At 37.9% G+C, this 237,500-nt stretch overlaps 11 protein-coding genes across 23 annotated transcripts in view; 4 read left to right on the top strand and 7 right to left on the bottom strand.

The window, feature by feature from the left end:
* Positions 1 to 25,887: 25,887 nt before the first annotated feature.
* On the bottom strand, positions 25,888 to 31,997 carry gdf6a (growth differentiation factor 6a). Its single transcript, XM_046846313.1, has 2 exons — positions 31,555 to 31,997; positions 25,888 to 28,373 (listed from the first exon to the last, which is right to left on the bottom strand). Exons 1-2 carry the CDS (start codon positions 31,898 to 31,900, stop codon positions 27,478 to 27,480), a joined length of 1,242 nt encoding a protein of 413 aa, XP_046702269.1. The 5' UTR covers positions 31,901 to 31,997; the 3' UTR covers positions 25,888 to 27,477.
* Positions 31,998 to 34,125: 2,128 nt separating this feature from the next.
* On the top strand, positions 34,126 to 43,725 carry sybu (syntabulin (syntaxin-interacting)). Of its 4 annotated transcripts, none has more exons than XM_046847420.1 (8): positions 34,126 to 34,353; positions 37,545 to 37,604; positions 37,774 to 37,945; positions 38,065 to 38,292; positions 40,576 to 40,678; positions 40,919 to 41,068; positions 41,829 to 41,984; positions 42,076 to 43,725. In XM_046847420.1, exons 2-8 carry the CDS (start codon positions 37,581 to 37,583, stop codon positions 43,232 to 43,234), a joined length of 1,992 nt encoding a protein of 663 aa, XP_046703376.1. In that variant the 5' UTR covers positions 34,126 to 34,353; positions 37,545 to 37,580; the 3' UTR covers positions 43,235 to 43,725. The 4 variants fall into 4 exon arrangements, with proteins under 4 accessions (XP_046703376.1, XP_046703374.1, XP_046703377.1 ...); XM_046847418.1 differs by having other exon boundaries at positions 34,126 to 34,503; XM_046847421.1 differs by having other exon boundaries at positions 34,127 to 34,503; positions 38,092 to 38,292.
* A 2,675-nt stretch (positions 43,726 to 46,400) lies between these two features.
* On the bottom strand, positions 46,401 to 53,018 carry ebag9 (estrogen receptor binding site associated antigen 9). Its single transcript, XM_046847423.1, has 7 exons — positions 52,634 to 53,018; positions 52,080 to 52,176; positions 50,189 to 50,267; positions 49,429 to 49,587; positions 49,204 to 49,311; positions 48,023 to 48,114; positions 46,401 to 47,436 (listed from the first exon to the last, which is right to left on the bottom strand). The coding sequence occupies exons 2-7, from the start codon at positions 52,160 to 52,162 to the stop codon at positions 47,319 to 47,321; spliced, it is 639 nt and encodes a 212-aa protein (XP_046703379.1). The 5' UTR covers positions 52,163 to 52,176; positions 52,634 to 53,018; the 3' UTR covers positions 46,401 to 47,318.
* Positions 53,019 to 54,372: 1,354 nt separating this feature from the next.
* Positions 54,373 to 64,043, top strand: zdhhc3a (zinc finger DHHC-type palmitoyltransferase 3a). 2 transcript variants are annotated; one of them, XM_046846286.1, is made up of 7 exons: positions 54,373 to 54,745; positions 56,304 to 56,623; positions 56,700 to 56,824; positions 57,768 to 57,864; positions 58,228 to 58,309; positions 59,979 to 60,109; positions 63,814 to 64,043. In XM_046846286.1, the coding sequence occupies exons 2-7, from the start codon at positions 56,324 to 56,326 to the stop codon at positions 64,024 to 64,026; spliced, it is 948 nt and encodes a 315-aa protein (XP_046702242.1). In that variant the 5' UTR covers positions 54,373 to 54,745; positions 56,304 to 56,323; the 3' UTR covers positions 64,027 to 64,043. The 2 variants fall into 2 exon arrangements, with proteins under 2 accessions (XP_046702242.1, XP_046702243.1); XM_046846287.1 differs by lacking the exon at positions 63,814 to 64,043 and adding an exon at positions 60,905 to 62,394 and having other exon boundaries at positions 54,374 to 54,745.
* A 1,672-nt stretch (positions 64,044 to 65,715) lies between these two features.
* On the bottom strand, positions 65,716 to 69,120 carry tmem42a (transmembrane protein 42a). The gene is made up of 3 exons (XM_046846288.1): positions 68,886 to 69,120; positions 67,079 to 67,225; positions 65,716 to 65,915 (listed from the first exon to the last, which is right to left on the bottom strand). The coding sequence occupies exons 1-3, from the start codon at positions 69,063 to 69,065 to the stop codon at positions 65,775 to 65,777; spliced, it is 468 nt and encodes a 155-aa protein (XP_046702244.1). The 5' UTR covers positions 69,066 to 69,120; the 3' UTR covers positions 65,716 to 65,774.
* A 47-nt stretch (positions 69,121 to 69,167) lies between these two features.
* On the top strand, positions 69,168 to 71,825 carry kiaa1143 (KIAA1143 ortholog). Its single transcript, XM_046846290.1, has 3 exons — positions 69,168 to 69,371; positions 69,446 to 69,590; positions 71,043 to 71,825. Exons 1-3 carry the CDS (start codon positions 69,264 to 69,266, stop codon positions 71,231 to 71,233), a joined length of 444 nt encoding a protein of 147 aa, XP_046702246.1. The 5' UTR covers positions 69,168 to 69,263; the 3' UTR covers positions 71,234 to 71,825.
* Positions 71,826 to 71,903: 78 nt separating this feature from the next.
* On the bottom strand, positions 71,904 to 85,315 carry gpd1l (glycerol-3-phosphate dehydrogenase 1 like). The gene is made up of 8 exons (XM_046846285.1): positions 85,155 to 85,315; positions 84,683 to 84,860; positions 84,367 to 84,507; positions 80,798 to 80,936; positions 77,070 to 77,182; positions 76,372 to 76,608; positions 76,110 to 76,216; positions 71,904 to 73,494 (listed from the first exon to the last, which is right to left on the bottom strand). Exons 1-8 carry the CDS (start codon positions 85,196 to 85,198, stop codon positions 73,398 to 73,400), a joined length of 1,056 nt encoding a protein of 351 aa, XP_046702241.1. The 5' UTR covers positions 85,199 to 85,315; the 3' UTR covers positions 71,904 to 73,397.
* Positions 85,316 to 88,021: 2,706 nt separating this feature from the next.
* Positions 88,022 to 128,628, top strand: osbpl10b (oxysterol binding protein-like 10b). The gene is given in 13 exon segments (XM_046848520.1): positions 88,022 to 88,399; positions 91,221 to 91,396; positions 92,276 to 92,355; positions 94,470 to 94,700; positions 103,299 to 103,518; positions 104,734 to 104,879; positions 117,340 to 117,489; positions 119,389 to 119,689; positions 119,692 to 119,868; positions 124,473 to 124,659; positions 124,810 to 124,992; positions 126,814 to 126,967; positions 127,169 to 128,628. Coding segments are annotated over 13 exon segments (2,268 nt in total). The 5' UTR covers positions 88,022 to 88,184; the 3' UTR covers positions 127,217 to 128,628.
* A 1,182-nt stretch (positions 128,629 to 129,810) lies between these two features.
* On the bottom strand, positions 129,811 to 159,625 carry stt3b (STT3 oligosaccharyltransferase complex catalytic subunit B). The gene is made up of 16 exons (XM_046848519.1): positions 159,089 to 159,625; positions 143,705 to 143,813; positions 142,230 to 142,517; positions 141,384 to 141,449; positions 139,530 to 139,629; positions 137,201 to 137,299; positions 136,916 to 137,062; positions 136,407 to 136,455; positions 135,316 to 135,470; positions 134,300 to 134,511; positions 133,758 to 133,945; positions 133,400 to 133,571; positions 132,188 to 132,361; positions 131,924 to 132,037; positions 131,596 to 131,802; positions 129,811 to 131,468 (listed from the first exon to the last, which is right to left on the bottom strand). Exons 1-16 carry the CDS (start codon positions 159,343 to 159,345, stop codon positions 131,388 to 131,390), a joined length of 2,418 nt encoding a protein of 805 aa, XP_046704475.1. The 5' UTR covers positions 159,346 to 159,625; the 3' UTR covers positions 129,811 to 131,387.
* A 17,944-nt stretch (positions 159,626 to 177,569) lies between these two features.
* On the bottom strand, positions 177,570 to 197,378 carry tgfbr2b (transforming growth factor beta receptor 2b). 3 transcript variants are annotated; one of them, XM_046847177.1, is made up of 8 exons: positions 197,000 to 197,378; positions 192,311 to 192,458; positions 191,954 to 192,144; positions 191,238 to 191,297; positions 185,591 to 186,372; positions 184,413 to 184,554; positions 181,441 to 181,568; positions 177,570 to 178,583 (listed from the first exon to the last, which is right to left on the bottom strand). In XM_046847177.1, the coding sequence occupies exons 1-8, from the start codon at positions 197,076 to 197,078 to the stop codon at positions 178,395 to 178,397; spliced, it is 1,719 nt and encodes a 572-aa protein (XP_046703133.1). In that variant the 5' UTR covers positions 197,079 to 197,378; the 3' UTR covers positions 177,570 to 178,394. The 3 variants fall into 3 exon arrangements, with proteins under 3 accessions (XP_046703133.1, XP_046703132.1, XP_046703134.1); XM_046847176.1 differs by having other exon boundaries at positions 192,311 to 192,461; positions 197,000 to 197,376; XM_046847178.1 differs by lacking the exon at positions 191,238 to 191,297 and having other exon boundaries at positions 192,311 to 192,461; positions 197,000 to 197,375.
* Positions 197,379 to 225,945: 28,567 nt separating this feature from the next.
* The window catches only part of rbms3 (RNA binding motif, single stranded interacting protein), a 183,484-nt gene continuing 171,929 nt past the window's right edge, over positions 225,946 to 237,500 (bottom strand). For 6 of the 7 annotated variants that reach the window (XM_046846545.1, XM_046846546.1, XM_046846547.1 and 3 more), the window contains exons 11-14: positions 235,170 to 235,280; positions 234,989 to 235,078; positions 232,496 to 232,623; positions 225,946 to 229,905 (exon numbers count right to left, since the gene is read on the bottom strand). In XM_046846545.1, the coding sequence (XP_046702501.1) occupies positions 229,902 to 229,905; positions 232,496 to 232,623; positions 234,989 to 235,078; positions 235,170 to 235,280 (333 nt within the window). In that variant the 3' untranslated portion in view covers positions 225,946 to 229,901. Of the gene's footprint in view, positions 229,906 to 232,491; positions 232,624 to 234,988; positions 235,079 to 235,169; positions 235,281 to 237,500 lie in introns of those variants that run through there. The other variant, XM_046846551.1, reaches the window with a different exon arrangement.

Raw genomic sequence — 237,500 nt, 5'->3', positions numbered from 1 at the left:
AAGTCATGTCGGACGCTACATAGCAGCGTTATAAAAAAGTAACTTCACTTAGATGAAGAAGTGACCTGTTACATTTTTTATAACGCTGCTATGTAGCGTCCAACATGACTTATTATTTAAAAGCCCTAATGTTAGCAACTTACAAAGAAAGGTCAAAAAATACTATTCATGTCTGAATCATGTGCTCTTAGAAAAAATAAACAACATTTTCAAAATGAAACTAAAAAAAAGAGTCACTTTATATGAAGGGCACCTTCATAGAGTCGCCATAACATTTGAGTACTGTATAAATAAAACAGTGCTGGAGACTATATCAAGTGACTATTTGTCATATTTTTTCTTAATCTATTTCTTAAAGGTGGATAGATTTTGGAGCCCTTGAAATGAAATGCTGTTGCTCCATTTCCACTGAAAACTATTATAAAGCTTTTAGAGAACTTATTTAAGAAGCCCATGCTTTAACCAAAATGATTCATTTGAATGCCCTCAAAATAAAGTGATATGCAAACATGCATTTATAACATGTGTACTATTCAATGTGTAAATTATAATATTATTCATATGTCCGATAGCTTTCTCAAAGGGTCTTCAATTCACCTTTACTGAAAATAAACTACTGGTAGGGATAATAAATCAGAGCAACCATCTTGATCACACTACTCATAATGCCAAATAAAGGTTGTACACTCTCTCACTTTTCTTTCTTTTCCCAGTCACCTCACAAATCTTTCTGACACTGCAAAGAATTTATGCAGTGCTTATAAATGTATTATGAAAGCCCAAAGTTGGGTTTTCAAGTAAAGTGTAAAAATCTATGGGACTGCACTTTGTTGCTAAGTAAGATGTTTGTTTTGTTATGGTGCTTTTGGCATCAGTAACAAAGACAGACCTCCTCTACAAACAGATTCACTATTGTAATGAACAACCATATCCAGAATTAAAACTGAAAGAAACTGAGATAGGCAGGGGAGATTTCTAATTCTACATTACCTCACGGGCTTTTTGGAAAATGTGTAGAAGGCTCTCTCACAATCTCTCAATCACCTCTACTTTTTTTTTTATTCTCCTCACTATAGCAGGCAGTGAGTGCACAGATTTCAGACAGAGATGACCTACGGAAAAGCTTTTGATAGTCTGTGTTGGCTTACACACTTTCAGAAACACACCACATCACCACCCACTAAACACAGAGAGACCATTTAATTTGAGCGTTCTTAAATGGCGAGCTGGGATCTGGAGCACAGTAATGAGGTATCGCTTCACCTTGACAGAGGGAGTGTGTTGTGTTTTGGGCCGAGCTGGATGACAGAACAGTACTGCTGTTAGTCATGCCTCTCCCAGCCACCACTCCTCATCCACTGAGTGTATTCACAACCACTGCCAACCATTACACAGTTTCTTCCAAACCTCAACAAGAGGGACACGAATGAGGGAAATGGGCAAAATAAGAGGGAGCACAAAAGAAAGAGAGAAAGAAAAAAAAGAAAGAAAGAAAGAAAGAAAGAAAGAAAGAAAGAAAGAAAGAAAGAAAGAACGAAAGAACGAACGAAAGAACGAATGAACGAACGAACGAAAGAACGAAAGAAAGAAAGAAAGAAAGAACGAAAGAAATGATGTGATTGTATATTTTTACACAGCAAACATTTAAGAAAGATAAAAGTATAAATGAGTCTTGCATTAAGTAAACACGCTAAGGGTGGTTTATCCCATGCAGCATTTAGGATTTATTTTATAATTTTAACTCTATTTGGGATGTGCGCTACAGTGATGAAGGTTTTTCAAATGTCAAGACAATGGATGATCAAAAAATAAATACATTATGTCCTATTCATTCTTTAATTGTGGCTTGCATCATACATGTACATTGAACAACCAAAAAATAATAATAATAATTTCACAGTCACAAAACAAAAAATTTCAGTTGTCGCTGTAAGTACAGCATACTTTTCATTCTGAATCTCACTGTCTACTGCACTAAACACATCTGCAGGTATGTAGAAACAAAAGTTAAAAAAATGAATTGTAACAGTCATCTCACAGCTAAAAATGTTTGTGATAGAGGAAAAAGGTGATAACTACACTTGAACAAAAATATCTTTGTCAAGAAAGTGCTACATTAAAAACCTTGTTAGCGAAAGAAAGAAAGAAAGAAAGAAAGAAAGAAAGAAAGAAAGAAAGAAAGAAAGAAAGAAAGAAAGAAAGTAAGTAAGAAAGAAAGAAAGAAAGAAAGAAAGAAAGAAAGAAAGAAAGAAAGAAAGTAAGTAAGAAAGAAAGAAAGAAAGAAAGAAAGAAAGAAAGAAAGAAAGAAAGAAAGAAAGAAAGAAAGAATGGAATAAGCAACGAGGTTTGTTTGTGTCTCCCTCTTGACTACTCACTCAATGAACTCATTCCTGGCATTCCAGTAAAATGCCGCCACAAGCCTCACCATCAGGTCAATCTGACATGATTGACACTATTTGCTACCATTAGGCACTACTATGTAGTTGCCCTCTGACCTCTAGTGAATGTGCTGCTTGAAACGACTTTCAGCAATATGTTTTAATCTCCATGGGAAAATGCTCCTGAATCCAGACTTAGTCTCTCAAATCAATCAGCAATTAGAGATGATAAAGTGACACTTCATTCTTCAAGGTAATAATTCACCCCAGCCCAAAGTATACCATAAACAAAGTCAGATTTCACAAACTCTACCCGAGTAATCTAACAGCAATATTTAGAGCACCAGGCCTGTCTTGCTTCTGTAATATTGAAAGTGGTTGAGATGTGTAAGCTGCATATATATGCAATAAAATATTACTGAATCTAGGGAATTGCTCATTTAATCAAACAGTCAGTAAATTAATATAAAGAAGACAACACTTTTTTAAATGAAAAAGTAAGAAAGTGTATCTAAAGTAATTTTAAATAAGTTTTTGAAAAACTTTGAATATTAAAAGTATGGATTATTAAAAGTGTATCCAATTCTGTTGCCCAATTGTTGCACGTTTTTCTTAAACAGCAGGTGGTGGTGTTTTTATTTCATTTTATAGCACAACAATTTGCCAACCCTAACGTTTTCTAATTAAAAACAAGAAGTACTGTAACCATTTATTGCTGTAGTTTATGGTGTGTAACATCCATTAAACATGTTGGTTCCTATTATCACTTATGCTTTATCAGATACTAACAGTAGCTCCTTCAACATTCGTCTCTCATTTAAAAAAATCTCAAAGCCCTCCACCCAGAAGGCTTTTCCAGCGTTGAATAAAGGTTAAGTAAATTGCTAATAAAAACATTACCATATTACAATTATACACTATTTCAACTGTTACCAGACACACATTAAATTGCTAAAACAAGTGTTTTTAATAAAACCTTACAGATGAATCAACACATCCTGACCAATTTAAACCAAGATTTCAATAGCATTGTGTTAATTTATAAAAGTTATCATAATATTAATAATAATGTTACAAGATTAACAGAATTTAACTCCAGTAGACATGTAAGGATAAAATTGCCAGCTGAAAATTAGTTTGCCTTGTCTTTGTTTCAACATAATAAAGCCCTGTTTAAATAAAATAAAATAAAAAAATAAAAAAAAGTTTGTTCCACACCACCATTATAACAGAAATGTCAAATGCTACATTTAAATTCCACCTCATGATTTGCACCACTCCGTTAAATAACCACAGATATTATAAAAATTATGCAGGGAAGACACAATGTGGTGCAGTTCAAATTTTAAAGTCACATGACCACTTAATATGGTCTGCAACAGTGTAATTCCATTTCTATGAAATATCTTGAATTTAGGTGTTGACACATTATCCATTTTACATAACAATTATCTAAAACAGGGACTTCCAAAGCCAGATCATAGCCACGGTCATAGCTGTTTGTTCCAAAAATTTCATCCAAGTTTCAACTGTTCCAGACGGTGTCTGGGACAAGCTGATCTGGACTGTTAGGTTTTTTTTTTTTTCTTTTTTTTTATTCATTTTAATAATAATTTTACCCTGGACAAACATGTAACAACCAAAAAAAGTTACCTAGCATAAGTTTAGTATATTATGTTTACTAAATCTATAAAATCTATAAAATCTTTATCTTGTTTTCCAATGTCTTTTCTCTCTCTCTCTCTCTCTCTCTCTCTCTCTCTCTCTCTCTCTCTCTCTCTCTCTCTCTCTCTCTCTCTCTTTCTCTCTGTTTTTATTTTCATAGTCAGTTGTTGAAACTGATAGCTGGTATTTGGTAGCTTGCAAGTGACTTGACTTAAAATTTACTTGACTTATAATTGACTTATTGGTTTGTTAATCAATTAAGTTTGACACAAGTAATTTCCTCTGTCAAAGATGACTAGACCCCAATAAAGCTGCTTTCCCCAATTGAGATTCTGATCTCAGGAATTCCCGAAAGATACAAATTACAAACGTGTGTCATTTTTGTCACTGAGCATGGATGCTGTTAAAAGCAGTTTCTGACTGGTTTCTTTTTATATGACTGGTGTGCTATGATAAGAATTTGAACATGCATGCTGGACTGGGGTCAGGGTACAAGCACAGGAACACCTGAGTGAAATTAAGTTTGGTGTATGCTGAACTGTGGCCGCTCCACACTGTGAAACAGGTGTGAAAGAGAGGTTAACAACAGCTCACAACTTCGCCCTGCATCACTTCTTTCTGTTTCAAAACAGAGGAAGGTAAAAAGATGAGGTGGGGGCAGGGTGTACATTGGCGAGAAGAGTGTGTAGATGGTATAGACCACAAAGCCTAAGTCTGAATGTGATTGGAAGTGACTTCTTACAATAAGCAAGAGTTGGAGTCAGGCATGGCCATATATCTTTAAAATAAATAATGTTAATAGAAAACCTTCCTCTACCACATGTAATCAATTTGCTCTTGTCCGTCATTGTGGCCTCAGTACCCTTTTAGCCTCTAAACCACCCCCCAAAACCCTTAAGTGTACAATGCCATGGAAAGGCCAGAACAAAATGGTTTGCTGTAAGTTTTAGGTGCAAGCTAAAGTCTTAAATTTACAGCCATCATATTACTATATACATGTGCTGCATTACTTTTTTGTGCATTTAAATGCTACTTATCATATAGTTGTGCAAGGCACTTTTTTCTCTAAGTGTGATAAGAGTGAAAACAAATTTAAGTGCTAAACATACAGAACTGATAGCAATGTTTCATGTCATGCATAACATGTTTCTTCCTTGAGGTAGTGGTGCATATTTTTGGACAGCGTAAGTGAGCTAATTTAGAGTAGGACTTTTGTATGCTGTGCTTGTACAGTAGCTTCATAATTGTTTAAGCCTATTTTCCTCTAGAGTGAGGAGGGGGGGAGGATATTAAAAGCTCTTTTCCATACTGCAGGGAACATTCCCCCAGTCTGGGGAAAGTGTTAATAAGTGCTCTTAATATGATGGCACTGCATGTCCCTGGTGATGCAAGGCAAACCAAGGGGCCAGACTTCATACAGACGGTTAACACTTTCTAGTAGAAACATTGATTGTGGCTCAGAGTTGGAGAAGGTGTACGAATTGTAAAAAACACACAGCCATCTGCACAGTAGAACATCAATAGATTAAGCGAATCCATGTCTTGTGGTGATGGACAATATTCACTAGCAGCTCTGGGTCATGGAGGAGTTGAGAGTCCCGCGTGAAGGAGCACAGAGTGGGGCAGAGGCCGGTCATGCTGTTCTCCCATCTTCCATCGCCGGTTCTTACTGCCAGATGTCTCTTTGGTTGGGCCTTGCATATGGAAGCACTCCACAAAGCAAACACAAGAAGCCCCAGCACCAGCGGGAACTATCCACTAAGAAATAACAAGAAGAGCTCAACCTAAACTGGCCTGATTCCCGCATCAAAACATACAAGCACATGTACTGGGAGAAAATGCTGGCCACCCTGTTTCCTTTATCTTGCCATACACTCCTTCACACCTGCCACTGGAATGAGCACATGGACACACATCTGTACATCCACCACTAACAGATGAAATGTGTGTCCATTGCTAAAATAAAGTATAGCACCCAATCTTTTACAGAATCTCTCTGATCGCAGATTGTTTCTGCTCTCTTGTGCAGGTCCCCACTCTAAGAAAGGTTTTTTATATTTGAGTGTGTTGCAGAGAAGCATGCTGATCTGTTCCTTTGGGATGTAATAGAGAACTCTCATACCTGTGCTAACATGCCCTTATATTACAGTGTTGATTTATTGTTCCTTCAGTCCTGCCACTGAGCACCATAATGAGAAGATGGGCTTATGAAGAGAGACAAGTGATTCAGAGCAGATCTTCAGCCACCCTAGGTCAAAACCAGACAGAACCCAGATGACCTCTGGCAGCCATTTGTACCTAAGGCCTCAGGGGGATTTTGATTTGGATGGGAAAGAACCACAGCAGTCAGACAAAGACTGTAATACACTAGGATCCAACATGTTTTCTTTAAATACTACACTGCATTGGGGTCTACAGGGACCAGTGTTTTGAACATAGTCTGATCAGCATAGACATGTACATGATGGTATGTGCAAAGATGACCATCCCACCACCCCACAGAATCACAACATGGATTTCATATTCAGTCTCTGTGGTGCTGTAACATTAACAACAGCCACTGTGATGTAATCCAGGCCACCCAGGCTTGATTGGGGTGTATGGTTAAGGGAAGGAGTTCCCAAGGATTGACTGAGTGCTGCATTCTCTAACCAGCACAACCTAAAGACTCCAGCTCAGGAGAGAAGTCATTGAATCTGGATTCAGTCATGTGCAGTTATATGTGTGTGCATGTTTAGTGGTAGCCAGGGTCAGCTGGCTCAGGAGTGTCTGCTGAGCTCACAAACACACTATGGTCCAATGTAAGGTAAGTCCTTCAGTTTAAAATACTAAAGAGTGATAAGCACCTATTGGCAAATTTCGTACCTACAGTATAAATATACTTCATGCACAGGATTAGTGGGGGAAAAAAAGACTGTTAATAATCTGTCACGTTCCGAAACATTTTCAAATCTAAAGAAATCCTTGTGTGAATCCAATTCCTTTATCCTTTTCAATTCACAGTTAAGTCTAAACAAACTTTTGCATGTGGGCTATCGAATTATTGGAAACAGCCAATGTTTTTGCAAGAGCTTTTCTTCAACAATAGAGGATTGCTCACTGCCATCTTTTTCCATGCCTGTTTACATAATTAAGGAGTTTTTAGGGTTATGCCATAACAAAGTCTACTGGCATCAGTGCCAATGCTAATTTAAGCAACTTACATCTGGGATTATGCATTTAAATTCTTTCACCCTGTTGGGCAAATAAGTTTAGATAACTCATGGATTGATGAATGTGTCTATATCCAGTGTGCTGCAGCCACTTCAAGTCCTAGTTTACCACAAACAGCAACAACAACAAAAAAATTATGACATTGCGTCTGTCTCATTTTCACTCAAACTGTCTCTTTTTTTTAATCTAGCTTCATTTCTATTTCCTCCTGGCCAGCTCTTCATCAGCCAATGTATCATATCAGAAGTAAGATAACCTTTTCTCCTCCCACACTCCTCTTCAATGATGAATACAAAACTGGTATGGTCAGTGCTTTCAAATCTTTTCTTTACTTTTTCCCATCAAGCTTGCATGCTTTGGGGCCTAGGTCTGTCTTAAAAGGGTGGGATTGTTAGAGATCATTCTTATCCACACCTACAGAAACTACACACTACTGTTAGATCCTGCCTGAAGTCAATTGGACAAACAATGCTTAACAGGGCTGATCTACAGGTTAACTGGGCAGGTGCAAAGTAAACATCTTTGCTCTTTCATTCTCCACTTTAGATCTGAAAGTGACTGCATACCTTAAACTTACAACACTGTCATGTTACGAGATGTTTAAAAGTCCATGCAAGTTATTAATTCTGCATACAGAAGAGCGTGCTTCATTAGAGAAACAAAAAAAACAAAAGGCAATTCTACATAATATATAAAAGAACACATACAATAACAGGATTTAAGTCATGTTGTTCAATTTTATGTATCCTGTTACTCTTCACTGATGTCCTTGAAAAGGTCTTAGATGTTGTCAACACCTCCAAAATGAAGGCTGAAAAAACTAAAAACACCAACACCTCTCTGGAGAATACACTATATGGCCAAAACTTTGTGGATACATGAATATCACACCCATAGGTGGTCCCTCGCCAAATTGTTAGCACAAAGCACAGAAGAATTTATAGAATGTCATTGTATGCAGCAGCTTGATGATTTCCTTAGTTCAGTCAGGTGCTTAAACCTGTCTCTGTGAAAATGCACCACCATGGATTCACTCCAGAAAACTTTTCTAGAAGAGTGGAGATTATTATAGGAAATCTGGTCAAATCTGGAATGGGATGTACAAAAAGCTTATATCATTGTGATAGTGAGGTAGTCCTATAATGTATACAAACATCATCCTTGAATTATAGTTAAATATAATTAAATACTTACCTTATTAATGCATAAATGTGTAAACAGTATTCATCTGAGATCATTTTATGGCTGCTTTAAATAAACTCATTTGGATTTTTGGCAAATAAAATAACAAAAAACTACTTCTGTGTGTGTGTGTGTGTGTGTGTGTGTGTGTGTGTGTGTGTGTGTGTGTGTGTGTGTGTTTGCCTGCAAGGGACCTGAAGTCTCTTTACATAAAGAGAATGGCGTGTGAAAGCCCCACTCCGATGGCATGTCATTTTGCTGTTCAGTCCACAGTGCCCTCAAATTCACACGAGCCCACAGTCAGGTGGGAGCAGAGATGAAAGGAATAAGACAGCAACAACTCTGAGAGAAAAGAAAAAGAAAAAAATGGAGACCTGAAAAATTGGCTACAGATAATTAAAGGGGAGAGTCCTGTCATGGCGGGGCATTACTGAATTACTGTGATATCCAAGAAATGCTTTAAAGGTCTATAATCTGTGCTTACTAAAATGCTGCATGATCGTGAAGAGAAAGACAAGGCAGAGGAGCATACACTCTTACACTTGTTGAACATTGGCTAAAATGGAAAAGGTGAACATTGTGTAGCTGTGTTGTCCCACAGAGAATATAAAAATATTAAGTAAAAAAGTAGTTTTGGAATGTTATACTAGAAATGCAAGCTCTTGCACAACCTTTTTTTTTTAAGCTTTTTCTTTTTTTAGAGTAAAAACAAGTTATTTTTATATAGTTAACATTTAATAAGAATAGAATCTGATCAGTGAAAAAAACAACAATTTAAGTAAGTATCACTAGACTAGACAAGATTCTATTGTACTAAATAGATTATACTTTGAATTGTAATACAGAATATAGACCTTTTTTATTAAGTACTTGAACTTAATTGCCAAATTAAATTGATCATTCCTCTTTAAATTCTTATCCTGATCACTCTAACATACCATAATCACAAATCTTTAACAATTTATCTTACTTTTTAAGAAAAACAATACAAAGCATTGACACAATATTTGAAGATTTTAAGCAGTCTGTGGGTTTGGTTTTATTTCAATGAAAATGGAAACTTAATTTACTGCAAAACAAATAAATAATAAATTGTTTATGGTTTTGCCAGTTTTAGAGTTAAAACCACCTCTGCAATGCTCCCAGCAACTGAGTATAAACATCAATGAAAGAGTTTTACATTTACTTGCACCAGAAGCTGAATATGTGATTTGGTCTAATTACATCAGATTGAAACTGACACACCCTATATTATTATTGCATTATTTTTGTTTTGGTTAGAGCATGTCTGACCAAAGCACAATCATCTTTAATCGATGTACAATTGGCAAATGGAGCTATGGTGATATCATTTAATATTTACAGTATCTCAAAAAAGTGAGTACACCCCTCACATATAAGCAACCATTTAAGTATATCTTCTAAAGGGACAATACTATAGAAATGAAGCTTGGATATATTTTAGAGTAGTCAATGTGCAGCTTGTATAGCAGTATAGATTTACTGTACTGTTCTACAATTGTAGAACAACAGTCGTGTAACCATGCAAAACCACATGTCCTATTCATCATGTTCATGTTTTTGTCTGCTTGATGGGACCATACAAATTTGTGTATTGTGGGTTAGAGCAGTTAAAATTTGAGAATTTGAACCGTAGCTTTTCACGAAGATAGCCAAGGCTATAAGAGGATTGGTAACACCCTAAAACTTATTTACAGTGCAGTGGCCAGGGTCATACAGAGTTTTTCCAAGATGGGTTCCACTCAGAACAGGCCTTGCAAGGGTCGATCAAAGAATTTGAGTCCTAATGCTGTGCTTCAGGTGCAGAAGCTGACAGACTCATTAAGGCCACCAGCATTGCTTTAGAGGATGCAGAAGCAGAAATCCCTTGTCAGTGCTCAGACCATACGCCGCACACTGCAACAAGTCGGTTTGCATGGCCATCATCCCAGAAGGAAGCCTCTTCTAAAGCTGATTTACAAGAAAACCTGCAAACAGTTTGCTAAAGACAACCTGTTTAAGAGCATGAATTACTGTTGTCTGATAAGACTAAGATCAGCTTGTTTGGTTCAGATGGAGTCCAGCAAGAGTGGTGCCACTATGGTGAGGAGAACCGAATATATTGTGTCTTTACAGTCAAGCATGGTGTTGTAGCATCATGTCTGGGGCTGCATGAGTGCTGCTGGTACTGGGGTTATTTGAGGGAAACATGGATTCCAACATGTACTGAGACATTCTGTAGCAGAACATGATGCCCTCCTTTCAGAAACTGAATTAATAACTAACTAATTTTGCCTATTTCTACAACAGCACATTTTCAAACTTTCCTGATGCGTAATTTTATGCAATACATCCTTGTGTTATTTATTAAATAAAATCCCCAACATTAAGCCAAGAATATTTATATCTTCTTTCAAAGTGCTTTCTAAAATTTAAAATTCTAAACATTTTGTAACACATGAATTATCTACAAAGAGATTAATGTATACTACAGTGTGGTAGTATGAATAGTTTTGATAGAAAATGAATAAATACAATTATTCTTTTTGTTAGGTTTTGCTTAACCAGCAAAGGAAAAGTATCATTTTAATGTGTTAACAAGCAGAAACAGGTCAATTGTAAAGAATATTGCACTCTTACATTTCAATAGCTTTTATTTGGGCAAATTGAATATAAATACAGGATAAATCAGCAATAAATAGCGTCATCATTTTACCAGCCCTGACAAGCTAAATAAGATCTTTTATTATATTTGGCTTTTTAAATTATGTTTTTATATGATTGTTCATAACACTAAGGGTCTGAGACACCAGATTTTGATGTCAGGGCTAATTTAAGATACATGAAAATATTAGTTCATACTTTTAAAAGCGAACTAATGACAAAGATGCACAGCTTCACAGGCTGAACCCTTTGCTCAGTTTCTTCTACTTTAGGCTTCGGTAGTTTTTATAATCTAGCTTTTATAATCTTTATATATTTTATCAACTGTTTGTCAACCTATTGATAAGTTAACTGATTTTTTTTATAAGATGCAGCCAAAAAAATTTATTGGTTGCACTCAAAAACACTATTATTTTATTGTGAGTAAAGGGGAATATTGGCTTCAAAATAATGTGAATTATAAATATGGCATTGTGGCACAACTTTATCACAAAAGTTCACCCATTTTGTTTATAAGGTATAGTTGAAGTATTCTATGTTGCTTCTCTTGGTGCAGGTATTATTTATTTTTAGTTTGTTTGTTTGCCACAAACCTATTAAACAATAATATCATGATTGCATTGCAGTAACAGTCAGGCACACACTACAATGTGAAAAGTGAAAGTATTTTTTTTAATACAGTGTTTATAAAGATCTTTTAGCTGGCTGGATTTTTTTATTACTAAATAGAAATTTGCTAATATTAAATATAAATATAATATATAAAAGTATAAATCCAAAACATACAAAAAATACACACAGTATTTATTCTTCAACCTTAAACACCACATGCTTGCAGAACCATTACTCTATAATAGATGAAGCCATAGTCAATTATGTTTAAATTGTTTATCATAATAAATGTGTAAAAAATAAGTGTAAAATTAAATGTTAAAATGTTAAAATTTTTGTTACATATTTTTATTTGTTTCACCATAACCATGACCTTTGTCTTTATGTTTAAACAAATGAACATTGTGCCTATAATTTTATAATAGATTAAAAAGGCATCAAACAATCCCAAACACTAATCCTTTTCTTCTATCTTTTTATTTGTAGAAGAATGTCTGGTATATTTTGGATTCTACATGATTATGTTTCTTTATTGTAAAGAAGAGCATGTGGGGTTAATTAGAAAGGAACTCTGCAGCTAAGGTCTATGTAAGATTAAAACCTGAGTTGTGGCAGACATTCTCTTTGAGAGGTTGATGACTGTTTCAGGATCGGTCTTATAAAACAGCTTAATAAAAAAAACATCAGTGGCTTTTAAGAGCATGAAACACACTGCTGCATGTAATAAACAGAGTGAATTAGAATCTGTAAATCCTAAAAATCATCCTAAAATATACTTACAAATATTAATTACTGTGTCAGAAACCACCAATTAGTCTGGACGTCATAAATGATGCACTGAGAAACATTTCCACTAAACAACAGGATGAGTAACATATTGAACAGAAGAGCAGACTGCACAGGACTGAGGTTTTGAGTTTAATGGGAGGGGGGTTAAAAAGGGCAACCTTTGTGTTTTAAACCATCGTTTGTATGATTCATGTGATCTTCACCTCAATTAGCACACTCCCCAGTAGCCACATCCGCTATCCATGACGCAAATTTGTCTGGAAGGCTGCTCCGCTTTAAACTTGCTCAGGTTAGACCACCTCCACCACTACCCCCAGTCTCCCCGAACCACTCACTTTCTCAATGATCTCTAAAAACATATACAAACGTGACACTGAGACTTAGATATACTCCAGGGCTGCATTCTGGAGAGGGAAATCAGCACCAGTCACAGGATGTGACCAAAAGCTCTTGCTCCTTTCTCTCGCAGATCAATCAAATGTCCCCAAACCAAATTCTGTGTGTGTGTGTGTGTGTGTGTGTGTGTGTGTGTGTGTGTGTGTGTGTGTGTGTGTGGCTCCTGATGAGGGAGGTGATGCAGGCTGACAGGCCGAAGGCCCCCTGTAGGCCCACCACACACACATACATGTATACATGAAAACACAAGCACACACAGACACACACTGTAGTACTTGGTTATGCAGGGGAGGATGCAGGGCTGTAAGCGAATCTGGCAGGCAGGTAAAGAATGAGTCTGCGGCAGGAGTCCAGCGCCATGGTGCTCCGTTTACACTTTCAACTCCACTGGGCTTATCTCACAGATTTGCCTGGATAAGAGAATTATGAAACCAGCCTTGGCATCTAAAGCTTCCTGGGGGGTCAATGGCGTGATGAGAGACAGCTATGAGGAGGCAGCTACTCAAGCCTGGAGTCCCGCTCTCTCTGGCAAGGAGCTCCACTCCCCTCTCCCCTACAGCCTTATCTAACTGTAATCTGCATCTTAGAGAGCGGAGAAAGCCGGCCAGCCAGGAGAGAGCTGTGGAGGGGCTGATAGCCTCGCTTCCGTGCACTCCTTCCTGAACCCTCCTGGTTTTAGTGACCCTTGCCCAAGGTCAAAGAGCGGAACTTTCCTTGATCTAACAGAAGGAGAAGAAAGGGTGCCTCACTGAAGACTTTGTCTGTTGGGGAATATTGTAGAACAAATAAACCTAATGTGCACCCACCACGCACACTCACACACACACACACACACACACACACACACACACACACACATACATACATACATACACACACATAACAGGGAGCCTGCACCACTTTGTGTATGATTCATCCCTATGTTCTGCTACTGACATTCATTGACATGCCCCATGCTTGGGCTATAATTATGCTATGAAGATGAAACAGGAATACATCTCGACCTATGAAACATATCTTCCTCCTCCTTCATTCCTACACTCAGTGGCTCCACTTAACATGAAAAGTGTGTCATGAAGACCCCAGCCCAGGTTCCCTCACAGCACCGACAGCACCCACACAACCCCACACCAAGCCCCGTTCCCCAACCCCCAGCCCCTCATACACCCGCCAGGACCATGTTAATTTAATCCAACAACACTTCCTATAGCAGCCTGTTAATGTCAGAGTGGATTTCCTCAGTGCTCTTACTGACCCAGAAAAGAGCACCACCCCAGCACTTTGCCAGGAACCTTCCCTGGTTTAGTGTTTCCCAACAAATGGTGAATATGCTTCAAAACCAATAAACATAGCCTTGATATGTATTGGCCTGTTATACAAGTATTTCTTCTGTTCTCAGTCACCCCCTTCTGCATGAGCACCCAAAACTACCCACAGGTATTTGCAATGCTAATGGGGAAGTTAGATCAAAGACGTGCTGTGTTACAATATAGGGCTGAAAATTATGGAGCATGGCTGGGAGGAAACGGGGAATATGGCTTGATTAGAAGACGCTGAAATATCTAACCTTTGACAAATACCTTACGTTTAAATATTTCTCTCCAGATTTAACTGAGGTGTGTGGTGTGTGGTGTGTGGTGTGTGGTGTGTGTGTGTGTGTGTGTGTGTGTGTGTGTGTGTGTGTGTGTATATGTGTGTGTGTGTGTGTACCACAAGGATATCAGAATGGCACGACTAATATTTGTATGCAGTAATGTAATATATCACTTGTTTTAAAAAAATTTATTTCTTGGTCCATCCTCTAATTTAACTGTGTGTTTAAACATGAATAATACAATGAAATCATGTTAAAATAAAAAATTAAAAATAAATGTTTGTTTTTTCCATTGGTAATTAGTTTGATTTGTTACAATATTGCTTCATTGGGTGTTTGGTTAAATGGTAGTTTAAAAATGAAACTGCTGATTTAGCAATTATATTTTTATCCAGAATATTATAACAGAAAAAAATGTATAAATTTATATATGTATACATGAATAATGTAAAAAGAATAAAGTCTTTGGATGGTCCTTTAAAAAAAAAAAAACACAGGCTTGACCCACAGATTTTCACAATAATGATGATAATAAAAATAGTAATAATAATAATAATAATAATAATAATAATAATAATAATAATAATAATAATAATAATATTAATAATATTAAAAATAAACATATAAAATTTTATTTACTAGATACCTATAGTCTGAAAAGAGATTGGCTCATGATCATTTAAGAGATAATAAATTGAAGTCTAAATATAGTTTTAGTTTCAGGCTGTTATTTTCACACACTCCTTTCTCATTGTCAGACACGGGGTTGGCAGCTGAACTTAAACTGGTGTGTGGGAACCCTTTGCTTGTTCCACAGAGTGGGTTTATGGCCACACATACCAATTTCCTCTCTTTGACCACACATTGTTCTCTGCTAATTTTTTTGCCACTGCAGCCAAAGCAGTTGCTTATCAATACTCTTTCAGGTCCCTCATCCATCAGACAGTAAAGGTTTTTTTGACTTTTCTCTACGACAGTTGTTTCCTTGAGGTCAGTCTGGGGCTTGTGGCCCAATCGAAGTTCCTTCTTTTCCTGCTCCTTGGTTGGAGGCCAATGAAAACATTCCTGTTATGTGAAACCCATCTTATGTGAAAGGTATAGAACACAGAATGTGAACTGGATTTTTTTATGGAATAGGGTAATTGAAAATTCTTTGTAAAAACCATCATCATTTGGGTCAGAGAAAGAGTGCTGAACAAACAAATAAAATCTATTCAACAAACCAAAATGGATATGCTGGCAGTGTCCTCTGGGGGTCAGTGGGGATAAAGGCATGGAACTAGAGCTCAGTAGGTCTCTAAACACATAAGACTCTACTGCACACAAACACACACACACACAGACACACACACACACACACACACACATTCCTGAGAGCTGAATCTGGACTACGTCATAAGCAGAAGAAGGCACTTCCACCATCATTCCATCTCATCATCAGGCTCTTTAATCTTTCACTGAGTGACAACCTGCTGTCAACAAGACAATCCACAAGCCAGTGAAGACTTTTTTTTATTTTCAAATAATTACCTACTGTTTTTAAATGACCTAATGTTTTAAATAATTACCTACTGTTTTAGGGTAACCATGTCAGCACTGACCACATCATTAGTAGTATGTAAAGAATGTAGACACCTAGACAACCTACATACTTTATTTCTCTGTCTATTCTTCGTGAGTGTGTGTGTGTGTGTGTGTGTGTGTGTGTGTGTGTGTGTGTGTGTGTGTGTGTGTGTGTTTCAAACAGCTACACAGTTACACAAATACCGATGTCACCTATGTGTGTTAGCGCAGTCTTTAATTGTACAGTGTTCTGAAGCCGAAGCAGCCAGATGTTTCTGATGTTTTCTGAACAAATTCCAGTGGGCCCTCTTCTTGTAACCATCATGTTGTGTTTTAGAGCAAAGGTAAAGTATATCTTTTTAGGATCATGTTATAATACCTAAATCTCACTGAGAGAAAATGGTTTAGAAAAAAAAAGAAAACTGAGTAGATGTAAATCTTGCAGTGGAGTTCCAGGGAAGGAAAGTCTTATGCGGAGGAACAAGAAGCACATGTAGTTCGCAAGCTACCAGGAAATTGGTATAGTCTCGTATGATTTTATAGGGACCTTGGGCATGCCCTTCAGATTAATTAGGATGTGGAGCACGGAGGTATTTTTTACAGGAAACTAAGTATGGAACCCCTGCCGTCAGCCTCAGGGCAAGAACATGAAGGACTGTAAGTAGAGTTTTTTTTGATGGGGAGAAGCATAATGCAGGTCATATGCACACACACTCACACACACACACACACACACACACACACACACACACACACACACACTAACACATTCACAACTGTGGAACGCACAAATTTATAGGGTATGCAAAGCATCTATTTTAATGAAGTGGTCAGTGTTTATACAGGTATATTTCCTAATTTCTAATATATGCAACTTGAAAGTCAAGACTGAGAAAGAAAACACAATTGCCAAACATGACTGACTGATAGTTATTTTTTGCTTTCTTACCTCATGGTTAAGCTCACTGTAGTGTTAACAAGAGCAGTACATGAAATAAAAAGAAACTTATGAATCTAGTAACACTCACGCAAGGCAGCATAAGGCAGTTTGCAAAGTCTGCAAGAAAATATCACCAGCATGCACAGTGTCAGTAAAAAGCAAGGAGAGAGATGTGTTGGTCCTGTCAAGTTCACAAATTCACAGGTAAAATGGGCCAGGGTTTTTAACATGCTCTTTTTTTATTTATGTTTTTTGACTTGGCACACAGGTTTTAGAGCTTGTAGGTTCTTGGAAAAATACCCTCCTGCACTGGAGAAACACCATGTCCAGCAACATGATGGCATTAAACCAAATTGCATATATTATTATTGTTGTCTTATTATTTACTGTATACTGCATACACTACCACTGAACAAAGGTTCCATTTTTACTGAATGTATACATTGACCTGTGTAGGATCATTTGTCCACCCATTAAAATACACTGCAAAAAAAAACAAATGTTCACACATAATTCTGTCTGCAAACAGTGTAAACATATTGCACCATTATGACCAAGAGTACAGGCATGTCACCGGCTGCAAGACATAAACACTCGAGCCATTTTAAGTGGCCAGGACACAGTAAGAGGATAGTGTTGCTGCTGTGAATGCACACTCATAAAATCGACATGTCTCTAAATCCACACTTTTATTGGCATGATCCTGTGCTTTTAAAAGCCTTTGTTTGTCTGTTTTATGATTGTTATTTTAAAAGTTTTAAAAGTAAGCACGCCATTCTCCAAAGGTTTTTTTGTACACACATAGAACTTCATAAAAATTAAGCTTTATATACCTGGTGAGTATAGAGCTAATAAAATAAATAAATAAATAAAAATAAGTTTTGGTTAAAGAACAATAGCAATCCTGTTGGATCCCCATTTGGACCATCAAACCACAATACCACAATACTAGGCTGTTCTTTATAATTAGTCAAGAAATCATAATGTCTGATAAATACTTAAATACGGTGTAAAAATTAATGGAGAAAGTTATAGCTCCAAAATATTCTACCCTTGACTGTATTCAAGGAAGAAGGCAAATATTTTATTTGATTAAATTAAATCTACAGCAGATGATAAATTATACAATTTCAGTAGCACTCAAAAAAAGAAACACTTATAGTACCTTATATAGGTACACTTTATTCAAGAATTAGCTCAATGAACTGTCTGTTGTATATATATATGGGTTCTATGGGTAGCCTGGCAGTGACTGGCACTTTGGCAAGTCATACACACCAGCTGCCTGTTGATGGAGCCAGAGGGAATTCATGTTTCACCTGTCTAGCTGGCATCCTTTAGCAGTCTAGGCAAAAATGAGCACATTACAATCTCGATTCTAGACCAAACATTTGGACGTTATATATCGAATAATACAGACTTGGTGTAGTCTATTATATAATGTATGCCCATAGTCCATAGTCTCCCATAATTATATTCAGGACAATTGTACAGCACACATGACTTTGGTGTTCCCTTTTTGGGTTTCTTTAATTATTTTTCTCACACTCTCTGCTTCACGAGCATCCTTCTCACCCTCCCCACTGCCACCCCGTTAATGAGATATGCCTGTCAGGGGGCATCCTGCTGGTTAGGCCCAGCGTATTGCCTTGGAGCAAGATGAGGAGGAGTAGCCATCCCTGATCAGCCTGGTTGGAACTCTGGAATGCCCCCTCCTCATACCAAACCCACCAGGAGCCCTGAAGCCTGCGCCATAATCCCAGGGCCTGTGGGAACTCTCGCCAAGTCACTTCAATGAGTCAGAGCAAGAAAAGTTCAACCTCTCCAACATCCATCCTTTCCAACCTCATTATGATCAGTCTCTCTTCATGTAGGAAATCCCTCCTCCCAGACCTGCCTCTGTCCCACACATCAAGGAAAAAAATGCTCAGGAATCTTAGAAGCTATTAGATCCAAACCTTTTGTAGAAGTAGGTATCAAGCTTTTATAAGAAAGATAAGGAAACTCCAGTCTCCGCCTTATCACCTGATCACCTCTATGTTTGATTTGTGTGTGATCAGATTTTCTTATATCTTTAAAATGTCATGTTCAATAAAGTAGAGAGCCCTCCAGTGCAAGCTCAGGCTGAGTCTAAGTAGCAGGCTGTTGCACCACAATAGACATTTCTAAAGACTTCTTTAACAATACACATGGGCATTTAAACATCCCAATGTTACAAAACATTACCCATTAATATAGGCTCGTTTAAGGCTTTTAATAAGAATAGTGAAAAGATTCACTGCTGTTCTGGTATTTTAATGATTTTATTTATCTTTTACTTCTTTGTTTGTATTGGTTTGTTTTAATTTTTTCTACTTTATTTAATCAGTTGAGCTTAAATGTTTTTCCCCCTCAAGAGCCTTTTATTAGCCTCTGCTGTTCTGTAAGGACACAGTATACTCCACAGATCTCCGCGACTGAATGTCCATTTTGTTAAATACAAGACATGAAAATGGATGCTCATGTACCCCTAAGAAATCAAAACATTGATTTAATATTAAATATAATTGATCAGTAGGCATCAAATGTGTGCAGCTATGGAATTATATCTTAATTGATATTATAACTGAAGCAATTACTATATAGATATAGAAATACAAATATGCATATATACAAAAATATATATATATATATATATATATATATATATATATATATATATATATATATATATATATATATATATATATATATATATATATATATATATATATATATATATATATATATATATATATATATATATATATATATATATATATATATATATATATATATATATATACGTATATAGTCTTCACTTTTTAAACAACCATAAATGGCTGCTTTTCGTTTAGTTAAAAACAATATGAAAGCCTTTTCCATGTTCTTCTCAAATTATTCAAGTGACTTCTGTCTACATACATATTTAGGCACATTATTATTTGGCGTTGTTGCTTAGTCAAACCTGAACTTATATATGTAGACATATGTAGACGTGCAATTTACAATGTATGTAAATTAAACCTTTCCTTGCAATTCTAAAAGGTGCATTATAAGCTGTATGATTTCACTGGGACTTGCATTCCAATCATCTTTTCTAATGTAGACAAAGAACTCATTTGCAAAGGCAGGCTGGTTATGGAGTACATTGCCTATCCTCCTTCTGCTGCCCTGTCTCCTGTTGTCCACAGACCCCAGCCTGTCCTCGTCTGTTTATCATGGAATCTTGTAAATAGAATCAAACATGAAAGGAAGAGTGCTCATGAGAGCCCTTTAGGATTGGGTGGAAATGTGACAGTTCTGGAAACATTTAGCCTGTCATAGTTCCCTGCACTCTTCAAAGAGGAGCTGAAGGAATGAATTAATGTTGCTTCTGTACTAAACATCCTTCCCTTCCCTGACTCCCCCACCACACACACACACACACACACACACACACACAAACTCCTCTTAGGTCATGTTGCAGATTATGATCAATAAAATCATATGCATGTGTGTGAGTACATTCATGTGTGTGTTGTCTAAATGGAAGTGGGTACATATACACACCAACAGTCTCATTTATAGTTATAGACTTTACTGAGTTACTTTAGTGCGTGGCATAGCGAGGTGTACAATTGTTTGCCATTGGCCAGTAAGAGAAAATATTTGTGTGGTCTCTTTCTTTCAGATGCATTTCCAGACACTATCCCTCTTTCTAGTGACCTGGGAACTGATGTTCAGTGAGCCACAGGATCAACTAGAATGTGCATCTTCCACTATGCTTTAATGAACCTAAAGGTCAAGAGGGGTAATTTACAGCTAAACATTGGGATGGACCCACACACACACACACACACACACACACACACACACACACACACACTCACGCACACACACCCACATTCACCTACAAACGCACCCCTTAATAGACATGGACACTTACCCACAAACCTTCTCACAAAGAGAGGAATGCTGTTTGCTCACTTCATTCATCCATGTAAAAGCACTATCGGAGCAGCAGAGCAGACAGTCCCTCTGTTCCACAGCATGTCCAGCCATCACCACACACACACACAGACACACAGACACACACACACACACACACACACACACACACACACACACACACCTAACCATCACAAAGAGCGATGGCACTTTCCTTTTCACAATGCACACCCCTAAAAACTCTCTAGCACCATACACACATTACACACACACACCTCACTTGCCACCTTTGTATCACATGAAAGGCATATGGTTACTGCCATTTGATTCCATAGCTGAAAGTGCTTTTCACTTAACAGCAGTTCAGAAAGAGGTCATACTTCTGCAAACAGAAATATTGGACCAGAGGAGCTTAGTGTCTGGTGCGTAACGTGATGTGAGAGACAGGAAAACAAGAGAAAAGCAAAGATCAGATAAAGTACTAAATATCTGCCCAAACAGATACAAGAATGCATCACAACTGAAGAACCAAAGGATAAACTGATTAAACTTGCCACAGTGCATCATTTAAAGGATTAAATAAAAGTATTCGGGATAAATGTCAACAATGTAGTAATGTACACAATCATTCCAGAGTCCTGCTTCAGTTTAAATTACTTTAACCATGCACAAATCAACTCAAACACATTTTTGACCACTTTGAAGAAAATATCAGAACTGTCTGCCCCGTTTTTATTGGAAACACAAGGAGCATGTGTTCAGGTCACAAAGCCCTGGTCGAACAGAGCTATCTAGTCTTGCCAGGCCCCATTGTGTGTGTGTGGTAAATGATTAATGTCAACTGTTCCTCCTCTGACCTTGCTGGTTAAATGACTCATACCTGACAACTCACAATGATTAGCTTTTAGAAAGAACTGTTATCTGTTATCAACCCAGGGACACTCTTAGCACACACTAGCATGCTGGGTATGCAAATTAGCTAAGGAGCAATCCACTATGTAACTTGAACCTAATTGCAATGCTTATTTTCAATAATCAATGTCAGAATAAATGTACAAACAAACATACAAATAAATAAAAAGGCCATTCTTACTATTACAAGATGGATACAAAAAATGGGGAACATTGTGATGGTTCTCCAAAAGGTAAAAGTGTCAAATTTACATTTCAAGCTAATGGTTTTCTCAAAACATCGAGTCTAAAGTTTTTATTACTGGATAAGAAACATTCTGTATCTGTTAAGGAAAAAAGCTATGAATATACCTGAAGAAAGATTTTCAATGGACACACCAGCAAAATAAATCTGAATTCTCTGTTATGTTCTTGATGCTATTTAAAAGTGTATTGATCGTAAATACTTCATATTTAATAAGTAAGAAGAGTGTATGCACTTAGATTATGCCAAAGAGATCTCCAATTATAAAGCAACAGCGGCATATCTAGTATGCAGCCCCATCCATGCTAGCACAGGGCATCATCTATAGTAGTTTTTTTAGCATTAATATATTTAGTCAGACGCAAGCAACTCTAACATCTGTTATTACCAGATATTATTATGTTTCAGAATACCATTAGAAATTTTTGGAAAAAAAAGTTATAATGATGAGCAGTGCAGTACTCACTACTTTCCTCAAAAATACATGCAATATGACTAGCTCCCAGACAGAAGCCTACAAAAACACATCCAGTTAAACTCATGTGTTTGTTGTTTGTATGTTAGCGTGTGGGGGAAGGGCGTGAATGCGTGTGGAAATGCTTTCTTGAATGGAATCATTGAGTTACACCATAAATCTGTCCCTCATCAGGAAGACAAAATGAAAAGCCACCCCCAGCCCCCGTCATAAAACATCTGCAACAGCTCCATCCGCCACTAAGGCGTAATGGGGTAATTACGGTGAGGAGGGCTGGGACTGCGCCAAAGCCCACATGCCCCTCTTTTGTACATCTCCCAGTATATGTACCATTGCTACCCAGCACCGCATTACTGCAGAGTTGTAAAACTGCAAACATAGTCAGTCGCACTCTGGAAAACCCGACCCAACTCTTCATGAAAACAATGTCACCTCACACAAACATGAACCTTTGCCCTGGGAGCAGCCTCCAACTTAATGCCAGGCCAGTTCATCTGATCTGAGAGTGCATAATTAATGTCTGATCTTTATTAGGAGGCCATAGCCTCAGCTCGGCATTCTCCACACCTTGTAATCAAGCATAATTGAGGTTAATCGTATTGCGCTCAGCTGAAACGCAAGACAGGTAAGCTGCAGTGCTTCATGACTAATGGATGGTGCAAGCTTATAGGGCTGTGACCTTTTGAGACACCCCAGGCACCATTTTTAAGTGAAAGCTGTGCCTTTACAGAGCCCTATAGGTGTCTGTCAAGACAAGCCACCAATCAACACCTGCGATCAGGACCTCAGCCCACCCCACTCCTGTGCTCTTGGAGGGTCTGTTTCTCACTAGCTCCCAGCTTCAGCCCCGTGTTTGTTTTTCTCAGTGGATTATTTTACAAGACAACTTCAAATGTACCATTGTTCCTTCTGGCACAAGCTTGTTTTTGAAATATAGCAGTCCTGGAGGTGCCCGTCATACTCTCTAAGGGGAAGAAAACGCAGAAAGATGGTGAAGTTGTATTGAAAGTGACTGTTCAGTTGGAGGACCAGATGGAGAGGTCATGTCCCTGCCCTGTCCCTAAACAGCACCATTGTCCGAGCCACTGTGCAAATTTACCCCTCTCTTAGCACACACTTTAACTTACCCTCAGACAAGACACCACTTAACAACAGTAACGAATCTCAAGCCATTGTTCTTAAGTGCTAAACTGAACGCTGCTTCCAGAAAACAAATTTGACCAACCCTTAAGAAGATGTCCAGATAAACAAACTATCTCACTGGACAGGTGTGAGGCATAGCCAATGCATTCGCATTTTAAACAGGTACTTAGTCTTTATCACAACAATCCCTAGTAATTATTTTTCTTTTCTCTGACATCAGCAAAAAAGTCTGAATCTTTCCATCCAAGCTTATTCAGATTTAAAGGCCATGATAGTGATAACGAGGTAAAAGAAACTGCTTGTGCTTTCAAAAAGGCCTCCAGAGTGCACGGAGTAATATGATTAACAGGTAAACTAAAGCCCAGCAGATTTATCCTTTCAATAAAGCCTAGGCTAGCTTGGGGCAATAGCCAGGAGCCTCCTGCTTGCTTCTGTGGAGAAAGGAGAAGGCCGGCAGATGCCCCATTAGATGAATATCCCGTTTGTCTTTTGTTATCCTTGCACCGCTCCATCCTGTGTTTTTCTCTAATGAGCAGCTGCCAAGTGCATTTCCGTGAACATCACTATCCTTGCTGGAACAGAAGGTTCATGTAAAAATAAACTGTGTACATATGTGTTAAAATTTCTTAAATATTTTAAAGACCTAACCCTCCAAGCCTGATTGTAATTATAAAAAGTTTTACTTATGACTTGTGCTTCGGCTTCACAGAGTTCAAACCGTCATCTGGCCTGATAGCCTACCACACAGATGGGTTATGTCAAAAACATTCTTTGAATCTGAACTGGAAATGATCTGTCCCTCTGCCAGGCATCTGGTTGTAACTTTTCAAGACACAACATTTAAATAAACAGCAATGTCTTTAGACATTCCCGGCCAGAGGGAGACTAGGGATGTGCCATCTCCTCATAAATGCACAGAACTCCAGAATGCACTAAGAAACTGAAAATGATAAACTTCGCTGTCTATTTTCCTAAACACTCTTGAGATATCCAGCATTCCTGTCTCAGTGCACTCTTCAGCAAACACAGACACTATTCATTATTTCTTAATCAAATCTGGAGTAAAGACAATGAAATTCCGGTATACAGTGTTTTCTGTTCTGGAAATAGAAATGTAAACACGAGTTTTGCGAGAAAACATATGCGTGTTTAAATTGAGATTTTGGGACAATCCTTCTCAGCTTGTCTGATAAAACCACTTTATACATCAGAACAAAATATTTTTTAAACAATATATATAAAATACGATTTGAAGCTTGAATGAATCAATATCTAGGTCTTAATTTTTTATAGCATTTCTGAACTGAGTACTAATTAGTTATTTATTCTGGCATGTGTAGATTTACTGGTGATGAGTTTTGGCATGAACCCATTTACCACTCATGATGCCTTTACCATCCTTATTATAATGGGGTATTTCCGTCACAACTGTCAGTTTCCGAGGATATTGTAAAACCTTCATTTAGCAGGTTTTTTCTTGAATCACCAAACATGTGTAAGGTGACATGATACTGTACTGGTGTGTGGACAACATATGCCATTTCAAAGCAATTTCTAATTGCTTCCAGGCCAAGGCCAGTCACCTATATGGAAGCAATCCCTGCTTTTAAATCTTTTCATCTGAAGATTGGGAAACATTACAGTGTTAAGAAAACTTGACCTGTGGATGGTTAATTCATTGAAAAACAGCCTGTTGATCGTACATGCTGCCTCATAGTGCTGACAGCTGCTGGATTTCTCTCACATGGCCATATGCTGTGAGGTCACTGCACAAGGTGCAGAATGGTTTACAACAAAAAAAAGATTTAATTATCTGAACTGCCTGGATTGACTACTGGATGTTGTAATGACAATTCAGTAGATAACATGTTGCCCATAAAATTAAATTTTATATTAAAAAAATAATTTATAAATAAAACAAATAACAAAGTGGAGAGAAAATTGTATATAAATGTGTATAAAATCACTGTATATCAGGTATAATGTCACAAAATGTAGTATTCAAAATAACAGATCATGTAATATTTGTGTATATTGAACACTTTTATATGTAAAAAGAATAGAAGACAGTGTACACAATATACGGTGATCATAGATATGTACTATTCAGAAATAAAGGTAAAAAGTATTCACTTTTTGTGTTTTGATGAGCCACTAGTGACACAAAGATAACTTCTTTTCCGTTTTATTAGTACAGTAATAGTGTAGTAATCTCCATTGATATATTGTATATAGAACTGAAAAAGAAAATCTCTTACACTCTAACTGAATGCACCTCAAAACTTCAACTCTATGTCATAATGAGGTAGACATCGATATTGGTATTTCCACCCTCAGCAAGTACTGAATACAATTTTAAATTATTAATTTGTATCACTGTAAGAAATACGAGATTATCATGAAACTGTACATCACAAATAATAAAAAATAATTATAGAATAGAAATTATAACGATTTGAGTGCATTTTTAAAAAATGTACATTTACAAAAACAGAAAGCGTGGCTGGTCATTTCTCCACTCCTTGCCCCCTTTTCTTTTTTTTTTTAACTGTACACATATTTACAGCTCAAAATAAGGAAGAACAGTGCATTCGAAGCTAATGTGCATTTAAATAAAATCTTGCTCGAGTCTCTTTTCCCTCAGCAGTGGGTCAGGCGCGGGGAAAAGGCTCCGGACAGTCCGCTTCTGTCAAGTGCATTTCGGGAATACGCGAGCGCTGGGATCCTTTCTAATTTCTTTCATTTTTTTATTTCTTTCTCTGAGATGTCTTTTTGCAGGTCCACCCTTTTGCTGTCTCCTGTGTCCAACATGAGATTGTTTTGTGGACTTTATAGCAGGTAACCCCATTCGGTAAAATGTCCAGGCACTTCGAATTTGTTTTACCTAAATTTGCCCAAGTGGATTTTTTTTTTTAATTTTTTTGTAAAAAAAAAAAAAAAAAAAGTTGTCTTAGCTCATGCATGGTCTTTTACATTAACTCTCCATCTCTCTCTCTCTCTCTCTCTCTCTCTCTCTCTTTCTCTCTTTCTCACTCTCTCTCTCTCTCTTCCTCTCTTTCCCAAAGAAGTTGAGTACATGGCGATTTCAGGTTTAATATTTGGCAAATTTACACTCAGCACCGGATCTAATCAGGTCAAGTCGGTGTAATAATAACGCATGCGCACACCGTGTTCGAAAGCAGGACGCGTTCGAAAAACGACCACGTGACGCGCACCGGACCGCAGTGAAGCACAGTGAGCTCAGACACACCGTTTTACTGGCTGCGTTTGAACAGGTGCCCAACACCCCATTCCTTTCAGTCCGCATAGATAATGGTGTAACAAAATCCCCAGTGAATCCTGTCCAGACGGTTATGCACAAAACCTGGCTTTTGTTACCTTAGGCTACTTGCCGGAGACACGAGAAAATCCTAGTTTAAGCTTTTTTTTAACGCGTTTCGATAAGTGGCTGATGGAAACTGCTTAGGCACTGTGCAAGCACGAGTATGTTGATCTAATGTAAATAGGGATGCGTCTCATTATTTAAAATAAATCCTTGCAGAAAAAAGGGGTCGGTGCCATAGTGATGATAGTTTGGAGTTCACGTAAAAAAATAAGATAAGCATGATCAGACTACAGGTTATGGCAAGAAATGACAGTGAACGCCTTTATATTTTTGTTGTTGTTTGCAAGAGCCTTTAACTCTATGCTGGACACGGATTCGAGTTCGGATGGCCTCGACTTCAAGTGTGTTTAAGCGTAAATTCCCGTCGTGCATCGCTACCTGCAGCCGCACTGCTCCACCACCATGTCCTCGTACTGTTTATAAACGACGTTATTGCCGGAGTCTATGTACAGTATGCTGATGGGGCTTAGTTTGGTGGGCACGCAGCAGCTGGGCGGCGTGCTGTTCGGGTCCATAGAGTTCATGAGGGTTTGGATGATGGCGTGGTTTGTAGGCTCCAGGTGCGACCTAAGCGGGAAGTCGCACATGCCCTCACAGTGGTACGCTTCGTAGTCCAGGGGCGCGATTATCCAGTCGTCCCAGCCGAGCTCCTTGAAGTTCACGTGTAGCGCCTTGCGGCTACACCTCGACTTCGACTTCTTGCCGTGTCTCTTGCCGTGGCGGCTGCTCAGCGCGGTTCTCCGCCTCCGACGCGCTTTAAATTGCATCCCGGTGTCCTGCTCGGAGCCGCGAGATCCTCGAGCCGACTTGATTTTTCCACGCATCTCGTTGAAAAGGTTCTCTCTCTTTCGGGAGCGCGCATACACCACCAGGATGGCCTTCTCACGCTGCGCACGGCCGCCCCTGTCAAAGCCTAGTGACCTCAAGTCCTTTTCAGCATCGGACTGACTCACTGTGACCTTGAGCTCCACACACAGCTGACTCGAGTGAGTTGGAGACAGTCTGCTTTTAAACATATCCCACACGTCCAAAACCTCCCAGGCCGGGTTTCGTGCGTCGCGCAGTCCCACGGAGACGCTGGAGCCCAGAGACCTGTCCGAAGCGCAGGACACCAGCTCTATGTTGTAGAGACCTGACGGAGAGGACATCGCGTCCTCTGGGGGTTTACGGAGGATCCTTAGTTCTGCTCCCACCAGCTCCTCTTTGTCCGAGAGAGTGGAGACATCAAACACATATTTCTGTTTTCGCAAAGGGGAATGCGAGAGTTCGTCTGCAAGATAGAAAAAAAATAAGAAGAAATTGAAGTCAGCTTTTGAAAAAAGAATAAAAAAAAAGAACACGTTTTGTTAATAAAAAAAACAAACTCAAAACGATATATTATTATATATTGTTATTGTTATTGTTATTAATATCACTACTTCTACTATTGTTATTATTATTATTATTATTATTATTATTATTATTATTATCTTGACTGTGGGTCGCCTTGTTATATATTCTGTTATATTATGTTATAGCTGTTTTTCATTAAAATCACTAATGTGTGTGTCAAGTTAAATCTGCTGAAAACAGTTTATCAGCTGATTATTATAGGCGTAAATAACAAAATAATAAAAATAAAACATTTATGCACCTTTACAAATAAACATGGACCGATATTTACTGCCAAATTCTACCGGTTTCGTTTTGTATATTGTGATGCTTAAAAGGGAGCTGTACCATTTCGACCATCTGGTAAAAAAAAAAAAAAAAAAAAAAAAACGAAATGTGTGCAGATTAACTAAGAAATGAATCCAAAATGTCACATTGACCTGTTATGCTTTAACTGGAGACATTTCTTGAATGCGCTGATGGAGAGACTGCGCAAAGCTGCAAGAAAAATGGCCCAGTGGAGTCGGGATTGTAGCCGAACAACACACACACACTTCATGCTCTCTCTCTCTCTCTCTCTCTCTCTCTCTCTCTCTCTCTCTCTCTCTCTCCGGAGGTCTGTCGGAGGCCTAGTCGCACATAACCACGTCGAGCAATGGCATGAAATTCGTGTGATCGTTTTGACGAAAGAAAGATCAGTTCAGACTAACCTGGGAAATCTTAACAACGCGCAAAAAACAATATAACCACATTCCATACTGATGTACAGCTCAACCAGACCCATTGCGTTTAATCACAATACATTATAATTCATGTTTTTGGTCAAATGATAAAAAACACTATGCGTGCTCAAGTTTGTTCTTAATGTAAATAAAAGAAACTCCTGCTTTTTTCCCCATCCATTCTCCCCGTCTATGTGCGCGCGCGCGTGTGTCTTTCTGCACAAGTTGCATCATTAAAGCAGAAGAAAACGGTATGTTTATCTCTGTTGCTATGCGCGTATGGCTTGCATTAACTTTTAAGACTTGAAATAAATCGAATACAAAGTCAACAAATAATTAACAGTTCTGCACCCCCAGTCCCCCCCTTACAGACTTCAATGCTTATATTTCATGCTCTCTGCCAACGATAACATTTTCGGTGCAAAAATGCGTTGCTTGATTATTCTGACTGTAAAAGTTATTGCACTCGTGTTTGCAGAGTTGCACAGGCAATACACGCCTTGAACTGGGAACTGAGGACCGCCAGAACAGCTTTTAGAAGATTTTAAAAAACTGATAACCGAGCTTTAGACAAACAATTCCTCTACTGTCCAACTTACATCCGTGCGCATTTTTGTCCAGATATAATTTGGAGAGAGAGAGAAAGAGAATGAGCGAGCGAACGAGAGAGAGAGAGCGAGAGAGAGAGAGAGAGAGAGAGAGAGAGAGAGAGAGAGAGAGCATCTGCGTTTTAATGAGTTACTTCAAGTGCCAAAAGTAATTTTCATACATTTCATCCGATTGTTTTTGTTCTTGCAACTATAACGATGTAAACTATCTGGGAAATATCTGTTTTGTTCTGTTTTTAAATCGATGTCGTTTTATATATATATATATATATATATATATATATATATATATATATATATATATATATATATATATATAAAATTGTGTTCCTTGTAATATTTAAACGCTCCCCTGTGTGAAAATAATTGGTCACACCAAGTACTGAATAAGGTGCACCGAGCACAGCATAGTTTAATTTATTCCTGTGCCATCTAAAACAATTTATTCTGCTTTTTTTTAAACTTTCCCATTTGTAGACACTACATTTTAACTTCCCCATTTGTATGCATTACACAGTCCACTAGTATCTCACTGAATGAAGTATGTTTTAATATGCAACAGAAACCTTGTCAAAATATGTATTTATGGCGTCTGTCTTGTGTCCGAAAAGAAAGGCATGCAGTGGTCACATCACCACGCTTTAAAAACCTTTTCTGTAGTTGTCTGAAAATAGCTAACATGCAAGCAGAAGGTATAAACTGGACCAAAAAAAGCTTTCATTGAATTTCAAATCAAAATTACAGAACAATATGTGTTTAGAATGGGATTTAACTTAAAATAATATTAAATAACGTGTGTCAGCCTATAATAATTAATCAGCCTAACTACTATTTTGCACAGTAGCGATAACTGCTTTAACAAATCCATTGCCATGAATAAATATTTCTAGAAAATAGGACAATTGATCTCATTTAATTAGGACATTCATATACGTGTGTAGAAGTGCTGCTTTCTAGTGTACTTTACGCAATTTTAATTAATTGAACATATAGATAAACGGAAATAAAGTATATTTTCACTGGATAGTTTTGCAGTCCTCCTGAAAAGCTGTTAAAAAGAAAACGTATTATGTTTATACAAGTTCATTTTCGTTAATTGAGGTTATAATAAAGACCTACAGTCCATCTGAGCACTGATAATCCAACACTGGATTTTGCAGTTACTCTCCAGTGTAATGCGAAATTAGATGAAAACAGGGGTTTTGATCGCTTGCACGCTAAAATGTAAGAGGAATGATTTATTGCCTTAATTTAGAAAAACGTCCCAAGTAGGACTTTATTGGCGTGGTATTTTGGCGTCAAAGTAAACCCGGTTTAAATAGAACTATACGCCCCAAAAATATGAGGCGGAGTTACAATTAGGTCTAAATTGTTCCCTAAAGTAAAAAGTTCATGCTAGTGATAAAAATTTGTTAAAATGAAATTAAAGGTTTATAAACTTGATCACATTTTATTTAACGTTCATTGGCATGTTTGTGTTTTTAGTCGTTTATTTTCCAGTCTTCCTGGGTTTTTTTTTGTTGTTGTTGTTTGTTTGTTTTTTGGGGGTTTCTTTTTTTTTTTGACAAAACGTCAGTCCAGTCTTGCAACTATGAAAAAGACATCCAAATTGAAGCAAAATGTTGTGCGCAAAAGGACGAAACTCTTTAACCTGGAAATGCGCAAAAGAAGCGCCTTCTCCCATTAGAGCGCAATCAGAATGTTGAACGCACCAGAGTTCCGTGTGAATGCATAAAATAATTAGACAAACCTTTTCCCCTGTCTACAAAACTCGTAATGGTATTTGCAGACTTGGACGAGCGGAAAAAGCTCGCGTTAAGCCCCAGCTTTTCAGCGGCAGAGTAAGTCCTGTATATGGAGAGCATGTAATCGTGTGGCACAACCGAGTTCTTAAAATCATCTCGTCCACTTAGACCGGGAGAGGACGCAAAAACATCTTTAAGAAATTTGGGTGACCTTTGTCCATCATGTGGGCTTCTAGACCCCCTGTTCCTTTTCGGCCCCGACGAAGGCACGATCGCGGCTGAACGGGTGCACGGTAAACTCCACAGGAAAACCAAGAGCACGTACAGCGCTAGGTTTCGAAAGGCGTCCATAGCGGCGGCGTCCCAAATGTGCGCCGAAGCCTTCTCCACAGTGAAGCCGGCGTTTGGTGCGCGTTAACTCGCAGGCGGTGTGTGCTCAAGAACAGCAAGTGACGCGCGCTCGCTTTGCGCTCTGCCTACGCACCGACGAAGAGGTCGCCGGAGCCGCTGGGACACGCCCACCCGCCGCGCGTCCACACAATTATCGGAGAAGCCTCTGCCCACTTCTGTCCATCTCCACACTGGGACTGGGAGAGAAACGCGCACGAAGGAGGGGGAGCCGCAAAGCCTCGGGGCGACGTTGGGCCGAAATTACGAGCGGACTAACATAACTGACAGGGGTTAACATGTCGACACAAAACATTCACAGATCTGTTGCACCGGCTACAGCTCAGCTTAAAGACGCTGCCATGCATAAAGCTTTATGCAAATCTTTGTGCGCGTGTTACTTCAAACTGCAAACAACCCATTTCTGGTCTTTAAAAAAATAATAATAGTAATCGCAACCTGCAATTTTGTTGTCATTAATAATCCTCAAATTGCTATACTGCGTCTATATGTGTCTGTGTCTATATGTGTCTGTGTCTATAGGTGTCTGTGTCTATAGGTGTCTGTGTCTATAGGTGTCCAGCCTAAGCTTTTAACATATAAAATGATAAATAGTCTATTAGCAATACACCTCACATTGATGCCACACTGTGTATGGGCAGCTGAACAGTTTCCCTGAAAAGCCATTTACACTGTTGCGTTTTCTGGAGCTGTACTGCCCCCTATCCGTTATCTACTGACAGAATGAAGAAATCTGAAATATGCCGAAAGAATGCATTTGCAAAACTATTTAAACAGGGACTTCATGCTGTAATTTTGTAATTATGCAATGCAATTTACTACTGGTTTAACTATGAAGTATCATGTTGCAAAAAAGCTGTAAAGAGACAAGAAAACAGTAACACAAACAACAACAACAACAACAACAACAATAATAATAATAATAATAATAATAATAATAATAATAATAATAATAATATTGTATGCATTTATCCATTAGTTAGAAACCTTCTTCAGCATCAGGAAATTTCATATTAAACAAAGGCCGGTCAACAGACAAGCACAAGAATCAAGATGACTTGAGTACTCATAATGCAGAATCTATAAATATGTTTAAACATCTACATATATATATATATATATATATATATATATATATATATATATATATATATATATATATATATATATATATATATATATATAGGCAGGAGAGGTAATAATAATAATAATTTTCAGTATGTGACTTTATATATTATATATTATAATAGACATGACATATAATAGATAATTTACATAATACAGCATCCATTTAAAATAGATTTTCTAAGATGGCTGGCATTCATATGTGCACAAATTTTTTTTTACTAATATACTGTGCTGTTTGAAAGAGGTTATGCCTCTCTACCGCTAGAGGGTAGTGTTTACCTTTGGGGGTTTTTACCCTACACATAAATGCTCTTTGATACATGATTATAAATTAAAAAAAAAGCAACAATACATGACAGATGAATATCTAATAGCATTTTATTGGATCCACTTGATTTATAGATTGAGCTATCTGCCATACCTAGTCATTTCGTACTTGAATATCAAAACAACAATAATGATCATAGAATGCACATTGTGTCAGCCCGTTTTGGGAGTACCAGGAGATGAAAAGTAATTAAAATCTACTACTTTCTGTTGCTCAGGAGATAGACCCGAGCTTAACACGTCCAAATCTGTGACAGCAGCTCAGCGCCTTATATCCATGGCGGCTTTTCTCAGCTCTCTTACTTCAGCACCATGGAGAGCTGACAAACAGCAGCACCGAGTGTTTCTGATCATCCTGAATTCATCCTCACTGCAGATACCTTCTCCTGATCTACCTCCACATACCTCACAATCCATCCACCTTTCCAAAGGCCTAAAGGCTTATTGAGTCGCACATGTCTGGTGTATTAACGCAAATCAACGGAATCTAAAGCTTTTTACATCATATATAAGAAACGAAAATGAATAGATCTGGGAAATCTTGGTAATTGTGGTCAGCTTGTTGATTGATGTAATACACAATATGAGGGATAAAATAAAGATCATATGAAGTGACGTGGGTAAACCGGACTACTCTTCCTAATGACGTCATGCGCACTGAAGAAGTAGGCAAGCACATGGTGTTATGTAACATTTCTGCACATTCTGACATAGCCTGCTCCATCAGCTTACTCCATAGTTGTAGCTAAAGGTTTGTGAAATCTGCTACTGGGGAGTAGAAAGAGAAGGGTTAACACCGGTCTTGTTGCATAACACACTCCGACATTGGTATTTATATCAGACTGACGTAGCTGGGAATCTGGTCTTTTCCTGGGGATTTTGCCCATCCATAACGAAAGTCTTCATCTCGTGAAACGAAAGCGTGTGAGGAACAGCACAAGGTGGGATCATAGGACGCTTGACACACGCATATACACAAACATATACAGTATATACGCATGCACGCATGCGCCCACATATACTTTCATTTGTTTTCTGGGCTGTGTATCATCACTGTGAAACCTCGCTAAGGAGAAGACACCTCTCAGAAGGCAAGTGAATTTTACCTACTGCGCCACAGCACATAGACATAGTGAACATAGAGCTCTGTGCTTTCCATTACTGCGCAAGTTCTCATAGTCCTAGATTTAAGCCTAATATAGACTATGTAAATAAAAAGTTTATTTTATTTAACCTAATTTTGACTAAAAATGTTGAAAAGTCTTTAAAGATATATATAAACATAAGCTATAATAATATCAAAGCATAGTAAATAATGTTACTGTCGCGTTGTCCTAATTGTGTAACATTTGAGCATCATATATACATGTTCAATATGGTGCATTCTCAGAATTTATATTGCCAAACTGTGGCTTTCCTTGTTGCTGAGGTGGGATCGTCAGTATTTAGGTTTTTTTCCACCTTTAATATAAATCCTTCTCTTGAAACATCAATATTTTTGTAACATTTTTTTGAAGGTTACAAAAATATTGATGTTCCAAGAGAAAGATTTATATTAAAGGTGAAAAAAAAACTTACATACTATTAAAGATACACTCCTCCTTGAAAGGTGTATGCAGTGTACTTCCAAAGTATACTGCATACACCTTTTAAGGAGGGGTGTATCTTTAAGCTCATTCTGTTCATTTTAATGATTCAGCATCTTCAAAACATTAGAAAATGTACTTCCTATATCTGCATGAAAAACAACACCAGAAACAGTGTCTGTAAAAAGTATTTTTGTTAAACTAGATTGTTCTAGTTTATTGGAGAGTTACTCATCCACTGCACATGACCCATATCCTATCTTATATGATCTAAAAATAACTGTAATCAAGCATAAATCATCTGGGTCTACTCTATTGTAAGTGCAAAGTGTAAGACACAGCCAATGCTTCTAAGTTGGCTAAGTTGGCTTAGGTCACTAATGAATTAGTTTTAAAAAAAAAACAATACCCAAAGTGGCATAGACAACAATTACTAAAAGCAAATGATAAACACCAGGTGAGGCTACACAGAAGATTCAGTGAATAAAAAACCCAAGGACCTCTATTTAAGAAGACAGGTAAATTGTTGGAATACTGTATATCAATTCACAGAAATCTTGACAAAGATCCACCTGAGATCCCCCCAATTAGTACTTCACAGAGAGAGAGAGAGAAAGAGAGAGAGCAAGATAAAGAAAAGATATTATCTGATTTAATAACTGAACCATGTGTAAAAGCATGTAAAGGTTTGGTGAAGTGATAATCCTCTTTTGCAATGACATCATTTCCAATGAAGTACACAAAACTGACATGACCAGCTAATTTAGCCTATTGTAATATTTGAAAAAATAAATAAATTATATATTCTATCTACAGTTTTCTAGGGTTTGAAAAGTATATTCAAATATTTGGTCATCAGTCCCTGTCAAGAACTATGTTATTTAGCATTAAATCTTTTGACATTTAGTGTATTTATTTTAAGCCATGAATCATAAACACACCCAGAGTAAGCATTGCTACTTAAAGACTGGCAATATGCAATATTTCCAAAACTGATCTACTTGATAACAAACAAGTTTGATGATGATGGCCACACAAGAATCATGAAATGATAAAGAAACAGAACATTTTAGCTTGAAATAAGCAGTTATCAGAAGCTATCACACAGGCTGAGCTGGGACAGACTTGTAGATCATTTGTTTTGACAGTTGTTTTTCAGCTTCTTTACAGCGAGGTTGATCGCTTTAATGTTGCTTTACTAACTGCATTTCTATCTTCTACCAACATATACCAAACTTTTTTCAGATGATCTACAAGCCCAAGCAGCTTGACCTGTGTTTATCCAGATGGTAGTTTGCCAGGTTCAACTTTTTTTATTTGTTTGTATTCAATAGTGTAATGACAAATGTGGGGCTGTACAGATATCTTTAAAAAAGATTTTTGATTATTAACGTCCTAGTATCAACAAATACTTTAACAATCTGTTCAAGACTGTAAATAGATGCATATTATTAATGTTTTTCCTTAGTGGTTGAATTGAGTTATGGCAGAAGTTAGACATTCATGTGATTTATTCATTTTTACCAAATGAATCACTAGAAAAGGTTTAGAAATTGGGTACTTTAGCACCAACACATTATCATTTAGTCTGTCAGGCTTTGTGAATCTTAGCTGTCTGACACAGGCCAATATTATAATAGGTTGTAATAAGTCCATTTGCTTGCTACATAATTCCAAAAATAAATCATAGACAGAAGTAGTCAGCAGTTCTGGAATAGAAATGATTTATTAGTTTTGAAAGGACTTATTCCTTTCCTGCCATAAAGTCCTTCCATTCCTTCCTGAAGTCTTGCCATATCCCATCAGATTGGCTACCCAGTCTCCTCATATTGCAGTGGACCGTGCGTGCGTGCGCGCGCGCGTGTGTGTGTGTGTGTGTGTGTGTGTGTTCTTGCAAGTTGCAGTGAACTGGTTACTGTGCTTCAATTTCAGTCTGTTTTATTTCTGTGTTTGTATATTTTAGTGTTTCGGTGTTAGTGTAAACATTTCAACCCCAGTTTTGTCAAACAAATATGTTGTGACCCACGTAAAAAGGACGCTTAATTAATATGAATTAGCTTATATATATATATATACACACACACACACAACTATTTGTATTTACTTCGTGAGCATGTTCGAAGTGAAATACAGAAGGAGAAAATGAAAGCTTTCTGTGCTTTACTCCAACCAGGTTTCACAATAAAAGTCATGCAGGCAAATCCTGTTCAACACCATTTTGTTAAGCAATTTAATGTCCAAACACGTTATAATTTAATTTTATCTTACCAAATAGCACATACCACAGTAGCTTTCAAAGTTATGCTGTGAATAATTTGGACAAAATGTTTTCAGTATTAAATATAAAGTCTACCAAACAGTAGTGTGTAGTATGCAGATTCTCAAGGCTCTACATATGTATTCGTACATATACACAATCTGCTGGTGTAGATATGAATATTTACAATATAAAATTATCCATATAAAGCAATAATAAATGTTAAATAATAATCAACAATTGATTTTTAAAAAGAAGCCAATGAGAAACAATCTTTTTTCCCCCTTAGAGGACTAGACCCGACCCGTTTTTTGACTCAAGAAGGATGGGGCCATTTCAGGAATATAAGGTATTTGCTTTCTTTCTACCCACAAACATGATTTTTCTGTCAAACCTGAAATTAGATTTAGATTGCAGAAACTGATCATTATAACCACAGACAACTGGTTGATTGCTATTGCTCAATTGTCAGTTATAATTTACATACTTATTATCAGTAATAATTTACTTACATTAAGGTGAAGAAGTCATTTGGAAAGGACAGCACACGCAGTCGCATCCCCCGTCTCATGGTTCAGCCTTTCTGTGCTAAGGATTCGCAGATTTCCAAGTTTCCATTGTCTGAGGATGAAAGCAATGATGTCAGCAGAAATCAGAACAGAACCATCAGTCCTAACAGCTTCTCATCAGGTATGTCGCATATATCCTAAAGACAGACACTGCTGCATGTAGAATTGTTGATAAGCCCCAAGGTCTAAACACTGACTAGTTGGATTAGGAGAAGCATTATGCATTCACTTTGCTTGCAGTGTTGAAATTTGTTCCTGTGGCTTCAGATGACACCGGATGTCCGAGCAGTCAGTGTCCATCTCCAGCTAAAATCAGATCTGCATCAGACAACAGCTCTCTGGGGTCACCCATTCTAGTGAAAAGCAAGACCAAGGTCAAGAGGGTCAGAGTCAATGTGGTGGCCGAGAGTAATGATATTACACGGAAGCACAACAGGGAGCAGCACCAATCCTCTATTCGGCACAGAGGTGAGTGAATATTTGCCAAGATTCATCTTACAGCTTTTATAAAGGAAACATGGAGTCTTGGGCAAGTGCATAATAGTGTAGTTTGGAGACAACAACTTTCAAGCACATAAATGTTTATACCTAATCCTAAATAACTAAGTTAAAAGTTAGACTTTATGCAATCACCTGCCAATTTAATAGGATTACTTGTGCCAAATGACGAAAAATCTGATGATGTTTTCAAAACTTAAAAGTACATTCATCTTAGCATAGAATCAGAATGATTTATACTATTATGGCTATCAAATGTACTATTTATTTTCAGGTTTCAAGTTTTATTACGGTCCAAATTCTGGACTGCACTATTACTGACTCAGTCAAACAATATAATAATGACCTTGGAATTATTGTTATCATGGATCAGGCAGTTTTTGTGAAGCAGCTGCACTATGATGTAATGTAAGCTGTTCAAAAAATTTTTTTAGGATAAATGATGCAGGAACTCCTTACGGATTTTTATCTACTAAACACATTAGCTGTTCTAGCACAATGTCTTACTGAAAAAAAGATGATTTATGTGAGTCAAAGGTCATCTATTGGTACCATTTCATGGATTCATAAGTCTCATAGATATATATGTATAGTTTGCTGTGTAATTCAGGGTGAGTAATGCTTGATAGTCATCTCTGCTTTAAAGCACATGATTAAAAACGTCACATTAAAAAGCCTCTCTAAAAATCTTTTTAGTGCTTCCAGGATTAAACCACTTTTGTCACTTCCAGATGGTGAAGGCTAATGTATCTGTTCCAAAAACGATTAATACTTCAGTTTGTGGCTTGTTGGCTAAATCTTAAACCAAACTTTAACAGAGTTTTGTAAAGTGTTTTGTTCTTTATAATCAGCTCACTTGTGCATTTCCAAACCTCTGCTCACATCCTTTGAATCTCCAAGTCAAAACTGAAATTCAAAATTACAAGGTATATTTAAACTGATTATCTATACAAACTTATTTAAGCTATTTTCTTCTCTTTCTTCCTGCACAGTGTATACATGACATATTGTAATAAAGCTTTTCTGGAACAACAGGACTTTAGTTTAACTTTAAGAGGTTAGTTAGTTTAATTAAATATTTGAACACTTTGTTGAAGACAAGTGAAGATCCTGAAGCAGGGAGCCACATCGGATGTGACATCAGTCTATCACAGGGCTTCTTGCACACATAATCACATGTTCACTTAAGTGCAGTGTGACATAGAACCCTGTTAACCCATTCGGCTGTATTGGAAGGTAGGAAGAAACCAGTGAAGCCCAGAGGAAACCCAAACAGACACAAAGATCAATTGAAATTGATGCACAGATACCAACAAAAACAATCCCACAAACATCCTAATGTATTTTTAAGTTGCTAAAAGGTTTTCTATTAGTCCTAGGTCAGACTCACGTGGACAATTACTGTGTCAATAAAACCAATACAACATAATTCCCATTATTATTATTATTAAAACCATTACAATTTGTTCAAGGAAGGAACCTGGGCTGTAAGATTTATTTATTAATAAAATATTTTTTTTTAATTACTTTTATTACTCTGATCTTATTAATTGTTTGGTTTTTATATCTAATCTGATTATCCCCTACTATCAAGTTTACCTATCTTTAAAAATGCTACTGCTGTTATTTAGAAGTTGTCTTGAGAAGACAGAAAGCTTTATTTTATTTCCAGGAATGCCAAACCACTATGAGGCAGGTGTCGTTTGCTTGATTGTTTATGCTCAGAGTGATTGCTGATTGGTTGGTCAGCTAGGCCACAGCTGTCCAATCAGTAAAATTAGAAGTCGTTAACTTCCCTATTGGTTCTGAAGTGACTAACAAAATCAAAATCACCACCGGCACTGAAAGACTGTTAGGTTTAACACTTTGTTTTGTTCTGTTTTCTCACAAGTTTTACATTCACAGTGTGATGGTATTATCAAAAGGAAAGAGGTGTTTTTCAGGTAAATGTTTATGTATTTATGTATGTTGCAAGAACAGGATGTTATGGTCTATCAGCTTACACCTACATGCTATTTGTTTTTTTTAAATGCCATGTTACTAAATCATGTCAATCTTGCTGGTGTTTTATTTTTGTCTAGTGTATTTGATCTGATTATTCTTACTTTTATTGAGTTTTTGTAGGGCATAATTGTGTATTGAGTACAAATTATAGGTGAGTAATAATGGAGGAGATGCAGGAGATTCTGTAGCTACAATGATCAAACCATGTTTGTGTGGTTCACTGAAACGTGTAGAACATTTGTTTTGCAGGCAGTGAGGTTGACTTCAGCTCCTCCAGCAGTACTGGAAGCTTAAAGAACCGTGGAATTATGGCCAACAACTCCACAGGGAAAAAGGGTTGCCTTTCACACAGGTAAAATATTGCACCTCCAGATTTGATCAACATTCACCTGTAAATCATATTACAAAAATTCATTTATAAATGCTTTTTTTTTATCTGCTTAAATAAATTGTTGGGCTCATGCTACAGCATTTGAGGATTTATTTTTTATAGTGTCTTATTTTGTTAATATTTTTACATTTCCCATATCTTTCCTCTTATAGCTGTAATAGCTAGTAATTGTTGACCATCATCTTGTCGTCTGTTTTCTAGTCGTGTCCCGCACATCCGAAGCCAGCCTGTGTTTAAGCCTCCAGGAAGCCCTACTGCACCACGTGATTCAGACCTTTATGCCCCTTACAGAACCCCACCCAAAAAAAACCCTTCATCATGCACCAGCAGAAGTTCTAGCCCTATTGTCAGGTAAGACAATGGTATAGGCAGAAATCTGATTACAGTGACAAAGTAATGATTATTTTGTTCAGTGTGTCTATCAGACAATTGCAGAATCTTCCTGCACCCTATGTAAAGGACTTGCTTAGTACAATCAGTCATGTTTGGGTTCAGATGAACTTCAAAATGATTCACTAAATTGTTTATCACATCGCCCACATGGTTACAGACTGCGGAGGTTTATTCAAAGCCATTTTGTGGTAGAGCCTGGCAGCCTGAATAGCTAATGCAGCCAGTTGTGTGCTTCAAATGCTTTTGTGTTGTGGTTCTTTTTATTATATTTTGATGTTAAAATTTTCAGATTGTTGCATTGAATGTCTTAACAATAGATAGCAAATGGAAGATCATTAATGTATGTACTGTATGGCATTATATGCATATCTGGTTTGTTGATAGTGTGAGTGGAATGCTGCAGTATGTGGCTCATTCTCTCTGGTGTGTTATTTATAACCGAGATGCAGAGGCTGCTTCAAAGCACTGTTAGCTTGTGCTTGAGTCTCTGCTCACAGGTCTGTGCTTTACTGATTCATCCCTTACTATAGTGCTTCACTTTGATAACAGAAGTATAAGGCTACAATGACAACAGATTTTTTTCCATAGGAAATATACCATAATTTTGGGTGTGATGAAATTAATAGATCAGTTGAATTATTTGTGAATCAGATTCTATGTACCATTTGTATAATTATTGATTCATGCTAGGTATCTGTATTCTATCTATCTATTATAGAAGAACCACTCCAGGGAGCTACCATTCATGCGGTGACAATCATGGCATCAGGCCTCCTAATCCAGAGCAATACCTGACCCCTCTACAACAAAAAGAGGTGACAATCCGTCACCTAAGAACCAAGCTCAGGGATTTTGAGCAAACTGTTTCTGGACGGTAAGCCAAAGTGATTTATCTTTTGCATACTGTCTTCAGGTAAGACCCGCTCATTAAAGCAGCATAAACGTGTATATTTCCTGTCTATCAGGGAATCTGAAATTCAGGATTTGAAGAACCAGCTGAGCCGGATGCGTGAGGACTGGATTGAGGAAGAGTGTCACCGTGTGGAAGCACAGCTGGCTCTCAAGGAGGCACGCAAGGAGATAAAACAGCTACGGCAAGTAGTCGAGACCATGAAAGACAGTCTAATGGAAAAGGATAAAGGCATTCAGAAGTACTTCATTGACATTAACATCCAGAATAGGAAGCTGGAATCCTTGCTGCATAGCATGGAACTGGCGCAAAGCGGTGCCACCCTGCATGATGAACCCACTCTGGACTTTATATGTGATTCTCCAGAAAAGCTGTCTGAAAAGAAGCAGATAAAAAAGCTGCAGGCTGAGGATTATGCGCAGGAAGAGATGACTGACAGTGGGCTGCTTGTTAATGAGGAAATGGCCAACCAGATGGACATGCTTGAGCAGGTTCTCATGTCTACAGCTGTAGATTGCAGCCAAAATGGTAGTGCCAAATACATGAACCCGCCAGGACTGTCCACTCTGACACAGAGTGCTGCTGAGGACTCTATGAAGAGCTCAAAAGATCAAATCCACAGTCAAACCACTGCTGATGAGCAACATGTGTCTGGTGAGAAAGCAGTCCAAACAGATGAGAGCTTCTATAACCCTGATTTTCAAGCTCTGTTTTTCCATCTGCTTAAGCTTCAAAATTCTGGCCTGTCTTCAAATGTTCTCCAAATGTTCTTCAAAACACAGGAATCCCACCTACCCCAAGAAGAGAAACTGATCAAAACCAAATTATCTCAAGCCCAAAATCCCAACCTGATTGAGGGGATAAACCACATTCCCTACAATCGTTCACTTTCTGCATTGCTAATTCCACAGGACCCTGGTGGTTCTGAAACTGAAGTGGATCCAGGGTTCATAGAAGAGCTAGACTTTGGCATGAAGGATACCTGTGGCAGCAGTACAAGTACAGCTGTGGTGGGGAAAAACCATTGGAGCAACACCTACTTCGTTGATTTGGTTGCTGTAGCAGCACCTGTTCTTCCTACAGTGGCCTGGCTGTGCTCTCAGCACAATGAAATTGATGGGGCACCAGTGTACAGCATTGCAGCTTTAATCCGTGGGTGTTGCATTATGGGATTGCACTCTCTTCGCCTTGTCACGTATGGGCCACATGTGTAATGGTCTATCACCTTTAGGCACAGTTAACTATAGCACTTAATAGCTTTAAATAAGTTTTGTTTTGTGTGTGTATATCTATACTGCTACTTTTTTTTTTTCCCTCTGTCACTTTGCACTGTGAATAATTGTATGACAAATTAACTTGAATTAATTTATTTGTTTCTTTTTTTTGTCACAAGTTGTATTGCTTATTGCCCTGATGTGATCACCTGGGTAGGTGGTCATTCTATTGTGCTGTACGTTGCCAGCTAGTCTGTTTCTTGTGTGTTGACTGTTGTCAATAATGTTCTTTGGAAGACAGGAGCAGCCTCAAAGCTTTGTTCAGTATTTTGTTTTTGTGAATTTTTGCCTTCAGTGGAGCATGTGACCTTGCTGACTCTAAACAGTCAATGCTACAGTACATATGACCCTTTTGTGCCTGAGCAATGTGCAATATTTATTTGTATTAGACATGTTAAATATATATTTATTATTAAAGCATGATTAGCCTATTTGTTTGTACTTTTTTTTTGTTTTTTTTCTTTTTCTTCCCAGATAATGTTTTGATCTGGAATGGGAAGGGATTTAAAGCAATGCATGTAATGAGGAAATATGAAATATTTGAAAACCCCTTAGTTCTTCTGTTAATAAAAATAGTTTGGATGAGCAAAGAAGCCAACTTCAAATCTATAAAACTAGAAACCATATAGGTTGTCTGTTATTCAGACTCCCTCATCTGTTCTATTATCACTTGTTTAATATGACTGCACACAAAAGCCTCTTAATGTTTAAAGGCTTTTAAAGTAAAAGGAGGTTCACTCGGGCAGAGCTGACGGCAGAAGCACATTGTTTTAATCTTGGTCCTGTTAACTCCTACACATGCAGAGACAAAGCAAACATTTTACATAATGAAGCATGATTTAAGCTCCTCTTTTCATAGATTTTTGGATGTAATCTTTCAATATGAGGGGCTCACTTAGTTGAGGGATGATGTAAGATGCCAGATGGGGCACCACTGTTGTGTAACCTGGCTCTCATCTCCAGTGAGCACTAAAAAGTAAGCTAGAAAATTGAGAACTGACGCTCTGACTTATCTGCAATCAGTCCACTCAGACTAAGAATGCTGAATAGATGTGACAAATATTTATCAATATAAATAGTCTGACAACAGTAAAACTGGGCAAGCAGAGCTCCATGGAAGTATGTACTCATACTTAAAAAAAAAAAAGTCCTAAAATGTATGCACAGGTGGGAGAAAATGGTGCGTTTATCATAAAATGCTCCCATAATTGTGGTAGTTTGAAGAGACAGGGGGCATGGTGGTGCAGCAGTGTTTCTGCCTCACAGTTCTACTGTACCAGGTTTGATCCTTAGCTCGAGTTCCTCTCTGTATGGTACTCCCGTTCATATCCTCTCATTGGCAGGTAGATTGGTTAGAGCGGTCCCTTTATTTGTGTGGCATGGTGACGATGAGGGACTTCCCATCCAGGGTGGATTCCTCCATTATAGTCATTATTCCCAGGATAGACGATTTTACTGCCACCGATTGGGCCACAAATGTCCCCTGCAAAATCAGGGTTTGAACATAGTTTTTCTGGAATATATATATACTAAATATCATAAATCATTTTAAATGTTTTTACTTCCTAAACTTTTTTTTGCAGTGGTCACATATTGATAAACAGCCTGTTTAATAAATGTATACTGTAATTCTCATTGTCAAATGAATTATTTACTACATGTTGAATCCAAAAGAAATCAATATATAGCAGTCGCTTTTAGACAAACAGCACATTGCTGTGACTTGGGGAATCATAATAGAATATTTGGACCTTGCAAAACAAGAAAGGCATTTCTGAACTGAAATACAATCATTTTCAAAACTTTTACCACCATGAAGAGTTTTTCAGGCCATTACATCAATGTGTTAAACATGGTTAAAAACAATAAGAAAAGAATGATCCGAGGGGCTGCATATAACTCGTAGCAGCAGGAACTGTAAAGACATCCTCTATTTGAAAGTACTTGTACAAATTGTTCTTGATTACATAATAGTCCTGTACCTGCAATAACATTTTTCTCTTCAATTCAAACGAGGTTCAAAAATTATACCATGAATCGACACGTTCACCATCCTTTCTTCTTGCATGAAAGGAACCGTTTGAATATTAAAGTGGGTCAGGATGTATGAGCTTCAGTGGGCCGAGGGCGCTGCAGAAACAGATGGGAGATTACGACATCATTCTCAGCCCTGAAATATTCCACTAGTAGGAACATGATGACCTCGAATAGGCTCTGAAATTGGTCGTGTTAAATCATTTAGCAGAGCAATTCTCATGCGGTGTTGAGGACATTAAAGCCTAGCGCACAGTCAGGATTTAGGATATTTACACGAAGCCTGTTTGGGTATAGACTCTACGTGCCGATCTGATTGTGTAGAAATGCAGCTCTACATCTGCACAAACATCTTGTATATTGCACCATTTAGGCCTCAAGTACACCTTCTCTAGGCTCCAATAAACACATCTTTTTCTTTTCTTTTTTCATATAAATCCAAACAGTTTATTACAGGGAAAGAATGAATGTGTGCACAGAATGGAAACATTGTTTGTAAAATGACAGACTCATGTTTCATTCGTTGCCTAGGCCTGATTTCTCAAATGTACTGCAGAGCTGCCCCTTTGAACATTGTCTCCAGAATGTAATCATGATTGTTGTGCTGTAAATCTTTGGAGAAACTTTCATGTCTGCTGAGATGCAACTTAAAAGGATAGCTTGGGGGAAAATCTAATTAGCATACATTTTCAACATACCTCAGCCAAAACATTTGGTGTCCAAATTTTGCTTCTTTACTTTTGTTACTTGGAGTTCTGTGCAAATGAAGCCAGCATGAAAAGAAAGCCTAAGCTCACCAATTAGAATCAGACTAAAGTCACTGAGCACTTAACTGGAACAACATTGATAGGCTATATTTAACCATCTGCATCTAAATAGCACAATAATGCACAAGTGTAGTTGGTTTCTTTTCTGTACATAAATTGAATTACATGATTTTTAATTGAAAATGGCTGCCACTAGTTTTTAGTTATGCAATGCACGTTTGTTGCATGATAATTTATGGTGATATGTTCCTAATGTTTGTTCCAATTCAAAAATAAATAAATAAAAAAAACACTCATCTTGGACATTTTAAATTATTTACCCCTGAAACAATTTTTTTTAATAAAATAAGCATTATAAATGACCTGCACCTAAAACCATTCATGACAATAATTCTTTTCCCATCCACAAAACCATCTCCTATCACCTTACAGTAGTTACCAATAATCATTGTAGAAATAATGGAGGGAAAAAAAATACACTTGGGTACAGTTTTATACAGAAGAGTGCTACATATGGCATGTGTTGAATAGAAGCTGTACCCAGTGCATTATATGCTACTGCAATGATTGTTGTAAAATTTAAGATGAATAAAGACGGAAGAGAAGCTTAGGATGACAGTCCAAGATTGGCAAAAGAAAAACTGCCATGTTTCCATGGCAACCAACATTTTACCACCCACACTACATTAAATATTGGCTTCAGTCATGCACTCCATTACACACACACACACACATTCAAAAACAGGTCGCTTTCCAAGCACAATGTATTTTCAGGGATGTTCTTCAAACTACTTTTTGTCACATTCAGGTGACCACCTTCTGTGAGTGTTGGCCCTTTAAAAACTGCCATTTTCTGCAATGTCTCAATCCCAAAATATGTTTTCCACAAATAATTAAAAAAGGATGAGAAAGTTATTCCTCATTCACATTACAGTCCTTTCTTTTATATATAAATACAGACATGCTAAAGTTCCACGTTCTTCTGTGTGTGTACTATTAGCAATGTCCCAACTATAAGTGATCTCAATAAAAGGGTACAATTAATTCTATACAAAGAATAAAAGGAAAAAACTCGAGAAATCAGTAAAACTCGAGAAAAATCAATAGGATTTCACATATGATGGTTGAAAATTGGGCATGTTGAACTGAGAATAAAAATGATGAAAGATGTTGGTGGACAATAATTTGGGGTTCTTTTTCATGTCCAGTGCTGCCTAAAAATGTTAGGAAAGCTTCACTGCAATCTTCTGCTCCTTCTTCATCATTCTCTGTGCCTCCTTCTCAATTTTCTTTCTCTGCTGTTCCATGGCACGTTTCTCCCGCTCTGCTAACTTCTGCTGTCTGAAATCCACAAGCAGATCAATGATTAGTTCAAGCACCAAATATTCAGTGAACTGAAATTATTTACTGAAATTCTTAAGCCTTAATTCTTTACATTTTACTCCACTGCCAAATAAACTTTAATACTGAGAAGTGGGGAAAAATCAGTAAAATAAGAAGAGTTAGAAAAAGTCAAAAAGCTAGAGAAAAGAAGAGCTTCTTGAAGACCCGACTGTATATTATTGCCATCTAGTGGACAAATGATCTAAATGTACATTGTGTTCACTATACTGTCAGTGAAGTGAAACGGAACCCTGTAGCTATATGTATTATTGTAATTGTAATAAATAAGTTCTATTATTAATTTTAACAGAAGGGAAATAAATAGAAACTAGTGAGAGCTATAACGCAAGTATAAACAGACGCATCTTGCAGATGTTCCACAACACTGTGTATGTAAAGTCTGTGATTAAAAATTCTTCAAGAAATTAAAAAAAAAAAATTGTTGGCAAACCACTGTGGAATCAAAGGAATAAAAATTTTTTTTTTGTCATGCAGTTTTACAAAAATGTGTGTTTCTTACGTAAAGATTCAGATTTTGTAATACCTTAACACTTCTTCTGCCTCCCACGAAGCATCAGACTCATCCTCCCAGGCATTCGGGTCCTCCTGCCAGGTTTCCAAGTCTCCCAGCTCTGCCTGTAAGCCACATATAGAAGTTTCTCAGCAAAGCAAGCACCAGAATACACTACAGGGCAAAGGTTTGTAGACACCTGACCATAAACTACACGTGCACTTTTTGAACATCCCATTTCATATTCAGTCCCCATCTGCTGTTATAATAACCGACACTTCTAAGAGGTTGTAGCTTGAAACTGTAGTCTTGAATCAGTGTAGCAGACTTTTGACATGAACTACAGTCCAAATCCAAATCCTCAAAGCTCCTGTTCTTACTCCAGAATTTCATGGATCCCCAGGCAGTTGATCAGAAGATGCAAGTTGCTCTGGATAAGGGTGTCTGCCAAATGCCATAGAAGTAAATGGAATATGTGCCACTAGATTTTGGAGCGTGCTTGTTAAGATTTGTGGTCATTCAGCCACAAGGGTGTTAGTAAGGACAGGCACTGATGTAGGGTGAGGAGGCCCGAAGTGCAGTCAGCATTGGTGTTCAGTAGGTTTGAGGTCTGTGCTCTATAGCAGGCCACTCAAGATCTTCCACTCCAACCCATATAAACTAGATCTTAATGGAAAGCACTATTGTACACAGGCGCATTGCCATGCTGGAACAGGTTTGTGTCTCCTAGTTAAAGTAAAGAAAAAATTGGATGCTATTACATCCAAAAACATCTTGTACAATTATGTGCCTCCAACTTTGTGCTTAACAGTTTGGGGAAGAATAACATGTGGCTGGAAAAGTTAGGTGTCCCAATATTTTTGGTCCATAGTGTTTGAACAGTAAACCTACAGTTTATACCTGGTTCATATCATTACACATTTCTCTGATTCACCACGTGTAGTCGAGTCGGAAGAAGGTCACATATTTGAAAGGCGTGGTAGAGCACAGAATAAATTTGTATAAATTAGGGCATCAAGTTCATACTTTGTTTGCATATTGCAAACATATTTTGCTTCAGATTTACAGATTAATCAAAAAAAAGGTGTCCATCTGTGTTAATGCACTACTGCGGAGTACATCAGATCAATTACACTATAAGGAGAATTATCCAGACCGCATGCTTTACTTTCTACACTAAATAATAATAAAAAAATAATAATAATACATCTCACCGAAGGCTGGATAAATGACATATCCTGAGTAACAGCCAGTCTGCTGGAGAAGCCCAGTGTTGAATCAGGGAGAGAGAAATTCACAGGCTCCCTTTTCTTCAAGACAATCTGGTAAGAGATGAAGATTTAGGAAGAATTGTGTTACTTGCAAACTCTCTTCACTATTCTGTAGACAATAAAACGATAAGATAATTAACATAACAATTCAAACAAGGATAAACCAACTTTTTGTGTTTTCCTGATAGTAGGAGTCATGTCTTTAAAATAATCTGGCTCTTCATCCTCAATCTGGTTCTGCTGGGATGGAACAGCTCCATTACCTCCCTCGATCTTTATACTCGTGGGAGCCTCTTCATCCCATGAACTCCACTCCTCTATCTCTGGCTATATAAGAACATCATATGTTAGATACAGTATAAATAAAATAGCAAATATGCCTACAGAGATGAATGCATTCAATGAACGATGATTAAATGAAAGTAGTCCAACTACACATATACTCAATCAATTTAAAGAGATTTGAATCATCTACTTGTGAATTTGCTTCAGTAGTGTATATAAATGTGGTTGGTGCATTTCCGTCCATGCTACTGTGTGCGCGTGTATTTCATATGCACATAACGTGGACCGCGTGTACGTGAAATGTGTAATGATGTAGCACAAACCATGGTAGAAAAATGTTCTTCCTCAGGTTGATTGCAATACATTTTTTTTTTTCCACCACAGGGGGAAAAATCCCAAAATCACATAGCCTGCAGCTTTAACTTTATTATATGATCTTGAAGGCAAGCACCATGAAATTAAACATTTTTTTTGCTATCCATTTTCCTATTTAAGACACATAACTCTATTAATATTATTTAAATACTGCTTTTCAAGGTTATGGAAATGTGATTTTAACCTTTATTTTAAACAGACTAAGAAAAAAGCTGGAAAAAAAAAAAAAAAAAAAAACACGATTAAGCTAAATCGAACATACACTTACTTCTTTGGGTACAGAGGAAAAATCAACCGTAGTAGGGAGAGTGATCTGATCTCCACTTCGTTTGCGTGATCTTACAGTTCTATGAACAAGAACAGAACAACATTAATACAGAGTCATGATAGGGTTAAGAAGTGTATTAGGACATGTTTGGCTACTTTTAACCAAATGACAATCAGAATTTCTGTTGTTATGACTACACCATATAGTTCAAAGCAATTGCATATCTTATAATGTTAATAGCTCTTAAACACAATATACGGTTTACAGTTTTTACAAGTTTAAAGTGAATTTATGCTTTTGCACATTTATTTGCATTTCTTAATTAAAAGTACTAATAGTTTAAAAAAAAAAAAAAAAGTACAATAAATCTAATATTGATTACAACACGCACCGGGACGCCCGCATCATTTACATAGAAAGCAGCATTTACATTGGAAAACATGTAAGCACATGGTTCATTTTACCAAGGAAGTCAATATTAGTGAAGAGCACCGTATATAATTTTCTTATGGAAACTATCTATGCACCTAAAAATAATACTTAAAACAATATGAAACAAAAGTGACATTTTATTGCCTTGTTTGTATCATCAACAACACATTATCTATTTTTTATATCACCCAGATGAGGATGGGCTCCTGTTTGAGTCTGGTTCCTCTCAAGGTTTCTTCCTCATACCATCTAAGGGAATTTTTACTTGCCACAGTTGCCCCAGACGTGCTCATCGGGAATTAATACACATAATTCACTTATATTAAACATTTTTCTTCTATAATCCTTACGGTTTGTAAAGCGGCTTTGAGACGATGTCCATTGTGAAAAGCGCTATAGAAATAAACTTTAAATAGTGGCCGCACCTAAAATACAATACACTTTGCAAGAGCTGTTCTCACCCTCTCCTTCACCCAGACTTATGTCTAGATATTACTTTTCCTCACCTAGCCAGTGTTTACCACCAGAAATTAACTAAACATGCTGAAGTTTCTATTGAAGAAGATTAATCATGTAATTTGTGTTGTAGGAAGGTGATGTTCTTCTTCCTAATATTACATTTCTTTTTTTTAAAGTCCAGTTTGCAGTACGCTTTGTTTTAACTGCAATCATTCTACGTGAAATACGACCAGATCGCTGCCATTTCACGTCTACTGTTTATTAGTATGGCAGTGTACACCTCACGTCTCAAAGCATCACCCAATTGATACTGTAGCATTTTTTTGAGTGCACCCGACTTATACCCGATACCAGCATCGGTCTACTTGCATCCCCAAGTCCTTAATAATAACTTCAAACCAAGATGAGCTCTTAAGACTTTAGATACATTATATGACCAAAGGTTAACCAACACCTAGCCATCACATTTATGTACTGTTGATACCCCCTTCCAGCTTTCATGGTATAATTCCCTCCAGTATTCTTTGAAGGCCTTTTACTGGATTTGGAGCAGAACTGTCAGGATTTGCCCGTTCATCTACAAGAGCAATAGTGCGGTTAGAGAAAGCCTGGGGTGAAGTCAATGTTTATCCCAAAGGTGTTCATTGGGATGTGATCAGGACTGTTTTCAAAACACTAGAGTTTGTCCACACTAATGTTCTTTGCGGGCCGTGTCTTTACAGACCTCATTTTGTGCACAGCAGCTCTGATATGCTTGGTTTGAGTCTCTTACTTCCAGGGAACAGTTTAGTTTTTAGTTTCATTTAGTGTGTGCCAAACTGTGTAATAACGGCCAAATAATAGCCATAAAGAACACAAATTAGGTTCAAAAATACATACATTATATTATACACTCGATGTTGGAGGGAAATAGGGCCCAAAAGAGGGATATCAAAGCTGTGATAAAACAAAAGTATCTTTAGAATCATGATAAGAAAGAAGCAGCTGGTATAGGACTCACCTGCATATGAGCCTTTTAAAGAATGACAGGATAGATGCTAGGCATGTGCAGATCTTAAACAGGCGAAACTGAGTCACGGCCATGGTGATCCAAGTGTCTAAAACACGTGCAAAAAAGAAACAAGGGTGCAGATCAGCGAATTCATTCAACCCTGAACAAAAAAAACACATGCTCTGAAGCCTGGGCGACCTTCTAACTACATCTCTTCAGCTCACTTAATCTCCATGCCCATACAAAATCCAATCAGTGAGAATCATAATAATGATTAACATGATCCTGAACCATGTCTCTGCTTGTGGCCTTGCATCCAAACAAGACAGGTTGTGGAAAGACTGCAACCTAGCACAATTAGCAACTTAGCCTAGCCGCCAAGCTAGGCTAATGTTGCACTAAAGCCTCATTATACACGTTTGGGAAAAAGGAAAAAACAGTGCTAACGCATTTCATACACGTGACATCTTAACATATGCTCGGAAATATTAAAGCTGCTAATCTATCACCATCAGAGTAACGTCCCTGTCTAACGTGTAGCTTAGCAAGCGTGCTGTACTCACCAGGCAGATACCCGAGGAACTCTCAGTGAATGCATAGCATTAGTTAGCTAACGAGGTGCAGAAACAGAGCCCAACGACAGACAAAACGTCTAAATAAAGTACATTAAATTGAAATTATTTTCCATTTAACAAGTAACAGGAAGCAGCTCCGACTCTAGCTGTCAGTCAGGGCGGTTTGCTCAGAGGGCCACTGTGTCCGACTGGCACTGAGCACTAAAAACATTATTACAGTGTAGCTTTATTCTCGCTTCTCTCTCTCTCTCACTCACACACACACACACACAAAGCATCCACCTTAACGTTCACATTCACCAATCTTCAGGCAGTCTACCCTAACCGGAAATATCAAAAAGACCAGCCAATTCAAGTTCCGGTGAACGTGAGTGGCAGATCAGCTGGACGCACCAATGCGCATGCGCGCCACGATGTACCATGGCAAAGGAAAATTCCACCCAGAACCACTATCACATTCAATATGTTTGTTTTGAATTGTTTGTTTTACTCTTTAGTGATTATGCTGCTGATATGTTCATTATTGTTAGTTGGAATTTACATTTATGGCATTTGGTAGACTTAGTGCTTTTCCACACACCATGAAGTTATGGGAAAGATTAGTGGAAGCCAGGCTGAGAAGAGGTGACCATCTGTAAGCAACAGTATAGTTTCATGCTGAGGAAGAGCACCACAGATGCATTATTTGCTTTGGGAATGTTGATGGAGAAGTATAGAGAAGGTCAGAAGGAGTTGCATTGTGTGTTTGTGGATTTAGAGAACGCGTACGACAGGGTGCTGAGAGAGGAGTTGTGGTATTGTATGAGGAAGTCAGGCGTGTCAGAGAAGTATGTGAGGGTGGTGCAGGACATGTATGAAGACAGTGTGACAGCAGTGAAGTGTGCAGTAGGAACAGACTGGCTCAAGGTGGAGGCTGGACTGCATCAAGTGTCGGATCTGAGCCCTTTCCTGTTTGCAGTGGTGATGAACACGTTGAAGGACGAGGTCAGACAGGAGTCTCCCTGGACTATGATGTTTGCGGATGATATTGTGATTTGTGGTGAGAGTAGGGAGCAGGTTAAGAAGAGCCTGGAGAGGTGGAGGTACGCGCTAGAGAGAAGGGGAATGAAAGTCAGTAGGAGTAAGACAGAGTACATGTGTGTGAATGAGAGGGAGGGCAGTGGAGTGGTGCAGGTGCAGAAAGAAGAGGTGGAGAAGGTGGATGAGTTTAGGTACCTGGGGTCAACAGTGCAAAGTAATGGAGAGTGTGTTATAGAAGTAAAGAAAAGAGTGCAGGCAGGGTGGAGTGGGTGGAGAAGAGTGGCAGGAGTGATTTGTGATAGAAGGGTATCTGCATAAGTGAAAGGGAAAGTTTATAGGACTGTGGTGAGACCTGCGATGTTGTATGGTTTAGAGACAGTGGCATTGAGTAAAAGACAGGAGGTGGAGCTGGAGGTAGCAGAGCTGAAGATGTTGAGGTTTTCGTTGGGAGTGACGAGGATGGACAGGTTTAATAGAGGAACAGCACATGTAGGACGTTTTAAAGACAAGGTGAGGGAGGTGAGATTGAGATGGTTTGGACATGTGCAGAGGAGGGACATGGGGTATATCGGTAGGAGAATGCTGAGGATGGAGCCACCAGGAAGGAGGAAAAGAGGAAGGCCAAAGAGGAGGTTTATGGATGTGGTGAGGGAAGACATACCTGCATATTGGTTTTGAAAGAGGCAGATGTAGAGGGCAAGGAGGTATGGAGACGGATGATCCACTGTGGCGACCCCAAATAGGAGAAGCCGAAAGAGCAAGAAGAGTGTAGGCTGTGCGAAAGGGGGCATGGCCTGCCCGATCATGAGTGGGTGGGCGTGGCCTGTTAGTTCTCGTCTGAGCAAGAAGTCCCTTCGAAGGGGCGTGGCCTGTTCGAGTTTCTGCCTGTCAATCAGCGAAGGGAGGCGTGGACTCACAGAAAAATGCAGCTTTCACAACAAGCCTCTGGGTCGTATTCGGCACAATTGGATTTCCCTTACTATTAGGAACCGAGGAACGGAGCGGCTGCTGTATGTCCTGTTCATATTTCCGTTTTATACCCGGATGAAGTAAAACGCGTGGAGCATTTTGAGCGGTAATGTAAGTAAGCCGTGTGAAGCGGCTTTCGGCCCAGGTAGCGCAGACCTCCTTGTAGCTTTAACGCGTTACACTATATCTCGAAACCGTGTGCCTTAGAGGTAGCGCTCTAATGTGGTCTTTTTTAAAAACAGTTTCTTCGTCCAGGTGTATATCTGATTGCTCAATCCTTAGCACGACTTGACTTACCAGAATTACTCTGTGACCTGGCAAAACCTGATTAGCTTCACTTGCATCTGATGTCAGTGGTTCTATTAAATATACATTTGAAGGGTAGGGTTACTAGCAGTACTTTTATGATCGGGTTAGTGTGACACACTGAGACACAGAGTGAGGACGACGAGCACAAGGCTAGGCGAGAGATGGAGTATTAGCCTAGCACATTTTATACTAAGCAGTATATGCGGGTTTGCCCCAAGCAAGGGTAAATATGATCGCAGTTGCTTCGTGTACTCAGACAATAGCACAAGATACATGTATTAAAGCTTTGACTCAAGGTATTTCTGACTGTGTTTTTTATTATATTAATGTACAGTATTAATCTATATATCTTAGTCTATAGTCTTTTGTGTTGCCCACTGATATGATCATGTATGTTTCATTCTCTCTTTTTAACAATGTTACAACTTGCTGGTGCACCTAAGTGTGTGTGTGTGTGTGTCTGTCTGTCTGTCTGTCTATCTAGATAGATAGATAGATAGATAGATAGATAGATAGATAGATAGATAGATGGATGGATCTCATGTACATAAAAACAGTATTTTATTAGTTTTGACCTCTTTAATGCACCTTAATGTGCAGTCCTTAGATTCCCACCTTTATTCATACAAATATTATAATATTTATTGTAAAAGTGTATCATAGAGGTTTTTTTTTCTTTATACATTTGAATATTTTGTGATATTTTCATTTAAACTAGCTTTAATAATCTTCTTCTAGTATTAATATTCTTCTGTCTTGTTGCTTCTACTTTGTCGTATGTCTGTGAACTGGCTGTTGTAACATATTACAGATTCTCTGTGGGAAATTATCTATCTATCCAGCTATTGAGATATCAATTGATCCATCATCTTATTTGGTCATTTTAGCCACATTTACTTTTACGGTAATCACAGATAAGTCTCTCAGGGGAGTCCCGGAAATGTGGAGTCTAGCACAATGGATTTTTCTGCTCCAACACCTGATTCAGCTCTTTTGTAAATAACCAGGTGTATAACTGGAAGATAAAGGAGTTATCTTTAAATCGTGAGGGCCGTTGGGCAAACATGCTCTGGAAACATGTAGAAATCTTGTTAAACCTCCATCTGTTTTATATCCTGTTTTTTTTTTTTTTTTGGAAAGTGGTATCTGCTGATCCTGGTGCCTGTGGCACTGTGACATCCATGACCTTAAGGATAACATATCAGCTTCTATTCAAATCTGCTTGTTTTGCATACAAACTATTTACAGGCAGTTAGAATCCAAAGCAACCATATATCAGTCAAATCTGTCCAACCAATGAGAAATTATTTCTGGAGCAACTACACATTAATGATTTCTTTCTTGTTGTGCCCCTCTTTAGCATGAAGCCTTTGTGATAGGATGAGAAGCCCAGTGCCTCGGTTCCGGGACGTCGAGAAGCAGGCAGGCAGCTTGCAACCTGTGCAGTGTGTTCCTCCCTGTCATGACAGACAGAGCACCATGTGGTTTGTTCGAGATGCCTGTGGCATTGTCTGTGGCGTTATCACATGGCTGCTTGTTCTCTTTGCGGACTTTGTCGTACTGTTTGTCATGCTGGTTCCATCCAAGAACCTCACCTACAGCTTGATGAACGGTGCAGTTTTTAACAGTCTCGCCTTTCTGGCTTTGGCATCGCACTTCAGGGCCATGTGCACAGATCCGGTAAGTTCGTGTTCACTCAAAACTAATGCTGAAAGGCGTATGAACAGTTGCATTTTAAGTCATGTATGTTTTTCAGGGTGCTGTACCAAAAGGAAATGCCACAAAAGAATACATAGAAAGCTTGCAGCTGAAGCCAGGTCAGGTAGTATACAAATGTCCCAAATGCTGCAGCATCAAGCCTGACCGAGCTCATCACTGCAGGTATGTAGTATGATTTTTTTATTTATTTTTTATGATTAAGATTTTAATGATTTGCAATGAGGTATATCACATATGCTGGCCATGTGTACTGGAACCACATAATTGTGTGCAGATTTAGGTCTATGAAGGTTTAGATCACCGAAAAAACACGGGCGAAACAGTTTGTTGTGATGACGCAAACAGAAACCGCGGCCTGCACGTGCTTGTCGGTGTGGACGTATTTCAGTATATCTGAGAAAGACCCACGGATAGCGGTTTGCAAAACATGTAATGCCAAAATTTCAAGAGGGGGTGCGTCTGCAAAGACTTTCTCCATGTCGGGTTTCATTTATCACCTGAAATCCAAACATTCCGATCGCTATGCTGAATATGAGAGGAACGCGGCACAGAAAAGCAAAACCCCTCCGAGCATGCGCACTCCGTCTGTGGCGGACGTTTTTGAAAAGGCAGGAAGTTTCGCAGTGATATTGTTGTATTGTTGTATCTTTAAGCAGTTGCACTTGTTCTGAATGCACTTTGTTTTTATGAAAGAACATATTTAATTTTACAACCTTTCAGCAGGCCAGAGGGCCTGTACATTATTATTTAATGTATACATGAGTGCATTGAAGTTAAACATTTAAGTTTGAATTAATATATTTTATCCTGTGCATTGTTGCAATGTGCTATAAATAAATATTTTCATAATTTGTAATTGATTTATTCTTTGAAACAAAAATTGAAATGATTTTAGGTCACAGTCATAGCCATAAATGCAATGGTAATAATAATTGGCATAATTTCATTCGGTTTTTCGGTTTTCGGTTTCAGCCAAGAATTTTCATTTCGGTGCATCCCTATCTTTTTGTATTGTTATAAATAAATAAATCTTGACAAAATGCTTTCATGGGAATCGACTATTTATTTATTTTTTCTCTTTCGTTTACTTGTTTCTTTTCATCAGTGTCTGCAAGCGGTGCATTCGAAAGATGGACCACCACTGCCCGTGGGTCAACAACTGTGTTGGTGAAAATAACCAGAAGTACTTTGTGCTCTTCACGGTATGTAACACACTTGAGTGTGAGTTAAGATTTCATTAATAATAGTATCTTCTGTACTGGGTTTTTGTTTGTCTTTGTGCGTAACAGGAAAATCTGATTTTGCCTGCAGTTATAAATTGCCCAATTTGTCAAGAAAATTCTGGATTGTAGAATTTGCATGCCACAACATGCAACATGCAACATGCAAAAAGTATAGAATGGACAGTCATTCTAATTTTAAGGCATAACAGTTGTATTATTAGCAAAGGTTATATATGTTTAAGGCATAAGTTCTTGCAGGTTTATCTGGAAAATATGTATGTATATAAGTTTAGGTTTAATAGAAGCTCAACAGGACTGTAATCCTGTTTCTTTGCATTTCAGATGTACATTGCACTCATCTCATTGCATGCCCTGGTCATGGTGGTTCTCCATTTTTTGTACTGCTTTGAAGATGATTGGACAAGTAAGTAAAAGCATTTACAATTATATTTCACAAGGTGAAAAAAACACATTTAACTGTTAAGATCTTGTGTTCGATTTTATTTAGAATTATTTACATATAAAATGTTTTATGTATTTATGTGAACTGATGTCACACAGTGTGAACAGAATTTATTTCTGGTGTTGAAATGAATGAAATTGTATACTTATTAATAGGTGAATGCATTTGAATGGGTAATAAAACGATTAAACCTAATTCAAAGTTGATTGTTGATAGAGAAAGTATTATCTGGCTTACTGTTTTGTTATTAAATGAAGGATCAGTACTAGTTTAATGAAACTAGATTTCTTTTTTTCTGTAACAAGCAATGTGTACATAGTTGTCCATATGGATAAATCTGATATTTCATTTATAAACCAGTAGCATTCTTTTAAAACTGAGTCCATGCCAAATATTTGTGAAGTGGTACCTATCTATCCTCTGCTAAACTGCTTTAAGACAATGTCCATTGTGAAAAGCACTATAGAAATAAACTTAAACAATACATTTGTTAGTGTTCCACTAGTCGCGTTTACATGGAGCATTGCAATCAGTTTAAAAGTCCAATCCGAATTGAAAATGCTCCATACAAACACCTCAATTGGAATAAAAATGGCCAAACCGAATGAAACTGTGATGGTTTTAGAGGGGTGTGGTAAACCCAATAAACAAAATAAAAAGTCTGCTATGTAAACACTTTAAACCTTTTTTTACCGTGCTCTTGTGAACTTGCTGCAACACGATATTCCGCACAGCTTCCGAGTTTGTATAAAACAACCGCGACACGCATAATAACGGGGATTGGATTTCTGACGGTCTCTTCTTCTGGGGCTATAAATCCCTCTACCAGTCCACACAAACGTGTGAATGACCGGCGACTTATTCAAACGTTTAGTTTCCATTCCAGGTCACTAAATTCTAACACTAAAACCCGCACCCACCAGTCCTTACTATGGACCTTCATCCACACGCTTCTGCTTTTCAGAGGAGGGAAGGGGTAGTATTTTAGATGCTCCTTAGAGATGCAGAGCCACCAAAATTCTCAACTTCAGCAGCAGTGTGCCTACAAATCCATGCTGTTGTTTGATCAAGATCAACACTTTTACATAAGAAATAATGGAATGTTGACAGGAATACAGGCTAATGTGTGTCATTCTGATTGAATGCGCAGGCACATGTAAACACTACAACGGATTAGATATTAAATAGCATCTCATGTAAACAGTCTGATTTGAATCTGAATGACAAAAAAGTGTACATGTAAACGTGGCTGCTGTTTCTTCATTAGCAATGTAAAATATACATGCTTAAGATGGAAGTCTTTCATTTATTTATTGTATGTATCTAATTAACTATTGTTAACCTGCCAGTGATGTTTTATTTAATGTTGCTGTATTAAAAAAATACAGCAACATACAGCAACAAAAATACAGCAACAAAAATACAGCAACAGTTAAATATCAATATCAGTTTCTCCCAATGTATAATAGTGACTGATCTCTGCACTATTAATAGCCGATAAATGCCATTGGAGAGACCGTTTCTTGAAAGATGCACTAATATCGTGTCTTTAAATACAAGCAGTGTGTAGTCTTTCCTGCTCTTTACCCTACTGTGTGTTAAGCACCCACCCTTTCCCCTCCAACCCCAGAATGCAGTACCTTCTCACCTCCAGCAACAGTCATCCTCCTCATCCTCCTGTGTTTTGAGGGCCTCCTCTTTCTCATCTTCACCTCTGTGATGTTTGGCACCCAAGTCCATTCCATCTGTTCGGATGAGACGGTGAGTGACCTGAAGCCTTTCCCTCTGCCATCTTTCCATCTTTGCTCTAGAAAATGTCTGTACAAGCGCTTTTCAGGTTCTGTGGTGACTCTACAATGATTAAAAGTCAGAAATACCCCTTGAACAGTATTTAGAAAACCTCAGACATAAATAACTGTGCACTCCTGACCCAGAATAGATCAGACGTAACACCATTCCCCACTAACATTATAACTGGTTATCCTTTGGCCTAAATAGATTTTCTTTGACACTGCCTTTATGTTCACTCATAGTAATACTTCAAACATTACATTGGAATAGTTATAGTGGGTGAAATTATTAGCACAGTCCCATTTCATTCCTTCCTTTAGGCATCTTAAAGTGCACTTTGGCTCAGTTTCAGTGCAGTCAGCAAAAAAAAAAAAAAAAAGAAGTCTCTGAATTTCCTATTATTATATTTTGCATGGAGGAAAATCTTTATTAATGGGTGAATTTTAAATATCAACACATTTATCATGTAAACCAGATAATAAATCAAATAATTATATATGTTGAATTTGAACATACTTTGATTTGTTTCTGGTACATCTTTTTGTGTTGCTCTGCTTACTAACCCCCATTTGCCTCTTTTCTTATAAAACTGACCTCTTTGAATATTACTACTTTCATTTTCTCAGGTCAAACTACATTATAGCTTAGAAACTTTTGTTGTTTTTTCTTTTCTTTTTTTTTAAGAATTTTTTTTAAAACATGGTTCTTCTGGCAGTTAGAGGAAATCAGTCGCATACACTCTGAAGTTTTGTCTCTTGTTTTTAGGGTATAGAGCAGTTGAAAAAGGAAGAGAGAAGATGGGCTAAAAAAACTAAATGGATGAACATGAAGGCGGTATTTGGACACCCCTTCTCAATAGCATGGTTTAGTCCATTTTCTACACCTGACCATGGGAAAGCTGACCCCTACCAGTACGTGGTCTGAGTTCAGGAAGAATAGACCCCTCCCCCCCCCCCTTCCCTATCCAGCTTTACGGTAGAGACTGGAGTGGACCTGTTTAACTCCAAAAACCGCTCGCCAGCATCTGTGATTGTAATCCTGACTTGAACAATGTGTCTTGCATTAAATTTACCAGTGGGACTATTTTATTGCTGTAATGAAACTTATATGTAAAACAATTATCCCATATCTTATATCCTTGCATCCATTCTATATTTTCAGAGAAGGTGCAGTTCAGAAGCTTAGCTCATTTTACACCAGATGGAGTAGCCACTTAGGCTCGGTTGCAGTCCTGCTAGCATGGCGTTAATCACTGAAGCCTTTGACTGCACAATGAATCTTTTGTGAATATGCTTGGGCTTTGCGCCACCTCTTTTAGGTGCACTCTGAAAGCCAACTTGCCTCTTCTATTGAGAAGACCACAACGCAGTTAGATCCAACCTATCTAAAATCTCATCAGTGTTCTCTAGGCCAGATGTTTTGAATCACATGCAGATTGGTTGATTCATTTTCTAAACATTATCTGATCTGGTTGGTGTACAGTAGATTAATGATTCACAGCCACAAAATGAAACTGATTGGTATTTAAGCAGTAAATGTCCAAAGGTCTGATTCTACTGCTGCTTATGATAATAAACATAATCTAGTACAGTATAGTGAAAAAGGTGGGATAAACACAATGACACATAATAGTGTTAAGTAGAATGTGTAGCCTGGTTTAATTGAAGTTCGACGCATTACTACTGAAGTTCTACTAAAGATGCGGCTGTCACATGACTTATGAAACAAGCTTGAAAGCGTATTACTTTTTAAGATGTGCTTGTGTTCTGCCAATTGTGTTACATCTGGTGTAAAATGGGCTTTAAAACTGTTGCACAATTAACTTTATGTACATGTACAGTATATTCTTATTCACTTGTTTATATAAATTATGAGTTTGGGAACAAGGGAGAGGATTCATTCTGTAACAATTAATTTCTGTAACACTCCAGCCAAACATCTTTTTAGGTCTTGATTATTGATTAACTCTTTTTTTTTTTTTTTTTTTAAATTAATAACATTGTTCGTTGTTGTTCTGTTTTTATAAATGGTCCAAGTGGAGCCTGTTCTGAACCTTTCTGTCCTTTTCATTCCCTGTCAGGAAATGAGTGTTAAATGTAGTTAGGAAAAATGGACAGCATATCATGCTAACTATTGTTACTACTAAATAATGAGTAAAGATATAATTACACAAAGAAGATAATGTATGACAAAGTCTTATAAATCAAGCAACTGTCCTTGTTGGAGGAGCATATTAAATAAACACGTTTCCTGTGGATCAGTGCAAGATCATTTTAATTGTAAAGTCTATAAATAATAATATATCATAGCACTACCATACGTCTGGTAAAGGAAGTTGGCTCATTGTGACTCGTTTGAATTTTTATTTTAAATCTGTAAATATACATTCTTTTTTATTATTTATGATTTTTTTTTAACCTGTTAAATATTTTATACAAGTAATCAATTTCTTTTTTTCATTAATACTCATTAACAAAAAAAAAAAAGCCTTATCTTAAATGTCATACTGGATATATTTATGGTTACTGGATATAATTAGTTGATTTGGTTGAAGTTTTGAAGGTGCAGTTTGTCATTTTTAAAAAGTGTTTCATACCATTTTTCATGTTTCTGCCTTTTTTTTTTAATAAGCATTTTATCAGCCTGGAAATGTGCTCCGCTTTATTTAGAGAAAACAGACTGGGAGAAATGTGTTTTGGGGGAAGAGAAAATCTTATGAATGTTCTTACCGACATTACACTTACACTCTCAGGCAGCAGAGGGCGCTGAACATTACAATCTCCTCATATGGGACATACACCTATCTTTCCTAAACCTATAAACCCTTAAACTTAATTTTCTGTTTCAGGTGCTGGTGTTTTAGTGGTTCCTTGGTCAGTTTTCTGAATCTGTACAAAATGGTGGTGCTTTTTTTTTTTTCCCTTCTTCTTAGGATTGAGCATAAATGAACAAAATAATTAAGCATGACAGGCTATATGAATGGCAATCACTGGGACTTTTGGAGAGTTTTCAAGAATAAAATGGATAAAAAAAACCTAAAAAGAAATCCTTGTTTGTGTTCTGTACTTTTTTATATCTTAATGTCCAAACTACCTGTATTGTTCTCTTGTTTACTTGCTCTTCTTTACTCTCTTCTGTCTCAATATTTTCAGTATCTAGTTCTTTTCTTCTGTAGATGTTTGACTTCTCTAGATGTCTGTGATTCTCTGTTTTAAAAGCTGAAAGTTATTTTAAAACAATGATGTCATTCTGATTGGTCTGAATCGGAGGTAAGCCTTGATTCCCCCACTGGCTAATGTGCCAGGTAAATCTGAAAATGGATTTAGTGCCTGAATGCATGCAGATGCTGTATATAGGCAGGTAGATTTTCTTTTTCTTTGCAGTGTATGTTCTCGATTGTCGAAAGCATGTTGCATGCACACTTTTTTCCCCCCTCTTTTTTTTTATTCATCCACATACGACATTTTACATTTGTAGGAATTAGTTCTGCATTCTCTTCATTGCCAAAATGCACAGCTATAATTTGTCCCACATCCCACTTCATCCGGCCCACTGTGCTTTATTTTACAGTGCATTCACAGGATGTTCAGTTGGTGGATGTTTTCTAGTTGTGCATGCACTTTAAAATAAGCTCATGTCTAAATATTGTGTTCTCTATTTTTTTTTTTGTTTAGGGTATTGAGCGACTAAAAGGAGAGACTCCAACATGGGAGAAAACTACATGCTGGGAAGCCATGAAATTAGCATTTGGTGATCCTTTCTCTCTGGCCTGGTTCAGTCCCTTCTCAGACCTTTCCTGTAGGACAAATGACTCAGCCAGCATTCCTGAAGCCCCACAAGGGGAAATAATAGCAGAGGATGTCATTGAAATCCCCTTACAACATTAAAGACTTGCTGAACGGTGCATGCTGGGCCTCTAATGCAGAAGAATAGGATTTTCAGACTGGTATTAGCTGGAAACTGTGGACCTATTTTTTTTCCCACTGTTTATTCGATATATAACTTTATTGAGCTCATTATGCTTCAATATATAAAGCCATGTAGAGACTACATAAAGAGCTTATCTGATAGTATTGATAAAGCATCCAGTGTGAACTACAAGCAGGAATCGATTTATATTCCTAAATGGATTTTATTTCACTTCCAACGATGTCTGAAATGAAGGACGTTTCAAACGAGTATTTGGAACTTGCATGCTCAGCTAAAAAAAACTTGTAGCGTTTAACATTTTTAAAAATCTTTTTCTTGCCAAGTGCCTTAAAATGTAGAATTAACCAGAGTTTCCAGTAATATTAGAACACTTAACATCTATTTCTCAGTGGATTTTATGATCTCAGGCATACTGTCAGAAATAAGACATGGATGATGTATAACAGGTATATTTGGATAAGAAATACATATTTCTGTTACTATGTTTCTGTAACTTAAACACTATGATGACTATTTGTGGAACCGACCTGACCATACTATACTAAAAGGTTAGATTCTAAAAGATTAAAATGTAATAATCATGCTTTTTTTCACAACTAAATGTAAATTGTATTATTTTGAAACATTTATATTTTGTTTAAATTAATGTGAATAAAAAGAAGACACACTTTAATAATAAAAAAAAAAAAAGTTTACTTCTAATGAATGTGCTCTGCACCACACATGCAAAATATTGATTCAAAAATCACTTTACACAAAAAGGGTGGTTCTGTGAGCTATACTATAGGGACAAAAGTATTGGGACACCTGGCTTTTGTATCCATATGTCGTGGTTACAAAACTTAGTTACTTGCCTTAGGATGCAGTAGGATTACATTAATTTCCTTGAACCAGGAGACCTAAACCTGTTCCAGCATGAAATTGCCCGTTTACAAAAGATGAATGAATGAGCACAAATCTTCACTAGCACACTCGAAAATCCAGTGGAACATCGTCCCAGAAGAAGGCAGTTTTTTATAACAGCAAAACGAGACTAAATGTGGAATAGGATGTCCAAAATGTAGATAGGAACCACGAACTGGTGTCCAGGATAGACATACAGAGAACAGGGATTATGGTCATAACCTGATGCTCCCTTTAAGCATTCGCACCAGTATCTCCTTGTGTGAAGTGGTGCCAGACAAGCCTATTCTGAAGACTGACCATCAAAACAGTCCAGACCAGTTCCATGACCTAGACTATAGGCATCCCGGGGTCTGCAGTCATATACAAGTTTGTGCAACCTCGCAAAATAGAAGGTCTAGTACGCACCCTTTTAACGGAACAATACACATTGATTAAGCATATTATTAGGAACATGTACATTCATGCAATCCATGTGGAGGCAGTACTATAAATAAGATTATGCACATATAGGTCAGGTAATTTTCCATCTGAATTGGGTAATAATGTGGTTTTAGTAATTCTGAACAGCAACATTAACCCGGATCTCAAATACATGTCACATCTTGTGGAATCCATGCAATCAAGAACTGAAAAAAAGCAAAAGGGGCCCTACCCTGTATATTCTTCCTAATACAGTGTTAGGTGAGTGTAGCCGTGAGGTCATAAAACGCTACAAACCGCAATAAAAATGCAAGGAAAAATGTGACTTAATAATTTAGTAATGATTTTTTGAATCTTCAAACACAACACCACTGAAAGATCAGTCTTCCTTTTTCACATCTATTTGTTTGCCATGAAGAGATGATCCATGCAAGATGAAAAGCCCCAACAATGTTAGTGAGATGCCAACCCACCATAATAGTGCATGGCTTTCTCCAAAGATCATTTGTCCAAGGAATGCCTGAAAAAAGTAAACAAAAAAGACAAATGATGCATCATATATCAAACATATATATTTATATAAGGGGTGTAACGGTACACGTATTTGTGCGCGTGTGTGTATATGTATATGTATATATATATATATATATATATATATATATATATATATATATATATATATATATCCCCCAAATTCTTGAATGGGCTTCGTGTCACCTTTTTCTACCACATTTTTTCCTTTCATCAAACTTTCCATTGATGTGCTTGGATACAGCACTTTGTGAGCAGCAGCTTCTTTAGCGATGACCTTTTGTGTCTCACCCTCCATGTGCAGGGTGTCAATTATCGTCTTCTGGAAAACTGTCAAGTCAGCAGTCTTCCCCTATGATTTTGTAGCCTGAACCAGACTGAGACACCATTTAAAGGCTTAGGAAACCTTTGCAGGTGTTTGGATTTAATAAACAGATTAGAGTGTGACACCACGAGTCTCCAATATTTAACTTTTTCACAATTTTCTGAGATACAAAATTTTGGGTTTTCATTAACTGTAAATCATAATCATCAAAATTAAAGAAATAAACACTTGAAATATATCAGTCTGTGTGTGATAAATCTTTATAATATACAAGTTTCACTTTTTGTATTGAATTACTAAAATAAATCAACAATAAATAAAAAATTTTAATAATATTCTCATTTATTGAGATGCTTGTGTGTGTGTGTGTGTGTGTGTGTGTGTGTGTGTGTGTGTGTGTATATATATATATATATATATATATATATATATATATATATATATATATATATATATATATATATATATATATATATATATATATTCTTTTTAATAATATACCAAGTCTGACTACATTAATGCTGGGAAGTTGCAAAACTATTAATTTAGTCAAAGCAGCAGCAGCTATAACAATCAGTTAAAAAAAATGATTTATATTAATGCACTCATCGTAATATTATGATTTATAAGACATTTTCTTATAACTTGTTGAGAGGGTCTTCAGTGTTAGTGCTTTGTTTAGGTATATAATATAATCAGAATATCCCTCTGTTTAACACTGAGCTGCATTACACCACCCTGCACACGCCATCAAGTAATAAACCTTATAAAATTAAAATGCACCAACAACAATTATGTTTATTGCAGTTTGTGGTGCTGAGCCTCACCGAGGAGATGAAATTAGAGGCAGTAGTGGTTACGGTAGCCCGTGCTGAAGAGGAGGAATGTCGCAGAGCCTTGGCAAAGAAGGTCCACATCACTGCATTAGAGCTGAACACCAAGAGACCACACACCAGTCTCAGAGGGATGTGGACCTGTGGATAACAATAACATACTAAGACAGTGGATAACATACAATAACAGTCCAGACAAGGAGCTGGAATTTCCATGACCTAGACTATAGGCATTTCAATATCTGTGCAGTCCAATACAAGCCTGTGCAACCTCGCAATACAGAGGAAATCCAGCACATCCCATATTAATGGAACAGTTCACACTCACTAGGCACATAAGTAGAAACACTTACATGTACATTCACGCAATCCATGTGGAGGCCGTATTATGCACATATAGGAATTGATAAAATAAAATTGCTTGCAGTGATTCTTGCAACATCAACATCTACTTGAATCTCAAATGTATGTCAACATCTTGTGGAATCCATGCCTTCATCAAAAACTGTGAGCAGTAAGAGGCCCTATGTAGTATTAGTATGGTATTCTTCTTGTATTTTCGACTGCTCCCGTTCACCATAATGGATCATCTGTCTCTATATCACTCTCTCACCTCCAAAAGGTCCTACCTGCACAGACCCTCTAAAAAACTCATTTCTAATCCTGTCCATCCTCATCACTCCCTGCAGCATCTTCAACTTTACCACCTCCAGTTCCACCTCCTGTATTTTTGTCATTTCCACATAGTATTAGTATTAAAGTGTTCCTATTGAAGGGAGAGATGAGTGTAGCTGTGAGGTCAGCGATCCCTGTATACCACAATAGAAATGCTTTGGGTAAATGTGTTTTTGTTTTTCTTATTTAGAAATGATCTTTTCAATCATCAGATCTAACATTACTGAAAGATCACTCATCCTTTTCCACATATGGGTAATATCCTTTTTGCTTGTATTATGTCATATAATAGCTAGGTATGTGTATATGCATGTGTATCTATATATACACACACCTTACCTACTGTACATCCTGTGTACTGTATCTATATATCGTACATACTGTCCATCCTGCCTAATATTTCACATATACATATATTGAATGTACTCGATTATTCAATTTTTTTTCAATGCTATAGCCTTAAAACATTTTACTTGTTGTACCTTTACAACAGTGTCTGCACATTTCTCACTGCTATAGCCTTTATAATTATTCACTGTACATATGTTCACATATATATTACATGCTTTACATATACATGTTTATCTGCACTTGTCAACTTGCACAATTGCTACTATTTGCAAATCTGGAAGATGCTAATCTGCATTTCGTCGCTGTGTACTATGCAATGACAAAGTTGTATCTCTCTATGCTCAGTAGCTCCTAGTGTTATAACCATAAAGACTGTATAAGACTGTAGAAAGAACATTACTTATAAACACACACTCCAGTGCTCATGTTAGTTCTCTCTCTCCAGTGTTCTGTATTGGTAAAAGATTTATGATCAAACTCTTGATGTCACCCAAATGAGGATGGGTTCCTCTTTTGAGTCTGGTCCCTCTCAAGGTTTCCTCCTCAGATCATCTGAGGAAGTTTTTCCTTGCCACAGTTGCCATGGCTGCTCATCAGGGATAAATACACACTATTCACCTTGGCTGTTGATTTTTGTAAAGCTTCTTTGAGACAATGTCTGTTGTGAAAAGCGCTATAGAAATAAACTTGATTTGACTCTATCTACCTATCCATCCATTGCAGATGATGTGTTCCATGTTATGCAATGCAACTGATAAAAAAGTGGTATTTTCACCCATTCACAAGCTGCAGTGTCCAGAGCAGGGCTGAAAGTGTTCTCCTGAGCGCTCCACCTTCTCACAGCAGTGTCGCACAGCTCTTTAAGGTAAGAGCCACCCAGAGACAACTTTGCAGATGAGGACGCGACAGCACCAAACATCCCAGCTAACAACGCGTACATCAACCCGGTCAGCATAACTGCACATCGTTATTATTTTACCCTCCTAATAACACTACAACACTTAGTAATACTTCACCCAAAAACACTGAAGAAGCAAACAAGCGGAAGCACGACATCACTTCCGGATCGGTCGCGTGTTGATGACGCCATGAGCCTCCGCGTTTCTCCGCTTGTTTTGTAACTAACCGGAACGTTCATCACGATCCTAGAACAATGAGCAAGAAAGGAAACGTGTCGTGGGTAAAACCGAGCGAGCCGTCGTTCCTGCGCAAATTCAAGAATGATATTGGCTACAAAGAAGGACCAACGGTTGAAACAAAGGTAGCCATTATGTCCTGTATTATTTACACAGGAATGTTTTGCTATACCTTCATATATGACCTGTTTGTAATCAGAGACAGGAACTGCCCCAGTGTGATGGGGACAGCGGTGACAGTGACCAAGAGGACGAAATGCCCCAAGTGGTGGTGTTAAAAAAGGGGGACCTCACCGCTGAAGAGGCTCTGCAACTCAAGAAAGGCGTAAATGACTCCAATAAAGGTACAGCATCTGTCATGTAGAGATGATTAACGATTGGAATGCAGTGCTTCACCTGTACTAGTTTAGTCGACCTTCTACCTTCTACTAGCAGTATTACTAGTACCTTTCACGGGCAAGTACATACTCAAAAAATCACCTGATTGGATCACAGATATTTGCATATGTTATAGTAATAGGAAATATTTTCAGAAGACATTTATTGTAAATATTAATGATACCTTCCAGAAACTATGGCTATGGACACACCTGGGACGGTTCGGTTCAGTGAATGTCCAAATGAATCCGAAAAAAGATTATATTTTTCCTCTATGTTTTGGTCTTCCGTCCTCATTGACGTGGTCGACAGATATAATTATACTTTTTAAATACATTCTTGCTCAAGTTGATACAATCACTTATTTTGAGTCAAGTGACACATTTTTGCCAGAAACCAGAGACTTTATAATGTGTATAAATTGTATAACCGCATCATGAACCAAGTCCTTACTTAGTCCTTAAAAAACTCCCTGCTTTTCCTTTACATTGGAAATGATTCAGACCAAAGCTTGTTGCATCTCTTGTAAAGAAATGTAAGCATTTTCAAATTTAAGTTTTGGACAAGTCATTTTTGGTCAATTTGAGAAAGTTTGAAAATCAGGTTTTCAGATCTCAAAATAGAGGCGATGTTTAGGTAGCCTTACAGAAGGGAACTTTTTGCTTGATTGAGATGAGATGGTTTGGACATGTGCAGAGGAGGGACATGGAGTATATCGGTAGGAGAATGCTGAGGATGGAGCCACCAGGAAGGAGGAAAAGAGGAAGACCAAAGAGGAGGTTTATGGATGTGGTGAGGGAAGACACGCAGATAGTTGGTTTGAAAGATGCAGATGAAGAGGACAGGGGGGTATGGAGACGAATGATCTGCTGTGGCGACCTCTAATGGGAGAAGCCGAAAGAAGAAGAAGCAGCAAGGACTCTCTCCAAAAAGACTTTCCCCGGACAGATTATGTCCCAGACTCTTTTAATTTCAGTATATAATCTCACTTTTATATTTTAGACCTGTACCTTAGAACTACTGCTGAACAGACTGTCTTTATAGTGTAAAGCAGAGGAGGAAAGGATTTATATTCCTGTTATCTTGTGTAAGGAACACAAGGATGAGTTTCAGTTTAAATCCGAAAGTTTTTTCTTGCAATTGGCTTTCCCACTAGGGATCTAAAATCTGTTTCTGGATTTCCATAAAACTGCTTTGTGATAGTGTCTGTTGTTAAAGGTGCCAGTTAACAGAACTGAATTGAGATGAAGGTTTGGTCTGAGCCCATTAGATCTGCCTGTTCAACATACAAACCCAGAACCTTTGTGTGTTCAGTTCAGGATTTAAGTGTGTACACAAACCACTGAAATTTTATATCTACAACAGGTGACCTAAAATCGATGATAACATTAATGCAATACTTATATTTTTTGTCCCAGATGAGCAGCCTCCTGCTGATGGAAAAATCCTATTTAAGAAGCCAGCGAAACGTTCCTCAGACAAATTTGAAGGCATCACCGCTAGCTCCAACAGCAAGAAGAAGAAAGAAAATGAGGATAAAAAGGAGTCTGGAGTGAAGGTGAAAAACAGTAGCCTCTTGTCTTTTGATGATGAAGAGGAGGAAGACTGAGGCATGACCTTCTTAAGCAACTGAACTGGATATTAGAACCCCACACACAGAGGTTTAGAGTTTTTTTTTTTTTGTAATAATTTGAAATGTTTTCATGTAAGAAATGTTTTAATGGTCATGTTTGAACGATTCTGACATCTGCAGGAACATTTCAATATTAATGAGTAAAAATACCTTCTGTCCTACACGTCACAACAGCAATATTTACAGTTTAAGTAGAAAATATTTTCCTGCTCTTATTTAAAGCCCAATGTACCATGTCTTTTCCTACCCAGATGTTTTGCACACTTTGTGGAAATGACATTAGGCAGCTATGTATTATAGCATTGTTTAAAACCATCCGTTTAAAGCAAAGTGTGAAACGTAATATTTGTTGGGTATCAGCTGAAGTTACTGTATTTTTTTTTTTGTAGTAGATAAATGATTCTGCTAAAAGCAGAATGTGTGTCCATACGTCTAAGCTTCTATAAAGGAGCTTTTTTAATAAATAAATGTAATTTTTTTTTTCTCAAGGATTGAGATTCGGGAATATAACTCTTCATTATGGTTTATATACAGTAAATGTAAAAACAAATAAAAAATAATGATTTCACATGAACGTGCTCATTTTATTGAATTGTTTTGAAAACCAAAGGCTACATAGTAAAGACTTAACTAGATGAGGCTGTGACATGATGCACATTTTTTATTTTGCCAATATTAATTCAGTTCACTTTTCAACCTTCAAAAACAAATGGCACTTTACAGAAGATTGGATTTTTGTAGTGAAAACATCAGCATGTTGGTCGGAGACGCGTAAATCAGACTGTTTACAGAATCAGCACCAAAATTACGAGTGAAACACGTGTCTACACCCAGACTGCAATATTACTTAAGTTTGAATGAGAAGGTGTGTCTGAAATGAATATCAGAGATGAGACTAACAGGGACTATGATAATTCATCTGTGAATATCTTAGAGACAAAACAGAAAGCATTCAGAATGAAGGGCTTCTCATGTGAATTCTAAAACTGATTCATGCTGTATTTCAGTCCAAAGTGGAGTTGGTCAATTAGTATTAATTAGTAAAACCTGCATACCAAAAAAAATCAACCATTTGAATTAGATGCTACAAATGACCAGATCTCTCTCTAACGCTTGATTAGTGCACCAGTGATTTTATATCACACTGCAGTTCATTTTGTTTGTGATTATCAAGGATTTGCACTGCTAAATTCCCTTATTTCCTAAAAATATATGAAGTAGACCACAAAGTATAAGTACAACAAAAATTATAAAGAAACAAAAGACACAAAATGATCTCAATAATAAACCCAAACTAAAAAGAAATAAACAGAAGTGCTTTTTTTTTTTTTTTTTTTGGTAGTCTATTCTCACTGCAGGGTAGACATAGTAAGGTGATAGAAACAATTGTAAAAATGTTTTTGAAAAAGCTTAAAAACTTATTAGGTAAGAGGTATAAGTGGTTCCAGGAAAATCAACTCTATTTAATTTTTGCCCAGCAGGAAAAATGCATCTGGTAAACAATAAATGGTCCCTGGGGTTGCATGTTTGTGTAGAAGGTCTTCGCCAAGTGAGCAGCGTATTCATCAAATGATCTTCTGGAGAAAAAAATCTGCCATACTCACTGACTCTGACCAGCAACAGGACTACTGAATAAAAACCTCATTCCGCTGGTTTAATTCGATGGTTTATAAAGTTTAAAAACACGATACACATCGGTTTTTGTTAGTGGCGAGATAAAAAGAGAAATACACAAGATGGCCCTGGCTATACATTTCTGCAGTAGTCGAGCCCGCCACAAGGGGGCAGTCAATAACAAATGAGATGTCGAAAAGAACACTAACATGAGTAGATATCAATTATGGCTTCATATTCCAAAAGATATCTCTCGATGTGTCATGTACTTAATGTGATTAGTAAGAACATCTTGCAGCTATATGATCTGTTAGACCCTGAGAATCCCCAACCTAACAATTAAAGTCTAGACGTGTTAAAGTAAAAAAAAAGAAAAGAAAAAACACCTAAAGGCTACTTGGAAAAACCTCAAAATGTAAATGTGCGTATACTGAGAAAGAATCATAAAGGCAGGACATATCTTTGAATAAAAGGCAGAGGTGCTGGTGGATGTGTTGATTTCGAAGGCCACCACAAATGCAGATTCTCACATGTGCTCAGGGTGAGACTGCAGGCAGGAGATCATCTCCTGAACTGGCTTGCCCTCGAAGCAGATCTTATACACAGCCGTGAACAAGGGGAACCTAGGAACACAAGGCAGATTTCATTTTTTTTAATTTTTTTTTTATCAATCACTGATTTAATGTAATATGTAAGAAATTAAATAGTTCACAGCATGTAGTTATAGTAAAATAATTAACATCAAGGTGAGCCCATGTGGCTGCTCCTAATACCAGCATATATATAAGGATGAGGTGCACAAAGATTCTCTTATAAAGGGCCAAAGTTAATACTGCATTACACTAGATTGTACCATATTAAAATTTATATTAAAATTAAATTTTGCCAATGTTCCCCTCATTTATGATTCCGTTATATTTAACAAACCAATAAATAATATTCTGTCATTTGCATAACTAATGCAATTTTCATTATTATTATTATTATTATTATTATTATTATTATTATACAAGTATTGTAGTTCAGTGAAACCTATAATACAATGAAAACAGAAACAATCCAAAGCATGTGAGCATTTTATATTAAACGCAACAATAAAAACTGTACCTGTAAGTTATTGCAAAGCGGAGCTTGTGTGGTATGGGAGTACCACAGTGATGCACGTGAAAAGAAAACACACTGGTGTCACGGATGAAGGCGAAACATCAGCACGGAAATCAAAAACTGTATAATCCTCATCTTGTGAAAATTGTTTAGTTTAACGAAGTGCTATTGTGTAAAATTTGTAACTTCCGGACAGTTGCACTGGATCTGTTCTTTCGTGACTCAGGTTGCACAATCACCTCGCTCGTGAGATGGATTCAATTAAAATGATGCGAACAAACACTAAATCTAAAAGCAGCAAATAACAGCAGCAGTGAACGATACATTTTCAGTGACTGTTTTGGTTTTTAGCGAATGATGATGCATTTGTACACCAATGCATATTTTTTTCTATTTTTAATCAAGCCTGTTAGCTTACTGCGTTTCTCCCTTCCATTCTCTTTTTATAGCATTGTAAAAACAAGCATTGCTGTAAAAATGTTTTATATATTCAATTTATGCATATATAATTAAATTATTATACTTAATGTCTGTGTATTTAATTAAACAACAATTGTCAAAACAACGATTTATTATATTTTAGATAGATTCTCTCAATGCATGGCTGTAAACTTGCCATCTGCTAAATACAATACAAATTGTTGATTTAAACAAATTTCTTCACCTTGCATACTCAAATGACTTTGTCTTTTTTGTTTTATTTTACAGAAAGAAAAAACCCAGTATTAATGAATTTGTTTAAAGGAGAAATCCCTGCATGCACTTAACAAGCAGCTACTATATGCTTTAAAATGTTGAAATTAAATATGGTTAAACTCGCTGTTTTTTTTGCATTTGTTAAGTACGCTTTTATACATAAATACACTGAATTAGGGTTTTATATAGGTATAATAAGCAAAACATCTAATAAACTTTTAAAAATCTGATTATTTGATTAATAGTAGAGTCACACTGAAGGCATCAAGGGCTATTTGACCAAGAAGGAGAGTGATGGGGTGCTGCGCCAGATGACCTGGCCTCCACAGTCACCGGACCTGAACCCAATCGAGATGGTTTAGGGGTGAGCTGGACCGCAGAGTGAAGGCAAAAGGGCCAACAAGTGCCAAGCATCTCTCGGGGAACTCCTTCAAGACTGTTGGAAGACCATTTCAGGTGACTACCTCTTGAAGCTCATCAAGAGAATGCCAAGAGTGTGCAAAGCAGTAATCAAAGCAAAAGGTGGCTACTTTGAAGAACCTAGAATATGACATTTTTCAGTTGTTTCACACTTTTTTGTTATGTATATAATCCCATATATAATTCCACGTGTTAATTCATAGTTTTGATGCCTTCAGTGTGAATCTACAATTTTCATAGTCATGAAAATAAAGAAAACTCTGAATGAGAAGGTGTGTCCAAACTTTTGGTCTGTACTGTATGTATGTATGTATGTATGTATGTATATATATATATATATATATATATATATATATATATATATATATATATATATATATATATATATATATATATATATATATATATATATATATATATATATAGAGAGAGAGAGAGAGAGAGAGAGAGAGAGAGAGAGAGAGAGAGAGAGAGAGAGAGAGAGAGAGAGAGAACAATCGTCCGATTAATTGGTTATCAAAATAATCATTTGTTCTGTACACTGTTTTTGCAGCATAAGTTAATGTTGTTATGTTAGATGCCAAGTAAGAAATGGAGATCTGTGTCAAAAGCATTTTTATAACTTTTCCCCCACTTCCCATATATAGCATGCCGGGTCAAGGTGAAGGTCACTATGGGCCAACTGTGGCCCCTGGGCCCTAGTTTGAGCATCTCTGGGATATAGAGATTTTTTTTTCTTTTTAAAAAAATTGTATTTAATAATTTGTTACACACCAACATGCCTTGCTTTTTAGCCATTTTTAAATTTGTACATTTCTACATGTACATCAATTATAATACGAGCACCGCCCCCCCAGAAAAATCTGTAACCAAAAGCTTTTACAGTGGAGACCAAAAATGGTACATAAAGCTCAATTTACAAGTGGTTGAATACAGCTCCAACAGTAATGCTGATTGCAAGTCATGTCAAGTGGCTTCAGCACTGGTTCAGAAAACAAAAACAGAATGAAGCACTCACTTTTCCACCAGGCCCTTCTGCTTGAGAATGTTGTTAACTTCAGCAGATGTTAATGGCCCTTGAAGCTTTTGGCCATTCAGCATTTCTTTCTCAAGTTCCTGAATGGTCTAGGACAAAAAAAAAACATTCATAATCTGCTTATCCTGAAGATTCCTTAAATCTAAATAACTGAAGTAAAGTTGATCAGTGGTGTATGTTTAACATTTTAACGCGAGTAAAAGCTCTCCCATGCTGGAATACTGGGGATCGTACTGCTACAGACCTTGCCTGTCGTGACATAGGCTTCTGCCACACGCCGGTTGCGGCCGCCGTAGCAGGTGGTGATGAGGTCGGCAACTCCACAGCTTTCCAAAAAGGTAGCGGAGGACACGGAGCCGTCTTTGCTGAAGAGCTTGGCGAAGGCGATCATCTCCATCAGCCCCAGCCTGATCACTGCAGCTTTGGTGTTGTCTCCACACTGCAGCCCATCACAGAAACCTGCACCCACGGCCACAATGTTCTAGAAAGCAGAGGCAAATATTCATAATAAATTAATTAATTAATAAATAGTAACAATAATAAATAATTTAAATGCATAGTAAATAAAGGATATACGACAAAATAAATACAAATAAACAACACACAAAGTGTAAATCTATGCGTCTATGAGTTAAAATAGTTGAATGCTTAACCTGATATGAAAACAGAAAGACACCGACATTACAGAAACTAATTTGTTGTTTCGGTCAGTAACTTGATCAGACACGGCTCGTGGTTAACCGTGAACTCACTCAACTTTACATTAGAAGCATTTTTACTAATACAAATAATCCTGATTACGCGTAGACGAGTTGTTGCTGTGTTACATGGGGCGGTTTAATATGCGCAGCATGTGTGAGTCACACTTCAGCTGCAGCTCATATGCCCTCCCTAGATAGAAACGCTTTTCCTGGGAAAGCAGCCAACATGAGTGATATTTACTTTGAGGGCTCCGCACAGCTCCACGGTGTCTGCATCATCCACAACAGTGATGCGGAAGTTGGGCGTCTGCAGAAGCTCCTTAAAAAGCTGTCCGTTCGCTAAGACTTTACTTCCTGTGAAGTGAAGAATAAACAACAGCACTGCTTAGTTATTTCAAACATGAAAGCTGCCAGTCTTTCAGTATTAACCAAAAGGTGAGTCTTTATATACTGTTTGAATGAAAGCAAATACAAGAGCTGACTTGAGGTCAATTAAAATGGGATTAAAGCATCTGGTTTAGAAATTAGTCATAATACTACAGGCATTTACATGTAGTGTGATTATTATAGTGGTATTATTCTGTAGAGAATCCATTCTCAAGGGTGGATTCAGGAAATGGATTCATTTTTAACTACAGTTTATAGCTAAATAGCACACACAAATGCAATTCTCTGTTCGGTGTTTTAGGTCGCCTGACACTCAACAATTCCTGACAACACAAACAGTGACGGAGTTGGAAAAGATGCTAAAAACAAAGTTGTGAATTTACACAGATTCAACATGCATGAGGCATTGTAGTATAATTGTGCAGAAGCTGTGCATTTCTGCTCTCTCTTACTGCTACACTCTGGCCAAACTCCTTTAGGTTTATAGAACTAGGATTAGAGGTTTACTTACTTCTTTCGGCTTCTCCCATCCGCATGTTTGATTTGGCACATGTTTTTATGCTGGATGCCCTTCCTAACGCAACCCTCCCCATTTATCCGGGATTGGGACCAGCACTAAGGCTTATGCAACCCTAATGGCTGGGGTTGGTTCCCTGACCTGGGATCGAACCCAGGCCGCAGCGGTGAGAGCGCCGCATCCTAACCACTAGACCACCAGGGAACCTTAGGGGTTTACTTATTTAATAACTTTAATTATTTATTTAAGAGGTTTGATGAACACTTACATGCTCTCCCCATTTTTTAATAAAAAAATAAATTAAAAAGGTGCAATACCACTTTGTACAGAAAAGAAAAGGAAACCTGTACTTTTCTGTGCAACAATACTCTTTATTTTTCTTTACAAGATGTGCAATAACTTTATTCTTTTTTATTCATTTCTTTTAATTTCTATATTACTTAGCTGTTTTCTTTTTTAATGTGCAACTGGAAGCTTCGATTACCAAAACAAATTCCTTGTAAGTGCAAACATACTTAAAGCAAGAAAGCTCTTTCTGATCTGATTAAATGTAAACTACAAACTGCAGCATGAAGCATAAAACATTCCAAAATGATTTATACACAATGCGAGCCATTTTTAAAAATGATAAATGAAAGGGTTAAACGAAAAGCATACTCCTAGTAATCATAAGTCATACACTTTACATTAGAAAAAAAGCACAAGATAATTCAATGCCGCCTTAATGGAAAGTGGAGGGCCATTACACTGCCGCCACAATCTGCCAAGAAATAAACAAATACACTTAAAAAAAGACATCCAGTTGAAAGTTACTTTTAATATTGAGAAATGCCTGTGAGACAAGGTCATTCCTGTTAGAATTAGCTAAAGGTGGATGTTAGTGGCACCGGGGCTGGTGCAGTACTTATCCAAGAGGATGATCATGGGGTGTAAGAAGACAAAACACCAACTTCACTACAGTACCATTGAGAAGTAGGCACTGGCCCTGCTGTTGGCCTTACAGCATTTTGAAGTGTATCTCGATGACAGTTCGGCTCCAGGTCATTTTTCTACGCATCCCATTCCGTTAGTCTTCCTACATCAAATGCGCAATACTAATCAGAGAGTGATGCGTTGGACCCTGATTGTGCAAGGTTTTGATCTGGGTATCACCCATAAGAAAGGTGCACTCAATATTGTTGCGGACACTCTTTCATGTAGCTGAATGTTATTACGTTATTGGTTTTTTTTTTATTATGTGAACTAATGTGGTAGGTTCACGTGTGTGTGTGTGTGTGTGTGTGTGTGTGTGTGTGTGTGTGTGTGTGTGTGTGTGTGTGTGTGTGTGTGTGTGTGTGTGCGCGCGTGCAGGTGCCATCCCGAGACTCCAGTCCAGGTCTTCCCTGCATTCTAGTGAACTAAAGCCACACCCTCTTTCCTTCAGCAGGAACTACCTATATAGTCAAGGGGAAGCTGGGATTCAGGAGCTCGATTAGCCGACGATCTCTTTGATCGTTATTTTGTCCCAAGTTTTCGTGATTTCCTGCACTGATCTACGCCTGTTCTGACTCTGAGTTTGCCTTGTCCCGTTTTGACCATATTTACCTCACTGTATTACATCTGTAAAATATATGTACATATTTGCTGTTTTGTTCACCGGTAGCAAGGGTGTGGCTGCCATTTCTGTTGGGTATGTGTTTGTTCCCTGTTTTTGGTAAGGAAGTAAGGGAAGTGTTTTGTATTTCTTTTGGGTTTTGTGTGTAGGTCATTAGTGTTTGTTAAAAGAGTGTTTTTGTTTATTATTTTGGCCTTGGTCCACCCTTAAGTCTATCCCGGTGTTGTACTGTACATACTACAATATACCTTCCATTTTACGACACCCCGGTGTTTGCGTTTCCATTTCCCATCACACTTTTACCAAATACACTTCCATCCACCCATTATATATACCACCCTGTGCCTTTAATCACGCTGTGTGCCCCAACCGTAGACTGGGACGTAACACTAAACACATTACATGCAGCTGTAAACAGATCCTGTCGAAAACTTACTGATGTTGGCAAAGCACTGACACTGGAGCCTCCTTGTATACATTTTAAACAAAACACCTTTTTAAGAGCATTTATTATTAGTCTTAGATTATGTTGAGTTGTCACGATAGAAACAGTATCATATTAGAGCATACATAGGTGCATTAACATAAATATGGGATTTAGTCTGCAGCCTAAAATAATGTCCAGACAACAAATTACACCTTCTAACCAATATGAATAATAATAATAAAAAAAGAAAATTCTAATTATGATTGCATTGCTTATATACAACCATATTGAGATATATATATTAAGATACTTAAGAATATTGTAATCGATACCCTAGAAAGATAATAACAGAATTTACATATTTCACAATTAAATTCTGTGCAAAAAATATAAAACATATAAATAAGTAATATAAGGAAATTTTTGTGTATTGTGTATTGTCCTGCACTGTCTTGTGTTGTCTTTTGCACTGTTTGCAGTGCACACATGCACTTTATGTGACAAGGATCTCCTACTTAGTTCTTGGCCCTGTGTTTTTTTCTGTTCTGTGACTGTTGTTTTATGTTGTTTTATGTAGCACCTGGGTTCTGGAGGAACGTTGTTTAATTTCACTGTGTACTGCATCAGCTATATATGGTTGAAATGACAATAAAAGCTTCTTGACTTGACTTGACTTGAATACGGAACATCAGCGGCAGAAACTCTATGACTATTATTTTGCAGACGTGTGCAACTGCTTGCGCAATATAGGCAATATGTGAAAAACCAGGCTGAGAAAGTGGGTGTTGTACAGACAAGTCCAAGCTCTAGTCCAAGTTCCACTGTTATATTACCCAATATCACCCACAAGTAAAAGCCTTCTGCTGAGCTCACATAATCCAGAAAAGATATTCTATAATCCCCTGATAAAAATACCAACTTAATTCTGCCTTTTGCAGTCAATAATGAGGTCACTGCCAAGGTTATAGCTAAAAAGCTAATCATGAAAATAAGTTGTCCGGAAGCCCGAAAACTCATTGCCAAGTAATTAAGTGTTTCTCTCACCGATAGTGGTTTCGCAGAACTTCTCAGCCGCCACCTCGTTAGCGATGTTGGCCCCCATCAGGACACTGACATCAATACCCATCTTCTCACGTATAATATCAGAGATGAGTTTCAGCCCTTCAGGTCCCTCATCAATACCCTAAAGATGGAATGGATAGATAAAGTTATCCAGATGTGCATTGTGCAAATCTCAAACATCTGTTACATTGGAAGCATTACGCCATGAAGTGCAGCTGTTCAAAAAGAAAAAAACATCTAGAAGAGCTTTTTGCACAATGACTCACGAAATGAGGAGTAGAATAACAAAAAAATTGGATTTCAATATGCATATGAGGAATGTGTGATGTTTTTTTAAATGATTAAAGTAATTCAAAAAGAAGTAAAGCCATGGAGGCAGAAATCTAATAAAAATGACTGTTATGGGCAAAAAGCATTGCAAAAACTGTGTGACTGTGTTGTAATGCGATAGAGAGAGAGAGAGAAATTCTGGTGAGAGCCAAGGAAGTGGAACCATAAAATAGAACAGAAATCAAAGAGAGAGAGAGAACCTGGAACTCAAAAAAATCAAAAAAAGCCCTACATATACATACATACACACACTCCACCCACACCATTCTTTAGCTCATATTCTCTATCACACAGAGAGATGGAAGTGAAGAGAACTCAGGGAACGTTTCAACTTAAAGTTTGTGTACTTGGTTTTTTTTCATTTGAAATTCAGCTGAACTGACATAAATACGATTTTCTACCTTGATATGACAGAGATCTGATTTTTTTGTTTTGGGACTGTGTGGAGACAAACATTTGTATGTAGTTCTTGAACTTATACATATGCAAAAAAAAATAGTCATGCAACATGAATGAGAAGATTCGATTTCATATTTGAAACATGTCCCCACATATAATTGTCAGTTATAATCCAGTGTTGACAGGATGTCAGAATTTATGATTTAGTGGATAACTGATTAATAATGACGAAAAAAAAAATTCTACAAAAACCTAGTCGTGTTTGAAACAATTGTAGAAGTAATAGATGTTGCATGTCCATGTTCATATTAAGACATTACTAAGGCAGATATGGGCGATTTGTAGTTATGAATGTGAAATGATTAGCTTCCAGCTATAGCCAGTAAAGCCAATTCTCTATTTTCTTCATTGTTTATTTCATTTTTAATTTAATGATGATTACACAGCAGTATTTGTGAAACATGCATTGTTTTGATAATTCGATGTATCCTGTCAATTTCCTGTTGTAATCCCACTTCATCTCTGCCTCCTCTGTAGCTTCCTGTATTCTCTCATTTCCTCCTGACCCTGACCCCTTTTCCTCTCTACCCTTGGACTCTGCCACTGATGCTTTCCTCTCCTCTCTTTCCTCAACCATGCATCTTCTCTGCCCCTGACTACTAAACCCAAGAAAACTTCTTGTCCCACCCCCTGGCTGTCAGAAGTGTTGTGCAGCAATCAACAAGAACTTAGATCAGTGGAGGGGAAGTGGAAAAATCACAACTCGATGCATCTCGCCTCTTACTGTGTACTCCTGAACAAATTCTCTTCAGACATGCCTTTTGCTAAGACTGCCTTCTACAAGGAAAAGCTTGAGGCCTCTGCACAAGATCCTTATAAGCTCCACAGCATCTTCTCTTCTCAACTTAACCCCCCTGTCCACCTGTTTCATCCTCCCTTACTGCCGAAGACTTTTTTCGACTCATATGATTAGAAGATTAAGGAAATCTGACATACCTTCACTTTCTCCCTGACTATGCCTAAACTATACAGCCAGGAATCCCCTATTTCTTCACTGTTACATTTCTCTAACATAGCAGAAGAAGAGGTGCTGCATTCATCCGATCTTGCAATCCCAACACCTGCCTGCTATCCCTTCAAATATGGTCCAGACCATCTCACAAGACCCCCTGCCTTTTATCACCGCAGTCATGAATGGGTCCTTAGCATCTGGCCATGTTCCAACTACCTTTCAGAGAGCGAGGGTTATTCCCATATTGAAGAAACCTGCTCTGAATTCATCGGGCATCAACAACTACAGACCGGTATCACTTCAATCCTTTCTTTCTAAAACTTTGGAACACACTGTTTTTAACCAACTGTCTGTCTCTCTCTCACAGAACAATCTCCAAGATCCCAACCAGTCTGGCTTTAAAGCAACACATTCCACACAGACAGCCTTTTTGACTGTCACTGAGAAACTACATGCCGCTAGATCAGCCGAGCTGTCATCTGTCCTCATCCTCTAGACCTGTCAGCAGCATTTGACACAGTCAACCATAGACAACCCTCAGAAACCTTGGTATCTTGCTTCCTACACTGGTGTCCCACAAGGCTCAGTACTTGGTCCTCTCCGTTTCTTTCTCTATACTCACTCTCTTGGTGAAGTCATATGCTCACAGGGTTTTCTTACCACTGCTATGCGGATGACAACTCATCTTCTCCTTCCCTCCCTATCAGGGCTTCTGTTCAGAAGGTGGACATATCTTCGTGGATGAGTGCTTATCAACTGAAACTCAACCCCAGCAAAACTGAACTGCTGATCATCCCAGGTGATTCATCTCCATGTCATGATCTCAGAATAGCTCTACACAACTCTTTGCTCTTCTCGTCAGCCACCACTTGTAACCTTTAGGTAACCATGAACAATCAACTGCCCTTTTCCTCACATGTTGCTAATGTGACTCGCTTCTGTCTGTTTATTCTCTACAACATCAGAAGGATTCAAGCATTTCTACCCACACAGGCTTCTCTGGTGCTTTTTTTTTAGTTTCTTGTCATTTCAAGACTGGACTACTGCAACTCTCTGCTGGCAGGTCTTCCTCTGAACGCTATTCGTCCACTGCAAATGATTTAAAACACAGCTGCACGACTTGAGCTCAACCTGCCAAAGTTCTCCCACGTTACCCCACTGCTGCGCTTCCTCCAATGGCTTCCGGTAGCTGCACGCATTAGATTCAGAACACTGATGCTTGCCTACAAGGCAAAAAATGGACCAGCACCATCCTACTTCAGAGACCTCATCACTCCTCGCACTGCACCACATTGCCTGAGATCCTTTAGTACTGCTCAACTGGTCTCACCTTCTCTCAGGGTTAGAGGTAAGTATATTCCAAGGCTCTTCTCTGTTCTGGCACTGAGGTGGTGGAATAAACATCCCCTAGATGTCTGAACAGTGGAATCACTGGCTGTCTTCAAGCCACTGTTGAAGACCTACCTCTTCCTGAAACACTTAAACTAGCACTTTTCTCTGTCTTTTTTTTTTACCCAGAGTTGTAGACTGATGTTATCTTAAGTTTGTAATTTAGCATTTTTTGTATGTCGCTCTGGACAAGAGCATCATCAAAATTTGACAGTTCAAAGAAATATATTGTTTATCTAGCTGGTCTATTACAGAAATATCATTGATCTAAAAGAGCAGAGTTGATCTTATAGCTTGTTTTATAGAGTCTATATTACAGTTTTTAGATTTCAAGGAGAGAAGCCGCACATCTAAATAAACAAAATAGAGAATAACTGTAGATCTCTATTGTCTATTGCATATATAATAATATGCACTTTACCTTGATTAAAGTAATTCCACGAGCCGATTTGGAAACACAGCCGGCCATCACATCACACAGCTTTCGGATAAACTGGTGCGGGACCACAAACACCAGCAAGTCCGCTCCTTCTGCGGCATCCCGTAACTCAGGCACTGCAATCTGCAATCACGAAGAAGGTTTGCTTCTTAACACTAACACTGCAAGCTCTTATCCTATTACAACACACATGCATCAGCAATGCCCAGCTTTAACAGTGCATTGTATGAGAGAGAGAAAAAATGGAGTGAGGGCTGAAAAAAATAACACTTCAAATCATATATCAAACATTTCTTACCACATTTTCTGGAAGTTGGTAACCTGGGAGGTATTTGACATTCTCATGATCGTTGTTGATGATATCAGTAAGCTTCCTTCCATTTACATTCTCCTCATAAACCCACATCTTGACACTGGTGGCAAAACGCTGAAGTTTCTGTGCATTGTGGCCAATGATCCTGGCAATAGCAGAGCCCCTGAGTGCAGGAAAAAAACAAGAGGTTTTATTGTGATCACGGGCATGAAGGCGATTTGGGCAGGTGTTCAGCATAACATTGAATTTGTGACTGCTTTTTTTCCACAGAATTTATCAGATTATTATGCAATAAGTGACCTTAATTTTGCTTTTTGTATTTAGTCAAATTAACGTTGAATTAGTTATGCAAATCAGTTTTCGATTAGCCTTTAAACTCTTTGAGGATTTGGAATTAGTGGTAACAGAAAGACCTCCAGCTGCAGCATAGCGATGAGCTAAACAGGGTTTCACTCACCAGTTTCCTGAGCCCACGATACACACTTTCAGTGGTGAAGTCATGGCAAATAGCTTTCACCAAGCACAAATCTGAAAATATGGCGGAAACTCCTAAAGGCAGGTACCGGTTATAGTTGTTCGAAGAGAAGCCTAAGGGAGTGAACGTGTTCGTCTACTATTGATTGCGTCATTGAGCGTGACGACGAACAAACGCGGATGGGATTTGTAGTTCTTTGGCATAGTTCTTTTTCGTGCAAAAGTTTAATTGAATGGTGTCAGAATTCTGTCAAGAGTCTAGTCAAGTCAAGTTTATTTCTATAGCGCTTTTTACAAGAGACATTGTATTAAAGCAGCTTTACAGAAATTAAGAGTTAAGGTGAACAATGTGTATTTATCCCTGATAAGCAGCCATGGTGACTGTGGCAAGGAAAAACTCCCTTAGATGTTATGAGGAAGAAACCTCTAGAGGAACCAGACTCATAAGGGAAACCCGTCCTCATTTGGGTGACATCAAGAGTGTGATTATAGTCTTGAAACAATATAGAACACTGGAGTGAGAACTAACATGAGTACTGGAATGTAAGATTATGGGTAATGAGTCTTATGATTATAAGTCAAGATTCAAGTCAAGAGTCAATGGCTTTCTTTAAAACAAGAAAATGAAAAGAAAAAACTAAATTTCTATGTATAACAGAAGAGTTTCTCTAGTTTATCTTACAACTCTAACTCCAAAACAGACAGACAGACAGACAGACAGACAGACAGATAGATAGATAGATAGATAGATAGATAGATAGATAGATAGATAGATAGATAGATAGATAGATAGATAGATGCTTGGATGGACAGACAGACAGACAGACAGACAGACATAATCATAATAGAATGTTGTGGTCTGTATAATACAGAGCTATTCTACACACTCTGCCAACACCATTGAGGTACTAAACCACTAAGTTTTTGTGCCTTGGGCCAATGGTCCTGTGGAGACATGGAATGCAGGACTAGATTAAATTGAAATCATTTTTATTATTCCCAGTTTACTCTTGTGTTCATCTGAATGAGAAGATTATTGTAGATGTTAAGCACTATGGTAAATTTATGATTGCATTTCTCTATTAAAAAAAAAAAATAAAACAATAATTTGAACTCCACAGAGTCAGCAAGGAACCTTTTATTGTTTTTGAAACAAATAAATATTTCTTACATCCTGTTTTTATTTTGTCATATATCATATCATATATCATATCATATCATATCATATATAATATTATATCATATCATATCATATCATATCATATATCATATTATATCATATCATATCATAACATATCATATATCATGTATAATACAGCTCTATTCCAAAAACTCAGCCAACACCAGTGAGGTATCGAACCCGTTGTCTGTTCCTTTGTGTTAATGTTAATGTTTTTTCCTGTTCACAACACATTCGATTCAACTATCATCTAATCAACAGCCTTCCCTTTCTCAGTGTGTTGAAGCAGGAAAACACTCAAATGTGCAGTTTGGGGAGCACAAACATCTAGATAATATGTGTGTTTTTTGTGATTAAGGATGTGGACTAAACCTGAATGATTTAAAAATAACGTCATATTAACCCCAAGTCCAGCATTGGGGTTCTGCAGCCAAAATGGAGATAACAAGGAAGTAAATGAGGAGCTATTACAAGTTAAAACATATAAGAAAGTTTGATTTGGGCAAATGTAAGGAGAACTGGTAATAGAGTAACAAATTATTCACAACATAAGAGGAAATACATTTAGTGTCCTAGCAAAGTATTGGTCTAGCACAAGCTGCCAGAACCAGCTTTAATGTGTTTTTGCATGGATTCAATGACTCTCTTGAGTTGTACCTAAGGAATGGACAGAAATCATGGAAAAAAAGAGACCATCAGGTGGTATTTTGATGATTGTGCTTGTAGCTAACCCTATTTAATACACTGGTCCAAAAATAATATTTTACTGGGTTAAAGTCTTCTGTTGTGACAGTGAAGATCATAGCATACAGTTATGTGATATACACTATGTAGGTAATCTTTGTAGAAACCTGACCAAATGATTTGTGGTTTCTGAACATCCCATTCCACATTTCACCCCCCATTTCCATTATAATAACCTCCATATTCTGGGAATATTTTCCACTAGATTTTGTATTTTTTTGTAAGTCAGGTACTGATGTAGGGTGAGGAGACCTGGGGTGCAGTCAGCATTCACATTCATCCCAAAGGTTTCCAATATGACTGAGGTCAGAGCTCTATAGCAGGCCATTGAAGATCTACTTTAATCCAAGTTCACTTGGTGCATAGCAGAATTGTCAGAAATGCTGAGCAGAAATGCTGTTACAGGTTTGGGTCTCAGAGTTCAAATGAAGGGAAAATGTAATGTCCAAGGACATCCTATACAACTGTGTTCCCCTAAGTTTGTGGTAACATTTTGGGAGACAACCACGATACGGCTGGAAAATTCAGCTCCCCATATTGTCCATGCAGTGCACATCATTCCTCAAATCATTCGTGCCCTGTGGATAGAAGCATTCCCAGTGACTCCAGGTTAGAAATGTTTCATTACATCATACACATTATCATTCAGAACTTACACAATAACTTTAAATAGGAGGTTATAAGATAAGAATACACACGGCTTTATGTACACTAGGAGCTTCTTTCCCTTCCCAGATTATAATAACGAGAGCCAATGCAATCTTTACACAACTGTTCAGAATAGATGAATGTGCCACGCGTCTCCTGGCTGTATAGAAAACCCAAACGCCCTGGTTTAGTGGTCTACTCCTGTTGAAATGAGGGAGGGAGGGAGAGAGAGAGAAGGAAGGAAGGAAGGAAGGAAGGAGAGAGCACACACACACACACACACACGGTCCACCGAGTGAGCTGCTCCGGAGTGCACGGTGCAGCTCTGTCGAGAGTCGGACGCAGAGATCCTTCACTCGACACCGCGGTCATGTTCCTCTGCGCTTTTCTCTAACACTTCCGCCGGCCGGCTGGCTGCTGCTGTGTGCGGGTGTGTGCGGGATGGAGAAGTGCGGTGCGGCTCGCTGTGACAGCGCCGGTAAGCGCAGTGTGTCGGTGGAGCGCGGCCGGAGACCAGCAGCGAGCGGAGCGCAAGCGCGGCCCGGAGCTCCAATCCCGAACCAGGCGTGCAGCGGGAAAGCGGAGCAAAACCTCCGGAGAGGACTGGAAGGAGTCCTCAACAAATACACTAATCTACTGCAAGGATGGCAGCACAGGTAAATGCTCAGACTGATGAGGCCAGCATCACACTTTCATTTGAACATCATTTCATCAAAACCATGGTACACTATGGTGCTAAACAGTTCTCTCCCTGGTTACACAGTAAACAGTTTTAAATGGCCTTAATCACTTCTCCTGATCCTGCCTGAACTTTCTAAATATTAAGTAAGATCCTTGCTTTTAGTAGAACTGCTTTCGCTAGATTGGGTTTCATGATGTGTGGTTGTAGTTTGTAAATAAAAATCTAATTATCTATAACAATAAATAATTCACTAATAAGAGCTGGTACAAAATCTTTAGTAGATGTTCTGACAATTTTCTTTTTACATTTATGGCATATGCCCCAATTTAGAGCAATTTATAATGGAGCAGTTGAGGGTTTAGTGCTGTGCTCAAGGGCCCAGCAGTGACAGCTTGGTGGTATTGGGACTTGAACTTGTGACCTTCACGATCCAGAGTCCAATGCCTTAACCACTAATCTACAACCACCACTCACAATCCAAACAATCCTGGCTAGTGTTCCTCATTCTGGAAATACTTACCATGAGGTGGGAGCCTTAATGGGCACACATATATGTTCAAGCTAATGGAGATCCAACTTCTCTTCTAAATTCACCTACTGGTTTGTTTTTGAGCTGTGGAAGGAAATCTAAGAACCCTGAAAAACTCGCAAGTGGATATGGAGAACATTCATAACTCCACACAGTCGGTAAGAAGCTCAGGAGTGAAACAAGTACCCTGTAGCTTAGAAATGTTGGCCGTGTTGGTCACCTGGAATCGTTAATGCTTTAGAGCAAAATAATGCATTTTAGTCATTTGGTCTATGATTTGATTTCATTCAATTCCTTTTAAATTAAGCCATGTGGAAAGATATAAATGCAAACCCCACCCTTAAACCTAGCTTAACCTTTGTATGACATTATAAACATGAGTTGTGTAAAAGGTAATCTTTATTGCAAATAATCATTATACTGCATGAGATTATGTCTGTATCATGCAAAATCATTCCTCATCCTGAGCCCAAACCACTGATGTATCGACCTGTTGTCTAACTTATGCTACCGGTGCAATCACTCTAACAATAAAGCACACCAAACCAGTCTAGCTGACTTGTGTCATTACAATAAGAGGGCACTAATTATTAAGATATTGTTATTATTAAGTTAATTGGTACTTTAGTGTTCAAGCCAACCCACGCCAACACAATATGTTCGCACATATTCATGACTGCTTCGACAGACTGCATGCCCACTGATTTCACACATCTATCAATAGGCATTCGTGACTGCAAACTGTTGTGCTTCAGTACTGCAGAGACTTCCTGCAAGGAATATATTAGACAGAGCATTTCATATTTTAGCATACATATGCTATATTTCCTTGTATATGAATCAGTGCCTTAATGGATTAAAATATATTTACAGATTAAATTTTTTTTGGTTGTCTTAAGAAATGTCGCGTTTATTAGTGTCATAACAGTTCATCAATTGTAGTAGGTGTGTATCCTAAGGCAAACTGTGTAAGCAGTACAAGCCTCCAGTCCCTCAATCATTTGTTGTGTTGTGTAAGGTGAGAATTTCATGGTTGTGGGTACTGCATGAGAAAAATACAGCATAGTCCTAATTACCCTCCTTTCATCTGGGAGAGACTGTGACTCATCTGTTGAGAGGAAATCCCCCATCTCACTGCTGCCTCGCCTTGCAATCGATGGGGAAAGCAGCCAGCTATATAATGAGCCCAAAGATAAGGGAGTTATATGTTGACTCTCAGGCATGCCACACTTTGAGCTGCATGCCAGGTAGAGTTTACTTAAAGATGTGCGTGCGTAACACAGACCACTATGAGGCAAAATGAGTTTGACTGCAAAGTGCTAAAGTGCCAAATGGAAGGAATCGTTAGAGCTAAACCGAAGGATTTGTATGGTTACTATTCAGTATTGCAATCGATTCAGACAAGCACGGCCATTCACTCATAAAGCCAATGTTTTCAACAGATTTGTCCCTGCCATCTTCTCAGACATGTCTGATGTATGTGCATGTGTCATGATGAAACGACAATGACATGCCATTAAACTATGGGTTTCTCCACAATGTATCTATGAAATATTTTTTACAGTACTGTTTATTTAAGATTGAACACTTTGACTGTGGTCATTATCTAATAATATTCTCAACTTATTATGTATTGATTTTGTCTTTAAGAGCATTACACAGTAACTATTAGGGACTTCAGTGACACTTTCTATATGTACTCTCAACGTTTAAAGGTGCAGTTTGGGATTTTGAATCACATATTGGTAGACCTAGAAAAATCATTAAGCTTTAACAGTTTTACAGACCTCAGTAAAACATGTTAAACAAAATATTGCAATGTAGTGCTTTCATGCTTCTTTTGGGATATTGCTGGCTCAGAATGAGCTTCGTGCATTCAAGCCTCCATGTTTGTCCTTTGTTAGCATCACATTAGTCAGCTAGTTGTGATGCATATTTTCCTATATATTATGTAATCAGTTTTCTACATTTAACTAGCTGTTGAAAGATCTAAAGCAGATACTTGTTTATACAGCATTTAAAGTAAGAGGTATTACAACTTTATTTACTGTCGAAACACTGTGGATCTCAGTGGAGCTGAGGGGGCGTTTTTCCTGGTTGGAGTTTTTAAATTGTGAGTCACCTCCAGTCAAATGCAGCATATCATACAAACTTACAGGACTTTACACTTGCTTGTTTGGATTTTATTTTTCCTACAACTCTATTGCACTTGGATTTGACTTATTACAAACATACAAATAACTACATCTCTTTATTCTCTGTGCAGGTATTTTGTTCTGGACCCTGAGCTTGGTCAGCTGCAGTACTTTCTAAATGAGCAAAGTAAGACCCAAAAACCACGAGGCGCCTTGCCTCTGATTGGCTCATCTGTGGCTCCCAGTGATGAGTTTCCATTCATGTTCACAGTTTTTGCGGTTAATGGAGAGCTGTTTAAACTGAGAGGTAAAAGACTGAACTCCATGTTCTTTTGAAGCTTCTGAGAGCTCTGCTCTGTCTTTATCACACTCTTTCCTCTTGGCTCTTGTCATATTCACTTTCCTATGCTCCTTTCCTGCTGTCACTCATTCTCTTTCTTCTCTGCTCATTTCCTTTGAGACTTATCTGTCTGCCATCTTCTAAGCAGCGTATCCTTTTATGTTGGTTTTTACCCATGGCAGACCTCTGTCTTCCCACTGGAACCCATTCTCCTTTATATTTCTCTCATTTGCATGTTTCTGTTGTGTGTCTACTCAAAAAATAGTTAGATAGTCTTTCCGGTTCCTGAATATGTTTTGGCAGATTTGTTCTCATAATTGCACTTATTCGCACAGACTGCATATATAGAGGAAATAATAACATGGTTGCATAACAAAACGAAAAATAGCCATTATCTGTAGTGTGATAGTGTGATATGAAGTCCTCACGGCAGGGGCCACTCGGTACTGTTTTGCTGTCACAATCTCCAGGTGCTACTTTCTCATTTCACACGTTTCTGCTCAGACCGCAGGCTACAGCTAACCTTCAAATTGAGTTTTAGTATTTTGTGTAAGTGTTAACATCTCACTGTCACCATGTAGCTGGAAAAGCTTTTTTTGTAACTGTGTTCTAATGATATACGATATTGTAGTTTGTGTTTAACAATTGGTTCTGTGTGTACAGTTCAGTAGATATAGAATGGCAGTATGGGATATAATGGTGTTTGTGTTGTTTACATTAAACTTGTGGTGTACTTGATATTTTGTATCATGAGAATAAATCGATATTTTGTTTGCCGTATTTGATTGCTTAGTTCTGTATATATGTACATTATGCATAACATGTTCGTGCTTTGTATCTGTACAGCTTGTGATGTGTATGAGCGGCAGCAGTGGATGACCCAGCTTCAGCTCTGTGCCCGTCGTCATTCAGAGGGCAGCACCAAGGTAACATAGTTAATTCCAGCAAATTTACTCTCTCTCACTCTCTCTCTCTCTCTCTCTCTCTCTCTCTCTCTCTCTCTCTCTCTCTCTTTCACTTTCACTCTCTCTCTCACTCTTTCTCTCTGGCTCTCACAGTCACTCTTGTCCTTCTCTGACCCCTTTGTTTCCCTTTTCCTCTAATCTCTGTTACACTTTGGCAAGCTGCCCCAATGGTCTTGTGATTTAAAGCTCAGTCTCACATTTTCACTTTCTTGAAACTGAAATATTTTGTTGCATTTTGGCAGAAAATGCTGGTATGACATTCTGATGCTGTTTGTTTAAATAAATGTAGGAATCTGGCAACCTTTTTTCTAAATGGAAAATGGTAATAATTTTTTCTCTTCTCCTATGAAGCATGTATCCCATTATAATCATTAGAATAATTATTCTATAAATATTCCATTATAAATCACCTCTATACAGTACATTGGGCAACATTATACTATTTACGTATATTATATGCTGTATAAAAATCATTTGACTTAATATGATTTCAGAATTTAAATTGGATCCATGTATGCACTCAGAATGCACCTTTGTTTGGTACATTTCAAGTTTTTTGCTGCTTCTAAAAAAAAAACCCTATCAAAATTCTATGGTTCAGATGAATGAAACATTCTTCACTTTCTTAACTACTTAACTACTTAACTTACTAGTTACTGAACAGTTTATAGTAGTTACTGAATTATATACTTTAAGATAAACAAATCAGTATTAATCTGATGCTTTCAAAAGTCAAGCACAAAAAAACAAGAAAATGATAACACGGTACATAACACACAATCTTTCAGGAGTGCTAAACACTTTCAGCTCAGCAAACATTGACTTTATTTTTTAACTTGTGTCCAGTTAAACATTAATCATTCACTCTGGTTTTGCCCGAATATTTAGTAACACATTATAAATCAACAAGGCCTCACCAGACAGTGATTCTGAAAATACATGCTTTTAGATCTAAAGCTTGTTTAGATGCTAAAACAAATAGATTCATGGTTAATACAGAATCTGAATTGTGCATCCACAAAAAAAGGAATCCAGTACAAAACCTATTCATGCAACCTCACAAAAAATAATATATACCCACATACCCTTACAGGCACATTATTACACTATACTCTCTGAAAAGTGTATACACATCCCTGCTGAGGTGTATGAGGTGTTAGATTATCGAAGCACTGTGGGGTGGCATTCAAGGCCCTGTGTGTGTGTGTGTGTGTGTGTGTGTGTGTGTGTGTGTGTGTGTGTGTGTGTGTGTGTGTATGTGTGTGTGTGTCCTGTTCGCGGCTGAAATATAAGCCTGCTCCTGTAATGCACTGCCTATTAGACTGAGACATTTTTGCTCTGTCAGGTCTTATTAGAGCAGCCACGCTGGCTAAGAAGCTGCCTGGGCTTTTTAGTGAATCTTTATTCATGCTCATTTTGTAGTTTATCTTTTAAGCATCCTAACTGGTTTAGAAATAGATAAACTTTATAGGGAAATCTCCTGATTCTTTCTGGAACAATGTGCAGGAAAATCTGTGCATATTGTTAGAATAAGATTAGACGTGTTTTAGTCGGTTTAGCAGACTAATATCTTGATTTTGATGTGTTTATATTGGAATTAGCAGATGAGATAAATGAGGTAAAAAAAACAACAAAAAAAAAACAATGCCATTGTTTACACTGCATGGTTGTCTGCAGACAGACTTTCTGTTCCTCTGTGCATGCTTAAGAGGTTTCAGAGATGGAACTGTGCCATCTTTGCTTTTCTCAATGCTCCCTGGGGAGTGAAATACATTCCAGCACATTCTCTCTGTTCTCTCTCGCTCTCTCTTCTCATATTCCTAGTTCATCCGTTCCCTCCCTCTCCATACTACTCCCTCCACCTCTTTGCACTCTTGCTCCCTCCCATCCTCCCTCATTCCCTTCCTCCCTCCCTATTTTGCGGGTGAGGCTGCAGTAGTGGGCAGAAGATGCCCTCGTGTGTTACAGGGCAGCGGGGTGGCTGTCGAGGGCATCTGCGCATCTCTGATAGGAGACGGGGCTCGGCTGCCTGTGTCCCATCTCACTCCTGCTGCTGCTGCTGCTATGTTTTTCAGGGCTGCTCTTTATCCTCGGTCTCCTCCTCTTCCACGGGCAGCCGGACCCGCAGCTGCTCCCTACTCCCTCATCCCGCTCCATCCTGCTCCTCCACTGCCACCCAGAGGCAAAACCTCCCGCATGGGCACGGGACCCCGAGCTCCATCATCACCATCACCCACCACAAATCACCCACGAGTGGCCATCGGGCCTGCAGCCACAATCCTGCCCGTCTGCACCACGTCAAAGAGGTAGGGTCTGCAAACTACAATGCTAGGCGAGACATATAACCCAAAACCAGTTCTTTCTTTTTTTCTTTTTTCTTTGCATTTTTTTAATGTATGGAATTGGTTTTTTTTTTTTCTCAATAGATGTCAAAATATATTTACAATAGATATACATATTATAAACAAGAATCTTGTGAGAATTTGATAGTTGACATAAAAGTTATCGAAACTGAAAAACGGATTACATTTTTTTGTCCTTGTCTCATTTACTCATCTCTTAAATAAACCCATGTGCATGTACACCTGCTATCAGGAGGATCCCCAAGCCTGTGAAATGATTTTATATCTATTTCCATAATTTTTTTTTTACTATTGGTAACAGAAAAAAAAATATATATATTTTTTTTATAAACTCAAAAGAGTACTGCTATTTATCCAGGACACAACACTGAACTAAACATGTGAATTAAAACCGTATAAGACATATTTCTGGTGCTATTATAGATTGCATGTTGTAAGGTGATAAGTGTTTTCGTAGATCCTTCTTAAGATTTTTGCAAGTGCAGTTTGCAATGCGCAGTGTGCATTAGTCACATTCCCTATGGAACTCTTCAATCTTGGCCGGTCTGTGACTGATGCGTCAGCATCTAAAAGTGGTTGTTCAGCAGAAAGCCGGTGTCATCTCATTGTTTTGACGTGGTTGCAGCAATACTTCAGTGTTAGCGTTTTGTTTTTATGAAAGTAGGACCTTGGGCTATGTGTTACACTTATGTCTCTTAACTGAGGCTATAATCAAATTATAGTGCATGTTATGTGGACAAATAAATTTTTATGGTTTCACAGTGTCTTAAAGTTTATCTTCCATTGTTCTTTGAACAATTTACCAACACTGAAATTACAAACATTTTTTAAAAACTAATGAGAAATAGTACCTGTAATGTATCCTGGAATTGTTTGATACATTCTAGTACTTGAAAATATGTCCATTAATAAGTAGTTCAACTTTCATACAAACCACACAGTCTTATTGGTATTACTGACAGGAATAGAGCAACACAATTTTACCCAGTTCTCATGTTCACAAGAATGTTAGTGGAATTTTTGGCTAATCCCATTGAACCTTGTCCTAGTAGACTTTCCACTGCACTGTCGTGTAGGATTACTAACTACCAACCCAGGCTATTTCTCAGTCATATTGTATATATACAGTAGTGTGCAATTTCAGTTTTTTTTTTTATGTGTTAGTTTCTTTTAGTACAGGCTCTTCTCGTTTCACATACTTAGCTTGGTCGATATCTGGTACTATTTTCTGACTCATTGTACAGTCAAAGTTGTGCTTATTGTAATTACAGAACACTTCACTTAACATGAGACAGCATTATTGGAAATTAACAGCATATTTGTATATAATGATCTTCCCCATGTCGGTGTAATGAGTGCCATTACTGCACTGTAACACTTGTGTTCCTCACAAAACTGGAGTACATTGGACATTTGTTCCATTAGATATATAACAAAAAATCTTTCAAAATTGTTGGTGTGAAACTATTTAAAATAAACAACAGTAATCTTTTATAGGCTAGAAATAAAGGAATTGTACTAACATTCTGAGTATTTTTAAAACCATTTTATTCAGTCAGATTACATTTAACACATGACTCAACAGAGCTCCCAAAGCAATTTGTACAACATGCGGCAAAGTGCTGACATTTAGACATTTTTTTAGGACCTTTTAATCTCTGTTAAAATTCTAGTTGTTAGATGTGTAAAATCTCAGATTTCAGCCTCTATGTGCTGCCATGTCAATCTAATCTGCCCAGGGGCTTCAGTATCAGTAGTGCTGGCCGATATATCTTAGACGATATTAGCAATGGATCTGTTTTTTTAACCAATCAGATTTCAGATTTTAACCAGTTAGCATTTTTCTGTCCTCTGATTGGTTGGTGAGAGGGAAACTGTTACAGCCGAGTTCGACTGGCAAAACACGTCTGTAGCGCTCTGCACACATTAATACATCTGAGTTAGACTTTTTACGCCCACAATGGCTGACGGAGGATGAGAAATTGATTTGGTCTTGGACATTCTTAAAAATGTATTTTGAAGAAAAGCTGGACATCGTGATGAAAGGTCGGCCCTAGATATCTTGTCTCTTGCCTAGGGAAAGAGTTTGTTCACCACTTCCAGACTAGTGAATACGAGCCGTACCACTGGCTTACAGCCTCTGAGGAGCGGTGCAAATTATGAGTTTGTATCTCTGGTGAGTAGGTTGTATTTTATTTTATTTTTTTATGTTTTTGTCATGTTATTAGACAAATATTGATTCTGAACTGCTCCAGATGATGTTGGTGCACAGTTGCAATTGTAGTGTAGAGGTTTGGAGATTGCTTTAGTAAAATGGTATTAACCTTCCATATGTGAAATTACTCTCTCTCTTTAATTCCACGTGTTGTTATATTGTGTTTTTGTATAGTATTGATGGTTTTTATAACTGCAGTGTGATTAAGTCTGGTAAGTCCCCACTGAAGGCCCAGATACCAAATGCACGGCCTGCCACTGAAAATGCAGAATGATTTTTGTGCTGTTTTGTCAACATATGGAATTAGTGCTGAGGCAGAATTACCGTAATTTCCGGACTATAAAGCGCACCCATATATAAGCCGCAAATATTTTTATTTTGAACATAAATAAGCTGCAGGTGTCTACACTGAAACTAATTAACTTTACACAGGCTTCAACGAAAGACACGTTACACATGGTGTAACGGTTGAAATATGTTGCGCTTCCTTTAGGAGCATAGCGGTATTTTGGGAATAGCCTGACACTGCATTTTTCCGCTATTACTGCATGTGTGCAAGACGAGGATTATATCCTTATTATTTTCTGATGCTCATTTCTAAGTTTCTTTGACTAACCTGTAACGCTGTTGTCAAGAATAATAAAAAAGCACGAGTTTTGGAAACCTGTCTGTGCTTATATGATTTCTGTTGCAACTGGAGTTAGTGAGCTCTCCCTTAACCCAGACTCAACACGTTACAACGGCTTGTATCTAAACAGTAGCCTACCAAGTAAGTCATTGTTCACTGTCTTCCTCCTTCCTTTCACAACTATTTCTCTCGAGAGTTTATCTTTTGGCATCGTCGTGCGTTTAAAAAAAAAGTTTTTTCTCCTGAAGCCGTGCAGCTCAGAACACAGGTGAAGTGCGTTTTTTTCGTTTCCGTTCGGAAATTTCATTGGTCTAATGTTATGGGGTTCAGTTTTTTGGCTTGAAGTTTGTGAAACCGGGAAATACCCAGGAAAAATTCATAAATAAGCCACTTCGTTGTTTAAGCCACGTGGTTCAAAACGTGGGAAAAAGTAGCGGCTTATAGTCCGAAAAATACGGTATAACTGGGCACAATAAAAACAAAACTCTAACTTATGAATCATTTATGTGGTGTCTGAAAGCATACGCATGAGTGTGAAATAAAAAAAAAACTATCAGCACAGTTATGGTTTGGGAATATTTGGTTGGACCTGGTTTTGGTCCAGTTGTCTGCTTATGCAGAAGGGTTACTAGAAATGAATTCAAAGTCATTCTGCTGGTGATTTATGATTACATATTTTGACATATAGTGCTTTCCTCCAGGACGGCAATATCGCCATGCACAGGGCACAAGGGTTCACTGAAAAGTTCCCTTATTGCTATCTTCAGCAACTGGAAAGTGAGCAGACTCCGCATTTGCCTAATTTTGTGACAATTCAGTGTCCCTACCACTACATATAGCAGATTTGCATGCTTCTTAAGAAGACATACATACAGTGCAGCTGAATATATACTGTATTTGTATATCTGTACAAAATAATGGTGCTATATTGATAACAAGGTCATCATTGTTTTTATTCTTTAAATTAATTCATTACTTTGTTTAGCCATTTGATTGGCTACCAGATGGTATGGTTAGAACCATAAGTAACCTTGAGTTGCAGATTGCAGCTGCACATTAGAGTGGCCTTTTATTGTGGCCAGCCTGAGGCACACCTGTGCAATAATCATGCTGTCTAATCAGCATCTTGATATGCCACACCTGTGAGGTGGATGGATTATCTCAGCAAAGAAGAAGTGCTCACTAACACAGATTTAGACAGATTTTTGAACAATATTTGAGAGAAATAGGCCTTTTGTGACAAAAAGTCTTCGATCTTTGAGTTAAGCTCATGAAAAATGGGGGCAAAACAAAAGTGTTGCATTTATAATTTTGTTCAGTATATATATATATATATATATATATATATATATATATATATATATATATATATATACACAAGAGAAAATAGCAGGTCTCTTAAAATAAGTAATTTGTTTAATTTTTTAGAAAAAAATATTTTTTTTATTGCTGAAACTGCATATAAGAGTATCTGTAAAAACTAAACCCATTTAGTGCATTTAATTGCCATATTGCTTAAATAAAAATATCAAAATAAATGTCAAATTACTCTTAAAAAAAAAAGGTAAACACTGTACAGTGTGTTCTTTGACTTGAATCTTCTTCTCACCCCTTGCTGTTTTTCATTCTGCAGCATCTTTAGTGTTACCTGTCCAGAGCGCTCCAGAGTTTAGCGGGTGGTAATAATGGTCCATGGGGAAACACAATGCTCCGTGTGTATTTAAATGAACTATGGATGATTTTTCATATTCGAATTACTCGAGTTACTATAGTTATGTATGCCTGAGCATAGGGATATCAGCCAATACAGATATCGTCTAGTGAGGCGTAGAACGAATAGGAATAGGAAGATATAATAGAAACTATCCTTTTAGGCTAAGGTGCTGTTTACTAACTACTCACCAGCCTGTTATTTTAATTATTTTCAGTGGAACTGTTAAATGTATTTAATTTTACTGCCTTTTAGTATTATTGTATGGCAAGATTAGTCCATGGTAGTTTACATTGTACTTTAAATAATTAAATGACAACATTTTGAATGGCACCGTCGCTTTTACAGTTCTTTTATCCCTCCCAAAAAATAATAACTGCATACTCCAATGCCTTAGCTGTGCTTACTAAGGCTCAGTATCTTAAAATAACAGAAATGCATAATAAATCTGTATGATTCCAAACACTCAGAAAAAAGCAGTGTAAATATGATGATTCACTCTGCAGTCAGTAAGTAACTGTATGTGTTATTTATGCTTTAATGTGTTTGAACCTTCTGTGTTAATCTTTGCCTGAAAATCGCTTAATGTCTTAATGTCAGTGAAGCAGGCAATTGCTTGGATGCAATTAGGCACAAGAGCTGATTGCTACATGAATCGTCTAAATAGATGTGAAATGTTTTAAATTGACATTCTACAGATTAAAGCTGGACGATGGATTGTGCTACAGAGCAGTGCAATGAAAACTGTAGCCGTGTGTAATTACTGACTGCACAGTCTGTGCCGTGTTCACACTGCAGCCTTTATAGAGAGTGATAAGTGCCTTCCTGAGCTACCTAAATGAGTTACACTTGGCAGCCAGGGGCAAAGATCAAATGAATAAGTAAAAGAGACATCTTATGGTTGCTGGAGATATAACAGATTCTTATTTCCCATTAGACTTGACCTTTTTCAGCTGCCTTCATCTTAATGCTTAATTTCAGCACAGAAATTGGGTGGGAACAGAGGTCTAGACATAGCATAGAGTTATTTTTCTATTAAGCTTGTAAAATGCACTTCGTTGTATCTCTATTGTACTGTATATGTTGTTTTGTTGCATTGGATTTCTCATTTTCACTATGTTATCAAGTCACAAATGATTTGTGTGTTATTTTTGGATTTTCTCTCAAACATTTTTTGCTTTGCAGAACAAATATGCAGTTTTTTTCAAACATTCTGAGCCAGTGCCACAGAAAGAGATGTAAAAGAGAACAATCCTCTTACCTGTGAATGTGTGTGTGTGTGTGTGTGTGTGTGTGTGTGTGTGTGTGTGTGTGTGTGTGTGTGTGTGTGTGTAAGAGAGAGAGAGAAAGAGACTACAACCCTGTTCATAAGGCTAGAGGTGTCTTATTACAGCCACTGCCATGGACTTTTCAAAGAGAGATTTAGAACAGAGGAAAAAAATGGATTGAGAGAAAGAGCACATTGAGATGAAGGGAATAGGGGAGAGCATGTCGGAATGAAAAGAGAGTGGTTTTCTGTGTGCTCTGTCTACATTTTGTCCACTTATGTGACCATAAAGCCAGTAAGAGCAGAATTATAGCACACCATAAGCAATTTTGCTGGCTGCAGACTGAGCCGAGCTGAACTCCGAATACAGACACATTTTCCCCAATCACATCAGACGCGAATGAGAATGACTGTTAGTTACAAACATGCAACCCTTGGAAATGATTATGCTTTCCGTAGCGCTGGTCATAACTTCTGAAACCTCAGACAAAAAAGAAATTGGATCACAGAGACAAAGCGAGAATATTAAAATGTATCAATTTTTAATGTGAGATGAATTATGAAATTCAAGTCACACCATGCACAGCACAGCAAAATCTCTCCTTGTTATTATAGTTCCTGAACAAAGTGACAAAATTCCATATATGCAGATGGGTTAAAGCTTTAGATCAGACCTTTTAGTTGTCTGTGTTTTCATATGGTACTTTAATATGGTGGATTTAAGGTATAGTGAGTGGTTTATGGTAGAGGTAGATATCTGAATTTATATTTTCTTCAGTCATATTTACAACCTTAAACACATTTACATACAACATTTATAATGGAATAATATGCTGAAGCAAAAGGGAGCGTTTTAATTTCAGTGGATTTGAAAGACAGCATCCTTTACAATTACTGGAATGCCAGAATAGATCAGATTTTCAGCTTTTATTTTCTGATTTTTACATTTAAATCAGAAAATAAAAGCTGAAAATCTGATCTATTCTGACATTCCAGTAATTGTAAAGGATGCTGTCTTTCAAATCTACTGGGGAAAAAAAATTAATAAATAAAAAAAATAAGATGGGGACTGTGTTGGGGCATGTAGGGACACTATAAAGACTGTGTTGGGGCATTTAAGTACAGGATAGGAATGGGGTTGGGGCATGCAATTGGGGATTGACTGTGATGCAATAAGGACTGTACTAGGGATGCAGGGATATAATAAGGACTGTGTTATGGCATGGGGTAGGATGAGAACAGTGTTGGGGCATGCAGTGATCGGATGGAGATTTTGCTGGGGCAAATGGAATGGATAGGTCTGACTTGGTAGGAGACAGAGTTGGGGTTCTTACATCATGCTGTTGCATAAGGTGTCAGTAGCAGATGTTTATAGGAATAGTCTCTAATATTTTTGTTACTAAACTTCATTCTTGCTTTGTAATAATATAAGAACAGAGAGAAGGGAGAAAGTAAGAAGAAGAAAAAAATGACAGAGAGACAACGATGCTGTTTGTAGTTGTGTGAGCTCATAAAAGAATGTGACAGAGAAATACAGAGGGAGCAAATGCGTGGGTGTGTTTGTGTGAGTTCTTTCCTCTTTGAGCAGCCCACAGTAATGAGTCACCACCTTGCTCCTCTTTAGCTGTGTGTCCCATTTGTAATAGAGCAACCTCATATCCACAGCAAATCAAATAACCAGGCATCATTATACAAAGTGTGACAAGCTTTAAAATAGATGACAAGTGCACAAGCCAACTCCTGCCAAAATCACACCACCCACATTACATTTCGGATCCTCGGTAAAATCCTCAGCTCTGTAGATGTAAGCGAGCCTGCGTTATATTCACATATAGGGCATGAGGCACTGTCATTTAATCCTCCTGACTTGCCTGTAACTGAAACGTGTGCCACAGGTTGAACTAAGCCGCTCTTACTGTGAGAATATGGGGATTGGCTTTAAATCAAATTTGTTTCACTCATTATGGGATTCTACATGTTTCTCATCAAACTACAGAGGCATGGTGTGTAATAAAACATCTTCAGATTTAATGAATGTGTTGTAATGTGTCTGTTATTTAAATCTGTCTTGGTAATGTACAATTAATGTTTTCAGGATAAACAAGCACTTGAAAGCCATTGCATAAGGATGCAAGCACTCTAATTGATGAATATATAAGGTCTACACGATTACGACTCGCTACCATTTTCCTGCAGACAAAGGAAATAGTAAAATAGCAGCAACAATCATCTAATAATCGTTAACTATTAGTGATTAACGGATGTAAATAAGGCAATGTAAAGTAATTCTGTACATTCTGTGTTTTCATCATTAACACGTTTTTTAAAAAAGTAAGTGTATTTATTTCACTATTGAGGGTAAATGAAATATAAAATTAATGAAAGTGTGGAAATCTGACACAGACGCTGCATTGGTTCATGTTTGGGAACGGAATAAATCTGGTACTTGGTAGACAAGAGCAAATTAGAATGATCTCATTTATAAAACTGAGCAGTTGAAAGTTAATGGGCATTGCTTATGGGTCAAGCAGTGGCTATATGGCATTTCTGGTTCTGGGATTTTAACTCACAACCTTCCACTTACAGGTCTAACACACAAGCAAAAAATATTTGTACAATATCACTTATAGCTTGATTTTTGAACATCGGAGCATAGATTATAGACATGGCACCGTTGTGTGATTTCTTTCAATTATCTAAAATTATGGTCTGCTACACAGGTCATGTCTCAGGCTGAGGGCCAGCAGAAGAACCTGCTGCACTCCATTGAGTCTCTGCCGAGTCGTGGACCTCTTTCCTCACTCGATCCAGACCTGCTGCTCCTCAAGGCTACATCTGCAGCCACACTAAGCTGTCTAGGAGAGTGCCTAAGCATCCTTCAGCACAATGTCACCCAGGCAGCCCGCAACATTTCCACACAAACACCAGGACTAAACACAGGTTTGGACACAGAGGCATATATTATATGAAAGTCAATGATGACAGACGTGGTAAATCTACAATTAAATACTAAAATACTAAAAATATTAGAGGACAGAACTGTGCTCTAAAAAATACTGGAATTGATGTTATTCACATTTAGAGCATATTATCAGCATCAAAATGAGCAATTATGTTTAAAATTAAAGTCATTTATACGTCACAGAGTTTAAAGATTAAAAGTAAATTAAAGCTTGTCATTTTTTGGATAAAAGAAATGCTAAGATTTGCTTTATATTTTATATGTTCTTAGAAAATGATTAAAGTATGGCCAAATGCACCCACCACCTCTTTATCTCTTTACTTCTACCCAAGAGCCTTCACGTATTTGGATACTCCAGGCCATATTTAGTTTTTTAGAGTTCTCTAAATGTTTTATGCTCCACAATCATTTAGTTGCACTTACATTTGTATTTACAGCATTTTGCAAATGCCCTTATCTAGAGCAACTTAAAACTGGGCAGTTGAGGGTTAAGATTCATGCTGTTGAGTCTAGCATCGTACCGGTGATCAGATTTTATCTTGTGACCTTCCGATCCAGATTCCCGTGCCTTAACACTCTAAAGTAGTTGTGGGCCATAATGCAAACTGCCTTAACACAAAGTGTGCAGCAGGTACATTTCAATGATAAGTATTAGTTCTTATTTTTATTGTCTGTTATTTTATTTAGGAATTAAAAAATAAATGGCTATACATATAAATTGATTTGTAGATAGATATAGTGTACTCAAATTCAGATTCATAAAAAACTATCCTAGCTTTTGCAATATAAAAATTGCCTTTGGTCAATTCCTGCCTACCAATTTCTACCAATTCCAGGGACAGATGGGGACTAATTGGCAATTTAATGGCGTTAATTCTTATTCTCGGAAGCAACAACGAATTCTGCTTTTTGAAGATTAGGTAATTTTGATCAAAGATTAATTTGAGAACTAAAAAGTGACAATTCACTGGTCCTTATAAAACGAAAAAAGAAATTAGAGATGGACGTGCAAATTATTTCTCTGATTTTCACTTCCAGCTCTCACATTCCTGTTCTGATGACTATTGCTTTGGTTGCAAAAAATGTGTGCAAAGTTGTCTGTTTTGTTTGCATGTTTGTGTGCGTGTGTGCGTGTGTGTGTGTGTGTGTGTGTGTGTGTGTGTGTGTGTGTGTGTGTGTGTGTGTGTGTGTAGACACTAATTCAGGCTGGTCGGGGCCAAAACTTGCAGCAGATGAGCTAGTGGAGAATGGATCAGTGATGGGCCTTTCCACCTCCACCATTAACAAAGCATCCCCATCTCAAGCACACAGGAGCAAGGAGGTGCACCAAGGTTTTGAGGTATACGTACACACAAACACATCGCTGTCAATAGTAAGGCTACTAGACCATGTTGAGTATTTGTTCTTGTGGCTGGGTATAAAAAGTCAAAGCTGTCTGAAATGACGCACTTCCCGTGGTTCTGTGTGTTTCCTGCCGGAGTCGCTGGCACAGGAAGCGCTAATTGGATGCGCTCTAGTTTTCTGACAGGTAACTGAGGATCTGCAACCCTTCCCCCTGTCTAAAAGGGGATGAGTCACCCTGCTCTTTTTGGGAACCTTTGCTCTTCCTACATCTCTGTCATCTGCCTGCCTGCTTCTGCAACTAGGCCACAATTACTGGCGCTACATGATGTGTGTACATATGTGAGCATGGTTGTGCCTGAAGGGATAGAATTGATGTTGTGCTGCTTTATGTGTCATTAAATACAATCCCTGTAAAGATGAATAGCATTCAGAGCATGTTTTAATGGAACGCATCCGGGATTGCAGTCAAAACCAGAGCTGTGATATAGTATAATACATTAAATACCATTCATATCATCACCAGCATTGCAATAGTGTAAAATTATTAATCTGTTGAATTAAATCTAGAAAATTTCAGGACAAAATTGAACTGGTTACTACAATCATCCCTGTGATTGTGAAATGTGTGAGAGGATATATAACCGGTTACATGCTGTGCTTATAGTGGAGCAAGCGGCCGTTCCTGGCACTCAGCCTACGCAGACAGTGAAATATGCTGATAGGCCTCAGCACTTAGAGCTACTGAAATGAGAAACATCAATTCAGACTGTCCTGCTTCAAGCCCAACTGGAGTGTGTAGCTGATCGTGGCTGTTGAGGCCAGACACACCATTTTTTTAAAGCTCAAGATCATTCAGCCAGTTTAGATTAACAGGCCAGAAAATCACTTATGGTGTTCTGCCATCATAAACAATGACTGTACAGGTTGAATCATTTTCAGTCTGTATTTTCCTCAAACACTAATGTAATGCAAACATGGATGGATTAATAATATTAGAAATAAGGTGTTGTTCTCCTTTGTTTTCTTAATAAATATTAAAAATACTTTGTCAGTATTTAATAATATATATTACATTTAAGTACTGTCAATAAACTAATGCTGGAGTTACATATATAATTATAATTCAGTTATAGCTCTAATACAGTGCTGAGCTGAGATTTTCCTGGTCTGCAGATTTCCAGAGCGGTCATAGTCTGTACAATCAGTTAGTGTGAAAGGCACAGACTTTCATTTTGCCTGTCCTGTTAATCAACCCAACTCTCTGGACATAATCTGATCTATCTGGACTAGTAATCTGATAATCTGGACTATCTTGTTGCTAAATTTACTTGTCTGCTTTTGTTTCTGTAATGTTGCATGAGTGTGTGCAGTTCGTATGATATATAGCGGACCAGTACAGTAGACACTAATGACGCTTTTATGGAGGCGTTTCCACTTTTCCAGGTTTACTATAGTGATTGGACATTACAGTGATATTATGTAATATCATGTATAAGGCATCACAAACACAGCATTAGCCAGACTTGCTTGCTATGTGAAATGCTCTGGTGCTGTGAAACTATTGTATATAAAGAAATTAACATAGATAACAAGTGAAAGGAACTTAGAAAAAGGTAATGCCACATCCATACAGTTCAGTGACTCCAACATTGATGAATTCTACAAATACATTTTTAACATTGTAATGTTAATTAATTATCGACTAGATACTTGTGCAGAATCTAAAAAACTGAGGAAAAAATTAGGAGGAAGAAAGTCATCAGGAAACATTAATGGATCACATATTTGCTAGCAGGAGTAGCAGTGTATTTTAGGTGTAAAATGAATGAAGCAAATTGATTGGCTGTGTTTGAGTGCAAAAAGTGCAAATTGTATACATACAATTTTTGTATAAAATGTTACTTTCATACAAAAACATTCCTTTTTGATACAAGGAATTATCAGGAGGGCACAGGCAATTAGGCTGGTGCTTTGTGCCAGTGATTTTTCTCTCTTGAATGAGAAACTAGTAAACCATGGTGTAAAACAGCAGTGCAGTCAGAGGCTCTATAAATCTTAGGGAGGCTTTCTGTTTTATCACTGATGGCACTGTGCCAAAATGGCACACGGGGGTGTGTGTGTGTGTGTGTGTGTGTGTGTGTGTGTGTGTGTGTGTGTGTGTGAAAGCCTCTGTAAGATGGTGCACACTGTATAAGTTTTAATGCTAATCATAGCCAGTAAGCATTTTCATTCATCATGCTGGTTTATGTGCCTGTGTGTTTTAAGCAATAACCCGATGAGGGGGCTAGAGAGTACTAAAATGTAAACCTGTGATATTTCGTGGGGTTTAATAAAGCTGCAGACAGCTTCGATAAGAAATTCAAAAACAGATGGTAATAGGGAAGTATAGTTAGAGTCATCTGTGCCCATTAGCATGCAAATTAGTATTGTAACAAACCACATTTTAATTGTGATTGTGAGAATCCTGACCATTTCTGAGCTTCCAGTTATATTTTCCTGGAGTTTTATTTACAGTGCTTTAGTATTTTTTGTTAAATAAATGCAGAATGGACCCCTAGGTTATTTTAATCATTATGTAAAGCAATGTTATTACAAGATGCATTTTTTTTTCTGTGCCATCCTAGCATACATTAGCCACTCCTTAGAGAGGGTTGTGATAGCAACAGGCTAAGTGGGTCAGGGCAGACTTCTCTGTTCCAAGCCACAGATTTCACCTTCTTGAGGGTGATGCCCAGAATTTCAAGCCCATTTTTTATTTTAACCTTGTTAAAGCCACCTAAATCTGAGGCATCTCTGTTAAGAATTTCATTCATTTCTTATGAATAAGATTCCAGGGAGGATCTTTTTTCTCACCTATAGTAATGGTATCCCAGTGATTAGGATAAAAATATAGCCTCAGACTTGAAGTTGGTGGTTCTTAGAAGTAGGGGGGTTCATTCCAGAGGGCTAGTTTGGATAGTGCCCCCAAAAACATCATCTGCAAATAAACAGTGATGTTATATCAACCCCCACATCCATTCTCAGGTGTTTATAAGATATGCATCTTTTTTGAGGGAAATCTCAGTACTGTGTTGGATAGTTCTGAAACATCAACCAAAGTGATTTAATGTTTTCCAGAGAGCAAATACCCTTTCACGACTTATGCACTATTTTTCCTTGTCCCCCCTACAACATTTACTTGTTTTTTTCTGGTCTGTTTTGGAACAGGACCACAGTTCTGTATGTTCTCACTGTGTATATGACAGCCTACTCATAAGGTGTGTCAGGGACAAAGCAGAAGTGGAAAGGAGTCAGACATTAAGGAGAAACTCAACAATGTGTTTATGATTCAAACCCATACGTGTGTTTTTGGATGGACAACAAACTACCTTAAGTGAAATGTTTTTCATGAATGAGTCAGCTACTTGAACTGGTTCTCTCTAGTGTATAAAATAATCCAAAATGAAGACAGATGCAGTTATTTAAAATTCATTAGTATTCAGTATTCACTCGAAAGTGCAGGGCTGACCGAAATCCATTATCTTGGCAACGATTAAGAGCATGTTTTAGCAAGAATATAAAGAAATGTGCTTGATTCCACATGCATAGCTGAAACTGCATGACAATATTATGTACTGATACTAGTTATGAGCCATGTTGTAAAGTGTATTACATAAGTCAATTGTTATCCCGATAAAGATTTTTTTTAATTCAATATATTTGTAATAAATATATAGTAATCTTCTGTTTATCGCAGTGTTTACGTTCCAAAACTACCCGCGATAAACGAAAAACCACGATAAACGGACACCACAACAAAAATGCTACTTTATGTATACAGTACTGACATTTGACTTCATTTTATAATGAATAACTTTATTTTTATTAATAAATTTCATTATTTTAACATAAAACTCCATGAAAACAATTCCCTATAAGTTTTTTGGTCTATCGTGTTATCCGCGACTAATTAGTTATGTGGCAAATGCAATTCCGCGATAAACTGTGGGTGCAAGTATACTGTTATTTAATATTTTAACATGGCACATTTCTTTTATATTGCAGAAATGCAGTGGGTAGTGTTTGCTCTTTCACAGCTTCAATATTACTGCCATAAGCTTGAACCTAGATTTCTCTCTGTGCACACATGGGGTTTTCTCCACATTCTCTGGTTTCAAATAAGAAAAGAAAAGAATGAAAGAAAGAATGAACGAAATCTGTTATTGTGTTTATAATTACAAATATCACCTTGATGTATATACATTTATTGATAAACATTTGACCATCAAACCTATATGTGGGTCTTTCACATACTGTTGGCAACATAAAAGTTAACACAATTGTATTGAAGCAGTCAGATTTTCCTTTACTGGAACCAAAATGTCCAAATATGTCCTTAGCTGATTTTGGCAGTATGCACTAAATGAAGTTTACGATGTTCAACAAGCAAATATGGGTGTACTGGTCAGGTATACACAAACCTTTAGCCATATAGTTTATAACAATGCACATAATCTTATTATAAATATATAACATATATCAAATTCTATTATTTTACTTAATAAGGAAAGGTGTATACATGGTGGTTGTGAAAAAAATGGCAGCCATCACTTTTTGCTAAACTGACTCACTAAAATTAGCAGTACTCCCAATTATCCTGTCAGTGTCAGTTCTCAGTTAGTATAATGTGACAGACAGATGAATGTTCTCTACAAATTCTTTATTAAATATTAGGTGTGCTACATGTTTGAAAATTAAATATACAGTCAGCTCTCAATTTACAAACTTACGAGATACGGCCACCTCAAAAAAAAAACCCAGAGAAAATCCAAATAAATTCAAGAAAACTTGCCCAATCCTCCAGCACCTCTTCACCACCACCGAGCCCCTGTCTGACCTCTTCCCTTAACCTCACACTACAGTCTTACTCCTTCAGTTTCCACCATCTTATTCTTCTTTCAGTCCTCACTCTCCTCCTCTTCTTCTTCACCTCCAAAACCATCCTACAGACCACCATCCGATGCTGTCTAGCTACACTGTCCCCTGCCAACACCTTACAGTCTCCAATCTCCTTCAGGTTGCATCTCCTACTTAGAACATAGTCCACCTGTGTGCACCTTCCCCCACTCTTATACGTCACCCTAAGATCCTCCTTCGTCTTAAAATACGTGTTCACCACTGCCATTTTCATCCTTTTTAGCATTAAAATCTTCCCCAATCACCAATCGTTTATTCCTAGGTACACTCGCCACCACTTCAGAAATTTTCCTTCTCCTCCATCTCACAACCCATTTGTGGAACATAGGCACATTTGACATTTATCATCACCCCTTCCACTTCCAGCTTCATGTTCCTCACTCTATCAGAAACTCTCTTCACCTCCACTACACTCTTACTGTACTCTTCCTTCAGAATCACCCCTACACCATTTCTCTTTCCATCCACACAATGATAGAACAGTTTAAACCCCCCTTCAGTGTTCCTGACCTTACTCCCTTTCCACTTGGTCTCCTGAACAAACAACATATCTACCTTTCTCCTCTCCATCATATCAGCTACCTCTCTCCCTTTACCAGTCATAGTACCAACATTTGAAGTACCCACTCTAACCTCCACTCTCCTACACCTCTCAATTTCCCGCTGTCTCTGTAGACCTCTTCCTTATCTCCTTCTGCTTCTTCGGCCAACAGTAGCCCAAATTCCACCGGTACCCTGTTGGCTAACAATACCTGTTCTCTATGCTGGATGCTCTTCCTAACGCAACCTAAGCGGGCACTGGCTTGTGCAACCCTAATGGCTGGGTTATATTATATAGAGAACATGCTGGACAAATGAAAGTGTTCTTTCAGAGCAGCAATCATCTGTGATTTGATGTGACCAATAGCACAACAGATCTGGATCAACTGACATACATTATATATTCACACAACAGTTACACATTCATAATCCTTAAAATCTGCACAACAATAGCTTTAAAAAAAAAAACATCTCAGATTGACAGATTGTCCATAGTCCTACAGTGCAATCGAATTATGACCGGAGTTTATTGTTTCATCCCTATTCATTAATAACCATTAGGTGATAAAAGATAAGTCTAAGGATGTCTGGATTTGCCAAGAAAGCTTTAATGCCAGGCAATTAAGACTGAAGGAGAAATAGTGGAAAGCATCAACACTCCCAACAGTGTGGGTGTGGACTAGTCTGGTGTAATTCATTTCAATTAAATTGTATTACTACAGACCTTTTAACAATAGACATTGTCAGAAGGGTGCATACTGTCTAACTATATTCCACTGATCATTAATTTATTGTGGTTTTAATAATCACTGCTCTGTCTCACTGCTGCTTTATTAGGATGTAAGCACAGGTCAGGTGAAAAAAATCTTCTGACAAGCACACTTATACACACACACTCATTGTTGGCTCATTTTTTTGAGTTTTTTTCTTCACACTGTAACCATAACAACGCTCATTCCATTACTAGCCAGTATAAGCTATCTATCTAGCCTACCTTGTTTTCTAAAACACTGAAGCAGAGCCCAGGTATCGTTTTTGTAGTGATGGTAGAAATCACAAGGCACCATTATCAAAGGTACTATATTTATGATTGAGTTATCAGTCTGTTAATTACAGAAATTCAATAACTAAAACAATCCCTCTGTAAATAATGTCTAAAAATTGTAATACATTCTGTTGGTTGAAAGTTCAGGTTTAAAAAGTAGTCTCAGTGTCTATAGCTATACACGAGTAATTAAGTTGCAACTGGATGTTATGCAAATGATTGTATAATATGTTTGAGTAATGCTTGCTGGCGGTTTTACTGGTTAATCGTCGAGTCTGAGGGATGCAATGTTGTTCTACAGAAGACAATATAAATGCTCATTTTGTGCCAGAATCACTTCAATCTTTAACTTGTTTTATTACTCCTCTCCCTCTCTTTCTCACACACAAAGCTCATAAAGAGATGTATCACATGCTGAATAGCTTGAGGCAGATTAAAATCAGACCATGTCATGGGACAACAGGGGGTCAACACACACACACACAAACACACACACACACACACAGACACCTGACATTTACTTCACTCTCAGACACACAGAATCCACATGTACATTAGTCCTCAGCTCTGGAGGTTACTTTATATTATACATTTATAAATTGTATTTGTAATTTCTGCTGTATAAATAGAATAGATTTTTTTTTTAAATGACCTTCTTTAGCAATATGCTGACCTACTTAACTTTGGACAGCATGTGCATTCAATTCAATTTATATAATGATTGACATGGCTTTTGTTTTCGTAGCTTTTGTAGCTCTGCTTCAGTCAGAACCTTATAATGAATACAGCCAGACAGGAAGCCATAATAATTTTAAGGAATATAAAAAGGTAAAAGCCTAAATAAAGAGAAATATAAATAGAAGGTGAGCATCACATTACAACTATTGCTGATTGTTCCCGATCTGAATAACATGCTGTGTGTGAGACACAGTGCTGTGGCAGACGTATTAGTGATCTGTGGCTAGGACACAGACTAATGGAAAAGGTATGGCAATAGATTTTAATTGTCCCTGGCTATAATTAGAACTTGGCAAAGCTAATGGAGATAAAACAAGCAACAATAATGCTCACAGATAAACAGCACCGAGCACTCACATCATCATGCCATCGACACTAAGCACTTGTGGGGCTTTTTTTGTTTCTGTTTTTTGCCATAGCTTTATTTAAATAATATCACAAAGTAGCTCTACAGAAATCTGGATGTAGCCCAGTTAAAAAAAATTCTCGCTGAAACAGTTTGAGGAAGTAACCATCACATCTAAACTGTCATGCCCTGAAGGTGGGATTATAAATGATTTGCAGTATACAGTTGGATAAGAGTAAAAATGAACAGTAATAAGTGATATTAGATTACCGAAAGCCCCAGTGTGTTTGCCCCAGCTGACCCGATGAAAATGTTGTACTAAATAAGGTTGATAAATGGGAAGATTTAGTGTGCTGGTTAGGACTTCCTCCAAAAGAATAATGTAAGAATTCCCAGATTATTAAAAATAAAGCATTGCAATATAGTTAATTGAAAGGAATATAAAAATGGGAAACAAATTATAAGCTATAGCCTTTTTACTTAGGCTTTGTTGTTATCCTCTCTCTCTCTCTCTCTCTCTCTCTCTCTCTCTCTCTCTCTCTCTCTCTCTCTTTTGCTGCTTTATTTTGTGTATAAGTAAGAGAAATGTGCTTACATCCATCTGAATGTCAGACATACTCTACTTATGTTACTTGCCATACCTCAAACAAACCATTATTATCTCTTAAATGTAAAATCTATGCATTTTACTGAATATGTCATGGGACATGTGAACTTTTTGCTCATTTCAAATAAGCTCATTTTAAGCAACACATAAAAGACTAGTCTAATAATGAACACCAATATATTATTTCTTGTTCACTGATATCGTAAATGCAGAACCACTTAACAAGGTAGAGATAGAGAATGCTGGTCTGGGTATGTAGCTTGAACCTGATTAAATGAATAAAGCAATGTGGAAAGGTGAAGTAGAGGTTATGTGTGAGTGTGTGCAGAATTAAAGAAGGTGCATGAATACATGCAGGAGACAGACGGCAGCTTACGACAGCAATGGGCTTGTAAGCACTTGCCATACATTTGCTTTAGGGTCAAGAAGAATTGCCTGTACATACATATACTGTGGATGCAAATGGAATGCTGTGTGTGTAAATCATGTGTATGTGTGAGGAAAATGGGAGGAGCTTAAAGGATTTAAAGCATCCATGTAATTTCAGGAAGAAGTCATTTCTCTCTCTGTCTATCTTTCTCTCTCTCTCTCTCTCTCTCTCTCTCTCTCTCTCTCTCTCTCTCTTTTGCTGCTTTATTTTGTGTATAAGTAAGAGAAATGTGCTTACATCCATCTGAATGTCAGACATACTCTACTTATGTTACTTGCCATACCTCAAACAAACCATTATCATCTCTTAAATGTAAAATCTATGCATTTTACTGAATATGTCATGGGACATGTGAACTTTTTGCTCATTTCAAATAAGCTAATTTTAAGCAACACATAAAAGACTAGTCTAATAATGAACACCAATATATTATTTCTTGTTCACTGATATCGTAAATGCAGAACCACTTAACAAGGTAGAGATAGAGAATGCTGGTCTGGGTATGTAGCTTGAACCTGATTAAATGAATAAAGCAATGTGGAAAGGTGAAGTAGAGGTTATGTGTGAGTGTGTGCAGAATTAAAGAAGGTGCATGAATACATGCAGGAGACAGACGGCAGCTTACGACAGCAATGGGCTTGTAAGCACTTGCCATACATTTGCTTTAGGGTCAAGAAGAATTGCCTGTACATACATATACTGTGAATGCAAATGGAATGCTGTGTGTGTAAATGATGTGTATGTGTGAGGAAAATGGGAGGAGCTTAAAGGATTTAAAGCATCCATGTAATTTCAGGAAGAAGTCATTTCTCTCTCTGTCTATCTTTCTCTCTCTCTCTCTCAGTGTGCATATGTCTCTCTGACTTTGTCATGTAGCTAAACAGAGGCAAGGAAGTCCAGCTAGATTTATAGAAACCCGCCTATGGCAAGTCTGGGCAACTACAGCAGCAGTAACAGTCGGATCAGTGTTAGTTGGTGTACGTGTGTGTGTGTGTGTGTTTGTGTGTGTGTGTGTGTGCGCGCACACGAGTGTAAGTGCAAATGTATGGGTGGGCAGACTGGGAGGGGGCAATACCGCTGCTAGAACAGCTACTCAGACAGAGAAAAGTAGCAGAGTCAGAGAACAAGAAAGGCAGAAGGAAAGGAGAGAAAAAGGGAAGTTGTTTGAAGAAGGTTTGAAGAAGAGCAGCTATGGGACAATTTGATCCACTGTGAGATGAAGGACCAGAAGCACATAATAAAACTGACCCAGATATGAATGTAAGTTGGAAGAGTTTTTTTGTTGTGATGAATGTGTAGTAGATCACTTGCACACTGATTGTTACAAAGATCGGTAATGTAACTGTAAATGTGGTTAATGTTTAATATTCTAGTACCTGTTCTAGCAAAACTGTTTTTTTTTTGTGTGTGTGTTGTAGAGTGATCATTAAAAGGGCAAACGTTTAATATATATTCATACAAAACGGCTTATTGTTTTCCCCTTTAACATTGTTGCTATATACTGTAAATTTAAGATATAAATCCTACCATGTGTCAGTGTAAGAAATTAGTACTACTTAATTAAAAAACAATTTTATTCAAGTGCATGTGACTGACTTCATGAGATTAAATATGATTTGATTTGCTATTTGTGAGTAGAATCACATTTCCTTGTGTAAAAACTTTTCTATTGTGTTCTTAAACTGTGAGCTTTTTGGATGCTTGAGTGCCACACAATGTTCAAGGTGATTTGATTGAGCATTGCCTCACCTTGTCAGAGCATGGCGGCTATAAAAAGGAGAAGGAAAAGAGCAACATGCTTCTTTAATGAAATATTTAGTTGAAATAGCACTGCTGCTCTGAGCTCAGAGCCAGACTTCCCTATTCTTGTCATCGAGTTCGGCTCACTTCTCCTGAACTCACGATTCGCAAAAAAACACCATCATTAGAGACAGAAGGATGAGGAAAGCAGATCAAATAAACATATAAGCATAAAGTTAGTCAGTTTTTCCAGTTTATAGGCCATTCACGGAATCCACTGTTGCCGGAAGCATGCTGCTTCTTTTCAGTTCACATCTGGTGCCTGAGAGATGCTCATTTGTTCATAAAAGTATAGAAAGTAATCCTCAGAGACACAAAGAGGTGATATTTCTGATATATATGTGAACCATATTGGTGTTTGATGGCAAAACTTTTAATTCCTTTTCCTCTGTGCTTAGGGGAATGCACTTGTGGGCTATGTTATATTATGCATTAGCAGCTATGTAGGGCTTACGCATGAGTGGTTACAGCAGAGACCACACACACATAAGCCAGGCCAGTTCAGCTAAGAGAACTTTAAGACTGAACACTCTATGCCAAGCTTTAAGTATTGTGGGGAATATTCAGAGCTAGTACATGTGGAGTCTTAGGTCACTGAAAATGGCCCCCACCAGTCTCATGTCATGTCCAAACCACAAAATTATATCTTGTTTTAAAACATCCATATAATCAGTATTGAGTTCAGACATGGTCATATAGCCAGAACACCACAGTACACACAACTGTGGTGTGTGTATATATATATATATATATATATATATATATATATATATATATATATATATATATATATATATACACAAACCAAATGTTCAACACAGGTATATGCATTAATATTATATTGCACATATGTATAGTTTATCACTATATTTTATTGGGATTTATAGTAACATTATGTTTAATTAATTTTAAGAGACAGCTAGATGAATAGAATCCTACATAAAAAACACTAAATATGCCTTCACAGATACATAAGCATGCCAGCAAGCAACAAGTTAAGCATCTAATTAGTCTAGTAAAGTCTATAATGCACAAAAACAGTTTCATTCCAGCTTTTTAGGTTTAGCTCACAAGTTAGTCTACATAGGAAAAGATTGATGTACATTTTAAAATGAATTACTGGAATGGTGTTCAGTATTTAGTTGGGTAAGTAATGCTTTTTTTATATCTAGGCTACAAACTAGCATAAGATTGGCCAGCTGTCATAAAACTGAGTATTTTTTTATGATAACATTAGTAATACAAAATTAGTATAGACGTTTTGTGGGCTGTTCTGTTTTTTCTGAAAGAATTTTTTTTTTATCTAACGGTTTTGAAATGTGTGATCATGATAATGATGAATAATGATGAACTACATTGTACTACCTACTAAATCAGAGATGCCCAAGGAACAGGGCCTGTGGTAACTTTTGATTTGTATATGAGAGAAGGAAAAAAGGAAAACAAATGCCTTTTGGAAAACATTTAAAAAAAATAAGGACCAGATTTCTGTCATTCATTAGTCCACTGAATATCTGTATTAGTCACTGAACTCTACTGTACAGTAAACTGTTTTACTACTATAAGCACTATATGTTTTACTGAATTTATTTGTTTTTTAAATATTAAATCATAAATGAGAGGAACCATGGCAATCTTTACCTTAAATATAATTATAAATTATAAATGTTTGGTATAATGCAACATTTATTTTTAGTCCATGGACTGCTATCAAGTTTGATTTTTGGCCCTTCAGAGGAAAATGTTTGGTCACCTCTGTACTAAACCCTTCAGCTGCAATCAAAGTGAGCATTTATGGCAAACGTTAGATTTTGAATTTAAATATCTGTGACTCAAAACCTCCCTGAAATCACACTTTGCTTTAAAAGATCACATGTAAAACTTTTTGATAGAATTGATGATCTCATGCATTTCAACTACTATATTTATCTCTACCTAAATACATTTTTGTATCACAATCAGTGGGAGTCAGTAACCAGTTTTTGTGTTTCAGCAGCATTCCAGTGCAAATGCAGTGGACCCCACTGAGGAGAACACAGACACTGAGGACAATGAGGAAGAGGACCTGGGGGTGTTGGATGACCAAAGGAGCATCATCCTCCACCTGCTCTCCCAGCTTAAACTGGGCATGGACCTCACACGGGTATGTATACACACAGACACACACAGAGGCACTCCTTAGGTTGACTCACTGCTTGCACAAAAATCAGTCATAAATTTGCTACAACAGTGACTACAAAACTCTGACTGTTAACTCAGTTCAGTTTAGTTTAGAGATGCTTTACTGGTTTGGGATTTGTAAATTACATTATTGCCAAAGAAAATAGTTCAGTTAGTTATACAAATAACATACATGGATGTAAAGGCGATCTTTCTGTGACATCTGTCACCCCATTGATCGCTTGGGTCGATGCGGCTTTCCCTTCTGTGTGATTTCCTTCTTCTACGTGTTAATAAATTATCTAGAACAAACAAAAAGCCAACCAACTTTTGAAAGGAATTCAAAATAACAGTGTATACGAAGAATATTAGTTGCACAAAAAATAAAATAATATATACATAATATGTAAGGAAAAAGCAAACAGGAAACAATTAAAATATGCTAGTCGGTAATTTTTAATAACAGCATGTCCCAAATATTTTCTTCCTCTTGTACCACACCACACAGTTTTAGCCATTTTTGTTCTCCAACATAAGTCCAAAAAATAAAAATAAAAAATGCAGCTAAACACTTTTTGGAGACTCTTTATAAATGTTTAATAATCGTCTTACAGAGAAAGAAAATCATCTTATCAATTATACTTAAATCCATTGATGTGGAACATCCACCATACAAATCCTAATAGTGTATTAAAACAAGTGCATTGATAAAAAGCTGGGAATAATGTCAGAGCCGAGCTGTTTTGTAAACCTGAGTGTATCCTGTAGTGATCAGACACAAATGTAAGCATGATGTGGCATATCATTTGCTCATTCTAAAATGAATCTTTGTTCCCCTTACAATAATCGTGACTTCTCAGACCGTGATGAATGATGGCCATGATGAATTTGACAGAGGAAATGAAAGTCTATTGATTAAAAAGCTTGTTGTACATAGTACTTCAAAAGAAGAGCAAGTTGCAGCCCATTCTGCCTGTATATTTCCTGCAGGGCTTGGCTGAGGTTAAAAGCATTCAGCAGGGATCGATGCAGGTCTCTGGGAATCACGGATGAGTAAAGATAACGATGTGTGTTAGAGATTGTTAGGCCTGGGGCAAAAGGACAGCACATTGATCCATTGCGGGTCAGATTGAACGTCACACGCGGAATCACACGTTTATTAATATGTCTCAGCAGAGTGGATTGGGCCTCATTGATGTGTGTGTGTGTGTGTGTGTGTGTATGTGTGACATAGTGTGACACAGAAATAGGACAAATTAGAAATGGGTAGCGGTTGCGCTTGTGAATATGCTCAGTACTCTGCTATAAAATTCAGGGTTCTGGTAAGATCAAAACATTTTTGTTCAGTATAGTTTAAGAATTGTGCAGTCTTGTGAGAACCCATCTAATCTTTCTCTATTTGAATTCTCCTCCTGCAGTCCAGAAGAATATGTAAAACACTTTTTTTCAACTTTCAAACAAAAGCACTTTTATTCTTGCTATGTATTCTAGGGAATTAGTAACACGTAGTAAGGAAAAAACATAAGTTCATAAGGACATAAGTGATGACTGCTGGGCCCCTTAACCATACCTGCTCACTTCTGCTGTCTACCAAATGCCTTAAATGTAAATGTTAAATTGTAGATGTAAATGTAAATTTAGTCCCTGATGAGTCATCTCTTTTAGACTAACACAGAAATGCTTTCTGAATGAGAATATCTTCTAGAAAAGCTTTATCCTGGGTGGTATCAAATAGTAGTATTAAATAACAGGGTAATTAGTGTGTTTTTAACTGTATTTCCATGTATTTCCATGTACCGCAACTGTATTTGCTGTTGTCTCTGGTGGCTTACACTGGAGTAGTAAAAAAACATTAGAGACCACTCTTTTATCTCTCTCCTAGGTAGTGCTACCTACCTTTATCCTGGAGAAACGCTCTCTGCTGGAGATGTACGCTAACTTCATGGCCCATCCTGATATGTTCCTGGCCATCACAGCTGGAGCAACACCAGAAGAGCGCATTGTGCGATTCGTGGAATATTACCTAACTGCCTTTCATGAAGGACGCAAAGGTGCTGTGGCTAAAAAGCCCTATAACCCCATATTAGGAGAGAGCTTTCTGTGCAGCTGGGATGTCCCACACGAAAAAGTACGGCCCCTTAGGACCAACACTTCCGGTCCTGCGCCTTCAGCCACACCCCTCAACTCGACGGTTCCTCTCACTGCTATCAGCTGCACTTTGTGGCTGAGCAGGTCTCACACCACCCGCCAGTCTCAGGGTTTTACTGCGAGTGCAAGGAACGGGGAATGTGTGTCAACGCCCATGTCTGGACGAAGAGCAAGTTCATGGGCATGTCTGTGGGTGTGTCCATGGTTGGAGAGGGTAAGTTAAATTATGTGTGTTTAACAGATTGGATTTCACATAAATTAGGACTCTTAAAACAGTTAGGAAGTTGAGAAATTAAATCATGTGATCTTTTGGTTGTATTCTGAAACTAAGTGGATCCACAGTAATTTTCCTGCAATTGCTATGTAAGATGTCTCCGGAAAGTCATCAGTGCGGTGTCTTATGACTGTTATAACTTTATAATATTACCATCATAATCTGCTCAGGAACGAACAATGCAACTGTCCAATTGATGTATAATTTTTAGACAACACGTGCATAGAGTTTTAGTAAGAAATCTTTCCTCAGGCTGAGTAATAATAAAGTCATGGTTTGATGGTCCAGTTTATAGCAGCATGGTGTCAGAGTTTAACTGTAAGCTACATTCAGTTCAGCTGACAAAATGATGAAGAGGGGGGTGTATATGAAGCATGAACACTGCTGTCTGGACTGCTTCTCTGAATGTAGGAACTACCCACTCTAGACTCTAGCTGAGTTCAATAGAGGCTTTTAAATCACTCTTTGTCTGAATCCATTCAACCTTTGTGATGGTATTGATGAGCCTCCAAGCATTTTAGATAGTTCATGCCATCGCTCTTGGTAGATACTTGTTAAAATCGTTTTTCAACACATTTTTCAACCTCCTGTTCTGTAATGAAGAAAGAGATAGGAAAGACACCTCCTACATTCATCTTCAGTAATCCTTATGTCCTGGGCAGGCGAATCCTATCTAAAGATCCCTGGATGTGAAGTGAGAACACACCCTGGATGGTGTGCCAGTGCATTCACAGAGCATTATGTACATACAGTACATGCATTCACACCCAGATCAAATGAAGCATAGCCAATCTGCATGAACCTGCAGAAAACCAATGGTTAACAGAGAACATGAATTGAACTAGGAACCCTGGATATGTAAACAGCAGTGTTACCCACTGTGCCTAAATGTTACCTTATTGATATTTTCTTGCACAGAAACCAAACATATCACATCAGATGGTATAGTTTTTAGGAATTTCTATTGATTGTAGTGTGTTAAACATCCTTCGAAGGGTCTTTTCAATACAACTGGGATCTTTACAAATGTGTGGCTTTATAGCAAGCTGCTCCATATCATCTTTACAGAAGCTGTCTGGTGAATGGACAAGCCTCAGAACATGTGATGGCTAAGCTAGAGAAAGAAAGCACAGACTTTCCTTTCTATGTCTGCCTCACTTTTTTTTGTCCAGCTCCCATTTTATTTTCTCCCATACCAAAAATAACAAATGTCTATGAAACATGATCCCCACATACAAAGCAGAGCAGCTCTTCCGTCTTTCTATCAGCATGTTTCTAGCAAAAGCAAACTAGCAGCAGCCGCCAGGTGAAGTGGATAAAGTCCCTGCCTCGGCAAGCCAGCCTCAGCCTATTAGTGATTCACTCTGATTAGGCCAGCATTAATTACCTACAAGACAAATGGAACTAATTCTCCTTTAGAAGAGCAAGGTGGGTAATTAGAGGCAGAGACCTGATAGGGATTAATGAGGATTTTTAAATGCTGTGTAATGATACCACACACTTATCACAACACACAGAAAGTAGACTATAATGTGTTTCTTTTTCCCCCAAGTTTTCATTTTGTTTTATACAAACGTGCATATGAAATGATTATTGCCCCCAGAAAAAAATTAATACACATTACACAAAATAACGAAACATTTTCCACTCAAATATTCATCAAAAATAATGGTATTGTAATGTACAAAATGATTGGCATGCCTAAGCTGCATTTTCTTTCATATAAATGCAAAGAAATAAATGCAAACAAGAGAGAGAGATCTCTGTCTCAGCAGAGTTCGGGTAATAATACAAATTTCACATTTGAAACTTTCTTCTTCAAATGTGATATACTGCCCTATGATACAGTGTGAGCAGCATTTTAAATAGCTGAGGTTGGCTTGGAGTAGGCATTTCCTATCTTCTCCAATTGGTAATAGTCATAGGATGGAAAGACTTGGCTTGTGGGTGGGAATTGGTCACGACTAGAATAAGAAAATAGGGAGAAAATAAATAAAAATGTTAGAAATGAGGAATACAGTGCAGAAGATGGTTCACATTTGGTTGTTTTTCGTAAATAGGTTTCAAAATCAACTGAACAACAACAGGCTTCTGTTGTAGTTTCAACCTTTTAGTCCAGCAGAACATAATTTTACTTGATGGTACAAAGGACCAGCAAAGGACAGCTAAGGTAATATATGGAGATAGATCATCAATACTTTGGGCTGTTTTGTTGCTGGTGGTTCATGGACTCTTGTGAAGATTGATAACACTGCAAAGTACCAAGATATTTCATTCCAAGACCTGATCTCCTCTGCTAGGAGGTTTTAACTTGACCATAGATAGAGGTTTGAGCAAGCTGATGAAATGGGTAAAGAAACACATGATCAATGTTTGGGATGAATCATGTAACAGTTTTCACTATCCTCTCCAAAGCGTCCTGCTACACACACATGCTGAGCTTGTGGTTCTCTTTCACACTCTTCTGGAGGCAGAATGAAAGTGCTGACCTCAGCAGCATCCTATGTCACATGGCAGACCCGTGCGCCCCAGCGGAGCTGAGGTACAGGGGCACAGAGCCATGCTCTAGCCCTCTTCCGCCTTCCTCTCCTGGGAAAACAGATGTGTTTGTGTCGGCCCTGGCCCAATGCCTGCAACAGAACATGCCACAAGACAGCTGAGTGTTATATAAGAGCTGGAGAGGGCCAGTCCTGTGAGGATGCACACGTTGTGCAGCCAGCATTGTGCACATGTAAACTAGGGGAGGAAGAGATTTTGTCAGAAAGATTTATATGGGGTTTTTTTGGTTGTTAAATTAAACTTTTCTCCATCATCCACTCTGTATACTGTACCAATGCCTGAGGAAGATCTCTCATATAATGGTGATTCCAATAGAGCTTATTGGTCACTAAATGCAACAGTCTTATAAACAGGTCCTGATGTAGGTTGATTTTGGGACAGTAAAATATGACTACTACATGCCATTAAGAATAGGGTCGTAAATATTTTACTTTGTGATGGCGTAGCTTGACTCCACTGATTAGTTATTAATTGTAGAATAGAAGAGTGAAAAGGCCAGGAAAAGGTTGAGAATACGCCAACATTTCCGAAGAGGTATTAAGGTTTCATTGCACATTTCAAATTGACCTTACAAATTTTTTTGTATTATAATAGCAAGGAAAGATGCAGCTATTTATCCCAACTTTACTTATTCGCTGGTTTTACTACATATACGATTGTCTTAGTTGAATTTACTGTATATAGTATTATATGTATAATATATATGTATATAACAATGTTCTAGAAATATTGTACTGTACATTTCTAAACGATACGAATACTATCTGTAATGTGTTTCAGTTACCACAGACAACATTTTCAATAAGATACCAGACCGTTTAACGCTGTGCACAGTATGTGCACTACAAGATCGCTGCAGAAGTGCTCAAAGGTTAATTAACTTGGCTCTTTTAGCCCATTTACTGCAAAAGCTCTAATAGGATTTTTACACAGCTTTTGTATAAGGAAGCACTCGCTTCCTCTCTGTAAATGTCCTTTTACCATTTAGATTGAGGGTCATAAAAGCTTCCTTTGGTTCTCTAATGCCTATGAGGATATTACATTTTTTTTTACATGCAACGGTGCAATACAAAAACAAGGCATCCATCAGAAAGGTGTAGCAGCACCTGTTGTTGTTAGCTATATGTGCTGTTAGGACAACATGATCGAGTCACTGCTACAGCTGGGAAGGCTTGGTGTATTTGTGTCCTAGTTTTAACTTTGTTGTGCCAATATCAAAGTATTTCTGTATAGCTATTAAATAATCCCTAAAGAAATAATGCTAAAACTTGATGTGAAATGCAGATAAATGGTACATACAGATCAGGCATAACATTATGACCACTGACAGGTGAATAGAGTAACACTGATTATCTCTTCATTATGGCAGCTGTTAGTGGGTGGGATATATTCGGCAGCATGTGAACATTTTTCCTCAAAGTTGATGTTAGAACCAGGAAAAATGGCAAGCGTAAGCATATGAGTGAGCTTGACAAGAGACAAATTGTGATGGCTGGACGACTGGGTCAGAGCATCTCCAAATCTGCAGCTCTTGTAGGATGTTCCTGGTCTGCTCAATGGCTCATTGAAGCATGCGGGGGTCTGATCTAACAGACGAGAAACTATAGCTTAAATTGCTGAAGAAGTTGTTAATGCTTGATGGGTCAGGACTGTTTTGGCAGCAATGTTGTGCTTGATCGGTATATATAGTATTAAAAGTCTACTGGATAGTTTTGCATTTCAGTATTTTGTTCAGTATGGAGAGATCAGAAAATTAGCAGTCTCTTACTACACTGCCGGTTTAATCAGGTGTATAGATTTTTCTAGATATAAATAACCCTTCCCCTTTCTGCCCCTACCTTAGTGTTACATGATTTGCGATGTCATAACCTACTAATATAAAGTATTAAACCTGCCAGGAAACATCTGTTTTTGTGAAATGTAAAAATTAGGATTTGCTAGTTGATAATGACCAAAAATATTTTCTGTTTTTGGGTGTGTGCCAGGGGTGCTGCACCTTTTGGAGCATGAAGAACAGTATGTGTTCACACTTCCCTGTGCCTACGCTCGTTCCATTCTCACCGTGCCATGGGTGGAGCTCGGAGGAAAAGTGTCCATCTGCTGTGCCAAGACTGGCTACTCTGCCACGGTCACATTTCACACCAAACCTTTCTATGGGGGGAAAGTGCACAGGTGAGCATGTGGCTCAGGCAGTAAAAGTCTTTGAATACTCTTGAATTTTAAATTTACAGATTTGTATTTCAGTCAGTGAGAGCATCATGTAAAATAGAAGCCAAATTTTCTTTTGCATGAAATATCAGGCTGTATTACTTCCTCTGACAGGGTGACGGCTGAGGTCAAGCACAATCCCACCAGCACTATTGTGTGTAAGGCTCAAGGCGAATGGAACGGTACTCTGGAGTTTACATATAGTAGTGGAGAAACCAAAGTGATTGACACATCGAAACTGCCAGTCATTAAGAAGAAAATCCGCTCGGTGGAAAAGCAAGGCCAGTATGAGTCCCGGTAAGTAAGAACTTTTTCAATGTACAATATATGGACATGAAGTATTGGAACACCTGACTTTCCCAAACTGTTATTGCAAAGTTGAAGGCACACATTTGTTTAGGACGTCTTTGGATAAATTTTCTATTCACTTGAACTAGGAAACCCAAACCTGTTCCACCATGACAATGCCCCTGTGCACAAAACAAAATCCATAAAGATATGTTTTTTTTTTTACATGGAGTTGAAGTAGACGATCTCCTGCTATAGAGCTCTGACCTCAACTCTACTGAACGTTTTTGGGATAAATTGAAACATTGACTGCACCCCAGGCCTCCTCACATCACATACATCAGTACCTGACTTTACTAAGACCCTTGTGTCTGAATGAGCACAAATCTCCACAAGTACATTCCAGAATCCACAGGAACATCTTTCCAGAAGAGTGGAGGGAATTATTAAAGAGCAATTTCGGACTTTTTGCGATGCTCAAAAAGCACATGCCATACTTAGGACCAGGTGTCCACAAACTTTTGGAAATATAATCTATGTTTGTTGCCATTTAAAAAAAATCCCACCATATTTCACAACACTGTGTTTACACCGACTATACAGTTTTGATATTTTGTGAGATTTGTCTAAAAGCACACAAGGAAAATGACGGGATGTAGCAGGAAATGGATACGTGATCCTGAAGGGTTTGTGTAATGTAAAAGTATTTTAACTAAGAACACTGTTTTTCTGCCATCCTCAATATATCTCTTATGCAACATGGCTCCTCTCAAGCTATTCTGTCTCTCTGAACCACTTTCTTAATAAGTGTAATGCTGCATATTGCAGAGAGGGAGCCAGATCCATGCCTGATCAAGCATCAGAGTACCATAACGCTATCAGACTGGCATTAGCATTGCAGCCTAATGTAATCAAAAAGGGGATAGAGATGCACTAAGCTGGTTTGCGCAGGGAGACGGGCATTCAAGGCAGCCTGATTTCCATTTTACACACACACAATCATTGCTACAGCACACAGCACTGGGACATGTGCAGAATATAACCGCACTGGTTAGGAACAATGACATTTTTTAGTCATTCGGCTTTTCGCAATTCATTTAACAGATAACTATATAAATTAAGCCTGTGATTATAATTTTGCATCATTTCAACAATGAAAATGTTTATTTTGGAAATGAATTCAAACTGTTACTACACAGAGGTGGTACTACACAGTTATTACAACAAATCATTTGTTTATATTCTGGGAAACAAACCCATCGAATCGTACCACATCTCGGTCTAGGTGTAGGTAACAGTTGTGAGAGTAGTCGTGACTGTAATTGAAATTATTTAAAATCGCTTTCGATAATGCATTCATTCTAATACATTTTCATTTCAATTATAATAACGTCTTTGAGTTGTTAGAACAGTAAAAATGTAACATGACGAGCTGCATTTGTTTGTCTTTTTAACCATATGAGAAAAACTAAATTGATACTAGACAAGGAATAGCTTCGTACGGTAGCTGCTTGAATGTAACGAATAAGAAGAACTCACTTCAAGGATGATCTTTAGCATCAAATATAACTATAAATGGTTAAAAAAAACACATGGTCATTGTTAGAAATCAGGTGTTCTAAGAGAACAAACACTGGAACATACAGGAGCAGGTAGGAATTGATTTAAATAAAATAAATAAACATTTGATATCATTTGTTACATGGTCACTGTAATATTTTAATAGGATTTACACTGTCCTTAATCTATCCAAAAATCTTACTATAAACACTAAAAGTGCAAACTTTAAACGTGTTTGGTGCCGATTCTTTTTTTTTTTTTGACTGACAGACGTTTGTGGCAGCACGTGACTGCAGCGCTCAAGGCCGGAGACATCGACGCAGCCACGGAGCACAAACACCAGCTGGAGGAGAGACAGCGCAGTGAGGAGAAGCAACGAGCGGCCGCCAACACCGCCTGGAAACCCAAGTACTTCATCAAAGAGGTGAGACGTCCGTGTAGAAATCGAGAAGATGCTCATAAGCGATTTTTGTATTCTACTGTTGACTTGGCCAGCTGTCTAAATCAGAACAGACTCTCATTTAGCCTGCTTATTACAAATAAAACCATATCAGTGAGACGGGACCACATATATGCAGCATAATGAAAATGAAGGTTTTATGATGTTTAACGTGTGTATGTGCAGGGAGAAGGCTGGGTCTATCACAATCCTCTGTGGAAGACTAACTGTTGAAGTGAGAGAGTGCCATGAGCTAGCCGTCTGTCACAGAGCCCAGCCCACAGATGGGCGGGGCCACACAGGGAGAGTGCTGGCCAGCCAATGGAACCAGAGGAAGCGAAACTTCACAGGAGCACGAAAGAGCCTGAGCATTTCCTCTGAGTGATAAAGGTGCCAAAAAACTAATATTCCAACTTCAAAAGCAGAGCAACCCACTGCAGCAGCTCCCTAAAGAGCTGTCCTACTGATTCTGAGATGGACACACTCGAGAACATGATTCTTTCCAGCTCTGGGACAGGAGTCATGGAGGTCAAGAAAATTTTGAAATGTATCAATCCATCTATGCTTCCTGAGAAGTCAGCACTCACCAGTTTCCTTAAACAAAACACCCTGGATACCACGAACAGATGATGACATCCGTGCTTGGAGTGTCGTGCCTGATCGAGCACTTCAAGTCAGAATGTGATCAGATGCAGCAAAACTGGGCAGAATCCTATTTTTAGACCCACGGCTGCTTCCAGTGAATATACGCTTGTCTGAAATCACTGAGCATAGCACTGATGTAAGCAGTCATGAAAGTTGCTCTATTAGATCTTTTTGCATAAATATTCCGGTTACACAGTCTGAATAGAAGATGAATCTTGTAGCTTTTGAAGTAGCTGCTCATAGCCATCCAGTAGGTCTAAATAAATGAGGTTCCAGATGGAATTCACTTTACTGTGAGACATTTATAGTACTAACCCCCTCCCATAAAGATTCTCATGAGACATTTCTTTCAGCCGAGCCAAGAAAATGACAGCACTTATAATACTTGTAAATCAAGCATCCAACAGTTTGAGTGGTTTATGTACTTAGTCTTGATGGTGGCTTTGATGATCTAAGGAGAAACGTCTTTTAAAACCATTTTTATTGTTGCTTTGTGTAGCAAATTGCATCTTAGTTCAAAAATTTTAAAATATCATGCACAAGAAAGATTGTTTAGAAATATTTGTTCAGTTTGCTGGTACAATTGGACCATGTTATTAGATATTAGCTTGTGAATTAATTGTACTATGATCTGGTTTTGTACATACTTTTGCAGTAATCATGAGATTGGTATTCAGAATCAAAGCTGCACTTTATATGCTCTCTACCACAACACTTTATTTCTCACTCAATTTACAGTCAAATGTGTACAAAAAATGTTTTTTAACTACATTTTGTTTTGTAGTTCCACCGTTAGCATTTACTACAAATCCCAGACTGAAGATCTCTTCAAAAGCCTGTGAGGTTTCACTCCACCCACTGATTGTATTTTCTCTCTTTATAATTTGATTCCAGATGTGTTTTGAAAGCTGGCTTGGGATACACGTGACTCTCTTACGAGCCTTATAGGAATGGAGTATTTTTTGCACGTTTGTTTGAATAAATAAATAAAATAAAACTAACGTTTGGGTCATATGATTAGAATAGATGTGTGAGATGTGGTCAGTGCTCCATGTGTATGTGAAGAGTGTTAGGTGAAGTGATGTACAGCACCGTAATGTATTCTGAGCTTAGACCAAACACTTTTTTTCCACCAATGTAGGAACTATGCAACATGTTCATTTCACCATATACAGGTAAGGAGGAGGAGGATTTCTTTCTACAGTACAGTAGAATGAGTGCTCAAGTAAACATTAGCAGATACCATTTAAAAAAAAAATTGGAGACTAAACACAAAATGGGTAACTGGAATATAAATTGTATATTCATAATGGTTATGATTGTGTGTCAGTGACATTTGAATAAAAATATAGTTTGTGGAATTTCTATGTACCTGTTAAAGCAGAGTTCAACAGCTGATTTAAATGTCAGCGAGGAGTCCATTTGGGATTCACTCAGTTAATAGTTTAATACACACACACACACACACCTCATTGTAAAAAAAAAAAAAAAAAAAAAAAGATCAGAATTATGTTACAAATAAAATAGCAACTTTTAAACCCATGTGAGTCTGATGCATTATTTATATCCTGGGGTTGTTCTGGCATGTACAGAGGCCATGAATTATAATTTTGTTCTATATATCTATCTATATCTATCTATATCTATATCTATCTATATAAAATGCCTGGCCTCCGCAGATATGTCCTTAACATTGTCCTAATTTCAGTTATCTAAACATGCAGATCATGAATATGGATGATCCGCTGTGGCGACCCCTAATGGGAGAAGGGAAAGAAAGTTTTATAGCCTAGTTAAGGTTGCCATGATGGCGGATTTATTCTTGTGCTGCCACCTAGAGGCCACAAGACATTCAGACAACAAAAATTCACCTTTTCATTGAGTTATTTCCTTTTGACACACTTTCCAAAGAAAGAACAAGACACCGATGATAAACTAATATTGAACACAAAACCGAAATAAAGTTCACAGGCTTGCATGTATTCTTTGTGTTGTGCAGTGCAAAGTTTATCATGAACTACTGCTGTCAGCATGGAGCCTTTATAATAATATTCACCAGTTCACCATAAATCCACTTTTTTCTTTTTTATAAAATGCTGTGTAGCATTAAATAGCGATGCAGATCAAAGCAGTGGATAAGAGATAAGATGTAAAAATAAATAATAAATAAGCACAAACAGTCATTGGGGATAAGGCAGTACCTTTTATATACTCCTTTAATTTCAAAGGCATCACTGATTCTGACAATCGCATCCTGTTTCAAAATTCTTATCAAACTCTGACAACTCGTGGAAAAAAATCCCAACTCAAACACACAGAGGTCCGCATCTTGTGACGAGATACTGCCCTCTTCCGTTTTGTTCTTATAAATAAATAGCTCTTGAGTCTATGAATTAATCATGAAATAGATATGTTGTTAAGCAGATGGCTGTTAAATTGAGTCAGCGTTTTATTTTCACCCGAAAGAACTAAAACTGCCCTCCTGTTAACTCGCACACAAAAGAAAGTAGAGGCAGTGCGCAGAGGAGAGAGAAAACCAAGAAAAACATGGAGCAAGAGAACGAATCAAGATTCAGAAATATGGAGGACCATCAAGATGGCTGTCTGCCAGGAGCAAAAGACAGAAACGTAAATGAGGGGGGGATGCAAATGTGTCACCCGGAATAGAAACGTTATCACTAAGAATACACACTCGTCACCTGCATGCTACTCAGTAGTGGATCCACTTTTAAGGTGAACTAAGCCAAAAGTGCACAAGCTAATTATGCAGCATTGTATAATAAAAAATAAAAAACACCCCTACAACTAATACAAGTGTCACTTCTTCCTGGCTTTAAGCACAGGCAAAGTGATAGTCATTAAAAAAAAGAGAAGCAAATTCCTACAAGGCCCAACACTGCAGAACAGCCTTTATTCAACAGTCTATCTACAGTATTCACTTCCTTGGGGCACGGCTGTATCCAAACCGCACCTCAAAACAAGAGCAAAATTAAACCGATATTTCAATTGGACAATAAAGAAAATTCTATAACCAAAAAAAAAAAAAAAAATCACCATAATAGTTAAGCACATTAGTAATGACTCCGTCCTCTGCAAGCCCTGTTGTGCTGAGATGCACACATTCAGGTGACAAGGAACTCAATGCATTCTGAGAACTACACCGGAGTGTTGTGTCTGTAATAAGTGAAAGACTGCATGTGAACCTGGCCCTCTCACACTGTACACTAACCCTATATGTATATCCCTACCCCCTCACACTCCAGAGCTTTTAATTATTTCAACTGTTTATCAAAAAGTAACAAGTTAACATAGGCTCTGAAAAACAAAACAGAAAAAAAAACTGGATCTTTGGTGCTATTGCTCCAAGGTTCACTCAGCTTACCACTTCATCTTATTTTATATTACTGTAGTCGTGGATTTGATAGAATTGTACCACAAACAGAAGGTTGCCATCTTGATGGACTTGACGGCTCACCTGCCTTACAAACACATTCAAGTACAAAAAAAAAAAAAATCAGAATCATTAGATTAAAATAGAGATCCCTGTCCACGCCCTCTCTTTCAACTCCCTCAGTCAGATCACAGCCTCCGGTCGTCATGGCAATCACGGGGGTCAAAGCCTCCAATCAAATATTTTCAGGTGGTCAGATGCCAGACGACTGGTTTGTTTTTCTTCTTGATTGGTGGATTACTGGTTGCATTTGTCATTGTCTATTTTGCCTTGTTTGCCATTTTTTTTTTACCATTTTTCGTTCAACAACTAAACTGATTTTTTATTCAGTTTCTTGCCTTTTTTCAGGATCAGTTTATTTTTTATGTATCCTCTCTTCCTCTTGACAGTCTAAAAAAAGAAAGAAAGAGAAAGGGTCACACCCAACACACACACACAAAATACTAAGGTATAATTTTTCCTCATAACAAAAATATTTCTCCTGATAAAATAAAGTAGTACTCATGGGATATTGTACCTTTTTTGAGGTGTACTTCTGTTTGGCGGCGACGTTGCGGAGCTTGTGGTCCAGAGCCTGCCGGTTCTCCTGTTTCTTCACTCTGTAGATTCGCACCAGCCAGTGCTCAGAAGTAAACGCCTCCTCGAGATGTTTCAGACGAATGTCCTTGTTGCCAATCTCAGCATTCCGTGTCCGGTCAAACCCTGGTGGTGTGCGGAAGTCCAGCTACACACAAGAGCAGAGAGAAAAAAATTCAATATGCGGACTTGAGTGAAAGATGGCTGGCTGGGGAAAAAAATCCAGAAAATCTCATTTGGTTTGATAAATGACAGGAAGAACTGCATACCTGCATCTCTCCAAAGCGGTAGTAGGACATCTTGTACATGAGGCAGTTAAGCAGAGTTGGAGAGCCAGCCTTATCTACTCGAAACTCTCCCTGAGGGGTGAAGTAGTCACTCTCCTGAAAAGCAAACCCACCGTCAGATTAAACTTTAAACCGACCATGACATGAAACAGTGGTAATGGTAACACACTCATGACTTATCACTCATGAATACATAGTAATGCAAGTTAAACTAACAACCCTGTCATGGTTACCATGGAAACATACCCTGATGTCTTTAGGGTGCTCCCCTTCTGCAATGCGCACCATCCATAGAAACTTGTTAATGTCGTCTCCCGAGTAGCCGATCACACCGCCGAAAATGATAAGGACATAATCGACATCCAAGGATTTCATAATCTCATATGCAGCACTCTCATTAGAGGACATGGCCTTGCCCACCTGCAAAGTAAAAAAAAAAAACATTGTCATGAACATTGGTGACCACAAGATGGCAGTAATAGCGTGCATTTAATCAGTGTGCAGCCACAGCACGGAATCAATGGTGGTAGGTCGGGTGTTCAAGTGAAAACAAATGAAACTGGAAATTGGTCACGTGAAGAGATGTAGACATGGATAACAGTGCTCATTGAATAGTCATCTGCCTTCCGGTAATACAAGGTTTCGAGACTAACGGTGCTTAAATGGTGCTATTCTGACCATGTGCATTACCACATCCACGATTTGATCATGGACAGCAAGTATCAACAAACAGCAAACATGTAATTCTGCATAAAACTGGGCAAATTGCAGCAGATGCTCGACACGCAATACAGCGATCGCTGTATTGTTGCGTAAATCTAGATAAATAAAGCACTTTCTTGTAAACAGGGCTAGTCTTGAAACCTTTTTGATACTACCTCTTACAAGAGCTTGTCCACTGCAGTTTTAACAAGACAATAGCAGTAGGATTTTTAACTAAATTAATAACTACAACCAGATAATGAGACCAAATAATTATCAATAATAAGCAAATATCAGACAATTTAGCAGACTGATGACAGATATTTAAAAGCAGATACTTATTTGCTAAAAGAAATGACTTCGACTTTTCTCAGCCATGATTATCTTGTTCATCCCAGCTGATAAAATACATTTAATAAAACATTTTAGCGCAACAAAAGCACTCGCACTCCACTGCTCATGTGCATCTGCAATCGTGTATCACTTTCAAGTGCAATAAAATGTTTTAGAAAAATCACTAGAATGCACTAGTACAGTAAGACCGAATGCCTAAATCTTAAAGAATGCTTTCCTCTATGTTTAACTGTATTAGCAGTACTCCCTGCTTTATCCATTTTATTTATTTAAATTTTTATTTAACATGTGCTCTATTTGGTACAACATTAAAATGAATTAAATGAAGCTTAGAAATGATTATCGAAAGTGAAGTGTATGCATGTTCATCTCCTAATGGAGTGGGGATGAATCTCTTCTCACCAGTGCTATGTGACTGTTGTTCCAAGTGTTGTTGTCCACCAGTGTCGTTCGGTTAGCCATGCCCGCTATCTGATAGCCGTAGTCCCACCATGACATGACTCGTGCGTGCTCGTCTGTGTTCTGCCTAAGCCAATAATACGCCTCGCGGAAATCGTCCAGAATGTTCCTTGACCTGTTTGAATAGCACAAAAAAAAAAAAAAGGTGCATCAAGACCACCTCCCAACTGTGCATGCCACAACCAGCCTACGTTTTTGTTCAGACTGAGAAAATGATAAACCCACGAGTTCTTCCAGGACAAAAAGCCATAGCTCTTTAGGGTGTGATGAGTAACATGAGGCTAGGTTGGTGTGCTCTCACCCGTCATGGTTGTAAGAAGCAAGTACCACACTGGGACTGGAGTAGGCGTTGCTGGTAACCCATGTGCAGTGCACAGCAAACATCATCAGCAGCATGAGCATCAGCATGGTGACTATGCTCTTGATGTTGGGCCCCAGGCCCTCCTCCTGGCGGTCCTGCTCAGATACGTGTTTCCGCACCTTTCCTGCCTGCCAAGATGCACACACCCACACCAAATTACATTTGGGAAAACAGAATCGCACCTAAAAACAAGATGCTGCCAATAGTCTGATAACCAGCAAAAACAATAAAGTTACGATCGTGTCAGAGACTAATTACACTTTTAATGCAGACAAATATATTATGTATATTTAATATTTTACATTTAGGTGCCCGTTATATATTGTTGCACCAACAGTCCAATAAAAAAATACCTGAGACCTCTAGGCTTTAAATCTTTGCTAATAAAAGCTGACAAAATAATCATGACTTGGCTGTCAAACAAAAAATAAACACCTGGAAGGTGAATTGATGCTGATGATGTAAAGCAGGTCCCCTCTTACCTTGTCATAGAGATTGCCAGAGTTCCTCTTGTCATCTTCGTCACTGCTGTCCTCTGCTGGTGGGTTCTCCTTTTTCGTGTCGTCTCCGAGGTAGTGTTCGAACACGCTGGAGAAAGCGATGGCGGACAGCATGCACACCACTGGAGTCAAGGTCAGCATGAGTCGCACCATAACGCCCGCAAAGTACACGGCGCTGATAGCGTAAAGAGCCACTGGAGGGCAGCAAAGGGAACAGTGTGAGATAACCTTTTTCAACCTTACTGATGAAGCATGTGTTTTTTATATATATATATTTGAAGCACATATATATACACATATATATACACACACATATATATATATACATATAAAAAACACACATACACTCTATATATATATATATATATATATATATATATATATATATATATAAAAAAATCATAGCAGATTGTGATGCCTCACTTACACACACACGGAAAGTTAAATCTAGCTTTGCACAGCAGCAATTAGGTATGCAGCACAGTGCTATTTAATTATTCACCAAAACCCCTCCCTACCTCACAATTTGTTCTATGGATGGTTTTAATGCAGTTTATATGACTATAAACTCCATTAAAACCTTGTACATTTAAACAAGAGTCTTTTAACAGACTCTATGAAAACAAAATAACTGCACAAACTGTTCCCTGACTTAATACGACTGGAACGGATTGGATACCGTCTTTAACCGTCTTGCAACAGATATAATATACTCTCGGCTCGAAACAAGAGGCTGATGAAACAGATTTTATTACTTTCCACATTGAGCTGTCTCTGCTGAGGCAAAAGTCTGCAAGTAAAGTGAGTGAATAAAACTAACAAAACAGGCTGGATCATCTGGCAGTCAAAGCTACACAAACACCACATTAGTGTTCTTCATTGTCTCTTTAGAACACTTAATCTACCTGCAGAGACAGATTGCAGGAGATTTAGCACTCTTTTTACACCGGTTATTCGAGCAGAGCTGCTAAGTTAGATTTTTGCCAGTGAGGGCTCACCGAACACACGCTCATCGTTAATGTTCTTGATGCAGAACCAAAGCCCTGCTGGGAAGGTGCACACCAGGATGTGAAGGTCAAAGAAGAAGGAGACCCAGGTGGTGGGTTGGTGCTCTGATACCGAAGCTATGATTGGGATGTGGATCTTGGCGTACCTGAAATGCACACAATAAGGAAAAGCATATGGTGTGAATTGTGTGTGATATAATGCACAACATTCTTTTAAAGCCCCCCTTTGTTGACTTGAAATGTTTCCTTAACCTTGAGTAGTAATTTGCAACAATGAATTCATGGTGCAAATACATATGGGAAGGAGCTCTTTGAAGAACAAAGTTGCTTCCTTAACCACAGGGCTAGCATTTCAACATCAAACTAGTGTAATGTATCAAAGACTCAGAGTTTAGATCCCTAGGGAGTTGAGTGGAAACTTGGCTAAATGAGCCAACTAATTCACTAAGTTAAACAGTGTCTGGAAATCTTTGTACTTTTTCTTTTGCCTTCTCCAGCAGTGCTCTCTCTCTCTGGTTTATATTAAAGCAGAGGTGTAACCAGCAGACCTAGTAATGCTGTCCTTGCTTTAGACAAGCTTCTTTCTGATCATTATCTCCTGACACAAGCTCTCTCTACCTCTTCTGCTCTTTCCTGCATCAGAGAAAGCCAATTCTGCACAGTCAGGATTTTACAGAGCTACCCCAGTTCACCTCAACCTCTCAGTGCCTGCTGCATAAGGATGTTAAACACACAGAAATGACAGCTAATACATTTCTGAAGACAAATGTTCAGCTACACTCAACCTTTAGTCATACAAGTAATTATTCAGTCACTGCATATTACATTTATTTAACCGATAATTATCTTATTTTCAAGATTGCACAGTGGATCACAGCATTTTGTGGTATACTGGCAAAGGAAGTGTGCATGCAGAGTTTAACACTAAATCTGAATGTGCTGTAAATCCACCCAGGGAGCCTGCATGTCATCCTGTGGAATATAAACCTAAATGAAAATAGTCAAACCCTCCTTCTGATATTTATGGGTAAAAGAAAGCAGCTGCATAACCTCACATGCATGTGAAAACAGAATCCACTTACCCAGTGTCCCACAGTGAATAAAAGCGGCCACTCCAAGGTGCAATGTAGCCTGAAAACACAGACAACGGGAACATAAAACAGTCGCAATCGACAAACAGAATAGCTCAACCTCTTTAGTGGTTCCTCAGAGGCAGAGTAGCTTGGATAGCTTTTAGCAGACTAATACATCCGACTATGCCCAATGCAGTTTCGAGTCATTTCCACTGGGAGGCTGTATTCGGTGTAAACGCAACACCGAAAATAACAAGAATTTGCCCTAATGAGATCTTGTAAGCTTGTCGCAGACATTGGTGTGAATGGTGTAAAGGGCTGTTGTGACTCGGGAAGTGAAGTAAATGACCCTCATAAGGCACATACATGCAATACAAAAAAAATAATAAAAGGGTAGAATGACAAACTGAGAAATCTTTCTGTTCAGAGATGAAGAGTGAGTACTCTGATGCAAGTGTGTGCAGCAGGGGAGGAGTGAACAGAGTAGACATATGCTGCGTTATATTTTGCAGTCTCACCCGTGTAGGTCAAATAAATGACTGTGAGGAAAACGACTCCAGCGGCCAACGAGACTCCAAGAAAGAAAAGGGTCTGAAACTCCTGCCTAGTCAGTCTGTCCTTGAGATACTGCAAGAAGGCATATGCCTGCAGGAGGGCAAAGACACCTGCAGAGAAACGCACCCACACAGACTCAGCATGGTTCTAGAAGCTACTAGTTACAGACATCGACTAATCAGTTCAGGTCTCTATTCTGTTGTATCTTGTTCAGTAATAGAAATTTGGATAACTAGAATTATTCTTACCTGCTGCAGCCATGTGCTCACTCGTCCTTATAGGCTGGAAGCCTACAAACGGGACTTGCATGGACAGCACCAAGCCCACTATATAAAATGTGCTGTAAGCTGGGGGGGGAGAGCATTAACTAAGTCAATACAATACAATCAGAATATAAATGCACACACACACACACACACACACACACACACACACACACAAGTGCAAATGTAGAAGAACGTGCGTGACAACTGTGTGGCAAGCTGGAGAAGCAATGCTATTCATCTTATTCCAATTTTATGCTTGATCTGTATTTTAGTGCAGAATGGCAGAAGGAAGCAGCAGTGAGTAGAGCTAATGAGGAGGAATCAGACAGGCCCTGTACTGGGAGGCTGGGCCTTTAGCACTGAATCATCTACAAACTGGGCTGCCATGGTACTACCAGTGCCAGAACTTTGCAATAGTGATAGAAAAGTATATGCTCTCTATCAGAATCTCTCTCTCTTTTTTCCTTTTTGCAAAAGCACATCACATTTACATTGCTGTTCACTCAGATGACAATAAGCCTTGCTCGTTTTCATATTGTAGACCAAGCATGTGAAAATGTGTAGCATGTTACATAACAGTCTCCACAGTTTAATCATGAGCCACAAAGTATTATGCAGTATGAACAGATCAAACAGGTAAATACGATATAATTAAGATGTGTGATCTATGTGCAAGCAAAAAAGAAAAGTTATGAAAGTAATGTTCAGTTCTCAGGGAGAAAACACATTTTAGGTGTCCATTAGACACTGAACTTGTAGAGTTATGAAGGTTTGAGGCCAACAGGCATCTCCACAGTTCATGTCCAAGGTATACTTATATATTAATTAATTCAATATTTAGATCAATGAAGTTACTGAGCAACTCAAGAACCATAAAGATGCATTAGGACTGTAATTAATATAAACTGTCTACTACAATGGGTTAAGACTGCAATTAGCATGAACAGTTCTGCATTTAAGGGCCCATCACTGACAGCACATGTCAACAAGGAAAGAACTGTAATGAAAGGACATTCAGTATCACCCAGATGAGTTCTAGGATGTGGATGTGTTCCCTTCTAAGTCTGGTTCCTCTCAAGGTTTCTTCCTTATACCATCTCAAACTGTTTTTCCTTGCCACTGTCGCCTCTGGCTCACTCAGTAGAAACGCTAACAAATAAATTAATATTTTACAACCTATTTCTCTCTGCAATGCTGCTTTTAAAACAATTTCCATTGTAACAACGCTATAAAAAAAACAAGACATTTAAATTATCCACCTCTATTCAGAACGGTTTTAATATGTATAACAATCACAGCTTAAAAAAAAAAAAGAGTCAGATTTTCATGTCAAATGACAAAATGTCAATTCAAATGAGATGTCTCAATCCCCAGTGTCTCTTGGTCTGATATCCAATATTAGCTTTGAGAACCATTATTCAGGGGCAGCTACTGGCGGCAAAGTGTTATGATAAGCACTTTGGAATATCAGCCCAGATCTCAGAGCCACCGAGATGTTACTTAATCCAAATTGGTCTAATTTATTAGCAAGCTAAACAGAAGTGCCGTGTAACCGAAACTCCATGGGGAGCCAGATGCAGCACCTGTTCTTTGGCACTTGGGAAGAAGAGTATTGCAGAACAGTGTTGGATGAGGCTAATGTTCAGCATCCATCACTAAACCCATTTCTGACTGCAGCAGCTGGGCCACTACTCCAGAGAGCCCTGAGTGGAGAGATAATGAAAGTCCTAACAGAATTATCAGGAGACAGTGGCGCTATCCTGAACCTCCATAAGAGCAGCACTGCAGGGCCCACACACTTTCTTTAAAACAAGGCAATCAATCAAAACAAAAACACTAAAATAATGGTTTGCTTCTCCTACGCCTCTGCTGTTACTGAATGTAACAATGCAACTTCATAACAGGAGCCCTAATTTAAGCAGTTACGAGCCGTTGTGTTGGAAGTTGAAGGAAGATGTCAATATAATTGGCTATGAGAGACGGGAGTGGGTGGAAAAAAATGTGCTAAAAAAGAGTCCAGTTACATTCTGTTCTTCCTGCAAGACAGCTTAAAAAAATAAAAAATAAACACTCAGTAGAGCAGCACAGTAAAGCAGCATGAAGCTTTGTGCTCCATATTCACGAGACTATGTGTGAACGTGGTGGTGAGAAAAAAAAAATATATATAGATAAGAGTGAGAAAAACACGGGCATTTTCACTACAGGAAAATTAGACTGAAGATCCTCAGTGCTGGTGTGAGGTATGTGTAGGTGGTGGTTTTTCTCAAAAGGGTAACACACACATGTACACACACTCGGAGCGCTGACTCACCAATATAAAGCCTCCTGCTGTAACGCTGCATGAGCAGCAGCGCAAACACATGAAGAGGGATCAGGTTGATGATGAAAACATATCCTCCCCAAGCAGACACCTGTAACACACACACATCAGCAATCTTATTTATGGCATTTGGCAGACCCCCTTATTCAGAGCAACTTACAATTGAGCAGGGGAGGGTTAGGGCCTTGTCCAAGGGCCCAACAGTGGCAGCTTAGTAGTGGTGAGATTTGAACCAATGATCTAATGCCTTAACCACTGAGCTACCACCTCCTTCTACCACCACATCTCCACAAAGCACTCAATCCTTCAGCCACAGGAAACATGGTCTAGATTAGACAGTGCTCTAAATATGTGGCCTGTTGGTTAGTGGTTTTACAAGTGTAGCAGCTTCTGGGGCGTAATAAAAGGATGATTGCTCTCTTTATAGAAAGCCTAAATTCTATATCCAAGAACTAGATATTGATGTAGAGAGAAAAACACTGGACCCCCTTTGGTTCAGTAACTAACATGTAAGATCACAGAATGACTTGTGCCAGCAAGTAATGTGACCATAAAAGTAGCACGCAGCGAATCATGTGAGAATATTTATTATGTCTGTGTTAATCAAATGTATGCTAAACAAGAAATAAAATTAAAACAGTAGGCTGCAATGTGTGTTAAACTAATGTATTGAGGGGTGGCACATCACTGGAAACATCAGTACAATCCAATTTAAGAACAATCTCCTTTTGAAGCGTTGTAAAAATAAATTATTCAGGCTACTGGAAATAAAGCGATAACATCAAACATTATAAAATTAGCGCAACAGCAGCCTCCAGGCAGCACCAGCGCTCAAGAGAAAACACATACCAGGGGATAGTGGCTAATAATACTGGTGTAGTATTTTACACTGCCAAATTGACGATGCATTTCTTTATTGTGTACAGTGACGTGAGTCATGTAAGGGCGTCGATCACTGCAGCAACAGGAGCATGTTTGATACATGATAACTTAAGAGTGAAACGCATGCTTTCCTATAAGACAATGCTTGCATTGTAAGCAAAGTTGTAGGTATAGTTTACTTTATTCTCTAGTGGTGAATATTAATAAAGATTAAATGTCACCTAAATGTCTCCAAACATATTAGGAAAGAAGATGGATTAGAATGGATCACATGACCAAATTTCCTCACTGCAAAACAGTGACCTCGTAGTGTTAATATCAGCTTTTCCTTTTTTATTGGAAATGTTACAATTTTAGTTCTGGGAATTTCTTCTACAGACACTTCAAATGTTTCTAAAGACACAGATCCAGGCAAGATGTAGAAACTTCACGAAAAACTATACATGAAACATCAAAGCCAGTAAGAGACTCGTAGGTGGATACACAGAGTACAAGCAAGAGCAGTACATGTACATGCACAGGAAAGTGTGCTTAAAATAATGCTATTGTCTTAATAATAATAATCATAATCAATAATTAAAATAATACATTAAAAAACAAACAAAGTTGGGACAATACTTCTGGTTTAAGTAAGGCAACAAATTCAACATTGTGCCTTTGCTAGCTCTTGTTATTCTGGAATAAACATGCTTAAGCTGCACAATGTCATTATTAATGAGCACTGCTTTTCTCCAAAGCAGAGTCTCGAAAGGGTTAAATAATGGCTCAAATTAATTAACGCCTGATGAATTGTGGTTTTTTTATTTTATTTACATATTTCTGTAAGCAGATCACCATGCACATGTGTCAGATACTGTAGCTCTTACATGCACCTGGTCCTGTGTATGCACACACTATTAAGGTATAATTAAATGTAAAAACATTACAGGACAACACTCAGGGAGAACATCAGAGCAACATTACCATATAGAAGTAGGAGAGGCAACAGCCAATGGTCCAGAAGACTGAGCCGGTCTTCACAGACTTCACCTGAAAGACAGAAAGCCCAGCTTAAGTATAACCACATAGATATGATACTTATTGATGCTGATATTGATCTAGGCAGATCCTGGGATGTTTGACAGATTACACTACTCGCCAAGGTAACAGCTGTTAGACTACATAAGTGCTTATTATTCATTCGAGCACTCAGTGGGATGATCCACAATCAGCGTGTAAATGATTGAAAATTCTCTTCAGTAGTGCAAATACTCCCTTTTGGTACGGAAGACTTCATACTAAACATGCTGTATGAATTCCTTCCATCAGTGATGAGCTAATTGCTATGACCAAAGTAATAAATATCATTTACTTCAGCATTGAGAAACGGAAAAGGCGTAGAGCATGTTGCTAAGAGACCAATTAGGGAAACAGAAACAGTGCATTTAAGCTTCAATAGGAATTCATTAAAATTCGAGCAATATCGTATTCTGCTTCTACTAGTTTTGGGTTTCTCCACACCATGTGGATGTCCTTTTTATAAACAGAACTTCCAACGTAGATTTTTCTGAGATCTATCTTTAACACCTGGTGCCTTTAGGAAAGAATGTACTGACTGGAAAAATCAAGGAAATGCATTTTTGTCTTGGATATAGTTATTAAACTTTTTTTTAAAAGGTCAAATATGTTCAGCGGGAAAAAAAATTTCTCTCATCAATTTAAGGACCAAAGAGAATTTCCATTTTGACAGACAGGAAAAACTGAGTGATACAGAACAGACTGCAGTCAGCCTGAGTGCCAGGAATGAGCAGTGTTTGTTTCGTAGCTCACCCAAAGGTAGTAAGTAAACTGCAGAGCAAAGATGGCGATGCCCTCGTTGTCAAAAGATCCTGCTACAGAGCGAGAGATATAACCAGGTACTATGGCGATGAAACAGGCGGCCAGCAGCCCAGCTCCCTGGTTCCACAGCTCTCTCGTCAGCAGGAAGGTGGAGATAGCAGTCAGGCCACTGAAGATTGGAGCCAAGAACACACACACATCACGGATGTGCACGGTCACATTGAGCAGGTTTAGGAGATAGTGGATCAGACCTGCAGTCATCATCAGACCTGGGTACACCTGGAGGAACACACATGGAGAATCAGTATTCAGACGACAATTGATATCGAACACAGTATTATGTGGCAACATTTGATATTTAATAAAGTAAAGGAGGAAGCATTTTCTTTTTGGCATGGTTTTCACAAATATAAAATTAAAACCATCCAGAGTGACAAGACTATTAATGTGCACATGCAGGCCAAACAAAACTAGCCCTCACAGAGCTTAAAAATAAATAAATAAAACACTAGTGTGGCCTTTTGATGTGAAATCCCTAATGATTATTTTTATACGTCACTATAATCTTCCGGGAAAAAAATATATCTCCGTCAGACATTTTTAACGCTTCCTTGGCGCTTTTCATTATGACTTTTTGAACTGAAACATTTCCTTAAAACAAATTTGTTTCTGCTCACTAAAAGCACTCATTCAGGGCCATTTAAAATGAAATCACAGCTCAGCTTGCTGATCATGTTTCTCCTGTTTGTCCTCTGCAGATTAACTTCAACTGTGTTCCAGTGATGCACATCCCCTATGGTCATTGGATACAGGGAATAATACAGGAAGGAGGGTGGAGGGTTGTGTTACTCTGTGCAAATGCTGCAAAATCAACTATTGTCAGCTTTTATATTTCTGCTCAGCACTAGTATATCTAGGAGATAAAAGTTAGTTCCAGTGTTCTAGGGAGAGCAGTTAAAAAGTGAAAGGTGATCTAAGATTTTCTACATTTCCTACATGTTTAGACTATAAATTTTGTTAAAACCTCATACTATTGAACAAAGTTAAACAAAAAATTAAATTAAAAAAATGGAAAAGATGCATTTTTAATCGGTGTCTCCAGCCCTTCTTTTCTTCTCCCTAAGCCCACAGGGCCTGCTCTAATTGAGAGGCTGTATAGTATCTGCTCTAAATGGCCACTGCTGCATCTTGGGAGCCTCTACAGCTCTTGCATCAAACGGTCACGCTGTGAAAACACTCGCCGAAGAGAACTACTATAGCCTGCTTACAAGTTTACACTCCTTATGTCCTGCATGTAAACATTGTGAAGGTCAGGTTAAAGTCAAAGATATGGGCATCCTAAGGGAGGTCTAAATATGCATAATGAACAATGTGTGTGTCAGAAAGAGAGAGAGCGCAAGAGAACACACAAGAAAGAGAAAATTAGCACTGGTTTTGTTTTAAAATTTTAATTAGTGCATCCTTACCGTGCCTCCCACGATTCTGCCAAGTGGATACCATGCCCTCTCATCAAACCAGTTGAGAAATTCATAAAACCCATTAGTACTGAGGTGATGAGTTGACCTGTAGTTGAACCTATAGGTGTAGAGAGAAAAAAATGTGAGGAAAAAATGTATGGGGAATGTAAACGATGAGACAAAGCCTAACTGTTAGAATAAAATTATTTCTATAAAATGTAGATACGCCAGTGCAAAGCCTCAATTCATACCCGAGAACAATATGAGAACACTACGCATTTGCATTTTTCTGCATTTGGAACACAGAAATCAAAACGCCACACTTGCCAAGCTCCGGTTCTTTCCGTCTGCGATCAATTTGAACCAAATCCATGCAGAGCCTCAAAAAGAAGGGAATAGAATAACAACAAAGCACTTTGTGGAAATGGAGGATGACTGTGCATGAGCCCAAATACTGACCTCTAACCTTCAAGAAATGAGGGCTAAGCTTCGAGTTTATATTAGCTACCTTTCTTGATTATCTCGTTCAACTTCCACGTAGACAGAGACAAGGAAACTAGACTAAACAAAATCAAATACATGAAGTGCTCACTTGTGGTTGCAAGAAACAACTTGACACCTTTATCACAAGCGAGTATATGAGCTCACACCAGCATTGAAACAGTAACTTAAGCAGTTTTACTCAAAATAAATACGTTCCAGATCTATTCAACTGTACACAGAATCAAACGGAAAGAACCATCTGCTGTTGTTTCTCCCCAACACACACACAAAACACTTGTGTTTCACCTCTTTCGGGCAATGAATGATCAGGGGAAAAGTCTATTTTCCCCTTGTTAAGTAGACAGATTGCTAATAAGTGCCCCTTTTTTGACCCTGAACTCTACGCCACCTCCACGTGTCAACTACCTTCTAGCCACCTTGACTTGTGCAAGATATTTAAAATCTCTCTCCAGCTGCATTACAGAACCAAGTGAATTGGAATCAGATTTGTGCTGGCAATCTGCCTACTCTCGCTACAGCCTGGTTAAAGGGCTGCATGATTAATCTTATAGCTGTATGAGCTTTGCATAAACTCTCAATGCAATTATAATATTTTATTTATATAGAAGTCAATTTCATCAGACAGAACAGAAATACATGGCCGAATCCAATTGCGCATTTTATAAGGTGTAAATCACATTTTACATCTACATGTTATAGTTACAGTTATCTCAAGCCTACAAATAATAAATAAAAAGTCTTTTTGGATTATTTGCTTGTGTTAAAAACAAGAAAACAAACAAGAAAAAAGCCCATAAAATAAAAAACAACATTGAAGAGGTTTTATTCTGCCCTTTACAGGTAGTTGTTGCTTGGATGAGAGAGAAACACCAGCATTATTGGCATCGCTTATAGGACACACAAAAACAGAAATAACATTCATTTTCACATTTCAACACCTCCAGCTTGTCACATTATTACTTTTGCCATCCTTGTGATATTCAACAGTTTTATTACACATCAAGGTTTTTGACAATACTGTGTAGTCTTTATATGTAGTCATTAATTAGCTATTAGCAGAGAGTGATTTGACTTAACGCACTAGTGGCAAAGGAAGCAGGACCGGTATTGTCTGTAGTGCAGTGGATGAAAATCTCGTTAGATAAAAATCAAGGCCAACAAGTTAAACAAGACTGTAATTCAAACTGCAATACATAAGACAGGAAATTACTGGAGATCCCTAAATGGGTTTGTCCTCTCAAATGCACTGCTGTCTGTGCAAGTTCCCTCTTTGGCTTGTTTTTTTTTTCCTCCCTCAATTAGACTTTCCCCAAAAACACTATATTGACAAATGTATGTGGACACTTGCATTTTCCAGCCATGTGTGGCTCTTCATTAAACGGTAACCACAAAATGGATGTACACAATGGTACAGTGGTCCCCCAGAACTCCAGAGTTTGGAAAATCCGGGAATTTTGGACACACCCCTCCCTATTGTACCTTAGTGAATTCATCTCATCTGTCATGAACATTCGGTCCTCACTGCGGATTCCCCCCAATGTTAAGATAATCCACAACTCGCTGTTAGTTAGGTTCCAATTGAGAACCCTCACATTTTCCGAACCACGAAATATCGGGGGTTGACTGTATAGGATGTCTTTGGATGTAGTAACTTAATATTTTCCCTCCAGAGATCCAAACCTTTTCCAACATGACGATGCCAGTCCCATGAAAACATGGTTGCCCTTAACCCTACTAAACACCTTTGGGATAAACTGGAATGCTGGCTAAACCCCAGGCCTCCTCATATTACATCAGTACCTGACTTTGCTAAAGCATTTCTAGATGAAGAAGCACAAATCTAAAAAAGTGATTATTACAACAGCAAACGAGGACAAAATGTGGAATGGGATGTTCACATACAAATCTTGTGCTCTGGGTGTCCACAAACTTTTGTCCATTATCTATAATAATGCAATAAGCAATAAGTGGGTTAGAGTAGAGTAGACTACATCTGTGTCTAGAAAGTACACCTACACCTTGGCCTACTGCTTTTAGAACATGATAAAATTCAACAATATTTAATAAATTTTTTATGTACACTTAATTGGCTTTGGTTGCTAAGCGACATAAGACACAGATTGGGATGTGCTTATGTTTCCTTTGAGCATGGCTCAGCCAATCAGATTTTAGAACTGAGAATAACTATTTAATACTTCCCTTTTAGAGATTCTTCACTTAAGATAAATATTGATTTAAAGAATTGCAATTTGCACGCTCATGCTACTGCAAACCAATAAAAAGCGAACAATCCATCACCATTCCATCAGAAATGTTGAATGCTTTATAGATGAGGCAGTAAGAGTGTTTCATTAGTCACAAGTGATCTATAATGTGATAAAGATCATCTGACATCGTTTAATCTGTCTCTGGCTGCACCAAATCGCTCATAAAAGTTACTTAGGTCAACACTTTGAGGAGATACCATCTAGACATGATTGACAGAAACAGCAGCATAATCATGTACAACTTGTACACAATAAGTGTGCATACAGTTTAACAATATGACCTATTCATATGCATAAACTACAGGAGGAGAATGGAGCCGAGGTGGAGGAGCTGTACCTTTCGCTCTTTAGGATAAATTCTGGTTTTACTAGAACACAAAATCAGATAAAGTATTTTGATGAAATTGCGGTTTTGCTGTAGCGATGGCAACTGAAAGAAAGAGGAAGTTCTTCATTTACAGCCAGTCATCAGATTAATGACTACCCATCAGATAAGACAACCCATTCACAGAAGAAAATGGCGGTGTTCGGGTGGTGAGCTGACAGTGCCTTCTAAGAGGTCTGTGAGGGAGAGTAGCAGGAGGACTATTTATCATAAAACACTCAACACACATACACACACCCAGGCAGTCTGACAGTCATGGCCGCTTCGTTCCAGTTCCCCAGACACTTTACTTGCAATCCTCCATTAATAGAAGTGGAGAGTTGGGATTTTCTTCTTTAACCTCTCTGCCAGACGATCCATTCAGTGCTTCTTCCATCTTTTAACTCTGCTCAGGTTTTTTTATTTTTTTTTATATAAAACTCAATTTCACACTGGACGGATATACATAAGGCAGCGAAAGGGGCCAGTTCGGCTGGAGAAGAGTTTATTAATGTAGTGCGCAGAATGGATGAAGGCAGAGCTGTGTGCTAAATTAAGGATGGAGCTCTGGTGCAAAATGCCGCTCTAACCTCTTTTTAGAGAATCGCTGGATTTTGGCGGCCATGGAAACATGCTGCAGTAATTCGCTGATTTACTAAAGGTAATATTGACTCAGAAGGTTACATACAGAAAAATTAAATAATCTGGTCATTATCCATCTTAAAAAAACTGGTGGTGAATTTGACGAGCTATCCTCCCATTCCTTTCTCATAAATAAAGAACAGATACTATGTTCAATGAGACAGGGGCATAAAACCAAAGACCCACATGTAGCTCAATAGAGATGCACAAATGATTCATTAGCTATCACACCGGCTGGGCGCTCCAGTGTTTCTGGTTGCCTGAAAACCTAATTAATGAAAGAATGAACTTAAATTCACTAGTTTTTGTAGTCACAGTCATTGCCCTCTCCTGATGAGAAGCCTAGTGTAGATTATGTGGACGTCATGACAAAATTAAGCATGTCGTAACCTAAAAAACTATTCTTTCCTCTCCTAAAGTGTTTTACTCAATATATTCGTGCACAACTGAGAGGTTATATGCTAGCAGATGCACTATATGGCAGTTTTTATTCAACTTGGTTTCGGCAGTGTTTCCACATACTGTTGAATTCACTTTATTTATTTATATATTATTGTATATTATATTAGGGTATTGCAAATCTGTTTAAAAAACAGTGCATGTTATTAAAGCTTTTACGAGGTAAATAACTAATGGCAAGAAAAAAATAGGTCTAGTGTGTGTGAAAAAAACAAGCTCTGGTGCATGAAGAAAATGTTCGTATACTCAAGTAAAACCTTTTCTCATCTAATGCTTCTGGTCTCTCAAACGCTTTAAATTTATTGGCCAACTAATTTTTCTGGAAATTAGTTGTGCCTGCCACTGTGACAAACATTTGTGTTTATGTAATACCAATATAAGTAAATGCAGGGTATCTGTAAACACAGCATTTCCCCGGATATTCTTTATTCAATTCTACAATAAAACAATCACTTTCACCATTTGCAGTGATGCTTTATTTTAAAAAAATTTTATTAATACAAAATGTATTCGTTTGCTCAAAAATCAATCACAAAAACACTCTGCTCTGATGGTAATATACATTAAAATGTGTTACATGGCAAATATTATGAGACCATTTCTCCTTAGAGAATTTTACCAGACCCTTCCAATGTTCAAGGTTCACACTGGTGGTCTCGTCAGGTCTTTTCGTCAGTTCTTTTTGAGTAAAAGATCAAAGGTAAATAAATAAATAAATAATGGACAAATTCACAGACTTTTTCTCCTTCTATATTTACCGGTGGAGGGCACAGAAGATAATAAACAACCTTATTTATATTATTAAATCAGTGAAGAACTGTGCATCAAGGAGCGTTGCACCAATATGAAGTACATTATGCAAACACGTTATGCAAAGGGAGTATTTTCTCTTTTTGTCGTAAGAGACAACTTCCTGACAGTTACATTAACAGACCAAAAACACCTATTTATCTGGCAAGCAACTATAAATAAAAACTAGCAGCCCAAACACATCTGCTTGTCCTAAGTTTGCAATTTAACTCATTTTACTTCGGTATTCCACATGCCTTCTGTCTTATTTCAACTTGGATGAGGGATCTCTGATGTCTGACTAAATTCAGTGAACTTATAATCTACAAACTTTTACTCATGGCTGAAATTTAAGCGATATTTATCCAGAATAGTGTCTTCTATGTTTAAGGGAAAAAGGATCAATCATTACTAAACTTGCAGAACAGCAGCCAACACGCAATCCAATAGAAAAGCCAAAAAACTAAATCCGCTCCAGGTCTCGGCTGAATGAAGCAGAACTCATCACTCTAATAAATCATCACCCTCAAGACCCAAGTCTGTTTCCAAAATAGAGAAATTATATTTTTTTTTTCTACAACCAAAGTGTCAAACCAATTACGAGTACTTCTTTACCTTTTTGACCGACTCTGTTACAAAAGATTATTATTTAGGCATGAAGCACATCTAATTCAGAAAATGACTGTGAAGGCGTGTAGTCACAATTCATTTATCAGCACTTTAACAGGAACTGGAGCATGTCAAGAGATAATACCCCTCAAATCGTTTTTCGAAAGAACATCGAAAGCTGGAAAGTTTAGCGAGAAAAGCTATGTTACTATTTTCCAATCGTGCCGGCCAATAGAATTGCGGTTGTGCAGTTGATTTAATGTGCACTTTGGCTGCAGAAATTGCATTAGTTTCTGACGTGCCAAATGTTTTGACAACGACTCTACGAACACATGCAGCCAAGTCAGCTCATAATCATGGTAATGACAAAAACCTTTGATAAGCTGTGAAATACAGCACAACCAACTGATTTTAATCCTCTAAAGCAATTACTGTACTTGACTTAATGCATAAAATGAGCACTCATTGCAGGAGTGTGAAGTGTTGCGTTCGAATTGTATGTGGTGAAAATGCCAGGAACAAAACAAACAAACAAACAAAAAAAAGAAAACCCCAGCCTCAAAGTGAATAACAGATACACATGGCTGAAATGTGTGAAAAGGACTTAAAAGCTATTTGGTTCTTTAGAAATAATAATAGAAAATATATATTTTATTTGAATATTTTATATTTGAATATTATATTTTATATTTGAATATATGAATAAATGACCCTGCTTGAAGTCTTGGTGTCCTGGCACTTATAACAAAATAGGCAATAAACTGATAAGTCTAATCTGAAAAGATGTGTTACATAATTCTGATAAGACTTTTACTGTTCTTACAGAAGTGTGCAAGTGTTTAGACTGCTCCACTTTTCCTACCTCTCCCCTTTATTACAAAACAAGGTGTTAAATTGGGAAGGGAAAACATTTTACACCAAAAGACAACATACATGTCCTGAACAGGGGAACCCCATTATTCCAAAGCAGCACTGATTAAAGTTTTCAGTAAAACACCTTTAATCTTCTGTCCCTGAAGGGAGGAAGGTAATCAGTGCTGTCATGCCTCATGTCCTTGGTGTTAATTTCCTAGAAAGCCACCATAAAATAAGTGATTAGCTTTAGGAAACAATCTTAACAGATTTCCTGATGGGTACAAAAAAAAGCCTGTCCTTTAGCAAGAGCACATCGATATAAAGAATGACTTGAAACACTCTTCACTGGCTGAAAGGAGAACAATGTGCTTTGAATGTGGAGGAGTGATACCAAGTAAACACACTGTAATTAAACACACTCAATTTCTCTACACGAATTAAAAAAGGCGACGTCGGTGACTAATAATGTGTCAAACAGAGTAAACAGAGCTTATCTAAATGAGGCAAGGAGTGCAGGCAAAAAGAAATTTCAGTAAAGCTATTAGCAAACTTTTTTTTACACAAACTTTCAATAAATGTGGCTTGAGAGAAAACGTTTCGGGTCAATACAACCCAGAGGTAGTTTTCAATAAAACGCACGCATCATGGCATGTGTAAAGGTTGTCATGTATAATTAAACGACTTTTGATTCTGATGGAGCTGAAGACGAGTAAATTATTTATTTAGTATAAATATGCATAAATACACAAAGAACTATTCTAGGTTGAACCAAAGACAGTCCGGGAAAATACAAATTTTGAGGCTTCTGTAGTTTATTAAGACGACAATGTTTATAGAACGTACAAATCCAGGGCCAAAAAGTATGGACATAAGCCCCAAAAGTTCTAATTGGCAAAATATTACCATAATTTCCGGATTATTAAGCGCACCCAAATATAAGCCACACCCACTGAATTTTACAAAGATTTTTATTTTGACATAAATAAGCCTACACTGAAACTAATGAACTTTACACAGGCTTTAACAAAAGACAGTGCCTGTAACACGGCTTGTATCTCAACAGTAGCCTACCAAGAAAGTCATTGGTCACTGTCTTCTGTTGTCCTTTCACAACAAACCCAGGAAAAATCCATAAATTAGCCGCTTCATTGTTTAAGCTGTGGGGTTCAACGCGTGGGGAAAAAAGTAGAGGCTTATAGTCCTGAAAATACGGTAGGTATTTAAATGGTCAAATAACTGTTTAGAGAAATAGCAACAATTAAACATATACTAAAGATATCTTCCCTGGATCAATCAACCAATGTTCTAGTAATAAATCAAATAACGACAAATCTTTCAAGAAAAGAAACAAAAGATTTTTGTAAGGAGATGTACAAACATGCCAGTTTCTTTTGCATTTTAAATTCACATCTATAATTTGAATCATGATTTTACCTTTGCATACAATAAGACAATAAATACATTTCCCTGTTTCGAGCTTTTCCTCGAACACTTCACTGCAGCAATAAACAAAGCAAAACTTGGCACAGGAGCTCTCAGGAGTACATTCTTGCTCATTTTTTCAGACCAATAATTTGTTGTTAAGACCATTAAAAGACTAACATTTTGCCTTTTGAGGCCTGGCCCATATTTTATGCCCAGACATTTAGAGCTAAAAGACTGGGCTACACAGTGTTTTGCTTGCTTTTTTATAGGAAAAGAATGTGCACACACACAAGACTTCATTTCATCCTGTGCAGCCTGTCACTCTGATTTGATTAACAGAAGTCTATACTGATTAAAAAATCTTTTCAGCAAGCAGAAGGCAGCTCGCTGCTCCACCGGTTTCTCTCTGCTTCACAGAAAACAAATGCCAGAATCTACAGCTCAGTGCAGTTTTTCATACAGCAGGTGTCCCAGGCATGATGTTCAGAGTTACAACAAGCGAGGGTCTATCCACAAACTTTGTAGGCAAAATGACTTACCACAAACATAAAATATGACCAGTTCAACATGTAGGCAAATTCTCAAAAGTGATGTGGATGGAAAGAGTGGTAGAGTGACAGAATTTAGACAAATTGACTGAATGAGATACTCGCACAAGAATTTCCTGTCTTCTGGTTTGTAAATGGAAAAAGAAAGCCAAACATTATAAATTGACTGTAGAATGAAAAAACAAACCTGGGTTAAGGTTAGCAGCTAATAATTACCCAGGGCATAGCTTTGTTTTACAGATCTGCACTCGATCACATGCAAGCCAGCGTTGTTACAAAGATGAACCACACCACACTATCATTATTATATAAAAGTTTGCTGGCAGTTATTATTTACTAGCTTAGTTATTAAATACTAGCCAAAGCAGCCACGCTATTCAAATCATGACCTCAAAATTTCATCCATTAAATCCCAACCCTGCTTTCATTCTGACCGCCAAAATATATAACAAAGTCATGCATTGTCAGCGAGGGTTAAGGAGACGCAGCAACAGTAGGCAAATTGATGTAGGCAAAGTGTCCACTAACGGCCTGAAGTAGGCAGGGCACATGGGGGGGGGGAAGCTATTTTATAATGCAAATGTAAAGCAATATGGGGAAGAGACGATTTAAATGCCATAAAATCATATTTTTATAATCTACCACATATATACTACAGAGGAATGGTTTTGATTGATGTGTGAACATGTCTAAAAAAGTTTAAATAGTAAGCTCTAAAACTAAACACCTGGACTTGATTTAGAGGAGCCAAAAATCTAATGCAGCTGTGTAAACCTCCATATGTACATGTGTATTCATCTGCAGGTAGATCATTCGAGCCAGCTCACATTCTTAGACATAACAGAAGTGCTAACTACACCGGGCAGAAACCTAGTCTATAATCAATGACGCTAACAATTTTTAATATCTGTCTATTTCACAACACAATAAACAGTTACCAACATGGAAAAAGCAATCAGAACGCAATCTATATAACAAACTGTGAAAAAGCCTGTTAATCGCAGGAGCCTCCTTCATAATGAAATTAAAAAGAACATGCATACACATGACAAAAACACGCAAATTTAATGATGACCTTCAATAGCATTATAATCAAACAATGTTTGATTGTAATGTTAATTATGCTATAAGAAATTAAAAAACAGCTGCCAATGGAGATCTTAATTCTATGAAGTATGGTAGCCTGAGCCATTAAAAACCTTGACTAATATTACACAGAGACTGACATGAGTGAGAGGTTTGAGGAGGATTAGAGCAGGACGCTCGCTATTCCAAATGTCATCTGCTTCTCGCAAGCGCAGGTTTTATGACAGTTTAACATTTATTTGACATCCTTTCAGAATGGAACAACCCAAGGTAAAAAGATATAAAAATAAAACATCAATCTGGTCATCCACACAAAAGGAGAAGAGAATAGTGATAAGCTTTGCATTAGAGATAAGAGGCACTCTAAACATCTGCAGCATGGCTCATGCAGAGTCTCTCTAGAAGACATGAAAGGGCAAAGCAACATTTTAATGAGGTATTACACCAGATGGATCAATCCTGAATAAAACCAAAAACCGTAAATAAAAACCGTGGCTTTAATTTTAAGTTTTGAAAGAATGAAAAAAAGAATGGATATGATCCACAAACACGGACAGAGAACACTACAGGAACGATGAGTAGAAAAGCAGAACAGGAAGTGCAAACAGAACACAAAGATGAAGGCGTAAGGTCAAATCATTGATGGTTAAAAACACAAAACAAAAACAAACAAACAAAAAAAAACACGTTCCAATGTTCTGTACCCACTTTAGACCTTGAACCAATTTTCTCACTTGTGTTGGCTAATCAATTAAAACACTGACGGAGAATGTTGCCATGGCATTTCAATAAGGTACAAACAACCTCACCCAGAGCCAGACACGGTGCTGAGGTTAACCGACCTGTCACGATGAGAGGAAAAACAACTCCAGTGCAAAGGCAGCAAAGAAAAAGCAAGGCTGAAAATCTTTAGCTACCACCATAAACAGGTGCATGTTGCATGACAATTTACAATACAGAAATGTTAATTGATAAAGTGCCATATTCGAGAAGGCACAATTATGATAAATAAATAGCTCAGCTACACAATAGCGGCTAAAAAGCTGCGATTTAGATCTTAAATCAGAGACGTCTGCCTTTTTAATTCATCAAAAACCTTTAGAAACAGCTCAGTGCAGCAAGGAACCATTCTAGAAAAAAAACATTTGCAACTTCCTGAAGTGCTGTAACACCTGCTATAATTAGTCACAATTTTGAATCCTGACAATGCCACAATCATCGTCTATGGCCAGGGCTCAAGAGATCAAATATATCATTATTCAGTGGGTGGGAGGGAAGGATTACTGTCTCCTCCTGTCAATCACAGTGCTATTAGCCAATTATGGGTGTCCATGAGCTCAAGGATGCAAAAGATGATTATGTAGCATCAGCAGCAATTCAAAAACATGCCTTTCGTTGGCTGGGTAGGTATTCAGCAAAACAAAATTAGGTGGGAAAGGAAAAAAGTTCTCAGTCATCAGTTTCTGGCAAATATACAAATGAGTTTAGACAGCAGGACAGACTAAAGGTCTAAAGCCAGCTTGAACCCCCATGAGCAGTTTAAACTAAAAAAGCTTAAGTTCAGAAATTCATTTCATTGATACCGGCAGCTACGCAAGCAGATTTGTTTAACAATTTCATTATAATAGCAAAATAAACCCTGGAAACTGTTATGAATCACATATTAAATATGAATATGCGACTTGTTCAGGGTGGATTTTATTCTTTAATGTCTGCACATACCCCACAGCTTACTTAAATCAATACGAGTTCAGTACCTTTGAACTAATGTAAAACTGTGCAGTCTAATTTCAATTAAATACTAAATCACTGACCCTGTAAAATGGAACATTGAGAAAAACCATGTAGTGACTACTTAAAAACCTCCAATTTACCTTTGAAGAGTCTATCAGTAGCATTATTACTTTCTTCCAGGAATGTTAATTGGATATCATGCAGAAGAATGAAGAGCATTTTAGGATCTGGGCATCAGTAATGCATAAATGCATCACTTAATTTATGATGCTGGTTTTAATATAATACAGTGTGCATCACTATCAATGACTGGCATATGGAGCGGCAATGCAGTCGGCTCTCCACGTGTAAATCACATTCTTTCGAATCACAGCTATTGCAAAGGGACATTTAACAGTAGAGGTCGACGATGTGGGTTTTCCTCTTGCCGATATTTAGAAATCGAGTCGACGACTTAAGCATCGTTTTTAGTTTTTAGCTCTGGTCGGAGCGCAACAGCTGCTTTTCAGTGATTCTGCATGTCGAATCAGCGGTGGATCTGAGAACGGGCGCTGAGAAAGAGAACTCCGATTGGCTATTTAGCTTAGCAAATGTGCACACGAGAGAAAAAAAAAAACGACATACTTATTGTAATGGTCTTTGCAAATTAGCAGACATAAAAAGAAAAGCTGCACGAGCCTGATAGCAAATAATTAAGGCAGATGTAAATGCAGTTTGCTTTAGATATCTACAGTTCTAGCTCTTCCAGTTTCCCTGTTTGGATGCTGAACACAGACTACTGCCACCTGCTGGAATGGGAGAGTTATCTCACACAAAACACACATGCACAGTTTGGTGCGTCAGATAAGCCTGCCTAATATTAGGCATAATTTGCAGCACAATCAGCCGATGCCAATACATTTTTAAAAAGCCAAAAATCGTCTTGATTAATGTGCCAGCCAATCAATCGGTCAACCTCTTTTTAACAGCATGCATGTGCTGGGACTAGTGTACCACCCACTTCCCAACACTCCAGCACTTTGCTCATTACCTCACTTCCTGCATCATTAGGGCTACCTCTTTAACTATTGAAGTGCTGCAAGGAAGAAAATAAAAACCAGCAGCTACACTCGAACACTACAGTGTGACATCATCTGACTTCTTCAAACCGCAGCCTGCCATTTCCCACAACCCACTGTTTAAATGGGTCAACATGTTTTTCCCTAAAAACCAGCTCAGTGACAGAAGTCTAGCCAACGATTCACAGCAGATTAAAGCCTTAACGTTGGTTCATCCCGTTCTAGCAAAAGTAGAATGCTTTGAATCACACTATATTACTGTGCAAATACAAGAGGTGCCTCCTGTGAGTAACAGCTGCACTCTTTCTATTTGCCTTGAGACATTAGAGATCTTTTTCTTTTTTCTTTCCGCTTCTAATCATTTTGAGTAACTACTAAAACACAAGTAGATCTGAGAATGTACAAGCTAATGAATTCCACACACCCCTAAAATGTGTGTTGTGTAAAACCATCCTAATAAATGACTTCCTCTCCAAATTGAACAAAGTCAGCTTCTGTGAAAGTCAAGTCACACATCGCTGATGTTCACCACAGTGCAGGGATTACATTAATAAGAAACAGCAGCGTGTCAGTCATTTACCTGAGGTCAGGTCCAATTGAAGCAATTTCTGGAGATCATTAGCAAATGCAAGCAGAGAAAATACGTAATACTCCACTTTGCCCTTTGCATGTGTTACATTTTAATTAATAAATAAATAAATAAATAAATAAGGACAAAGCAAACAAGCATTGTCTGTAATAAGCCATGGAAAATGGATTATACCCTCCCAAAACTGGGAATTGAGTAGAAATGGGAACAGCATGATGCTTCTTAATAAGACAGTGTTTTAGATGAATTTATTTTGTGCATGTGCAGAGTCACAAAAGTGCAGTACATGTGTAGCAAAAGCCTTTAAAGTCTGTACAAAGAGAAAAATAATTACAAAATAAACATGTTTAAAACCTTATAAATCAGTCTGCCTAAATTCCAATAAACAGGAAATTGCATGTTTAATGCAAAATACATTGCTAGAAGGACTTTCAGGAAGCCATATACCTGAAAACTGGAATTTGACTGTCAAATAAGATAAGACTCAACATTTAGCATTACCACAAGGAATACTTCCCTATTACCTTTAACTTCAACAGGGAAATCTCCCTCTATTAATCTATTCCGATATTACGGGACAAAACTGAGCGACGGAAATCAGGCTGTCCGGCCCTGAAAATAAATCTACGAAAGGTATTTCTTCAGTTTGTCATAAAACAAGGAAGTGATTAACTTTGAAGCGGCACTCACTGCTATACTACAGAGATGTACAGCCCGCTAGCACAGCCAAGTGTGAAAATTAAGTCACGGTGGCTAATAAAATCCTTGGTACTATAAATTCCACCATCATCACAAATCAGTTTTGCTAACTTAAGAGATTTGTCACTTATTTGCAAACTCAACACCACAGACATGTTGACCAAACTTAACATTTTGATAATCTAGCAAGATAATTCTCTCTCCAGAAGACATATAGTCTATTCTTTCAACAAATAAAAAAAAAAATTCAACTCTTCTTCAGGATAATCAGCCTTCTAAATGCAACATGCATCATACGATAATCATAACGCCGGTGCGATTAATATAACATTCAGTCAAAGATGTCCTGGGGAGGACTGGGACCTGCACATAAACTTAACTCTAGTAATCTATGAGACACCAAAACCAAAATACGCAAACATCCAGACTAACACAAAGAGGTGCGACTCCACCTCCTGGACCATCAGTTCTGCAGGAAAGGGTGCTTTGACATTCCAACCATACATTAGACCAGGGTCACCAACCTTTTTTAAACTGAGAGCTACTTCTTGGGTACCATTAATGTGAAGGGCTACCAGTTTAATACACACAGTTTTCAGTTTGATCTGAAATAACAAATTTGCTCAATTGACCTTTTATTATATGTTATTATCATTAATGAATGATACATCTATGTGAAGACACTGATCATGTTAATGATTTCTCATAATAAGTATTAACAATGATTTAACAAAGTAGGAAACAGCTATTTTTAGAAAAGGCCCACGGGCTACTCATGTGGTCCTTGCGGGCTACCTGGTGGCTGGTGACCCCTGCATTAGACAATTTCCCATTAATAGAGTTGCCACCCCTAGAGCAGTATAAACAAGTTACAATATTTCCACCAGCAGATGACTCTTTTACAGTCTTACACATGAAGGCTGCAAAATTGATACCAACTGCATTAATGCATCACTTTTTGTTTTTACAGAATCCTGTTTATAAACCAAATATCACAAAACCTTTCATTTTTTCATTCACTCATTTTACTGAGAGCAGTATGTCATCTAAAACAATTTATTTTTATTTGTATAGCACTTTTAACAATGGACATTGTCTAAAAGCAAACATTACTCTCCACTGCTGTAATACATGCACTAATACTCCTGCTTTCTTGGAGTTCCCCAGCTACATTCCCTATAGACACAAATTGGACCAGATTTCTCCAAAACCACGTTCAATGCAGACATTTATAATTTGGCCAACATTTTTCTGTCACTTATTCAATTAATTTGCGTGAACTAAATAATTGACTATACATTGTCCTTTTCGAAAAGCAAGAGACGTGAACTTGAGAGCAACAGTCCCAATATTTCCTTCCGGTTATTTCCGGGTTTCTCTTGCAGCAGAATATATATATGAATGTTTCACAAATAATTTCACAATTAGAAGACGTATCAATAATGTGTTTCCTTTCTTGGATAAATATATACAGCAGAGAATCTCTCTGAAACCTCCAGCTTTATGGTGTTTAGAGGTGTATCTAGTGTCTATGGTGTATTGCGTGCAGAAGCTGATTGCTCTGTGTCATGGGGGAGACTCTAGCTTTCATGCTGCACTCAAATAGGATTAGCTTCGGGAACTCAATGTGCAAAACAGCGATGCAAAGCTATAATGCGTTTACGACGCGCAAAAAAAAAATATTTTTGCGTTAATCCGAGATGACGGCTGTATTATTTTGCTAAGAAAGCTAGCCATGTAGCTGAGTAGGCTAAGCTTTACTCACCAAGGGTCAAACTCGTGGATGATGCTCTCGAATCGAATGACGGCGAAGAGGCGAGAGCTGAAGCCCGCTAGCCAGGCCAGAAAAAGAATGGTGAATGACAAGAGAGACTGCCAGCCCGCAGGTTGCGTGAGCCCGCCGGACAGGCCTCCGCTTCCGCACGCCGCCGGTGTGCTGGCTCGCCCGTTCCCCGACAGAGAGCCGCTGGAGTTCGGACTCGCTTTGTGCTTGCAGTCGGAGGCGGCGCGGTGCTCCGCCATGTTCTGCCGCGGTGTGTCGGTCACTCAGAGCTTCCTCACAGACCACACTCACACACCGCACCGGCTAAAGGCCAGACGCTGCTCTTATTTTATATGTATATTGTTGTTTTTTAATCTCTCTAGGCGGACCCACGCGGCATGTATTTCTGCTAAGATTTAGGTTGAAGTCGATGCTAGCGTGTGAGCGGCATGCTAGCCGGCTCGTATCGCTCGGCACGCGAGATTGAGCGGGGTAGAGAGGGGGCGGGACGAGGCGCCGCATCAGGAAGAACCCTCGGCCTCTCACAACTAGACAGGTAACGCTATGGAGGTCACGTGCTAGGCGCTACGAGCCAATCATCTCCAAGCACGAGGAAGATAGACAGTGAGATTGACCAATAGGGAAAAGGCGTGTGCTCCGTATTGCTGTCAAACACGCCAGGCAAGTCAGAACTGTTTCAACCTACATCAAGTACAACCAATCGGCACAAAAGCAGCCGAACAGCCGCGGATCTGAAAACCAATTAAATGAAATAATTTAGCTGGACAGGGCGGGAGAAGTGTGTTTACGTATCCCGAGACAGATTTTAAATATTCCATTTATTTAAATCAAAATGTTTAGTTTAATGTTTAAGAGGCGCACATGAATCTAATGGGTCTAATTGTGAGTCAACTTGACAACAAAAAAATTGCTAAATTTCTGATTATATAGAAATTTACATATTTTCACATACAGACATTGTTTTAATGGAAAAACAAAGCTCAAGAGCATATAATGTTTTAAAACGCACAATACACACTACATCTATACACATAGATAGGGCTGAAGGTATGGACAATATGTGGATTATAACAGTAATGTAGGTACAATGAACAGGAATAACTTTATGGCCTTTTTTTGCTGTCAAAACAGTCCTGTCCCGTCAAGCATGAACAGCATTAACTTTTTCAGCAATTTGAGCTACAGGAGCTCGTCTGTTGGATCGGACTACACGGGCCAGCCTTCGCTCCCCATGTGCATCAATGAGCCTTGGCTGCCCATGACCCTGTCACCTGTTTACCACTGCTTCAGCAAATTATCTTTTAAAAATCCAAGTTACAAAAACAGCCTTCTTTTATCATAGAAATATTTCTAAGCTAAGAAATATGTTGTCTATATCCGATGCAGAGAAGCTCGTCCGTGCGTTTATGACCTCCAGAATAGACTACTGTAATGCATTACTAGGTGGATGTCCTGCATCATCAATAAACAAGCTTCAGTTAGTTCAGAATGCGGCAGCAAGAGTTCTTACAAGGTCAAGAAAATATGATCACATAACCCCAATAGACTACAAACTACTGCTACTCACTTATAAAGCACTAAATGGTTTGGCTCCCATGTATCTCTCCAGTCTTCTAACACGCTACAATCCGTCATGCTCCCTGAGATCTCAAAACTCTGGGCTTCTAGTAGTTCCTAGAATAGCAAAGTCCACTAAAGGTGGTAGAGCGTTTTCACATTTAGCTCCTAAACTCTGGAATAGTCTTCCTGACAGTGTTCGGGGCTCAGACACACTCACCCAGTTTAAGTGCAGATTAAAAACATATCTTTTTAGCAAAGCCTACACATAACACATCTCACATCATAACCTTGTGCTCCAGAACATCTGATCACATGCACATTATCAACTTGTGCTGTTAATATCATGAACAGCAGCTACGTTAATTTCTCTCCACTGCTTCTCTTTCTCTCCCCATCCCGAGGCTTCCTGAGGTTTGGCCAGCTCCAGTCACGTCCCACCTCATGAAGATTATAGACTTTAAAGAAGTAGATGCAGAACTCGCAAACATCCTGCACCATCTAGAGACGTGCCAGTGCCAATTGGATCCCACTGCATGTGTGGAGTTTGACATTGGACCTCCTGGAGTGTTTAAAGGCTCTGGCATGGAGAAGCAGTTGCTGGATCTGTGATGATCACAAATGTTGAGCTCAGTAGCTCCTACTTTTATACCAAAGACTGCAGAAAGTTTACTTATATTCTTATGCTCCAGTGCTCATGTTAGTTCTCACTCTCCAGTGTTCTGTATTGTTGAAAGATTTATGATCACACTCTTGATGTCACCCAAATGAGGATGGGTTTCCCTTTTGTGTCTGGTTCCTCTCAAGGTTTCTTCCTCATAACATCTAAGGGAGTTTTTCCTTGCCACAGTCGCCATGGCTGCTCATCAGGGATAAATACACACCATTCACCTTAACTGTTGATTTCTGTAAAGCTGCTTTGAGACAATGTCTGTTGTGAAAAGCGCTATAGAAATAAACTTGACTTGACTTGCTTCCACCTTAAACCTCAATTTGGCCCTTGTCAAATTTACACAAATACTTTCGCTTTTTCTGCTTCTAAGACATCAACTTTGAGGAAAAATGTTTTTATCTGCTGCCTAATATATCAGGAGATAATCCATGTTATTCACTTCACTGGTCATAATGTTGAAATGTCATAATGTTATGCTTGCGCAGTGTTTATCTGCAGGTATACGTTTGATTTATTTCAGATCTTAGAGACAATTCAGAAATCACAGCTATCATTTCAAAAGCTAAGAATGTGCCTTAACTGTAAGATAGATAGATAGATAGATAGATAGATAGATAGATAGATAGATAGATAGATAGATAGATAGATAGATAGATAGATAGATAGATAGATAGATAGATAGATACTTTCATCCCAATGGGAAATGGTTCAGGTGAATGATTCAGCGATTAAACCCACTGGTGCCCACCACTCCACAATATAACCCTTCTCACCCACTTCCACAATCACTTGATTATTCCGACACAGGCGTTCCCTCTCCAACCCACAGTACTTCAGCTACACTCATTTAAGGCCAATTCACACAAACATGCTTTTTGGGTAATTACAAACAACAAATGAAAAAATGGCTTTGACTTTGGTAATTATTAATGCATTGATTCTTGCACGGATTAATTTACTTTTCTATTTTTATATGTCAGATATGGCAATGCCTATCTTAACCCTGTCTGCTCTACGAAGGCCCCTGTTCTCCGACCTCAGCTTCCTAACTAGCTGGTATGTGAAAATAAATAATTTTTACGCAGCTGTAATGTATATGTGACAGATCAGGCTTTTACTTCTTAAATAAGTGCAGAAAACGATCACCATCAATCATTAGCTGGTTTATGTGCACATCACGAGAGCAGCACTTTACCATGTGGTATGCATACCCTCCTGCACTAAATTGTCTTTTTACTGCCTTAAAAATACCCTAAGTGTCGATGAAGCACAATAAAGTTGCTGTAAGAACACTACTTGCTGTAAAGCTTAACTGGTAGACAACACTGCAGTGGAGCCAGTGGGAAACCTGCTGCTGTCACTGCTTTTAATTAATATACCCCCCGGTACGATGTTACCCATAGTGACTGACTGAGGCGTAATCATTAGGATGTACATTAAAAATGATCTCCAAAAACCTGGACTTGAGTAATAACCTTTTGTGGCATAGATAGATAGATAGATAGATAGATAGATAGATAGATAGATAGATAGATAGATAGATAGATAGATAGATAGATAGATAGATAGATAGATAGCATTTTTTAAATTTATATTTGGCCTATAACTGACATTATTTACTACAGCAGGCACAGTTTAGTGGAAAGGCATCTCTTTTGTCTCAATCTGGTGGATTCTGTGAAACTGATGCTCTGAGACATAATTCTAAAACACATGTTTGGGGGAAATGAATTACAAACTTGAGTGTTGTGTTTACTGCTACAATAATTTAATCCATTCGGTTAAAAAGCTAGCAACTTAAAAAAAATTATTTGGGTTATACAGTGGAACCCAGTTATGTCGCCGGCCTAGGGGACGCCAAAAAGCGTCTAGATAACCGATGATCAGATAAACGAAAACCAATATGGCGGCAATATATTAACGTGCTTGAAATTCCTTTATGTACATGGTGTGCGTTATTAAATGAGTGTGCATGCACGTGTTTTTTTTTTTTTTTTTTTTTTACACAACAGCGTTGCCGCGATTTGTTTGATTGGTCATGCGGATCGAGATAACCTGTAATGCGGATAAGTTGGGGGGCCGTTGAGAGAATGCGGAGTCCGAAAAGAAGGGTACGTAGCGGGATACGTATACGCGATTACACAGACCGCCATGAACTAACACATACGATCATGCACAAACAATAACGGACCACGAGTGTGTGGAGGTGAGGGGCTTAAATAGAAGATGGGATGAGTGAGTGAATGAGAGTCAGGTGTGTGTGATCAGCATGACTGCGACGAGCTCGCTCACACGGGAGAAGAAGCAGGGTGCTTCGGGGAATGCCGCCGGGGATTCCTGACATAACCGACGTTAAGTGGCAAATTTGCACCCTTTGTGCTCGAGATATTAGGGTTCGGCGACATAAAAAAATTCGACATAACCGATTAAAAATGCTAAGACAAAGCAAGAATTTGGCGGTTCCACTTCAAAAACGTAGACTTAATAGGGTTGGCGAGTTAACCAAGGTCGAGATAAGTGGGTTCGACTGTATTTATATATTCAATTCAATTCATTTTTATTTGTATAGCACTTTTAACAATGAACATTGTCTCTAAATATTAACAAGATCTTTATAAGTGTAAGTTTGTCCCTGATGAGCAAGCCAGTGGCGACTGTGGCAAGGAATATATATATATATATATATATATATATATATATATATATATATAAAACTTCTTTTAGATATAATATGAGCACTGTTCATGTTTGTGCTGCATGATGACACCCAGCATCACAGGATATTTTATATATATATATATATATATATATATATATATATATATATATATATATATATATATATACACATACATCCTGTGATGTTGGTGTCATCATAACTTCCTTTAGATATAATATGAACACTGTTCATGTTTGTGCTGCATGATGACACCCAGCATCACAGGATATATATATATATATATATATATACATACACACATACATCCTGTGATGCTGGGTGTCATCATGCATATACACACATACATCCTGTGATGCTGGGTGTCATCATGCAGCACAAACATGAACAGTGTTCATATTATATCTAAAGGAAGTTATTACTTAAGATAAGATTTTTCTTGCTTTCATTACTTTCTCACACCTCTTCTGCATCTTATATGTCATGGTTCCCATGTTTTGATCGGTGTCTCAAAGTATCTCTAGCTGATAACCACTAAAATGAACAGAATGAACACATTAACTATTCCTGCTATTTTGTTCTGCACAAAACCCTAGTTTAAAAATCATGAGCCCAGTTCCTGACTGTATTTTTTATCTAAGCCTTCTTGTTTTAGTTGATCCTAATTATGCATATACTTCACTTGTGACAGAGCATTTGGTTTAATCATTATTCAGAGTGTTTGATTAATTGTTGTATAGCTTGTTAGTAAAAACTGGATGTCTTACTATTGGACCTGGAATTTTCAACTTGTTATGGACGACCTAATTCTATCCCCCCTCACAGCTAATCCTTTTTTCTTCAGTCAGCTGCATGCAGACATGGAAGCCTGTACTGTAGGAGGTTGTTTCATCACAGAGGCCTACAGTCTCAGCCTGTGAGCACTTCACATTACTTTCATAACTGAACATTAATGAAGCTTGCACAGCAGGCTTTGTCTAGATCATTCAGCCAAGATGTTATTTTGTTTATTAGGCCATAGATTTTTCTGGCTTAGTGTGCGAATGGACGTCTGATTCAATTAGCTGAATATGGTAGGAAACGTTACACTATGCAGTAACTTGTTCGTTCAGGTAAACTAGGAAAAATATGTTACAAAATTATACTACACATAAACCAAGACAGTTTCTTCATTTATTGTATTTATTATAAGGCTGTAAACCAAGAACACAGAGTCCTAGACCCAGCACGCCACCACTGAAGAGCACAGAATATTGACATATTTGTGATATTTTTCTACAGTAAATATTGCTTTCATCAAAAATGCTGCAGTAAAAATTCAAACAATTAGAATAAGCAGGTGGAAGACAGCATTATAATATACCTGCTAATGGAAGATTTGCAGCTCTGTATCTATAATGTGAGAGACTATCCTAGCTGTAGGTGTGTAATTGAATAGTGCAGTAAAATGTTGGTGTCACTTGAATGACAAAAATATGTATTATATTCAAAGTCATTTCATCAAGCTCTTGTTATGTTGCACTGCAGGCATTGGTGCCCTGGTGGTTAATATTATGAACTTGAGATTTGCAAAACTGTGGCTTTAAACTCCTGAAAGACTGCAGAGTGTCTGCTGGGTCATTTCCTCTGGCAAAGCTGTTTTGTGACAATGTTTACAGTTAACAATGTCTGCTATAAGAATAAAATTGAATTGAGCACAATGCTTTACCCTGAACTGCTCAGCTCAACACATCGATCATATCTTGATTACATCTTTTCATGCATCTTCCAAAGCAATATATATACTCTATATACACTAAGCTGATAAGTCAGCATTGCCAATACCAATGGAATCTGTTTTTTATTTTGAAGCCTGCTTTAATGGAACAAAGGTTTTGGCTTGTTACTTTATAAACACACGCTTTGCAAATGCAAATATTCAGCATGTGCATTTGACAGTTTCCTTCTTTTCAGCAACAACTCCATCTTGTGGAAAATGCATTGTGTGTATGTGTTTAAGAGCAAGAGAGACTAAGTGTGTGAGCATGTTATTAGCATGTGTTAGCTTAGTGTTTGAGGTGCTGGCTTACTGATCAAAGGTCATTGTTCAAGCCCCAGTATTGCTGCCACTCTCGGGTCCTTGAGCAAGGCCCTTAAACCTCTGTGCTCCAGGTGCATCGTATCATGGCTGACCCTGTTCTCTGACCCCAGCTTCCACGCAAGCTGGGAAATATGAAGATTTATGAGACATTTAATTCTGTCCTTTTTTTTTTTTTGGAAATTCACAAACTCTGCCAGTTTTGAAAGCTTGCTCCTGAGCTCTGCTGAGAGGTATAACTATGAACGAACTGTTTGAGCTGATAGAAGAAACTGTGCTAATGAAGTGGTTTAGAAATACTCCTACACAACCTGGATGCCACACATGGGAATTTCAAAGATTACGTGAGATTTAGTTCACTGAAATATATGCATTTATTTGTATATTACCCACACAGGCCCAGCAGGAATAAGAGCAGAGAGAAGCGTTAACATTAGGTGCTCATATTTGAAGTTCATAGAAATCCTCATTTCTAACAACACAATTGGACACAATTGGCTTGGATTTCTGCCTTTATTTAACTAGTTTATGTCATTGAATACATACGTTTTTCTGTTTCATGCTGTGGTATATTATAGTCAATCGCAGACATTTCAGAATCTGAACATGTCATACATGGTAATTGTCAATTAGATGTCATGTCCCCACATTCTTGTAGTTCAATTCTGTAGGTGAATATTTGACAAGCATATATGCCTATTAAACTGGCTTGGTATCATCACTTTCCTAATGGAGAAAGTTTGGGCTTTTGTCCATACTCACACTGGTCTTTTTTTTGCATCCGATCAGGTATAACATCATGTTCACCATTGCTTCAAAGCTAAACATCGATACAGACGAGAGAAGGAATAACTTAAAACCTAAAGCTTTTCTTAAAAAATTATTATACAATATCCCAGGCAGTGGTGACTATTGTTGATTATTTCTCCAATTCTGTCAGACAAAAGGTGCTCACCATGTACTGACCATGATGCATATTAATTAAGTTAACTATAATAATATAATTCTATTATATGTCATGTTCTGTATGTCAGCAAATTGGATTAGCTAAGGAATCTTACTCATTGACAGCCTAGTTTGGTTACTCTTATTGATGATGACAACATTATTATCATCATTTTTCTCTCTCTCAGGGGAGAATGAATTACCGCTGAACTGAGTGGAGGTTGCAAAAATAAAATAAAAATAGAGGTAATTCCTTCTCTCAGTTTATGAGAGAAACATATAGAGAAACCAGAATAAAGAATAAAGCAGCAACATTTTTAAAGAACATTTTGAATATAATATGTTTTATTGTTACTAATACCACTGCTATGTGAAATAAATAAAAAAGCGTTTTGCTATAAATAACCTAAGTTTAAAACAAAAAAGAAAGAAAAGTCAATAAATAACTGTCAGAAATATTTTCCTTTGTGACTAGTGGTGCACATTTTCATGCTGAGTACAACTAACAAAGCAATCTTATGACCGTGATCTCATGAGGGTTGCTGCATCTGCCCTTTGGCCATTATCTTTAACTTAAGTGACCTAGGTGTCCTTAGACACCTAATCCATTTAAAAAATCCATTTAGTTGTCAAACCATATTTACTTACTGTTTCCATAACACCAATACTATTCTTTATTCACCTAAAAACGCTAAACTGGGGAAAGAATGATTTGAATTCACCACAGAGTACATGGCATGCAGTAGCACAACACTAAGCTGGTTGAGTTCCATGTTGCTTTGCAAATGTCTCAAGGTGTCACTTCTTGTAGTGCTGCCCAGGAGGTGGTCACAGCACACAACCAAGGTCATTTATTGGCCTGCATCTGAGCATTCCTGGGGTCCCTCTGCCATTAGACACAGGTGACCCTGTATGGCGCTCCTCAAAGAATACAAATCACTGGTCAGTGTCCATATATGTGACACTCAGTGGATACAGCGTTAGCCTAAACACATTGTCATCTGAAAAATCTAATAGAATGGTAGGCTTGTTAATATGCAGTAACAAAAATGCAGCTACAGTTTGCTATGTTTTAAATCTGTGCTAAATGAGAATACATTCATTCTCATTAATTCAACTGAAGTGTTGATCAGCAGAAAAGTCTCTGTCAGAGCAACTGACAACTGGTTTGAATGCTTGCACAAAGTGCTTTTCTCTATTTATAGATCATCATTTTTTCACATTTACATTTATGGCATTTGGCAGACATTTTTCATTTTTTCTGCCTGTAGAAAGAAAGAAATAATAATTCATTAATGCAACTTTATTTATAATAAAACACATGCATTTATACAACTGACGGTAGCAGTTGACAGTAAAAGGCCTTGCTCAAGGGCCCAGAAGTGGACGCTTGGTCTAACATTGCATCCACTGAGCTACCACTTGCCTACAATGGACATTTTACATAGATGTATCAGACATTCTGTGTCTATAGCAAGAAATTGGCCAAAAAACATCATCTTATTGGTGTCTGCTCAAAGTTTGCTTATTAATAATTCATTAATCTAGCATTCAACTCCATTTACAATTTTAATAAACCACACAGATTCCTTCCCTTTTTTAATCTGGATCTCCTCAAGATCTCCTCACATTATCTTAGGGAGTTTTTTTTTTTTGCCCTGTCACCTCTGATTTGTTCATTAGGGATGAATTTATAAGAATAAATATATAACCCTAAATCTATTAATTTCTTCAAGGATGTCCATTGTTAAAAGAATAAAAAAAAAACAAATATTAGATTGAACTGAATTCCTGCCCACAAATTCAAGAGGGTGACATATGCAGCAATGCATGAGAAAAATGTGAATCAACAGAAATCCTCTGGCTAAGTGGTGCATTAGTCTTTTTGTATTGTAAAAGTAGCAATAGCGAAATAAGGCCTATTAAAAATAAATAAATAAAATGATTAATGCCGCATATTTTAAGCATCTTTGAATTCACATTCTCACATCCTGACAAATAGGGGAGCTACTAACATGAGGTGTCTCTGATAACATTGTGTAAATTTGTGCTTAGCGGGGAAATCAGAAAATAGTAACACTCCTCTAAAAGGAATTACTCTGGCCCTGTATGGAATGTAGGGAAATAGATCTAATGCTTTAAAGGTTAAAAAACCATATGTGTGGCAGCTCTCATGAGTTCTTGACCTTGTGTTTCAGCAGCTTCTTAAAATGTACAGTCCTATTAGTATTAAATATTACGTGAATACCTGAGAGACACTGTGTCTGTTCAGGGAGCTCTTACTTTCTTGGTGAGTGTTACAGAAGGAACTACTCTACTTGGGCTTTTTATTCCTGTTGTGCAAATTGCAAACGTCTGTGAGAGATACAATCTCTGGCTATATGTATCTCTCATGCTGTTTAGACATGTCAGGTTGGTAGAGTTCTGAAGTCAAAGATGCTCCATCACCTGCTGCATGGTATAAATAGACACTTTAGCTCCTTTTTTTAATGAATGCTAGTTCAGCTGAGATGATTATTTCTGTATAAAACGTATTGCTATAATTTATGTATGTCATTTTTTTTTTCCAGAGCCAATTCTGTTGCTTAGAAGCCTTCCAGGAAGCTGAAGGCTGTTTTGAAATGCAGTGCAGCCTTGATCCAAGACAAATCAGTACTTTATATGATTCTATAAAATGTACCTACTATACCTTAATAAGTGATTTAATTTTGACATGTCTGATCTAGTTTTCATTAAGAATGACAAAGTAATCATTTCAGATATGCATCATAATTTTCTCCTGAAAGATTGGATCCATATTATAATCAGATTTCAGACATGCACTTTTTTGACAGGCACATTTTTCTCTGTGCTACTTTATGGCATTGGAAGAAAATAAATGTATGATATTATGTGCCAAGTCATTAAACAGGTAACAAATATAATCCTAATGAGGGCTACAGAAAACAAGTCAATTTTTTAATCATGTCAAATTGTGAGATGCTCAAAAATTCCCATCCCTAATCAACACAAGAGGGTAATGTTATTCTTTAATCATGTCCACTGGCAGTTAGTCATTGTGACTGGACTATAATCATGAATTTTCTATTTTTATTATATGGTCGGACAGTGACCTTCTAGATAATCTTGATGTACTACTAACAGACACTGATTATCGGGTTAAAAACTTTCAAAGATATTGTAAAGTCATTTTCAATTGGCAACTCACATTTTCACTATATCTTTTTTCTCACAGGATGTCTCATGATTTTCTTGCAGCGTGTTATCTGTTTTGTGCGTAGTAAAGCAGAAAGTGAACCTGTATTGTGCAGCTGCAGCTCTGATGCTTTCAGGCTTTAGTTGATCTGCAGTTGGCATGCAGGCCTTGAATGCGAGAGTGGACAAAACCTTAACTGATGCCAAGTGAGTATGCTTTATTATTAGACAATATAGAAAATTTCAAAGCTTGGCTCAAAATAAAACATTTAAATAGCTACATGATTCCACTACTAAGGCATGTTTTAATGCTTATGACATTAATAGATGGAATATGAAGTAAGTTCCCTCAGGAACTTCAACAACGTTAACAACGCATTGGGAACGGCTCTGCATGACCAGAAGGCTATAAAAGCACCTGCCATAGAGATGGTGCTAGCTTCTGTTTGTTCAGTAAGCGCTCTGTGTGTGTCTTTTTTTGTTACAAGTAAGTACCTGTAAAAAGTTGGTAAAAATATATATATAAAAAATAATAAAAAATGGGAAAGCAAGCTAAAGGCAAGCAGTCTTTCAGACTGTGTGTTCTTCCTGGCCCCCACTTTATCACAGATGGGTATACACACAGCCTATGTGTTGCTTGTCTGGGAGTGGAGCATGCTCGGTTGGCGCTCGAGGGAAACAACTGCTCACATCGTGGACGTATGTCTCTGTGTACGGTTTGCTCCCATATAGCAATCTTCAAAGAGGGCACTCTAGTTGCTCGTCGAGGGTCTGGCTTTGCTTCTGCTGTGGTGAAACAGTAGCTTACATCATGGGGTTTGCAGATCGACCTGGCAGAGGGATTCGAGACAGGCTTGTCCTTTTTTCATTTCTCATCTGCCAGATCTAACACCTTCTCACAGGGTTTGGAAGCTCGCTCAGACTGACCTGCTGAGGGAGATAGACGAGGGCAAAGAAAGTAGACACAATGACGTTGTAGCGCTGCATTGTGCCACGGACTTGGTTCTCAAGGCCAACAAGGAGACCGCTAGGGCCATATGCCGGTCCATGGCAACGCTGGTGGCAGCGGAGAGGCACCTCTGGTTGACCCTGTCTGATCTCTCTGACAGAGACCAGACAGAGACTCTGACACATTCCTTGGAAGATTCCCCCCAGAAGGGATTTCTGTCTCAGGCAGGGGGCGCTTTGTTCACCAACACCCGAGCTGCAGAGGTTGTGGCTTTGGCTTCTAAGGGGGCACAGCTCTTAGCCACTGGTCTTTCACCTGAGGTCATAGAGACCTACTCTAATCCAGTGCTCCCTCCACAAGGAGGTTGTATGCCCAGTTAAACACAGCTAATTGTCCGGTTCAGTTGTTCCAGTGCTGGAATTTCTTTAAGAACAGTTCACCAAAGGGTTGTCTCCTTTTAACCTAAAGGTTTACGTGTCCGCTATTGAGGCTTATCATGCTCTGCATACAAAGCAGTCGCTAGGGAAAAACCCACTAGTGACATGTTGCCTCTGTGGTACCCTGAGGCTGAGGCCTCAGGTGTGACACAGAGTGCCTTTGTGGGACCTGGCCTTAGTCTTGGAGGCCCTGTCTAAGCATTGCTTCGAACGCCTGCTGAGGTGCCCTTGCGATTTTTAACAGTCTGTTTTTCTACTGGCCATCTTATCTATAAAGAGAGTTGGGGACCTTCACACCCTTTCCGTGAGCCCCTCCTGTCTGGAGTTCACTCCAGGCATAGCCAGTGCCTTCCTCTACCCCAGACCAGGGAATGTCCCCAAGGTGCCCTTGTCTGTTCCTTGTCCAGTTGTGCTCCAGGCATTCTACTCTTCTCCTTTTCAGGCCCCCGACCAGGAGAAGCTTAACCGGGTGATACGTCCACAGAACTGCCGTGTGGAGAAAGTCGGACCAGGTGTGTATCTGCTATGGTCCATATAAGATGGGTCTTCCTGCAGATTAGTAGACACTAAGCAGGTTAATTGTGGATGCTATCCTCTCCCCTTATGAGTCCTCTGGACTCTCTGCTCCTTTTGGGGTCAGAGCTCACTCAACCCAAAGTGTTGTGGCTTCAAAAGTCTTTTCCTCTGGAGTCTCTCTATTAGACATTTGCAACGCTGTGGGCTGGTCTACCCCTCTTACCTTTGTCAGGTCCTATATCCTTGACATTAGTTCCACTCCTGGCCCCTCTGTCCTTTGACCTAGCTGTGCCAATCCACACTAGGCAGGGATTGGTCAGTCTGGCGGTATTGTACTCTTGTTCCCAAAGCATTGTTGACGCAGCTCATGTTTCTGAAGGGGAACGTCTCTAGTTTACTTATGTAATGCTGCATCTTATTGTCACAATCCATAAATCCCTGCGAGTGCTTCCTTCACTTTTGAAGCTAAAGTGCTTTTATAGCTTCCTGGTTGTGATGTCACCCTGCTGGTGACGTTGTGCTTTTCTGTTGGACTAATTACACGATAAAGGGTACATATGTAAGCTAGAGACATTCCTTTTCCAAGCTTTAGGATAGCATAGGGGATGTGTCGCTAATGTTTTTTGGTATACCAATAACAATATTGTTAAAAAGAAAAAGGCCTTTTATTAAAATACTACAGCAAATTAAATGATGTTTAAAAATGACACATTATTGCTCAGAAGATTTAGCTCTAGTGTCTAATTGTTTGCTGAAAAAGACTACATTTTACATGAATTACAAAGAACAGAGCCTGAGCTGGTAATGCTACTGAGCATTAGGTAGAAATACATCCTGGGTGGGGCAATTTGGAGTAGATAATTAGATAATCCACCATGGTTTTGGGAGTTGGGAGGACACCAGATAACCTGTAGAAAACATACATGGACACACGTGAAACTCTGCACTGATTCCATATATATTTTGTAATAAAAAAAGCTCACTGACTTCTGGATAGTTTGAAAGAATGGACACAATATTGTGATTGAGAATCTGTTATGGGTACTTTTTTTGTTAACAGCTAATAAGCAGACAAACATAGGCTTAAAAAAGAGGACACATTAATTAATTAACTAATTTTCTCAAGAAGCGTATACGGAAAACTTATTTTACAACCTTTTTCCTGGCACTGCCTAAGTGACTGCGCCATCTAGTGGTCTAAGGCTATTTGACCACCAATTATTTACATGCTTCCTTTTTCCTGAATATGTTTAGCTAAAGAAATCAATATGGACAGAATTTTAGACAGGAATATTTGTCTATTTCTGATTGTATAAATATTTGCTTCTGGAACATCTTTCCCAGTGTGCTGAACATGCCAGGAGATAAATATAATGGTGGTAAGAGGGAAAAAACATGCTTTGGTGTTCATACATAAGAAATACACTTTATAGACAAAAGTATTTGAAGACCTGACTTTTCTAGCCATATGTGGTTCAAACTGTTACCACAATGTTGGCGGCACACAGTTGTAATGTATGTCTTTGGATGTAGTAGCACTAAATATTCCTTTCACTTATTGTAGGAGACCCAAACGTTTTCGAGCATAACAATGCCCATGTACACAAAGCCAGCTGCATGAAGATGTAGTTTAAATAGGTTTCGAGAGAAAGATATTGAGTGGTCTGCTATAGAGCTCTGACCTCAACCTAATTGAATACCTTATGAATGAATTGGAACACTGACTGCACCCCAGGCCTCTTCATCCTACATATGCACCTGACTTTACTAACAACCATGTGGCTGAATTAGCACAAAAATCTAAATCTAAAACCTAGTATATATATGAAATGTTATTAATTTTTTTGCACACTGTCTAAGCTTTATGTAATGATGATTGACATTTGAAGTTGTCATTGAGCCAAATCTGCTTCTGGTCTGGGCAGACGGTTGAAATGAATCATGTAAAAAAAAAACCAAAAAAAAAAACCCCACAATTGGCTCTTCAATCCAACTCATCTTACTGATGAGGTCAGGGTACTTTAATTGTCCTTCATGATTAAGCTTCTATTTTTCAAATGAAATGCTGCTGACAGGCTAACCTTCTACTGTGGAAACTGTCCTTATTTACTGCTTCACTAAATGTACTTTGCTTGAGTATACCAAAGAGAAAACTCTAAATATATTAGCTCATTTTCTAAATAAAAAATATGTTCTTCTAAAATGTTTATAGAAATTACAAATATGTATCAAGGATATATTTTGTATATCTTGGCAAACAAATATGAAGGTCATATCACACGATTACCTTTAGTTAAAATGAGAAATTTGATATAATTTGTTGTATTATAGTACAAGAGAGAGCGAAAGACACACACACACACACACACACACACACACACACACACACACACACACACATACATACATACATACATAAATACATACATATTTATATATATTTATATAGTGTGGTTGTTCCCCAATCTGTTGTCACAAATGTGGAAGTACACATCTTTATAAAATGTCTTTGTGTTTTGTAGCATAACAATTTACCTCCACTGTAACCAAAATGGGTAAATCCTGCTTCAATCCTGCCAAACCTACACACAGTATAAGAAATATGATTTATGGGTAAGGGTTAGTTTTTCAAAGATGGTATGATGGAAGAATTCAGACATCCTGCAGAGAGCTCTGACATCAACCGCAATGAACAAATGTGCTCTCACATCGTTCCTAATCTCTGATCGTTTGATTATTTGAACACTGTTTGCCCCTAGGTGGCGCTGTTGATCGGAATGCGTATTTAAAACCACATCTCCGTTATGTTTGCCTTGAGAAACCAAAAACAATAAAGGTGAGTTCTCCATCATCAGCCTAAATGTTTGTGCACCCTGATCTGGATAAGATCCACAGAAACCTATGGACACTGCATTTACAGGTTCTACATTCAGACAGACAGACAGACAGACAGACACACACACACACACACACACACACACACACACACACACACACACACACACACACACACACACTATGGAAGTGAACTCTTGGAATAAAGCACTAAAATCAAGCATGCAGATTTCAGCTGCATACTATTTTAAAAATATACAATTGCCTCCAATTTCTAATTTGCTGCTGCTTACATTCAACCACATGTTCTATCATCAGTATATGAGAGCATTTACATTAACAGGAGACAGTTTTAAATCTCGATGAAGCTTATTCATGTTTTTATAATGTAAAAAAAGAACAGGATGTTATTCATGTATATTCCACAATTATAAAATGCTTAAATGCATACACTTTATGAGCAAAAGTATTGGGATACCTGACTTTTCCAGCCATATGGGTTGGAGCCACAAAGTTGGAGGCACACAATTGTAATAAGATGTCTTTGGAAGCAGTAGCATAACATTTTCCCTTCACTTGAACTAGGAGACCCAAACCTGTTCCAGCATGGCAATGCCCCTGTGCACAAAGCCAACTCAATGAAAATATGTTTGACATTGGTTGTAGTGGAGGATCTTGAGTGGCCTGCTATAGAGCTCTGGCCTTAACTGTGATGCTGACTGCACCCCAGGCCTTCTCACCTTACAGTACTGGACGTGACTTGATGCCCTCATGGCTGAATGAGGACAAATCTCAACAAGTACACTCAAAAATATAGTGGAAGATCTTTCCAAAAGAGTGGCGGTTTTTTAACAGCAAATTATTAAACATTTTATGGTCAGGTTCCCACAAATCTTTGTCTGTATAGTGTAGGTGTTGTACTTCAAAAAAACATATTGTGTGCTAATTTTCAAATAATCTGTGGTATAAGATCAGTAAAATACAGGGCATAATGTAATAGGAAAACTAAAAATTTTGGAATTGTAGCAGCAGCTCTGCTTCACACTTCCCTAAAGCCGCTCACCCTTTGTGTTTTATTTTTAACTTAATGAGTTTATTTGCAAAAAAATAGCTCTAACTGAATAATTTATGAATTTTAAATGAGGAGTTTTTAAAATGTTTTTCTTTCTTGATAAACCTTTAAGCTTATTCTTTTGTATGTTTCCCTGGCAATTATGGTGAAGTGAAATGTGCAATGCTTTTGTGCTCTCCACCCAACACAGAAATGCAGAAATGAAGTGCTTTGCTCTGGTCAACCGAGTCCACTTTATACCAGCAACAAGCTGAAATGCCAAGACTTTACTCTATGAAGGCTATTCTGAGATTGTGTCCACAAAAAGCTATTTCAAGATACACGTTTACTCATGGTTATTGCTCCAGACAAAACTCTAGTGGTTTCGATCTAAAATAATAGAGGCACAATGGGGACTGAGTGAAGAAAATACAGAGAGAGAGAGAGAGAGAGAGAGAGAGAGAGAGAGAGAGAGAGAGCACAGGCAGGAGGAGAGTGGAAGAAACTCGATTTGTAGCTACTCTAAAGTCAGACAGGATCTGTCTGTGGGACACAGTGTTCAGTCTGCTGTTCTGTTTATGGTAACGTCTGTTCAGCAAAGATCAGCCTAACTGCTGCTGTGTGTGAGCTGAAAGTTCTCGCCAAACACGCTTACGCCTCAAGAGACTCAGTGTAAAGAAGAGCTTATTAAGCTCAATTACATGGCCATTCGCCTGCTGCTCCTCTCTGCCCCTCACTTAGCACACTTGCAGTTCTGCCTTTGTAGGACCATGCTGCATGCCTCCAGACTCCTCAAGCCAAACGTTTCTCATCATTACACAAGGCATGCTGGTAGGGTTTATTACCCATGATGATTCATTTGAAAAAAAAAAAGAATAATAAATCTGTTTAAAAAGCACAAAGTTAGTGTGAAATGAGAGTCTGTTTCCCAGAACTGAGATAGTGTGAAGATGCACTGACAACAACACAGTAAATGATCAGTTAAGCAACTGACTACTGAGAAAGTAATGTTGTCTAAGACATATTTGGAAAACTCATCACTGTGTCCAGTAACAGGGAGCAGTGTCACAAATAATAAATATGCCAATCATCTTTTTATAAGAGGTGGGAAATGAAGTTGGAGAGTGAAATCTAACCTTTCTCATTTAACCTTTATTTATTCACCTCATATGAATGAATAAAGATAAAAAAAAGCAGAACTTCAACATCTTAACTATCGAGCTACAGCTCCCCCATACCCCATACTCAATACCCCATTTTCTACCTTTAGTATTTAACGTTTACTGTGAAAATTGTGTAATTGTGCATTGTGTACCTTTAAAAATATTAAATAATAGTACATAGTGGGTCCTTTGGGACCTTTAATTAGCTTTACGTATAAAGATATGAAGTTTCACTACCTGTATTTCTCGTCAAATTCCTGTCCATCTGCTAATGGTGTATATTTTAGTCAAAGACACAAGGAAGGTAAAACAAACAAATAACTTGAAATGCAAATATTTTAACATGAAATGCAACCAAATCTTGCAGAAATGAAGACCAGCACAATAATTAGAATAAACGTTGTAAACAAATTTATTTAATCATAAACAATTTACAATATATTGCTTATAAAAAAGACAAAAAAGGCACATGTAGCTGTTTTCCTGACTATTTATAAAGCTACACCTTTATTAAAATACTTTGGTGGCAGAATAGAATCCTATTCCCCCTTTATCCTTTGCCTTTCCTTAACTGTAATTTGATTTATTCATTCAATACTATATTTACACTGTGCACTGTTATTTGGCAAATGAGTACAAATAAAACAAATCTTTGTTAAAAACGATGCCAAACACACAACATTCATTTATGCACATGGATTTAAAAATGCTTACACACACACACACACACACACACACACACACACACACACACACACACACACACACACACACACACACACACAGTGCTGAATCAAACTGTACATGTTATAGAATCTCTTAGGAATACCTGTTTAGGTAATGTTTGAAGTGAGTTGTGAGGAGTGAAGCACCAGGCACATCCTCTTGCCATAAAGCCACCAGTGCTTCTTTACTGTTTACATATGCATAGAAAATCTGATAAAGTGCATTAACTCTTTGGTTATGAGGCACATCTAAAGCTTAAAGCTGTTCAATATCCCTGTGGCCTGTGCCCCAAGGCCTCTGAGACACACCCGCACACACAAGCACACACAGTTTATAGCATACTGAATGTATTCCAGTTTCCATTGTTTGGAGGGAGCTGTCCTGCTTTGATGATCACTCGATGTGACTACAGACATCATTCTCCCAGTCCAGAGTGACATTAAATGGCCTCTCTATATATATATATTTCACTCTCTCTCCCACTCTTTCACTTATCATCACTGACGCTCACAGAGCAGTCCTCTGGAATTTTCTCCTCAGAGCTGCTACGGGTGGACAGCTTATCCAGATCATCGTTAATCTCCCTGAAGCGCTCGGCCACACATTGCGCCGTGAGTCGAGCCTCAGGGTCCTGGTCCCAGCATTCATTGATACTGGCGCACACCAAAGCCACACCCTGTAGGACAGTAAAGTCGTGTTATTGGATTTGAGTGGAGACAGAAGGCCAACAGTTTACTCAATGTTCAATATTCGCATCAGGCCATTTAAACACAAACAGACTACTGCACCCAAATATTAAACCAAATACAGCTGAATTATTCATAAATATTCATAAATATAACAAATAACTCAGCTGTGGTTACTGCATATGAATCATACAGTCTTACATGTGTGTGTGTATTTTAGCTCGCGTTATCTCGCCCTCGGTTACCTCGACAACCCTATTAAGTCGACGTTTTTAAAGTGGAACCGCTAAATTCTCGCTTTTTCTAAGCATTTTTTATCGGTTATGTCGAGGGGGGAAAAATTTGCCATTTAATGTCGGTTATCTCGGTGCAGCCGCAGAAGAACTCGCGTAAGTGGCGGAAAAATCAAGTCTTACAGATGCTACAGGTGTTGTATTGTATACTGGTGAATCTCTGCTGTTAGTTAGTGCACATATGCCTTTTGTTGTTAAATGTTATGCGATGAACGGGAGGCGAAAGCCACGCTTGACGGCGCGGAACGTGCGATGACCATCCGGCAGGATCGGGGGGAATCCCCGATGCGCTTTGGGAAGAAAAGCGCAGCCGTTGAGAGAGTGCCGGTGGGAAGGCACGTACGGAGACGCATGCGATAACAACGACCGCCGTGAACCAACATATACCAACAATAACGGACAGTGAGAGTGTGAAAGTTTAAATAGGAGCTGGTGATGATGATAAACGAGCACCAAATATGCGCGATTGAAGCCGGGAGCTTCAGAGAAAGAGGCCGAGAAAGCACCTGACACGCTGAAGGGGGCCGAAGGGGGCGTGGCAGGTGGATTCCTGACAGTTATACATGTACTGTATGTATTTTTATAGCATGCCTTCATCAAACAAATCGCGGCAACGCTGTTGTGTAAAAAACCCTTCAAAAACACGTGCATGCACATTCTCATTTATTAACGCACATCATGTACATAAAGAAATTTCAAGCACGTTAATATATTGCCGCCATTTTGATTTTCGTTTATCTCGATCCTCGGTTACCTCGATGCTTTTTGGCGACCCCCTAGGACATCGACATAACCGGGTTCCACTGTATATATATATATATATATATATATATATATATATATATATATATATATATATATATATATAAATAAAATAAATGAACTGTCTTATAACTAATGAACAAAACATTTGTTGAAAAAAAAAAATATTGGATGCTTCTTAATGCATCTACTTTATTTTCTAATAACAATACATCCTGAGAGTGTTGCATTTCTCTTATAACCAAAGCTTTTGGTAAACAGGTACAATGATTCATGTATTACTGAATGATACATTATGTGTTTTATTCATTTGTAGTTATATGCAATTTTGTGAAATGTCTGCAAAACTTAGTTATTTGTTCATTTTTAATGTTAGTTATCACTTAAAGCAAACAAAAACAAAACACCAGCAACAACAAAAAAAGCCCAATAAATCAGACATCACAAAGCCCAAAGTTCTAAAGACTTTTCCACAGAGGAAAACTAACTATTAAAAACACTAATAGGTTTATTATTAGTATTACATTATGTACCTATAATCCTGTTATGGAGCTGCTACTCTAGGAATGATGTGGTATTAGAACAAGTGCACTCATCTTACAATATTTTTCTAATGCGAATACAAGCAAAATTAATCTTTCGAATTAAAAGTGGGACTATTGCCAGGGCTCCTTTTGACCATTCAGGTTTAAGAACACAACAGTGCTGTGTTATAAAGCGATACAAATTTTACTGCCATCACTGACACGAAAAGTTAGTCAATATAAATGCCATTCTAACACATAAACTCAGGAGGAGACGGAAAACTAATTTGTTGTAAACCCTGTCAGCCAGATGGGTCTCCCTCCCACTGAGATATTGACATGAACGTCAAGATGGATGTCTCTGTGAATATTGTGCTTCACTGCACATGCTCCTTCTTTTTAAGATGGAATCGGGAGAGCTGAAATGAATGCATACTGTATGGGCATGCATTACCATATGCCTTGATAGTGTACGCTATATGGTCAAAGGTTTGTGGACATATAGGGGCCTTTTCTCACACTGTTCCCACAAAGTTGGGAGCACACAATAGTCTTTGTATGTTGTAGCCTAAAAATATCCCTGATAATGTGCCTAAACTAAGCAAAATTTATCAAGACATGGTTTGCCAAGGCTGTTGCAGGAGAACAATGGAACACTGACTGTACTTCTGACCTCCTCAGTCAACATCAGTGCTGTGGAAAGCTTTCTCAGAAGAGTGGTAATTATATTAGTAAGAACTACATCTGAAACAAGATATTCAGTAAGCACATATGGATGTGATGGTCAGGTGTCCTATTAGCAAGAGAATCCTAAAAATATAGAATTGCCACAACTTATTGTGGATGCGAATTTTTAATAGAATTCAAAATATGAATAGTATTATATAGTATAATTATTATATCTTCTATAAAGCATGTGCTGTTGTTTCATACAGCTTTTATGCAATTACCAAATGACACAGTGGTTATGTAAAGATTAGCTACTATTAACACTATTAACCATAAACTTTAATACTATTATAGAAAATAGCTGGTTTATACTAGTCCTTGGATTTGGTTGGATTAATGAGTGTAAGTCTAACAAGACTATACAAATAAAAGTATGACTTCTTATGTTGCAGCAATTCCTACTAATGACTGGTTGTGATCTGCCTCTTTCTGTCTTTATTTAAATTTTAAATTTTTTTTATAGAAAAATCTACTTTTGTTTCTTTCCAGTAGCCATCAATAAATATCACTTTAGCTGTAACAAGTGCTTGTTGTCTTACTGGGTGCTTCGTCCAGCTGCTAGGGATCTCAGGTCGGCCCCTATCCCGAAGCACGTTGTCTTTCATGCTCTCCACACAGGGGTGCTCTCGCACTTTAGAGCCAAATGGAGGTTCATAATCTTTTACCTCTGAAACACACACACACACACACACACACACACGCACGCACGCACGCACACAAAGGAACACAATTAATCACTCAGAGTATAACTTTCTACAGGAAAAAGAGCATTTTCAGAGATTGTAAGTGTTCTCTGGGGCTCTAAACGTCGACGTGAGAAACGCTGAGGTTTGGGGAAACAGTATTGTCGGAAAACTCACCTTTGGAAATATTTGTTTGGCACAACCTCTTTACACTGGGCGAGCAAACAAATGCAAAACAACGTTGGAGTGATCAGCTTACCCAGCAGAGTGCCAACAATAATGAGAAGTTATGATGCTGTGTTGTTTGTTTTCCTTATGAGAACAAATTGGAGGAAATATGGGATAATGACTGGACTGTGCCAGAGAGAACATGAACAACAGTATTCCAGTAATTTTCCAAACCCTGTGAAAAGGAGCTCATAGCAGCTGGGCCATAACTCATAACAGCTTTGGCTTTATAACTCTCACCCATCTAAACACACACACTCAAGACTGGAAAAATATATGACAACAAAAAAAAAGGGCTATAATAGAACAGTGGTAAGGTTTGCCGTTACAATGCTAACCAAAATCTATTCCCACAAAAAAAGGTAGATGAATAAGTTTACTTTGCTATTTTTTCTTTTAAAGCGTGAATGTGTTATGTGGTTCTTCCCCACTAAACAGGCCCACAGGAAGAGGCTAGACCAGCATGAAGTCTGGGACAGGAAGTACAGGGATGTGATTGGGCCCCCGCAGTGTAGCTGACTCCACAAGCGCACACATCCTGTTTTTGACAAGTGGACTTCCCCTGTTTAAATTCTAAAACAAAGCATTCGTACCGCATTAACTACTATTCCTGCTGTCCGCGTTAGGCTCTTGGCTGCGAACTCGAGAAGGTGAAATGGCAGACATCATACAAGCCACACATTAACCTGCCTTGTGTTCACTGTGTTGGAGTGATTTAGAAGTCTTACACCTAAAAGGCATCAGAGCAGCGCACAAAGAGAGGAAATTGAACCTCAGTTCTCGCTCTGCTGTATGTCTGTTCTGGGGGTTGTGGCCTGTACAACGCAAGTGTGCTCACTATGTGAGGAATGCAGCGGTTTTGGTAACAGATGTCCCGTGCACCAAGACATCTCTCTCCAGGCCGGGCTGAACGCCTCTAACCCAGCTTTCCAGGAAAACACTTTTCAACAACCTTTTCCTTTTCAGATCTGTCTGTCTCATACTGTAACTCAACAGTCCTACCTGTTTAGGCATCTAAATTTTAAATAATGTTTAAATCATTCGAAGAGACAGATCAGATAGACCAAAGTACAATTCTTTACCTAATTAACAGAGTATTAAAGAACAGCAACAATGCTGTATGATTACGGTGCACTGTCTAAGCCTTAAAGAATTCTGGGTGAAAGCTGTGAATATGTATGCATGTTACAGAGAACAACAAGCCTGTAGTGAATATGACACCTGTAGTGACAACTGGTCTTGCCATATGGAGTTCTGTCACTTGCCACACAGCTGCTACGCTGCTATGCCCTGAACTGCTCTATCGCAGTGGGTAGGAGTGGAAGTGATATTTAGGCTGGCTGCCTCTCAGCTCGCCGCTCTACTCTACGCTGTCCCAGCCAGGGCCGCACCCCAAGCTAATTTAGGACACGCTAACAACAACACAGTGTGCCAGAGCACAACAAGGCAGTTTTATGACTTCTTCAGGGTATCTTCAACTGTATTGGATTCCGGTGGTCCAAGACTGAAAAACAGACAGGATATATCCGAACAATTCCTGCTACATCGGTGCAGCGAGCTTGGCAGGAATGTGACATTCAGTTTCTCTAGTCTGTTGGAAAATGTCTCAAGTTCTGCAGATAAGCCTGTAGGAGCCTTTCAATCACTGAGGGGGCATGCTGGGGCATGTGGGTAACACAAATCCCATGCTTTGATGGTATGCTTGACACCACACATACACATACAGAACAGTGTGCACAAGGCTCATTAAAATAGATATCACCAACTGGCGATACACACAGAATCAGTATAGCTATGAATTGCATCACACACATCACTTTTCAGACATAATTTATGCATTGGCCGCTTGTTTATAAAAGCTTATTAACCCCAGTGCTACTCATAGTAGAACGTAGGCTTACAGATAGAGTCTAGAAATGAAAATCTCGATAAGGTTTAAGGCATTAAATGTGACTCTATCATACATTTATCTTGCTAATCTACTTGTAAACCTAATTTGGTGCATAAAGAATACATACTATGCATTCCAGCTGAGAACAGTGGGTTAGATATAAAACAGAATGTTTTTTAATAAAATTCTTAGATCACATTACAATGCACATAGACACTGACCCCTTCAGAAACCTCCCAGCATTTATTTCCACCTGCTCAACAAAGGTCTGACATTCTACACATTCCTAACACTCCAGCAGGTCAGTTAACAGTATTGCTTCTATGTTCTACTTTAGAGTTATACTGAGAGGCTTCCAAATAACAGGAAGCAGCAAATCGGTCAAAACCGCGCACGGGCCACTTTGGGATTTCTATGCACTGCTCTGGGACAATAGCCTGGCCGCACTCGCAAAACAAAATGCCACAGACTAATGGGAGACATAGCTGGCTTATTTTTATCCAATCCCTCCTTAGGGGGCAACCACTGTCTCCATAGAAATAGAACTCTGTTACTTTAAGGGGTTAGAAATACTGACACAAGACAGGTCTCTTTTTTCTTCACAAAGTACCACGAATAGAACAGACACAAAGAAGTTCTATGTGTTTGCAAGTGTCTTGCTACTCTGTTATTTGGCTGGTTGGGGGTGCGGTGCTATGAATGATCTCACCTCCAATGGCGTTACACCTGGAAGTGATCTCCCACAGCACCAAAGCCATGGAGTAGACATCAGTCTGTTTAAAGGACTCGATGTTCTCCAGATTTATTCTGGACTCCAGCACTTCTGGCGCCATGTACCTCGCTGTTCCGACCTGCAAATGAGGAGACAATACAGAGTCACGGCTCATTACATTGCTTTTTCTCCCTAGTCTAAACTCTGCATTAGTCTTGATCTTCATCTTGGACTTCAAGAGTTATCGCAAGGCGACTCTGCATTATCTGATCACCAAACAAGTACTCTTTGAATTTAGAACAAAGATATTAACCACCAAAACAGTGAGACGAGTTTGTAATGTATAATGTATAATCAATACATCACATAATACAGATATTCAAACTACAGATTAAAAAAAAAAGAAAAAGAAAATAAATGTAACATTTATTTTTTGCTAAAAAAAAAAAAAAAAATGTTAAATAAGCAGTTATATGATTACAAAATCTTCACAGGAAGTGACTTGTTTACTCATTCACCCAACAACTTGGTACGTTGCATTTTCAGCCTGTGAATCATAAATCAAGGCAAACAAAAAGAACAAAGGTCACACACAAATCGAAGTGTGAAGATGCCTGAGGGGGTTTCCCTCTGCATGTTCAAACATATCCCTACTCTAACTCCTACAAAAGTGTGAGATTTTGCATTTGCTATATACCACGCTATAACACCATCAGAGGTAGAAAGAGGAAATAAAAACAGATTTATATCTACATATATCTTCTAGTAACTTAAGGGTTCATTCCAGTAGCATCTTGTAGATGTCCTGAAACTAAATTGTAGTTTATTTACCTATTAACCTGTAAGTAGTAAGTAATAATGTAAGTAGTAGTTGATCATCTCTTTTGGTGGGCATGTGTTCACTGAATATTACAAGACCTATCATAACAAAGGTAATGAATGGGAAGTTATCAGTTTAAAGCTAATTGAAATTTAATTTGCCTGAACTTGTAATTTTCTGTAATCTGTAATCTCATTTTTAAAATTTTATATAAAATATTTTTTTATACTTGAATGTTTTGAGAGAGGTGTATTACATTCAGCTATTTGGTTTTTCATGAGTTTTCAAAATCTGACCTTTTTTTATGTAAATGTCTTTCTCCTGGTCTCTGAGTCAAACACATAGAATTAATTACCTGTCCACTGTTGGCCAAGTCATCCACAGACAAGGAATTATCCAGTCGTAAAGCCAGGCCGAAGTCACACAGGCAACATGTGAGGTCATTCTTTACTAGGATATTGGAGCTCTTGATGTCTCGGTGGACGATGGGCACTTTGGGCCTTCCGCAGGGTGTGCGTTCACTATGTAGATGAGCAATTCCCCATGCCAGTGACCCGCCAAGCCTCCGCAGGTCCTCCCAGCTTATCAGGTGGCGAGTGAGGTAGTCTTGAAGATTCCCACGAGGATGGTAGGCTGTGATTAACCAGAACTGCCTCTCGACCTTCCTTTCTTCAGCGGTGAGGAAGTGCAGCACATTCTCATGCTTCAGGTCAATGTCAGAGAAGACGTCTTTCTCGTTCTTCCAGGAAGCATACTCTTCACACGGGAAGATCTTCACAGCAACTGTTTCGAACTGCTGAGATGAGCTCTGCCTAAGCTTGGCCCGGTAGACCTCTGCAAAACGACCCTTGCCCACCTGCATGTCCAGCTCAATGGGTAGTGGTTCTGTGTTATGGTTGAGACTATTGGCGTGCGTGGAGCTGCTGTCTGACCGATCGTCATCTATCATGATGGCGCAGGCATCGCTGCAGTCTAGTGGACCTTTGCGTTTTGAAGGCTTTTTGGTCTCCCATTCGCTGAGCTTGCGACGCCTGTAGATGCGGTACCAGTAGAAAGAAGCCACAACTAACACAGCCAGAACCAGCAAAGGCAGCAGGCTGACCAAGATTACTAAAACCACCTCATGGTCTGTGGTGCCTGGACGGGGAAAATATGGAGACAACTTAAGATCAGTCAACTTTGGCAGATAAGATTTGAAACCTGTAAAACTTCTATATTTTAACACATCTACAATTTTAGTCTACACCTATTGCATGGTCTTAAATGAACTTAAGGCTTGTAATTGCTGCTACTTAGATGCCCCTCGGGATAACGGATGTTCACAAAGATGCTAAATTTCACATTTGGTTTGTGTTTCTGAGAGACGCATGACGAAAAGGGCTATACAGTGAGACTCTGTCTACAACCTTCAAGGAAATTTTCACTGCCGCTCAGCCTTCCTGCCAACGTGAGGTTTGGCAAATTCTCTCGAAACATTACAGGTTGAGTCTAGAGACTGGCACAGACTAGTGGCAGCTATAAGGGGCAAAGAGTGGGGTAAAAAAAGCTCAGCCTGTCTACATTTTTCCATCATACACACATTACACACCACCATCACTAAAGTACAGACATAAAACCTTCAAAAATAGATACCCAAATCTGGAACATTTTACGTGACAATAAAAGAAAGAGCAGCCTGGAAAGAATTCCAAAACAAAGAAAAGTTAAAATAGATTTATATATTATACTTGTATTCTTTCTGGAAAGACTTGTGCATTTTTTGCACACAGGGGCAAAAACATACCCCCCAGAAAACAGAAAATAACTCCCTGCTGTGGTGAGCACTGAGATTATTTACCATTCTCCGACCATTTAATTAAACACATCTCTGTGTTTGTGTATGAGCATGCATGCGTGTGTGTGTGTGTGTGTGTGTGTGTGTGTGTACGAAGCTACTTAGAACAGTCATTTCAAGCTTACGTTCTCTAAAGCCCCTGACTCACAGGTTAGTCAAATAGATCCTAATTGCTTCAACATTTCAGTGAATCACACAACATAGCAACACAGTCAGGATACAATGTGACACCATGAAAACTCTTATTAAAATCTAAACAATATGGCATGATTGGATGTGAAAGCTTAACGAAGGTTTTGGAAAATTTTCACTTCCACACCCTTTAGACAAATATCTAGCTTCCAAGTGAGTGCACTTAATCCTGCAAATTCCACATGGATTAATGGCCTCTGGTGAAACATTTTCATATCAAAATATCATTGTTTTTATTTGCCAGATGTGCAATTTAATAAAATCTACACTGTCCTGTTTGGATAGAAAATGTGCTGGTTCTTCTAGGTGGGGATTAGTAATATGCATAGTAAAGTGTTAGGGTCACTGTTATTTGTTTGTTATGGTTACAACTCCATTTCACAGTATGACTAGTGCCATAAAAGCGTTTATCACTCTTTTTGCCAGCACTCTTTCTCTCTCTCTCTCTCTCTCTCTCTCTCCTGGGCCGACAGTGAGTCATACCTGTCTTTAGAGCATCTGCTCTGGATTCCATAGTGTGGGGGGGAAGAAAGAAAAATCGTCCCAGACTAGACCTGTCAGACAGACAGCTTTTCTTCTCCTTTTTATATGCTCTCAAAAAATAACCAGTGATAAAAGATCAACTGAGGGTGAGCAACACCTGTACCCTACATCAAAATCAGTCTTGGAAATTAGTAAATCATAAGAATGACACACACTGCGTTCCTTCTCTTTTCTCTGAAAAGTCTACACCTCCAGAGGTCCCTGTTGGGAAAGCAGTAGAGAGACATATTCTAGGTGCTTATGAAGGGATGCCCTTTTACAAGAGTCTCATGTGTGTCTCGAAATAATTTCACTACTAAAATTAAACGATATGCACACACCAACAATGTAAAAATGACTGCCGTCAAATGTATTTCCCATCAGCAGCCTGTCAGTGTTGCCACATACACTAACAAGCTGCAAAAACTTTGTGTGAAACTTGTCATGTGAGAAGCTCTGACTATAAAAGGGAGATGCTTCCAACAGCCATAAATCAGGACAGCTGCTGCCGTCTACAGTACATTTGTCACTCTATGTACTGAGCCAATCACGTTTACAACTTCAACAACAGGAAAAAAAAAGTGTGCAAATGTGCTGCATGACCAACATACGCTCTCTGAAAAGCTTTAGAAGCTGCTTATTAGAAATGTCTGCACTTTTGGTGGAAAGCTAATCCAATAGCAGCTATTACTATTAAAGATGGTAAAAGCAGAAGTAGAGATGTGTGGTTTGCTTAGTGATAACCAGGTGTATTCAGTTCAGAGCCAGATATGGTTTATTTTGTCAAAAAAAAATGTTATTATGCAGTTTAAATGAGTGCATAAAAATCTTCAATTGTCCTCTAAGTCCTCTAAACTGTCTTCTCGTGAATGACATTTGCCACTCAGCTACTGACAGCTTCAAAAGTTTTGATGACGCACAAACACAGACCTCATCTCAGTTTCGGTTTATGTCATGATGTTTTATGTTCAGCGAAAATTATGAGAAAAAATAACTTTGGCTCTTTTCCTACAAGTAAACATGAACTTCCTGCAGCACGTGGTCACGAAGAGTAGGACTCCTTCTCAGAATCTGCCTTTTTACATTTCATGCATAGCACACCCCAGAAGTACAGTGTAAAGTCTCTGAGTAAAGTATAACACATTCTAAACTTTATATCAGGGCTGTCTTTACTTATCTTTACAAATCTTATGTTTGTGTACCATAAAGAAATTACTACAACACATGGCGCACACAACACTTCGGATCTGCTAACACGAAAGCGTATTAAGTCAGAGCATGCCCAGTACATTCAGCTGTTTTGCTATGTGGTTGTGTTGTCTCTGTTTTGAGTTAAAGAGACAGGAAACCACACGTCTGGGATCCTCTGCTGCCTGCCTCGCCACATAACCGGAGCCAACAATACAGTCTGTCTTGCACAGGCTAAACACTGCTAACTATCGTGCAGTTGCTAAAAACTGTTACAACTGTCTACAGGTCTCCTATATGTAACCTGAGCTAAATTGTAATTATATAATTATTACTGTAGATATTCATGTATGTTTATATACTTGCCTACACTCTACCTAAACTGTAATTACCAGCCTACCACAATTTAACCTGCATTCTAGATTTTAAAAATCCAAATTGGAAACACATCTAACATGAAATATTCCAATTTTCTGCCTGATAAGCTGTGGCTTGGCCTTTATTTGCATTTGGCATGTGATAGGCTGTGTTTTTCTTTTGATGACAGAACAATATTTGCCTGTTACATATTCAGTGCAAAATTGTTATTGAAGACAAATTTAGGGTGACTTCAAAAGTGGTAGATTTGAACTTAGGAGCTTATTTTTTATAAAACTTACGTACTATAGATATCTATATAATCATTATACTCTACATGATCTTTATAACAATAAATCTTAAGAAAATAATAAAGGTATCTCTTGCCCAAACTGTTCCAAAGTAGTTTAAACAACATAGTCTTCTTCTTCTTCTTTAGGGCTCACCACAGCTGATCATCTGTCTCCATACACAACCCCCGTCCTGTACATCTGCCTCTTTCACCCCAACCACCCGCATGTCTTCCCTCACCACATCCATAAACCTTCTCTTTGGCCTTCCTCATTTCCTCCTTCCTGGTGGCTCCACCCTATTACTATTCCATAGTAATAATGGAATAAATAAATCTAGTGGTGGTTTCCACGAGCAATCAGACCCGAATGCGAATTTTAAATCTATACTTACTATTCTTTAACACTGGGCATGAGGAGGTAAAAAACCCTAGAAGATATGCCATTCCAGCACAGCACAGTGTAGCGCAGCATACACACACACACACACACACACACACACACACACACACACACACACACAAATTCTTAAACTAATTCACACCATGGGGTAGTTTATCTTCACCAGTCCACCTACTGGCATATTTTCAGGAGGCTGTTGGAAACCCGGGAATATGTACATGAACGTAAAGACAACATAAAGAAGCAGCACACAGAAAGATCTTATCTACTAAAGGCACAATACCTGGAAAATAAAAAATACTACACAACAAAGTTGGTCCCAACAACTGCCAATAGGCTTCTACTGTATTATACAGTATGTGAGATTCACAAAACAGGTCCGTTTGTTGTTTTCACAGTACTGAGAAATGTTTCAAAAGTTTTCATCTGTGGTAATACACATACACATACATTACAAAAGTTGTATGCAGCAATTATGGTGGAGTTTCCCCATCAAATATGCTGCAGGTTAGCACTAATTATGCAGTGTATACGGCTACTCTCAGGTAAAAAGCAAAACATATTTAAGTAGGAATGCCTGCGTGACTTTAGCATCAGCACTGTCAGTTGCAGAAGCAAAAGTACAGTACAGAAAAAAAGTGCAAATACAGTCAAGCACATTTGCACTCCTACGGCTCTGTCATTCAGAAACACACCTTCTTAACACACACTGCTACAAGCCATGCTGCAGCAGAGCTTTAACACTGCGAAGTTTGACTTTAAAATCTCTCTAACCCAACTACCCACACACAATCCTACAAGCACATGCATACTGTACCCCACCACTTTCTGTCCTCATGCTTGAAAGCGCATTCAGACAAGATAATTAGCTGAGCATTTCTAAACATTCAACGGCCCTAAGCGACAAATAGGACCTATAGGGAGCCCCTAGCCACATCACTCATATTATTATTTTATTTGCAGGAATGCGAAGGATTAACAATTTATTAAACTAAATAAAGGGAAAACAGTTTAATAAACAATAAAATAAAAGCGACTGAACACCAACTGAACTTGAACATGCACATTTGTATTCAAGGAGAAAGAAAAAAGAAAAACAATTATAACAAAACAATCTGCAATAAAATACTTGCTATTTAGCTAACTTAATTTAGACAAGACTTGGGAAAAAGGGGGAAATCTAGTCATGTAAAGTCGAGTCGAGCTTAAAAATGTACCTGCATCACTTTCGGTTGGGTTTAATGCTGACGAGTCCCAGAAATATTTCCTTTTAGCACCTGAAAAATGACCATTAGATCATTAGGCTGCTTAGCATGGAAAGGTGTGAAGTTTAAATAATTTCGTCTTTCCTTGCAATCGTCTGGGTTACTACAGGCCTGAAATGGACTAGAGATCTTTGATGTCTCAATCACCTGAATGGTGATAAATAGTCAACAGACTGTTGTCATAGGTAGTATTAACATGCTAAAAACTTATCCAATAGCTAGAAACGAGATGCTATTCACTAGCATGTTACCATTTTAGTTTTTTTGCTGGAGAAACTGGCAAAATGTTTTAATAAGCATTAAGTTGTTACTGCCAAGTACTTACTGTGGGTCTGTTTCTTAGTTTAGGCATTTTTCTGGTATGCATTTTTCCAGCCCAGTGAGATATGAATGAGATTCTATGAGATTTTCTGATATTAACTACATTACCTAATACCTAATTTAGTGACATAAATCAAAGTTTATATTCATTTTCTTCCACACGCTCCTGACTGCCAACCCATTCCCTGCAACTACCTGATAAACCTTCTTGCCAAATGAGAGTAATTTGAAAATCATAGGAACCCATGGTGTTCAGGAGCCATAAAGCAAACAGTTATCCTGCTAATAGCAAGAAATAGTTCTGGCACTGAAAAAAGAAAGGATAAAAGAATGTAGCTGAAACTCACTGTGAGGAAAAAACAGGTTCTCATTGCACTCATCCTCATCACAAGAACAGATGTAGAGCAGACCATTGACTGTCTTTTGCTCCTTCATCTCACATATGGTGCTGTTGTAGTCCTTCAGAAACACGCCATACAGAGGTTGTGTTGGAGCGTGACACACTGTCTCGATTGTGTTGTTCTCATCGTTCTTTCTCCTGAAACACCGGACCGGACATTCAACATTTACAGGGGTTATTAAACGAAGAGTGTGCATGCATAATATACCTGATAAGGACATTTTTAAATAGCACTAATGTTAAACGATGTGAAATGAAGGTTTTGTCCTTCTTAAAAAAAAAGAAAAATAAAGCAATGACATACCAGATTGCCACACAGACTTCATCGGTGTGTTCACAAATTGAGGTAATGCTGCAGTTGATTTTGCATGTACCAGTGCCAGTACAGGTGGATGGTTGCACATCACAGAATTTACACAGGCTGTTTATCTTAACTCTACCAGGGACCACCCCTTCTAAAACACAACAGACAAGCACACAAGTTCCACAATTAAAAACTTTTTAATTGAATTCGATTACCAAAGCAATAACAATAATACAGACTATTATTCTGACACTTGATATTAATGTTTTTCTTTTTAATACATGAGCAATAAGCATAATCCAACAATAATAATAAGATGAAGGAAACATTCTGAAAAAGTACTAAGTGAATGACTTAGTAGTTGTAGTAAGTAATAACATGAACAGAAATCATCGCCAGAAATTTAATTAAATGTTATACTTCACTTTATCTTAGAAACCTGTTGTGGATTATTTTCTTGTAACAGCATAATCTGTTATTTTATTTATTGCCGAATGTCTGAAGCCTCAATTTTCTCTTATTATGATGTCTTTCCAGTTATGCAAGACAGCCAGTCCACATATTTTGCTCTGTTCCAGTTCTCACCATATTTAAGCCAGGTAATTACAACCCTACAGCCCTTTATTACCTACCTAAAGTTTGTTTTGGTCCGGAACAGTATGAGATTTTGACCTGGTGGTCTCTGAGCATTGGATTAGTGAAGTCTATATTATTACATTGCATTTATAATACCTCTTTCCTGTCTTTAAAAGGGGCATACCAGTAGATTGGAGGATGGGGAGTGTGTAAAGGTGCATTATGGTGTGTCAGCATGATCGGTATGATCTTGCATGATGATCTCCTGGGCCATCACCTCCTTTTGACATGTATAGACCTGTACTCCATGCTGATAGTTTCCTCAGACACTAACCCAAAAATGCTTAGGACAATTTTCCTTGGCGCTAACGTTATTATGCTGGATTACTTAAAAATAAGTGTTGCCACAAATACACCACTTATACTGATTTTGAATCAGGTGTGGAGAAAAATGTGTTTTATTGTGTGCTAAAACTGTGTGTGAATGGTTTCTTTGTCATAAATAAATGTGATGCATAGTCAGACTTAGCCAAGACAACACCGGTAGATGAAAACCTCATGGCTGTTTGTTTGAGTGTGTGTGTGTATGTGTGGACTCAAATTTGTGTGTGGGGGCATATAAGGCATTAAACAGTGTAATGTAGCCCTCTTGACCAGCTGTTGGTTTGTGAAAATAAGCATGCCTCCCATGATAAAAGCCTTCCTCTCCCCAGATAAAAGTTTCCTCGCTCCTGATTGGCTGAAAAAGGCAAGCACTTGGGCCAAAACATCATAGGAAATCAGGTCTTATGTATGTAATAGGATATATAAGCACTGCAACCAGTGAACAGCTGGTAAAACTCACGAACATCCAAATGCAACAAAAAGCTATTAAAGAAGCCACTGAACTATAACTTTGACCCTTTATTGATATAAACTGCCATTTAACACATATGCTAAGAGCCAGCACAATCGAGTAGTGAGTGGTGTTTAAAGGAATATTTCAGGGTTTATCACCTGAATCTGTGTCACAGCCGTGGTTATGACAAACTTCCAGGAATTTTTATACTCACAAAATAATGGAAACACATTTATAATGGAAGTCTAAAGGCAGTTGTTGAAATATTTCAAATATGCAACTAAATAAGGTGACCTTATACCTACAACCATTATGATCTACCAGTAAAGGCAAATTGAGAGTATTAACTATCAAATATGATATAAAATTTTTATAATTTTTATTTTTATGTTTTATAAAAAATATGGGTACCACACAAAAATGTTATTGGTTGCCCCAACAACTGTCATCTATTATAAGTGAGATTTGAGTAAACAGGCTGTTCGTGATTTTCTCAATGCTGGGAAATGTTTTGAAATACTTATCTGTCATGATCACACACACATTACAGATGTGGTAGATAGAGATTATATTCAAAACACAGGCGTATTCCTTGAAAAATTGAAAAAACACTTCAATACAACATTGCAACAGTCATGGAGTGTCTAAACTATTCTCAGACAAAACACAAAATATAAGCCAGAGCTATTCCACACTCAAAACTCCTTCCAGATGCACTTTTTGTGAGCCAGACAGTGGAATACAAAATGTTCTTAACTGGTATTGTCTGTAAATCCTATTGTAATATCTAAACACTCATATCATTAAGCAAATATGTTTTTTTAAATAAGGCTCTTAAACAAAAGTGTACTCTCTGTGTGACCTTTCCTGTCTTAGATTTTCTCCACCCCTCACCAGTAAAGGATGAACCAGGTGACCTGGATGAGGAAGGAAGAACAGACAAGGTGGAAATGTGTCTTCCTTTGCACAGCTAAAATAACAAACTTTGCATTAAAAAAAACGTACTTCCACTGTGGAGAGTTATCAGTGGATTGCAATAAAAACATTTCTCTACATGCGTCATGGGTGGAGTGCATCTGGTTTGAATTTGATATTACAGTGCCAAAACATGCAGCGAAGACAACAGGCTGACTCTGCTGATCAGCTGGGCAAATGTTCCGGGTTAGTGAAGCAGGCCAACAGTGGATTGTGTCCATAATGAGGAAAGGAAGACTAATATGGTCAAATCAGATCTAGCCACTTAGAGGTTATGTGACCCCTCTTCTCCTCCCTAAATAGCTGTTTCTCAGCTCTTCACTCAGAGGCCCAGAGAGGCAAGAGTAAACATGGGCTCAGACTAACACCCCTTCCTGCTTCACTGCATGGGCGTTACAGTTTTCTGAAGGCCTACAAAAGGTCTCTTTCAGATGACAAGCATTGCTCTGCTGCCTGCACTGAAGAGCCTTTCACTGGAGAGTCCATCCTTTTAGTCGCCTTAAAGGAGATACTGAAGACCTCAAGTCTCCTTTATGTGTTTGAAATGCGCAATGGTTCAGGTACAGTGTAGGTCTTCAAACAGGAATTTGTTTGTGGCGTAGCCAAAAAACACAGAAAGGGTTGGTTTCTATATTTTGTGTCCAGGTCTGAAGCTTGACATTGAGCTGGTGGCGTTTTTAATTTTCAATCAGCTCAGGCAACAGAAACACTGGTACAGTTTATCTCAGAGTAACATGTGATTATCCACATCATGGTAGTGGAGTCAAAGTTACATTCAGACAGACAGGCAGACGAGCACCCAGACAGGCAGGCAGACAGACAAGTAGACAGACAGACACGTGATAACAACCAACAGTTACAGCAATCACATGCACACACAGAATCAGATAAAAAATACTTTAAGGGGCCTTAGTAAACATGGAGGAGGGTCCAAAGTAAGGATATAAACGCCCTTGTGTTGGACTCTAACGAACGATAGTGTGTAAACAACAAGTACAGAAAGTAGACAGGGAACAGATAGGGAAAGGATATGCCACTAAGAATGTCCACATACTATAATTAATAACTAAGACAAATAAAGATATAGTAATTCAACAAAACGGATCTCTTTCACTATAGGCCATAGAGGAACCATTAGCTTTGTCTCTCACAGACAGCGTGCACTTCTAGAAGAGAGCTGAGGCAGGGAGGGACTCATTAGATGTAATTAGTACCTAACTCACCTATAATCATAGGATAAAAAGTTCAACTGAATGCCAAGGCTGAGGAGAATAAACAACCGGCATACACTATTCGATAAAAGATAGGAGGTTTGGATGCAATTGAAATCGTGCCTCCCCAAGATCACACTGCTGCGAAAGTGAACTCACAGAATAGCAAAGAAAAGATCTGCAGTCATTATTAGTCATGAAAGATTCATAACCTGCTGGTTGCAGTAGTTTTGGCAAACTTGTTATGACTTGACCTTACAGATGTATATATGCAATATGAGTGAAACAGTTTTACTTTAGGTGGGTTTTTTTTTTGTTTTGTTTAATGCATCGTTGAACGCATGCCCTTTTTCTTTCTTTTTAATATTTTGTGGTGTAATAATTGATCGGTTTAATTGTGCTTGCACTGTGCAATGCAGTTTCTACATTTCTAAAGCCCAAGCGTAATAAATCAGAAACTAGATAGTAAACAATGGCAAATGATTAAGCTTATTTAAAAATAATATAGTATAATATTCTATGAGCTAAACTGTGGGGCTGTTCCTTGGATCAAAGGTAGGAGGTTGATCATTTTGGAACAGAAATAAAGGTAGCAAAGCAGTATGTATATTTGCATATATATATGCTTTGTATCAGTAGCATGGACAATGTGTTTGGAAAACATTAAAAAACCTATGAGGCCACACTAAACGGGGCTGATCGGAATGTGTTGTGACGTGAAGACACGCGATTGTGAAAAAGTCCAGTGCACTTCAGATGTGAAAACACATCTCACATCAGCCACTTCACAAAACTTTTCACCAACTCTATACCGCTCTCTCAAAGCAGAACTATGAGCGGTAGAGAATTAATAATAAACCTCAGACGTCAGAGGACAGGTATCCGCTCTGCAGCGATGACGTCATTCGAACCCGGCACCTGTAGAAATGTTCTTGCGTAACTTTTTCTACACTCACAGGGAAATAGTACACTGAGAGCAAAGCCGATAAGACCTGTTGAAAACAGCTGCTGTCAGTGGTGTTGAGCGGTGCTCCTCTGTGTTGGTACTGGTGTCCCAAATCTACTAGAAGTTCATAAGCACAGACTTACCGACTGCGTTCCTCTCGAGCGCGAGCGTACACATGAAGACCGCGAGCCAACATAGTACGGAAAAGCCAGCGTACTCCATTAATACACTTCTGTCTGTCCGTGTCTCACATTCATGAAGTCCAAAGTGTCCCCGAGCTGGAAAGAAGCGGCTGCTGGCTGTAGCTCCAGCTGCGTGACTCCGGAGATGAACGAGCTCTATCTTTTTTTCCTTTCTCCAGCGTGGTGTGTGTGTGTCTCTTTCTACGCGTCTGTGTGTGTGTGTGAGTCTCTCTGTACGCGTCTCTGTGTGCGTGTGTGTGCGTGCGTGCGTGCGTGTGTGTGTGTGTGAAGTGTGAGTGAACGCTGAAGCGCGTTGACTCACTGGATTCTGCTCGCTTTGCTCTGAAACAGGAAATCTTTCAGTAAGGGCAGGACTTTTCCTCCTCCAGCTCCCTCCCGCTACAGAACGCACTTTTTTTTCTGTCCCGGTCTGTAATTATACGCCTAAAAGTCTAATTTAGGGTAGACCACTTAAAATGACACGTTGACAATATCACACACACACACAAACGCGCGCGCGTTTTTATTATTATCATTGTTATTATTTTGTATACCCGAAGAGATGATTAGAGATAAAGTCTGTTGCACTCGAACCCGTGCTCTGACATTTACATTTATGATTATAGGCTGCTATTTGTGAAGTCACTTTCATTACAGTTCAGTTCCTTCATGTTAGTTTTGCTCCTGTGCAAAAAACAAGCATGCAAACAAACAACATAAATGATCTAAGTTGACACAGGCAGGATAGGGAATAATACATAGTCATAACAAGGAATACCTTGTATATTCCTATTATACACAAAGGTAATATTAACACCTTGGTTAAAATGTTTGATGTAAAATGAACAGAGGTGACAAAAGTACACACATCCTTCACTTCAGTAGAAGAACAGATATTTATGTTTTAAAAGTTGAAGTACTGACTTTACTTTTGTAAAGTTTGGGTTTTGACATGTACTTAAGTAAAAAGTAGCCATTACTACCATTATTACTACATGTTTTAGTGCATATTAATATTAGGGTTGTCAATCGATAAAAAATATTTAATCGCGATTAATAGCATGATTGTCGCGAGTTAACTCATCGAAACTTAATCGTACAATTTTTAGATGTTAAGAAAATAAATGCCGTTTAACACAAAAATTATTTGCGTTAACACTTTATTGACAAGTTAATTTTGACAACCCTAATTAATATATTCATACAAAACGAATTAAAAAAATCTTTGTCCAGGATGAACATCCACCATATAGAAGGCAAACAGAGAGAAGATGATGATGATCAGGTGATCAGGAATGTCTCTGTACTCAGTCATATTTACATTACTGACTCCCTCTGTCTCACCCACATTACCCCCAAACTTCTTGTTACCTTCTGCCCTGCTCATTGTTATCTTCATAAACTAGTCTATGTTTGTGGTGTGTGTGAAAGCCGTGCAATGGAAAGAAATATGTTGATGGTCTAAAAACAGCACGCAGTGAGAAGAAAAAATATATACATTTCACCAAACAGATTAAAACTAAAGTAACAAGCCTGTTTTGAAAATGTAAGAAGTAGAAAGTACAGATATTTGTGTAAAAATTTAGTGAGTAAAAGTAAAAAGTTGTCCGAAAAATAAATTGTAAAGTACAGATACCAGAAAAATCTACTTAAGTACAGTACTTTGTTAATTCCCACTTCTGAAAATAAACACAAAAAAACACTGGTCAATGAGCCCAAAAAGTATACTATATGGCCACTATATAATGGGACACCTGACTTTTCCAGTCATATGTGGTTCTTCCCCAAACTAATACCACAACCTTGCAGGCACACAATTGTATAGGGTGTCTCTGTAGCATTAACATTTCACTTGAAGTAGTAGGCCTAACCCAGCATGACAATGCCCCTGTGCACAAAGCCAGCTCCATGAAGTTACGGTTTACATGAATTGGAGTGGAAGATCTTGAGTGGCCTGCTATAGAGCTCTGAGCTCAACCCTGCTGAACATCTTTAGGATGAATTGGAGCACTGACTGCACCCTAGGCCTCCTCACCTCACCTACATCAATACATGTCTTTTCTAAAACCCTTTGTCGAGGTTATTATAACATGTTGATGTTCAAAAAGTGCATACAAATCACATGGTCAGGTGTAAAAACTTTTTGATGAATGCTAGTTTTACATTTTCATTTTCCTATTATAACATACACAAGAATGCACTAGGAAAAAGTCTATTAATAGTGACCTATTGGTACAACTGGAAGTACTGTCCAAGCTGTGTTGTTATATTAAAATAATGCATTAATTAGATGTGAGAACTGTGCTGTGATATCAATTCCTTAATCACTGATTTATTTTAGAACTTCATTATGTATTCTGACATGGTGTACACATCACAAATTGTTATATAACCCGCCATTTTATTTGAATCATCTCATACAGTATGTTATGTAATAATTATAAAAGGCTACTGTACTTGCAAAGTCTAAAACTGGCCATATGAAGTCATATGAATTGAGATCAAGTAGATAGAGATGAAATAGAGTGAGAGAGAACTTGTTTTGTGCAGTAGACTATAATACCACATACAATATGAAAGTCATGAAATTAGCACATATAGCTTAATATAGCTTACATGCATGTACAATAACACAGTGGTTATTTCTGAACCTTATTTTATATATAAAAGAACCTTGTTTTATGTACAAGAAGAGCGTGTACGTACGTATGTATGCAAAGGATACTGTCCTGCCACTTCTTGCTCTTTTGGAAGGAAGAGACACAACATGAGGTTCGATAACTTTAAGAACCAGACAGGTCTGGACATGCACACACCTGGCAAGTTGCCACTTAGCCATCCTCACACACCCACTTGCTGAACATGGAGAGGAGAGAAGAGAAAGGAGTCACACAGTCTGTCTCCAGCACTAAACACACAGCCATGAGCACCTGATGTAGAGACAGGCAGAAATCACACTTCAAAGGACGGCGCATATGGCTGTGTCCTAAACCCGCAAGCCAAACCTGCCGAGATCTTGTGATAATCGATTGTTGTTTGTGCATGATCATGTTGAAACATTTTCTGGCCTTATATAACTGTACTAGAGCACACACATATCACTAGGGTTTAGACATCTTGTTGGTCTACTCCTACGTCTTTTCAGCTACACTGTGGATTGAAGTACCAGACTAAAACACACCCTCACTCCTTCAATCACCCAGACTGCACAACTTACTCTCACTTAAAATTACGCCAAGGGCACGTTTGAGTCATATGCATATCATTAGATCTGAGCACCCATGCAGAACAAGCAGCACAGGTTATGAAAGCTCTGATGAATCATTTCAAGAGCATCTGAAGGTTGCAACTTCACAGAAAGGGGCTTCACAGAAAAAGAGAGAAAGAGCAAATAGATTCTTCTTCTTTTGGCAAGAGAAGAGACAGCTGTGAAAGAGACAATTCAAACCCCAGAAATAAAAAGTACAATTTCTCAAGCTAAATACTGGGAATTTAGACATGTCACTCCAGCAGATGAGTTACTGTTGAACCGAAGGAGTTTTATCATCAATCATCAAATGCCCTTAGGATGTCCCACCCTATGATAAAACCTTCTTAATAGTTGATCATTGAAACACATATCACAACAACACAAAGATAGACATTAAACACAACATATTTATCAAGCTAGTCAATATATGTTGTGAAAAGCACAGGCCAATATACTATTCCTGTGGTTACATTATTCATCTTTTGCATTAAAGCGTTCTTAGGAGTCCAAAGTTTGTTCAGGTCTATACTTGGCACTTAGAGGCAGAGTAGAGGGGTTGGGTTTCTGTTGGCACGCTTTGCTTTGACAGAGGTGCTGTGTCTAACACCTCCAACGTCATTTGATCTGAGCCACGTGGAAAGCGGCAGTGAGCAGAATGCTTCATACTGTATGTATGTGCCGCAGGTCAGAACCATAAACCAAGGGGAAGGATCTTTGCTTTGCTGATAAAGTTTTCACTTGTATAAGACAAAATGTACATTTCAATTGAACACTGATATATAATGGTGTCAAACCAATTCAGAACAAGGATGCAAAAACACTTTCAGTTCTTTTGTAGCGTGCAGATGAATAGATATACTGTATAGATTGAAAATGAAAGGGTCTACCTTGCAACCATTGCTATTATTCAGCACAGCAGTGGCACTGCCATCGTTATGGTGCTATGGCTGTGACGCAGATATGAGTATATTAAGAACAGCCGTGTTCCTGGAAATTTTAAACATCCCAATGTCACTGCTGAGTTTAGACTGTTGACAGTGGTGAACTGGTTGGACGTTGACCACTGATGAAAGACTAGAGGATCATGAACATACACTGTGCATGGAAAAGATGAGCTACAGCCTCTTTGTATACATATGAGATGGCCCACCAAGGTAGGTGTGTTGAATAAAGTAGCCAGTAATAATATACACTGCTTAAAAATCCCAGCAAAAGCATCTGTACTTGTATTACATTACACTATTTTTCAGATTTTTACAGAATTCTCCTGAGCGTTGTGTATCTCTTGATCTTAGACACAAGAATTACACAAGTAGTGATATGGTCAAGCTAATAGTCAATCTGAGTGACTCTATTTGCGAATATTTTAATCCGGGGTATATGTGTTGCATCACAGCCCTGCAAAGAAAGTCATTCATATACACATGCAGACTACAGCTTCTATAAAGTGTGCATAGTTTCGTTTTTTAAGGCGTAAGCTTTCTAATGATGTCAATAATTGATCGATATTGTGCGAACATTCCTAGAAGAGAAAATAGCAGCAAGTATGGCTAAAGAGATAATGGTATTCACATTTTAAATTTGTCACCAACCTCTTCACTATAATCTTTTTGTATATTCAAAGTACATTACGGAAGAATATCCATCATATAAACCATTATAAATCAAGAATCGACTTTGATCAGCATGAAATGAATAGAAGCTGTGTAAGAGAAATGTAAATAAAAATGCCTCACAAAACCCAGGCTACATTATATAAAGATATTTTACACACGAGAACTCTAGATGATGGATATTGGGAAGTGGAGCATGTTTTATTGCAGGGCAAGTGGCTAGGGTACAGAGTTGAAGGCTGTGCAAAATAGACTGTAACCCTGTAAAGGAACTCATGGATGTCTACTAGAGTGCTAGCAGGAATGAGAACAGCTGCTCACCCACGGTCTGCTGAGCAAAAAAAAAAAAGCACCGCACTACAAATCATATCAGCTACACAAACAGCACACAACTTTAACATTGTTTGTCTTTTGAGGACCATTAACATGATTATTAATGTAGATAATGAATGTAATGCATACAACTAAATCTGCCCTGTTTTTTAAATATACAGGCTGTAGTTTTGCCTCACAGGGACCAGCCAAATATCTATATACAAGCTCAGGCATTTATCTGGATTTCACAATTTTTAAACACTCAGGTTAGTACAAGTCACGATGCTAACATGCTGACTGCATTCAGAGTTTATAAACAGGATATCAGTCATCAACATTCACTTAAGATTTAGTTAATAACATTTCACAGAACCTTGATAACGCTCCGTTTTGTTCCTAGACATGTGAGGGGCCATATATTCTGAACATATATATATATATTTAAACATGTTATTTCTTATTTATTTAACAAAAAGTAGAATACAATAAAATAAACTGGCTGTTAACTTGTTAAAGAGCTGATCATTCACAGTTCTTCATTACAGAGCATATAATTCTGTAGCTACTATGAGTTAGTAAGTGTGAGAGAGAAAAATAAGTACTGTAGAACAAGATAAAGCTCTCTTCTACAAGACAGTAGCAAATTAACACTAATCTCACATGTTTTTGATGTTTCCACTAGTGCGTCAAACTCTACTCCAAGTACCCATAAAAGGTAATAGTACCCGTCCTGCCCAGGTGCCATGTGAGATTTGCCAGAAACTATTGCCAGCTACATATATGTGCCAAGTGCAATTGTGTAGTGTGGCCGTCTTGATAGGTGCAAAGTAGGCAGCAAAATGAGCACAAAAATGCTGAAGTTTCTTGAGGTTACTTTATCTTTTTATTTCTCAGGGCATGCACCAAACAGTGGAACAGAATTCCAACAACATGGCTCCAAATAGTAGAGGAAAAACAAAGCACAAAGCATAACAAAAATAGGAGAAAACTTACACAAATGATTAGCACTTTACATCATGGCAAACGAAGCATTGGTTACTAGTTCAACAAACTCCCAGTTTTTTCACTCCCTCTTGGTCAAACCAAACCAAACCAAAAAAAGATCTAGTCACACTGGAATATGCACCTTTCTATGTGACTAAAAAAGGTGAAAAGAGAGACAATAAGTAACATTATCTTACAATAAATTACGTTACATACAGTCACTATGTCACAAATTGTCTCAGAAATTGTTTTTGGGTGAAGGCTCAGTAATTACAGAGAAGTTTGTTCCACTTTTTCCACATTTGTTGATAACACTTTGTCTGGGTGCATACTGTATATTGAAATCAATAGTAGAAAATATATGCCTTAATTATATATTATTTCTATACAATACAATTCAATTCATTTTTATTTTTATATCCCTTTTATATCGCTTTACATAGATAAACAGATATAAAGTTGTATAATTTTTTTTTTTATAAGTTAGTGCCTATAAGTTTGTTACTTATAATTAAAAAGAGATGCTATGAGGAAGAAACTTTGAGGGAATCCATTCTCATCCTCAACCTTTTGGCATTCTTTATACCTTTAATTATACTGTATTTTACCAGTGTTTTATACTGTGTCTTCCTTTGGTCACTATTAAACTCCAGATAAATCTGTATTGTTGTGCGATTGGAAACTGACAAAAACATTTGCCATTTTAGGGCCATGGATTAAAATACTAACAATTTACATAAGACATAACTAACTTCCTTATTTGAATAAATGACTAGTTCACCAGGGTGCTTAAAAAAACTGGTAACTTTATAGGAAAGGCTTTTGCAGAGAGTTTGATGCCAAAAGGCAGAAATCGATGAGTCAATACATGCCTCTAAAGAGGCTGTGTCAAATTTGTTTTGATCCCTTTCTTGACGGAGACTCATGTCTTTAGTCATTTATATTCTGTTCTCTTCTGCACATCCACAGACATACACATGGCCATCATGTACACATGGATATACACAGACTCATATACTCATGCATATATTAGCAAATTGCACTGAATGAATTGATTTATTAGGCATTAACTTCCAAATCTTTACTCTAAACTCTTTTCAGAAGCCAGAAATGAGTGCCCTCAACCATTTTAGGGATAGAGTTTTGTTTGAATTCACTTCTTCAGATTGTTGCACCACTCATAAATCATCTTGCATGAGGTTAGCCTATTCAGCTAGTCAATCACTATTCTTATTTATGATGCTGGGTGGCCCAATTGCATGGTTTTCACTCAGCAAATGAAATGACTGTGATGAAACTGCCGAAATGTTTTGAGTCAATAATTAAATGGGAAATGCCAGTGTAGAGAGATCTTTATCTGTGCTGACAGGGAGACAGAGTGTGAAGGGAGAAAGGAAGGAACACAAGGAGTCAGGAGGAAAAGCAAAATCTGGAATATGTCACAAACATGTGTTTCTTAAGACATATCCCTGCCTCTGCATACTTCATTCACTCACAGTCTAATTCAGCTTAGGCAGGACCTAGAGAATGGGGAAAACAAGCCAAGGAAAAAGGTGTGTTTATAAATTCTCTCTGCTTTTTCAAACTTTACACACTGTCTCTGCTTGTGTGAACTGAGTTGAGTGTGGAAACACATTTGTAAATAGTATACAGATTGTGGAGGAGGCTCTAATGCTGACCCACAATATTGCAGGTTGAAATGTCTGTTAAAAGACTTTCTAACTTCTGGAACTAGAGTACATACGTAGAATGGAAGAGGGAGAAACTAGAGAACCTGAAGGAACGCCTCGTGGATATGGTGAAAACATATGGGGAGAATCTTTGCACAGACAGTAACCTGAACTCTGAATTGAATCCAGGACGCTGGATCTGTAAAGCAGCAACTAAATCATTTCAATTTAATTAAGCTTTTATTTAGTCAGTAGAGCCCAGTTTGCCTCATTTAAACTTAAAATGAGACATTAAATAGGAAATAAAGCTCTGCACTGTTATAAGGGAAAAAGAACATAATGCAGTGCTTATTATTATTATTATCTTGTAGCAGTTTGCCACCATTTACATTTTTTTTTACATTTACAATTTACATTTATAAATGTAAATATCTTTTAATTATCTACAATTATATTTAATGTTGTAGAGAGTTATTTGAGTTATTTCCTGTTATCACCTACATTGTTAGAAACCTTCCTGTTATAACTTACAGTTTCCTCACCAGCATCTTTTTTCTTCCACAATTAAACGCACAACTTATGATGTTTCAGAGATAAGGATGTTCAAAATGAACACAAACTCAAGTTGACTAAAGTTTTACTAAATGCAAGGAATATGATGGAAATAAGGAGATAAAAATATGGAGATACAAATAAATAAATAAATAAATAAATAAATAAATAAATAGTGCATCCAGTTTAACAAAATTGAGACAGTTTCAAAAAGTAGTCATACACATCTAGACTACTTGTAGATATAAAAATTCTGTTAGATCGTCACAGCTGCATGAACCATAAGCTGTTTTATGGTGAGAGACAGATAGCTGTTGTCAGCATTCACATACTGTAGGTGGAGTGAGAGTGAAAATCCAGCCAAGTGCCATGCCTTCACAGCTGCATATTTAATCATTGGTTAAGGCTATTGATAGAAGAGTAACTCCCAGAACACGTGTAGAGTTTGGCAGGAAGGTACATGTGGCAGTTAGAATCTGTACACAGGGTTATAGCCTGAGGGTTATAGCATGAGATACCAGTAACACCAGATTAGTGCACAAGGATAGAATTAATCTTAATTTTTTAATGACAAAGTTTCTTTCTGAAATGAAAGAATAAATCCTTTGATGATTCTTTTGTAGTGGTGTTAACTTATTTTCTTTTGCTTAAATTTTCATGAGCTTGTTGCAATAGTATGTTATTTTGAGACTTATAAATTATCACTGAATGCGTCTGTCAGTGTTTAAGCTTGTTGGAATCTTACCATTATGGTTTATAGCAGATATTTTGTGATTTAAATATGTGGTCACTATCTTAGACACGTATTTTTTGTTTTCATCTTGATAGCTGATATGTACTGGCATTGGTATATAAAACACAAAACACTTATTTAAATAGATACAGATAAGAGCATCTGCCAATCATGGAAATGTAAATGGTTTCATTACATATTCATATTTAATGTAATTCTTATTCACTTAGTGTACACAGGAAAATGAGAACAGCAAGCAATTACGCACAACGTGTGCGTTATAATAAAATAACAACACTAAAAACTAATTTGATTCCCTCACCAGCTTGCCCTTGGTGAAAAACGAGTCGCACTGCTAATTTGTTTTTTGAACTGAACATTTTTTTGCTGCACTTCCTGCATGAGAACGAAATGTATATTACAGTAGGCTGTATTACACATGGTTAAGGGTATAGGGGTTTTAGAGAACCCCATTCCCTAGTGGTTTGTAGCATTACTGGAATAGAGCTGTATGAGTGTAACCCCATAGCCTGAGAGGAAACCCTGATAAGGCGGGGAGGATGCGGCTGCTTGGGTAAGGGATCTGGCAGAGTTTGAATATCCATAATGAGGAGCAGGTCTGTCATTAGAGGATGAAAGCAGAGGACTAAAACCAGAAAGAGGATGATTACAGGGACTGTGCACAACGGTTTGCGATACAAGACCCTTGCTGCAAGCAAGTTCAGGATTCAGTGTTTATGGTTGAAAATAAGAGCTTATAAAATGTGGTTGGAATCATGTACATAGTTTACAAAGTCTCCTCCAATGTTCTGTACATCAACAAAATGACTGAGACAAAAGAGGCATTTTACTTCAAGATCAAAAAAATGAAATCTTCAGGAAATCTGCCAAAGCACTCAGAGACAGCAGGACTGCACAGCCTACATGAGCTACAACGCAATTTAGACTGTCATTCAAAGAAAACTGGCATCAACACCCTCAGCTTCTCTGCCGCCTCTGGAACAGAGCAGTTTCATCTCTCTGAGGTACACCGGTCAACAAATTTAGGTTGTAACTAAGACATAGTGTGGGACAGGAAATCTCACTAGGAAAGTCAGGATCCAATAACCTCAGGCCCAAATATACAGTGCTGGCCCTCTTGCTGTCAGCTATTACACCATAATGATTTATTGCTGCTGAGGCCTCGGTCAGTGGTCTTATCTTCTGTACAGGAGGGAGGAGGAACTCTAATCTCTACCCAGGATGAATAACAGCTGATAAGATTTTATGCTTGTGTGTAGCACATACACACACATACACAAACTAATGACATCTGTACTGTAAATGCCTGAGGGAGCTCTCAGTAACTAGATCAAGTAACGTATGCCTGAAATACTAGATCCTCCACGTTATGTACCAAGCTTTATGGAATGGCAAAAGTAATATGTGGTGATATGTATTTTGTCATTGCAGACTGAAAAACAAACTTATGAGCAGACACAGGCATGTAGAAATTACAAAGACACAACATACCTTAAATCATAGAGATAAAAATTTGTTGTAACTCTGACTTCAATAACTTTTTCAGGCAGAAAATTATTTCCAGGTGTGCGGCAGCTACAATACGCTGCAAAATTCATCCTAACTCGTCAGAATGAGAATCAGTTTAACCACTCTCAATAGCACGTAATGATGCTTGTTACAATGTGAAGCTGGGAACCACAACCCTGCGTGTTGATGCTGTCATCTCAAAGTGACCATACAATTCCCAGGGGGGCTGTGAAACACAATAATCTTACTCCTGCATGCAGTGACTAAGTGAGCAGCATACACACACACTGTCCAGGGTGGACAGGAAGTCCACCATTTTGCTTGCCAGTTGAAGGCAAGGCTATTGCGGCAGTTGTTGATGTCATTATCCCTAGGGAAAGGCGTAAATAGGACTTCACAAATAAGTGGAGAATGACTCACGAATGTTTAGAAAAACAGAGATTCTGTGGTTCATTACCACTAGCTTGTAATGAGGGATAGAAACTGCCATACAACTTAATCTAACCCTTATCTTATATTTGGTAATGAATTTCCCAACCAATTGTCAGTGTGTTTTGTTTGTATAAATACTACTTTAGCTTCTTATAAGTCTCTAAGGAAGTTGAAAAATTCCAGCCCTCCATATTAGATGTTTTCTCCTTCACAATTATAGATCAAGGGCTGTAGTGTCAATGTTCATTTGTTTCTGCATCACATGATATCGCTAATTTGTTTTGTATGTAATACTTTGTCCTGTATGTGATAACACCCCTATATCCATGGTGGTTTAAATGGAGAATCTAGCATGTGTTACAACTGCTTTGAGCAGCATGAAATAGACCCTAAGACATGTAAGTTTGAGGATCTTTCAAATTATGTTCCTGTCTCTGACACATATATATCACATGTCCCGTCTTTCTTTTGCAGCCTAAACATTAGACCATCATGTCTGGCCTGCTCTCTTTACTTCCTTTTTCAATAACATTCAGACAACCATAAAGCAGTTTTAAATAGTCAGAAACTGAACACCATCACAAGCTGGCAGCATGTCTAATGCCGATCGAGGCGAAAAAGCAAATATGTGTTCCACACAGCTGTCTAAACCTGGTCAAACCCTACGTTTTAACAGCTGTAAACAATGGAATCAAGGCCTTTCCGCATGCTATGTTATACTGGACCATAGGGAGGAGGGTTTAGCTCAACACTGTCAGCATATTGACATTACACTTTTCCAGGGTGACATGCCCAGGCAAGGCACACAGCCAATGCAAACATTCTCCTCACACTGAATCACTGTTTCCAATCACACCGTTTTTTAGTGCTGCTTCCTAAGAACAGCTAAAGGCTAAGAATTTAGTTAAACATAATTAGGGAAGTCTCTACATGAAATGAAGTATGGATTGAGCATATTTTCTTACCAGCACAGTGTTTTTTGTCTCATCTTTAGATTCATTGCAAATTTAGTTCTTGAAATGCTTCTTGTAATTAATGAAGCTTAAGGATTTCTGTTTTCAATATATGCAAAATAAGTGGAGCACAGGTGTAGATCTGCAAATGAGGTGTCAAGAAATCTGCAGAGAATGTATGGTTCTCTGTCAATGCTGTATTCTGAAACCACAAAAAGATTTTCAAGAAAGAAATCCATCATTTGATAAACACAGTGATGGAGGAGAAATTGTTGAATGATTTATCTGAACTGCTTGGCATGAAATAAATCATACAACTAGTGTAATTGTTATTCAGAACATTCACTTTGGGATTTCATGTTACTGCAGTATGACAAAACAAAAATGTCTCATGGACAGAACAATCAATAAAATGTGCATGGCTTAAATAATGGGCCAACTGATTAAATACGAAGGGTATGTTTAACTTAACTACTTATATCTCAGTGTGGGAAAGGATATAGTAGAGTTAATGTCAGCATTACACACACACACACACACACACACACACACACACACACACACACACACACACACACAATTTTATAGCCAATCGCTGTACAGTCATCAGTAGTAGTTTGTACAACTGTTGCCATAGGTACTTTCATCAGTGGGTGGCACAACTAGTGTTCCACATCAGATCTGTAGACGGTTCATGCACGCTGTACTGTGTACACTCTTATTGTTAGTTGCTGATTTCACTCACCAAGACTTAGTCACTTATTTTACTGCTTTGTCACTACAAACTTCAACTCCAAAATCAATCATACAAATACAGAAACTAGAGCCTTTTTATAGGTGAACTGTGCCTATACCAGACAAACACATGCAAACAAGTAAACTAAAAACATGTGAGTAAAATGCAGATGACAAATGTAAATGACATTTCCTGCCCAATCCCTATTATATTTCAGCTAGACGCTTAATGCCAAAGAGAAATTACCTGAAATGAATCAACCCTCATCATTTTGTATATATTTTTTAACGTTACTCCTCCTGGATTTTTTTGTGTGCAAATTTCCACCCTCCATCTACTGTATCTGTCCCTTATTACAAATACACTGAGTCAGACACCCCATTTTTTCCATTTGCTGTGCATGGCATCACAAAGCAGCTGAACACATTTAGATAAAAGCACTAATGCTATATCTTGCATATATGTGTTCACAGAAGCGCACAAATGGTTAGTTTCTCTTTGATTCAACTCAGATTTGACTTTGTGATTTGAATACATCAAAGTTAGGTGAAACTATATTGCACCACTTTTTATTTTTGTGCAAATAATCTGAAACTATACACCTATTTCCTTATATCTTATGCAGCATTGCAGGATTGCTAATGATCCAGTTATACAAGTAGAAATCTTTTTCATGGAGCACCAGCCATGTTAGATGTTCTCTAACCCTAAACTGTTTTAGCTCACCCGCATCCACAAACCACAGAAAAAATGATTGGGCGGAGGGGTATACATCTTATAGACTACAACGCCATGTTTATTACCATCTGTTTATAAAATCCATGTCTTGTGAACACCCTAGCCCCATCCTTTTACAAAAGGGACAATGAGGAATCTGAGAACATTTTTATCTTAGCAATGGGTCTTTTAAATGCAGCTGTTGAAGTAATAAAAACAAGACATAAAAGACATATGTTTAAGTACTCAAAAGCATGAAAAACAAAGGAAAACACGCCTTCGGACGGATATAAGGCCTGAAAGCAGGGGCAAAGGAAGAGAGAAAGAGGAAAGAAAATTTGCAAAAAATAGATGAGCGGAGCAAGAAAGATAGATAATGTGAAGAGGGGATGAGTGAGTGAAGGATCTGTGAGAAGTATATAATATTTTGAGGGACACCTGCAATCAACCCAGTGATGCTTTGTGATGCATATTGGACTGAATAAGAAGTATTAATCTATGCCTGTCTGTTTATCTCATACACAAGTTCAAGATTCAATATTTATTTCCTCATCTGAACACACCAAGAAAACAAATAGCATGATGCATGCTTGTAGAAATGAATAAGACCGTGCACTTTTTTCCTGCTGGACAGCTCAATTTATATAGGCACTAAAAGCTGAAAAACCCATTAAGTGCAACCGCAAATCTCCAATCCATGTGAAAGCAAGGGAGGTGAAAGAGCTCAGACTTCAGCAAGGAGGAAGTGGCTGAGATGTTGTCTGAGCTATAGGTTATATACTGCAGGACCGTTAGCTTGGCATCTGCAGGCCAAGTGTTTGAACAGCTGGACCACAGCCTGCAAGATCCAGACAGCGTTGAACTCGCCTAAACAAACTTCAAAAACAGTGGAATAACTCATAAGAAAGTCATATTTCTAAAATACAGCAGTATTGTCTAAGCATTATGGATGAATGGATGTTCGACAGTTTGTTCTGGCATAATTGAAGACAGACCTGCAATCCTCATGCAATCTAAGCAGGTTTAATCAGTCATGTGACACTATTTTCCAAAACTTGTCGATTGTGAAATAAGACCACATAAGTCTCAGTTCCTGTGTGTATGTATGCAGCTAGCACTGATAGATGGGGACTGTCTGGACCAATTTGAATACATTGATCATTAAAAGGCAGTTTCTATTCCTTTCTTTTTTGTAGTCTGTTTGTAAAACAAACCATCTTAATTTCTTTTATGAAACATGCTACATCCCAGTACACATGGATTGTGTCTGTGGAGCACCACATGAGTAATCCTAAAGTGTGTTTTATGCAGTGTGTTTCTCAGTGACCCCAGTCCACCCATACTGACTCTACATCAGCACTCTGGTATGCAGCCTGCGTAACCACCTCCTCTCTCTCCCTCGCTTCACATGTTCATCTTTCCACCAGACCTTTTTAAATTAGTTCATTCCACTTCCTGATTTTATTGTTCTGCAGAGTGTGTCTGCTGCACCTTGAATGTTGTCTGTCTGAAGGTGACTTGGGGTTAAGTGGTTTTATGTCTTAGTCATTTGCCGCAAATTGTCTTAAAAATTTGTAACCCATGATTTAAGTGAGACAGAAAAATCACACAAACGGGACAGAGACACAAAAACAAGGCGAAAAGCTTGGACATTAACTGTAGATGTACGGAGAATTCAGTAAGTCACGGATATAAAAAACGTTATTTTTCATGATTGTTCATGTAGCCCAATAAAAGAAATTGAACATGAGAATGCATTGCAAGATTTAACCCTTGAGTGAATTTAATTTCATGAAACAATGACTTGATCAAACCCCCCATTTAATTGAGGACAAATCTGTTTTATTCTGCTTTTGACACTCTTTAATGGTCAGAAGGCTCATGGGACTTGCCAAAAGAATAAATCTGCTAATTGATTTATTTTCCTACTTTTTTTTTTCTAACAGCTGCTCTCCAGTATACATGCTGACAAATAAAGATAGATTGGGCCATAGATGCATGAAGGCATGTTATCTGTGTGTTCTCTATTTGTGCAGGAGTAGATAAGTGAGTGTGTTCATTGAGGAAAAAGAGGTGTTGTCTGATGACTCTCCACTGTTCTGATTTGGGAGGACAGTGTGCACACACGTGCACACACGCACACACACACACACACACACACACACACACACACACACACCTCCAGGTATCACTACAACCCTGATGGAGAACAGATGTGTTCTGGAGACAGACTTGGCGTACAGTAAGTATGTGCTAATTAAGCAGGCCCCAACTTTTCTCCTGAAATACTGAGATTTTCCCAGCAACACTAGCTAATTGATAATGTGCTATACTAATTGGCCAGGCTAAGCTAATAACAAGTCTAAGGATATAAAAGGCTAAACAGGGAGAGCAAAACAGGCTAAAGTCAAAGCAAACATCAAGGCCAAAGGCAAGACAGTTAACAAAGGTAACTAAGATAGAACAATAAGATAAATGCTAGATCACATATGTGAATGGGTAAACAGCTAAGCTAACAGTAAACAGAAAGACAGAGACCATTCACGCTACATGATGCAAGACTAACACAACTATAATAAAGAACAAACACATGGAAATGTGTAAGACTTCACAAACTGAGACTGAGAGATGTGGGTAAAGATACAGTCCTGAAAATGAGCCGTGAAACAAGCTGCAGGTGTTAGTAATCAGAGAAGGTATTTGTTTTCAGGAATGGCTTTATCTTGATCAGAATTGTGGCAGATCTCAGGAACAGTGGGTATGAATTAGAAATACACCCTGGTGCAGGGCATCATGGTTAACTCACACACTCATTTACATGTATTGGCAATTCATAGTTCACTTATCAGTTAAGCTATAGCAAACTTTGCAACCACTGGTATAAAACAGACACATTAGCAGACTCATGGCTGGGGAACTTTCCAGATGGTCCTAATTGAGTTGTATTGAATTTGAAAAGTTCAGAGCTTTAAAAAAAATAAAAATAAATCAGCACACTCTGTATCATTTGAGTCCAATAATCATTGACACAACAAAGCAAAAAAAAAAAAAAAAAATACATAAACAGCAGGGAACTGCTTTTCCCATGGGAAAGCTCTGAAATTATGTGTTATGACAAGGTTAAGGCAGGTTCAGTTTTAGCTAATGTTTTTAATAATTGGTAATGTATGTAAGGTTCAGAATGATTAGATTGGTGGAGGTAAATGGATTTGTAATTCAGTACCACTGACTTATTTGGTCTGGTATGGTACACTTATCATGATATAATCTGTCAGGTTAGCTTTAGTGAGTCCAACTCAAACGACATGCCATTGTATTAGTGACATAAGACACATAAGTCTCAGTCTAAGACTCAAGTACCACCTCACTTGCAGACTGAGGCCTGTTTTATATTGAAGGCTCCTGCTGATGTTTAGCATATCAGTGGGTTTAAGTTACCATTCCATTTAATTAGCTCATTACTGCCTTGCCCAAACACTTCCCTCCCCCTTCACTACTACAGAAGAAATATGCTGCCAGGTCCAGTGGAATGTTCCAATACACCCACACACAGACACACAATCTCACACGTACATGCACAGCTGCTGTGACCCACAATGAGTTAAAACACAATGCAGAGTGCAGGTTGACCTGCATTTGCTCTGAGACAACAAACTCATGCAACAAACTCTCATGCTCTCTACAGCAGTCACAGTCAGCCTTCCCAACACTGCCTTGACTGGGAAGTCCACATTCCTTTAGCCTGTCCAGGGAATAGACACAAGGGCCCACAAGACCCAATCTGTTATTGCCCAACTGGACCCCATCCTTTATTATAAAGGCATGATCTTCTTTTTTTTTTTCCTGAGTGGGAGTCAGTGGAATGCCCCTTTCTACTGCTGTGTCAATATAGAGCCCTACGCCTACTCAAAACCGCACATGCACACACACACAGCCACTATTTATCCCCTGGAACCATAGTAACCGCTCGAATCGTCTGAGCTGCCGTTAAGCTCACCATATCTGGAGAGAGAACATGGAAATAGAAATGAGCGTGCGTTCCACATTCCAGCTCTAGGGAAATATCATAAGCAAAAAAGAAAGGAAACAGCAGGAAAGAGGGACAAGGGGAAAGAAAAGGATGTCAGTACCTGGCAAAGTTTAATGTGTCTGATGAAAGATACCAATGAACCTAATAGACCTCAAAATAGAATTTAAGGCCACAGGCTGTACCGTAAAGACTAAGCACCAAACCTACAAGCATTTGAAAGGGAGTCGAAATAAATGTTGAGCAATAGAAATTCCAGTTGTGTTGTTTGACATACTGGAGATATATTGACATTCACCTTAACATTTTTATTAAATTCTATTTATCTAGTTAGGAAATATTTAATATAGAATGGTGGAAGCCTATTGACAGTTTGTTCATGTGACTGATATTAGCCTGATATCTCAAGAACTAGTGGTTGAATATTTGTAGGTTTTATTGCATACATATTATTATAAACTAAACTAAATTCAGATAACAGCGAAAGGTCAAGATGTAAAAGGACAAGGTTGTTGGCTGTTGAGGCATTGTTTCTAAAAACAATGTGAACAATGTACCTAAAGACAATGTGAAAAGCATAATGAATACACTCCATCTAAAATATTACTAGCAGAAATGCTAAAAAAATCTCTGAGTGTCCAAGCCATGCAAAATGATATAGAACAGAGTTCTGCCCACATGTGAGACATATGGAAAATGAACAGAAACATATTGACCTCAAGTCTGTTTTCCTCATAATTTACTGCATGCCAGAGCATGTACATGTCTGAAAACAGCACATCAGCTACACTGAGTTAGTTCAAGCTCGCAATTCTGTCGGTCACCATGGAAACCTGCCTGCAGATTCCAGAATTTCTGGGTCTTCAGGTAACTATAGGGAGAACTTTGTCCAGATGGCGTACTGCTTGTTTGGAGCTGCCAGTATCTCCCAATTGCTTGCTGGCATGCCACACAGAATGATTGGGCCTTGAGAAATTATTGCTAGTTTTTAGAGCCAGCTTCTGAAACCTCTTCACAGCTCTAGTAGTCTGAGCGCTCTCTTAAAGCAGTTTGGCCACAACCCCCTTGGCTTTTTTCACTATAAAGGCTGCACAATTTGAAGAACTTGATAGATGGGTAAAACAGATGTGTTGAATTTTAACATATTATAAGGCATGACTACATGACTAGACTATTGTAATATTTTAGGTACAAGATAAATTCAGCCTCTATTCAGTAAATGGGACAAAATCTGTTTTTATTTCATTCAAAAGATTTTTTCAATCATTTCGCCAAAGTCCATATAGCTTTATGTCATTAAGTCTTTAATGGTTTAAACTCTAAATCCTGAAACACTGATATGAAGGGATGAATAAGATTGACGAATTGGTCAAACTTCTTTTTCTTCTTTTAGCTGCTCCCATTAGGGGTCGCCACAGCGGATCATACGTCTCCATACCCCCCTGTCCTCTACATCTGCCTCTTCCAAACTAACTACTTGCATGTCTTCCCTCACCAGATCCATAAACCTCTCCCTTAGCCTTTCTTTTTACCTCCTTCCTGGCAGCTCCATCCTCAACATTTTCCTACTGATATGCCCCGTATCCCTCCTCTGCACATGTCCAAACCATCTCAATCGTGACTCTTGCGCTTTGTTTCCAAAATGTCCCAGATGCGCGGTCCCTCTAATAAACTCGTTTCTAATCCTGTCCATCCTCATCACTTTCAATGAAAATCTCAGCATCTTCAACTCTGACACCTCCAGCTCCACCTCCTGTCTTTTAGTCTCTAAACCATACAACACAGCAAGTCTCACCACAGTCCTATAAACTTTCCCTTTCACTCTTGCAGATACTCTTCTATCACAAATCACTCCTGCCACTCTTCTCCACCCACTCCACCCTGCCTGCACTCCTTTCTTCACTTCTCCAACACACTCTCCATTATTTTGCACCCCAATTACCTAAACTCATTCACCTTCACCACCACTTCTCCCTGCTGCTGCATCACTCCACTGCCCTCCCTCTCATTTACACACATGTACTCTGTCTTACTCCTACTGACTTTCATTCCCCTTTTCTCCAGCACATACAGTACCTCCACCTCTCCAGGCTCTTCTCAACCTGCTCCCTATTTTCACCACAAATCACAATATCATCCACAAACATCATTCTCCATAAAGACTCCTGTCTGACCTCGTCCATCAACCTGTCCATCACCACTGCAAACAGGAAAGGGCTCAGAGCCGAGCCTTGATGCAATCTAACCTCCACCTTGAACCAGTCTGTCATTCTGACTGCACAATTCACTGCTGTCACACTGTCCACATACATGTCCTGCACCACCCTCATACTTATCTGCCATACCAGACTTCCTCGTACAATACCACAACTCCTCTCTCGGCATCCTCTCACCTTCCAAAATCTTGTTAAACCTTCTGGATAAAAACTCCACTGCCATCTCTCTTAAACATCTTAATGCTTCTACCAGTATGTCATCTGGTCCAACCGCTAACCACTTCCTGCTTCACCATCTCCACATCATCCACCCTTCTTTTTCTCATTTTCCTCATTCATCAGCTGCTCAAAATACTCCCTCCACTTTCTCAACACACTCTCCTCACTAGTAAACACATTTCCACCTCCATCCTTTATTGATCTAACTTGTAGAACATCCTTCCCTGCTCGATTGCTCTGCTTTGCCAGTCGGCAAAAATCCTTTTCTCCTTTCTTAGTGTCCAACTTCTCATACAGCTCCTCATTTGCCTTTTCCTCGGTTTTTGCCACATCCCTCTTCACCTACTGCCACATCTCCTTGTACCCCTGCCTTCTTTTTTAATCTCTCTGTCGATCCTAATTCTGTTTCGGCAACCTCTTTCTCTTTATGCTTTCCTGCACGTCCTAAATTCACCACCACGTCTCTTTGTCTTCCTTTCTATTTCCAGATGTCACACCAAGTACTTTTCTAGCTGTCTCCCTTATCACTTCTGCAGTAGTTGCCCAATCATCCAGTACCTCTTCACCACCACCGAGCCACTGTCTGACCTCTTCCCTGAATCTCACACTATAGTCTTCCTCCTTTAGTTTCCACCATCTTATTTTCTTTTTAATCTCCATTTTATTTAAAAGTTTCACTTTCCTCCTCATCTTCTTCACCTCCAAAGCCATCCTACAGACTACCACTTGATAATGTCTAGCTACACTGTTCCATGCCAACACCTTACCGTCTAAAATCTCTTTCAGGTTGCATCTCCTACATAGAATATAGTCCACCTGTGTGCACATTCATCCGCTCTTATACATCACCCTATGCTCCTCCTTCTTCTTTAAATAAGTATTTACCACTGCCATATCTATCCTTTTAGCAAAATCTACCAGCATCTACCCTTCCACATTCCTCTTCTTAAAGCCATACCTATCATCACTTCCTGGCCTGTCTCCCTTTCCACTTGGTCTCCTGAACACACAACATATCTACCTTTCTCCTCTTCATTATATCAGCAACCTCTCTCTCTTTACCAGTCACAGAATCAAAAAATGTGCTCACCCTGACATACACTCTGCTACACTTCTCCTTTCCCTACTGTCTCTGTAGATGTCTTTTTCCTCTCCTTCTCCTCCTTTGGCCAACAGTAGCCCAATTTTTGAGCTTCATATACAGAATCTAGTAAAAAAGTTAAAATTGAAGCTAGGTTTTTTCTTTAGGAACAAATCTTGTTTTACTTTTTCTGATAGAAAAGGCTAGTTGATGCCACATTTCTCTCTATTATTGATTATGGTGATCTGTTGTATATGAATGCCCCATCAAAGTGTCTTTAGATGTTGGATGCTGTGTTTCATGGAGCTTTAAGGTTTATTTCAAATTGCAGACCTCTCACGCATCATTGTACACTTTACTCCAAAGTGAATTTGCCCTCTCTGTCAAATCGCCGGCTTACTCACCTTTATATTTTTATATATAAGGGTATTATAGGTAGGCTGCCAGACTACATATCCGAATTTCTTTCTTTTGTACAGAGTACTTATGGTTTACGGTCCCAGAAAATTCTCTCATTAAATGTTCCTCAAGCTAGGACAGAGTTGTTCAAAAAGGCTTTTATGTTTTTTGCACCTTCAACTTGGAATGACCTACAGAAATCACTAAAGCTACAGTGTATAATTTCCTTAAAATATTTTTAAAATTATGTTAAATCAGTAGAACATGAGTCTATCCACACATGCAAATGTTTTAATTAATGGCACTTTTATTTAAATTGAAATGCACTTGAGTTGTCTTTTGCGTTTTTGTTTGTTTTGTGATTGTGTGATTTAATTTTGTTCTGCTATTTTGGCCAGGTCTCTCTTGAAAAAAAAGATTCTATATCTCAATGAGACTAACCTGGTTAAATAAAGGTTAAAAAAAATAAAATAAATTTCCACTGGTACCCTGTTGGCTAAGTTGGGACCGGCACTAAGAGTGCACTGGCTTGTGCAACCCTAATGGGGGGATGACAAATTGGTCAAACATTGTGTGAAATTTGCCCTAATTTAGCAATACTCTCTAATAATGCTATGGAGAAACCCACAGGCAGGTAACAGGTAACTCTCTTTCTGCAAAAAAATCTGCGATCACCAGAAAGTAAATGCAATCATCTTTGCTAACATGCAATCTTGGCCAGGTGAAAGAGCTTGTGAGTCTTACACAACGTGTAAACCCTAGTATATATCGTCTGTTGTGTCAGTGCAATGATCCCATTCAGATAAGCTTATGTAATGTTTGCTTAATGTTTCTCGGCAAGAAAATTGATAAACAGGTGAGAAAAATGGCAATGTTAAAAAACAATCCAGAAAGCTAAGATAAAAAATCCAACACATCTAGCATGCATTTGCCCATGCCAAATTTCTGTCTCACTGATGTAGTCACTATATGGAGTTTACTAATGAGTAGGATAATAATACTCTATTATTAATGTACCATTGTTCTTAATATTTTCTAGGTTTATGTCTTCATAAAACTAGATATTCATTAGGTTGCTGAATACTGGAACTTGCCAAATTAATAGGTTATTTCAAACAACCATTAGATACATTTTGCATTATAGAACCTGAGAAAATATGCTCAATACATGGTAGGTTTGTTACATGCAAAATAGACTACATATATATGATTAAAACTACAACCCCAATTCCAAAAAAGTCGGGACACTGTGTAAATGTAAATAAAAACAGAATTCAATGATTTGCAAATCTTATAAACCTTTCTCAGTTGCTTTGTAACAATTTGTACAAACAGCACAGTACATTGGATTTCTTGCAAAAGCCAGTACTTTTCTCAAAATCCTTAGTTCATCTCTCAAAAGTATTTGTGTCAGTGAACATATCATTCTCATCAGAATTAAAAGTCCCTTTGTCCTTGTTCACAAACAAGATCGTCAAAATGTTTAGTCATGTTGTCATTTTTATGCTGCACATCCAAAACATAGTAAACTTGTAATCAATCAAGTAATCAAATGTTTAAACTGAGCAAATGTACCATTTTAAGAAAAAAATATATATGTAAGCCAAAAAAAAATTTTTTTTTAATTAAAATTACAGTTGAAGAAACATTTAGCAACTAATTGTGTTAATTGACAACAGGTCAGTAAGATGATTGAGTATAAACAGTGTTTCTTAGAGAGGCGGAGTCTCTCTGACATAAAAATGAGCAGAGCTTCACCAATCTGTGAAAAACTGTCTTAAAATTGTGGAACAATTTCAGAATAATTTTTAACATGAAATTAAGGATAAGGAATTAAGGATAAGGGGCAAAAATTTTGGATGCCCATGAACTTCGACCCTCAGGTGCTTTTAAAACTCATTCTGTAATGGAAATCATTGCATAGGTCATTAACACCTCCAGAAATAATTGTTCACAAATGCTGTTAAATTTCTATCATGCAAAGAAGAAGGGATGCGTGAACATGATCCAGAAACACCACTATCCTCTCTGGGCCAGAGCACTTTTAAATGTACTGAGGCAGAGTGGAAAACTGTTGTGCTGTGGTCAGACAAATTTAATTTAATTTTTTTGGCTTGTTATCAGTGGTCAGTTTAAAAAGCCACATCTCTGATGGTATAGGCAGCTTGCACACTTGAAAACTCTATGTTGCATCTGTTAAACCCAGCTATTAGGGTTGCACAAGCCAGTGCACTCTCAGTGCCGGTCCCAAACCCGGATAAATGGGGAGGGTTGCGTTAGGAAGGGCATCCAACGTAAAACATGTGCCAAATCAAAAGTGCGGATGACAAACCAGAATTTCATACGGATTGGTCGAGGCCCGGGTTACCAACAACCGGCACAGGTATTGTTATCCAACAGAGTACCGGTGGAAATTGGGCTACTGTTGGCCAAAGGAGGAGAAGAAGAGGAGGTAGACATCTACATTTACATTTACATTTACATTTGTGGCATTTAGCAGACGCCCTTATCCAGAGCGACGTACAAAAGTGCTTTGAGTCTCTAGTAATGAATAAATCTACACTGGTACGCAAGATTACAAACTTAATATAAATATAACTCGAATTCTACAAACTTGGAAAGTGCTAATTTAGGTATTTCAGGAAGAGGTAGGTTTTCAGTCGTCGTTTGAAGATAATCAGGGACTCTGCTGTACGGACAGAACAGAGAAGAGCCTTGAATTGTACTTACCTCTCATTCTGAGAGAAGGTGGTACCAGTCGAGCAGTGCTGGAGGATCTCAGACAGCGTGGTGCAGTGCGAGATGTGATGAGGTCACTGAGGTAAGATGGTGCTGGTCCATTTTTGGCCTTGTAGGCAAGCATCAGTGTTTTGAATCTGATACGTGCAGCTACTGGAAGCCAGTGAAGGAAGCGCAGCAGTGGGGTGGTGTGGGAAAACTTGGGCTGATTGAACACAAGTCGTGCAGCTGCGTTTTGGATCATTTGCAGTGGACGAATAGCGTTCAGGGGAAGATCTGCCAGCAGAGAGTTGCAGTAGTCAAGTCTTGAAATGAAAAGAGACTGAACAAGCACCTGGGCAGCCTGTATGGACAGAAATTGTCGAATCCTTCGGATGTTATAGAGAAGAAATCGACAAGAACGAGCAACATTAGCGACATGTGGGAAAAAAGACAGTTTATTGACCATAGTTAAGTTAGGAAAAGAGTGCAGGCAGGGTGGAGTGGGTGGAGAAGAGTGACAGGAGTGATTTGTGATAGTAGGGTATCTGCAAGAGTAAAAGGGAAAGTTTATAGGACTGTGGTGAGACCTGCAATGTTGTATGGTTTAGAGACAGTGGCATTGAGTAGAAGACAGGAGGTGGAGCTGGAGGTAGCAGAGCTGAAGATGTGAAGGTTTTCGTTGGGAGTGACGACGATGGACAGGATTAGAAATGAGTTTATTAGAAGGACATCGCATGTAGGATGTTTTGGAGATAAGGTGAGGGAGGTGAGATTGAGATGGTTTGGAATTGTGCAGAGGAGGGACATGGGGTACATCCGTAGGAGAATGCTGAGGAGGTTAATGGATGTGGTAAGTGGAAGACATGCAGGTAGTTGATTTGAAGGAGAGAGATGTGGACGACAGAGTGGTATGAGGACGGATGATCCGCTGTGGGGATTTATTTTTATCACATGACTTTGTAGTAGAAGATTCCAGGTAGTGAACTGGTCTGCCTGCAGTCCAGACAATTCACCATTTAAATACATTTGCCGCATCATGAAACAATAAATATAATAATGCATCAGACACGTGACAACATTCCTTTTCCGAAACTTCGGCAACTGGTCTACTCAGTTTTCAGATGTATATGGATAGAAGACGTAACTCTATACAGTGGTAAACATGGCCCTGTCCCAACTTTTTGAGACCAGCCATCAATTTTAATATATATATATATATATATATATATATATATATATATATATATATATATATATATATATATATATATATATTTTTTTTTCTACCTTAAAGTGATATATAGTCTTAGTTTAAACATTTTATATGTTTTTACTTGTTTTTTTTTTTTATAGTAACTAGAAAATGGAATTACAAGATTTGCAAATCATTGTATTTTGGTTTTATATACATTTTGCACAGTGTCCCAACTTCATTAGAATTAGGGTTGAACAGTACATACAAAAGATACATGAAAACAGTTACAAAACACAAATGTTACTCAATCATTGCATCTGGTGATCTCACAACCTTAATCCCTTAATTGCATGTTGTGTTGTGTGCAGTAGACCCATTCAGGTGGTATTATGTACCATTAACTTAGTGCCCATTTTTGGAATGTCTACCTCCTTACAGCACCATCATAATTTCAATGTATCAACACAATTTAGAATTCCAAAAGAAGGAGAATGTAGAAATGAATGAAATGATATGATCTGATCCAAAAAGTAACCATGACATGTTTAACAAAGTCTCAAAATGTATTCAGTACTCTTGGTGAAATTAAGCAAACCACTAAGATTCAAATACACTGTTTTATTCTTGCATATCATAATACACCCTTTTAGGTCCTATCTGGATGTACGGGTTCTCCATATAATTATTGGGAATGGTCTTAAAAGACAACAACTACCAGTGCTTTAAATGTTACTCAAAATGTTTGATATCTTAAACAAAACATAAAAAAGTGCAATGGCAAAGCGAATTGATGTTGCTATGCACTACAGTCATTTGGATTGTAGATCAAAAGATGAACACAAGATGATAGATAATCATTTTAATTTCCTGATATTAAAATCTAAATGTTTTTAATAACTTACAAGTATTTCATTTGATTTTTAAAATTAATGAAACAAATAGAAAGCATGATTGGTTGCAAATTCCTTGGTTGCATTAACCATGGTACATTGACATCACAAAGCGTTTTTCATTTGTGATGCTTTTCCAGTCTGGTACTGCAACTTCTTTACTTGGTTCGGAGGGATTCTCCCTTCAGTCATTTCTTAAGGAAGAGTGTAGACATGCCCAGATTAGTTAATTTCAAGTTGATTTACTCACTTGCCCAATATGACTGTATATACTTCAGTAACACACACGTGTTCTTCCCCTAGTCTAAAAACCACCAGCTGCTACAGGAATGTGTATATTATATAATCATCACAAGAGAGAGCTGTCTAGCAAAACTGTTAGATGCAAATTGTACATTTTACTTATGATTAGCTAAAAGTAGCAAAACAAAATTGTTCCAATGTGTTTCCCAACAGTGACTGGGTTGAAATGGTGCTAACATTCTATGTGTTTTGTGGAGGAAAAGTCTTGACTAAGTCACCTAAAAGTTATGTGGTATAGAAATAGAGTGGTTGTCTAGATTATGTTTAGAATATGATGCATGTATTAATGAAAATGCATGTAATAATGAATAAAACTTAAAAAATATGACATACAAAGCAAAGCACAGCATTATTTTATGGTGTTACAGCAAATGGAGTGGCATTTGAATGATATAACTGATGAATAATAAACTATATGTATAGATCAGATAATATAGAAAGTGTAATGTTTGCTTGTCTCAGGCTACTTTACTTTAAAAAACTTCACAATCTTGAGAAATATTCATTAGTTTGAAACCATTTAACAGGTAAACAATTAAAATGTTTTGTTTTTCACAATTTCCAATAGATACTATTAAAAAACACACATTCACCTCAATGAACATATTTTATATATACTCTCATTCATTTTTCTTGCTTGTTTTTAAAAGATGTGATATTGACTGACAGCACATTAGCATGTCATTGATGTCCTAATGTTGTTGTTGTTTTTTTTGCTAAAAATAAATACAAATAATGAACCATGTTTTACAAAAAAAAAAAAAATGTAATGCAGTAACTTGCCTCATTTATCAACCTTTTAGTAAAGTTGTGTGGAGATGCTGATTTTCTTTAAACTCACATGTGCATGTTAATCACCCACTCATGCATGGAGTGATAACCACAAATCTCCATAAAAGTTCAAATGCACAGAAAACTTGGGTAGGAAACAAATGATCGGGTTGAAAGGCAAAAAAAAAAAAAACAGGAGGAAAAGTAATTTTTGACTCACTTCTTTGCCAATAAATATTTTTGTATTAAATAATTCATTTTATTTGCCTTAATGGATAAATTAGTGTTGCTTGCTTACACAATTTTTTAATAATTCATACATTTTTCATCAATAATAATAATAATAATAATAATAATAATAATAATAATATTTTTTTATAAATCATTCATACAATTTCATGATTATTTTGAGTTTCTCATAGTCTCAGAACATGTAAATTAATATGAAGAGTTTGACAGAAATATATAATATTATCAGTCCCTCAGGATGAAGGTGTCTGCAAAATGTAAACATAATGAACAGAAATATAAACTCAGTATATTTCATACATAAAATTGTAATTTAATTCAAATTGTATAATTTGAAGTCAATGAAATGATTGTTTACATTAGTTACATCAGTCAGTCAAAGAACATTTTTCGGAAGTTACAGGATTTTTACGAATACAACATTTCTGGTGTAAATGCTCATACAGAGGATTTAAGCACAAATCTGTTCATCCAGCATGATGAATGAGTTCCATTGTTAGGAAAGTACTTTGGTAAAAACTGAGATATTGTAGATTAAGATCCGTTAACATCTTTTTCTAGAGTTAAAACACATTTTCTTAAGTTCACGGGTGACAAAAGATAAACAAACAAACAAACAAACATTTTTATTTTAAAGAGTGGCTAAATTGCACTTCACACTCTGAGGTGTTAGATTATAACTGCTATTGGTGTATTCATGTTTTTTCGCAGGTAATCTGCAATGTGTGTGCCAGTCATTAACTCTTTAATTCTTGGGAAAAGAAGAACAAATGAGCTACTATTCCTAGAAAAACATCTCTGCCTCTTCTGCATAGCTAAATGTCAGATATGAACGTTAGTATTGTGTGGATAGTAAAGGGTATTGTGTGATAGAAGGATAAAAGGTGAAAGGTCAGTGAGAAGTCTGAAACAGCCACTTGTGGAGAAGGACAATCACTCTATCGATCAGTATGGCAGAGTGGGAGGAGACCAGGCGTGGAAGGTCACTAACCACAGCAACAGAGTGCCCTGAACACTCATTCTTTTCATCTCTGCATTACTATATACTGCAATGTAGTGGAATGTATGAGAATCTTTCTTTTTTTTTGGCATATTTTGTGTATACTATACAGCTTTTCACAGTATCTCCACTAGTCAGTATGTGTGAGCATAAGCTGCACATGCATAGCATATCATTTATGTATCTATGGTCCCCTCCGCTGGACTCCTGGTGAAACTACAGGTAGTGTGTCGTTCTCATGAGTACTCATTTACTCGCTCCTGTGTCAAAATTCTGCAAATGTCTTTATTTTGCAAATGTACTGCAAGTGTCACTAACCAAAAAAAAAAAGCAAACACAACATTGTGCAAATGAGATTTTCACCTTTTTTTATTGAAAGCTTCATTGAAATAATAATCCATAATAAACAGAAGTTTAAACTCAACATCCACTGATTTACAGAAACTCTCAGGATCACTACTCGAACACACAGGAGCCATGAATGTGCAGCATGAAAAAAGATAGCATCCTTGAATCGGTTCACTTCCATAATCTTTTCATCAACACGTACATTTTTGTAAAAAAAAAAAGAAAAAAAAAAGAAGAAAAGATTTCCATAAATAGTTTACTTTTTCCTCTCGAATAATTCAATTTGTCACAGAAGCGTTGCTGTTTCGTCTGAATTTGGTAGATCATAGTGGATAGCTGTGCTCACACAACATCCTTTACAAAGCCACAGCTCTTGACTGATCAGTAAAGATTCTTGCTTGTTTATAATAACAGCCAATTACAGAGAAAAAAATCAATACATAATGTGGGAATCTTAACGGCTAATGAAATTCATAGTGTTATGGTTTGTTGTGTTAAGGATTCAAGTTAATTGCACTGTAAATCTCAGCAATGAGTTAATTAAATCATTTATCCGATGGACGAAAAAAACACTGCGATAAACAACTTGCCATTGTTCCTTTAAAGTCAAGTTTTTATTACGGTTTAGCGATTCGTTTAGGGATTATGGAATATTTCATTTTATATGCTATAGATCTGCTTGTCAAGATGAATTTGACCTGTTTTTGCAGAAGGTGAACAGTTTAATTCGGCTTGCTGTTGGATTTTTCAGTGTGAAAATCCCATTAGGAATGGAAGAGCACAGTTACTGTAAGCTATAATACAGCAACAAAATGAGAGTTTAGTTCCACCCTTTAGAGCAACTCCCTCTGTATCTGTAGTGTATATATTCTGCTATACAAGAGACATTTGGACCCTTTCCATGGTGTGAATGTAGCTGCTCTGCTAACACTGTGGTCCTTATCAAAGCAGCAGTCAGTCATTTCTTTGCCTCACATCTGCCACTGCAGCTCTCCAATACTGAATGCTTTTTTTTTTTCTATTAGCAGCAATTACATGATAAAATGAAAGTTCCAAAAAAACACAGTAGAAAAGAAACAGAATTGGTTTCATTGAGAGAAATGGAAATGTGTAGCGAATTCGACCTCCACACTGTAACAGAGCTTTCCTTGATTGGTTACACACTGCAGCCTATTCATCAGGACACGTGGCAGAGAGTTTCTTTTTTCATATTCATTCCACCTGTTTCATTATACTCATTATTCTAAAGACAAAAAAGAAAGAAAAATCCCTGCCCCCCTCCACCCCCCACTACCACCCCTTCCCAGCATCCACATAGTTTAATTACATCACTGTGAGAGAATGTTTCATTCATGGCAGTAGAAATCTAACTCTATGGTATCAGCAGCTACCAGTTTGCTTTAGCAACATATAAAAGGGAACACACAGAAGAATCTTCACCACAAGTCACCAGCTTTGCTAAGACCCTGACCTGTAGCTTCTTGAATAGGATGTTAGCCATTACGTGCTGAGGAAGAAACCGGTTAGCACCCAAGTGATGCCCTATGTGAAGAAACAATGATAAGAGATGAAGAAACTATTCATGCAAGATTAACAAATAGCATTAAGTTGGTGCAGCAAATAATCTGAGTCCTTAATTCAGAATAATATAGTCTTAAAAAGACTTCCTTGAAATTTTCAGCATCATTATGGAGAGGGAAAAGCTCAAAATAACTGCAGCTATAAATGAACACCGTGTACCATACAAAGCACATCACTGAGAGCGGAAATGTCACTATGTGTATTTAAACTTTGTGTTGAGAACAAAATCATTATTGATCATTAGTGAATAATGGATAACAACTAAACATTTTTTTTCTAAGGTGAGGTTAGAACTAGCATGTGTGGTCTAAACAGTTAGCATGTCTTGCCTGGTATGTTTCATTCTTATTTAGATTTAGCTCTTCATTGCTTTTTTTTTTTTTTTTTTGACAAGGCACTGGAGTAACCACCTGATCCCACTTTGAGAAAAAAAAATCATCTTGTGTTTCATAGTAACTGATTAACTTCACCTGCACTGGGGTTTTCAACAGCTGTGTATGTGTGAGTGTGAACATTTTGCAAAGTGGGACATTTACTTGAACGCATCCAGGGGAAACACTATGGCACAAAGAGAAGAAATTCTGTCAAGCTTTATCATGCCGCCTCTCAGGTAGTTCACTCGCAGTATGCGTCCTATACATATACACACTTAGCTTCCTGTTTCCTCATGGTAAAACTGCTTAAGACTGAGGTAGCAAACTGCAAAGGAGTTTAAATACACACATGTGACTACTTGAATTTTGGCAAAAGGGTATGACATGTTTGTAACACTGAGGACGTGAGAAAAAACCCTTCAAAACGTTTCCTGAAAGCTTGTCGCTTCAGAAAGAGCTGATCCAGAGGAGCCGTGGTGAACATATAACACTGAGAGACACAGAGTCAGTAAACCGTGGGTGCTGTAACAGACATGTACAGAGTCGAGAGTCGGAGAACTTTTCTTTTTACAGTTTCTCTAATGCCACCTGCTGGGGATACACCACACTCAATACACAACGCATGCAATCTAGAAGAATTGTCCTCTCTCTGTCTGAGTGATTGGTAGGAAAGCTGCAGCAGAGGAAGGAAGTTTAATCCCAGAACCCATCCCAAATGTAAGTACTGGTCTGGCCATCAAGGTCAAACAAATATTTATGAGACACAGAGACTAGAACAACAAGGCAAAAAAAAATAAAGTAGAAAGAAAAAAATCTACTCCACTGTCTCTACGGGGTTTCTTCATCTTTGGTATAAAATATGCCATCCATGGGCTGCATTTGATCCACAGCTAAGAAAGACTAAAGAAATTGTCAACAATTTCCTATTACTATTGCTTTTTGCACACATTTGCTTTATTTTAATTCAAAAGCTCCTATCTACGTACTTTTGCACTGCCAGTAATTTTTTTTTCCTGGTTTTAGTTTTTAATTTTTTTTTTTTTGCAATGAAACAAGCAAAGCAGGCTGAAAACACCTTAAAGCTCATAAAAATATTGCAGATAAAAACAATAATGCCATTAAAAATGATCTCCACTACACAATAAACTGCATTTCCCAGGATGCAGTGATTTAACATTTTCTTCTTCTTTTTTTTTTTTTTTTTGCTAAAAAATGCAACTCTCTTTAAACACATCACTATATTTTGAATGTCCTTTCTTTTAAACACAATGTCGCCACCGATAATTTAAAATGTCTTCACAAGACCTTTTTTCATTCCTCTGTACACGTAATATGATAAGACCCCGCTCCATTTGTTCTTTCAGACAGCTTTTTTTTTTTCTTTGATTTTTAATTTTTTTTTTTTAATTTTTTTAACCTTTTTTTTGTTTAGTTTTGTTTTTTGCAACAAGACGTTTAGTTTGGGAAAAGTCTTGGACGTTTCTCAAAATTAAGGCAACAAAGATGATAAACATTGATATTCTCTAGAAAACTAAAATATAACTCATAAAAAAAATCAAAAGTAAAAGTAGCTTAGAATCTGAGGAAGACTTCTTTTTTTTTTTTTTCTTTCTCATTCTCTTTTCACTCTCATGCTTCCTCTAATAGAAAACTCACCATAGCTGAAAACCTACCTGCACATTCAGAAAAGAACTGGAAAACTTTGTACTTTGTACTTGAAATTCAACACTTCATGAGGAACAATGTCTTATAAAGTGGTAGATATCCATTAAAACTCTAACGCCACGACTGCATATCTCTCTCCTCTCTGACCATGATGTAGGCTTCCACTGGCTTCACCTTGCTCTGCGCAGATGTCTGATAAATTCTCTTTTTTGTTTGGTGCTTGTGCAATGGTGGACCCAAACATCTTCTGCTCAGTCTTTCTTTTTTTTTTCGTCCTCAGCACAGTCCCCCAATCTCAAGGCAACGCAGTCACCCAAACACCCCCTCCTCCTCCTCTTGTTATCTGATCACACAAGGAACAGGAAGAGCAGCAGCGACGGATCAGGCAGTTACCGATGGATAAAAGAGAAAGAAAAAATGGTCAAGGCACAACGGCATTTAAGCCTAAAATGTAAACGTAAGCAAGTAACACAAGACCCTAGAATTTAATCCTAGTATTTTTCTTATTCCTACAAGAAGTTACAGTTACAATGATATTTAATATGAGGAAACTGATAACATTGATCATGGTCATGTTTCTCTGTGAACCCCTTATACAAAAGCATTAGAGTTTCTTTTCTCACTCACCATGTACTAAAGATGTTCATGCCAAACACAGGTCTAATAGAGCCAAGAAATGTTGGATACAAGCTGGATATAATGCTGGCATTGATGTTTTTTTTTTTTAGAAAGAAATGGAATTGGAAGATGATTTGTTTGAGCAGAATGTTCAGCTTTTTATAGGTAAATACACTTTTGGAATATTTATGAACATTAGTAAATGTTTAAAAAAAGTGGCATAGTGCAGTGCTGATATAAAAGTAATCTTATGAATAATACACTAATGGTACTAATACACTTTTCCATAGCAGTTTTCTTTTTTTGATCATGCTTCCAAAGTTTTGGATGATTGAGATTAAAAATTATATACGATGGTGTTGGTGTACAGAAAAATCAGAGGAGGTGAACATGGATGCATACTAAGCAGGTGGATTTATGCATACTAAGACTTCTTGTGTGGACACTGTTTTTATGCAAAATGCGATCACTTCTCCCTTTCTCTTAAAAAAAATTAAAAATACAAAAAAAAATTAAAATCACTACATATCAAACCCAGTGCCTAGTAGTTTTATCTAAACATGGAACACCAAAAGGTTCATAAATGTTCCAAAATATATGATGATTTTAATACACATGCCACGTAGTTTTCTTTTCCCTCTGGATTTTTTTGCTATGAGGTGTAAATTACTATGTGCCACTAAAGTGTATTTGACATGTCAAAGCGGTAAAGCATAAAAATGTGTGAAAGAGGTATCAAATGAATCTCAAAAACTTGAAACAATGTGCAAAGTGGGATCAGCTATATGGGGTATTCCAGCTGTTAGTAGTGTTTAAATAATTTGATGTATTTTCTAAAATGAAATATGAAATTTAAAAAGTCTGTGTTATGGCAGCATTTAAGCACAATAGTTTCTCTAAGCAAAACTCTTGTAAAACTATGATAAATATGATGTTTCTATTACATAGGGATATCTACTTAGATATGTCTTCTACTAATATTACTATTATTATTACTGTTACTACAACTACTAATATCAATACTATAGCAGTTCACTGTCAAATCAGCAAATATATTGTTTTTATTTCTTATTAAGCTCTATATGTCCATATGTCATGTAGTATTAAAAGAATGGTTTAAAAGAGGATATCCTGTAATTTTGAGAGTATAAATATCACCTCCTTCCCAAATAATTACATTTTTCCAAAACTCCAAAACCATATGGTTTAAAGCCCAGTTTATGTGAAACCATGTCACAAAAATTTCACAGTTTTTTAACAGAACTTACACCTGCCCCAACACCAAAACCATATTTATTCTGTATTTTTGTATGTACACTTATTTGATATTTTGATTATCATTATCAAGTTAAATAAGCATCCACCAAAGGTCATATAAGGGTGAAAGTGAAAATGCAGCGAAGTTTATGTGGCGTAAAACACATTTGCAATGCTAGTGGTTTTCTAGCAGCATTGATATTGCTGGCTACTGTGCATATGAACAGGCTATTTTAAGATTTTAAATAATATCTATTTTTGCTTTACCTAGATAGGTTTCTATTGGGATTGTAGCAGTGCGGATGGATGTGTGGTTTTGCTACCCTCTGGTATGGATTGCAATACGGGCTAAAATAGAAGCTTATGTGTGACGTACAATTGCTTTATAAAAGCAATGTAATGTGTAGTTTGCACAGATCACTGAGTTTGTAGTCAGGAAACTACTGTGTTTTCATTTTGTCTTAAGGTAATCATGCCCACACATTTGTGGACCAAAAGGGTTTTGGCAGATTTTAAAAGTTGCTATGATAACATTGTACAGTGCTTTGATCAGTACTCAGTACAATCATTTATGACCACAAAATAGAAATAAAGCCAATAAAATTATGAAATTGACTTGTTGCTAATCAAAATAGCGACATTGCAGCATTAATCTGAAAATTATGCATGTGCTGGCATAGAAATAGTGAGCTGTACGTTATAAAAACTGAAATCATATCTGACTTCATAAATATATAATCTATACAGATGTCTACATTATCATTATCACTAAAGTATAATGACTGGTGTGAGAGCTTTGTTAAAATGAATCAAAATGCAGGCAGGTTGGAGTTTCACAGAGAAAGCTATGCCATTCTGTCAATGTTACACTCTAATAGGGCTAAATTTTTTTCAGTTCAAGATGATGGTCTCTTCTTAGTGAGGGGTGGGACTTAATATGATGTAAATGACATTTAATGTAGCAATGTATGTGTAAATTTTAAGTGGTGCAATCTCTCTAAACTCCCGATAATGACTGAGAACTGCACTAATTATCACGTGTATAGGTAGAGTCTCACTTAGCAGGCTGGTAGGAGTAGGTGGGTGCGTGATCGGCTGTGCCATCCACACAAAGGGACTGCTGCTGCCCACTGGCATCCTGGGATGAGGGAGGAACGCTCTGCGGAGAAGCCTCTGTCACCACACCCTGAGAGATAGAGATATCATAAACATGGGGATATCTCTGACAATCATGTGACTAAAAGCAAAAATAGAAAGGAACTGAAAGTGAAATACTGGAAGAAAGTCAATGGGAAAAGACATTCGATTTCTATTTCTTTATAGGAGTAAATGCAGTCAGATTCTGTGTACTTCAGTGATGTGAAAGAGATTCATATTTTGGAAGATGAATGGCAAAATATATCATTATAAATTATAACAACACTACTACTACTACTACTACTACATTTGCGGCATTTGGCAGACGCCCTTATCCAGAGCGACTTACAACTGAGCAGGGGATGGTTTTAGGGCTTTGCTCAAAGGCCCAGCAGTGGCAGCTTGGTGGTGGTGGGATTTGAACCTGTGATCTTCTGAGCCAAAGCCCAATGCCTTAACCACTGAGCTACCACCTCCCCTACTGCTACTGCTACTACATCTATTACAAAAACAACTACTACTACTACTACATCATCTATTATTAATAGTACTACTAAAAACATTAATAATAATAAATAAAAAGTTTAAATGCATGTTTGTCTTTTAATTGTTTTACAGTGTCCATAATTTGTGAAAAAATATTTTTCTTCTTAAATAAATGTTTTAAAACAATTATATATATATATATATATATATATATATATATATATATATATATATATATATATATATATATAGTGTGCTAGATTGTATTTCTACGTTTTCTGTAATTTATACTCACAAGTTCTGCCTGACAATCAGTCAGTAAAACAGTATTTAAGAGCATCTGATGTAGTCTGCAGTGTCTTTCATCATGTGGTCAATAACCTTGATTTCCCAGTGACTGGATGACCCTGATATTACCAATCTAGCATTAGTCTTTCCTTTTTGATGAAGCAAAAGTGCACTTCAAACAGATGTCTGCATTTTTGCTTTAGCAAATCATATAATTACAGACATCTCATAAGCCTTGATAGTGGAATTCTGCAATGACACACATTCGTGTATAATCCTGATTATGATTAATATTTTCAAGGGGACTCTCTGTCAGATAATTTGTGAGACTACTGCTGATTAAGTAATGTTCTAGATCAGCTCTAATTCAGCTGGTCTTCATTAAGCTCAGTTCCAGTGGGTGGTTGAAGCCTAATAAACACTCTATGCTTTTCAAAATCGTAAAGACATAAGGAGCCTTGTGATCTGCTGCCTTGTCCATTGAACGGTCTGCACATGATGCTCAGTGTTGTGAAGTCTCTTCCTTTCGGCACGAGTGGCACGTGTGCAGCATCAGCAGGTGATGCCGTGTTAGAGCGCAGGATAGAAAGTTTGTGAATCTAAACTACCTCGGGCACATGACCCTGTGTGTAGTGTTATTCTTGCGCAATAAATGGCTAAATTCTATCTTATGACTCCAACTCCCTGACCAGGGTTCTGTGGCGGTCAATAACATAATCACTAGTAACAGCAGGCAATCCGCAACACTCACATAACACAATCTTTCACCCAGAGTGTCCCGTGACACTCATTTTGTCATGATTTGGCATAACTAAACATAAACCTCATTTTGTAGTTATATTTATGTGTGCTTTTGGATTATTATGAAATATTAAATAATACATTTCAAACAACAGTTTTCGGGAAAGATTTTTGTGAGGTTTTTTTTTACTTTTAAAATGAAATGAGCATTCATGTCCTTGGCAGAGCACTCTCAGCCATACTACTATTTCCTGGGTGCACAAAGAACATAGAGTGGCCTTCTTTTGATTGCTCGTCTGAGTATTCCCACCTTAACAACCAAGACTTTGCTCTCGCACCCTCATTAACTGTTATTATATCACAGCATGGTTTTGGTGTTTACTCAACACAGTCTGGTTTTAAAATGTGGTTCTCGTGTATAATCACTACTACAATTAACTATACCTAACATTTATGAAAGGAGGTTCCAATTACAGTTCCTTTTTATTGTTTACCAGTGTGGAAAGTTTTTATAAGAGTACTGTGTTTTTACTGCTGCAGTTTTGTCTTATTAGTTTTGTTATTCCTCACTTGTCACTGTTTTTCTGCTAATATATTAGTAATACTATGTATACTGTAAATCACATCATGAATCAGGCAGATTTTGAAAAAGTTAATAGTCCAGAATTAGGAGTTTTCATTCTTAAAAGGTTCAGAGAACATATTACTATTATTGAATATAAATTGGCAAAAATGGTTTAGCTCGTTAATGTCTTGAAACTGTATTTCCCGATGCTTGAATTGGAAGTCATGACAAAAAACAAAAAAATGTTATCACTATGAGAAAGCTGGCAAAGTCATGCAGTGTGCACTAGAGGGGAGTGAAGAGTACAAAGTGTGGTAAGTGAAGGGCATCTTACCTCCACTGAGAGGGCTGAGGCAGGCACCGCAGTGTACTGGGGAATGTAGGTTCCCTGCATAGGAGCCGCAGCAGCTGCCGCTGTCATATACTATACAGACAAAGTTAGAACAGCCACTCTGGTCAGACTCTGGTCAGAAGAGTTGATCAAATAGTTTACTGGATTTGAAAATGCTGCTTACAGTGCCAGTGGTGCCGAGGGACAGATGGTTCATCTGCTGGGCAAGGGGCCCCATCATGTTGGCTGGTTGCATGGATATGGTGTGGTCCATAGCTGGCGTAATCACAGCACCCTGTGGTTGCGCACACACACACACACACACACACACACACACACACACACACACACAAAACATCACATGTCGGAACTCATGGATAAGGGAAAAACTACCTATTTAGGTTCAGGTTTGGATAACCTTCCTCACGAAGTTAATACCCTTGTAATGCAATACATACACACTTTTTTATATTCACAAATCTCTCTCTCTCTCTCTCTCTCTCTCTCTCTCTCTCTCTCTCTCTCTCTCTCTATCATTCTCTCTTTTTTTTTTCTCTGTCATACAAAGGAATGATCTGAATCACTCCAGCTGGGCCCTATTATGGGGGCCAGACATGTGTTGTTCCACTTCAACAAATGAAATAATGTGATCCAAATGTGCGTCATGCATACTTCTGCAGAGATGATGCATTGCTCACTTAGCACTGGGGTTCGCACACACTGCGGCTGTGTTTACGTTTCGACTATGCTGTTTCATGAGTGTTAACACATGTGAGGTAAAAGAAGGCACAAGCTCCTGCCATTCTTAACTGCTCACCTAACTGCGTTCCATTGCATGAGTGAATATCATGTGTAGCAATGCTGTGCACACTCATGTCTTGATTACGATTAATAAGTCCAAAGGGATTCTCGGTCAGGTAGTTTCTCAAAAAGTAGTTATTTCCTGAAGTTTGGCCAGATCGTGTCTGAAGTAACCACAGTGCTGGCTAAAACGTGTGCTTTTAGACATTTTTGCCTAGGCCTGCTCTATCTCTGATCAAATAGTTTCATTATGTGTGTGTTACACAGGTTCTTCTCCAGGAGTAATTAAGAGTGCTTCAGTTTGTTGCATCGAGTAGCCTGAGCAGACCTCAGAACCCCAGAAGTTGAGGTATGTTATTTAGCACTGAATTATTTTAATAAATAAAGCAAAATCAAATCAATATAAGAATGAAGCGCAAGAAGTGTGTTTTGTAAACTCTACTCCGCTAAACTCTATCCACCATTACTGAGTTGCTCAGTCAGAAGTAGACCATTTTGGAAGTCATCTAGTAATATCAGAAATGAGATAAGAAAAATGTGTACAACTCCACAATACAGAATAAAATACATTATACACACTAAAGTACTTAACATTCTCCAAAAAAAATTCTTCCCGGATGAGTGGATGTTATTATAACAGTAAATGGAGACAAGATTTTTAATGGCATGTTTAAAATGAAACTTAAGGTCAGGTGTCCCCGAGTTGTCCATGTAGTGCAGTATAAGCTGCATGGTTGCTATTTAAATTAATCTTTATTCATGCAAAAATATAAAAAAAGACTCGCTCATATGTTGCCTCAGGGCATAATGAGGTCATATACTACCTTCCAATCCACTATTACTACTTGGTTTGGAGCAGAACAGGCCCCCAGGTGACCCCAGGAAACAATTATACAAAAGTCTTTGCAACTTTACACATTAATATTAATGAGCAGATGTTTGGTCAGGAGGCTTGTCATTTATAGGGTGGATGATAGCATCTGTTGTTACCAGTGATTAGTTTATACTGACATTCTGTATGGCAGAACTAACTTCTTAAACACTAACATCTTATACTTCAGACAGTTAGAACCTTAAACCATGTCAGGTGATTATGGCTGGGGTGCAGGCAGTGTCCCAATTCACTCCTAAGATGTATCAATAGGGTTGAGGAAAGAGTTCTATAGCAGGCCACTCAAGATCTTCCAGTCCAACCCATGAAAACCATAATTTCTTCATGGATCCCACTTTATGCACAGAGGCACTGTCATGCTGGCTCGAGTCTCCTAGTTCTAGTGAATTAAAAATATAATTTGTCTGCATCCAGAACAGCCTATACAAATTAATGCCTTTGTTGTAACTTTGGGGAAGGACCACATATGGCTGCAAAATTCAGGTCTGCCAATACTTGTCCATATAATGTTCAGTTGTTCATTTGACATCAAATTACTAATAAATCTAATATTATACTCTTCTACACTTAAAGTGTTTACAGGGGAAAAAATACACAATTAATATAATATAGCAGTCTGAAACCCAAATTCATTGATTTACTGAATTATCTACAGTAACTGCTTTTTTTCTAGCTTTTTTCCAAAGCACTCTCTAGGTAATCATTCTCTGCTGCTGCTTTTTAAGAATTACATTTCTTTTTTAAATTTGCAATCTGCTAATTTTGCTAAATCTTTCTATTCTGGTTCAACTAAAATCTTGCTCTACTGCATTTGACAGACAA

Source organism: Silurus meridionalis, chromosome 4, assembly GCF_014805685.1.
Source record: "Silurus meridionalis isolate SWU-2019-XX chromosome 4, ASM1480568v1, whole genome shotgun sequence".
NCBI lineage: Eukaryota > Metazoa > Chordata > Actinopteri > Siluriformes > Siluridae > Silurus > Silurus meridionalis.
Note: the sequence above shows the minus strand (reverse complement) of the source record. Positions and strands in the feature narration are given on the sequence as shown.

What these genes read in the sequence shown, in the direction of transcription:
- gdf6a (XM_046846313.1), bottom strand. Translation starts at nt 31,900, where the DNA reads ATGGACGCCTTTCGAAACCTAGCGCTGTACGTGCTCTTGGTTTTCCTG. An exon ending in TTTTGTAGACAGGGGAAAAG is followed by an intron (nt 28,374 to 31,554) that starts GTTTGTCTAATT and finishes TCTATCTTGCAG; the next exon opens with ACGAACTCTCGCATTCCCCT.
- sybu (XM_046847420.1), top strand. Translation starts at nt 37,581, where the DNA reads ATGGGGCCATTTCAGGAATATAAG. An exon ending in ATCCTCTATTCGGCACAGAG is followed by an intron (nt 38,293 to 40,575) that starts GTGAGTGAATAT and finishes TTTGTTTTGCAG; the next exon opens with GCAGTGAGGTTGACTTCAGC. An exon ending in AGTTCTAGCCCTATTGTCAG is followed by an intron (nt 41,069 to 41,828) that starts GTAAGACAATGG and finishes TATCTATTATAG; the next exon opens with AAGAACCACTCCAGGGAGCT.
- ebag9 (XM_046847423.1), bottom strand. Translation starts at nt 52,162, where the DNA reads ATGGCCGTGACTCAGTTTCGCCTGTTTAAGATCTGCACATGCCTAGCA. An exon ending in TTTAAAAGGCTCATATGCAG is followed by an intron (nt 50,268 to 52,079) that starts GTGAGTCCTATA and finishes TCTTGTTCATAG; the next exon opens with AACTGTAAGATCACGCAAAC. An exon ending in TTTCCTCTGTACCCAAAGAA is followed by an intron (nt 49,588 to 50,188) that starts GTAAGTGTATGT and finishes GTTCTTATATAG; the next exon opens with CCAGAGATAGAGGAGTGGAG.
- zdhhc3a (XM_046846286.1), top strand. Translation starts at nt 56,324, where the DNA reads ATGAGAAGCCCAGTGCCTCGGTTCCGGGACGTCGAGAAGCAGGCAGGC. An exon ending in GACCGAGCTCATCACTGCAG is followed by an intron (nt 56,825 to 57,767) that starts GTATGTAGTATG and finishes TCTTTTCATCAG; the next exon opens with TGTCTGCAAGCGGTGCATTC. An exon ending in AGTACTTTGTGCTCTTCACG is followed by an intron (nt 57,865 to 58,227) that starts GTATGTAACACA and finishes TTTGCATTTCAG; the next exon opens with ATGTACATTGCACTCATCTC.
- tmem42a (XM_046846288.1), bottom strand. Translation starts at nt 69,065, where the DNA reads ATGCTGACCGGGTTGATGTACGCGTTGTTAGCTGGGATGTTTGGTGCT. An exon ending in ACACTGCAGCTTGTGAATGG is followed by an intron (nt 67,226 to 68,885) that starts GTGAAAATACCA and finishes TGTTATCCACAG; the next exon opens with GTCCACATCCCTCTGAGACT. An exon ending in CCTCTAATTTCATCTCCTCG is followed by an intron (nt 65,916 to 67,078) that starts GTGAGGCTCAGC and finishes TACTTTTTTCAG; the next exon opens with GCATTCCTTGGACAAATGAT.
- kiaa1143 (XM_046846290.1), top strand. Translation starts at nt 69,264, where the DNA reads ATGAGCAAGAAAGGAAACGTGTCGTGGGTAAAACCGAGCGAGCCGTCG. An exon ending in GACCAACGGTTGAAACAAAG is followed by an intron (nt 69,372 to 69,445) that starts GTAGCCATTATG and finishes GTTTGTAATCAG; the next exon opens with AGACAGGAACTGCCCCAGTG. An exon ending in CGTAAATGACTCCAATAAAG is followed by an intron (nt 69,591 to 71,042) that starts GTACAGCATCTG and finishes TTTTTGTCCCAG; the next exon opens with ATGAGCAGCCTCCTGCTGAT.
- gpd1l (XM_046846285.1), bottom strand. Translation starts at nt 85,198, where the DNA reads ATGACTTCACCACTGAAAGTGTGTATCGTGGGCTCAGGAAACTG. An exon ending in ATCGTGGGCTCAGGAAACTG is followed by an intron (nt 84,861 to 85,154) that starts GTGAGTGAAACC and finishes TCCTGCACTCAG; the next exon opens with GGGCTCTGCTATTGCCAGGA. An exon ending in CAGAAGGGCCTGGTGGAAAA is followed by an intron (nt 73,495 to 76,109) that starts GTGAGTGCTTCA and finishes TTGTGTTCCTAG; the next exon opens with GTTCCCCTTGTTCACGGCTG.
- stt3b (XM_046848519.1), bottom strand. Translation starts at nt 159,345, where the DNA reads ATGGCGGAGCACCGCGCCGCCTCCGACTGCAAGCACAAAGCGAGTCCG. An exon ending in AGTTTACTTACTACCTTTGG is followed by an intron (nt 141,450 to 142,229) that starts GTGAGCTACGAA and finishes TCTGTCTTTCAG; the next exon opens with GTGAAGTCTGTGAAGACCGG. An exon ending in CTGGCAATCTCTATGACAAG is followed by an intron (nt 133,946 to 134,299) that starts GTAAGAGGGGAC and finishes GCATCTTGGCAG; the next exon opens with GCAGGAAAGGTGCGGAAACA.
- tgfbr2b (XM_046847176.1), bottom strand. Translation starts at nt 197,078, where the DNA reads ATGGAGTACGCTGGCTTTTCCGTACTATGTTGGCTCGCGGTCTTCATG. An exon ending in GCTCGAGAGGAACGCAGTCG is followed by an intron (nt 192,462 to 196,999) that starts GTAAGTCTGTGC and finishes GTTGTGTTTTAG; the next exon opens with AAGGGGTGGTCCCTGGTAGA. An exon ending in GAACCTGTTTTTTCCTCACA is followed by an intron (nt 191,298 to 191,953) that starts GTGAGTTTCAGC and finishes GTCATTTTTCAG; the next exon opens with GTGCTAAAAGGAAATATTTC.